This window comes from Scaptodrosophila lebanonensis, unplaced genomic scaffold (genome assembly GCF_003285725.1).
Source record: "Scaptodrosophila lebanonensis strain 11010-0011.00,11010-0021.00 unplaced genomic scaffold, SlebRS2 tig00000123-arrow-arrow-pilon, whole genome shotgun sequence".
In the NCBI taxonomy this organism is placed as follows: Eukaryota; Metazoa; Arthropoda; class Insecta; order Diptera; family Drosophilidae; genus Scaptodrosophila; species Scaptodrosophila lebanonensis.
The window spans coordinates 658,246-897,579 of NW_022060581.1; the positions used below are offsets into that span (position 1 = coordinate 658,246).

A 239,334-nucleotide genomic window follows, 5' to 3' on the forward strand; every position below is an offset into this window, starting at 1 on the left:
TCGTGGTCGGGCTTTGTCGTTTGTTGACGACACGACGCGACGCGACGTTGTCGCTGCTCGGCTCGATGGTTGTTGTTGTTATTATTATTGTTCTATCATCGCATTTAAATCGCATGCAAACGTTTCCTGCTCTGCTCTCTTTTGCCTTTATTATCGTTTCTATATCCTATTTATTCATATTTAAATATGGAGTTCATTTCCCAATGCAATAATTCCAATCATTGACATAAATATAGTTGGGGGTTTCCAGCAGATGATTATTCTGCTGAAGGTTAATTTTCAAAAACAAAATAATTCTTTTCTATTCTTTATTCTGTCCATTGTCAATGGCCGTTTACCCGATGCATTAAAGGGTATACTAGAATGTCTAAGTTTTTTATACTGCCTCACAATAATAAGTATATGAAAACCATCGTAATCGGCCTAATGTTTCAAAATTGTTTCTAAAATGATCTAAGTGATCTAGAGCTGCTCTACGACTATCGAATATTTCTTTAAAATATATTTCAATCATTAAATAAAATTTAGTCAAGTGAAACCTATTTTATAGAAATAATTTTAAATATAAAACACTGATCCGATTATCTTTAAAAGTTTACTTCCTGCGATGAAACTTGATATAAATGAAATAAATTATAAATATGACAAAAAAAATGTCAATAATTAGAGAGGGAGTTATGAAAAAGTCATTAATACAGGAGGAGTGGGGGGGGGGGGGGGGGGGGGGGGGGGATGCATCAGAGAAAAAAACACAAACTTTTTTTTGATTGATTTTGACAATATGCAGTTAAACTTTAAAAATGTTTTTGAATTTTCATTTTAGGATAAACTGATCTCGAACCAACATTGTAATTATTATCATCTTTTTCAATTACACAAATGCACTTTGAAAGATATTCGATATTTGAATTAAATAAATAAAAATCTATAAATTTTATTAATTTAAAATATTCTAATAATTAAGCGGATTTCCGATTAATGCCGGATTTCAATTATGTTCGCAAATTGTTTCTGATTCCCTCAACAAAAAAAAAAAAACCAAGCCAATAATTACAACAATATTGTTTATTTTTCAATTTATTTTTAATTTATTAAGCAGGCTGTTAATTGCAATGAGTTGTGTTTCTAAAATGCTCTGTCAGTCGATATCTTCATGCAGTGCGAGTCTATAATTTAAATGAATATCATCTGTCTGGCATGTGATAATGATGCGATAATAATGATAATGAGAAACCGGAGGCATCTGGTTTCAGTTGCCATTTATTGTTCTTGGGTCTTGTGTATGAGTTCTCGTTGAGATCTAGTTATATGCTGTTTCTATTAGATGGTTCTGAAAAGTGTCATGAAAACTCCCCCACTGTTTCAATGGAATACAAAACCCAATTCAAAATACATATATACCATAAAATTGCAATTATTAAATGGGGGTTACGCATTAAATGATTAACTTTCATTATTCCATTTTGGTGTTGTTTTTAGCATAACTTGCATAAAAGTGTGCACTATTTAGAAATATTTAATAAAGTCGTGTACATATACGTATGATTCATGATTGATAAGATGGTTTTTCTAATTCAATTGATGTAAATTTCTTGGTTAGTCTGTCGCTATGAGTATCAATATCCTATGATCTACAATGACTAAAGAAACGAAACTTCAATATTCCTTTTCAAAACCTAGGGAAACCAATTTATATTGCATGAAACCCCATAATTTGTAATATCAAAATCCTTTGAAGGGGAGAAGTGTGACTTCAAAATTTACTATTCATTTGAAAATGCTAGAAAAAAGAATTTATTTTCGTAAAATCGAAAAATGAACCACCAAAGCTACCGAAATGTGACTTCAATTCGCTATTCGTTTAAAAGAGCTAGAAAAAATAACTTTTTTCATGAACCCCCAAAAATTTGATATACTTAATATCCCTTGAACGGGAAATTTCACTTGATGATTATCCAATGTGAAAATGCTAAAAAAAAAGGTTTTCTTTTCATGAAACCAAAAAATAATTATTTTTTAAACCTTTGAGCAACAAAGACTGATTAGTGTGACTTGATGATTAACTGTTATTTTTAAATTGTAGAGATAAGAATTCCTTTTTCCTTATTTTATATAAACTACAAATTTACTGTAACTTGTCTATTTATTTAGATATAGAAATAGCACCCTTCATAAGAATTATGAGGGCAAAAAAACATTTCTAAAGAAATTTACTTTACAAAAATGTTGCCTTTATGTTTTCAAAAATTACAACTAATCTTAAAAAAGAAACAATTAAGAATGATAATTTGAAGTATTGCTTATAACTAAGTTTTTATGTTCTTTTTTTTTGTTTGTGCTATTTGTTTTTAGAAATTTCTTTCTACAGTAATAGTTCTAGGAATTATTAGTGGTAAGAAAAACATTCACAACTCCTTACATGAGTTTTCCCAAACAACTTTTAAGCAGAGCATTTTATTCTCAATAAAACTCATAAGCAGAAGAGATAATGAATGCAAATTTGGAATATGATATATATTTCGTTATTTCACCAAAGTCGAGATAATGTAAAGATTAGGATTTGGAAATATATTTCAGACTTTTAACAAAATCTGACTTCTTTCTACATATGTATGTGTATTCTATTTAGTGGTAACAATATTATTTCTCAGTATGTATGTAGGTACGTATTAGTTTAAAGCCACTTCTAGGAAATAGGTATTTAAAACAAGAAAGGAATGCTAAAGTCGAGCAGGCTCAACTCTTAAATACCCTGTACCACCCCACAAAAAAGTAATTAAATTAATTAATTAATTTAATTAAATTAATTAACTAAATTAATTTAATTAATTAACTAAATATTAACTAATTAAATATAAAATATTCCATGCATGCATACATACATTTACAATTACATCAGAATCGTGTCTATGCGTGTTTGTGTACTTGTACATATGTATGTATGTGTGCATTGAGCCTGGTTATATGGCTATAACTTTCTTTCCGATCATTCTATCATAATGAGACTTGGTATACGGTTATATAATTACTAACCTAATGTGACTACCAAATTTTAGTTCAAAATTCTAAGAATTACGGGAGTTATAGAAAATCAGTAATAGGGGGGGAGTGGGGGGGTGGATCAGAAAAAATGAACAAACTCGTCCTTTCTCGGTCTCAGGAGAATCTGTATACCAAGTTTGGTTATTCTAGCTCTTATACTTTCGGAGATCCTTGCGTTCATACAGACAGACAGACGGACAGACAGACGGACAGACAGACGGACAGACAGACGGACAGACAGACGGACAGACGGACAGACGGACATGGCTATATCGACTCGGCTTGTCATGCTGATCAAGAATATATATACTTTGTGGGGTCTACCAAGCCTCCTTCTGTGTGTTCCATGTGCACTCGCACTAAACTAATATACCCTTGTACCCTTTGGGTACAGGGTATAAAAATGTATGTATGTAAGTATGTATGTACATATGTATGTATTGCTCTGCCTATTTTTAGATAGAAACGTGCAAAACTTAACTGGCATTATTAATGACTTAATTCCGATGCGTTGCTGCACTCAACGAGTGATATATGTATGTGTGTGTGGGTGTGTATACATACATATATGTATGTAGGTGCATTTATGTAGATGTGTGTATATTTGAGACTTACGTATGCATTGTGGCCGTGTTTTTTCTGCTTATCGCACGCAAAAATCAGAATGGAAACTCTTCTTAAGCTGTCCGCGCTATTTACTCACACACAGTGGGTGAGGGATGGAGAGAGAGAGAGAGAGAGAGAGAGCGGCAGGGAGAGCCAAACTAATTGCTGCACTTTAAATTGTTTTGATAGAATCACGAGATTACGAAAGTTAGGCAAATAAAAGATGCACGCACGCACGCACGCGTAAACAGATCGAAGCGGGTACGAGTGGATTGTGGTATTTAGAACGTGTTTGTTGCTTTAATTTGTGTTTTGTTTTGACTCGTGATTTGTATGCTTTCCGTTTCGGTTTTTGTTTCAGTTCCGAATTCGCCGTCTGCTCTGTCCGGAATATATTTCTACTGCCTGCCTGCCTGACTGAGACACAATAGCAATTCTTTTTTTAGACTGCGCACATTTGGCGGCGATTGATCTGCTTTTATAGCCTGTGAGACTTTGCACATCGCCTGTGCATGTGTGATTCGATTTTTTGATTATATACATACATATTGTACATACATAGGTATATAGTATGTTTATACATATGGAACAACACACAATAAATGTGCTAATTACCTTTTCAAGATTCTCACACTTGAATGCTCAGTTCAGTAAAAAGAGATTCATACAAAAAAAAGAAGAAGAAAGAAACACCTAAATATTTAACTTCGTCGTTGCTTGAGAGCCTAGGTTTGTCATTATTTTTATACCCTTACCTGAAAAAATACAAAAATAACCGACATGATTGGACAAATCGATCCCGACATGTTCGCCCGTCCGTCCATCTGTTCGTCTGTATGAACGCCTCCATTTCCATAACGGCTAAGCCCTTATTGACCAAACTTGATGTGAGGACGCTGCCAACCCCTAGACAATACCAGTTTAGTCCCCCCCTTTCCTGCTACAGAATTTCTTCAATCTTGTCATAAGTCCAGCTTAATTGCATATTTGATTCATAGGTAATGCTCTATCTCTGTTTCGGGTTTCATTGAAATTGGTTTATCTGAAAATAATTTTACTCCAGTACTCTCCCTTTTCCTTTTCCTTTTGCTTCTACTATAGATGTGGGAGTTGATTCATTCAAATCGTCTTTCCCATTTTCCTTCGACTCTGCTATAGGTGTAAAAGTTGTGGGTACAGGGTATTTCACTGTCAGGCCTGCGCGATTGTTACATTCTCTCTTGTTTTTTACTGCCTCATGTCTGGCAGGTTTAATTCGCAAGGCAATCCCAAAATTTTAAGTATTAATTAAGTCTCGCAGTAGTGACGAAACGCTCACAAAGTATTTGCATTGTTAATAGGTACAGAGCGCTTGTCTTAGAGAACGGAACCGAAATTCTATACCAAGTTAAATTTAAATTCAGAACCATACATAATCGTAACCATTGACATTGACGTTAGGCTCACAGAGTTAATTGTTGAGATACTGATCATATGTTTGTTTTGATTTAAGACTAGAGAATCAACCCGGAACTATTAAACGATTACAATTCAGAGTCTACATTTTTTAAAAATCTATGCCACAAATATAATTATATTCATAGATAAAAAAAAATTAAGAAACATTTTTATATTTTGAATTTAAAAATCTCTTAATTAAGACAAGCTTAGATGGCTTGCGGGGGCAGTCCAATTTCATGTACTTGGGCTAGTTCAAAAAAGTAAAATAAACTCATGTTGGCTGGAAATTGGAAGAGTCTACTTACCCAGTTTGGTCAAAGAGGACTTAGCGGTTTCTGAAATGAAGGCGTTAATCCAGACAGATGGACATACGGACAGATGGACAGACAGATATTGATTTCCCTCGTCATGAGGCTTTCTCCCGCCCTGTTATGTACTTTGCACAAACCCAATACATATACCCTTTTTACCCTACGGGCAACTGGTATAATATTTAATTAATTATGTGTTTTTTTTTTATATTAAACCAACAACTTACCCAAACTTCATGTGATCTGGGGAAGACCCGGCCAGACAGGTGATTAAACAGGTATAGTTCAAGGTAAATGCTCAAGGTTTAAGCTAAGTCCCTTTGGTTCTACTGTCTGTAGGTCTATTTTTAGATCAATTGTATAATTAATTTTAGTTCCTACGACTACTTAATATCTAAAATTCTGTACTTAATATAATTACGATCGTGCTTTTTTAATTTGAAAACGTATTTCATGATTTTACGCACTTAGTCAAGACTTTATACATATATGTATGTATATGCTTCATATTTATATAGACTCATATATGTATATATGTGAGTGCGGCGGATCTTGATCCAATGGCAAACACTTTGCTTAACGTTTGTATACAAACATTGTTCATAGCGCTAAAATGTTGATATGTCTGTCTGTCGTCATTTCCCTGACCCGTCACGACGTGTCTGGTATGGGTCTAAATATTGTATTGTGCGAGTATTTGCATGTGACGCTCATCGAATGAAACGCAATAAGACATCCAACATACAGGCATATAATCGAATATGTATGTACGAGTATTTTATATATACATACATACATATATATGTACTGGTAGATAACGCGTGACATGCGTAAGTGTTACAATTCCCAGTCCATCTAACATCTAAAAATAAATGCAAACAACAAACAATCGAAACGGTCGAACAGTCAAACAGTCGAACAGCCGAACAGACTGACGAACAAATGCTTAATTTTATTTCAATTTTTAATGCACAATTAACATATATAATAAACAAGCAAACGTGAAATAAATTTCTATCAATTGTCGTCGCCGTCTGTCCGGCTTCTTCGTTCACGTGAACTGCGCATGCTTCTGTAGTATTATTTATTTTTTATTTTATTATTTTTTTTTTTTTTTGGCAATTTATTACTGCCAACAATTTTGCTGCCTTTCTGCATTCAAATTGGAAAGAGACGGACGAGCTATAAAACTGGCCACAGACTTTGATCTTAGATAGCGTAGGCCGAGCCGATTAAGAAGCACCGTTTAATGGTTTTAGCTAACAGCTATCAGCTGGTTGGGTGCAAGAAGCTACGAAGCTACAAATCGGACCAGAAGCCGACAAAAAAAAACTGAAAACTGAAAAAGCCCTGCCCCGATAAGACCATGAGGGGCAGATGTTGGCGAATGTGTTAAATGGGGATTAGTGGTAAGTGGGTGAAGGCAGCGTATGCGTAATTGAGACAACTACTGGGGAGTCGGGCAGGAGGAGAGAGACCCAAATGGGGCCACGCTTTTCGACTCTATTAATAAAACTGACCGCACTTGCGAAACGCAACTCTTTCAATTTTTTATTGTTTGTGTTAATTTGCCTTCTTAATTGGCGGGCATTAATTCTCAATTTGCTCGCTGATTAGCCGAACACAAATGTCTGCATGCCCCTAACTACGTCAGAGCCCGACCACCATTGACCGACTATTTAAATTGGTTAAAGCAAGCCTACTACAGAAGGTCGCGTGAAAATTAAATTCAAGATGCTTTCTCTTTGGGAGTTAATCGTCAACTCATGATGACTTGCAACATTTCTGGGGACGAAACTCAGGGTGGAACTTCTTTGTACATACGTGGTATTAAGTACGTAAATGTGTTATCTATTGAGAAGACGTAATGAAAACCAAAAGAAATTATGCCATGATATTACTTCTATGTGTGAAGAACCATTCTAAAGAAGATGATTGGTATAAGGTAAGCACACATTGGAAATCTTAATTTGAACTCAACCAGAGATAGAGAGTTAGATACATGGGTTGATAATTGAATTGCATCTCGGACGCTCAAATTGTTGATTAAGAATATCCAATAGAAGAAGATTCTTTGCCACTTCAACTGGATAAGGTCTATTGTTATATCCCTTCTTCTTGTCAATGTCTCTTTTGAGATGATCAGATCAACTAAAACTGCATCTTGCAGAGTCAATCGATAGAATAGTTAACAAGCTGATAGATGATCGAATATAATAAAATATCTGAGATGCGTGAAGATGCTGGTGAGAGGTTAATAAAGAAACATATCAATTATAGCTTCAAGAGCTAAAAGAAAAGCCCATTAGAGTCGACATTTTTTTTAATATTACAAGGTTTATCCTTTCAAATATGGTCACGGGATTCTAAATAAGGTTGTCCTCATCTCTCTCTCTTTCTCTCTCTCTCTGTCTATCTATCTGTTTCTCTTTAAGGAAACAGTAAACAGCTAGGCAGATCTAAAATATTAAGATCCCCGCTCAAAATCGTTTAAAAATAGAGTACTCTATAGGTTACTTAAATTTGCGTTTCGTTGATAAAGTCGACGATTGCGATTGCTGGTAGAAGAGAATGTCCTGCTTGGATGTGAAACCTTTACCATCAGCATGATTACCCAATAGACCGTGATAGCTGTGTGGTAATTGTTAATTTGGAGCTGTTGCTAATTGCTTGTCGCGTGACACACCCAACCGGCCATTAAATTAAGCTGTACTTATATATGTAGTAAAAATTGTATTTATCAACAGGAAGCTATCAAAGCCAGTCAAAATATCACAGTATACACGTATGCCGCCTAACGCCTGACGCCCGCCTATGGCCATGAACCTTGCGCTATAATACGTATACGCAGCGTTAACACGTGCCTAAGGTTATCAGCCGTTGTTGGCGTTCTTATATCAAAGAAGTTCGACATTTATGCTTGCGACTTATCTTAAGTATGCACCAAGACCTAGAAGAATAAAACTGCTCGCGCCACACTTATTATAGACCCTCTCCGTCCCTTCCCTTCCCTTCCCCCATCCCTTCGCGCCATCAACCGATACGACGAATGACGAATGAAGCGTAGTATAACTCTATTAAACAATTTATGCCTACCAATGGCAAAATTGCTCAACTTTCTTTATGATGTGGCCCGCAGTATAATTCTATAATAAACTTATCTAATAGTCGTACACACATTATAGTATTATGTTTATTGTTGTTGTTGTTGTTGTTGTGGTTGGTGCCAGTGACGCGTTGAGCGTTAAACAAATGGAACAACAACAACAACAACCCGAACTCAATTAGAGGCCGCCTGCATTTGTAGCCATGGGGCATTAAAACAATAAATGGCACAACGACAACCACTCACTCACTCACTCACTCGTTCACTCGTTCATTCATTCATTCAATTGAGGCTGTTCGGAGACTGCTCCTCCTGCCTTCAATTGGGTTGCGTACTTAGCTCAGGTGGCGTTGTTGCAAGCACCAAGTGCCAAGCACCAAGTTGTAATCGTGTGGCCTGATCGACCTGGCCCCACTCAACGGACCAATCAGCGCTAAGAGTGGCTTTAATTTTTGGGGGGCAAGTCAAAATGATTGTTGATTCAATTTGCGAAATACTGGTACTCGTACTGGTACTCGTATGTGCACTGCGATCTAAATTGCAGCCAAGCAACAAAAACAATCGCACAATTTACAACAAATCAAGTGCTTTATATAACTTTCGCTTTTGTTTTTATTATTACTATTATTATTATTAGTATTATTATTGCTGGTGCTGTTGCTGCTGCTGGCAAATGCTCAGAATTGTCAAATTTCCAAATGTCAACGGGCCGGAGCGATTAAGGCTCATGGTCATTGCTGGTCACATGATCCACAAAAATGATAGCAAGCAGGGGCAACATTCATTTATCCGCTGACATAACACTGACATAATGCAGTGTTTCCCATTCAGCCTGAGGTGACAGCCACAGCTGTACGAATACTACTTATGTATATCGCCCACCCATTGAAGAGGACTTCAGCTCAACATCGATTTCAATCTACATATTCTTAGAAGCGTTCACAGACTTGGGACAGTCTGGAGCACCGATTGCACTTATCAATACCGGCAATATATAGTCGAGACCCAAAAAACTGCGTCGCATCTCATCAATACTGATCGACAAATGTATTCTGACAAATCAAATATCCATATTTGTACATCCGGACGAGCTACACAATTCTCGAAGCTCGGGGTCACCAGAAAATAAGAGAGTTCTATCTAACCCCAAAGAGAGTTAGAAAAGATGAAGAAAAGCGTTATAGTCGATTTGTTTATTCTTTATTCTACCTTGCATTTAATTGTTCACCGGCTATACCCCAGACACAAAGTAAAGAGAGAATATCTAATCAAAGTTTGGCTAGGAAGACATCAATTCAAATGGTTCATCAATACCAAGAGCAAAATAACTTATTTATTATACTCAATACCCAAATGGTACACATGGAAGCATTTTCAACACCATAAAGTATATATAGTATCTGCCATAATCGTCCGTCTGAATGAACGCCTGGTTTTCGAAAACAGCTTAGCCCACATTAACCAAACTTGGTATGTAGACTGTTCTAAACACGATGTAAAACAAGTTTATTTTATATTTTAAAAATATACAACCCCCACACAATACTGTGCACAATTCCATAGCCACATCAACTATATTTTGCAGGCGAAATATAATTCTCTATCTCTATGAATTAATTATCCGGTTAGATGGGTAAATAAAAGAAAAGTTATTAGAGAAACAATTTTACTCCATTACTATGTCATCTTCTTTATCTACTTTAAGTGAACTTTATTTTGGCTACAGAGTATTTCACTGTCACTTTCTGAAAAAAACTAACAATATTCATTTGCATGTCTGTACGAAACCCTATTTCATGAAACCTATAAGAACTAGGTGTTCAAAATAATATTCATAGTTGCCATTGATATATTTTGTTTTATATTTGCATATTTGGCTATCGAATAATATATGATATGATTAAATAGAAAGCATTTTCTTTATTATGTCGTGAAGAGAGTTTAGACGTATCGCAATTGAGAAATGGAGAGATACAAATCATTTTTCTGCAAAGAAAATAGGGAGTAAGTAAAGGCAGCAGTAGTTGACGCATATTAGAAAGGCAAACAGTTATGTAAGTATATTTTGTCCGCATGCTTTTGAGGCATAATGTATTAACCCTTAGCGCCGTGGCTGACGTCATGAGCGGTTAGACCAAACGAACGAGCCACTGAACGTGCGGTGCTAATCTTGCGCGTGCTCCCCGTCTACGACAGGCATACTTACCAGACATACAAGCCTATATATGTGCAAATATGTATGTACATACATACGAGTATGTCACATACTAAATGCTACATACATACATACATACATACGAGTATATATCGGCACCAGCACGGGCTAATTTACGAACTTATAGCTGGCACGATCCAAGCCATTGAAGTGCAAAAGATTAGTTCAACGCACTGATCTGACAAGTTCCAGCTCGTCGATGGCGATATCGACCGTTCCCGTCCATCAATGTATTAATTTTGATTTGTTAGCTGTGTTTGCTTATTTATTAATGGGGCTCGAGACTTTCAATTAACAGCAAGTGCTAAATGGAACATTAGCTTTGATTGCGATCGGTTTCTGCGTCTCAACGTTGAAGATTTTCTGCGGATGCTACAGATTCTCAGATGATGTCGCAGTTTTTAGAATGTTGAAGATTTTCTGCGGATGCCTACAGATTCTCAGATGATATCGCAGTTTTTTACACTCGTATGTAATATTACAGTAGTTAATTCTTTAGAGAGTTGTTACAGCTAGACACGAGTAAGAGAAATGTGAATTCCGCTAACGAATTACTTCAGTTTTCTCACGGCAATCACAACCTTTTCTTTGTTTCATCTCCAAAGAATTGACAACATTATTCGATTGTTGTAAATTTTTAATTCATAGCTTGATTAATGTTTTATGAATTAACGTAGAGAGTGGCGAGGAATATTGAAGTAGAAAAGCAATTTGAAATTTCATTTCAACACTTGTTTGATTCGATCATAATTAATGGTTTGATTAATGGCGTTGCTCAATGCAGTGTTATTTCATGAATTATTAAATTATCATCACTTCAAGAACTAACTTTTAGGTATAATTTCCTTTCTTTCCATTTTTTTTTCAAAATATGTCGGTTTTCAATAAACGTATATTATAACGTCGTATGTTTAGGGAGCGTCATTTTGTCGTTTATAGGTCTCTACTTTAGAGCCATTTGAGTCATCTGAGAATTGTTGGAATATCTGAGAAGTGAAGCACTTGAGTATAGATTTGTGTATCTTCAGTGACAAATGAATTAATTATCATACGAAGATGTCTATCTCCCCCTATCCTGTTATTTAAAAGTATTAGGAGTTCCTTCTTTTTCCGAATCAGTTAAAACTTCCAAGACTGCTTGATTCCAAGACTTCTTGTTTCAAGTTGTTTATTGTCTTTGTTTTTTTTGTCTCTCACACATTTTCGCAGAACATCTATAGTTTTGGAAAACACCTTTTTAAGATGTATCCTTTCTATTACCAGCATAGTCGGCTGATTCAGGTCTTAATTAACTTTAAATAATGAATTAAGAAAGCTGTTTAAAACATGTCTGTTTTTATTTACAATACCTTTCCCATAAAAGCCACTTAAATACTTGTACTATCGAAGAAACCCCCTGTATTCAAGTCTTTTATTTAATGATAATTTCTGAAGGTATTTCCCAATCGATTACAGATCCAACACAATATATTCTAATAGTGTTTAAATGGCTTCATAAATAATTAAATAATATGCCTATGAAATTGATGGATCGTTATACAACGATTGAGCTACATACGTGCCCTTAGAAGCCGCCCCCTTAAGGTCTAGGTTGGGCGCAAAACTTTTCTAATTGTCTGCATAACAAGTCAATTAGGCCATGACAATGGTTATGCAATGGATTGCTTGGCTATATAAGCGCCGATGGCTTTGCCAAGACCAGCATGCACCCACCATGGTCGAGCACTTCAAGTTCCTGCGACGCAACCAGCCCCTGAAGCTGTACTTCTTTGCCGTACCGCGTCTCTGCCTTGGCATCATGGGCTACTGGCCTGTGGATGTGCAGAATCGGGCGTACTTCAATTTTCTGGTACTCGGCATAGGCGTAGCCACGGAACTCCATGCGGGCTTCAGCTTTCTAAAACAAGCCCAAATTACACTCGCACTGGAAACACTCTGTCCGGCTGTCACTTCAGCCGTAACTCTGCTCAAAATGTTCCTAATGCTGCGCTATCGGAGGGATCTGGCCTATGTGCTGGCGCGACTCAATCAGTTGTTGTTTGGACTCCAATCCGAGCTGGGCAGCAGGCAGGAGAAGCGAGTTATAATGCGTCGGCACTGCATGCTGGCGGCACGTCTCAACTTCTGGCCCCTCTCCACAGGCTTCTTCACCTGCACCACCTACAATCTGAAGCCTCTGCTAATCGCACTGCTGCTGTACCGCCAAGGGCATGAGGTAGTTTTTAATCCGCCCTTCAATATGACGTGAGTATATTTTGTTTCGTATTCATTATTAAATTTAAGTTATATTGGGTGATCAGCACTGGGAGCGAAGTAAAACTTTTTAAAAACTATCTAATAAATAGGCACATACTATAACTTCATCAGTCCGCTTATGTATATCTTTGCGACTTAATATACGATGTGCATAAATCATAAAAGAGTCAGCATATTAAGTTTGGTTGCCCCAGTTCTTATACCTTGCGAAATCTAGACGTTCATACAGACAGACGGCAACAAAAATGGCTTGCATGAGGTCGTCTTTGACCCTTCAAAAAAATTAAAACTAAATGTGAAAGAAGACAAAATTATAATTTAGCAACTTGATCCAACATTTTGTGAAAGTGAAAATAAAATAAAGAAAGAAAATAAAGAAATCAAATAAAATATTCAATAATAAGTCCTTGCTTTACCAAATAGGGTACTGGCAACGCCCATGTCCGATCTTAATTGATGTTCGAACGAAATATATACATGGAGTCATGATTCTTTCTTTTGTTAGGATGCCACGCATCCTGGACTTCACATCTAACTAATATAGAATGTGCATAAATATTAATAGAGCCTGCACATTAAGTTTGGTTGCCACAGTTCTTATACTTTGCGAAATCTAGACGTTCATACAGACAGACAGCAACAAAAAAATGGGTTGCATGAGGACTTCCTTGACGCAATCGCTTGTCCTTGTGCAGTCATACTGGGTTGAAATAAATAACAAGAAAGGAATGCTAAAGTCGAGCAGGCTCAACTCTTAAATACCCTGTACCACCCCACAAAAAAGTAATTAAATTAATTAATTAATTAAATTTAATTAATTAACTAAATTAATTTAATTAATTAACTAAATTAAATATAAAATATTCCATGCATGCATACATACATTTACATTTACATCAGAATCGTGCCTTATGCGTGTTTGTGTACTTGTACATATGTATGTATGTGTGCATTGGGCCTGGTTATATGGCTATAACTTTCTTTCCGATCATTCTATCATAATGAGACTTGGTATACGGTTATATAATAACTAACCTAATGTGACTACCAAATTTTAGTTCAAAATTCCAAGAATTACGGAAGTTATAGAAAATCGTTAATAGGGGGGGAGTGGGGGGGTGGATCAGAAAAAATGAACAAACTCGTCCTTTCTCGGTCTCAGGAGAATCAGTATACCAAGTTTGGTTATTCTAGCTCTTATACTTTCGGAGATCCTTGCGTTCATACAGACAGACAGACGGACAGACGGACAGACAGACGGACAGACAGACGGACAGACGGACAGACGGACATGGCTATATCGACTCGGCTTGTCATGCTGATCAAGAATATATATACTTTGTGGGGTCTACCAAGCCTCCTTCTGTGTGTTCCATGTGCACTCGCACAAAACTAATATACCCTTGTACCCTTTTGGGTACAGGGTATAAAAATATGAAATAAATAAAAACTATATCTAGAAGAAGATTTAAAATTTAGCAAATCTTTTTAACATTTTGCATAAAGTAAAAGAAATCAAATAAAATAATCAATAAGAAATCCTTGCTCTACCCAATGGGACACTGGCAACGCCCATGTTCGATCGTAATTGATTTGCGAACGAAATATATGCTTAGATTCATGATTCTTTCTATAAATAGAATGCCACGCCTCATGCTGCAGTCGCCCTTTTTTCCACTCACCTATATGTTTATTGCCTACACGGGCTATGTCACGATCTTCATGTTCGGTGGCTGCGACGCCTTCTATTTTGAGTTCTGTACCCACACAGCCGCCTTGTTTAAGTCGCTTCAGGCAGATCTGCGCGGACTCTTTCAGCCCTACGGAGGTAAATCGATTTGGGGAGTCTGCTCTGCTATATTTTCTATTCTATATATGTTCTATTGCAGATCATCTGGAGCTGAGTGCTGAGCAGTGCCTGCACATTGAACGTGGCCTCTTGATGCTCATTAGGCGCCACAATGAGATCATCGAATTGACGATTTTTTTCCGGCAACGCTATACGATTATCACACTCGCCCACTTTCTTTCCGCGGGCGTGGTCATTGCCATTAGCATCATAGACTTGCTAACCGTCAGCGATAATGGACTAGGAACCCTGCTCTACGTTGCCTTTACGGTGGCGGCCTTAAGTCAGCTGCTCATCTACTGCTATGGTGGCACTCTGGTGGCTGAGAGTGTGAGTGGAAGAGGATCATGATCATATGTTTATGTTAATAACGACCCTCTCGATATTGCAGAGCGCCCGCCTGGCCATTGTGGTGGGCTCCTGCCCGTGGCAGCTGTGCAAGCCCCGGCAGCGTCGCTATATCCTGCTTCTGATCCTAAGATCACAGCGAGCGGTCAGCATGGAAGTGCCATTTTTTGTGCCCCTACTGGCAACTTTTGCCTCGGTATGTACTACTTATATATTTAAAGATTCTGTAACACTATTGTACTTGATCGTCCAAGCATTATTTTTCAAAGGACAGTTTTTTTCAGGCATTTTTAACTTTGAACTTGCCAGTGTCGTTTCTGTGATATTAAATATTCCCAGTTCTCACTCATTTTATGTTTTGAAAAACGGTATTGTATAGTACTTGATCGTCCCTACATTCTTAGAACCCTTTCCAAATAACAGTTTTTTCCAACATTTCTTATCTCGAACAAAAAAGAAACGTTTAATCAAAAGTTAAAGTTATGGTCGTAAAATAGTTTTGACGATATTTTTTTGTTTCTTAAAAAAAAAATTGTTTTGTAATCAGATAATATGCTTAAGAAAGAATTGAAAATAATACACCAGTTTCGCAATACGATTATCACCGCCAATATAATTATTATTATTTTTGAATATTAAAATCAGATCAAATAATTAATTATTGAATGAAAATCAGTTCGCAAGTGTTGAAGTCATTATATTATTTCAATAATTGACAGATGAAGCGATGTAAACAGATGATACTTTTAAGAAAGTGTTGAAAGATAAAATAATTAATCATTTGTTGAAGGTCTTAACATATAAATAGAAGTGCAAAGAAGCGTATTTTAAAGTAGTTGAGGATGAACTCTTTAAAATCAACCACTTTTCAAAACTGCTCCTGACTTCATTTTCTGATCTTCAGATGTTTGGGATCTGAAAAATGTTGTAAAACATGTGTATATATCTCAGGAATAATTATAACAATTATATAAAAAAGAAAACGAAAAGTTATCACATATGTAATTCAGATCAACCAATAGGAAGGTGTCTCTTAATGAAATTTATAGCAAATATCTTAAATAACAGCTATTTTGTTATTGTTCTTTCTTTCATACAAAAATGAGTTTGTATAATCCGGATATAAGTAGACCATCCATCTGTTTGTTCGACTGTATGAACAGGGAGAACTCTTCAACCACTATGGCTAGGGACAGCAAACTTGACCTGATGATTTACTTAGCTATGTTCCATTATATTTTGAAGTTTCACTCAAATGGTGCGCTTTACTATACTATATAGCTGACACAGGAACTGATTATGTAAGAAACATTCTTAGTGCCAAACATATTTTTAATTATCTTTATATATATATATTTAATCTTGCATTTAAATTGCAATCCGTAAACTATATTATGTATTTCTATTTTAGTTAAGGGTATAAACAAGTAGCCCTTTTTTTAGCCTTTTACTCATTTGAAATGTGTGGGTATTACGAATATTACTAAGCCATGACCATCAAAGAACTGTCTCACAATTGAATTCCTCATATAATCAGATATATTTGTATATTTTTTGGAATATATGTAATGTGATAACAATTTGATTTTTGATAAATACTTATATGCTTATTCAATGCTCTTTCTTCACAGATTTTGCAAACATCTGGCTCCATTATAGCGCTGGCCAAATCCTTTCAATAGAGTCCTGGCCGCCATTGCCATCAACCCCACTATCCGTGCGACGCTTGCATGTCCCCCAATACTATTATATCTATCATCACAAAGTACACGCACGCCACCAAAATCAGTCAGGCATTAATCCCGCTTCAGTGCGTTCAGAGCCACCGAATCGGCGTCATGCCCGCTCCGGCTCTCAGTTTTTGGCAACGACACGAGCTCAAGTTCTATAGGTACGGCCATATCTATGCCAGTATTTATGGGCAGGCGGTCATCGACTATGTGCCGCAGCGACCCATGCGACCCATTTTGAAGAAGCTCTCCATTGTTTACGGCCACGTGCTCAGCCTTCTGCTGATTCTGGTGCTGCCCTGCTATTTTGGCTATCACTACCAGGAGCTGACGAAGACGCGCGATCATCGCATGCAACTCCTGCTTTATGTGTCCTTCTCCAACACCCTCATCAAGCTGGCCACAGTCATTGTCACCTACATTGCCAACACGGTGCATTTCAAGGTAGGATATATTGCCATATTTATCAAATACAAGTAAAATAAGAGATATCATCTCTACATAAGTTTACTTCAAATCTTAGGTGGTTTGTAACAGGAAAGGAAAAGGAATATTATAGGGTATAGAAATAAATAATTTCCCAAACTATTCTATTCTCACAAAACCAATCATATATGACACTTGAACTTAACCTTGTCTTATGCTACAGAAGAAGTCTATTAGTCTTCTATTTACCCCAGAGAAGGATTGATGTAACTCAGAAACCAGACAAGTCATGATTGTCTATGAATTTATTGCAACCTATTCTTATGACTTACCCATTTCCTCTCCATAGTAAATATCCTTAAGTAATATTTACAAAACGTCTTTCTCTTCTGCAACCTAAGGACTCTTAGTAGTTTTATGTCGAAACTGAATAGAACTCCTATCTTATATTATTATTATTTTTCTTGCTACATACATACTCCCACAATCTTACTATACCCTTTTACCCTTAAGTCACAGAAAATATTGACTGCACATTTTATAATACTTTATTTCGAATAACTCAACTCAACAACAACACACCCTTGAGTTTTCTTTGCTCCTTCTCTTATTCGGAATCGGAGGAATCTTCGGGCAACTGGGACGGTATACTCTTAGTAGAGGGAATATTGATTCCCGAGCTACTTCCCACCGATTCCGGTTCATTTTCCAAGGCCTTCAAGACATCATCCACGTGCGTGCTCAAAAAATAGTGATTGTTGTAATTTTGAACAGCGCCCAGTGCTTGTGCTTTCTCTAGAATCCTTGCAACCTTAACTTTAACTTCGGCGCGAGAGTCTGCGTTCATGTATTCTTCGTAAAACATGCAACATATCTCATCAGCCAGTAAAGGCTCATTTGCAGAGCGCATGACTGCTACCAGATTTTCACAGTTTATCGCAGCGGGAGGAGCCATTCTAAACAAATTATTTTGCACAAAAAAAATGCGTAATTTTTGAATAAATTCAAAATATTTTCTCGAAAATGTTTGGTATTAGCTTCTCAAAATCTTGATGCTAAATGAACTTTCCAGTTCCCTAAAAATAACCCACTCGAAATGGAAAGCAACGATTGCTGAGTTATAGTAGAAATTAATGTCTACGTTTTCGCTAACTTTGCTTAGAACTGACCGAATTGGATAAAATTAAACTAAAGTAGATAACTGTACATAGATTGCGTGTGCAAAGTTTGGTTTATGTAGCTTTTAAAATGTGGACAGTATTGACGAAATTCTGTAGGAAGGGAAGGGGGGAAAATTCCAAAAAATAAAACAAAACTCGTCCTTTGCCGGACCTAGGAGAATCTGGATACCAACTTAAGTTATTCTAGCTTTTATAGTTTCTGAGATTCTTGCGTTCATACAGACAGACAGACGGACAAACAGACGGACGGACATCGATTTCTCTCGTCATGCTGATCATACTTTGCACAAACCTAATATACCCTTTTTACCCAAATCGGGTACAGGGTATACAAAGAGATACTCTAGAAAATGGCCCCAAGTAGCACACATTTTGTTGCCTTTCTATAACACAGCCCAAAATTTGTAAGAACGTTCCTTTTGAACACAGAGCTTGCATTCTCAGCATGAAAGCTATTATTAAGACAATCTGGGATCCGACATGAACATGAGACCTTTTCGTGCTGCTAATGTATCTCCCCTTTTGAGAAATATACCCATTTTAAAGCTGTCAAGCACTATTTGGATATTTGGTTTTAATCGTTTACCCACCTTATGAATGCCCATATATGGGATTCCTTTCTAAGTAATTATAGCAGAAATTTATGTATGTTCCTGGCTTTGTACAGTTCTTTTCAAAAGAAAACATTTTTCACGGTCTCTGAATGCCATTAAATATTACGAATTAAATTAAATATTAAATATTACGAAATTTCGAACAACTTCACTCTTTTCGGGTAAGCGGTTCTTGAACAGTGCTTATTCCTATTCTAATATACTGTAAGTCTCCAAGGACAATACAAGACAGAAGATTAGGATAATCTATATTCCAATGTGGTCGATGTGTGATCACCGTCCTTATCGATTTGTCTCGTCATGCAGATCAATAATACAATATTTATTTATCTTCTGGAGTCGAGCATATTTGAACAAAAGTAATATACTTGTAAGATAAAAAGAGTATATTAAATAATCTTGAGTTTATTTTATTGGTTTTGATTGGGCAGTCTAGAATAATCATTCTTATTAAAATATTTCAATTGTATTGAAAACATAGCCATATGAATTTCTACTATAACTCAGCAATCGTTGCTTTCCATTTCGAGTGGGTTATTTTTAGGGAACTGGAAAGTTTATTCAGCATCTAGATTTTGAAACGCTAGCACCAAACATTTTCGAGAAAATATTTTGAATTTATTCAAAAATTACGCATTTTTTTTGTGCAAAATAATTTGTTTAGAATGGCTCCTCCCGCTGCGATAAACTGTGAAAATCTGGTAGCGGTCATGCGCTCTGCAAATGAGCCTTTACTGGCTGATGAGATATGTTGCATGTTTTACGAAGAATACATGAACGCAGACTCTCGCGCCGAAGTTAAAGTTAAGGTTGCAAGGATTCTAGAGAAAGCACAAGCACTGGGCGCTGTTCAAAATTACAACAATCACTATTTTTTGAGCACGCACGTGGATGATGTCTTGAAGGCCTTGGAAAATGAACCGGAATCGGTGGGAAGTAGCTCGGGAATCAATATTCCCTCTACTAAGAGTATACCGTCCCAGATGCCGGAAGATTCCTCCGATTCCGAATAAGAGAAGGAGCAAAAAAGACTCAAGGGTGTGTTGTTGTTGAGTTGAGTTATTCGAAATAAAGTATTATAAAATGTGCTGTCAATATTTTGTTTTTTTTTTTTTAATTTTCCCCCCTTCCCCCGCTACAGTATTTCGTCAATACCGTCCACATTTAAAAAGCTTCCTTAACCAAACTTTTCACACATAATTTATAATTTATAATAATCTCCTTTTTAAGGCAATCAATCATCGCTGCACACTGCTGCGTCAGCGACTCGAGGCCCTATTCGCCAGATCTCTGTGCAGATCATCGCGAAATCGCCGCCGCTTCGAGTTCTTCATGTACTTCAAGTTCTGTCTGATCAACCTGATGATGATCATACAGGCGTGTGGGATTTGTGCGCTGCGCGGCGAGAGTTGGCTGCGCATGCTCTTTGCCATCTATGGCTTCGTCTTGTGGAACTACACGGAGAACATGGCCGACTATTTTTATTGGATCAGCCACAGCGTACTGAAGTATCACAGGCAGCTGAATGTGCAGCTGCGAACGGTGTCGCGTCAATTCCGGAAGCTGGGAGCACTGCCCCGAGGAGGAATGTTGCCGCATCACTGTTGCAGGCTCTGCGATCGCCTGGCTCTGTTGCGCGAACGTTTCATTGAGATCAATGCGCTGCACGAGGAGAGCTTGGAGATGCATCAGTTCCAGCTGCTCGGCCTGATGCTGACGACTCTCATCAACAATCTGACCAATTTGTTCACTCTATTCAACATGCTGTCGAAGCAGAGTCTCGAGGAGATCTCATACCCTGTACTGATCTACATACTCTATGCACTGGGCTTTTATATAGACACATATATCGTGACGCTGGTCAATGAGAATATCAAGGAGGAGATGGAGCACATTGCGCTAACCGTGCGCAGATTCACCGAACAGGCCACCTTAGACGTGCGTCTGGATCAGGAGGTGAGTGCTCATCTGAACTATGAAACTTGAAAGGAATCATTTGTTCCTTCCTCCACAGATCGAACACTTCTCGCTACAATTGCTTCAGTGGCGCCAGCCCTACCTGTGCGGTCTACTGCACTTGGACAGACGTCTGGTGTACTTGATTAATGTGACGGCCTTCTCCTACTTCATAACCCTAGTGCAGTTCGATTTGTATCTGGGCAGTGCGAACAAGGTGTAAATAAACGTCCACTGCTATCATCCCCCAATTTGGTTGCATCTCATCGACACTAGTGTGAAGCACTCCCAATAATTGTCTGGCCAGACAATTTGAGCACGCAATGCAAAGTCCATTAACCGTCCCTTATCTAGTATCGAAGCATTCGGCAATACTTCAGTGGAGCTCGATTCTAAATAACACTACCTAGGCCTAATTCAGGCGAGACACAAACTAGGAACACATTTAAGCGCTAAGCAAAAAGAAATCGATTTACGCTACAGACTAGAACTCGTATTAATTGTGCATTTGTTTTCACCTTTTTCCGGAGAGTAAAGCTAACAACGCACTCTATTCTGGTAGCAACAGGTATGAGACATATTTTAACTTTCATTAAAAATGTACTTATTAAAACAAAACTATATTAATGTGAAGACGTCAACGTTTTAATAATGGCTCAACCGTCGCATAACGTTTAAAGTTTTATTAATATAGGAAAAGCCTAGTCTCATAATCTTAAGAGAGTTTCTAAACTTGCTCTAAAGAAACAAACAGAGAGCAATCGTAAAGAAATAGTGACCCCGACCATTTCTCTCTGAAATGTGAAAACAGAAAAAAATCTGTGTTTTGGTTGTATTGGAATGATTTAATTTAAGTTAATTTGTTAGATTGGTAAAGGGAGCTTCTTTTACATAATAACTCAACAATGGTTGATAAATATTGTGCCTTTGGCTTGAGAAGCATAGCTTAGACTTGCTGTCGATTATAAAAAAAAAAATGGCTAGAAACACGGCTATAAGTAAGTATCGCTAGAATATCTGCTATAAATAGCAAGAAAGGCCACTTAACCCAGCTAAAAATGGCTGGAAAATGAATACAAAACTGCCATAAATAGATAAAAAATAGATACAAGTATAATATCCGCTAGTGGCTAGAAGAACCGCTGGAAAATGGCTAGAATATGCTTTAAAAATTTATAAAACTCGCTAAAATAATAATAGAAAAACCCGTCGTTACCGTCAATTTGCTCTTCATTTATATGCGCCGGTTACCGTGCTTAGGTTTCGTCACAAAAAAGGTTGCCGATCCAGCATTCAAGTTTGTGAAACTGTCTATATTTATTATTGTTAGAATGTTTGCAGCCGAAACCAAGTAAAAATTTATCAAATTTAGTTCATTGCTTTGCCTCTCAGCTCTGTCGAATATCCCCTGCTCAGTAAACTGGTTAGGTTAATCCCCTTGGGTATTGGATTCAATGGCGCTGGACTCAACTTTTCGTTCAATTGTTATTTCCACAGCCTGCCCATCATTTTGCAGAATTGTGGCGACTGTTTTCGTCTCAGCTGAGCCAACCATAGAGTTCACGCCCATCTGAAGGTTAATGCAACCCTTCGACTTAGACAGGAACTGTGGCATAGCTTTGGGAGAGTGGGCCAGGTCTTTGCCATTCTTAGCTTCCTGCTCCTCAGATTCTGCGCAATGATGTTGTTCCTTTGCTTCTTGATCATTTCCTTTGATAGATATTTTTGTATGCTCGATTATGTTTGTAACAGGCATCTTAGACTTTGTCTCAGGCACTGGTACCGTCACTTCGTTCTCCGGGCATTGCAGGTTTGAAGGAATCTATGGATGGAGACAGGGAACTGTGTTCAAGAAATAACTGTCCATCTATTTGAAAGAGACGAACCATTTCACAGAGAGGCGACTCAGCTGCTTGATCGTTGTCCGGACTTAGCGAATCGGCATATTTTTGATACTCATTGAGAAAGCTGTCGACAGCCTCAGCGGTTAGAAGGAAGTCATGATTACCATTATCTTCATACTCCACATTATTCATATCATCGCTGTCCAAATAGCACAGCTCGGCACAGCTTATACCCTGGGAATAGATCGGTTTAGTGAGATTTTTAGAATGAGATTGCATCGGGAAATACTAACCGCATTATTGCACTCAGTTGCATTGTCTAGCATCAGATCCTTGGGTGGTTCAGGCTCATCGATCAATGCGTACGCGTCGTCCTCTAACATTTCCTCATACACCGGTTTTTCCTCTTTTTGGGGCAGGATATATGCGAAAGCCGAGTCTTTTTTGCACTCATTGATGAATTTATCGAGAGCTTCGGTTGTTTTGAAAATATCTCTAACAACGGGGGAATCTGGCACGCAACCAGTGGTTAGGGACTCCACTAAAGCATTCGCACATTGATTAATTCGTTCCATATCCTCTTCGCTTGGACAGTCTGCGAGGTCCACAGACATATCAGCATCCTCCTCCTCCCTACAGTCCTCTGCTGATTTCTTGCAATAAACTCGATTTGGAATTGAATCAGCGGGCGCATTAAAAACTGAAATCTTCCCACACATATTGCCATCATTTGTCGTGGATCCATGGAAAGGAAATCTTGGCCGCGCCTTATCAGTACTGGCAGGGGCAATATTTTTCGTTGGAAAAGCAATCAGAGCTGTTTGGGGATCTGCGGACGTTATGTGACTTTTTCTAAGCCTATGATTCAGCCCCAAGAGATCCTCCCAGCTTCCCCTTTTTGGGCCTAAGCTCAGCGCACGCAGATCTTCTCTTGATGTTGTTGTTGTTTTTGGAAGCCCCAAGGTATTGGTGGTGCTTGCATCTTGTTGCTTCTTCTTTCCTTCCGAAACTCCATTCAGCGTCTGCGGGAGCATGCTGCAGCGTTCAAGACAGCCGTGTAGATCTTTTCTGGTCACTGGGTTTACGGTTTCTGGTGCCAGTTTGTGGGACATAGGTTCATCGTTGAGCTCTATAATTGGTTCCAATTTTATGATGCATCTGGGCATACAGTTATCATCATTCTCTGGAGCCATATTTGGTAAGATCTCTGGAACTTTCACGGCCTGACATCTGCTTGGATTCAGGACCTTAAGCGATTGGACTCTCTTGCTTTCGCTGTCAGCGTCAAGGCAAAAATTGTTAGGCTTCTCCACAGACCTGCTTCTACTGGACTCTCTCTGTGGACTCAATGCGTTTGCATCAAACTCTAAGGGAGCCTCTGCGAGTTCGGTGCATTTGCCATGGGTTGGTGGTGCTATAATGCCGCTAATCGATACCGATTTGGGCGTCATTTCAATTGTCCTGTTCTCTGCCACTGGATTTAGAGTGGTTCGCTGTTCTGCGCAGCTCTGGCGCATTTTACCCAGCGCCTTGGTAACCTCTTTGGCATCTAGGGCCACCTTAATATTAATGTTCAATGTCGCGTCCGTGTCGCCCCCATCTTTGTTTTCTTGTACACCTTCTCGGCCGGTGCTTAGTCCCCTTTTAGGGACACTGTTGTCACATGTTCTTGAGCGTACGGCTCTGACGATATCTGTGCCATCCCTCTTCTGCTGTTGGTCCTTAATAAGCTTCTCTGTCTTCTGACTGGAATGGCCTGCAATAGTCTGTCGGTCATCCTTCTTCTTCTGTGGATCTTTAATCAACTTCTCTGTCTTTTGGCTGCAATGTCCTCCAACAGTCTGCCTGTCATCGTTCTTCTGTTGTTGGTTCTTAATTAGCTTCTCTGTCTTCTGGCTAGAATGTCCTTCAGCAATCTGTCTGTTATCTTTCTTCTGTTGTTGGTCCTTAATAAGCTTCTCTGTCTTCTGACTGGAATGGCCTGCAATAGTCTGTCGGTCATCCTTCTTCTTCTGTGGATCTTTAATCAACTTCTCTGTCTTTTGGCTGGAATGTCCTCCAACAGTCTGCCTATCATCCTTCTTCTGTTGTTGGTCCTTAATCATCTTCTCTGTCTTCTGGCTGGAATATCCTGAAACACTCTGATTGCCATCCTTCTTCTGCTGTGGATCTTTAATTAGCTTATCTGTCTTCTGGCTGGAATGTCCTCCAAAAGTCTGCCTATCATCCTTCTTCTGCTGTTGGTCCTTAATTAGGTTCTCTGTCTTTTGGCTAGATTTTCCTGCAACCGTCTGCCTATCATCCTTCTTCTGTTGTTGGTCCTTAATCAACTTCTCTGTCTTCTGGCTAGAATGTCCTGTAATAGTCTGCCTGCCATCCTTCCTCTGCTGTGGATCTTTAATTAGCTTCTCTGTCTTCTGGCTAGAATGTCCTGTAATAGTCTGCCTGGCACAGCTGTTGTCCGGCATATGATAATATCTAGGTTTCTCGTACACGCGAGTGTGGAACTTTTTTTGTAAACTGTCGCTCTCCGGACATTTACGTTGGTTGAGGCTCAACGCTTTGTTCGGCTCGGTGGGAGTCGGAGATGCCTTGTACGATGTAGCTGCCATCGTTTTAATGCTGGCCTTAGGCTGTGTTTTGCAGGGTTCCACAACTTCCTTTTCGCCTGATTGCAGAAAATTGAACTTGTGGCATAGGTCCTTCAAATTTTTCTCCTCTTCGCTCAAGAAGGATTTGATTTTTTCGGCTAGCTTGCTGGCTGGACCCCATTGGGTCTCGGTATGAGGGCAAGCAGAATCCGATTCCATATACTCGTTCGACCCCTCCTCCTGCTCCTGCTCATGGAAATCTCTTTCAGCAGCCTGGCAATCCTTGCAGTTGCATTCGAAATTATTCGAATTATGTTCATTCGCATTATAGGGATTATCGATGTACGATGACTTGCAGCTATATATATTGAAGTCCTTATCGGATTTTTGCTCACTTTCTTGTCCAATTATATCAGCGCTTCCACCCTCCTTACAGTAATCGCAATTGCAGGGGGGATAGTCCTCTGTGGGGTTTTCCTCTGCCAGCGTCTGACAGAAGTCGCAGTCACAGGGTGGAGAGTCGTCCGACTTTTGGGTCTGGGCATTAGCCATGCACCATTTGCAGTCGCACTTCGGATCTACTATGTTGTCGATCTGGTTGGCCTGACAGCCTTCACAATCGCAGGGTTGCTTCTCATCAACGACATCATCCTCCTCCTGCAGCTCGTAGGGGGACTGGAAAATTCGATTTGTGGCCTGACGTATCATTTCGGCTATAGACTGAAAAGTCTTCTGGGCGGAGTGTGCGGGCGCTAAGGTTTGGCACGACTCGGCACAGGGCACCAGCTGTGTTTTCGATGTTCTATAGAAGGTATTGAGGCGTATGGCTCGGGGCGTTGTCTTGATCAGTTCCCCATTTGGGCGCACCATGGCCTTTATTTTGAGCATTCGGTTGTGTATGTTACTGCTGCGATTGTTTGGCCCTATTGTCGGATCTTTTGGATTCCGATTAACGCTATTGAGTAGCTGTTGTTGTAAATGCCGTGGCTGGCGATTGTTAACCGCTTCCGATTTCGAACGCAACTTCAGAGCAGATCCCACTTTACTGGGCTTTGAGGGCATGCCCACGCTCGATCGCGTACTACTAACATAGCCCACTAGCTTGGGCCTAGTCCGCTTCAGTGGGGTCGTTTTCTGTGGCGAGTCCTTGTAGTAGCTGTTCAAACGTATAGCACTCGTGGACTTATTGCCGAGCTGCTTCCTCTGGAACTGGGTGCTCATCTTCTGTGCCGTCTCCAGGCTTACCATCAAATGCCACATCGCACTGCTCTTCGGCAACTCAGTTTCGCAATTTTTACTCATGTACTGCGCTCTGATAGACTTCCCTGTAATCATAGACACACCCACAAGCACACACATGCACCCATCATATCTAGTCTTACAAAATAACATGGAATATGGAAAGCATGGGACCATTTGAAGGAGCTCTTCAATTATTAGCATACCATATACCTACTATAAGATTGAAATTGCTTTTGTTGAGAGCCTTACCTTGGGTTTAGGGCAGTCAGTCAAATGAAAGGTCCCATACTTCCCCATAGTCTTGGAGTGGATGCTCACCCCTCTGGCTTGGCTTCTCGGCGGATTTGTCCGGCACCGGGTTCGGCACCCCAACACCAGTCAGACTTGAACTCTTTCGGATCTGCGTTAGCAAACGCCGTAAAGGACCCGGCGGGCATTCGCGAGGCGCAGCAAACTTACCTGCAATTGGAAAGGTTTCGAATGATTAGGCACCACCCCCCTAGGCTGGACCTTACGATTTGTGCTGCGTATGAGTCGATATTGCTTCGAAGCCCGGATACATTTTTGGAAGCTATGGAACTTCAGGGGGTTCGCCATGCTGATAGTGCAATGCAAATGAAAGCGTGCGCGGGAATTTTGGAATAATTTTGAAAATTAACAACTCTAATAGATCGTTAATTTTGAGTCCCAAAATAAAACAGATTATGCCGGAAATAATAAGAGAACTCACTTGTAGGCCTCAGCCTACTTTCTTATCAAAAAAAAAGCGTACAAATTTGATTCCCTGATATCATACATCATCAGTTTGATGAAATGCTCATTCAAAATATCAGCCATCTATACGAATATATATAGATATATGGTTCATTTATTCATCGTCTGATCTAAACTACTAGCGTACTAGAAAGCAACGATAGTGGTTAAATTTAACCCAAGCTTTTCTTTCAGCTTTATTCGTTTAAAGTCAGGATCTAGGTGTGCCTTTGTATTTAAATTTTCACTCCATTTTGGCATAATTAGGTGCTATATGTCATATGTAATCTATCTATTCTGCTTGTGTATTTATTCTTTTTTTCATAATTCAACCCCCAAGTGGGGGTTTCATGTCAATTATAAATTATTTATAAAATCAATACATGAGCCAATAATTAAGAGGTTGTTGTGCTTTTGTTTTTCTTGAAAATTCAACCCACAAATTGGGAAAATGGGGAAAGGATGTCATATTTAATTTCTTTTCGGGCTAAAAGCAAACCAAGTCGAATCTACTAGAGGAAAGAAACACAAGCCAGAGAAAGTAGTTCGAATGACGAGTCAATATAATTCCCAAAATACACATCTTCTCTCCAATAATGAAACAGCAGGAGTTCTTTTTTTTTAAATGTTCTCAATGGATTTTTTTTCTTTACGTATTTATTCTTTTGTTTTTGTTTATTTCAAGTGTCTCTCCTTTTCGCTTCGGATGAACAATTACATAAGACATAGGGGCATGCGTATTGAAAGATTTGCATGTCATTCGGTATATAATTAATATTAGTTGTTTACTTTTTAAATACATATACGTACGTGTATGTGTGTTTTGAACCCATATATACAGGAGTACATACAGCTTTAAGTTCAAGTTTTCTTTTTCCTTATGTATGTATGTCTGTCTGTCTGTCTGTTTATTTGTTTGTATAGAGTATGCGTATGAGTATGGATGAGTGTATTCGTTAGAATGAATCAACGCGCATGTATGTATATAGTATATAGTCTCGTAAATATGAAATATATTGCTGTCGTTTGATTTGTTGTCATCAACTTCCGAGTTGGTTTGGCTATATATATATTGTATGTATATATAGGGTATGTAAGTTATTCGCTATTCTTGGAAAATGTTAACAAAAATTACAGTGTTGTGCTAGGTTAGTGTTATGAAGCATTTGATTTAATTGTATCGCAATCGATTCATTATTCCATTATTCATAAGTAGTTTTAGGTGAGGATATTCACTTAACTATTGTACATTGAATTTAGGCAACAGCTTGGCCAAAGCTCAGATATATTTAGTAAAGGACTAGACAGTACATATGTATATACACAAATACATATGTATGTATTAGAGCACTGCGTGTGTGCACACAAAATGCATTTGAATTTCAAATTTGAAAACAAAACAAACAAACCCACAAGTAATTCATTTGTCTTAGTGTATAGGTTCGATTGAATGATGATGAATGATTGGAACGCGCGATTGTGTGTGTGTGTGTGTGTGTGTGTGGATGCAACCAAGCAGTGCTCTAATACTAAGTCGCATTGGTATTTGTTGCAGAGCGATTTGAAGAAATGTAGCAGCGCACTCATGAACTACAATCCAAGGGTGCTCGTGAAATAAATATGTATATTGTATCTTAAAGCTAAGGTATTTGTATCTACAAATACACACATACATACATAATATTGTAATAAGAACAGCGCGATATTATTTCTATATAAGAGCATGTAAATGGAAGTGCACGCAATATAAAGGCTATTGGTTAGTTTTCGTTTTCATTTTTTCTCCTGTTTTTACTGCATTTTTCGTTTTTTCAAATATGTATTTAACATTTGATTTTAGCGGAATGAATACAACTATGGGTGAGTGGATGGGTGTGTATGTGTGTGGTTGTGTGTGTGCATGTAGATCGATTGGGTGTGATTCAAAAAACACATCAATTTGTTGACAACTCTTAAAATTCTAGAATCGCCAGTGGCAGTTGCTTTTATTTCATTTCATTTTGAATATCATTTAAGTATGTACTTATTTTATTTATGTTTTTTTTTTTAGTATTCATATATTCGAATACAAATGTCGATTATGTTTGTATGTGTATGTAATGTAGGTATGTAAGTGTTATGAGCCGATAACGTAATTCAAACGCGCTATACTTGTATTCTAATTTTAATGTCATTTTGCTTTAAATTCTATTTAAGCTGCATGCGGATTTCAATTCTCTAATAATGGTTTTTCCACGCTCCACCACTTCTTCTTCTTCATTTTTCTCATCATTCATCCTCTAGATCATTAACAACAACAACAACTGAAAAAGGCACATTTTGATGAAACGCTTCTCTATACATAAATATGCGCAAATGTCAATACATACAGAATATGTATGTACATGTATATATATATATATATATATTGTATATAGTATGTACGATATATATGCATATATGTATTTCGATATATGTAAAAAATAAAATACTGAATTAATAGAATGGAGTTTTTAGGATTTTCATTTGAATCGTTCATATTTAAAATTTGAATACTTCTATGAATTTGAATTTTTTTATTTTCTGTTTGTTTTTGTTTTTTTTGCTTGGAACTCACTGCTACTTACTTCCTATAAACAATTTTTAAGGCTAGATCCAAAATAGTTTGTGTGTGTGTGTGCATGTGTTGTTGTGGGTGTTCTGAGAGCTCACGCTTCTTCTTTTTTTTGATATACGCCGATTTGTTTATTTTAATTATATTCGTATTGTATGTGTGTATGTATATCTGCAATATAGTATGATTCCTTCTTGAAGCCTTGAGACCACTTCAATGGAGCGACTTTTTGTTGCAATTTATTGCACATAAGCATAAGTTCTGCGGCTATTTTGGCCTCTCTAGTATTGCGCCATTCAACAAATAAGAAAACTTATAGTAATACAAATGAATGAATCGAGTTTAAAGCCCATAAATGCCACACCACACCACACCAGGTCTGTTCCGATATTCAATTTGGTAAATATTTACAGTTCCGCAACCCCATTAGAGATTTTGGTCTTGAACGTTTTTCCTACGAGCTTGGCTTTTCAGTAATTTTCTAGTAACAGCCATTCCGATCGATTAGTTAGTTCACTTATTTTGCGGGATTTGAAAAACTGACCAATATCCATTCCACAGCTTTTGCTCGAAGTCCGAAATGAGAACATACATTTCGAGTTCATGGATAAACCGTCTAAATATTGGAATAATTTAGCTTAAACCATATAATGTAGTAGTACTGTACTAAATCTTGTACACCCTGTACCCGTCCCATCTTTAATAAATAAGAAACTTTTTTTTTTACCAATCGTTCTTATGGCAGTAACATATATGTGCATCGATTTTAATGATAGTTCAGACATTATAAAAGAAAATTAGTTTGGTTACGATATTGTGTTAAACCCAAAGAGTTTTTCGTAACAAAAATGATTGTTTCACCGATCGTTCCTATGGCAGCTACATATATAAAATAATGAGGTTTTCTGTGGTTTGTGATAAACTTGGTCTGCGTACGGATTAAATAGGTGTATGTATGTATATAGTACGCCAAGTTTGGTGTCTATATCGAGACGCCTATTTCGATTGATAATATAGATATACATATGTATGTCTGTACCTATAAAATGTGGTCTGCCACGCCTTCTATCTGTTCAGCCTTCGGGTACAGGGCATAAGAATGTGATTTTGGTTGAAAGCATCATAGTATTTTGCCTCAGAAGTCGTCTAATTCAGGATCGCAGAAACCAATTCAAATCAGATTTTATCAAATAGTTGTTTGAATTCAAAACGGTATTAGCGTACTTTGAAATCTGTTGCTATAATACCGAAACTTAAACTGGTTCTAAAAGAATGACCACAAAGCTTGTCTTGACTCGCACCGCATTGTTTTGATAGCACATGTAAGACAGTTACATGCAATACCAGGCGAACATAAATCAACAGCAAGTAACGAAAAGAAATCAAATAACAAGAGCGCCGCTCTTTCGTTGGCCGCATTGCATACTCACACACACACACACACAGAAGTGTTGACAAAAATAACGGACGTCGGCAAAAAGCCTAGCGCCATACACAAGCACACTCGCACTTGGAAAACAACAACAAGCAGATGTAGGCTGCCATCGGTAGATTGTTTACGTATGAGTGACATATTTGTAACGGTACCCACAGGCTGATCTTAGTGGAGGTTTGTTTACACTCAAATGGACAGCCGGGAAAAGAGTAAAAACAATTGAAGAATTCTGCTTGCTGCTGATTTATGCTCGCCTGGTACCCCATTCCTACTAAATCCTCTGTTGGGGCGCTTTTGGGTCGGGTCGGGTCGTCCATATCATGCACTCGTGAGTGATGACTTGTTGTATTCAAAATTTCAACTCTCAGTCAAAAACATGTTCCCTTTCCTTTACCCAATCGATTGCACGCGTGGAAATAATTTATCAAATGCAAATTTCTTCATACAATGGCACTGGAATTAAATCGCGAGTTTCCTATTTTGCGAAAATTCCCAAATTGATTTCGAAATCAAAAGCACTTGCTGTAGCACTAACCCGAATCAAATACTTTTCAATGCTTGTGTGGCGGGTGGTATTGGACATACGAGTAAATAAAAAATATTTAAAATATGTCAGGTAGTTTGTTTGGTTTTTTTTTTACATTTGCTCAAACTTGTTGGCGTAGGCCGCGCGCTTTTATTTCTCAAGATTTACAATTTATCCTGGATGGAGGGGGGGGTGATTTAGTTTTAATTAATGTTGTTGTATGTATTATATGTATTAACCTCGTACATATTGCGTAAATTAGCTAAAGTTTCTTTTTCATACAATTTATGTTTTAAACTAAAAAAAAAAAATATTAATAAAATATGTATAGTTGCATGTATGTATTTTTATCGTTTTGTTTTGTTTTTTCTTTTGTTTTGCTTTCAATACGTAGACCAAACGTTTAGCTACTTGCTTGTGAAATTTATAAATTTGTAGTTATAATTAAGTTTACTTGCTTTTTATTATAAATTTAAATATATAATATATTTCGCTTCGTTTTTGTTTGTGTTCCTTCTTCTTCTGTTTGTTCATTAAATACAACAATGCTCTTTTCGTAGTTTATAAAAATATTTATATGTATGTATGTGTTGTTGTTTGCGTGTATGTAGTAGCCATTCATATAATACATACATATGCAAATGTATGTATGTATTTATGTAATATAGTATGCATTAACTTGAACTTTAAGTATGTGTTGTGTTGAATAAATATTTTGAAAATAAATAAATAGTTTGATGTTGCTTGTGGCTTGTGGTTTTGTTGTTGTTGTTTACATACAGAAGAATATGCTGTTAGTTGGCTTTTTGTTTACTTCTCAATATTCTTCCCATATTCAAGGTGCAGTTAACTGTAATGTCATATACATAGTACATACATACGATAGAAGTACACGAGTGTTTAAGAGAATAACAGTTAGCTGTTAACATAAGTAATTTGCGAAGAGAGTGAGAGTGTGAGAGAGATAGAAATAAAAAGTAACACTAAAAAAATGGACTCTCATTTCTGCAATTGAATTTAAATACAAAATAATAAATGGTTCTGACATGGTTCTTCTTTGCACATAAAATTATAAAAAAAATAAAATAATAATACAATTATATACGAGTAATTAAGTATTCAAATCGATGCATTGTTTGCCATTTAAAAATACATAAAATACATTTTCTGACATCTGACAGATGTATAGTATGTAGCTACCATATATGAATGTACATAGTTGCTATATATACATATATAAATAGAGAAAGAGAGAGTGTGTGTGTGAGAGAGAGAGAGAGGGAGGTATACCAAAAATACAATTTCATTTCACTAAAATGCTCGACGAATTAAAATTGAATTGAAAATTGAGAAGCTCAAAACGAATATCTCTATATATATGTATGTATATGTTGTTTGTATATAATTTGTGGTCTGTTATGATAAATTACTCAATTTGTTTTATTAATTATGCGTATGTTTCTAACCCGTTTGTTTTCTTTTCCCTTCTCCTTCCTGCTTTAATTCTTTAATTATTATTTGTAGTACATAGTCGCTTTAGCTAAAAATTAAAGTTGACGCGCCCATTTCTTTTTTGCTTTTTTAAGGCGTTGCATTTTTGTCGAGCAGCGTCAATTCAAACAATTTTGAAATCAAATAAAATTCTTTCCTTTTTTTTTTTGTTGTTCACCAACTATGCAAAATGAAACTGCATTTGGTGCCAGTTTGTAGATGTGTGTGTGTGTGTATGTGTGTCGTCTGTGTGATTATTTATATACGTACATATTATCTATATATGCTATATATATATACATATAGCTATATGCTTATATAAACGTTTCACATGTTTGACAATTTTATAATCAAATTGATTTTTTGCTTTTTTGTTCCTATTTTTGTCGCACATGTGTATAAATTGTAAAATGACTTGTCGCACTAAATCGAACGCGCTATATGTACGTTTTGTTTTTCTTCATTTACTGACTAAATCGTATATACTCTTTTATACATATATAGATGATGGGTCTTTCTGTTTCTCGTATATGTGTGTATATGTGGCGTGTGTGTGTGCTTGTTTGTTTGTTTTTTTTTTCTTTGAGTGTATTGTTGTTGCTTTTAGGCAAAGGCGCGTGGGGAAAAAAAAATTACATACATCTAACAACAAATGCACCAACTTTGTTTGTTTCATTAACATATTCATCGACTCGTATGCGCCTTCTTCTTCTTCATCTTCATCATCACCAACTTCTGCGTCTCATCATCATCATGATCATTAGCATTCCCATTCTCATACTCATTGCCATGCTCTCACAAATTTGTATATGTTCAACGCTAACATTGTCGTACTTATACATAGTTATTTAGTATGAATAATATATATATATGTATATATATATATTTATATATATATTTATGTGTGTATATATATTACCATAAACACATTATCGTCAACATAACTAACTCGCTATAACTCTAGGGCTCTCGCATAAACATCAACAAAAACAAACAACACTAGCGTTTAACGAACATTTACTCTCTCATCCGCTGCTCCTGCTTCATATTCTTCCTCTTCTTATACTTCTGCTCATAAACTCATACTCTCTCTTATTTTGCTCTGCTTTGCTTCGCATTGCTTCGCTTGCTTGCTTGCTTTTGCTCTCTTGTTATTAAACTTTGTTCTAACTAAAAACTAAACAGCCGCCGCCGCCGACGCCGCTGCCAGAACTTTTTGTGTCTCTGTGTGTGTGTGTGTGTGTGTGTGTGTGTGCTTAAAGAACAGCAATTCAGTCGGCCAGACGACAACTACAACAATAAGCGACTTATTTCGACTTATTTTCGATTAAACATTTTGTTGATGTTGTTCTTCGTCTTTATCTTAGTCTCTTCATCTTCATCTTCGATTCCTTTCATATTGTTGATTGATCTTGATCTTAGTGTTGGTGTTGACTCTTTTTTATAGCATTTTTAAATCCATTGCTGCCTACATAATCTTCTCATTGTCATCGTCATGTTCATCGTTGTGTTGCATCATCAGTGGGGCGTCTTCTGTTGTGGCTGATTTGTTGTTGTTCTCGAGACTGGTCGACAACGTACTCGAGGCGGCAGTGTCCATGTTGTTGTGGCTGTTGGTCATAGAGATTCCTTCGATGGTACCCAAATGGTTGGTCCCGATTGCGACCAAATCATTGATTTCACTTTGCTATAAATTTCCTCAATTGTATCGCCTTGTACAACACCTGTAAGAGATAGAGAGGACAACAATTAATACAAAATAAATGTTGTAATTACTGCCTATCAAGCAAGTTATCTTAGCAGCTGGCACAATATATGCCTTGCAAACTAAAAAAATACTCCCAGAACACTGAGGCTTTATCACTCGGATATGTGCAACAATTCCACACGAGCGTTACTTTTGATTCTGAAAGTAATAGAACTTTTTCAAAGAGTATCCCATTTTCTTGGCGCCACAACCATGAGGTACACCTTTTATCTTTATTTCGTCAAAAATTTGAGGATAATTTCATGACATTCAGGATACACCATTAGGGAGTCAATAAGAGACCAAAATCGGACAAAAGAATCGTTTGGAGAAATCAAGTCAAGTGAAGAGAATGTTTGTTTGTTTCTACGATTCGAAGGGATTACCTGTTGTTCTTGCAGCCAAACTTTGTATTGAGTCGAAAGGTGATTATTTTTAATGAAATACACTTTTGAAAAAGAAAGGCATGTTCAGAAATGTTATTTGAAGGTAAGATTTTCGAAAGGAATCTTAAAAGATCCTTAGAGATCTTTGTTCCGAGATTGTATAGAATATATTGCATATTTTAATTTATTTAAAATATTTTTGATGCGCTCAATTGAATGGGGTTATATTTCTTTCTTTTTGAAACAGACTTGGGCCTAACACAGACGTATTATAGGAAGGGGAAAGTGGACTTTTTCAGGTTGGTTTCGAGACGTCGAATCTATGTCAAAAATTACAAAATAAACCAAATCGGTGTATATAATGCTAGCATATCGTTAGCTATACACTCAGACTCCTATTTACGGTAATTTATCTAATGTTAAACTAGGCTAATTCGAAAGCTTAAATGTAGTTCTGAAAGGAAAAGTACACGCACCCGTAAAGTATTCGCCAAATTCTTGCTCCATCTTAATGGCGCGCTCATAAGTTTTCTTTGCCTGCTCCTCAGTCATGCGTCGATTCATTTCCCTATATCGGCGACAATCAGAAATTAGTTGAATGAGTTTCGATGAGATAATTGCATTCCAATATTTATACTCACATCACCGAGTCAACCGATTTGGGTTTTATAAAAATGGCCACGGGATAGAGTTGTGCCACCTGCAGTCGCTTAATCGCATTGCCCGACACATCCAGTATGCAGTGTTTACCCTTCTCGGCCACCTCACGCACACTAGCCACCGAGGTGCCATACAAATTGTCATTGTACTGACCGGCCTCAATGAACAGGTGGTTCTGTATGTCGCGCTCCATTTGCTCGCGGGACGAGACAAAGTGATAGTCCCGACCATCCACCTCGTATTCACGTTTGGGGCGCGTGGTATCTGCAAAGGAGGACACATAAATAAAAACCAAATATGGATTAACTTCATAGAAAGCTAAGCTTTTTATCATCTGGCTATATTTATAGGAGTAAACATAGTCAAGAGCGTTTTATAACAATTATAGCACAAATTTGTTTGGTCTTGAAATAAGAGCAAGTCGGATCTGTCTAGTTTGTACAGAGTCCAAAATAAAAGCGTTCGTACCTTCAAACATTTTGAGGAAACTACGAACTAAACTAACAAAAACTGGCCCCTTTTACTTACGTGGCACACATGAGCCGAACTTGTCCGGATATTCAGATATCAAGTCGTCGTTGATGCGATCCTTGAGCGGTCCCAATATAATGACGGGACGCGTATAGTTGATGGATAAACGCTGCACGGCCTCGTAGGATAGCACGTTCTCCTCTGAAGCTGTAAGCATAGCAGGCAAAGGTATTAGGTTTTGTGCGGGCGCAAATTAAAATTGCTCAGAATGAGTGGGGTTTTTGGGGCGGGGGGTCTTTGGGGTTCTTTGGAAGTAGTTAATAAATTAAACGGGGTTTCTTTCTCATATATGCCAGTTATAGTTTTAAAATTTGTTTCTTTTCATTAAGAATTGCATAGCGTGGCAAGAAAAACATAGAGAGCGAGCATAAGAGAGCGCAAGAAGAGGTATTTAATTTCAATTGAGAACTTAAGTATGGCTCGTTTACATTTAGATGGAATGGGGTTTTTACTTGAATGGGTGGGTGGTGGTAGTGGGTGGTTGGGGTTGTCTGCTTTTACTCGCGAATTGTGAAGTGAAAAGTATCTAGATTTTGGGGTTGGTTTTCGTGTGAGGGGCGCTCACTTTCAAATTGTTTAATTATTGTTATTGTAACTTAAATATCCGCCAAGTCAATAAATAAACGAAATCAAAGGTAAAAAAGTTGCAATTTTGACTCACGAAACTCAATATGGAAACAAAAAGAAAACGAAAACGAAACATTAAGGTATTCCATATTAATGAGAATTATTTTGAAATAAGTGTGAGACTTTTATTGTATACATATATATACACAAGTATCATAAATTTTACATTCACGAAAATAAAGCAAGCCATAAACAAAAGTATATATACGAGTATGTACACATTTTTCTATGGAAATTTGTATTTTCTTTGTTGTGTGTTCGGGGCGGGTGGGAAGAAGCGGGAGCTCAATTAAAAAATTGCATTCCAATCTACACACAAATCTAGATAACCGTTGTACATCATCTATAAACAATAATTATAATAATAATATTTTAAAACTACGTACAGTTACATAATCAAAACAAAACACACACAATACTACGGGCAACAAACATACACAGAATGCAACAACACATTAAGAACTTCTAGTTAGGTTCTAGGGTATCGCTTAAAACTATAGTAACTATATATATAATATTACGTTTATATCTACGAGTATGTACAGAGAATACAAACACAAGAGGTGGAACCAATCGAAGCTCTTTTATTGGAGATAATGTAGAAACAAACCCCTTCCATATATCTACTACATGTTTAGTAATGTTTTGACGAGTCTTACGGTTATTTGAATGAATAATTGAAAAAACATAAAGCTCCCACTCTTACGATTTCAAATCATGATTGTTCACTTCGTTTACTAACTCGACTATTTAAGATTTCCAGACCCCACAAATGAGCGTAATGTTAATGCGAATAATTCAGTTAGGGGAACTCATATTTCAGTTCAATGTAATTATCAATTTAGTGATAGCTTTTGTAAGAGCAGCCTATCTTGAACTTGACAGAACCAACTCTAGGCTCCATTACCAAATTATTAGAGCTAATTAATCGGACCCATGTAGATGTTAGAAAAGAAGAAGAAGGAGTTCGTATAGGCTAGCAAACATACTACATTGTCTACCAGTCCAAAAGTTGTGGAAAGTTTTGGTTCTTACTCTTTGAGTATGGGAGGAATAGGAATATCTATAAATATAACTGTACATGATTTTTTTTACATACATCCAATAATAAAATCTAAAACAATCCATACAGCTATTTGGAAATTTACAATTCATACCAAGGGGACTCGAACTAGTATTATTTGGAGAGTAGTTCCATAAACTTTTACTACATTTACGCCGTTGAATAATTTAGATTAGTTTTCTTTTCTATTGATTTTTTGTTTTTTTTTTCGGCAATAGATTTTCTTTTTTGGAACGATAGTTTACTCACTCTGTACCAACTTTTCATGGTTTATCATTTGCGTTCAAGGTTAAGACATAACTTAGTTGTTGGGGCGGGCAATTATCAAAGAAACAATTTAAATAATAGTATGGTTTTCATGAACAGAGAGATAGAAGAGAATATGTAATGCTCGGCATGATAGGAAAAAAAAAAAATCTCAACAACCTAGAAACGTTTCCCCAAAATTTGATCGGAAGTACTTAGTCCTGTAAACGTTTCAAGCTAAGTGCTCTTTAAAAATAAGTACATATACATATGTATGTATATACGATGCACCTACTATAAATGGGAGGTGCTACGCAACCAAAAGTGATATGTTTCGGTTTCGAATCGTGTGGTGTGGTGTTCGTGATGATGAGATTTTGAGAAAATTAAATAACGATACGCGGTGATTCGGTGAAATCAAACCAGTGTTTCCATTTATTCGACACTTATTCCAGTAAATCAATACATTGTTATCGATACCATCTTTCAATACTCTTCCGATCGTTGCAGTGATTTACACATTATTTATATATATGTATATATAAGTAGTATTATTATATAATAGTACCTAGTATTTTTACAATAACTAAAAACAATTATGATACAATTATTGCAGTTTTGCGTGGTTAGTTTCTTAGATTGTTATTTTGTTGTTTGGAAAACGATAAAAACACGTTTGTGAAGAATATGCAGCGATACAAATACGTACTTTTTTGTATGTATTGGGTTTTTAATGATTGGGTGCATCAGCTGAGCGGAGAGTTGGAAATGAGCGCATGGGTTTAGAAAAGAGAGTGCGAATGAGAGTGTGAGTCATGTAAGCGGAAGAGAAAGATACGAGTATGTACTGTATGAGTGATGCGCAGCTAGCTTAAAATTCAAAATGCCGCAACTCAAGAGAGACGTACAGAAGACAGGAAGTGTGAGTGTGTGTGTGTGAGAGACAGAGAGAGAGGCGGAGACAGACAGAGAAAGTAATGATGACATGTTGAACTACCGTACAAAGTACCGCAACTGAATTCCAGAGAAGAGAGAGACAACGCCGCTAAGCGCCCTCAGTTTGTACGAGGAGTACAAGGAATCGTAGTCCCGACGATTATAATCGATCAATAGATAGTCGATTGTGTGAGTATTTTTCTGTTGCTTGTAGGTATCGATGTTTGTGTGTGGTGGTTGTGGTGGTTGTGGTGGTGGTGTATAAAAATCAAACAATACTCTATTACTAAAGCAGCTCTAGCTACTTGAACACAACTCTCGAGAACTCATGTTGTATTTAAGCCTAGGTGGTGTCAATCAACAAAAATATTCTAGGCATACAGACCTAGAGCTACGTGAGCAAAGTAAGAATGTAAGAGTAAAAGTAAGAGATAAAATGGGGGGAAATTAAGGAGAAAAATAATATACGAGTATATATATTCGAACTACGTAAGTATATCGAATAATTCGATAGCGACGTAACTGTGTAATATTGAGCGAGAAATTGAGACAGAGAGAGAGATAGAGAAAGATAGGAGAGAGATAGAGAGCGGGCGAAGGAACAAGCAATTAACAAGAACGCACAAACAAGAACAAACCAGAGAACTGTCGATCAACTAAGCTGTTAAGTCAATAAATATCGTATTTTGAACGTCTAATCTACGGAATATGATTATCAACACAAACAAAAATTTTCAAAGAAAAATATACAATACGAAAATTCTTCATTAATGTGGGGGAGAAAGAGTGTGATAAGTTGCCGGAGACTAAACGAATAATATGCTTTCTATCTAAAAAAGAAAAGAAAATTTGTAAGCTAAATGAGCACTAATTTAGTTCAATTCTTCTTTTTTCTTCCGAACTATAAATGAAATGAAATTATCAATATCATTAGATTTACTTTAAAGCGTATGGGGATTTTTTAATTCTCCTTCAAAATATCAGATAGTTATTATTTTCAAAATTGAACTAAATTTGTAAATTTTGGGAGCATTTAAGAAATGTTCGAATACGGAAGGACAAGCATTTAAATGAGGAAGAGACGAGTTTCACTTCCGCACAATGATTGAGTGAGTGAGACAGAGAGAAGGCAACAGAGAAATAGAGAGAGCGGCACTGCTCCTGGTGGGACACGATGCAACTTGTCAGCACTTTTTGCGTTCAACTTTGCAGACGAAACGCAAAATGCAAAATGAATAATTTAGCTATAGCTACAAACGAAGAGTGAAAATGATAGAGAGAGAGAGAGAAAACCATATTAAGAAAATAAACGAAAAATAAACGGAATACAGTAAATGGTGCCCTGCTTACAAAAAATGAAGATAATAATTCTCGTAATTTTAACAATTTGTTTCTATTCCCTTTTTGCTTATTTATAGGAGAATATCGAATAAGGAAGTTTAAATTTATTGCTCATTCACATATTGCATTGATTTAAGACAGACCGAGCGAGCGAGCGCGAGAGAGAGAGAGAGATTAAGAGAGATGAACAGAGAGAGAGAGAGAGATAAATAAAATTATAAATATTTAATTCAATCTATTTTGAAATAAATGGGCGACTTGGCTTCCTGTTATTTGAGAATCCTTTTAACCAAAAGTTTGCTGTCTTTTTGTTTTAACTTAAACTGTTTTTTTTTTTTTTTTTTTTTTTAATTTTGCTTGCTGTTGCTTTTTTATTTTGAGTTTTGTTTTGGTTTTTGGTTTTTACTAAAAATTTGTTTAGCCGCTCGACTTACGATAGTCAGCATCGTTATTCTCCAAGTAGATTAAAGTTATCTGCTCCATATCGGGTAATTCCACTCTGTAGATAATCTCGCCTGCGCGTTTTGCGGTTTCGGTATTAAAGATATCAAAGATAGATAGTTGTTGTTGTTGATTGGTTGATTGGTTGATTGATTGGTAGATTGATGTACGAGGTTGAAGGAATAGTAGTTATAGTAGTAGTAGTTGTGGTAGAAGAATTAAGTAGTAATAGTTGTTGTTGTTGTAGTACGTGAGCGAGGAGCGCATGGTTGCAACAAATACATATATATATATATATATATATATACATATAAATGATATATATAGGTATTTATTATATATATATATATATATATTGATTTCATCAATCAGTTCGAGAATGTGTTTATTGATTTGTAGATCGAACAAAAGTATATAATATATAAAAGTTGTCGAACAAAACAAGAGTAGAATTAACGTTAGGTTAGGTTTACACATTTGACGATGATATATAAATATATATTATTTTTGTTTGTTTGTGGTTGATTGTTTTTTTTTCGTATATTATAAATATATTTAAGATATATAGATATTATATAGATAGAGTAGATAGTTCAAAAATATAAATATAACAATTGTCAAACGCAACGAAATCATAACGAAGTTGTTCCGTTAACAATTAGTAGTAGTAGTTGAAGAAAAAAATAAAGAAGAGTATAACAGCAGTAGAGTAGAGTAGTAGAGATAGTATTAGGCGGTAGAGAGTAGTAGATGATGGTTTTTGTATTCATTATTATTATTTTTATTATTATTATTATTGTTGTTGTTGTTGTAGTAGTAGTAGTAGTTGTTGTTGTTGTTGAACGAAAGAGTCAAAGTGGTTGGACACACACACACAAAAAGTTAAGTTCAATGGTTAAGAAGTTAAAAGGAAAAAAGAAAGAAAAAGAAGAACAAAATTAATCATATTTTGTATATATGTAGAGGTATATATAGTATATAGTTTTTGTTTTGCTTGTAAGTATATTTATCAAAACTGTTTTTGTTGCTTATTGTTCGTTTCTCAACACGTTTTCTTCTACCGAGTACAAATGACATGAACTACTCTTTTTTTTTATATATTTATTTTACTAGAATTGTGGATATCATATCGTATCGATATTTAAGCAAAGAGGCAATCGAAATAATGAACTTGAGGTTAAATAAATGCTAGGCTTGTTCCGCAAAAAACATCTCATTGCTTAAGTCAAAGGCTACGTAAAACGCACCAGAGATGTAAGATATGCATAGTATTTATAGGTATACGAGTACATCAATAATCTAGAAGGTATCGATCATTTCGCAAGTATCAACAATTCTACTTATTTCTTCATTGCTGTCCTCAGTGTTGGCTGAGTGTGTGTCTATGTGGGTGTGGGTGTGGCTGTGTCTGTGCTGGGTGTTCGGGTGTTCTGTGTGGGTGCAGTTAGGCCTAGAACTTTGGAAAGGCACAGTTCTGCTCCACAGTTCTCAAACGTTTTGTGGGAGCTAAGCAAAATGTCAAAGATTATGGTCAATGAAAGAATAATAATCAAGATGTGGCCAGCGTGTATAACTCAAGCTGAAGAACAAGAAGAGAGGAGCAGAAGGAGGACAGTAAGAAGATGCGCAGCAATAGATAAATATATTCAAGCTAGGATTGACTGACTGGCTGGCTGACTGCATGTTGACTGACTGACTGACTGACTGACTGAGCGAAGGAGGCACGATACCAGAGATTGTGTTCAGGGATCTGAGATAAAGCTACATGCATGTGCATGTGAGTATCCTAAATTATAGGCGATTCCTACAGATAGAGAAGCGAGAACCAAAAAAACGAAATGAACGCCAATTCACACTTCATTATTGTGATCCGTGATTTATAAATGAAATACTGACTTCGATTCTGTTCTTCAAATGAGTTTTATGTTGGTGATCGTACAAATATATATATACTATATATGTATATTGATATATGGTTTAATACGAGCATAGAAAAACATGTATTTAAATACGCATAAACAACGTCCATTTAAGCAAATCAAAGACTTCCATTTCTATACATAATATGTATACTTATACAGAGAGAGAGACAGAGAGCAAGAGAGAGAGAGAGAGGAAAGAAAGTAAATGTACGATCAGACAGGCAAATAATTTGCACGCGAATCTGTGGAATGTTACAAGAAGATTCCAAGATTTACTTTTTCCAGCCCACTTGTAATAAACGAGAAATGTGTATGCAAATTATTTGCATGTGTGACCGCAGCTTGAGCGTAGAAGCGTTTCATATTGTTCTCATTTTGTAAATCATATCAATCACACAAATTTAAATGCACATTTTTTAAAGTATTGGATGTTTAAAGCAATTCACACTTTCTGAAACGATTACGACATTACGAGTGTGTGTTGGTATTTTCGTAGAAATTTCTGTTTACTATTTACATACGATTTAAATACATGTTATGTGGACGAGCGATGATGTTCGGGTATTGAGTGTACGAAAGATAGATAGTATAGAGGAACTTAGGGCTATTTTTGATGAGAAATAAATATTCAGTATGTAGGTATGTAGTTTAGATCACTTTTTGAGCCTGCCTTTATCATATCATAGGTACAGCAGTACGTGCGATCTATGTCTGTGTTCGGTATACGAGTATAATGCTTATATAGCGGATGTTCAGATTCGCGCTGCATGAGCACATGAGTGAGTAAAATGAGTTCCGCATTGTTGTTGCTGAGCATATATAAGTATATATATATATATATATATATGTATATGTACATACATACTATATATGTCGGTTATATTAATGTACCAATGTATTTATATGTAGTATATGTGCCAATGTTATGTAGAATATATAAGTTTATGTGTTGCTAGGTATTATTTTTAGGTATATAGTATAGAGATATTAGATAGTATTGTTTAATGGGGTGGGTGGGTGTTTGTTCGAAACGTAGGAAGAAGTATAAGTAGTACTTTGAAATCAACGTTTAAAACGCAAAGAACATATGTATGAAGTACACATCATAAGTACATAATAGTAGTTGTAGTAGTAAGAATAGAGCAAAAAGTTAAAGGGGATATAGTTGTAAAGAGGTTGAAAAAAAGTCGTAGATCTTGTTTGATTCAATTTTTTTTTATACATATATATAGATATGTATTTATAGTAGAAATCCGAAGAGATAGTACTTGTTTATATATATATAGATTGAGAGATACAGAAAGAAAGGGAGAGTGTGTGTGTGTGTGTGTGAAAGGGGTTCGATAGTAGAGTTTGAAAGAAACGTAACTATACAAAAATAAGTTGAACATAAATCAAAGTAATACACACAACATAAAGTACGATGTATTTGTTTTTGTTTTTTTAATATATTTTCTTTAAAAGTTAGTATCTATGTTGTTTAATTATGTTTGTGTGTATGTTTGTTTTAGCATAAGTAGTAGTGTGTCTGGGAGGGGGAAAATATACAAATGGCTTGTATGTAAGTATTGGCTGTATGGAACCATAGCTTGATTTCCTTTACTAGCTGTCTTGTAATAATGAGTATGTGTGTGTGATCTATGTGTTTGTGTGTGTAGGTCTATTTTATAATATGTATATATGTATGCTTTAAAAAATTAGTTTGTATTGAACAAATTTGATTATTAATTAATTTTCGTTTTTGTTTTGTTTGTTTGTTTTTGTGTGTTCTAGTTTAGTTTAGTTTTAAAGTTATATAGGTTTTATAGTCAAGTACATACCTCCTTCAGCATTGGCATCGTCTTGTGTGTAGCAAAGCATAAAAGCTAGAAAAATTAAGAGAAAACAAAAAGAATCGGAAAAGATATACGATTTGGTCAGTTAAAAACAGAATAGTAGGTAAATAGTAGTAGTAAGTTTGTTATGCAAAACAGTTCCATTTTAAACGCACATCTTTCAATTTCGCAATGGAAACACAGAGTTGTCTTCTTAATTTTTTTTTTTTTTTTGAGAACATTAGTTTGTTACTGTGTCAATATCAGCATGAAAGCACATGAATGGATAGATAGAGTGAGCGAGCGAGCGAGCAAAAGAAAGACTGAGATTGAAGTGTGAAGAAATGGTAGCAGCAACGTATTGTCCTTTCAATAGCTTTTGGAGCACTAATGTTGTCGAAGAGCCCTCGATTGTCTTTGATTCCTGATTCTTGTTTTATTTTCAAAAAAAAAAAAAAAAAAAAATTGTCCTACCCCACATAGTTGTTCAACACTCTTTAGTGGCATATTTATTTGTTTTTCTTTAACTATATCAATGCGCTATTCAAAAGTTGTTAAAAAGCAAAAGTCTCAAACTTACTAACATAACTGCCCAACGTTCCTCAATTGTCTCTCCTTTAAGTATATCTAAGCACTCTTCTGCGACTAGCTTCTGAGTGTGTCTTCCTTTAAAGGGTTTCTTCATTTGTGGCCATTTAAGCATTTTCCAGCACTATTCTTTACCCGTTTCTGAACACTTTTCTATGATTAATCTTACTTTCTTACTGAGTTTTCAATTTTTCTTCTTTTTTTAGCATTATACAATACTTCTAACGATCGATTCTCATTAATTCTTCTTCTGCATAGATTTTCTTTAGCATTATACAATACTTTTAACGATCGGTTCTCATTAATTCTTCTTCTGCATAGACAAGTTGTGCAGAGTTTAGTCTTTTATTGTGTTCTTTAACTTCCAGATCTATTTCAGTTTCCTAATTGCGATTCAATTGAAAAATAATTGTTTAACAATTTTGATACTCCTACAGTGTAACTGCTCCACAGAAATATTTCCGAACAGCTCTATAGCATAGATATAGACATACAATAGTATTCATGTATGAAAGAAATGAAGGCATAAGTAGCAGATAGTAGTCATAGCGCAGATTAATTAGACAGACAGTGAAGAAAGCGGGAGAGAGCGAGCGAAGAGGGCAGAGGTGTTCCAACAATTTGTTGCTGAAAATTGTCATCATCTGCTAGCGGTATTCGTTTAACACACACTTGTTGGCATTAAAGTTGAAGTTGTTGCTCTTGTTGTTACACAAATAATTGGATGAATGAATGAATGATTGAATGAATATATGTATATGTGGAATATTAACAGATATATAACAGAGATAAAAATACATGAAGTTTTACATAATGTCGTCAACCACTAAACCGCTTCCACAGGTACGTACATTTTTATAAATAGATTTTACACTCTTCTAGACTAGATTAGTTAGTGTGTTGCTTGGTGCTTGATATGTGTGTGTGTCTGTGCTAAAATAAGCCCAAAATAAATCCAAAGTGAACCCACAAGTTACGTAACACCATATACTTAATATGTTATTTGTATTAGATACCAAAATACACATGAATTGGTCGTAAATTGTAAATTGTAAACTGACCACCCCAGACTTTCCATTTATGTTCTATTTTGTTGTCAGGGGGTGGCAGGTGGGAGGAGGAGGGGGGCTTGGGCAACACTAACACTGTCATAAAGCAAATGAAAAGAAAAGAAAAAAAACTTACGCTGCGGTTCATTTGTCTGATTGTTGTTAACATTGTTAACATCGATTTCGCTGTTGCTGTTTACAATTCCATTTGCTTCTTTTTTTTTTTTTTTTGAATGCAGTCGTCATTCAAACACACACACACACAGCGAACAATCAAAACACACACACATTTATATATATATAGTATATAGTAGATACACGAACGTAACAATGTCAAACGCATAGAAAAAGTATGTCCCAGTAGGTTGGTTATACAAAAATAGATATTTGCGTGTGTGTGTGTGTGTGGGATGATTTTTCCATGGCGGGCAGACAGGATAACAGGATGAAGTCGATATGTGGTTGAAGTTCGTTGATGATTGGACGTCACATTCAAATCACATTAAATAATGAATATACATTTTGTTTCGTTTATATATATATATATATGAGTGTGTGTATATAAATATTCCGTTCGATCGTTTTGACAGTTTTGTTTACAGGAAGGACATCACATGAGACAGTAGAGTGGTTGGTTGGTTGGTAATTCAATAAATGGTGGCAACAAAATATGAAAGTAGAACAATAATTTCAAATAAATTCAATTAAATATCGTTAAGTGTATATGCTGGATGGTAAAAAAAAAATAAAATCAACAATAACAACGCAAACAATTTTCCACATTGTGGAATCTCCTGAAGAGACAACTTATAGTATACTCTTAAATTATATATAAACAAGAGAGCGTATGCAGAACAACAAACAAACAAACAATAAAAGAAAAAACGCAACAATTAAATCAGAAAAGTTTAAACTGGGAAATGTGCGTGGGAGGGGAAACTGCAAATCAAATTGCAGCCGAAGACGTGTTGTTTATGTGTGTGTGTGTGTGTGTGTGTGTGTGTAGATCCTCACTGAGAAGAATTGATTTATAAATAAATTTGCTTTCAACCATTTATATTTCATTTAGCTTAAGACAACATAAAAGAAAAAGAGACAACAATAGTACTTTAACGAGTTTTTAAAAACAAACAGCCGCAGAGAAATTTAAATATAAAATGTACACATAAATTTATGCAAATTAGAGTTAAAGAGAGAGCGAGAGAGAAGACGCCTCTTGTTGCAAATGCGAAGCAAACACAACAAACTTTTGCCGGCACACACACACTTATACTATATACATATATATATATATATATAGATTTGTTTATATATATACGAGTATATTTTTTAGATTCTGAAGGAGCAGCTTGTGGGCCGAACGAGAGACAAACAGACAGAAAGAGAGAGAGAGCAAGATAGAGAACAGAGAGCGAAGACAGCGAGAGAGTGACGCGCACACAGAGCAATCGAGCAAACATTGAGCAATCATCAATCATCATCAATCAAAAAACAATAATATAATTCAATACATAATTAAATCAAATGTATGCATTGCTCTGTTGATGTTGATGTTCGATTTGCTGCTTTTTGCTTATGTTGTTGTTCTTGTTGTTGCTGTTGTTGTTGTTCTTGTTGTTGCAGACGCGCTTTGTTGCTGCTGCTGCTACTGCAGTTGTTGTTGTTCTTGTTGTTGTTGTTGTTGTTGTTGTTGTAGTAGTAGTAGTAATCATGACTGTTGCAGTTGAAGTTGCAGCGCCAACTGTTGCTACTTACGCTCTTGATCGCTGCCATCTTCATTCTTCTCATCGCGACTCTTCATGAACGGAAACTTGCGTGAGAATGTGAAATTCTTCTTCTTCCGATCCAATGTCGATTGCTATAATCGGTGCAAGAAAATGTCATAGAATTAATAGCATTATTGCATGTTAAACATTAAATACAATTTCATTAGTCACGGCTGTCATTTAATCGATTGTTTATAGAGAGGCTTCGATCCTACAGAAGAGAAAGGTTTTTCGAAGTTGACATTTCTTCCAGATTAAAATATCAAAGTACGAAATATCATAATAAAGTGCATATCTACTTATCAAATTATGTTTTCCATCCTAATTTTTTTTTGCAATGATAACGAAAGAAAAACCCAATCGGAATTAGGTACCTTTAATCAATTTGATCGATGATGATTAGAACAAGTAAGGATATTTTATCGGATATGTTTTGTTACTTTCTCTAATAGGCATTTATTCTATTTGCTTGTCAGTTTCCTCTTCTTCTTCTAATCAATATATACCTGCAGCACTTTTTAAAATGTTCAAGTCTATTCTCATTCTTTTCTTCAATAACATTCTAAAACTAACTAAAATATTTCAGACAGTTATTCCATTTTTTGAATCTATTAGTGTGCTAAAAAATTGTTATCCAAATAACATATAACTGCTAACTTTAAAATCTTAATAATCTGAAATGGGTTCGATGTTCTATTCAGTTGAACTATGAGGGAACCGGACAGTAGTTTATTGGGCATAAAATTATTAGTAAATTACAATTTTTTTATTCTTGATCAGCTCGTCGAGTCAATAATATGCAAGCAGCTATATGGATGCAAATATATGGAATTATACAAGCATTTAATGAAAGCTTATACAAATTCAATAATTACTTTTACAAACACACTTGTAAAATAATACAAATTTGCATGCAAACTATTTACATGTCTGATCGTAACTTAAACATGCTCATCCGTCTGTCTGTATGAACGTCTAGATTGAGGAAACAGCTAAACACAGAGTGTCCAGACTTGTTATTTAGACTCTTCTAGTCACTTAGCAATGCGAGATTACTTTGTTTCTACGTTAAGAAAACTTTGAAATCTTCAAGAACGGTTTAAACAAATATTGACAAGAAATTTACAATTTTCGCTCGGAAGATGAGAGGGTTTTCTAACGGAATGATGACAGCCGCGACTATTCGTTTGGATTTAATCTTACCTTATCCATATTATTATTCGCCGCCGCATGCCCCTGGAACTTCACACTTCGGTCGCGCGCCCGCATCTTGCGCTCCCAGCGTCGCTTTGATGGCACAATACCGATCTGTTCGTCCTCATTATCGCCCAGAACCCGTCGGGCCTGCCACCACTCATCATCCGATGCATTGGTCACATGCAAGATATCGCCGTGCTTGAAGGGAAGACCGCGCGAGGGCAGCCCGTCGTCACGGTTAGGATCGTAGTCGAAGAGGGCGCGAACGTACAGCGAACGCTTCTGTGTGGTCCGCAAAAGCGTGCCAGAGCCACCGGCGCTTAGCGCTGCCTGCTGCTTCAGCTCCTGGATGCGTGCCTCAAAGCGATTATATTCCTCGGGCCGATATTGTGCAACCAAAGTGACAACGCCACCAGATGTCTGTGCAAGGTTGAGAAAACAAAACAACACTTATTATAAGTATACTTTTTTTGGACTAAAGATTAAAGGTTTCTGTTTCAACCATAAACATTCTTGATCCATGGATATCTTCATAAAGAGGATCTAAGGATCGCTTACCTTGAGCGCCTGTGCAGCTTCCTCGTGTGTGGCATGCGTCAAATTAACATTATTTACGCTCAGTAGCTGATCGCCGCGTTTCAGTTCGGATCCCAAATCAGCTGGACCGCCAGCCAATATGAATGACACATAAATGCCTTGGCCGTCCTCGCCACCCACAATATTGAAGCCCAGACCTTGTGGTCCCTTTTGTATGGTAATGGTGCGTGGTTCTCTGTTTTAGATTAATAAGAAACGTTTTTTTGTGAATTATTCAATCCCACAAACTCGTCGCAGAATTAAGAGTTATTTTTCTGAATTCTTCACAATTCGTTGATAAAGTCATAGGTTTAGCTAAGGGTGTAAACGAAAAATACATATGTGTAGTGGAATATATACCTAGAGTTGACAATAAGCAGATTAAACTGGTTAACATATTTAATCTACAGGGCTAAGGTTCTGTCTTTCTTCCCCACAGGAGAACAAATAAAAGAATTGCTGTAGCTGGCAATATTAATTAACTGAATACGCACGTTAAGAAGGAACTGGTTCGATGCAATTTGATTAAACTCGAACTTTTAATCACTTAATTCATTAACCACTGGTTATTAAAACTTTAAGTCTTGTATCGTTTAAATAAAAAACTAAAATGGAACGCTATGACGATTATTTTTCAAGTTGATTTTTTGAGTCAACCAGAATCATGAGCTGCGGCGATGAAAAATCATTAACTTTTTAAGTTTTTAATCAGTTAACCACTGCATGTGAATACCTAAAGCATCGTTTTCGTTTCAACACGTCTATTTTCCGAACAGCTTCTTTGAGCAAACCAGAATCATGATCTGAGGCGATGAAATATTTAATCACTTAATCTCTTAACCACTGGACGTAAATACTTTTACTCTAGTGTTCGTTTTCAACTCACTAAGTTGCATTCGTTTGCCTTATGGGATTCGTATTAGTCAGGGTGTGGAAATAGGAAACATGCCTGAATGACATCACATGGCGTTACATTAAAGCTTTAGACGATAATGACTGAATGTTGCAATGCACATCACACTTGAACAAATATTTTGTTAATGGACGATCTATCGTTTACACCCCTTTTGGGATTAGGGTATATAGTATGGAAGGACACGCAACGCACTTGGCACGAATTAGTTTCAACTGCTGTATGGCACCCAGGAAGGGAGACGTTGACTTTGCCTTATCCTGCGACTTATCCTTATCCCTGGCCGGAGGAGGGGCCGGCGGAGGAGGGGGAGGAGCGTGCAGTCCACGCATCTCGAGAACCGATGTGTACCGACGAAACATATCTCCTTCTCAGCGGTATCTCTGTCCTGGCCGACTCGACGCGCACAACTGAGCGATGACGAATAAGACGCCTGCAGTTGCGACTCTTGTTGATGACGTTGTTGCTGTGGCTGCTGTTGTTGTTGTTGTTGCAGGCGCGGCGGCCAACCCACAACCAACAGTTAAAAGTCGCCAAGCGACCAAGTGGCAGTTTGTTTCTATGATTAATGCCTGACGCTGGCAATTCTCATTGAAATTGCAGGCACAGTCACAAAGTCGTCTTTGATGACGACGACGTTGGCTACTGTTGTTATCTTAGTTGTTGTTTTTGTCGTTCTTGTTGTAATTGTTATTATTACACTACCCTCCATATGTGTTTTGATAAATCTAAATGGCCCCTTTGAAGGCATAATCCATATTTTTTCATAGCATTGTTTGATTTATGCAAGTGTCTGGTATCTATCTACACTAAATATTTGTATTCTCTTTGAGTTCAGAAAAAGAAAAAATAAATAAAATCTTCTTCTTTTTATTTTTGGAATATAATGCAAACAGAAAGCTAATACCAGACTAATAGTTTTAACAGAAATGATTGAAACACGCGCTTCACTTTCTATACTTTAATCAAATACGAATTTAACTTTTGTTTCCTCGCTCTTCCCACACTTGAAGAAAAGTAAAATAAATTTTCGACACTACGGCAGCTACATACGGTTATAACTACCTGTACAGACCGATCTGGTGGGATTGCTAAATTTGTATCTCATAGTTTGTTCTTATCTCAAATTAAACAGCGCTGCTTGGGCTCCCCTGTGCTCGTATTATCTGCCGGCAATGCGAAAACTAACAAGCTCAGGCCAGTAAGTAGTCTGTTAGGGAGGGGAGGGGGGATACGATTAGATATGCTCCCAGTTCAACAGCGGCTAAAGTTTATCAAATGTCGTGCAATGCGTTGCGTGTGCTTCATCTATATAGCTGGGTGGGGGTTAGTGGGGGTATGGAGGGGTCAGGGAAAACAAAAAGAGTAAGGTATGTAAAGAAATTATCTTAATGGACGGTACTCACCTGGTTATATCCTCTGTGCTGACCGCTCTTGGTGTGCCGGGCGGTACGGCGGCCAAGACATTCGTTGATGCATATCTCGAGCCGGGTTCTATAAGGCCGTTTGGTATTTATGGTATTTTTTGTTTGTTTTTGGTGTTTTTTTTTTTTTTTTTTTTTTTTTTTTTGTATAATTTTAAGTAATTTTTTGTTTGTTCATATAATATATTTATATATATATATTATTGATATAAATAACAACCACAAAGTGTAACGGTAACGGTATACACAAAGTAACGCACGATTGATCATTTTTGGACATGAAAGAGAGAGTGGGGTAAGGTAATTAGTGTAAAAAAAATGGGCGTGGGTCAAGGAGTTGTTGACATTATTTTATATATATTTATTTTTTTTTATTTTAAAATAATTTAAACGAAAATCGAAAGAGATAGACACAAAAGAGAAAGAAATAGAGAGTGAGAGAGAAAGAGAGAGAGAGAGCAAAGAAATACAAAGATAGTGTTAGAGTGAAGAAAGAGAGCGAGAGATAACAGGAACTCAAAAGACGAAACTGGTTTGAGCGTAACTTGTCTCTCAGGTTTGCTTTTTGAATGAATTTCGCTTCGTGTACTTAAGACAGAGAGAGAGAGAGAGTTGGGACAACGCAAAAGAGAATCAAAATATATATTTGTGTATAACGCTGTACGAGTATATTGTTTGTAGACAATTATGTAAAATAAACACTATGGTACGGCGCAACACATCGAAAAAAGACGACAATCATACACACACACAGATATTTTTAAAAAGTGGGGACAAATGTTACGCGGCTAGTGAAAAGAAGATTTACGGGAGTCGGGTGGGGGGTGGTCGGTAAAACCAATTCATGCAAAAGGCAGAAGAAGTAACAAACACAAAATATTGATTGTAAATATTGAGTTCATATTTTGCAGATTCTCTTTAAAAAATCGCGCTACACACAAACACACACACAGAGACATCATACATTTAAAACAAAAATATCACATATAGTGCGAAGATATTGAAATAGACAGTACTTTTTAATTTTTTATATGGTGTATGAACGAACGAACGAACAAACGAACAAGCGAGCGAGCGAGCGAGCGAACGAGAACAGCATGAAACGAGAAGCGAGCGAGCAAGCTTCTAAGCATGCACGCTTTCTGAGAGAGTTCTGTTTTTTTTTTTATTATTATTCTTGTCGGTTATCGTTGGTGGTGGTGTAACAGCAAAGAGAAAGAGAGAGAGAGAGCGCGCGTGTCTATCAAGCTGTTAGCTACTAAATCTATCAAAGAGAGCGCGCTCATAAAGGGAGAAGACAGACAGAGAGAGACAGAAGTTGAGTGTTTTGATTCGTTAGTTTAAAGGTCCGCTAACACATTTCCTCTACATATTATGTTTCATTTCCGGCTTGTCCTTAATTAGAGCAGACGGCTCCATTGGGGGTCAAATGAGTTACTGGAGTTAGTATAAGAACTGAATAGCCCATAGAGTGTACTCTGTACAGAAACAATAAGAATTGCGCAGCTGATGACTAACAAATTCTACTCAATGAATGCACCCATTTACAAAATGAATGATTGTTTGAATAGCTCTAATCGTAATTATAATGATTGTTCAATTGTTGAGCAATAAATTTAGATAATAATAATTCTACTGCTTATGCGAATGCGATGTGAATCGTAAATGATTCACAGCTTTGGATTCATTTATAAAATCATGATCATGATTCATCATTTGCTTTCTATTGCTGCTTTTAAGTACAGAGTGTGAAGAGTGTTAGGCATTTAGGGTTATACGAGTATAGTTTAGTTTGAGAGAGAGAGAGAGAGAGAGCAATAGTTCTTATTATTGTTGAAATTGTTGTTGTTGTTCGCTTACGGCGCGGCAAAGGTGATTGGGATCTGTTGGAAGAGGCAGCTGCTGCTGAACTACTAGCGGATTTAGCAGGCATAGCGGCAAAGGATGAAACGGGTGGTATTTGTGGTGGTGGTTGTGGTGATGATGATGGTGTTGGTATTGTTGGTATTGGTGGTGTTGTAGTTGTTGTTGTTGCCAGTACTGCGGCAGCTATAGAGTTATTATTGCTGTTGCTGTTACTGTTACTGTTACTATTGCTGCTGCTGCTGCTGCTGTTGTTGTAATTGCTGTTGCTGTTTGAATTGGAGATGATGTTGCTGCTGTTGTAGCTGATGCTGCTGCTGTTAGCATTGGCATTAGTGACTGTAGCAGCAATGTTGTTGTTGTTGTTCTTGGTGGTTATTGTGGTGTTGGTGGTAGTGGAGGTGGTGTTGGTGGTGTTTGCATTGGAGATGACTGAGGTGACTGAGGATGGTGAATCAACAACTGTCTGTCCTACATTGTTAAGCGCACCTGTAGACTGTGAGTTCACTTGCTGTTGTTGTTGTTGCTGCTGCTGCTGCTGACTGGCCGCCAGCTGTGACTGCGACTGCGAGTGCTGTTGCTGGCCCAACTGGCCACTGCCAGGAGTCGTGGTTGTGGGTGCCACAATGATGCCACTGCCACTGCCACCCGACTGTGATGCACTGCTGGTTAAATGCTGCGTCTTGCCCACAATCAGTGTCACCTTGTCGGTAATAGACTTGAGCGTGGCCACAGCCAGTTCGTGCGTAACATTCTCCAGATTCTTTTCGCTCTGCGAACACAAAACAACAATTGCATTAGTCATCAGACGGTGGTATGTTGATATTTCAGATATCGCTACTATAAACTACCAATTGACATCATTCCCCTACGAATTCACAAATATTAGCCAATTCATGTAAGCAGTTGTTGGCTTTGGTGTCGATATTTACTTGGGAAAGTATTAGTTATGCTTCATTTTGTTATATCTTTGCAAGAAATTGCTGCACGAAACAAAAACTATTTATTTCTGCTTTCATTTTTCTTTTAAATACCTGATCTCTTAACTCCCTAAATGGCCGTCATATGCAAATTGTCGCCACTATCATGGGTGTTTATATGAAAATATAGTATATTACGACATTGCTTTATATTACCTATTCAGTGCCCTTCCCTTCTTCCCTAAGTTCTGCTTCAATATTATTATTATTATTATTATTATTTTTTTTTTTATTTTTTTTAGTGATCGAAAATTATTATTATAGCCTAGCCTAGCCGAAAGGAAAGGGTATAAAGGAAAGGGTTTACTGGAAAGTCGGGAAGCCAAATGAATGTAGCAGGCAGAAGAAAGACCTCCAGATCCCATACATATATGAACAGCGTGACGGCTGTCCGATAACTTGAGCTATAATAGCTAGAAATACAAAACTTGGTATTTAGACAAGTCTTGCCCAAGCGCAGAGCAAGTTCATTACAAAACCGAACATAGCCTCGTTATTTTATATAGCTGCCATTGGAATGATCGGTGCAGAAATTAAATTTCAAACCAGAAACTTGTTTGTTCAAAAAGATATCTCAAATATAATCTGACTGTTGACCAAAATCGGTTGACTTCATCAAATAGTCTGTCATAGAAATGATTGGCACTACAAAGTTGACGTCGGTTTTAGATCATTTTAGCCGACTAATATGGTTACTTCTGTTGCATACAAATGGTTGCCTGAATCCTGGGATTCTTCAGTTCTTCAACTATATCTATTAAGATTCAAATACTTTATTTTTAAGGACTACATATTCTAACTATATTCGGTAAAATTGTATTGATTCGAGAGTATAGTTCTTTCCTTAATACCAACTCATATGCTTTAATGTCGGTTGACCGATTTATGTTTAGAATAACTAAGATTCCTGAGGAATTGACTCGAAACATAACTAACTATAAAGCATAACTCCTAGAGCTTCGTCACTGCCAGATGCTATCAAATATTGTTGGCCAAATGCGGTAATTGAAATATCGTATAAAGAGCAGGGAATGATAGATAGTTTCCGCACAATATCCACATCCTTCATCTGGCTAACTAGTGTTAACAATTGGATGGGTGGTGCTACTTACGCCATTCGTGCGCACTGCTATCAATTTGTCGCCAATGGAGAGGCGTCCATCCACTTGAGCTGCACCGCCATCCATCAATTTGGTCACATAGATGCCGTTGTCGCCCGGTATATGTTGATTGCCGATGCCACCGGCTATGGAGAAGCCCAGGCCCTTGCCACCCTTCACCAAATCGATTTCGATGACCTTCGGCCCCGAACTGCCGGCGGGCGTTGCATTGTCGCGTACATCGCTGGAAGCTGTGCCAGAGCCAGTGCCGGTGCCGGTGCCTCCAGTTCCACGTTTCCGCTTCACATGCAGCTTGACCACATTGCCGGCCTTCTTGAGTGCATCCACAGCGGATGCATGGGGCACATCTACCACGGACACATCGTTGACCGAGACAATGATGTCATTGACACTTAAACGACCGTCGGCCGCCGCCGCCCCACCCGGTATTAGCTTTGTAATATAGATGGATGTGTCGGTGCCGATGTGGGGATTGTCTGTGCCGCCGGCAATGGAGAAGCCCAGGCCCGAATTACCGCGCTCCAGTTGAATGTCCTCATAGTACCAGCTCTCATCGCCATTGACCTGTATGTGTGTGTGTGTGTGTGTGTGGAGGGAATAGAATAGAAATTGTTTAGATACCTTCATCAAAGTGAGAATTTAAATAACAACAGGTTTCAGTTGAGAGCTGAGAGTGCGGTGCAGAGATGAGCGACAACTGCGATTATTGAGGCGCACACAGCGGTCACCTGTGATTTAGTATTGAATACAGTCGGACCTCAAATTCAGAAGCATAGTAAACTGATATTCGAACAGACCTCAAATTCAGAAACATAGTAAACTGATATTCGAAGAGATAAATCAAATTTTCGCGCATCTGTGTGCCTTTTAAAAATAACCTTTTTTAAAACTCTTTCTTTTGTATATCAATACTACTAGCTTAAATATTTTAAATTTAATTTATTTTGCAACGCATTGAAATCTAATATTGCTGAGAATATTTGCCTAATTATTAAATTATTTAAATCAGGCTGTAGATCGGTTAGAAAAGTTATACAAAAATGAAAATAAATCTTGCTAATTATAATTATTACAACAACTTGGAAGATAATGTCCTTTAAATACAATTTTGTGCACAATTAGATAAATTAAAACATTTATTGTACGAATTATTGGCACTCTTATTATTTGAATGATTTAAGGACCATTAATATTTTCAATAATAGCTCCAGCACATATAAACAAAACTGAGTTAATGAATGAAAAAAAATCAAATTTCCAAAATCCTATTTATAAAATACTTATCAATAATCCTAACATTAAGCGCAATAATTTAGAAAATGAAATGAAATAATTGGCTCTTTAGCCTCTAGAGACAATTTTAAAGCTATCGTAGAGTTTCTTTAGGAATCTGATCAAATATGTACTAGAACTATAGTTTCCTTTACAGGTCCCCCTCTATGCAACTAAAGCAGATCCATATATCTCTATAAGTATGTCTATAAAGTGTTTCGCTAGCTTAGCTTATCCATGGTTTCAATTGCTTTTAGGTTACTTATAAATCGAGTTCTGATTGTATTCTGAATTTTTTGTGACAAAATCACAGATGCGCGAATATCGCTCATCTTGGCTCCGATGCGAAATTGTGGGTGAGTGTTGGGTGTTAGTGCGGATTGGTATTACTTGTATTATCACTATTGTTTGTTTGGCTTGGCATCGATGTATGAAATTAGACGACCAGACGATGACAAAACAAATCCAACAACAACGTCAACGACGACAACGACGAGAACACACAAAATGGACACCATACATATATACACCTATATGCATATTAGTTCATTGGTTGTTATACCTTTATGTTTGTATCATATTGCCTGATTTAGACAAAATCAAAAGCAAACACTGATATGGATTTTAGGTTCAGCTGCAGGGCTGCGGCGAATGTTTCATGTATTATTAGTTGATTGCTTGATTGCTAGATTGTTATGCAAATATGTGAGTAAGCAGCAAAGACGACAAACGACAAACATGTTACACTAAGGCAAGTCCTTATATTACAACACATACTAACGATACACATTTATGGATAGCACACAAAGACTAAGACAAATACAAACACAAACACACAGACTAGAATATGGATGATATCCTTAGCTATACTTGTAGCTTGGTTTAGATGCTTCAGTTCATTCTGCGGTTCATTCGCGCTGCTTACCTTGGTTGAGGATGCCTTATGTAGCTGAAAAGGTTGGTGGCAGAAATAAAAAAACAAAAATGTAGTGTTGATATTCCAATATTTAGAGTACATGTGTAGAGCGTAGGTGTGGGTGGTGTTTGCTTTTGGTTTAAGCAAATGAATGAGACGCCAAACCTATTTGAAATTTCTTTCTTTCTTTCTTTCTAAAGATGGTAAGCGCTATTCATTAAACAACACATATGTTTTCATTCTGAATTTATCAATTTGTTATAAATTCCAACAGTGTTAGTATTCGAATTATTAAATATGGTAGGCATTACTAAAGAAATCTTCAACCAAATATTTAGTTCAGGGCTGTAGAAGATTTATTGTAATCCATCAACAGTTTGTTTGGAAAACGCGCAACATTGGAGTTATACCTCATTGAATACAGTGAATAAAATAATATATGCACATATATATTTATATAGTAATTTAGAAAACTTATAAATTCCAAGTTAATTTTTACAACAAATCAGCTAGAAATAATTTTCGTCAATAATTCTTAAGACGTTTATAACAACATATCAGTTGTAAATGAAATCAGCTCTTAACTCTTAAATAGTTAACAAGCAAACGAATTGGGAAATTCTTGTAAACAATTAGGGTTTCTGAGAGAACGTTGCGAAAGCTATGTATTTCAAATGTTTTGCATTGACTGCTCAGCAAACTACAAATTAGCAGTCAGAAGTCAACTCGTCTCAGCGCCCAATACCACAGCAAGCCAGAACGACCGAGCAGCAGAGCGGGCCCGAGGTGTGAATGTATGTCAATGGCGTCACAATTTAGATCAAACGTCGATTGACATGGTTTCCAATTAACAAGAGCCGAAAATGAAAACAGCAAGCAAGTACAATAATTCCAAATATGAAAAGTCCAAAAATAAAAAAGAAAAAAAAACAATGTGGGGAATGCAAAAGTAGTCACACCGAAGTGAACACTCTCTCTCAGCAACGTCAATGCAAAGCAACTGTTAAGCTAAATTTAACACCAACTTTGAAGGACCTTTAAGCCTTTAAGAGTAACTAAACAAAAGGTTATGGTTTGAGGCTTTGCAAATATGTTAAAAGCTTTGTATTTAATAATTTAATTGTTTCAAAGATACTTTAAATGCTGCAATTACTGTTATTTATATAAAAGGTGCATCTATAAACATAAAGGACCTTTTCACATGTGTACATATCTCTTTCACACATTGATGGAGTCTTTTTTATCAACATTGCATTCGTATTTTATGACAATCGAATGCACAGAAATGCATATTTATTTCTGTTTTAAATTTCAAATCGTAGCAGAGTTTAGATTTTAGCCAAAAAATGGGGCTACGAAGGGTATCATCCTGCTTGATAACCAAAAATTGTTCCCATCGACTATTTTCCTCTTCGTATAATTGCACTTGTCCATGAAAGGAAAGCGCTATAGGGACATCATTCTGAAGGACATACAGATGGAACTCTCAAACCCCTAACTCGAAATGCGTCTTGATCGTGCAAAACATTGTTTGTACTGAATCGGAAGTTGATTATTTTGAAAAAAATGATCCCATTTGGCCAAAGAGTCCTGTGTAGTTTGGGATGCGGGCACACCTTGTTCTAAATTAATGAACAAGTCTTTGAAGCGACAAAGTCAGTTGGTTTATCCAATAAGCTGCTGTCTTAGAGTACCCCTCCTAGGTATAACAAGCGGCGCCAGCGTTCGAGACGAAAATGACTGGGACAACAAGTTCTCACACAGATACACACACACATACATACATTTAAGCGTATGCAGCGCCATATATGGAGTCAAGCCGCAAACGAGTTCAATTGATTAGCAGCCAAGTGTAAATGAATTCATCAAGCGGCTGCCGATGCCGATGCCGACCGAAGCCGCAGCCGCAGCCCCATTCGCAGTCGATGCCAACAAGCTAAGCGCAAATTGCAGGGCAGAGCATCCCCATTGGGCTTAAGATGCAAAGCGGAGCTCCGATGTCGGCGCACGTGCGACGACGTTCAAGTCGAGTCGTTGACGTTGACGTTGACGCCGACGCTGCCTTTGCAAAAGTTCAAATTGTCAATTAACCCTTGGCTGGTTCGGGGGCAACAACAGAAAGAGACCGAGAGAAGAGAGGATTCGGATGCAGGTCAAATACCGTACCGTTGCTGGGGCGAAGCCATCGGAGGAGAAAGAAAGGAAGAGAGTGAGCGAGAGAGTAAGACGACGCGCTAGTGATGGTCACGTGAGGTAGGATCAGGTTCACGATAATTGATTTTATATGTTTTTTTTTTCGAAAACATATATTATTTTCGTTGGAAAGCATTTGTAAGATTTCAAGCAGATTACATATAGGTATATAGGAAACCATTTAATTGAAACGACCTGCAGAATTCAGTACAAAGGTTATATGCAACTATTTATGTTAGTTATCGGGTGACATTTAAATAAATTTCCCATACTAGCATAACTAAAATACATATTAGGGGTTTTATTCCCAAAGCAGCTAATTATCTTAATTAATTAATATTATTTAATATAAATTTAAATATTATTTTAATTAAGTTTGAAGAATTGACTGAGGACTGAACATTTCGGATAATAACCAATGAGTTTAAAGAATCGTTTTAAGATAGACGGATGAAAATAGAGAGACTCTCTCGATCCAGAAATAAAGAAGAAGGCTTGCTTTTCGTTCAACTTTCCAAATAAACTGATCGCAGTCGTTAGACTGGAATGGTACATATATTGAACAAACTGGCTGTAAAATGGGAATTTAAAATCAGAAAACAATGCAGCAGCTTGGCTGATATGCTGGTTCCATTGAAAATTTATCAATTACATATGTATATCGAATATCACAAAGCTTTTGATTTAATGAATCAAAAGTTCAAGTCATGGGAAACTGATTTGCATTTGGTTCCGCTTCGCTAAACAAATTTATTCAGTTGTTTAATTTTAAGGAGTCGCCTTCCTGGCGGCAGGCTTTTAGAGAAAAACACAGATACATACATACATAAGACGTGTACATAGAGCTTTACACAAAACCCAAACACAACCCAAGCAAGTTTTAACAACAAGAACAACAACAACAACAAATGCGCAATGTGCTCGTCTTTTTAGCCATGTTTTTGTATTAAGACGAAGGCCATTAGGGCTAATGGGCTAATGGACGAGCTTCTTGTTGTTGTTTTTGTTATTAATATTATTCTTTTAGTTGTTGTTTTTGTTGTTGTTGCTGGCGTGGGCTAAGTAAAAGAGCAAAAAATAAAAACACACGCTTATTAATGCGCTTCCGGCACAACAAACAACAACAATATGCGCGTGCTGTTGCAATTACGCGACACACACACACACACACACACACGCACATACCTACAGCAAAGCAAGTAGAGCCACGCCTCAAGCCGCCTTGGAACAAAAACCATACAACATTCCTATGTAGTGCTATGTGTGTAAAAAGCAAATAAAATGGCAAAGAAAACGAAAAAAGCAAAAATGAAAAAATCAAATCGCTGCCACATCTAAGTAGCATATAATTTGGCCCAGAGTCTCGTCATCATCAGAATATATATATATATATATATATATATATGTACATATATATGTATGTATGGTCATAAGGAACACGTTAAAATAAATTAAGTATGCTCTTTCATGCTTATTGTTGTTGCCGTTCAAAGCAACTTAATTGCAAGCGACATGAACGAAACATTTGCCATAGAAAAACAAAAAACAAAAAAAAACCGAGAGAAAAGGCAGAGCGACGGATAAGAATAAGAAAAATTGGAAAATCAGTATAAAACATAGAATATATGTTCTATATACATAGGTATACCTATATACAGGTACAACAACAACAACAAAATAACATGTAAACAAAAAAACACATGTGAACAAATTATCAAGCCACGAATTTCCAACAATTATTAACAGAGCAGCAAATTGCAACAAATTTTTATAGCACTCGTAAAAGCGCTCGTAAAATCAACCGTAATCCCCCACAATTGTTGGTTAGAAGGTCCAAAAAAAATACACGTTCCGACTCGCATTAAGCTAAGCGCGCCTAATTGTGTGTAAAATTTTTAGAAAAATTACAAATAATTTTAAAGAAAACATAACACTTTTATTGGCCTGTGAAGATATTTTGTGCTTGCACAAAACCATCAAATAACAAGAAAGGACTGCTAGCTAAAGTGGAGTGGGCCCAATTCTTCAATATATATAGTATTACCAATTGTTAAATCGGAGTTACAATCTTCCAAGAATTGCGAAAGTTATGGAACATCACTAAAAACGAAAATACATTAACTGGATCTGCCAAGGGCTTAGGGTAACCAGGATACCAAGTTTAGTAATTCTAGCTTTTATACATCCTGAGATTCTTTCGTTCATACAGACGGACACGGCTGAAGGAAATTTCTGTATGGAGATGAAATTTTTTAGGCATTTATAGTTACAGATCGGTAACTTGGCGAATAGAATTTTCGATTTCAATTACTATTCTCAATTTTGGAAACATAATTGAGGTTTCGAAGAGTTTTTTTTTTTTTAATTTTATTCTTCAATAGAAGAAACAGAGTGGTGCCTATACTTTATAATTAAATTATTTGCATCACAAAAGGGTTCGGAAACTTATATATTTAGCAGCATAAATATTTAATAGTGTATTTTGTATAGTATTGTTGCTTACAAGCAAACACATATTTATTTATTTTTACAAACTAGTTATAACTGAGTTCGGATAAAAAGCAGCTTAAACTATATATGCGGGGGCATGCAAATATTTGTTGGCTTCCAACATTATGCTATCCCTTATCAAAATAAGGATTCTTATTGAGACTGTCTATATAATGCAAGATATCTACATCTTTCACATACATTCCAATCAATATAATTTCTGATATCCTTTCAGTGTTGAAAGAATTTAGTCTGTTCTGTAAGTTCTGCTACCAAGAAACCAGCAGTTAGATGACAAAACTGTAAACTTGAGAAGATATATAATATACATCCTAGTTAGTAATTTAGTATTGTCCACAGAGGTGTGGGGGAGGAGTATTGGAATTTTCAAATAATTCTGCATATCATAATCTGCTGATTACTTTTATGCGACAACAACAGCGTGCAGTCTATTCACAATTTGTGGCGACGCCCCGAACATGTCAAATGCCAACTGCCGAGCACAGAACATAACAACCGGTCCCGAGCCCCCTCGATCCCCCGATCCCCCGAGCCAGTCCTCATCATCATCATCAGTTTGACCAGAAGGTCGAAAATGGGTTGCAGCAATCGAAGCGGCGACCTGCGCTGATTTCCCAAATGTACAACATGCACCAACATATACAGGCATACATACACGTACATACATATATAGTATATATAGTTATGTAATCACGGCTCTATAGTGTGTAGATATATGCGAGTGTATGTGGGTGTGTGGGACAACAGAAGGGTTTTTCAGTAGCATTCCCCGCCAATGTTGGCACGTAAAACTATATGTATAGTTTGTGTGTACTTATATTTTGGTGTGTACGTACGATATATAGCCGATATATAGTATATATTAACGTATCTGCATGGCCGCCCAGCAATGGGGGGAACGGTAAAAAGCCAAACCAAATAATAATGAAAATCAGAAAGTAAATTACATCATAGAGTCAACAATTGGAACTTAATAAAGACGACAACGACACTGGTCTGCCAAGTACGTTGCTGTGGGTGGCTCGGCTCGGTGCGGTTCGGTTCTGGTGGCTATAACAACAACATACTAACATACAGGGCCAACAGGGCTGCGAACGTAGCTGCTACAAAATAATAACGTTAAGCAATCGTTTATCTTCAAGTTAGTTGCAAAGAATATGAGTAGTAGCATTAGAATCATATCAGGTCGGCCATATCTAATCAGCAGCAGCAAATCATATGCTTGGCTATGCTCGGTCTTGGCTAGCACGGTCGGAAGCGAGCGATAAATGTGTAATAACAGTATAGTGTAGCACACACATATTTTGTCGCGCCCAAGATATGCAGAGAAATAAACAAAGCACGCGACGCGCGGCACAATGGAAACTGACACCACTTCATGAGCTTCTCATACCAAATACTTGTCTGCCAATTTATTTAAACGCTGTAAATGACAATGGTCTCCAAATTACAACTCGGCACACACCCTCTAGTTCTGAAAACAGTTAATCTGGAGTTGAAAAGGTTTTCTTTTTATTAAATATTATTCTCAAGATATTTTCAGTCTTTGTAGAAGTTGCAAGGTGTAATGCAATTGAAAACCATAGAAGCCACAATTAAGTTTGACTTTTAGAAATAATTTCTGCATGTTTCAAAACAGTCGTCCCTACATTATTTATCAGTCAAAAGCATAATAAAATCAGCTTATGACCTTTAACAGCCTTTCATAATCTTGCACAACGGAAGCACTTTAGCGTTTCCTCCTTGAATAACCTGAATATGGAATGATGGTTTTGCGTTTTCGCGTGATTGTGATTGCAATAATTTGGTTAACAACTGTCTTAGAGGCAGCACTACTATATATTTATTTATACCCTTGTGTATATGCAACAGCATTGATATTGAATTTCAAAGTTGTTATTGACATTTGATCAGCGTGAAAATTTGATTTGCTCAAGTCAATAATAAGCAATTTGCGCATTTAGCTGCCAGGTTAGTTGCTAATATAAGTATATGCTTCGTCTCTGTATCTAAAAGATACATTTTTCTTGACAATTCCAAGCACGCAATGCACAAATTGGCAACTGTGCGACAGTAAGGATAGTGGAGGGGCACGTATATCTATCAATGAATGTAATCAAATACACGCACACACCCACACACACAAGTACACTGCCTTGCACACGAGTAGTGAATACAACAACAACAAGAAAAGGGAATCACAAACTGAATATTGAAACAGGGCATACAAATACAAGTATGAGTAAGTGCGAAAAGTAATGTAGATTTTATAGCATGGAAAAATAGATGATTAGCTTTATGCTGTCACTATTCAAGTGCACAGCATTGTATATATATATATATATATATATATATATATGGAGTGAGAGATAATGAAAATACTACGAGTCGACATTTCATTGAGCAAACCAAGACACCCACAGTCGACAAATCGACGACACTTCGATGACGATTGCGTCTACGTAACTGACACCTGCACCGCCGTATTCCAATTTCAATCTTTTGATGAGAATGGCAAGAAAAAAATAACAATTGTTCCGCATATGGTTCACTAGCTTTGTCCTTCAGCCAAACGTGCCTCGCAACCATAACAACACCAACAACAACGTTTGGTTTAAACAACAACAACAAACAACAATAATAAAACAACAACAAAAAATGTTGAAACACTAACTAAACATAAATAAACAAACAGGCGACGTGCGTTGTTTATAATTTCTCAATATTTCTCTGCATAAAATATGCACAATGGCGCCCATGAAGTCAATAAATGTTTATGATCAATGTGTCTGGGCGGGGCGCGGTGTGGGGAAGAGAGGCGAAGCGACCCGAAAGGGAATTGATAGAAATATGGCAAATATTGTGCTGTGGTGTGAAACACCATCAATGATAATTCATTGAAAAATATTTTGAGTATATACATATGTTGCGAGGTTTTTTTTTTTTGTTGTTGTTTTTTACCCAGTTGATAGTGGGTGGGTGGGCGTTGGCTAGCTAGCTGACTGAAATTCAAGGCAATCCTTAGTGGGCGAAAACGACGACGACAACATACATACATACATACATATCTATGTATGTATGTACATACATAAGACAAACAATATAAAAAAGTTCTATTCTATTTTCAGCAAATTATGCGATCGTGTTTTTAGCAGTGAGAGTGCGTGAGAGGGAGGGAGGGAGAGAGAGAGAAAGAGTTTGCATGCATGTATGCGTGCCAATGACTCAATGGAGAGAGCCAGAACGAGAGCGTGAGAGAAAAGCGTCTGTTTACTTGCTGCATTGACAGGCAATAAAAAAAAGACTTAAGTGGCCGCCATTAAAGTGCATGCAAAGCAGTGTTGCCAATCTGACTATTTTTCCGCCAGCTCTAGCCATCTCCTTCAAACGCCTATTGCCGATTTTTTGGAAACTCTAACTGGGCTTTTAATAAAACAAGAAGCGAAAAATTGTGTCAATTAATTGTATAGTTTGGAATACAAATTTGGAAGCATTGCCAAGCCTATGTTGAAACAAAGCTTGTCATTATATAGTAATTAATGGAATCTTTCTAAAAAAAAAAGGAGTATTTATATGGGAAAACTGGTTGCAAATTGCATATTAAAACTATAGGTTGTATTATTGTGGTAAGCAGAATAAATTGTATCAATATATACATATATAGTATAAGTATGTACGCCATTCAGTTATAGCCGAAACTTTTTCTCACAGACCTCTCTTATGTCAATGCATTGAAAGGTTTTGCAGAGTTAGACAGCTTTGTTTTTTAGATGAGAAGGATATCAATCAAATCAGTATTACAATTACTTTAACTATTTTCAGCTATTTCTGTTGCTGGTCTAGCTTGATTTGATGCTCAAGAATTGGCAGCCCAGATGCAAAGTGCAGCGGCGGCATCGACAATAACAATGACAAGAGCCGCAGCATCCATTTTGCAATGCATGCGCATCAACTTCATTAACAACAATTCAAGCAAGAGGCTGCGGCTGCGACTGCGCGCGTGCGTCCAATGCGCTCAAGCTACTGAGCGTGTGCACCAAACAGCACTGAGAGATTAGGGCCAACAACAATATCAACTAGAGATGGGTGAGTGATTTTTACAAGTCTATGCTCATACAATTTCAAATCAAGTATTATCAACTTTTATTAACCAAAATATTATTATTAACAACTTTTTAAAATTATTTTGTTATGATGAATAATGAAAATGGAATGTATTATAATATGACAAAATATTTCTCATATTTGCTCGCAGCAATGTTAACATTTTAGATGAAATTGAATAATATTTACACAACATTAAATATTTTGTATTTATGCACAAGTGCTAATTTGATCAAATTAATTATGTGACGAGCTTTATCAGAAGTGATTTTCGCCGATCTTGCTTTCCAAGTGTGTGTTTACAGTTTTTAAAATCTCACACGCCCATCTCTATTGCGTCAACAATAATGACGGCAAGGCAAACACAGTAGCAGCAGGAACCGCTTGCTAAGTAGACATTTGTTGTTGTCACTGCGTTTGTTGCTGTTGTTAGTGTTGTTGCTGCAAATGAGAGGCATGCAAACGATGGGGCACGCAATGCAAAAGATGATGATGACGGTGACAACGACGACGACGACGACGCCTTGTCAAGCACTGAACTATAAAGAAAAGCTGCTGTACAACAACAGCGTTTAGCTTCGCTGACTGGCTGGCAAATTTATAAATAAACCATGGAATCATCGAGAATATAAAACACCACTGGCTGCTGCCTTAAAACTTTCAGAATTTTCAATGCTTGCCAAAACGGATATTGCATAAATATGTATATGTATATATACATACTTGTATGTACATACATTTGTACATATTAAAAGCGTAGCATTTGTACATATTATGTGGAACAATTTTGCTTTACCGAGTCCAAATTGAAGAGGGAGGAGACTTTCTTCATGAAGCTGCCGCCGCCGCCACTGCTCCCGCTGCCATCCTGGCGCTTCTTTTTCCTTGTGGTCATTATCACGATTTACACGTTGGAGTTAAATAAAAACAGCTACGAAAAAAATAATCACAACACAAAGCCGGACCGTGCAATTATTTTTGTATTTTTCGTTGTGCGAGGCTTCGCCCGACGCCTCGTCCTCGTACGTTTGCTGTTCTTATTGTTTTTGTGCCTGGTGCTGCGTTTGAATTTGTTGTTATTCAATACTTTCAAGTGTTTACTTTTTTATTTCTTTTAATTATTTATTTATTCTGCAGCGCACTAAGCACTATAAACAAAATAGGCACAACGGCACACAAAAAAAAAAAACAACAAAAAACTGTATAAAATAAACGTTAGGTTTTAAGTAGCGATGAGAAGAGGAGAGCACGAAGACAACGCGGCACACACACACACACAAGCACACGCACGTACACTGAGCGAGAGAGAGAGGCTGAGCTGATACTTATTAACTGAATGAATGAATAACTGACTGGCTGCAAGTGTCACCGACACCGCCACAATATACTCAAAATACAAAACTCGGATAAAACGAAAAAAAGAGTCGAACTTTAAAGAAGCGCGAGCCCGACTCTTGTTTGCCCTGTACGACTCAGAAACAATTTTATTTTTTAAATAATCTTATTGTTTTTTGATATTAAAAATGTGACTGCACGTTATACGTGCCTTCCCGGTTTAGGAGAACCAGCATGCCAAATTTGGTGATTGTTTATTGTTTCAAAGATACTTGTGTTTGAATATTTATATTTTGTGAGGTCTGCTACTGCTTTTGATTGTTACAAACGCTGAACGATTTCATAATACTCTATCACCATTCAGGTACAGAGTATACAAGAAACATACTCGCAGAACAAGAACAACAAAAACAACAACAAATAGCGGCACTGAGCGAGCACAGGCGTCCAGCAGTGAGCGAATGTCAAATACAACTACCGTTGCTTTTGCTATTACTGTTTGATTTTGAGTAGAAGCGCTGCCTAATCACACACACACACACACGTACACGCTATACTTTTCGAATTATTTATTTATTGTTTGCCAGTAAATGGCGAAAAAAATCGTTCATACACACAAATTACTAGCAACCAAAACATACACGCGAAAGAAAACGTTGTAAAATAGCCGCAACGTTAACTCCCTTCCTCCCTCGCTCTTTCTTACACTCTCTCTCCCTCACTCTTTCACTCAGTGTGCTGCTATTTTTTGCGCTATGCACAAACATACACACATCTGTATAGAGGTATTTTATACTGTGTGTGTGACTAATGTTAAAAAATGTAGCACAGGCAAACATTAACAACAGTTTTTGTTGTTATTTCGTTCAGTCAGGCCGTCAGTCAGCCAGCCAATAATTTCCCACTGCACTTTGTTTTGGTATTTAGTTTTGCACGTTCGTTTGCATCTTCACACAAACATATAAAGATATGCATGTGTGTGTGTGTGTAGTTATTTCAGCATTCTTGTTGTTGGATTGCAGGGATTTTTAGGTCACTCGCGCACATTTTTTAAATGAAACATTATTATTTACACTCGCCATACTCGTCTATTTGTTACTAAATTTGTAGCGCTGCTTTATCACACACCGTTACTACAATTTTTCGACCGCTTTTAGTAAACTTCTAGGCCGCCTCGCGTGCGCTGTATTGTTGGCATTTTTCTAGCTCACAGCTAGCGAACGACTAGAGCTGCGCGCGCGCTCGATAAAAGCTGGCGGCGAGCGAGTGAACTACAAATTTGGCCATATCTAGCAGCATTTTGTAATGAAATCACTCAAATGTACTCATCGCTATATAACTCTATGGGCGATTTCTCTGTATCAACACTAATAATAATAACAATAAATAATTATTCGAACTAAAATGTACAGAATAATATAAAATCGATCCTGATTGGTTTTATTTCGACATTTATAAACATTATTTTTATTTCTTCACGTCTTCGAATTACTCTGTGTGTGTTGCGCTACGCCACTCTCTCCCACTCTCTCTCGCTCTCCGCGTCTTCTCTTGCACACGGCCACACACTTTCGCGAATTTATTCTTAAGGCTGCATTTATAATTTTCTTTTCAACTTTGAAGGACAAGAAAATAAGTTTGTTGCTTAAATTAGCAAACACAAACAAATGCGACAGCACGCAACACACCCAACAAATGAACTGGAACTTTTTTGGAATCAAAGATCGTTCACATTTCATAATCGAGTATCGATTGTTCTATGAGATACTGGCAGTGTTGATCAATGTTGAAAACATGCGGATAAATTAATGCCGTCAGTTACTTTTAATACCGCAATTGGATTCAGAACCAGCAACATGGTGGATGTTGCAGAATGTTTGATGTAAAGCATTTCTCATATAAGATGTATTTGGCTTGAAATTAATTTGATGCGTAGCATAATTAATCCTATTAGGGTGCATTCCGAAAAAGTATATCTGAAATGCTATGTGATGACACAATTACCAAATTACTCTCATGGTAGGCGTCGGAGTGAAAAGAGTTAATACAAGCAAGAAATGAAAACAAATTAATTATAATATATACAAACCATAACAAATTAAAACCAAACGAGCAAAAACAACAATTTTTATCAAACAATTTATTCGTATGTCTTTTCCTTGAACACGCTCTTGTTTTTTTGCAACAAAATCAAACGCAATAACATAAACATGCATAGCTTTACATAAAAGTACATAAATCAAACAAATACTAATTGCAAATAAATGCTTTAGAAATAGACATTTTAGAATGAATACAAAAACAATGCGCAACTGCTTGATAGCGCGCAGCGCTACTAAAACTGTAACTGCTACTTAGCCCGGGCACAGTGGCTCGCCAACTGTGGGAGCAGCAAGCAACAATGCGACGGAAACGGAAACGAGCAGGCGGCAGCATTAAATATGCCACGCTCACATCGTTTTTGTGGCTCATTATAACAAGTGAGTAAGTAAATAAGCGAATGAGTGAGTGGTTGGGTGGCTGTGTGGCTCTGTGGCGGATGGCTGTGTGGTTGGCCGACGCACAATTACCCAAAAGCAAGTTTTTGGTTCGTTGAAAATGAAGTGCCAATTTATGTTGCTCTCTAATTACAGCAAACGATTGTAGCGTGATTTTTTGTTTTTTGTTTTCTTCTTTTTTCTTTCTTTTTTTTTTTGCTTTCTGGTTTCTTTCGTGCCTTTCCACTGGCATTGGCACTCGCACTCGCACTCGCACTCTTTATGAAGACTCAAAGGCGCGCTTAAGCATTTTGTATGGCGCTGGCGGCGGCGACAACGACGGCCGCTGCACTCTTCTACGATAGTGTAGTTGCTGTTGGTGTTGTTGTTGCTGTTGCTGATGAGTGATGATGCGTTGGCTTCTAAGCTGTAGCTGTGTGTATGCGTGTGTATATGTATATGTGTGAGTGTAAGTCGTGCTTGTGTGTTAGTCAAACAAAGGCTCTCAGCTCAACTGAGGGCGAGAGGAACAAAGGGTTAAGCTGCGACCACTTACAGTTGTAGTCCCGCTTCTGGCCGTGGCCGCTGACTGTGATTGTTGTTGTTGTTGTTGTTGTTTTTGCTGTTGTTGTTGCTGCTGCTGCTGCTGTTGTTGTTGTGGGGAGCGCGCTCCACGCACCTGGGCCGCATTCTCAGCAGCCGCCTCCTTGGCATTCTGATTGTCGGATTCAATCCGCATGCGTTGATTCTGCAAAGAATTGAAAGACAAAATTGTTTGTTTTATTTCACCGAAATTTCTGGGGCTATTGATCAAATATTGAAATAAAGTCGAATGAGGTGATCATTTTCACATTTTATCTCGAAAATTATTGGCCATCAAGAGCGTTTGTGTTATTTTAAAGAAAGGTGGTTCGACCATTTATATTTATGTCAAAGACATAGGAAATCAATATATAAAATTATAAACAAAAACCTTATAATCTAGGAAAGCCTAAGTAAGAGAAATCTCATCAAATTACAGTAATATCTAAAAATATCTAATATCTAATAATAAACTAAAACACATCCGCCCTCCGGAACAAGAACAATGTTGGAAAGCCCCCGGAGCTCTGTTAAGATAGCAATAGAATTGTCGGAGCGAACCTTTCAAACCCCTTCAGACAATGGCATGGAGCTGTTCCTGGCAGAATATGTAATAAATGTGTTCCTCCTCTTCAATCAAAGAGTAGTCTGCGGCACTGGAGTTGGCCTTCAATTAGGGTTAATTATTCTTAGTTATTCTGACTACTAATAGGGATTAGTAGAATTAGTAGAACCACAAGAAAAGGTTCAGTTCTGCCCACTTTTGGAGCCGTATAAAGAGTTTTTCTAAATGTTTTGAATTTGGGAGAAAAAATTTTCTCTTTCTCTGTGCCGTGCAGTGTATTGTCAGCTCCTCCATTAGCGCTCTACAGTGTCAGGGAACTTCATTGGTGATTAAAAGAAAGCGTTATTCGAGTATGTGGGAAAAGCCTTGGATAGATTTTGGAAAACGCTGCGGCATTTTCAAAAAAATTTTGAGCCGCAATCCTGGATTCCCCGATTATAAAAACATTTTCAGACTTTAATTCTGCAGTTACTGCAAAAACCGTTTTACAGAATCTCCAACTTTTCGCAAAGCCGTTAATTTAGGCTATCTTCTTGGTACTCCCAATAAGCCTATAAATGTGAATATCTTCGGTTCTTACTCTAGTTTTATTTCCAAAATGTTATAGAAATGGGTTGAAAAAAGCAAGAAAGAAAGGTTTGAAAATTATGAATTTCGAGGGAGTTGCCTATGCCGCAATTCTCAGAATTCTAGCCTGCTACGGAACTAAAAAGGGAACTTCTTACTTGTATATCAAGCAAGCATAGAAACAGAACGGATTGCTTAGGAGAGTCTCCTGAAAAGTCCCCTAATTAACGTTTATTTATAACTTTTACAAATTGAATTTGTACATTTGATTAAAAATGTCTAGTTTGAAAAATATTTCCTTATGTTTGGGAATTTAAGAACAAATTCGTTTATATTTTGAAAAAAAAAAAGCAAACAGACATTCAAAAAAATTGGTAAATGTCTTCCGTTTTGGTAAACTATTGAGTTTTAGTTTTTTTTTCGGTATAGTATTCAAACGTGTTTTGAATATGGAAACATTTGCACATTTCAATTTAGCCGCATGAAATCAAATTCGAAAAAGGTACAGGCTTGCTCGATGGATTAAAAAGCAAATATTTTCTTATTTATCAGCTATATTAAACCTATTTCTCTGAGTGCAAGAGAATCATTTATTTTTTTTATTTGTTTGAAAATGTTATTTTGTAGCATTTCATTTATCGATAAGCACGCGCACTTTACAATGTCTCCCAATATCGATAACAGCCGTTAACTTACATTGGCGCAACAACAGGCGTAGCCACCCCCGCTGCCGCCGCCATCGCTGTTGGGCTCCTTCTCCTTTTTTTGCTGAGCACGTGACTGATGCTGTTGTTGCTGCTGCTGCTGGTGGTGGTGCTGCTGCTGCTGTTGTTGTTGTTGCTGCTGTTGTTGTTGTTGTTGCTGCGACTGTGTTGGCGGCGCAGCCAACTGACGCCTACGCCGCCGTATACGAACAGGTGAGCGCGAGCCCACGTAGTTCGAGAATCGGCGACGCGAGTGCCGCACAATCGACACCCAGTCGATCATTTTGTGGAAAAGCTTTGGTGTTTTTTTTTTTAATCACTTGCACGGCACATTAAATAAAAAAAATGCACACACATATACTATATAGACACACAAATACACGCGCGCGATTGTATCGTGGGAATTGTGAAAATCGGTGGTTATTGCTTTGCTTATCTTTATTACACGTACCAGTATGTACCAAAGAACAGTTAAATTGACGTATCAAAGTTTTTTTTTTGTTTTTTTTTTTTTTTGGTATTACTTTAAATTATTATCCCTGTTTTGTGTTGCGTTTTTGTAATTTGTCAGAAGTCTTTTGCGTTGCTGCTTTGTGCGCTTAATTCATTTATGCTCCTTTGCAACACTGGAGTCAAAGGAAATTAGTTAAGAAATGAGCGAAAGTGCCGTTAGTGCGGCGCAATGCGTCGTGAATGACGCGTTGCCAAAACGAATATGAGAGATGGCGAGACAAGTCGCTGATGCTGTCGCTTTAGCTGCGTCGGCGTCAGCGTTGGCGTCGTTGCTGCCTCTGCTGCTGCGGCGGCTGCTGCTGCTGCTGGCTTGGCAACGACAGCAACAAGTAGGCTTTCAAACTGTAAGTCGGCATCAGTCTGCAGGCGTATGCGTGTGTATGTGTGTGTGTGTGTGTGTGTGTGTGGCCTGTTGCCATGTGGCTCGCTTTTTCATCTTTTGCCGCTTTTTTCGGTTATACTTTTTTGTGTAATTTTTATTGAATGCGTACTGCATGTCGTATGAGTAATATATACCTATATACATACATATGTTCGCACATAGAATATATGTATGTATACTGTTCGCTTTCTCATGTAGACGGACACACACACACACACATATACACAGAGAGACAACGACAAGGACAACAAATGAAAATCTGTTTGCCATCTGTTTGATTTCCTGCGCACGGCAACAACAAAAATAATGAAGCTACAAGCTACTTAACAGAGACGAAAATATATACATACATATACATATATAGTATGTATACTTAGTATGTATGATACACACAATCTCACAACTTACGCCTATATACATGCATACATACATACATATGTATGTACATATGTATACGAACTGAGCATTTTCGCTTTGCATTTGCCTTTTTGAGCGTTCGGGGCACAGGAAACATTTTAATTTAAAGTCTACATTCAGGCGCCACCCACCATTCTCCCAAAGCAGCCCTTTATATTTTTCTGCTAGGGTTGCCGCCAACACAACATCTTCATTGCTTTTGTTGTTGTTGTTGTTGTTGCTCTTCCTGTCCAAAATGTGTTTTCTATGCATGGCTTAGTTGTTCGGTTCATCTTTACGTTTTGGCCATAAAGCCATGACCTCGGGTGCAATAAAACAAACACAAAGCATCTAAATTAACTTTTCGAGAAAATGCTGAGTCTCTATCTGTTTCTCTATCTGTTTCTGTTTCAGTTTCCGTTTCCCCCCAACTACTTGTTTCTCAGATTTTCTTTCGCAAACCAAACTAAAGCGCAATGCATATTTTATGGCAGCATGGCCGCAGACTCTTTGATCGTAATTTTCCCCATATGGAACAGCACAGCGTATGTTTTTCGAGAACACCGAAAAAAATCGTTGGCACAAATATTTTTGGAAATTCATAAAACGCGGATATTTGTCGACAGCTTGCTGGCTATTGCAGTGGAAAACTAATATACAGCTGGGGTCACCAGATGTTGGGCCAATTATTTTGTAGCTAAATGAAAAGTTTTAAAACTCATGTTTTCGATGACACCTGAAAATGGTTCCTACATCACCATAGGTTAAGGAGAACTCTCTATTAGTTGATGCATAAAAATTGAACTTTTGACAAGTGAATACTGCTTACACATATCTATTAGAGACGTGCATGTCTGGTCACGAGTTCATTTATTTCCATGCACAACCATTAGGCAATAACCAATTTAATTCAAACAAATAATAACTAATATAAAACGAATGAATGCTCATTAACAAATTTTCAATATGAATCCTAATTGGCATCGCTTTTAATATTTGCTATTGCTCGATAAAAAGTGTGATTGTTGAATTAGCTTTAAGAGTCAAAAGTACTTTAAACAAATCACCTCTAGACTTTTTCATATTGAATGTGGCGGCAGTTTAAGGAGCCGTAACATTAGAACGTTGAAAAGAATCAAGTCGAAGTGTTCGAATTTATATAATTGGATTTGTAAGTTCTGTATATTTAAAAAGGATTCATTTGCAACTCCGATATTCTATATTTCAATGAAGTGAGAGTTTTCTATTATCAGCATTTGCAGCAGTTAATGCAACTGGTTTTGTAAGTTTTATTTATGTAGCTGGTGGCAGATGGAAAAATTACCTTTGACTGTACCTACAAAAAAGATTCACTTGCTATCCCGAGTGTTCATTAATACATGATTTCAGTGTCAAGTTAAAGCGTTGATTTGTTAGCCATACTATGTATTTATATAGCCAGAGCCAAAGCCAAATCATTTGGAATGCAAGTGCATTCAAATGCCTTTAGAGTGTGCTCATGCAGATCTCTACTAAATATTTAAATTACCCCATAGTTCATCTATTTTTTTTTTTTGCTTCTGCAGACGTGCTCCACATGTACACATACATACTACTTATATACATTATATGTACCAGTATAGTATATAGTATATATTTCTTAGATATATTCAGATATGTAGGTGTGCGTCTATGTATATAAGTATTATGGCTCACAGGCTTTTACGAAACATAAAAACATCTCTGGTGCTGTTGTTGTTGTTGTTGTTGTTATTATTATGAGTAGTCCGGTAAGTCTTTTTTATGGCTCTGGCCCTGCACCAACGCCCGCCCCCTCCCCCTACCCCCAAGTCTGCAAAATTAACCTCGCACGCACACCTATGAAATAATTTATATATAGTTTTGGACTCCAATGCTTTTGTTTCTGTTGCTATTGTTGTTGTTGTTGTTGTGTGCAACGGAAAATGCTGTTGAAAAACTTTTGTTTTCTGCTTAATCAGAGTGAAAAAATGTTGAGAAAATGCTTTAAAGTCTTTTTGTCAGCATTTTGTGTTTTGTGTTTCTCTAATTAAATATTTCGCCTGCTGTTATTGTTAAAAAAAAAGATGTTGTCTTTTTTCGCACACACACACACACACACACACACACACGCACACAAAGAAAATCAAATAGAATGAAAAACAAAACTTGTAAACGATGTTTTCCTTTTGTATTTTTGCACACAGACAGATATATTGGATATATCTATACAAGTGTATATATACATATGTATATATACAAGTAAATATATATATGTAGAAACATAAAGACGAATGTGTCTATATGCCAACTACTTATGTATATGTATACGTATGACTTTTGTTGCTGCCGCTGCTGCTTGTTGCTTGTTGCATAAAGCTGTTGTAAAAATAATGGCGCGTGTTGTTAATTGTTAAAAACATTTACCGGGGCACACGCAAAGGAGAAGCGAATGAGAAAAATGTACACTTTTGCAAAATCAAGCGAAATAAATCATACTTGTAGCGGCGTGGATGCTGGCGAGGCGGGAGGTAGGGACAACAAACTGGAGATGGCAATGGAAATAAGAAATCAGAAATCAAAACAGCGGCACCGTTACGGCAAATGGGAAAACGTGAAAACGCTTCAAGCGAACGCGAACGCGCGCGGAAAACTGACGATGGATGATGACGACGATGGCAGAGCGCAGGAAATGTTGCCAAAACAATAACAAGCGCGAGATGTTTTTCTTGCTCCATTGCTGTTGTTGTTGTTGCTGTTGTTGCTGTTGCTTTTACGAGAATTTCGAATGGCACGACGATAAAGTAAGGAAAACAGCTGTACGGGCATGAATGAACAACTGAATGAGCGAATGAGTGAGTGAGTGAGTGAGTGAGTGAGTGAGTGAGTGAGTTAATGAACACAAAAGTGGAAATGCCAGCCAACAACAACAACAACAACAACTGCGAACAACAAGAACAACAGCATTAGTACAATTTTTGGCAAAGTAAAGCGCAGACAGGCACGGGTGCGTATACGTAATATTTGGGAACAGTTGCGTCTAATGGCGAAGCATAGCACCAAATGGAACACATTCTCTGCGTGTGTGTGTGTGGGTGTGTGTTTGAAGGCAATTTGCATAAATTTCAATATAAAGTTCGAAGCGCCACCTATGGGCCGTTTCCCTCCGCGTCTCTAATGGGCACAAATGTCTGATTATAAAATATAAAAAATGGTCATATACTACAACAAAATGGCTGTTCAATAAATTATGACCCCCCCCCCCCCCCCTGTCGGGTAATCTCATTTCTTGGTATTCTAAAAATCCTAACACTGGCTGGAAATCAAATACGGTTCCCAATAATTGAACTCTATACATAAAATGTACAAGAGTATATTAGGTTTGCGGGAGCTGAAAATGTAAGAGGCAGAAGGAGGCGTGGCAGACCCCATAAAGTCGATCTAGCCCTGTCTGTCTGTCTGTCTGTCTGTCTGTCCGTCTGTCTGTCCGTCTGTCTGTCTGTCCGTATGAACACCTAGATCTCAGAGACTATAAGAGCTAGAGACACAAATTTTTGCACAAAGATGCCTTATGTTTGTACGCTGCGCAAGTTTGTTTTATTTTTTTGATTTTCCCTCCCCCCCCTCCCCCCACTTTCCCTCTATGGACGTTTTCCCGATTTTCCATTCGTATTATCGCCTACATCTCGGAGACTATAAGACCTAGGATCACCAAATTTTAGTTCCAAATGCCTCATGTTAATACGCAGAAAATGTGTATTTTGGAATTTCCCTCTCTCCACCCCTCTGCCATGCAAATCGTTATTCATTCTTAATTCTTGGAATTTCGAACTCAAACTTGGCAAATATATCCATTTAGTTATGATAAGCCCAAATGCAAGTAGTGCCCGCAGCTGCTGTTGTTGTTGCTGCTTTGCTCAGGCACACGAGACATACACAGACACACACAAATACACACATACACGCATAATTATTCTACACATATATACAGAGTCGGGATACCCGACTTTAGCTTCTTTACTTGTTTTTAAATATGGTATACAAATTTTTTTCACTTTTCCAGTCTCGAGTAATTCAGAAATTTACTTAATATGTTACGATCTGTAGGGAGTGAGCATTTTTCTTTTTATACTCTGTATTCGACTGGTGGAGGAAGGCCAGTCGAGGCAGTTCCCAGACCCAAGCCCGCTCAAAATTCTTGCATTGAAGCATCAAACTGGTTCGGAAACGTTTCGAAATGCCGCATTTTTACGAAAAACGTGGACGAAACTTGCCCTAAATTCATGTATTTCTAGTACGAGAGGAATTGAAAAAAAAAGTTATATGCAGTAAGTTTAATTATATCGCTTCTTAGTTAAAAATTATGAATAACAAGAGGAAGGGCAAAGAATTTTATTGCTTACAGACTTATTGCTTAACTAACAAACTACTTGTACTGTGTGAGTTGCCTTTATTTTCTTAGGATTCTCAAAAAATATTATTATGACCTTAAAGGAAATTCATAAACGTGCACTTATTTAGCTGTCCACATGTGTAGATGAGAAGGTAATCCCCAAATCGTTGCTTTCCAATAGCTATTGTTTGTATATACTTGTATAGTATATGCTTAAGCATCAAGTATTCGACATTTGTAGAAACAATACTTTATAAACACAATTTGTATACACTTCACCTATAGGTATATTGATTGGATGTGTGAGTTCGTAACACCCCCACTTACTATATACGATCAGCTTGACGAGACGAATCCTAATCGTCCCTTTCAATCACAACTCCATCCACAGTTTTGGAAACTTTGCAGGGAGGCTAGTTCTAGGAGAGGATAGTTTTCAATGACAGAAACGATATGATTGAGGAATTGCTTTTGCAGCAGAAACTTATTATTTCTAAGGATATGAATATCTTGCGGCACTCGTTAGATAAAAAAATAATAGAATAAAAATAAATGTTTCTATTGAAAGAAACAGTGGACTAGAGTTTTGTTTTAAGACTCAGTAAAGGGTATTCAATCATAGATAACTTGTTAGCGTTTTTAAATCTAAAGTCTTCAGTTTGTCCCTAAAGATCAAATTATTATCAACTGTTATCAACTGTCGCGTGCAACAATATCTCATTCAGCAATTCTGTAGAGTTAAATTATTAAACTACGGATGAGATATAGTTTTTTTTTGCGCTGTTATCTTTCCCAAAAGTTCAGTTTAAAACAAAGAGAAATGTTTATCGTACTCTGTATTTGTCTGCTTGAATGCGCAGGCAACTGCATTGGCAGGACGTGAAAGGATAATGCCACGGCACAAATGGCTATAAGCCAACAAAACCAAGTCAACAAGCGTCAGCAACAGGAAGCATGGAGACAATCTTTTTCGCATATGATAGAAAATGACAATGGAGACACATAAGACATTCATATTCATTCCCCATAAGTGGGGAGGAGTGCATGTGCATTCGTTTGAGTGTGTGTGTGGGTGTGTGGGTCCAAATCGCTTTTGTCTAAGCATGTTAGCTTTCCATTGTCACGAAAATATGGCGCAAGATACTTAGACAGACAACAATGAAAATCAAATGCCGGCAACAGCCGCAGCACGGGTTACCAAATACGATGCTTGATGTCTCAGTAGTGCTGATGAGTTCTTCACGCGAGCGTGCAAACTTATGCGGGTCGGTCAGGGGGAGGGAACAATCCATTTCTCATCTCGATGCTGAAGTTCGTACAAGTAAATGTGTGATTCGTTCAAGGAAATGGCAGCAGGTGTTAATGGAAAAGAACTCACTAACTAACGAATCACTGCTCGATTCAGGCGAATCACTTAAAATGATAAATTTGAATCGAATCATTCATATTCAACTGATTCATTTCATCAATAAACTGTCTGTTCATCGAATAAAGAATAAGAAAGGCGGCAGGTGTTAATGGAAAAGAACTCACTAACCAACGAATTACTGCTCGAATCAGGTGAATCTCTTAAATGTTTGAATCGAATCATTCAGATTCAACTGATTCATTTATCAATAAACTGTTCATCTGTCTGTTCATCGAATGAAAAATATGAGAGGCAGCCGAGCAGCTTGAGGGATTAAGTCAATTAGGTTCTAAACAATTGGTAGCATTTAAATGAATGCATTAACTAAATACCCAGCGTGACCAAGTTTGGGTGGATGAATCGCTTAAAAAAATTATTAAATAAATAAATTCTTATTATTTATCAAAATTCTATTAAAACTGTATAAGACATTTATTTGTGATAACATTTAATATTGAACCATCTATCAATTAGATTTGTTAGGGTTCAACGAATGAATTTAGTTAGTAATTGTTGATGAACTAAACCATTCACAAGTAAATGGGACTCTAAAAAATTGGGGTTGGGACTTAAATGAGTTAAAGTTATTGGTGAATTATTGAAGTGTTCCTTGAAAGCTGTTTTATGAATGATAATTCATTCAAAATAATTCTAATTCGTTTGAATAAATATCACTCTATGAATCAATGAGTTTTCCTACTTCTTGCCTAAACATGTGAATCTATTACGAAATGGCTTGGAATCCACATATATTCGTTTATTCAAATATAGTGAGTGCATTCAACAGTTCCCCTTTTCGCTTGAATCAATGAATCGGCAAAGTAATCACTTGAGTTGAATTCAGTCCTCACTCAATCCACTCAGACGAGTATTTCAAATAATTGACCGCCTATTAGAAGTATGTGTCGATGAATCTGCTACGTAATGACTGGAATTGAATTGGGTCCGACAAATATTTCGAATGATTAATAGCCCATTATAAGTCATTCGATTGAGTTAAATAATTAAAGCCAACCTCCACATTCAGTCAAATACATTTATACATATACACTTCGACTAATTGTGAAAGTATAGTACATTTCAATTTCAATTTCCTTTCATTTTTCTACTTCTTTGTTTTTAAGAGATTGCCTACTGAATCGAGCACTTCTCGGCAATATCTTTTATAGGCACTATGGTGAATGCACGCATTCCATCGCGTGTCCTGCTTCAATTAAATGTTCCGATCGATGCACATAAAGTTTGGTCAGCTCGAATTGAACGGACGTTTTTATAGCTTCGCCTAGATTCTGGCCGATTTAAGACTTTGGATTTAAATACAACTATGTACTACTATGTGCTAGAATTCGCGTAGGAGATAAGGAGTTTCGATTAGCCTGCAAAAACTTTTTACGATTTGCATGTGAAGCGTCAAAAGCAAGGACTAGGCTTAGTATGTATTTATTGTTGTTGTTGTTGTCATTACTTTGAGGATGGGACGGCCGTTATCACTGCCAAAGGAAATGATGACCCTTTCAACGAATACAAAACAACAACAAAACAGCTGCGACGACGACCCAAAAAAAAACTACAACAAAAGCGAGGCAAGGAAAAGGGAAAGGGAAAGGGAAAAAACACAAACAAATCGTAAAAAAGGGAAACAGCACAGTCCGCTTTGATAGAGCGAGCAAATATGTATGTAGCATGTAATTGAGAAATTTGTTTATCAAAACAGAATTAGCTTAACCGTTAACGTAACATCTAATTGGAACTGTCAATGCCAGGTGAGAACATTAAAAAAAAAAAAAAAACACACACACACAAAAAAAACAACAAATAATTGCCAAATTCGCGCTGATAAATCAAAAGACGACCGCAGCGACTAACGGTAAAGATATGGGCAAGTAAGCAGACAGCTGGACAGGCGGCAAAAAAAATAACAAAAAACAAAAGAGGAGGCGCCAAAGGACAACGACACGCAACGCTGAGCAGGGCAGACAATTCGACGACAGCTTGTCCGCTTCTTTGTGTTTAGTTTTTTTTTTTAGCTTTTGCTTTTACCGCTATTGCGCTTTGCCTTCTCTTTGTGTGTGTGTGTGCGTTTTTTTTTGTTGCCCCCGCTTTTTGGCGGTTCAACTTTGAAAAAAACTTCGCACGAGCGCGTCTCGAAAGCGTCCACCAGAAACCGACCAGGCGAGTGAGCGAACGACCGACCGACCGACCGACCGACAGAGACGCTGCCACGCAAATTTTTTGCGACTCGACACGTCGACAGCGGCGCTGTTACTGCCACGCACTGTTCAATGCTCATAAGGAGGCCCAAGCACAGCCAATGCTGCTGAAGTCGGCGTCGGCGGCGGCGGCGGCGATGTCGTTGTCGACGTCAACGCTGAGGCAGGCACAGTGAACGGTGAACTGCGATGGGAGTGTGGGAGAGGGGGTGGTCGCATCGACTGTCGGTATAGGCTAATGGCGGCTGAAGCGACGTCGTCGTAAGCTGAAACCGTTTGAAAACGAAACTTGAAAAAAACAAAAACACGACAGCACAGTGCTGCCAAGCGTTTGAAAACTTGCTACTACCACACAGAAAAGCTTCAATATCAATGCACTTTTCACGTAGAAATTTAAAATTTTTCGATTGACATCTATGCAGAATGCCCAACTAACCAAAATACATTCGAATTTTGGATCTGTGGCTTCATATAATAAATATGTTGCATTAAAATTACAGTCCTTTTGAAAAAAATATTTTAGGCCTAGTTATAGTCTTGCTGGTAGCCCAAATAGTTCACAAAAACTCCGCAAATTACAATTTTGGGTTCATAATTTTATAAGTGGGCTACAGGTTGTGTTAAAGAAATTTATTTGCTTCTTAAAATCCATTAAAAGACTTCATGGCCGGATCCTCGCCTTCAAATATTTGTACATATTCAAAAGATTGAGGTTTCAAATACTACAAATTCTATATTTCGTTTTTTTTTAACTTTTTTTTTTTTACTTACTAGAGTCTTAATGGTAGTCTAATTTACATATCTATACTTCGTGTTAATCTGCCGTTCTTTGTCTTATTAATATCTAGCTAAAATAGTTCCAAATGATTCTTTGGTATTACAAACTTGTTAAGGAACACAAGGCAGTACTTGAAAACCTGTAAACCTAGTCAGTAAGTAGCAGTCAAATAGTTTTTAAGCCATTCAAGGCAGTGGAGTGGAAAATTTTGTGCGGATTTAATGAAAGATGTTACCCTTCAAAGGGTAACATCAAGGAACTGCAGAGAGTGACAAATAGGCTTCAACGTTTCTACCCAATTAACTTTACACTTGAAATTAATACTTTGAGAATATTGTAATGGCAAATTTTTACTTGTGTGTGAATATTGGTGGTGTTTTTCTTACCGCTTTAAGGCATAACGAATTAATTTTATGATTAAGCTACACTTACTATCTACCTATATTTTCAGGTCCATAACAAAAGTCAGCAAACAGATTGCAGCTCTTTTCAGTTACAAAAGTAAGGTGTTAGCTAAGCTTTATTATTATTCTGATTATTCGGGTATTTGTACTTTTTGTTTGAGGTTTTGCTTCAGAGTTTGTAAAGCATTTGGATTTTTGTTTTGAATAAAAATCAATTTGGTGGTCTTTCAGTAATTACACAAAAAATATAAGCTGTGCTGAGTTTAAGGATATTAGCTTTCAACGGTTGCAGCCCCACTGTGCCTCAGCACCACAGGTCGTATGTGTAATGTGGCAATACATCTCTGTCGCCCGTTGCCGCTATTTGCCCTTCTCCTCTCTTTATTGGCGTCCCAGTTGTTGCTGCTGCTGTTGTTGTTGTCGTCGCTAACGTTTAATACGCATGTCCCAAGCGTCAACCGAGCAAAAAAAAAAACACAAACAACAACAACAAGACGTACCAGATGGAACAACAAAAACACAAACAAGAGCAGTAACGAGAAACGAACGAGAAATAAACAGAGAGCGACGGTAAACGGCAACGAACGATAACGAGACGAGGACATGACCGAGGACGAGGGCGTACGTGTAAATGAATGATGGCAGACACAGGGACGAAGGGATGAGGAGGAAAAATTGAAAATAAAGGGCGGTACGTCTGAAGGGGGGGGGGGGGGGGGAAGGAGTATAAACGTTACAATTCGCGAGTAATGTCTGTGCGCGCCCTTTGTTGTTGTTTTTGAGTCATAAATTATTGTTATGCGTTACTAACGGTTCCACATCACGTTGTTGTTGTTGTTGTTGTCGGCGCAGCATATGGAGCAACTATAGCTAGAATTGTTGTTGTTGTTGTTGCTGTTATCCTTATCAAATTAAAAGCGCATGTCGTCGATTTGTTGGAGCTGCTTTTACCTGCTCGCTTAGTTTCTCAACTGCTCAGGACTGTGACTGTACGTGCCACGCTTTCATTGGTGTACGTGTCTGCCTGTGTGTGTGTGTGTGTATGCCAGACTGTTGCTTGGCAACCCACACGCACACACACACACACACACACACCCGCACTGGACTCACGCTTGCGATGTGCGCGACTCAAACTAATCCCGACCCTAACCTCTTGTAATTGTTGCTGTCATTATTTGGCAAATTAAATCAAATTGCGCACCTGAGAGAGAGAGAGAGAGAGAGAGCGAGGGAGGGAGAGCAAAGAAGAGCGAAAGCGGGAGAGAAGGCGAAGGCGTGACAAGAAATGCCGTTTAATTGTGAATATCAATTCACGAATCTACACAGCAGAAGCCATCGCTAACTCAATGCTGTCCGATTGTTTGAACTTTAATTAAGTCGAGCTATACTTGTAGGTAGAAGAGTTGAAATAAATAAATAGTAGTAAATAAATAGTATTTATTTTATTTATACAAACTGTCACAAAACGAAAAATAAAGTCGAGTAAATAACAAGTACTGGACTGGAAAGCACAAAGAACCTTAATCACTTCTAAGTAGGAGAAAAGGAGAAGAGAATTACCTTTTCTCATTTCATTATCATTACAATTTCATTAATTAATGCCACTTAGTTCAAGCAACTGTTAGTACTTTTTCTAAATGTATGCGATTGTTTTTTAATGTAATTGCCATCAAAGTTGCTCAACTATTCTTGTTAGACAAGTAATGCGCATATTTCTACACACATTAAATATTTCAAAAAAGGTTGCTGGGCAAGTTTCGTTCTAAATTATAATTGTTATTTCTCCCTTTCAACGATTGTTGTAAGCAGTTTTATTAACAGCGATTTGTTTTGCAAAACACGATAGTGAGTATTTGATGAACTTTCCTTTTCAAGCATCTACTGATCACATAAAAGAGATCACATTATTTTTATGATATTTAAAAACTGATATATTATATATATATATATACTTGTATTTAAAAACGCAGCCTAGCTATTTCTTAGAAGCCTAGTCTTTTAGTCCATATATTATTTGTCAATACCCAGCTAAGGAAATTCACAACACATTTTAGACACAGTCTGGTAATAATATAAAATTAGATATAACTTTTGTTGGAATACAAAAAACATATGTAAGAAAGGAGCGACTGTTATTCAATTTGGGGAATAGAAAGTATTCTGCCAAAATCATTTCATCTTCCGCAATATTACTTTTAAGTCATCTAGACCGAATTCGTGTGGTTTTCAGGAATTCATATTTTTGAATTATTTATTATTATTATTATTCTTTCCTTTGAAATATAAAAGCCAAAGCCAAAAGGGAAGATTTAAGGCTATTGTTTGTTAGTTAGGAACTATATACCTAAGATCATCATCTAGAAAAAAAGCAGATCCCGTCATTTGGGACTACACTTCTCTCTCTCTCTCTCTCTCCCTCTGGCAGAAATGATTTCGCCTTCCACAGATCGAAATTTTCTAGACCTGTTTCAGCTGGTTCTCAGGAATACTAATAAATCATTTTCTTGAAATTTTGCGAATTTCGTCACATGGTATAGGAATGTGTTTAAATACTTTTGTACATACTCGTACATACATATGTGTTTTGGCTTCGCACTACTTTTGGCATTTGCCGAGCACAAGAAATAACTGAAAGCGCACGAACGAAGAAGACACAAAACGAATTGACGAAACGAAATGAGAAATGCGGAAAATAGATACACACAAGTGGCCGGCCGGGCAGAGCTCTGTAGGGCATGATTGGCACTGAATGGTTGGGGAAGGGGCCCAGAGGAGGAGGAGGAGGCGGAGGCGGAGGTGGCGATGCCTGGGCAGACAGATACGTCAGTCATTCAGCTACTGTGGCTGCTGTTTTTGGTCGCCATTCATCGACAGCTTTGGCATTTTGGGCAAAACACTGACAGACAAATACACTCATATATGTATGTATGTACGAGCATGCACATCCGCTCACTCACTCCCTGACTGCCATAAAACTCATGAACGTCGAAAAGGCAAATTTTTTTTGAAAAACAGATGTGCATGCCACACGGCAGCCGATGGCCAATGGCCAGCAGACGACCTAAAACCCCCCAACGTATGGACAGATATTGGCAGTTCAATGAAATTAATACACTCAGGGAAAAAATGCCACATGTTCTGTTATTCTTAAATTTGTATAATTATGTAGATTATTTATTTCGATTAGTTTGAATATTAAATGAGCGATTGAAACAACATTTTTAAACTTCGCTAGTCTCCGCTTTTATCAAATTGTATGCTACTCCCAAAATGCCACACAATATCTACTAAATCTTCATTTATTATTATATAGAACCTAGATTATTTATTTCGATTAGTTTGAATATGAAATGAGCGATTGAAAGAACATTTTTAAAACTCGTTAGGCTCTGTTTTTATCAAATTGAATGTTACTCCAAAAATGCAGTTATTTTACATTTTTTTTAAAATGATGTAGATTGTTTATTTCGACTATTTTTTTTGATTTCCACATGAATATACATATATACAATATATACTCGTACCAGCGATTGATTGACAATTTCTGACCTCTTTATAGGCTCTGTTTTTATTAAATGTATATTAATACCAAAATGCCACACAATATCCAGTTTTTCTGATTTTTTTTGTAATTATCTAGATTATTTTTATACTCTGTACATAAAATGTACAGAAGTATATTAGGTTTGCGGGAGCTGAAAATGTAAGAGGCAGAAGGAGGCCTGGCAGACCCCACAAAGTATATATATTCTTGATCAGCATGACGAGACGAGTCGATCTAGCCCTGTCTGTCTGTCTGTCCGTCCGTCCGTATGATCACCTAGATCTCAGAGACTATAAGAGCTAGAGACACCAAATTTTGCACAAAGATGCCTTATGTGTGTACGCTATACGAGTTTGTTTTATTTTTTTGATTTCCCCCCCCCCCCCCCCACTTCCCCCCTATGGGGGTTTTCCCGATTTTCCATTCGTATAATCGCCTATATCTCGGAGACTATAAGACCTACGGACACCAAATTTAAGTCCCAGATGCCTTATGTGAATACGCAGAAAATGTGTATTTTGGAATTTCCCTCCCTCCCCCCTAAAATTTTGCAAATACCCCCAGTTAGTAATTATCCGTATGCCAAGTTTCATCATGATAGACCGATTTAACAAGAAGTTATAGCCATAAATATATTTGCTGCTGCAGCGCTGCTCAAGCGCTGCCCAAGCGCTGCCCGCGGCTGTTGTTGATGCTGGTGCTTTGGTTGACTGCGAACATGCTTACACAGACACGAATAGACGCGCATAAACATACATACACTGACATAGACGCAATTGCAATTGCTTTGAGTTCGAATACCGAGAAAGGTAAAATCGATCAAAAATTTTTTTTTTAATTCTCTTACTTTTTTTAATTTCTATATTTATTCTAAACATATGTGCAGAGTATTTCAAAGTCGGCACACCCGACTTTAGATTTTTTACTTGTTTTCGTTTAGTACATGATCGACTGAACGAACATTTTTTAACTCGTTAGGCTCTGCTTTTATCAAATTGTATGCTACTCCGAAAATGCCACACAATATCTACATACTTGTAATCTTCATTTTATTATTATTATATAGAACCTAGATTATTTATTTCGATTATTTTTTTTCGAATATTTTTTCGACTATTTTTTTCGATTATTTGTTTCGATTGATAAATATTAGATTAGCGATTGGAAGCCAATTTTTAAACTCTGCCACTGCAAAAATGCCACACAATATCCCGTTTTTCTCAATTTTTTATAGTTACTTAGATTATTTTTTTCGATTAGTACATGAATATAAATATTAGATATACTCGTACCAGCAATTGCAAGAACACTTTTGAACTCATTAATCCCTGTTTTTATTAGAATTCAGCACCTTATACGTGATTAGTAAGTTAGTTTGATTAGGTATAAAAAAAAAATGAGATCGATAGTCAATTTGTGTGACGAGTGTCGAGAAATTTGTAGTTTTCGTCTTCCCGCTAGCTCGTTCCGACTGGCATTTTGTGGGGCACGTGGGCACTTTTAATTTTTTTTTTTTTGATTATCTAACACAAATGCAGTGGCTGCTTAATGCAAAATGTCCGCTCTGGCGCCACACCAGCACCCCCAGTCGACCCGGTTTCGAGTGGTAAGCCCATTGGCACGTACATCGTGATGTTGTTGCTCGCGGGGGAGGTGCGGGCGAAGACCGAAGACCGACCACATAACTCAGTTTTAATCCATCAATATGTGCGCTTAGCAAACACACACACACACGTCCGCACGCCATTTTGTTTGACAGACGGCTTACACGATGGCAAACAAGAGCATATGTCAAAATCTGTTTGAGGGCCAGTTAAATCGGGGGGGAGGGGGAAATCGGAATCAGTGGATTTGAGGATTTGCGGATTTATGGATAATGTGCAGCGGATGGCAAAAATTGTTAAAACCGCCGACGCGACGCGTCAAGGCAGCTGATCAGAAATCTCACGCCTTGCTGAGCCCGTTCTGGACCCCATTCTAGGCATTTTGGATTGATAATTTGTTAATGCTCTCTTAAGTTGCACTACAAGAAATGTAAGCCGCAAGATAAGAGGTTTTTTTCTTATGACAAATCTTCTTCAAACCTAGCTTAGACAACTATACCGCATCGTTAACCCTGTAGATCTTAAAAGTTGTGTGAAATATAAATTATGTTTTAGGATATAACTTTAGTGAAGTTTGGAGACATAGTCCTTCCAATATCAGAGTTGACTATTATCCTTCGCAAAATGTTGAGAGATAGAGTTTAAACTCGGGCGGAAGAGCTGCCAAAACAATTCGCGAGATTTGGCCCCCTTGGATTATTTACTTTTTTCAATTTTGATAAAATGCTAAAAGATTTGCCAACTTTGAAGCCTCGCTAGCCACTAATACCAGAGAGAAGGAGAATATATTTTTGAGGAGAATATACTTGTATTTTAAAGATGCTCGTAATAACAAACCGAATCGACACGGATGTGAGAGCGACATTTTAAATCGAAATATAATCATTTGCCGCATTAGTATTGGATTGATTCGTGGCCATTCCTTTTAAGGCAGTTTGTGCGTCTCAAAAAACTTTGATGTGTGAACTTTCCAAGTTTCCCCTTGGTATTAAAATAAAGACCCCCCCACCCCAAACTCCCAAGGAAACAACGAACCGAACCCTCCACTCAACCAAATCCGGGCAGTGACGTCTGCCCGAATGTTTGTTTGTTTGTTTGCTTGCTTGTGTGCGTTTTGATTTCCAACTTTTGCAAACTGTCATACTTTTATGTACATACCTATATATGTATATCTTTATATATATATGCTCATTATGATATAACACGGCATATACTACTAGTACATACTTATCGGATATGTATATGTGTGTGTATTTGTAGGGCAATAGCTGGGCTTGGAGTGCTCGAAAAAGTTTGTACAAGCAATGTGAAAAGTGCTTGACGGTAAATGCCGGCGATGGAAAAGTTGCGATGATTAGCCAGATTTAAGTTTCAAGGATTCGCGCGAAGCGAGACGTTCAAATCAAATTGATTAGCATTGATTAAGTGTTGCGATGGCGTCCACAAGGCGGAACTGAGCGTACTTGTGCCACAGATTTAACCAGAAAGCTAATACTTCATATTATATGATTGGATTTTTAGTTTAATTTCCATTCCCACAATCACAAAAAAAAGGGAATATTCCATTAAGAAGGCATCAAGGCCATTAGCCAGAAATTTAAACTAACACCAACAAATTATAAGGAGTTTCTAAGAAAAGTAGTTGTGTGTTGGTAAACGCGCCACAGATTTAACCGGAAAGCTAATACCTGATATTTTATGATTGGATTTTTAGTTTAATTTCCATTCCCACAATCACAAAAAAAAGGGAATATTCCATTAAGAAGGCATCAAGGCCATTAGCCAGAAATTTAAACTAACACCAACAAATTATAAGGAGTTTCTAAGAAAAGTAGTTGTGTGTTGGTAAACGCGCCACAGATTTAAACGGAAAGCTAATACCTGATATTTTATGATTGGATTTTTAGTTTAATTTCCATTCCCACAATCACAAAAAAAAGGGAATATTCCATTAAGAAGGCATCAGGGCCGTTTGCCTGGAGTTTAATTTAGCATTAAAGAATGATTAGGGTTTCTAATAATAGTAGTTGTGTGTTGGTAAACGCTTTTACTAACAATTTAGTGTTGAGACCTAAGGAGGAGCTTCATAGCAATAATTAAATCTTCGCTTTATTTCTTGGAATAAGCTTTCCTTAAATTTTCTCCTTAAATAATTTGAAAGAGCTCAGAAGATATTAAAAAATAATGTATGTGGAATACAATTTGTTCTTTTCACATTTAAATTCTAAAAGGTGACCGTTCTGCAGAGTTATCTATAAGATCCGAAAGCATTTATATACAAGTATGTGTACAATCAATTTTTCTTTTAAATTATCAAATTGAATGAAATCCTATTTCTCCATTAAAGCTTGAACATCACAATTAGATAAAAAGATTCTTCTCTTAAAATTTACATTCAGATTGAAGTAGGAAACATAAGTTTAGGAAGCTGTTAAAATTTGGTGATAAAGTTATGTAGGAATGTGTGTACACCCATGGACCAAATAATTTGTGAGAAGCTGCTTTTCAGGATAATGATCTAAAAATAATTCATTAGGATTGGTTAAAGAATTAAGAGGTCCCAGACCTACATAAATACCACTGGGAACCTCTGAACAGAACATAAACGAGAAGTCGCCAACAATACCCAGTTATTGGAAAACCTTCAATAAGTTTGGAACAATATTCCAATAGAAACGGACGGAGCCCTAACTAATGATATTTCAATATTATTTACTTAGTTTTGGCTAGACATATATATTCGTATAATGGTTAGGCATTATATATTGGAGTGTTTAGTTAATTGTTGATGCTTTTTTGAAACATTTTATTTTTAGTTTTATAGAAGAGGAATGTTTTATTTAAAAACTAGTTTGTTTCTTAAGGAATTATGAGAAAATATGTAGATGAACCATATTCACACCTATTCTTCTGTCCATGGGTGTATGTGTGTATGTGTATGTATATGTGTGGATGTTTGTAATATGTTAATGAGCTTACCAAAATCTCTTCCAATTCATTTTTAAATGTTCTGCTCAATGCCTCGGCATGTGCGGCCGCATTCGTATTTTGATTGGCATTTGCATTGACAATTGTAGTTGCTGTTGTTGTTGTTATTGTTGTAATATCGTTGTTGAACTCTTGGACACAATTTCGATTTAAATTGGAAGTTTTTATGAACTGCGAGGAGCGAGCAAGCGGCAGAAGAGCGAAGCGCGCATGGAGAGTAGAGAAGAGTAGAAAAGTAGAGTAAATAGAGAAAAAGAATGCGTGTGAAGTGGGAGAGAGAGAGAGAGTATGTGTGTGTGAGTGTGAGATGATTGATGATAAGATATAGTAGTCGATTCATGATTAGACAATTAGCTAGGCATAATGATAGTTAGTTATAAAGTTTAAGAATAGGAGAAGCTCGAGCAATGTAACTAAAAGCACTACATATTTAAATTTGTTTAATTATCAATTATATACAAAATGAAAATCCAGCATTTACACTATATATATACTGTTTATTTATAATATCTGCATGTGTAGCATTATTTCAGCTCCCTAGTATTAGCAAGATTAAGCGAACTTTATTATTTAATTAAAACTTAAGCAATGTTTAAGCCACAAAGTCGTCAGTATTCGCTTAAATTAAACACAAAACATGTTAACAAGGGCGTACGCAGCTTTTCTAAAGGGGGCCGAACAAATAAAATTTTGATTAAATAATGCACGATGTGTTAAATAAATAATTGATGCATACTCGTATGATGAGCAGAAAAAGTTTCCCAAATCCAACGCAGTTACATTTTAAGGCTGAATAGTGCGTTATTAGAATGATAGATAGCCTGATTTTTTTCTTAAGACTTAAACTATTCCATCCTTGCATATTAACCAAGAAAAGAAAGAAAGAATTAAAGTGCAGTCAGTTTATTACGAACAGATCACAGTCTAGGCAGCATTGCTCTAGCAGTCGCACAGTGCAACTCAAACTGTATGCGGCTACAGTTTAATGGATATTGTGCATTGCTATCGTTGCTGCTCTGGCCATCACGGCTTTCAATTAAGTTTAACAAATTGCAAAAAAAAAGCAAAGCTAAAACTAATTGACATAGCGTAAATGGGTCACAGGTCACAAAGTAAAAGCCAAACAAGGGAGGCAAAGAAAAAAAATATGAAAAAAACAGAAACAACAACAACAACAAAATATGGAAACAATAACAACCACGACACGCAAGCAAGTAGAAGAGCTTACGGACGACTGAACAGAAGTAGGGAAGGACTAATGGACGACTATGTTGGAATGCACAGACAACAACAACAGCAACAACGAAAACTGTTTGACAGCTGTGTATGTGTGTGTGTGTGTGTGTGTGTGTTAGCCGCCCCCCCATTTTGGCTTATTCCCGGGCACTTTCGTTTAGGTGCTAAGTAGCAAGCACTAAGAAAAGTGCTCAGAGTCTTGTTGAATTCGTATGTAAAGCAAAATTAAGCACGTTACGGCGACAACAAAAACAACAACAACAGCAACAGCAACACCAATACTAAAATGTAGAATGACACGTTAACGCCCCCCACAAACCAAAAGCCAAAGGACACGCAATTCGGCATTTTGCTAAATAAATACGTTAAGTAAAAGCAAAAGAAAGAAAGAAAAGAAGAAAAAAAAAACAATGCATACGCCCAGGCGCCAATCTAAGCAACTTTACGCCGCCACTATTGACAGCATTGGCAGCCAAAAAAAATCACTATATAGTACATATACATATATATCTATTTGTTAAGCACTAATATTGATACGCACACAAACAAACAAGCAAGCAACACACACACACACACACACACATACACACCTACATAAGCGTACTATTATTTTATAGCTATTTGAGAGGCCAGCGACCATCAGCAATCTTTTGTACTGGCTCCACACTCTAGTTATGTGTTTATTTCCAAAATATTTTTACAAATTAATGTTTTCTATTTACTTGGGCACAGTTATACTATGAAATGTTGCTGGAAAAGCTATCAAGAAGGCTGAAAAGCTTCGCTTCTTTTGCGAAAGCTGAGGGAAACAAAAGAAACATTGGCGCATTTCTTTTAGTTTTTTATTTTATTTAAGTTACGTTGAGAGAGCTCATGATTTATTCTAAGAAATATTTGAAATTAAAACCCATAACCGAAGCATTTTCTTTTCTTCTACTGAAAAGATCTGCCGAATTATCAACGACCTTTAACTAGTAGAATTGTTTCAGAAAAAGCAACAATAAGCAATTATCTTATTATTATAATTATTGTTATTTAATTTTTAAACAAACTTTCAATGGCAATAACACGCAAAAGTACTAAATTTTTAAAAGGTCAGGACAGGCTGAAAATTTCAGCTTGATTCGCCTTAAAAAATTCAGCTTTTTTGTAAAAGAAGAGGGACGCTAAGCATTAAAACATTTCTTCGATCATTTTTTTTTTATTTAAGAACTGAGGCCTTATTCCAAAATAAAATTTGAAATTTAAAATGTAATCAAGGAATTTTCTTTTCTTCTACGCAAAAGGTCTGTCTAATTATCAACTACCTTTAGTTACTTCTATAAGCGAACGTATACGTAGAATTATTTCAGATAAAAGCAACAATAAGCAATTATCTATTATGTTTAATTTTAATACAAATTTTTAACGGCAATAATACGCAAAAGTACTACAGTTCTAGACGGTCAGGTCATATTTTCAAAATATGTTTCTAAAGATACTAGTTAATGGATATTTCTCAAGATCTACTCACATCGGCTATTTTGGCCGTCTGGCCATCCTTCTCCCATTTGGTTGCAATCTGCAATGTTTCGGCGGTCTTCTGTTGTATGCTCTTAGAGTCGTCCAATAATGTCAATTCATAGAATTCTTGTATATCTGCAATTAGTTCAGTTCAGAATATCCAACAATTAATCAACAGCAAGTGGCAGGCAATTATCAATAATACTTGTACAAATGGCCAATCACTGGAGCTAATTAATAGCCAGTTGGCAATCGATTGCAGTTTCCGTCACTGAGAGGAGCAATCATTTATTGCAAACAACACAACAATATTCATTATACTCGTATAATAACAGAATAATATAATATTAAAAAAGAATAATTCCCTGAAATCATTTTACTTATAAACTAAGCATATAATATCGTCATCTTTTGAATCATCAGTATATTTAAAGTCTCAAAAAGTTTACAAAACATTCATTATTTCATTTGTTTTTAGTTAAGATATGTTAATTAACAAGAAAAGAAAGAGATAGACAATTTCTTTTAGAATGGCAGTGTTATACAAGCTTTTATATATATATATAATATAGAATTTTTGCATCTAAGGTTTGCAAACATATAAAATATTTTCTTTTGTTCTGCTGCTCTAGGCCTAGATTTTAGGTAAATTTAAATTAATTTAAAGTAAATTCATTTTTAGTATATTTAAAGTGTCATCTTCTCATACAATAAAGTACTTTGAGATTTACTTTTCACAGCCTCTTTGTAAAATGCGACAAATTTGTATGCAAATTATTTGCCTGTGTGACCATAGCTTAACAATTATGAAAGATTTGCACAAACGTTCATTTCAATACAATTTATATTCTGATCTCTAGAGCAATTTTTTATACTGTGCTTAGATAGGCACAGAGTTTGCTGACAAACCCGTTGAGTATCTTCAATTCTTTTAATTGGAATTTTATAAAATAAGATGTTAATACAAACTTGGTCTACGTGCCAGTTACGGACAGAGACATGACCATTCGAAAGGACTACGAACCTAGCTACGGAAACAGAACAACACACAGAACTTTTCGCTCGTGAGAAAACTAATGGACTTGGACGTTAGAGACTTTCGTATTCTTCCGGCAACACTAGAGACTTATAAAAGGCAAGCCAGTAGGCGGAAGAAAGCGTCTCATTAGGCATTAAAATAGGCAAGTATAGACATAGACTAATAGGTAGATTAATTTATTAATTTAAAGTCAAATTATTTGTCCCTAAGTAATAACCAAATGAGCCTTGCAAGGAACCCATTTTGTTCAATTTAAGTTACTGACTATTTAATGCTAGTATTTATTTTCATTTTGTTGACTTTTCATCCAGCTTTTGTTCTTTGCTGCTTCACCGACGAGCATTCAGTTCTGTTATGGCTTTTTTCGTCCTCGTGTTTCCAGCTTTGGAGTCCTTCCATGAGCTGCAGGAATGAAAAGCGCACAATTTATACATATTCGAATAGTTTGTTATTTACGTTAAGACAACACAAACCTGACTGTGTCCAGCGTCGCTTTTCTTTTCACACAACAAAGCGCATTACTTACAGGCGGGAGCGACATTATTGATGTGCAGCTGGAGAAATGGAGAAATGGAGAACTGCAAGCAAAGAGAGTTCATTTGACTTCATATTTCTCAACAATAGAATTGAATGAATTGAACCTCTTACCTCCGCTCCTAGACAGCCAGCAAAGAGTCGCCGTTTATTTTTTTGGTTTTCTTTCCTTTTTTTTTTGTAACTCAAGGGGGCCGGAAAAGCAAAGCAGAATTGAACTTGAAACACTTGAGAATTAAGTGACTCGCACTTCAAAATAAAACACACACATAATATGCTTATATATAAGTTGCTTATATATATGTACAACTATATATATGTATATACCCGTTTACAGTATATAAGCTTGTGGCTTGGTCTCCACTGTTGTCGCACTGGAATGCTCCTAAATTTCACTTAAATCAGCAAATAGGTTCCTGCATCTGCAACTGCCAACAAATGCGCACATCTGCGCTGCTCCGTGCTTATGGAAACAAACAAACTACAAAATAATGCACACAGTCATAAAAAATGAATATAAAAAACGCTGCGCAAATTGTCGCCACTGAATTACGGCAGCCAGCAACAACAATAACAACAATAGCAGCAACAGCAGCGCAGACAAACAAACAAACAAACAAAAGAGCGAACCCCCAGACTTTTTGTTTTTGGGTCTCGAACCACTTGAAATCTTTGGAACACTGGAGCTGCGGGGCTGTGGGGCTTTGGGGAAAGCTTCTGCTGCAGCAGCATCCGAAATAAGCAAACAAATCGAATTAGACATACCCTTGGAGCAAGCCCGACAGCGAAATACCCTGTAGCCAGAAGCAAAACGGAGACGAGGAAGAGCTGCCTTGATGCTGGGAGAGAGGAATATTTTGAACTACTCTTAAGGCTTTGTGTCTCCAGATCTTATAGTCTCTGAGATCAGACATGTCTAAATCGAATATATATGCCTCATAAGATGGATAATGCTTCCTTCTTTCTGTTAAATATTTGTTTTTAAATATCTAAAAAAATACCATTGAGTTCTGTTTTAATTTTCTAAAAGGAGTTTCTTTCTAAATTAAATGTACAACTTAAGGAATAGGAGACGAAGAAGAGCTACCTTGAGGCTGGGAAAGGGGACTCTTAAGGGAAGTCTTAAGGCTTTTGTGTCTCCAGCTCTGAGATCTAGGTGTTCATGTCTAAATCGAATATATATGAGTCATAGGGTCGATAATGCCTCCTTCCTTCTGTTATATATTTTTTTTAAATATCTAAAAAAAATACCATTGAGTTCTGTTTTAATTTTCTAAAAGAAGTTTCTCCAGCTTGTATAGTCTCTGAGATCTAGGTGTTTAAGCAGACATGTCTAAATCGAATATATATGCCTCATAGGGTCGATAATGCTACCTTCTTCCTGACATATAATTTTTCTGAACAGAAAAAGCAGAAAACTTAAATAAAAGTAAGTACTATGGAGTTATATTTTAATTTTCTAAAACAAGTTTATTTTTAAACTAAATGTAGAATAGGTTTTTTGCTCACTAAGAAATAAAACCCAAGAATAAAGTAATCTCCCAATATAAACTGAAGAGATAATGAAAATAAACAATATCGCTTAGATAATATTAGATTATATACATTTCTATCGAAGCTAATCAATTCTTACGGCGATTCGTAGTATCTTATTTTATTATATATTATATTCTTTGAGATGAATATCTTATCACGTATAGTACTTATCATTCCAATAAGTAAAGCATTGCTTTCACTTTTAAGAGTTTGAAATTTAAAAAGGAACCTATTCTCTCCAAAGCAGTAATTTCGAAATAATCGATGGCAGAGTTCTATGAGGGTTATAGATTTAAGACACTACTTACTATCGAACGCGTCCGATTTCAGGTTTGAAATCTAAATGATTTTAATTTAAATCCAATATAACAGGCTAACAGTTCTTGATCTGGACAGCTTCTGGGTGGGTTGACAAAATTAAACTTGTAGATTTTTTCTCAGAATTTTGAAACGCTTGTGAAGATGAAATGGTTTATAGGGATACTCAGTATTTGAAGAAATCTTAAACACGCAGTTCAACATAAATTCTAGGAATCGAAGAAAATATAAAACTTAGTATTATCTAGCAGCAAATTGATTTCCAATTAAAAAATAAAACAACTGTTTATTTATTAGACAGTTTCGTTTTCATTGAAACGATTTATAGAGAAACTCAGTCTTTAAAGCTGAGAAACAGAAATTCGCAGTTCAAAAGTAAAAAAAAGAATTGTTAAATACATACTTAGTTTTCTTTGAAACGATTTATACAGATACTCAGTGTTTGAAGAAATCTTAAAGCTAATCATGCAGCTCAACAGAAATTCTAGGAATCAAAGAAAAGAGAACAACTCACGATTATCTAGAGTATATGAGTATTATCTAACGCAAATTTGTTTCAATAAAAAATTTAAAACAACTGTTTAATAACTATAATATTCTGTATAATGAAATGATGAAAAAGATACCCAGTCTTTGCAAAAATCCTAAGGCTGAACACAAAGTTGAACAGAAATTCCAGGAACCAGAATTTTCTAGAGTATATTAGTATTATCTATCGTTAAATTTATTTAAATTCAAAAGTAAAAAACAACTGTTAAACACATGTTTCGTTTTATTTTGATGTAGCGCAGCGATTGAGAGTGAGAGTTGAGGGGAGCCGGGGGAGTGGAGACTGAGGAGTGGGGAGTAATGGGAGCAGAGAGAGGGGGGAAGCGGAAATGAAACTGTCAGAATGCATCATATGCATAAAAGTTTCAATGCAATCTGGCGCCAACTGACAGCTCACTGGTTAAGGGGGGAGGGGTGGAGGCACGGTGGCTGCCATACGCATCACTGACTGCCAATATGTTTCGCTTCAAATGCATTCAAGTGGCCTAAATGGAAAATCTATGGCGCCCATTTAATTTCCTGCACACACACAGTGGGGGACACACAGCAAGCTGCTGGGTGGGGGATTGCCCCAATGCCCCAATACCTCAACATCGTGCCCCATTCGTGGCATGACAGCTGCCAATAGATACTTGCACCGATAGCGCAAAGAGCGAAACAATGTCGAGGACGCGCAGCGCCACGACGGAGAAGTAAAAAAATGTCCCAGTCGTGCTGCATGTAAGCATAAAAATTCAACTTGCAATCCCTTTTATCTCTGGCAGTGTCGCACTTCAGATGCCCTTCAAAAAAGCAGTCGACAAAAACTACAATATATTCCGAATGATAAACTACGGCTTGGGGTTAAAGGTTGAGGGTGAGAAAATATAAATTTGTTCTTTCATTTGAAGTCAGAAGAAAACTATACTTGGATTAAAAGTGAAGCGAGAGAAAGAATAAGAAAGAAATTCTATTAAGAAACCCCCTTAATAGTGACACAGTTAGAATAAGAAAGAAATTCTATTAAGAAACCCCCTTAATAGTGACACAGTTATAACAATTCCCTTACCAACTGCAAAAGTTGCGTAAGTTTTTAAATGTTTTAGACAAGTTCTTCAAACATCTTAACCATAGACTGTTCTAATTCCGATTCTGCTTCATTTGAGACAAGCACAAAAGCTCTCTTAAAATATTAAAGTCAATAGTTCTGAAACCATTTCAATTTAAATTTGTTCCATAAATTATGGCATTATTATTGTAACAATTTTATTAAATGCGGATTTTAATCACAACTGTCGATAAAAATCCACACAAGTGGAACAATAATTGAATTTATTATACTCTGTATTGACGACTTTTAGCTCTACTTGAGTTTTGGGCAACTTAAGTCAACTCTCATAGTGATTAGTTAGTAATAACTATTAAGTAAATACTAAATAATGAGTAGCTAAATTAATTTTGAATGCCTCACGAGGTTCGAAAGAGTATGAAGCAACTAGTAAGTAATAAGAATTAATGGTAAGTCATAACTAGTGTAAGTGCAAGTGGCAACTATTTAGTTGGAAATATTAATACTTTATGAGTTTACGGGAACTAGAAAGCCATACTAAAAATCAATAGAAAATAGTAATCAGTCAACAGTAGTTACTATACCTTTAAATTGAAATAATAAACCTCTTATTAGATTTCATTTTCATTCTCTATTTGATGGACGAATCTGTGCGCAAATTATTTGCCTGTCTGGTCATAGGCACTAGTTATCAGTTTAGTTAGCAAGCAAATATCTTAAAACGTGTTCTTCTAATAACTTCCCATTTAGAAAACACTACAAGTATTATATAAATGACTTGTTATTAAGTATATATGTATATAAAAGTACATATTTTTTGTATCTAAACAATTTATTTCAATTTCTGAAATTATACCCAAAACGATTATTCTCGAACTGACACAATTATTTACGCCTTTTGCATTAGAAATTAAAAAGCACCAATTGTTGTAGGTTCTTGTGGTTCAAAGTATTAAAAAAAAAGTACAATTTATTCTAGAAATTAATTATTCGGTATTTTTCGAATTTCAAATATTCGTTTATCCTTCTTTAAAAGAAACAAATTTTAGCGCTAGGTCAAGGAATCCCTTAGGATATATTAATAGCATTAGACCAAAAGTATTCATTTATCTCACGACTACCAACTGAGACTGAGACCTAGAGTGGGACTGATGTCTCGAATTAGGTGTAATCTCCAAACGAAGGGCGCTTCACTCATTGAAGTCAAGAGACTGGCTTGAAAAAAAGATGATGATATGGTTAACCAGAAATGTGTATAATATTTAATTCTAACTCAAATTTATAGATGCAATAGAGTAAAATCTTTGAAGACAACCAAACTGAACCACGCCTTTGTGCCAAGCTCTGCCATTCATAATGAAAAGTGTACGGAATCGTTTACAAAAATAATGCCAGAAAAAAAACAATTACAATATAAAAATAAAAAAGTCTGGCATAAAGATGATCAACTAATGATGATTAACTCATAATAAAGAGTCGACGAAATCTTCTACAAAAATAAGATAACAATTTAGGTATATGGAACGAGTAAAGACTATTGTCTTTCATAAAGATGATGATATGGTTAGCCAGAAATGTGAAAAATGTCATGTGTTGAATCATTAAAGACAACTTAACTGAACATCGCCTTTGTGCCAAGCTCTGCCATTCACAATGAAGAGTCTACGAAATCGTTCACAAAAGTAATGCCAGGAATTCAACAATTACAATACACAAATAAAATAGTCTGTCATAAAGATGGTCAACTAATGATGATTAACTCATAATAAAGAGTCGACGAAGTCTTCTAGAAAAAAAGGATAACAATTTAAGGATATGGAACGAGTAAAGACTATTGTCTTTCATAAAGATGATGATATTGTTAGCCAGAAATGTGAAAAATGTGATGTGTTTAATCTTTGAAGACAACCAAGCCTTTTTGCCAAGCTCTGCCTTTCATAATGAAAAGTCTACGGAATCGTTTACAAAAGTAATGCCAGGAAAACAACAATTGCAACCTAGAAATATGTCTTTCATAAAGCTGATCAACTAATGATGATTAACTCAAAATAAAGAGTCGACAAAATCTTCTACAAAAATAGCAACGAGTAACTGAATAGTCTTGCATAAAGATGTGTTTCAAGGTGTTGACTAGCTCAGCAAGGGTATATGCATGTAGAAAGAGGAGTAGCTGGTCTATTAGTTTATTTATGAAACGAGCGCACTTAAGGGGAGACATTGAATTGTTTGTTGTACAAGTAGTATTAGTTGCTGTTGTTGCCATTGCTGTCGCCTGGGCTCATATTTGCGCTTGACTCAGCTGTAATAGCAACAATGTCGCACAGCGATATGAGGCATGCGGTATGCGGCATGAATAGACTACGAGTGAGACGAGCCAGCCAGTTCCCAGAACCCCAGTGTGGATGCTGTTGCTCACCCCCCTCCTCCCGTGCTCACATGTGCTGTGCGCAGCGCCTTTCCAAGACTTAATGAAAATCAATAACAGACTGAGGAGGCAGGCAGTCCTACTACTACCTCTCTCATGGTCAGGCAGGCAGGCAGGCAAATTACCATAAAAGTTGGATCAGATCAATGCAGCGATTTTAATACTATATGCAAAATGAGCGCATGAGTGAGCGCTCAGCACAGAACAGCAGAGCACAGGACGAGGACCAGGACGATGATGAGGATGATGATGATGATGTCTCATGACCGGGCATTGAGCGCAGTTGTTGCCTGCACAGTGCGCTGTCGAGCCGAGCATAAAATTGAGTTAGTTCGACAACAATGTCATATTGATTGAAAAAAAATATATATACTTGTACATATACTAGATACTACAAGTACAGATATAGTATATGTGGGTGGACACGAGCAGGTGCGACAGTTGATGGCAATATAAACAGCATTCGTATTCAAGGTCTCAAAACAGTTTATGAACGCAAGCAAACAACATTTTAATCCAGACCAGCATAGGCAACATATCAGTTTTATCTAAATACGTACATACATACAATTTATTTGCATATATGTATAGTATGTAGAGAGATGATTTGAAGTATGAAAAGTATGTAGAGAGAAGATTTGAAGTATGAAAAGTATGTAGAGAGATGATTTGAAGTATGAAAAGTATGTAGAGAGATGATTTGAAGTATGAAAAGTATGTAGAGAGATGATTTGAAGTATGAAAAGTATGTAGAGAGATGATTTGAAGTATGAAAAGTATGTAGAGAGATGATTTGAAGTATGAAAAGTATGTAGAGAGATGATTTGAAGTATGAAAAGTATGTAGAGAGATGATTTGAAGTATGAAAAGTATGTAGAGAGATGATTTGAAGTATGAAAAGTATGTAGAGAGAAGATTTGAAGTATGAAAAGTATGTAGAGAGATGATTTGAAGTATGAAAAGTATGTAGAGAGAAGATTTGAAGTATGAAAAGTATGTAGAGAGATGATTTGAAGTATGAAAAGTATGTAGAGAGATGATTTGAAGTATGAAAAGTATGTAGAGAGAAGATTTGAAGTATGAAAAGTATGTAGAGAGATGATTTGAAGTATGAAAGTATGTAGAGAGATGATTTGAAGTATGAAAAGTATGTAGAGAGAAGATTTGAAGTATGAAAAGTATGTAGAGAGATGATTTGAAGTATGAAAAGTATGTAGAGAGATGATTTGAAGTATGAAAAGTATGTAGAGAGAAGATTTGAAGTATGAAAAGTATGTAGAGAGATAATTTGAAGTATGAAAAGTATGTAGAGAGATGATTTGAAGCAATGCTTTGATTACAAAACTGAAGTAAAGATGTCGTCGCTCGAAACCAATTCGACGGCAAACTTCTTCAGGATTTGTAAATTTCTTTTTAAATTCGACTGCAAAAATAATGCACAAGCTACTTGTTTGTATCGCAAATAGCTGTAAATAGCCTTCGCACATCATTTTAAGCGGATATGGTTGGTTGAGCTTTAAAATTTGATTTCGTTTGAGCTGCAAATTAAATTGTCGGCTGTTCTTTTTTTTTCATTTTAAAATCATTTGCGCGCAAACGAAACAATTTTTGTGCGTTTCATGAAATACGATATACATATATATATTTATATATATACATACAAAGTAAATAGGATATTTTTAAAAGTATGCCAGCTCAACATTTCATGAGTAAAGCAACAAAAATCGCTCTGAATTCAACATTCGAAAGCTATCATTAAAGGATCACGTCTCTGGCAATAAACGGAGTTATTTTCAATATAATGCTGCAATGAAGCATCAAAGTGCCATTTGTCCTTTGTAGAAGTCAAATGTGAAGACAATTTTGATTTGTGTCTACGGATGAGCAGGGAGTTATTTATCGGGAATTCGTTTCAACTGCCCCAACTATTAATGCTGTATTTCATGTTTAAGTTTTAAAGTTTTATTCTCCACAAATTTGGCGCTTCTTGCACTTCTCACTGATTTGAATGATTTACAAAAATTCGCATTCTAATTAATATCGCCTGATTTGCTCAAAAACTTGAATTTGTTCATGAAAGAAAAGCGCCATAAGGACGTCGAAGCGATTTAAAAACTAGCATTATGAAGAACATGTTAAAACACTCCTTGGAAACGCTACCAGATAAATGAAAACGTTGGTTTCATTGAGTCGAAATAAAGAAATAAAATAAGCTCGTATTGTCTAGAAACTAGGAGCGTCTACATACCAAGTTTGGTTAATATGGGCTCAGCATTATGAAGAACATGTTAAAACACTCCTTGGAAACGCTACCAGATAATTGAAAACGTTGGTTTCATTGAGTCGAAATAAAGAAATAAAATAAACTCGTATTGTCTAGAAACTAGGAGCGTCTACATACCAAGTTTGGTTAATATGGGCTCAGTCGTTTTCAAGATTCAGGCGGACAGACGGACGGACATGTCTACTTGTAGATCAATTTCTCTTGTCATGCTGATTACATTACATTGATAAATATAATGTGTCCATTTAACAAAGGTTGGGCAACATAATAAAAGACAATACAAAACATAACTCAATAGAAGTAAAGGAGAATATGTTTGTTTGTTTACATATACATAGTACAGTGAAAACTCTCTTAATGGACGCCTCTTCTATCCGAACACGTCTCTTAAGCGGACACTTTTTCTAGAACATTCTGTCTAAGTATTTAAGTAATTCCTTAAGCGTACAAAAGTTGAGTGTCCAGCCAAGACAGTTTTCACTGTAATATACAGGGGCTAACTGTACCCCAAATGGGTGCCTGGAAATGGAAATTATTAACAAGTGAATGCAAATTTTCAGCCGACTTATTAAATCTAAACAGCCATCACGTGCATGTCTCTAAATAAGCTTTCGAAAGCTTCGATTGCCTGGCTTAAGCCGAGCACCTATTGTGTCGCTGTGTGTGTGTGTGTGTGTGTGTGTGTGTGTGAAAGCCTAAAAGCTTCGTTGTCTACATAACTGAAGGCAAAACATATACATACATACATAAGAGGCTAACGCCGTTTTTGGTGCAATGCCAGCAGAATTGGCGAGCACTGGCAAAGGCTTATCAAGGTAATGGCCTGTCTGATAAGGAGGAAAGAGAGATGGAGAGTGAGTGAGAAAGCTAAATGATATGCCTAAGGAGTCTGACAGCAGCAGAGCACACACATACGAGTACTACGAGTTGGCAGAGACAGCGACGGCGACAGCGACGGCGACAGCGACACTCACAAGCCAGTTAATGTCATGTTAATTGTTTATAAGCAATATATGTATGTACATACACATATCCACATAAGTATATGCTGGTTGCACATGCTCTCAAATGGACGTGTGTGTGTGTGTAGCGACAGTTTAATGTTTCTGGCGTGCCAAGAGCAACGGCAACATCACCAGAGTTGAGCGTTAGCCGGCGCACGATTATGTAACGGCTCGGCTCGTCTGGAGCGCGCAGCGGACAGAAGGCGGACAGTGTAAAACTTTTGCAAATTATACGACAGACAGTGTAGACAGGCAGTCCAACAGATAGGCGGGCAGAGAGGTGAGAGATGGGCGCGTGAGGCCGCTGTGATTAAATTATTCTCTTCACATTTTTATCGAACCTCCTTTTAACAACCTCCTGAAAAAGGCAAGCTACCGAAGATCCTAAAGAACATGAAGTTACTGAAGAGTATAAAGAGGAAGCTCCTGAAGAAGAAGCTACTAAAGATCCTAAAGAGCATGAAGTTACTGTAGAACACAAAGAAGAAACTCCTGAGGAGGAAGCTACTGAAGAACCCAAAAAACTTGGAGTTACTGAGGAGCCTAAAATGGAGCTTCCTAAAGAACCCAAAGAGGAAGCTACTCGTACTCACGAACCTGTATAACAGCAAATTACTGAGGCACACAAAGAAGAAACTCCTCAAGAGGAAGCCACTGAAGAACTCAAAGAGCCTATAGAACAGCAAGTTACTGAAGAACACAAAGAGGCAAGCTACTAAAGAATCTGAGGAAGGGAAAGCTAGTGAAGAATCTGAAAATATGTAAGCTACTAAATAACCTACAGAGGATCCCAAAGTAGCACCTTTGAAGATGCAAACTGCTAAAGAGCCTAAATAAGAGGAAGTTAGTGAAGAGCACAAAGAGGAACCTCATCAAGAGGAAACTACTGAAGAACCCAAAGAACTTGTAGAACAGGGAGTTACTGAGGAGCTTAAAGTGGAGCGTCCTAAAAAGGAAGCTACTAAATAAACTGAAACAGGGGAAGCTAGTGAAGAATCTGAAAATGTGTAAGGCCGAACAAGGATTGCCACAATTTCTCAAACACTTCTCTGACCAAATAGTGCTCGAAAAAGTATCGCAGAAATATAACGAGGTCGCTCGGTTTCAGTCAAGCCCCTCGGCCACAATATAAAATATCAATCTAGAAGACATTTTTGACACATTCCCGATTATGTAAACGGAACACTTGGGGTAACGTGTTCATTCTATTCAACATATTCTCTTAAATTTTGTTACCATTTATTCTGTTTTTCTTTTTAACGTTCAATATTTTTCATTTTTCACACATTCTCGATTATGAAAACGGAACACTTGGGGTAACATGTTCTTCCAAAGTAAAAGCAAGAGAAACTGAAGAAAGAAAAGAGCTCTTTCTAGAAACCTCGACATTTTCTTTCAGTATTTCTGATAACTATGCACAATTCTAAGGACTATACTAATCAATGAAGCACATTTAAAGTAATAATTATTTTTACTTCGGTAGAAACTGTATCTATATTAAAAAGTACGGTACTTCATAGAGATTTCTGAGTTTCGTGAAAATGCCTTTTCACAAATCCCACATTAGACCCATCCCTACGACGGGCGAGAATACAATGGGCCTAGAGTGGTGGTAGGTTTAGGGCAAAACGTGTTGGACCCAGCTGCGAGGGAGCGAAGGAGCCGAGTCGAAACTAAACCGAACCGAGCTGAGCAGAACAGAACATAACAGACCAGACCGGGCCAGAACAGGCCAGGGTAGGGCAGGGCAGGGCAGGGCAGAACAGAACAGAGCATAGCTTTGGCTGCGGTGCGCCACTTGCCGTTTGACCCAAATCTCGTGCAACATTGTCAGCGCATGTGTTGGTAGTCAAGTGTAAATAATTTTACAAGTGCTCGTAAAAAAGAAAGCGGACAAAAAACACCCACAACACACCAACAAACACACCAACAAACAAACAAACAAACAAACAAACACGGAAACACACTCCCACACACACACACACACACACATCGTTCCACTTAAAATGAAGAAATGTCATTCAAAATCGATAAGCACAAGTAAAAAATAAATATAGGAGAAGGCTGCCTCGCAACGCATCGCATCGCCTCGCATCGCATGGACACGAACAAATGCCAGCGAGATTTTCCTAATGATGACAATCAACTAAGTAAGAGCCAGGATAATCTGATTAAGTGTTTGTGTTCTCGATACTCACCTAATAGCGCTTGAAATAAGCGGGATTTAAATATGCGTATGACGCGCTCGATTGCAATGCGCAGCGCTCGATCCTGTGGCTCGGACAGACGCGCATGATAGTCCTCGAGCAGTTCCAGAGCACGATGAGCTTCTGCAATTAAAAACATATGGATGCCACTTGAAAATGGTAAACAACAAACAACAGATATGTATAATGCTTTGAAAGCTTTCAAAATAGTCCTTCACTTCACAACGCAAAACAATCAAGGACGAGAACTAAATCCCAATAATGACTATAATACCGAGGTCCACATGCATTCGATGTTAATTATGTACAAGTATATGCTTGCTTTAATTTTAGTTTTACCTCACAACATAGGTTCTTTGCTTCTTCTTCTTCTTCTTTTATCTCAAGGATTTGGTAAATATTTTCAATGTTAATTATATATTAAGTTCCATCTTTTTAAGTTCAAGGAACTAACTAAAGAAAGAACTAATAGTAATATCCAAGCTATTTTGAAAGCAGCTTCCAACTTTTAGTTTTACCTCACAACATAGGTTCTTTGCTTCTTCTTCTTCTTCTTTTATCTCAAGGATTTGGTAAATATTTTCAATGTTAATTATATATTAAGTTCCATCTTTTTAAGTTCAAGGAACTAACTAAAGAAAGAACTAATAATAATATCCAAGCTATTTTGAAAGCAGCTTCCAACTTTTAGTTTTACCTCACAACATAGGTTCTTTGCTTCTTCTTCTTCTTCTTCTTTTATCTCAAGGATTTGGTAAATATTTTCAATGTTAATTATATATTGAGTTCCATCTTTTTAAGTTCAAGGAACTAACTAAAGAAAGAACTAATAGTAATATCCAAGCTATTTTGAAAGCAGCTTCCAACTTTTAGTTTTACCTCACAACATAGGTTCTTTGCTTCTTCTTCTTCTTCTATCTTAAGGATTTGGTAAATATTTTCAATGTTAATTATATATTAAGTTCCATCTTTTTAAGTTCAAGGAACTAACTAAAGAAAGAACTAATAATAATATCCAAGCTATTTTGAAAGCAGCTTCCAACTTTTAGTTTTATCTCACAACATAGGTTCTTTGCTTCTTCTTATTCTTCTTTTATCTTAAGGATTTGGTAAGTGTATTCGGTGTTATTTATATGCCTGTATTATATTAGGTTCCGTTTATCTAAGTTGAAAGAACTAACTAAAGAAAAAAGTAATAATAATATTCAAGCTAATTTAAAAGCAGCTTCCAACTTTTAATTTTAGCTCAAAACATCGGATCCTTGCTTCTTCATCTCCTTCTGCTTTTGTCTTAAAGATTTGGTAAAATATGATGGGGTTGGATTGAATTCCGAGTAGAAGTTATTAATCAAATTCTGGCCTGTATTTTCTTCAAAGATCAATAGCATTTGAGAATAGAGAAACTCCTAAATCCTTTAGAGCCCAATCCCGCAAATATTAAGTTTGGGGAAAAAAGAAGACAGTTTTTTTTTAAGTGTAGGGCAGGCTTAGAGCGAAGCCTTTGCCTCTTTCCCACAGCTCTCAAAGCAGTTCACAGAAAACCAATGCAATGTTCTAACAAACTAATTATGATCTTAAAATAAGCTCCAAATACTTTTCTCATAAATTGGTTGATTAGAATTCCAAATCGTTATCCTTAAGTTTCCAAAACCCCCAAGAAAGAAGTCCCCCAAAGCACAGGAACAGTTTCTTTAAGGGGCAGGACAAGCATAGGAAAAAGCCTTGCCTTATCTCCATAGCTCCCACAGAAATCTTAAAAAATGCTGGCGCTCTTTTTAAAAAGAAGGGGAAGCAGATCCCACAAGACAGTCTTCCCTGGTAAAGTGTAGGGCAGGGGTAAAGCAGGAAGCCTCGCCTCATTTCCGCAGCTCTTACAAAAGTCGCTTTAAAGTGCAGGGCAGGCATTGAAGAAAGATTTGCCTTAACTCCCTGTTCGCAGCTCCCACACAAGACCATGGAATGCTGTTTCTTTAAAGTGCAGGGCAGGCTTAGAGCGAAGCCTCCTCCGCAGAGACCGCGACTACTTTTGTTAGGACCGGAAGGCTTGGAAGATTGCACGCCCACCCAAGCATAGTTCCATTTACCTAGGCCACTCGATTGTGGCGCACCTGCTGAAAATTGCTGGTCATCAAGTGGCGTACTTTGTATATCCGCAAAACGTTCGTCCAGCGTCGGTTCCACAGCCGTCTCGATCTGTGCCGCCTCGCCAAAGAGTGTGGACCAGTAGCCCCGTCGAGTGCTCACTGTAGCCGCAGTTACAGCGCCATTATCGACGGCACTGGCACCTCTGGCCCCTCTGGCCATGGGCAGTGCGTTCAGCTCGTTGGCTGCCAGTGCTCGGGACTGGGCGCGCTCCGATTCGTAGTGTCGTTCCAATGACAGGACCGATTCGAGGGTACGTCGATGCTGTTCGTGCTGTTCGAGATCGGGTTGGTTCAGGTTCTCACGCTCTAGCGTCTCAATCATGGCACGAAAGCGGCTCAGCTCCAGGCGCAAGCTCTCCGAGTTGTACCGATCTACGGGTGGCAGAATGGATTTGCCTTTGCGTGGATTACGCACGGCCCCCGCACCTACAGAGGATAAGGAGGTGGCTTCGCATTCGTCGCGGGACACATCGCTCTCGGAACGCTCGAAGTAGCCGGACTCGACGTCCGGGGTTCGCTGCTCGGCCGCCGACAACATATGGCCATATTCGAGCAGATCCTGAGCGGAATAGAAGCATTCGGTGGACTCACGCACGCTGTCACGCAGCGAATCTTCGTCGGGTGCACGGCACTTGATGAACGGCTCCACCAGGGGCAAAACCTCTTCATTTGTATAGCTGACGGGCCGTGTAATTGCATCGGGGGCTTCCTCTATAACTACCTTCGCCGCTCTCTCTTCCTCCTTGCCTTCCCCTACAATTGTCGTGCTTGTTGCTGCTGCCTCATCGATTTCCAAGCGCATTTCTATGGCTTCCGTTTGAGTCAACACCACTAGCAGCTCTGCTCCTCCTTTTCCATTCTCTAGCTTCTCTTTTTCATTATTTTCTTCATTTGCCGCTGGCTCGCTTTGGACAATAGTTGGCACATTGCTTGGCAACTGATGCCGCATTGTCACATCGAATTCATACTCCTCATCCTCATGCGCATCCACATCCACGTCGACGTCGACGTCCGCATGAATGGCGGCAGACGAATCATCATCGTCATCGTCGTCGTCGTCTTCATCGTCATGAAATGTCTTATCGTCACTGCTAAGCAGCTCCTCGTTAGCATCGCTGCTCTTTTCCCGCTCTGAATCCGTATCCGAATCCATTATTGCGGCGGGGATTGTTCAAAATCTTAGCAACAACAACAATAACAAAAACTGAAAAAACTGAAATAAAATTCGCAGCACTTGGCGGGCGCAGCAATCGCGACGGACTGTCTCAAGTGCTCGACTTTATAATACCCATATGCCTGGGCCCATTTGTCGGCTTGTCCGATAAATCAATAAAGATTGTCTCAAAAACAGAATGCAGAATTACGCCTCGCTTTCCTCCCACCCCCTCCACTCCCACCATTCATTCATTTATGCTTGCCTTTTTATACTCTGTACCGGATTGGTATATCATTAATAGGTAGTATGGTCGGCATAATACAGACGATATAATAGACCTAGTTTGTGCATCTTTCCGACTGTCCGTTCGTATGAACCTCAACAATTTGTAAACCCAAACAGCTAGGGACTGCAAACTATATGTGTCAATTGGTCTTAGGTGTGTGCAGATCAAGTTTATTGCAAATCATATATATCATCAAAATTTTATATAGTAGCTGTAATAGCAATGATAGTTTGTGCATCTTTCCAATTGTCCGTCCGTATGAACCTCAAGATCTTCTAAACCAAAACAGCTAGGGACTCCAAACTTTATGGGTCCACTGGTCTTAGGTGTGTGCAGATCAAGTTTATTGCAAATCATATATATCATCAATATTTTATGTGGCAAAGAAACGTACTACTCATTCAGCTTAAAATTACGAATTAAGTAAGTCTGCCTAAAAATGGTGTTATGGTTTTATGATACTTATTACAATTTCTCGTGCTTTTAGCAGGAGAGGTGTTCCAAGTAGATATCACAAAGATAAAGATTACAACTAATAAAAATAAAAGTAGCTAGTGAGAGGTCTAGCTTAGTTCAGGGAGCCCATCCAAGCCCACCATTCCGCTTAGCTCATGGGCTCCCGGGGTCACTGCACACAAGAGATCACAAAGGGGTGCCGACACATTCCTACATCTAACTTGGCTAAAAACAAAAAGAAGAAGAGGAGAAAGAAGAAGAAGAAGAAGAAGCAGAAGAGGAGGAGGAAGAGGAGAAATGTAAAGAAAATTGACGATGACGTGAACAACGGACGACAGTGGACGACATTGTGGTCTGTCTGGCGTTTGCCAAAAAATTAAACACATAATTTATTAGTATAATCGACTTTGGGGCATCCGCGCACGATTTAGGTACAAATCGCTATATATAGTGTGTACATATATGCATATGTATATATGTCCGTGTATATCGCGCATCACATGGCAATGTTAGACGACGCTTGTCGCATTTGGCTCTGGCCTTCACTGCCCATTTCAATGGCTTGGCAGCGTCTGGTCTTTGGTTGCGCATATTTTTTGTTTTATTTGTACGAACCCCCTCCCTCCCCAGCCACGCCCCTGCCACCTTCATTTGTTTTTGGCGCATTTCTAACATTGCCGACGACTGCCATAGACATCTATATATATATAGTAAGTACATACATACTCGTCTACATGTCCATGCGAGTTATATAGCCATCAAAAATATTTGACTGGCGCAGGTAATTTTCTAACCTTGACCCTAATGGTGCTATTGACCAGCGGATGGGTCATTAAAGATTTCGAATATAGCGCACATTTGACGTGTTAGCTGGATCTATGATATGGCTATGGCATTAGTTTGCTGCCACTCCAATATCAGGCATGGCAATCGCCAACTACCTAGTACTAAGTTGTGTCCAAAACTGTTATACATTTTTATTTTTGTTTTTTATTTCTATAGAGATTTCCAACTACCACCTTCTCAACAGATTTATATAAATTATAAATGTTAAATTGTAATTAAGACTAAACACCTAGTTTATGTTGTATTTGTATTTAACTATAAGTTGAATTTAAGTTATAAATATAAGAGTATAATCAAAAAAAAAAAAAAAACAAGTAGGGAATAATTATAGAATAATTAGAATAATTATAGAAATTCCAAAAATAAAGAAAATGAACTACCTCCTGATTTCAACTGAATCACCATCTAATGGAAAAGTCGCCGTTATTAACTCATCGATTAATCAGACCTTACTTAACCGATTTCCTAATACCGTTTTAAGAGAATACTCTAAGTATTTAACGCACATTTAATTATTTTTTTTATTATAATGGATCTGTATCTTGAATGGCCGCATACTTGTAGTTTCTAGGTTTCTGACTGAACTAAGCGATTAATTTTGACCGACAAGCTTGAGACAAGAGACAAATTTATTTTGTTCCTGTAGATCTGCACTCAACATAAATTATAGTCACTATCAGTTGCATAATCTCGACAATAACAATTTAATATAAGTCTTTATATACACGTTTTTTCTATATACTTGTATTCAAACTTTTAATTCAAATGATGTAGACAGGACTTTTGAACTCTTCAAGCCCTTTCTATAATGTCGTTAGTTAAGTACAATTGGAAGAACAAAAATTACATTCAAAATATAAAGCTCTAATTTACACGCGATTCGAAAATATTTGTGATGAAGGAAAATTACAGATTACCCAAGTTTTAGTCGAAAAAAAATTGTGCAATCTTCAGTGAAATTAATGGAACTAAATATCTCCAGCTCTACGAACAATTGGGTAACCAAAAATTATAAACTATAAACTTATTTGAACATTTTTTTTACCATGAAAGGAAAACGCTAAGGCCAAGACTCTTCAGGATACTCAAAACACTCGATCCAAATGCTTCTTGATCGTCCAAAAGACTGCATGTATTGAGTGGGAAGTTGAATATTTTGAGTGAAATGAAATGCTGTGCAGCTTCATTTCTAAGAACATGTATGATATGTTCCCAAAAAGCCCTTAAAGTTTCCTTTATATTACTATTCGCTACTTTAAGCTAAACACGAGAGAATTTTAGATGGCTTCTTAGATCATTTTTAATATATTCCTGTACTATAAACCCCTTTAAGTTTCCTTAACTGTTCGCTACTATAAAAAAAACTCGAAAGAATATTCAGTTGCTTCTAATATCATTTATTTATTTATCCCCTCACTATTTGCTGGGAATGTTTGGCTGCTTTTTAGGCCATTTTTTATACCCTGTACCCGTAGGGTAAAAAGGGTATATTAGGTTTGTGCAAAGTATGTAACATACAGAAGGAAGCATCTCCGACCCCATAAAGTATATATATTCTGAATCAGCATGACGAGAAAAATCGATCTAGACATGTCCGTCCGTCTGTCCGTCTGTCCGTCCGTCTGTCCGTCTGTCCGTCCGTCTGTCCGTCTGGATGAACGCGAGGATCTCAGAAACTATAAAAGCTAGAATAACCAAAGTTGGCATCCAGATTCTCCTAGATCCGAGTAAGGACGAGTTTATTTTATTTTTTTTAATTTTCCCCCCCTTCCCCCGCTACAGAATTTCGTCAATAGCGTCCACATTTCAATTGCTACCTAAACCAAACTTTGCACACATAATTTATAAATAATTATCTACTGTTGTTTAAAATTCAATTTGGTCAATTCTAAGAAAAGTTATTAGCGAAACAAATTCTCGCCAGTACAACCCCCACAAACTGCAGCAACAAGTTCGCTCTTCTTCTTCCTCTTCTTGCTGCTGCTTTGGGCGCATATAACTCAGTGACGGAAGTTTACCTGGGTACAGGGTATTACACTGTCGGGCTTGCTCGACTGTAGCGTTCTCTCTTGTTATATATTCCCGTACAGCCCTTTAATTTGCCTTAATTATTCGCTTCTATAAACTGAACACGAAGGAATGTTTGCTTGTAAGATTATTTTAAAATAAGTATTTCCTTAAAGTTTCCTTAACTACTCGTAGCTATATGTTTTGCTTCATTATATTTGTACATCTGCCCCTATTCGGGGCATATTTTGAAAGTAAACAAATGAAGTGGAAGGCGATTTCTCATTGAAAATGTGAATTATTCAGAAATGGCTTACCTTGCTTTTTTACTGGCATTTTGTGGCTGTTGTTTTTTTGGTGGCGTATCAGCGTCGTTTTGCTTTTTTATATATATATATATATATTGTATAGCTATATCTTTATATTATGTATGCATATATGTGTGTATATATTTCTTGAGTATTATGTCTCGGTGTAATCGCATATGTTGAATATCCGCTCGAGTTTCCTGAATTTATTCAGTGGGACGCGACGCGCGACAATTTTCAAATATTTCTTTCTGTGTTTCGTGAGTTTCTCTCTGCTTTTTATTCTTATTTAAATATGTTTATTTCTATTTATATTTATGTATTTTAGTTGTTGTTGTTGTTGTTGTTACTGTCTTATTGTTAGTTTTAATGCACAAGTGTTTTGTTTTTATATAAATTTTAAATGGATTATACGAGTACATTTGCGCTTCAGTTTTTCGGCAGTTTTCGTTACGGGTTTTACATTTGTTTGTTCTTTAATTATTTATTTATTATTATTTTGTTGTTTTGCTTTCCTTTTGTTTTTGTTTTTGTTTTTGTTGCACACTTTTTGCCTGATGAGCTCTTAAACGCTATGATTGGCCTAAAGCAGTTGCCTGGATCTGTGTCAGTGTCGGGTTGAATGCGCTCGCGAGCACATTTTCTGAACAATTTCAATTGATTTGATTGTATGTAGTATGTATATTTATTTATATTTACACTAGAATTTTCATATGTTTGCCGTACGACACATCTAAAAAATAGAAGAATAGAAGAAATTTTTAGACCACTTAGTGTCCTTAAGCAGTTGCCAACAAACACCAACAAAGAGAGTCCAAAGTCAAGAATTTGCAACAAAAATGTAAATTCAATTCACAATTGCGATCAAATAAAAGATTTTATGTTGACTAAACAACTTTGTTCTAATTTGTTAAACCATGATTAATTCTCAAAATTATAAAAGAATGTAAAGTAGCTTATTTCTGTCGAATATCTAACTATACTATATATCTGTACTAATATTTGTGCCGCTTGTTGTGTGAAATAAAACGTATCCAGCTTTTCCTTTAAGTATTAGATAATTGATAGGATTGCCCAAGACTATGAAAAGATGAAAAGATGTGTGATCGAAAACATGTTGTATCTAATATTTTTCAACATAAATTAATCGGTTGTTTCGTCTGGGTATCGAATTACCGTAAACTTCTCTTGCAAATCAGAAGTTCTATATAATTTGGAATGAAAAAACTGTAATGTTTGTTATAAATTTAAAGTGGATCTGTTAAATCATTCCAATCATACTCTTCTCAATCAAAGCTTACGAGTACTTAGCGAATCAAAGAAAAGTGGAGAAATGGCAATTATACAGCATTCATTTTAATTTTAAGCTAATATTAAACGGCAGACTCGATATAAAGCACATTGGTATTATTATTCGTGTATGGAACCGTTTAGGAAAGTGTATTGCTGTTCTTTCTGATGACCCTACCTTTAAACAACTTTCAACCCAAGGATCCAACAATTGTTTCTTCGAATTAGAAATACTTAATAATAATTTTGCTTGCAAAGAAAACTCTCCTTGGCTGCTGTTTTCTTGAAACAAATTTATCACTCTTCTATAAAGCTGGCTTTGATTAAAATATGGCAGCTAAGTATTTCTAAGTATTCTTGGGAACTTTTGCACTTCTTCTAAAAATGTTGTTTATTAATTATATCGATATTAAGAAAGTGTTACTATAATTCGTAAATGTACTTTTGTCTACGTATAACACGAATGGTACTTTGAGGATGAAATAATTTTACTTCTGGCTCTGACTTAAAACAAATTTAACTCATTTTAATCAATGATAATAATTCGATAATCTTAGATGGCATTGTAAAAGTAATGCTGCCGAATTAAGACTTGAGAAAGTTAAAGCTTTTTCTATTTGAAAAATTTGTTAATTTTTCTAGATAAAATTATTATATTTCCTTATAAAATTATTTTAACAGAACACAAATTAAGGACATTTTAATCAAATTTTCAAAAGACATTTTAAAAGTAGTTTTTCTAGATAAAATGATTATATTTCTTAATGAAATTAATAGTCTGAGCACAAATTTGAGACATTTTCATCAAATCTTCATAGATTAATCAATTATTCAATGGCATTATAACAGTAATACTGACGAACTAAGTCTCGAGAATGTTGAAGCTTTTTCAATTTGAAAAGTTGGTTTATTTTCAAGATAAAATGATTATATTTCTTAATGAAATTAATAGCCTGAGCACAAATTTAAGACATTTTCATCAAATCTTCATAGTTTTAAATGGCATTACAACAGTAATACTGTCGAACTAAGTCTCGAGAATGTTGAAACTTTTTCAATTTAAATAGTTGGTTTATTTTTTTATGATAAAATGATTATACTTCCTAATGAAATGAATAGTCTGAACGCAAATTTAAGACATTTTAATCTAATCTTCATAGATTAATCAAATCTTCAATGGCATTATAACAGTAATACTGTCGAAGTAAGTCTCAAAAATGTTGTAACTTATTAAGTTAATAAAGTTGGTTTATTTTTACGATAAAAGGATTATATTTCCTAATGAAATGAAAAGTCTGAACGCAAATTTAAGACATTTTAATCAAATCCACATAGTCTTAAATGATCGGCAACTACTGTAGAAGGTAGGAGAGGTGGGAAAGCAGTCTTAATTACGGTTTATGTTGACGAATGCTCGTAAAAAGTAAACGTACGTTCATCGATTTGAATTGAAATTTGCATTTTTGCCATGTTCAAGGATTTGCTTTGGGGACACTAGTATATTGTTAGTGTTGGTTGTTTGTTGTTGTTTATTGCTGTTGTTGTTGTTGTTGGTTGTTGGTTGTTTCAGTGCCGGTCAATGTCGTTGCACGAGGAGGAGATTTCTTGTTGCTCGCCAGCCATTGTTTGGCTGTCAAAAGTGCAAAGTTACATGACAGTTTCTGGCATTACGCATACGACATGTGTGGCCACACTTTTGTACCCTGTGCGCCAGATTATGCAGCTGCTGTCCAATAAACGGACGCTATCTGAATTACTTTTTCATAAAACACGCACACACACACATGTATAGTATATATGTGTGTGAATGTGCAAATACGTGTGTGTGTTTGTGGAAGATATATTGTTTAGTTTAGTGTCGTTTATTTGCGATTCGCACGCGTATTTTATTACTCGCATTGTATAATCAATTTGTCTGCACACTTTTATATTTGCTTCAACTTTTCAATTCAGTTGCATTTCATCACAATTTCTGTGCACAGACACGTACATACATGTATGTATATTTTGAAAATTGTTGCTTTTCATTTTTATTATTTTTTGCAAAATGTCTATTTCTTCGTCCTCCCTGTGTGCGACCAAAACCGATAGTTGTTGTTGTTGCTGCTGCTGCTGTTTTTCATTTATTCATTTATTATTGTTATTGCTTTTTGGCCGAATTTCGCACGTCCACTTAATATTTCACAAACACACAAACAAACACACCAAAAAAAATACATCAAAAAATATATAGAAATGAAAAATCACAAATACCGCAGAGAAAATCTACAAGAACTTGTTTTATTTTTATGCACAGCCAAATATTTGCTATTGTTGTTTTTTTGGGTGTGTGTGATTATTCATTTTATATTGAAATTGTGTTTTGGAAAATGTATCCAATTAATTGTTGTAGGCTCGAGCTTTCAAAAACAATGTAAGTCCGGAGAAGAGGAGTTGGCGGGGAAAGTATAAAATATAACCAAATAAAATGTTACTTTTTTCCTTTTATTTTTTGTTCAAATACCTCTTAGCGCGGCGCCAGCACAACAACTGACTGAATGACTGACTGAGTGAATGACTGACTGGCCGAGTCAGCGACCAAATGAGCGAGCAACTGCCTGTCTCACTGACTGCTGCTGCCGCTGCTGCTGGGCCCACCATTTCACGAGCGGCACGAGGCTTCGAGAGCTCGGCCGGCTGTTGGTCTTGCTCTCGTGTGTGTGCTTGTGTGTGTGTGTGTGTGTGTGTGTGTGTGCGCTAGAGATGGGTGAGTGGCGTGTTTATTTTTGGTATCTGAAGACCGTCTTTCTGTTCATATATTTCTCGTGCACTTCAACGATGCCACACAATATTATTGATAGATTAAGAAAAAACAACTCTTTTAAGAGCTTTTAAAATTAAATCTGAGAGCAGGACTTTACAGCCTTTATAATTACTCAACAACGATTGATGGCCAATGTACATTTGGCTTGAAAAGAATGGCTAGAAAATGATGGCCGCCGTCGGTTATCGAAGATAATGGCTAGCAACACAACTAAAAGTAAGTAGATAATGGCTGGAAAATCTTCTACAAATGACTGGATAAGTCGCTAGAGAATCAGCTCTAAATAGCAAGAAAGTCCACTAAAAAAAGCTAGAAAACTAACTAAAAATGGTTACACATCGAGCTAAAAATGGGTAGAATGTGCCAGAGAATGGTTACAAAACAGCAATAAATAGATAGAAAATGGCTTTTAAAAGCAAAAAAATCGCACTGTAGTCAAAAAAAAAATTTTTTTTTTAATTCTTAAGTGGATTGAGTTTTATTTTTATTTCTCCTATAATATTAATCATGAGTAAGCAAATGTGTTGACTTTTATGATTGGAATTTTGTAAAGTACTATGAAAAGGGCCGATGAGTTGTGTTTTTTTTAGACACAACATTTGAAATAAAGTCTCCTGCAAGATAGAATAAGAGTCAATCATTTTCTGGTAGTACCAAACCGATTGTTCCTATGGTAGGTACATATATAATATAATGGGCCGATTTTGATGTAACTTCATATTATAATGAGACACTATTCAGAACTCTTAGCAGCCGAATTTTCTTAAGACAACACAATTTTCTGTATTAAGATTGATTTCTGCACCGATCGTTCCAATGGCAGCTATATGATAAAATGCACCGATCTTGATGAAACTTTACAATTTTTTAAGACTTAAACTTATAATTCCAAAAGAGATATCTTTTGAAGCTAAACGTGTTTTCTATTAATAGTGATTTTTACACCAATCGTTCCATTGACAGCTGCATAAGCTTTTGAGGCTATATACTTATATGTTTTATAATAAACTTGCCCAGCATATGGATTAGACAAGCCTACAATTTTCGAACGATTTTGACCATTGCTTTACCTCAAAAACTATATTCGAATAAACTTGAGATGCGCTCTAAATGTTTCACTTCAATACACTTCCCATTTTAGAAGACAAGAAAACAATCTCTTTCTTTAGTTTAATAATCGATTTCTTTAAAATGTTTTAATTCGGACTTTTTTTTAGGAATTTTATAATCGGTTCTATTTCCATTGCCGAATTTAATCCAATTGGATTCGCTTTGGCAAAAAGGTAATATTTTCACAAATTCCTTGAATTTATATTTTCTAGAACGATTTAACACTTCAATACACTTCCTATTTTCGAAGAAAAGAAAACTATCTTTAGTTTAATAATGTTTTAATTCTGACATATTTTAGGAATTTTGTAATCAATTCTATTTCCATTGCCGAAAAAGTAATATTTTCACAAATTCCTTGAATGTATCAAATTCAGTTCAAGTTATAAAGTGCTAGAAAGAATTACTCAGTTCTCAATGCCGATCAATGTAAGGATAATCTATGAAAATAAATTACAGAAATATAAAAATAAACTGTACGGCTTTTAAGAAAATAGCATTTAATTGTGAAGATAATTTTAGATCAGAAAGCAATCATACACAACGAAATGGAAATCGTATAAAAGAAATCTACTAGACTCTATGAACTTGATCAGTGTTTGGTAATATAGCGATTTTTGTTGCTGTATCTAGTCATGAACGACTAAAGAGCTGGGCCTTTTAGCTCAGAAGGGTGTGTCCCCTTCTAAATGTCTTGTTTAGATTGTTTGAGCGTCTCAGAACTCTATGAATTTGTTTACGATCTACAATGCTATATCTAGTCCTCGAAGAAGGACAATGAATGATTTAAGCTCAGTCCCTTGATAAGCAAATGAATTGGGATCATTTGGGTGTCATTTGAGAAGGGTATGGCGGGTATCGATAAACGTTAGGCTCTATTCACTTTTTTTTGTCACGCGCCCAGCTCTAGTGCGTGACTGGGCTGTCGTGGTCTTGGTGGCCTCTAGCTCAGCCGCAGCCTGCTCAGTTGATGAAAGCGACCGCGTGCAAGTTGGACTAATGTTTTTGGCGTCGTCGTTGTTACCGCCACTGCCACCGACGCCGCCACTGCCACCGCCTGTGGCTTTGCCTTCAGCGTTGGCTTAAATGGCAATACGAGTATGTATTTGTACTCGAAATATTATGCATTGATTTCGGTAAGCGCTCTTGATTGATGACAACAATGATGCTTATTACTTAAAAAATGCTGCCGAGCATGGCCAGCAGGAGGAATACTCGCAGCTAGAGAGGCGGACAGCATAAGGGAATGGGAGAGAGAGCGACGAGAAGCACAGTGAGCACAGAGTGAACTGATTGAGAAGTGAGAAGGCGCACGTGGAAACGCGCGTCAACAATGGCAACAATAATAACAACAACAACAAAAACAACGACGACGTTGGCGATGCCGATGCCGACATGCCCGTACCCGTCCCCGTCCCCGTCTCCGTACCCATCCCCTTTGGCCGTTGATGTTGACGATGACAGCAGGTTCAATCACCTTTTGGCATTACATGCCGCTTATTACTATTATTATCCTGCCATTTGACTATTAAGGCTGCCCGAGCTGCCTGGCGCTTGACTGACGTGCGACTGACATGGCGGCCGAAAGGCCTTACTTCTCCTCACATATATAAGTATTTACATGCTTGGTGAATGTGTGTGAGTGTGTATGTGTGTGTGTGTGTGTGCGTGTGTTTGTGTGTGTTTGTATGGCGCCACTGACCCTGCTGCTCACATTTTTTGTTGCGCCTGCCTGTCTGTCTGTATATATGTGTTTTCGTTGGTAGAAATGTCTCTGTGTGTATGTGTGTGTGTGTGTGTGAGTGTGTGTGTGTGTTTGCGTTAAATGTAGCGTAAAAACTTAGCATGGCAGTCATGCCACAATGTTTTCTTGTTGTTGTTGCTGTTGCTACTGCTTTCGCTGTGCGTATTAAATTTGTTTTCCTTTCATTTCACTTAGCCGAACGCTTTCTGTGTAATTTTGTAGTCTTGTTCACACACACACACACACACACACACACACAAGCACTCGGATACACAGCTGCACACACACACACACACACACACACATGCGTATGATTGATATTTTCGTCTGCAACTTCTGTGTTGCCTATTTTTAGGCTGACTGCTACACATACGCGCCGTAGATACATACAAGTACATACTACTTGTTTGTACACACACATATGTATGTATGTGTGCATGTATATGTATGCATGTATGTATGTATGCAATTGCGCCATAAGTGTTTATATGTGTTGCTGAGCATAAATTTGATTATACGGCTTATGTAACCGGACAATAGCTTGAACCAGCTCCAAACAATTGTGCGAACGATTAGGAAGCCAATGAGTGACAAATATTGATTTGATATTAAATGCGTTTCAATTAAAATTAAAATGGGATGAAAACTAATCAATTACTACAACATATTTCAAAGAAAACAAACTGCATTTGATTATCAAAATATGCATCTAAATGTTTGCTAAGAACTTGTATGTTGTGTCGCCCAAATGGGCAGAAATTGTCGTTTATTTAGGATTTTGGACAAATCGATGAGTATTTAGAAATGACTTAATGCTGAATTTATATTCAAATGAACCAGAAAAAGTTTACTTTGGTTAACGAATTTTGCTAAAGCATTTCTTTCCATTTTATTATTTATTTGCCATTTTATGGCTCGGATTGTCAAAAAATGCATCTAAATATTTGTTAAGAACTTGTGGTTTATTCAAGAATTTTACAAATCGATGAGCATTTAGAAATGATTTAAAACTTAATTTAAATTAAAATAAAGGAGAAATAAGTCTACAAATGTATTCAATTTTTTTTGAATATTTCCCTATTTGTTTGCCATTTGATGGCTCCGCATCAAACTTATTCATTAAAAATTAAATCCAAAGCATTGACACATACATATGTATGTACAACTTTCGTCAAGCAAGCGGTGTTTCTCTCAGAATGGAGTTCCGCATCGAGGAAGCTCTGATAAAGGAGAAGTGCGTCTATATATTGCGTGACCTCTTGATACTATTTACAAGTATGTGTGTATTTAAACACAAATGTATGCCAGTTATTTGAAGTTGTCAGTTATCGGCAAGATAATGACCCAAAGCAAAAGTTGAATGGCCATCGAACAGTTTACTCAGCATTTTTGGAATGACATTGCGGCACAAAATATTACGAATTTGAATATGTTAGTTGAACAAATAGAGGAACTTGTCAAAAGGTGTTGCAGCGCTCTGTTAAAAGAGTAATTTATAACTCTTGAATATTTCATTCTTTTCTTTAGAGTTTAATGTTTCTGAAGTTTAAACAAAAAACATTTGAAGCTATTGACTTTAACTCAATCATGTTATTTTTTAAGCTTTTATGTTTTACATTTACATTTCAAATTATATAAACAAACTAAAAAAAATGAAGATACTTGTAGAAACAATCAACACATTTGTTTTCAATTAGCTGCTATGCATACATTCGTGCATCCGTATTGAATGGGGGAATCACTTATTTCTTTGCACAAATGAGAGTTTGAAAGAAGGGGACTTATGCATGCTTGGGATGTTCATTAATGAAACATATTGGGGCTTATTTGCTTAACATTTTCAAACTTTTAACAAAGCATAAACACAAACTATTCTTTGGAATATCTGCAAAAAACAAAGGGCTTTCCTCAATCCAAAAATATTTGTTATTTTAAAGCAACAAACGGTCCACTACTGACATTAATTAATTTAAAAAATATACATATATCAATGATGTCGCCTGTATATTGATTTTAAATAGGCCCAAGAAAATTGTACGTAGCAATTACTATTTTAAAAAAATGGTCTTGTCCACCACAAAGAATTAAGTAGCCTTTAAAAATAACCTAATGAGACTTATTTATAGCATTTAGGGGATACCCTTAACTAGCAATGCGAGACTAATAAAATCCTTCGATTATTAGAGGCAACTCCCAATTACTGGGATCGATAACTGCTTTAATAATCTGATTACGCATTCGAGCTCCATTCTACTTGCTTGATATACACATGTACATATGTATGTATGTGCATAGTGTGAAAGGACACTGGCGAGGACATATGCCTATATACCTACAAGTATACCAGAATAGAATAGAATGCCATGTTTCTATGCGATGTATTCAATGTAAATGGCCTATCCATGTAAATGCTGCTAACAAAGTTTCGCTTCGACTAAGCTGCACTTCAAGGTGCATTTTGATTGCGAAGGCGCACAAAAGTATGCTATGCAACAGTCAGGATAAAAGGCTGAATGTGGCATTTCGATTTTTATTCTCTTTGTGCTTGTGGTTTCTATTTCACAGCAATTTTTAGTTTTAGTCTGTTCAAAAAAATCAGAGAAGAAAAAACAAGTGAAGTGCGCCGTGCCGCCGCGTCTGACCTTGACATGTCGCACAGCGTGGCAAGTGCGACGACTGTGTGTTAATGCGCCAGTGGGTTGGTCGATCACCAACAAAGCCGACGCCTATTGGGTCGGCACACGGTAGCGGTGGTGCTAGAGGCAAATGAGAGAGCTGGGGCGGCCGCTTAATGCTGGCTTGCTATGCCAATTAGAATTACAATTTGACAGATACCAATTGGCTTGGCTGCCGAGTTAAAAGCGAGCCACACACGCATACAAATAAATGTATGTACATTGTATGTATGTATATGGGGGAAGTGCAGGTGGGAAAAAAAACAAGGAGAAGCAGAAACAGAAGCAGGACGAAAACAACAACGCTTGCATGTATGCTTGCGGGTGTGTGTGTGTGTGTGTGTGAAAATTAATTATTTAACCCATGTTCAACGTACAAGCCATAAAAACGTAATTACATATGTATGTATGTATGTATGTATATATGTATGTACTAGTCGCATGTGAGTGTGTCATGTGCCGTTAAAATTTCGGCAGACAGACAGACAGACAGGCATGAAAATGTGTCTCTGGGTGCTCGTTTGTATGCATGTATTGGTATTACATATTTATAGATTAGCCAAACAAAACAAAAAAAAAAGCAACTAACCAACTAGAAAAAAATGTTTGCTTTAACATAAAGAGGCAACGAGGCCGAAAGCTTGCTGCCAAAATATTAATACGAAAATAATTTTTTTCTTTTTGGCAACACGCTTTTTGCGGCGGCAACTCTCAAACATAACAGCAAAGCCGCTGCCAAAGCTCTCTCGCACACACAACACACACACACACTAAGAGAGGGAGAGAGCGAGAGAGAGAGCGAGAGTGCGACATATACACACATACGTAAGCACATTTACACACCGACACGGACACGTGTGCGAAATAGCATTTACATTAACGCATCAGCAGCAAACACGCTGCTTTGGTCTCCTCTCTCGTTTGGTCCTCCACGCCAACTCACTCACTCACACACAGACACTCAGAGGGCTGCTGCTCATTATACCCTTCAAGGAAAACTGTGAGAGTACATTGTATTTGATGTATAAGATTGTAACACCCATAAGCAATTAGGTACTATAGTTACAGTTTCTTCAGCGAAAGCCATCATATGATCATGAACTTGAAGTAATAGTTATTGTTCGCATTTTAATCGCAATCATTTATTCGAAATTAAGAACAGGTTGATTTGAATTGCATCGCTATTAATTTCTCGTACAACCTAGCAGTTAAAACTTTGCAAAAATCGTTTATCTCTTTTAAAATTTGAAAGTAAAATACAAATAAATTAGAATTATTTGCATTCCACTCACGTAATGATAAAACTTGAAAAACCAAAACAGCTAGCACTTTTGATTGAGTATAATTTGATCGAAATCGGAAACGACAGCCGGCTCGAATATCTATAGAGGTTTTTTATGCTAAGCAGTTTTGTTTATGAAGATACTATTGGGAACAAATTGCACATCAGATGGTGTTGCATCACTCATAGTTATGGATGAAAAACATAATTTTCTCCTTAAAAAAAAACATAGATAGTACGAAAATGTTGGGTGTTATTTTTCGTTGTTATTAGCCACAGTGTAGGGTATAAAAAGCTTCGGCGCAAACGAACATAACTTCTAAGCTCGTTGTTGTTGATTTTCTGCTCGCATGTAATTTAAAATTCCATTATTTTTGGCCGCACATTAAGTGCTCTGCTTTTGTCATTATTATTATTTGTGTGTCATTACATTTGTGTGCGCGCGCTGTTGTTTATTTTTGGCCGCACCAGAGAATATTTTTAATTTCACTTAAAAAAAAAGAACAAGCGAAAAAAAAACCTTATATTCCCACACTATGCTCGCAACCTTTACGAGTCTGTGTGGATGCTGTGACTGCCACTTTACATATCATTTATTTGATTTTCTGCCTGCTACTGTTTTCCATAGCCAGGTTTCTTATGTTATATACATACGTATATATAGATGTATGTATGTGTGTATGTATGTATGTGTGTGTGTGTCTGCATATGTATATGTAAGTAGACCGCACTCATCTCTATTTCCGTTACAACTACAAAAACGACATCCCTTATTAAAAAAAAAGGCATGTAAAAACACAAAACAGTCACACACACATACACACAAATGCAGCGCGAAAAAAACGCTTACTTGCACTTGTATTTGTATCTCTAAGTATCCTGGCGCGAGCGAGCGAGCGAGCGAGCGAGCTGGCGAACACAAAAAACTAAAAATGTACGCACGGCGACGACAACGACAGAGGGCGCTTATTAAGGTGAACAACTTTTTATGCTCATGTCGTTCATTCAAAAATATAATTAAAGTCTTACTATAATTAATAAAGAATTAAAGCACGTTGGATATATTACGGTTTTCCCAAGTGGACTCGGATGTTGCTCTCTTATGAGCAAGCTCGTTACTTGCTTGGCTGCTGCTGCTACTGCTGGCTGTGTTTTCTGTTCCAACTACACGCACATAGCTGCGCACGGGACATGCGCAGAGCAAAGCGATAAACACAGGCAAGCAACACAGCAACTGCGGCACACGAATCAAAAAACCTAGTATACGTTAAATAATTTTTCAAAAAATTGATAAGACGATTTTTGTTTGAAACGGTCATTTCATATTATTTCACCTCCTCGTCGTGCCTTGTTGTTCGAAAGCGCACCGGTATTACAAACTAGACTTGTGAAATTATCGATGGCTCTATCGATATATATGAATTTTTTTTAGTGTGCTATCAATGGCTTTTCACTCTATTCTGTACACGCAGCGGGTAGGGGATATTTGCCAAATATGTCATTTGTACTTGGTGTTGCCGGCAATGAAAGCCTCTAAAATTCCAATACCACGGTTTCTTTCGGCTTTGACTGAGTAAACAAGATTGGTCAGCAACGCTAGCATCAAAATAGGCGAACTTAACAACAAAGTTCGTCGGCATGCTTGTTTATTTACAAAAATGATTATAATTCCTATTTATCTAAAACAACTAAAAATATCATTTTAACACATTACTGTCGTTCTATCAAATTGACTTTGTTCTCATACATGTACATACACAATTTAATTAATTCAAAAATTTGAGCGTTACTATCGATAGCATTGAGTTTGTTCTGAAAAATATCGGATATCGCCACTATCCATTAAGCAGGCCCAAGCCAACACTTGTACGCTATCGATATATTGCACGTGCAGATATCGTCAGCGCTGAAACAGCTGTTGCGCCCATTCAAAGAAACGTGACAACGATTTATAAACCTATGTGAGGGTCGAAGTAATAATAATGGCCAGGAAACGTAAAATACCAGCGAGAAAGCACCATGGTGTGCGAGATCCGCTCAAGCAGCTTGAGGCTAAAGAGCACAAGTAAGTGGGACGTGTGGAAATCAACTGAATGCTAACTTATTTATTGTGGCCCACACAGACTGGCTGGTGTAACAAACAATCCGCCCACAGCAAAGGACGAGCAGCGCGTCTCCTACAAATTCAAGCAGTTTAAAAAATTGGCCGACGAAGCCAAGGCAGGCAAAAAATTAAAGCGTATCCTGGTTGGACAGGAGGACAAGGGAAGTTCAGAAAAAAATAATGGAACAGCAAGAACCCAAACCCATCGAAATATCAAACAGTTTAGAGGTGAGGCCGATGAGGATTATCTGAAACGTGTAAATCGTATTACAAGCGCATCGGTGCGTGAGGCACAATATGAAGCTAAATATGGTGTTAGTGTCATACGGAATCCAAAGACTGGCGAGATAACGATACAAAAGCGTCCCAAAAATGAGATCGATGAGCTGCTCAAAAAGAAGCAAAAGGAGCAACGGCTGGCCAAAAATGGTCGCAGAAAGAAGACGACAGAAGTCAAGGGTACCATGGATGCTAAGACAAGCAAGGAGTTAATCAAACGTGCCTTCAAGGAAGCTGACCAGGAAGATGATTCAGACGAAGAGCTGGTAAATGCATGCATGCTGAAAATCCAACACCCCATTTTGTTGCATCTTCAACTCTTTTGCCGTTTTAGAATGCCACATCTTTGGAATACAAACGCGATACCTTCAAATTTGGAGAAATTGTTCATGCACCCCCTTCACTGACAACGCTGCCACGCAAGGCTGCCAAAAATGAGACTGTTCCACGACCAGGACGCAAGTCCAATTTGCTGCTCAAATCGCTTCTGGACACAACGCAGCCAGTCCAACCAAAGCCCAATTCACACAAGCAAACAGTCACCAAAGCGGTGGCGCCCACAAAAGCGCAGATGAAGGGAAAGCGCAAAGAATTGCCCGCTGCCACGCGTTCTATGCTCGAGGTGGAACGCAGCAAGATGGTCGAACTGTATCGGACGCTAAAAAAGACGCGAGAACTGCAGCGACAGCAATAAAGTCAGCTAATACTCTTCCAATTTCCTACTCATTGCGCTGGGCGGCACCTTCAACTGCATTAACCAGGTACTCCCGTGAAGTGTATATAAAGAGATTTGTCTACTGCATAGGAGTAGGCAGTTTAGTAACCAGTGTTAATTGATGCATTTCTATGTAGACAAATGTTTCCATGCAAACTAAAATGCTCTTAACTAAAAAGAATAAGCCGCACAAGGAGTGGATCTTTTTTTTTTTGCATACTTAATTTTTTATATAATAGCGTAAACCTTTGAAAACAATACAATATAGTACATAATTTACATGTTGCTTGTTTTGAGTGTTTCTGTGTTTGTTTTTGGATTGGTAGCGCCTTCAATAGTTGAGCCAGCATTGGAGAGCTTCAGAATGGGATGAACTGACTGGGGAAAGATGTAGATGTAGTTTTTGTCGTCTAGGAGTGTATGGGGGGGTCCACAGGTGGCTTGCGCTTATGACAAAGCGCGCGCGCACATCAACAAAACGTGAAAAATAAAAATGTTGCCGTCTCACATGATAATTCGTAACATAGTTTTTCAAACAGTAACATGGTTTGCTCAGTCGCAGCACCTCTACATGCCGCCCGAGCTCTGTTTCTGCAACATCTGGGCGAAACGCTGCGTTATCAGCAACGAGGTATCAATGAAGCGATCCACGCAATTGCTCAGACACGTTTCTGTGGCATGATCCAATTTAGTGCTTGGCTTGCCAATGCACTTCTCCCAGCAAATCTCATTGAATTCATGTATCTGTAAATGTTTCACATTTATATGCATATTTCTGTTATGAATGTATGATTGACCGGTCTTTGGTCTGCTTACACTTACCTGTGCATTGACCTGTGCCTTCTGTTTCTCAATCATCAGGAACTCCTGCAGTTCCTTTTCGTTTCCGGACAAATTCTCGTAGTCAGACATTTCTGGTGTGTGTTATTAGTAAATTGTGTCGAGTTTTCAGTGATTAATTTGCGAAATAAAAGCTATTGTAACACAATACTTAAATTGCTCAATTTTTTTGTAGTTGTCGTTCCTCTCAACTGATTTGAGGTTATATAAAGACTGTGACAGAAAAAGAGAAGTTACTTTGTAAGTGTTGAGTAATAACAACATGTCCAGGGCTGCAATCAAGTCAACAAAAAAGTCGACAAGAGGCAGGTGCCTACAATATTGAAAACTTATTTTAAAAAGTGAAGAATACGCCACTTTTAAAGTGATAGCATTTTCAAATGTTGCCCGAAAATTTCAGTGTTTTCTATAATGGCTTCTCGATGTGTTTTTAAAACGGACGAGTCAATTTTTTTCAATTGGAGTCAATTGATCGAACCGTCGCGCCAACATTTAAATCTTTTTGGAATGTACCTTTTTTGATTGACGTATTTTTAGCTTACGTGCACCAGGGTGCGAGTGTTTATTAAGTATACATATAATTTTAAATTTACCATTTTACAAAACCATATCGATAAATTACTGATACTGTTAACAAATACTTTGTCGATATGTTGCGACTGACCGTATTGCGTGAAAGAGAAAAATGGCCGCAATATTAGACTGACCCTGCGTAGAACATAAACTACCAGCAAAACAATAGTAATAGTATACGCCACAGTTGCGGTGTCTGTGTTCTAATAAAAACAGCAAACTTCACTGGTCCATTGTGCAAACGGTAAAAAGTGTTTGGTACATGCGCATATACACACAACCAACGCAGCAACAATAAGCCAACATATTTAGCAAAAAGGTGTGGGAAAGTAAGAGGCCGTCAAAGCAATAAACCCCAACAATGTGTAAGTAGCTTAGTTGTTGCTGCTGTGCTGTTGGTGAAGTCCAATAAAGACGCGGGCAGGGGCAGCGGCGATGAAACTGCAGTAATAATACAAAGAATGCGTGCACGCATATAAGAAACTGCATATAAACAAAAGTTGAAAAAAGAAGAAACATAAAAAAATACCAACGGCGACAAAGGCGAAGATAAAAACACAAAGTGAGCCAAAAATAGGCAAAATATTAAACAAGTTTGTTTGGCTGCAACGCAATAAAAAAAAGAAGGAAAAAAGAAAACATCGTACGGCAACAAAAAGTAAGGAGATCACGGCGGAGACATAAACATACGTACATATGTATGTGTATACATACATGCGTATGCATATTACTATTTACAATTTACATGTAGTGTGAGGGAATGCTGACGCTGCAGCTTTTAAATTTACAAACATTAATTCCGGGGAGAGGTCGCCGCCGGAGTATGGACGACAGGGGCAACAACAGCGAGAACGGTGCCAGTGATGGATTGATCAATGTCTATAACTATCATGATAAGAGCTTCTTCAAGTTCCGGACCGACGAAGATCTATACTGCGAGAAAATATGTATATTGATTTGTAAAACCCTCAAAATTCTACCGACGGCTCAGCTGCTTTTCGGCATATGCGAGCATGAGGCAACTGGCAAGCAGAAGGCGACCGAAACCGCAACAACTCCATACAAATGGCTGCTGCCCGATGCTAAGCTGAGTCCAGGTGTGCGGTACTACTTTCGGATGCGGTTTAAGGTACCGGAGCTGGATCGGCAACTGGAGCTGATCGATGTGCATAGTCATGACTATTTATACTATCAGATGCTTCACGATGTTCTCGAGGAGCACATCGAGGATATGCGGTATCCGAATCACAAGAACAAGACCATGGGCCTGGCCGCAATGAGTCTGCGTGTCGATATGCTGGAGAAGGGACGATCCCAGCATGAAATCGAACGAGAATACAAAAAATATCTGACCGAGAGCGTTAAATCCCAACACTTTTGGTTTGTCCGCCATCCGGTGATCAAAACATTTCGTAAATTGGTCGACGGAAAGCCGACAGTAGCCGATTACAAATGGCATTATATACACGAGATCTATAATGTGGCGCCCAATTATATGACCGAAGTATACAAGGCCAAGGTCGACTATTTACCCAACGAACAGTCGGCTGTGGTGGGCGGTGGTGGTATCGCGGTCGGCGACAGCATCTCCAATTTAAGCAATACCCTAACAGTAGCCTCCAACGTCACCCTCACCACCAACCTCACAAACGGGGGACGCAGCAACACAAGTGCTGGGAGCTCAAGACAATCGCGCAGACACGGTTCTTATAACAGCAGTCTGACATCAGCAGGCGCGGACAACAAAATACCCGTCTATGTGAAGCTATCGACCCACGACTCACCCGAACCGGGACTTAAGGTTGCGCGAGTCACATCCGATGCAACATTACAGGTAACTGAAGATTCCTTTTTAATCGTAAGTTACAACAACTTGAAATTGGAAAAAAAATGCAAAAAAAATAAAACAAAACTGATAAATTTCCAATAGGTGTGAATAGTAGTACCAAAAATATTTGCACTAAAATGGAGTCTGAAAGCATTTTCAAAGACACCTTTTCCTAGCTTGAATTTAACATTGCTAAAGGTAATGAAGTGAAAGACCTAGTAGGCCAATTAGATCGTACATATTTGTTGCTCTGCATCGAGTTGCAGACATAAATTCCATAAATGGCAGCTGTCCCATTGCTGCTTATGGCACGCTTCCTTAAACGTCCGTTTGCTAGCTTCCGAATGCGGCAAAGGCACTCACTCTTGTTTGTTTTTGTTGTTGTTGCTGTGTTACTTTTTTTTTTTTCATATCAACCACCAAGCTGTTTAGGAATGTTGGAGATAAACGGCTGGCTTGCTAAATGGCGGATTTCAACAAATAAATACATGCATGTACATACATACATATGAGTATGTATACTGATATATTTTGGGGCAATCGCCTCTTGTGCATCCGAGTTCTTAGCTCTTAAAGACGCGTAATTTTCAATCTAAAAGTACCTCTTTGTATGAAAGACCACCCAATGATTCAGTTAATAATAATGTGTCATTTGCATTATCAGTGAGGAAATAGTTGCTTTCTCTGTTAAAAGTTCGGCTCCACACAGAAGGCGAACATAAAAGGAAACCGGATTGATAAAATACATATATAATCTTAATGTGGGTCACTTTTATAGTATACGTAAACATGCATATATCGGTTCCAGTTAAGTCGAACTGGAAATATTATTATTTATGTTATATTTATAGAGTTTGCGTTTTAAGTGGGGGATTACCCGCATAATTTTGCTGTCAGGCTCTTGGCTTGCGAAATTCCTTTAGCGATTAAAGCCGTTCAAGAGAGCTATTCTACATTTAGTAGGCATGGCTTTAACTAGCTGATCGCTATTTAAACCATGAGTCTATATACGCTCGATTACTGCCTGCCCGTAACTTGTAATTTTTAAGTTCTCGGTAAACATACTTGTACATACATATGTACATACATATGGTCATGATGATCAGTGATCGAATCAAGACATATGTATATTATATTACCTTAAACGGTTTCATATCAGTCTATTGCGAAATGATAATGTTTGCTGTCCCACCACCTGCCAGAAATATCACGATCAGCCTAAAGTGATTGCACTGTTTGGATGATGATATTTGATCGCTAATCAATAATCAAACTCCTTTGTTTACACGCATGCATGAGGAAAGTTGTAGAACAACGACATCAGTAACTTGAGCATTCCATCTGTTTATTTATTGATGGTGTTTTAAACAAGTTAACATAAACAATGCCGCATGCCCGCAAAATAAACAAACAAACAAACAATCAGACTACAACAATGTCAGCCACACAATAATAATAATTGGTAACTGGAGGGGGGGGCGGAGGTGTTGGCTGTTAATTGGCAATCGAGATTCGTGATATTTCAGTGCCTTTTAAGAAGTACATCATTTGTAATGTCGATTTAGCCATCCTTGACAGTTTGAATTCTTTGTACCCCTCATACAAATGTATAAATATTTATTAGTAAGCATTAGAATTGCTTTCCAAATCTTTCATTCCTCACGTACGACACGAGCCGCTTTATTGAAGTGTAATGCGATAGTTCTTCAATGCCTGTAGTTTGTTTCCATTACAAAAAATCATATACTCATATATTTCCCGAATATGCAATATCAAAACGCCAAAATCTAAAAACAAAACCAACATGTATGAGCGGGAAAAAATACAATTCGTTTCGTTTCTTATTTTGAATGCGTCTGAGCAAAATACTTAAATACATTTAAATAGCGTCCGGTTTAAAAAAAAAGAAAAAGTATGGAAAAACCATATTTTAGATTTAGACAACATGGCGACCTTTGATTAATGGGTCGCGCTTTAATAACCTTCGACAGTTTAAACGAATTAGCCAGCTGTGCTTATCTGTAATATATAATATATATATAAATATTTCAGTGGATGTCTGTTGCTGTTGTCGAGGACATATTCACATTGTACCAGGAGGAGGACAATGTTGTGAGAATGGAAATCGTTGGACTGCCAAAGGGCTATCGCTTGCATTTCAATTCCCAGAAAGATACAAAATCGTTTCTATCCTATATAAGCATTTACATAAGGTAAGTAATATCATTATACTATAACTGCATCCATATCTAAATATCATTTCATTTGTAGATTGACCGTGAGATGGATGCAGAATACTTGTCCAACTTACACGACTCCTTCGCTGGAGGAGCTGCTACGCCTCAATTGCCATGGGCCCATCGGTGCCAGCTACTCGTTCATGAAGCTCCATGATAGGGGCAACAAATGCGGAAGTTTCATTGTCAGGCAATGCGATCTTGATTATTCAACCTACTATATCGACATAAATACAAGGGTGTAAGTATGACTAAAATCAGATTCAAAATACAACAGCTCTCTCTCTTTCTTCGATGATAAAAAAAGAAGCGCAATCAATCGTCTTATTGTTGAATATAAAGCAAAAAAAAAATTATTAAATTATAGAAAAAAAAAGTAGGATTCGTATTATGTCCACAATGGTGTAGAGATTTCGATAATGTGTACAACCTTTGGTTCAAACGAGAGAGTCTGTTGACTTTGTCTGACCAAAGCTTTAGCTAAACAAACAAGTTCGATTCGTGTTACATCCTTCTAACTATTCATAAACTTATTCTTTCACGTAAGACAACCAATTTTAGGGCTAACTTTAAAAATAACGTTAGAAATCAGCTAAGATGAGCGAATATAATTGCATATAGAGAACAAAAATTATATTTTCTTCTAATGCGGTGTACTTGTTGTCTGTTATTTGCAGAGTGGCTCGTACAAATCATCACGAGCGCTGTCAAACAGAAACGTTCAAGATCACACGTAGTGACAATAAGTGGCATCTAGTCACTAAGGAGAAGCCGGATCCGGCCTTTGATCAGCTAACCGATATAGCCAATTACATTCATGCCGAGAGCGAAACACGAACTCTGATACACCCATCCACCTATGACAAGCCGCCATTGCTGTTGCTGTGCCTGCCCAAAAATCTGAAAGCCAAAAAGACTAACATGGTGCTGAGCGAAACGGAATTGCAGCGACGAAATCCGCAAATATTTAATCCGTTAACCGATTTACTGGTTTTCGTAGGTAAATACAAATAGTAGCGCTAATTGGAAATACTTGGTCGTCATCAAAATTGCAATTTATATTTCATTTCTTGTCGTTTATTATCATTTCAGGTACAATTGGGTTGACTGGCGAGAAGAATGTGTACACAATGCGGGGGGAATGGATACAACAGGGCTCCTTTAAGGACGTGCCTGTCACGCTCAAATTTGTGCATGATGCCTCAAAGATAAATGAGTTCTTCGATCTGTCGTCCATCTGGACATCAATACTGTCGCCGCAGTTCGTTAAGCTCTATGGCATTACGGTCTCAAGGCCCTACACAATGGTCATGGAGTACTCTGAACATGGACAGTTGAACAGGTTCCTCAAGAACCATAGCGATGTCAGTCTATCCTGTCTGCTGGAACTGATGCGCGGTCTGGTGGGTGGCATACACTATCTAAAGGATCATAGGATTATACACAGCTATATACGTTGCGCCAATATGTTTGTCACCAAATATGATCCAAAATCGAATGAGCTAGTGGCCAAGATTGGCGACCCCGGCTTCCCGCGTCCCTACACACAATCAGAGTGAGTTATAACACAAAACAAAACTTATTCAAACTGGATCTGATTTATTTTATTTTGTTTAATACCACAGCTTGGCCTGGATACCCTCAAACTATTATAGGAATCTGGAATTGGCGAAGAAAGACCACAGCACACAGTTTTGGGCGTTCGCGACCACTGTCTGGGAGATATTTGCGCGAGGTAATAGCTCGCTAGAGCGTCTAACTCAAGAGGATCTGATCAAAAACAAAGTCACGTACGCGAACATACTGAAATCTCATGATCACAGTATATGTCCGCCAGAAATAGAGTTAATCATCATGGATGGGTGGAACGAGGATCCAGATAAGCGTTTCAATCACCTCAATATTTACATACGCTTGAATGTCATTAAGAATAGAATCGAAAGGCCCGACTATGAAAGCCCAGACGCAGAAGTCGTGCTTTGTAAGTATAGCCAACAAATAATAAAAATAAAACAGGAAACCCCCGCATAACAATACCCATAATCTTTTTTCCCTCAGCTGACACAAACTCACAAGGGAGCCGCGACGACGACAATAACGATAATGACAATGATGAGAACAACGAGAGCGCACAGACCGTTGGCCATAATCCGATGATGCTTATGGAAAGAGGCCCTATATTCCCATTCAATTGTGACTTCATCTGCACCCGAGTTCTATTGGTAGAGGATGGCAAGGTTATCTATCAGGAGAAGGATGTTATTGGCGAGGGACACTACGGGTGTGTCTATCGCGGAAAACTAGAGCTCAATGACCCGAGTTGCGGCAGCAAATTGGTGGCTATCAAAAAACTAAAAACCGTGAAGGTTGCCAACGACTTTGATCGCGAAATCAGCATTATGAGTAGACTGAATCATCCGAATGTCGTCAATATCCGGTATTGGGACGAAAAGTCTCTCAGCATTATCATGGACTATTACGAGCTGGGCTCGTTTTCCGTTTATTTAAAATCGCGCAAGCCGAATCCAGCCGATCGGATTCTTCTCCGCTATGCGCTCGACATTGCCAAGGTAGCTTTCTTTTCGTAATAATTGTAAAGAAATTATTTATATTTTTTGTTAATATCATTTAATATGCTTGAACATTTTCCAGGGCATGAACTATTTGGCCGAGAAAAACGTAATACATCGCGATCTTGCGGCACGTAATATTCTAGTTGATCACGACAAGGTGAAAATTTCAGACTTCGGCTTAGCCCAGATAGCCAACTCGGATGGCTATTATATAGCCATGAACGAACGCGAAATACCCATAAAATGGTGAGCACGAATTGGTTTTAATCCAACCAGTTAGTTTCATTAATTTATGTTTGATTTCCAGGTACTCACCGGAGGCCATCGAAACTAACAAATTCTCGTTGTATTCGGACGTCTGGAGCTATGGTGTGACGCTAATTGAAATCTTCTCTCGCGGCGAAGTACCAGTGCTAGATAAAGATAAACAGGATCCTACAAAGGATGAATTTTTGAATAGTTTAAAGGAGGGTAGACGGTAAGTTGTTGTATGCTAGTTTCTAAACAGGGGTCATCATGAAATTGTTCGCCTGTCCGTATGAACGTCGAATTCTTTAAAACCATAACAGCTAGCGTCATCACACGTGGCATTTAGACTAGTCTTATTCATATGCCGACCAAGTTTAATTCAAACCTTTATATTACGGCCTAACTATTTAGACATCTGCCATAGGAAGGCTCCGGTAAAAAATCACTACAACTTTTAAATTTAACATAAAAACGTAACTAAAGTTTGTGATTATAAATTGTACATAATGCGCCACTATATTCTAAATTATCATAAAAAGGATTTGTGAAACAAAGTTTCATTTTAATTAAGATTTCTTTTCTTTTTGGAGTGAAATTTATTAAAAAACATCGTACTTTGATTTGCCATATGAGAAATGAGTTTTTTGGGCTTTATTATTATTAATATTATCATATTTTTTGTTTCAGCTTTCCGCAGCCGGAAGATTGTCCAATGTTTGTGTACAGGGATCTGATGTTACCCTGTTGGAATGCCATACCCAAAGAGAGACCCAAGTTCAGTGAGCTCGTTAAACGCTTACAACAGGAAATTGGACAGACTGTAAGCATTGCTGCAGCACAACAGCAACAACAACAACAACAGCTTCAGGCGAATCACTTGCCAAACCATCAGCCAAACCATCAAATGAACCATCAAGCGAATCATCAAGTGAACCATCGACCGAACCATCAGCAGCAGCAGCTACAAGCACCGCCAACGCTACACAGAACATCAATCATTAATGCCGACTGACACAAGGATGAGGATGACGAGGAGCGCTACACAAATGAAACTGTTGAGGACATACAGCTAACAACATCGAAGTCCAATTAGTCCTATACCGTTTTAACTCTTGAGCTTTACACACCCAGCATGATGAACGTTGCTTTGCGTTGTTTTTTAGTTTTTTTAATTCACTTTATGTTGTTTTATTTTTAATTAAAAACTAGACTTTTATCTTATAGTCAAAATGACGCACCTGCCTTAGAGCAATGAAAGTTTCAAATCAATCTTTTTAAAAATCTGTAACACATTTGCACGACTATATATACAATAAGAATAACAGAAATCGAGACAAAAACAACAACAACAAAATAACATCAAACCTAGGTGTTCATTTAAGTTAAACTTCTTAGCTTTAAGCTGCGCACGCCTTGTTACTTTAAAGAGAATTCTCATTTTTATTTTGTTATGAAAGAGGAAAGAAACTTAGACGGAAGTGAGTGAAAGAGGAAGAAACATCACCACACCACCACCACTTTCTTACCCTATTTTGTTAAATATTGTTCAATTTGGTTTATTTTTTTAAATGTAACTACCATGTAAATAGAGAATTAAATTAGGATTATGTAGTTTGTATGCATGAAAGTTTTTGAGTTTTATAAATGTACGTACATATAAATGTAATGTGAAAACAAATTAATATCACAAAAATTAAAAGCAAAGAGTAGCTATATACATACGAGTATACAGATGTATATACTATATGTATGTAGTTATATATTTTTTCTCTGCATAAGAATGTAACTTGAACTTATTTTTAGTGAACCACCATGTGCACATATAAATATAAACCATATATTTTTAAAAGCTGAACTATACTTTTAATATGTCAAAAGCCGATATATACATATATACATATACATGTATAAAAATATAGATATATTTATATGTGTATGCAAACACACACATATTTCGTTAATATGTAAGACTTCAAATACGTGTATACATACATATGTGGAGAATGAAAGGAAAACAAACAAAACAAATGTAGAACAGCAACGACATAAATAAAAGATAACTTGTTTTCATAATATTATATACTTACATACATATAAACCTATTTAAATTAATTTTATTTCAGTCTATTTGCCGTTAAATATTTACACGTATACATAATTATTATTATATTCAAGGATAGGAAGATATTTAAATAGTCAATTGGGATTTTATAAAAGCGCCATGTTTGTCTGTATGTACATATATGTACATAAATGTAAATGCATGAACAAATATAGAGATCGATTTATGTACGATAATTTGTATATGTATGGATCTGTCTGAATGTGTGTGTATTATCGATGTTTACATACGCTAGCATTTTTACACGGATATGTATATGCAAATCGGCACTAATATCGTCTAACTGTTGATTATGTGCGTTTATACATCGTGTTTTAAACTAATTATTACATAGTATAAACAATAACAAAAACACACCACCAATACATGTGCACAACACACACACACGCACACATGCATACAGGACTTTTACGTACACATATACATAAGTACATATACGTAGCTGATGTGCGTGCGCGCCAGGCTTTGCTAATTGTACTGCAACAACAACAATGTTGATCCTCAAGTTTTAATTTACACAATACAAGCCTTTACTCACACATACATACATACATATATACAAATGTATATTTTTTGCTGATCGATTTAAACTGTTGTGAAAATAAATGTGAAGTTTTAAATTAAACTTTGTGCTGTCTATTTTTACGTGTTGCGCCAAAGAGAGAGAAAGAAATAGAAAACCACGTATGAAAACAAAAGAGAGGTGAAAGATTCAATACAGTTTCACAGTTTCTATTTGTTTTCTCTTTTCCACACTGAGGCATCAGCATCGGTATCAGCAATTTAGAAATCGAAGACCACGGATGTAAAAAATCAGTCTACTAGTATGCCCGCGAACTGCTTGACACTGCTTATATATTCCGCACTACACATACACATGTATGTACATATGTAGGTATATTTATGCTAACAACTAATAATCACAATCGTTTAACCAATACAACAAATGAACGCAGCTGTAAAAAACGCTTATCATGTTTGGAGCACGAGGAGATGCACAGGATCTTGCGTCAACAAGCTGAACACGGACAAATTGATATAGACGATGCATTACAGAAAACAAAGATGGACAATGTCTTGTTGGATTCTTCCCTTATGGCGCCCTTGATTAAGAGCCAACGATATGAAAGAGATTTTCGGTCATCTGAATCAGGTCATTCAGGGTAACAAGAATATGAATCCGATTATTCAGGTAAGTCGAAAACAATGTCAATACCCAAGCTGAGAAGATCGATGAGATACAGAAACTTATAAAAGACATGCTTGTTTAAAATTGAGTATTTATAGACCAAGTTAAATAAAATGTCCTTTCAAAAGTTACTTAAAACTTATTTATAGATTTCTCGTGATAACATACATACTTTCTTAGTTATAGTCGTTTACATATATTTTATTTCTAATCACTTATCATGCGTAAGACATGCTTAAATATTTGACTCTAATTGCCATTGAATATGTATGTATGTATATTATGTTTAAAATAGTTATTTACAATTATTTTCTACGAACTTTATACACTTGAGGAGCTGTTTAAGACATATTCTAATGCCTTGTTTAACTCATATTAATCAGAAATTCAGCAAATACTCATTTTCTGTTTTTGGAAATGGAGAAACAGACGTTTAAGTGACTTTTTATATTAATGTGCAGCTCACATTAATATTTTTCAGCGCTAGTTTGGATTGGGTTAATCATGTTAGGTTGTTTTCGAGTCTAACAATGATACGTCCTCCAATGACGAGAATGAGACTGTCGACATAGTTTAGATCTGCGTCTATATATGTATGTACATGTTTATAAAAAATAGCGGCATGAAAGGCATCCCGTCATTTCAGACTGTACTTGGGAGTCTCCATTCCTCCCGATGTGAGTATTTCCTAATCTCAGAAGAGCTGCCATGAATGCATTGTGTTGGCATTTCGTTTAGCCGTATGCTAGGAGCCCTCTGCATTCTTTTTCTTCTGCAAGGTCTCCATAACGCCTGCAAAGTTGGCCGTCTTCTTTTTGGCCGACTTTGGGGTCGATGTCTGGCTGCGTACTCGCATTTGTGTGGGCGCCACATCATCGCTGAAGTCGAAGTCGTTTGCTTTTTGAGGTCTGCAATGGGTTGAGGATTAAGAGGACTAGTATTTCTTCTTTTCCATTGGACACTTACTCTGGCTCAACAGCATCGGCGGCTAATTCCTGCTCCTTACTATTGCCCGCACTCAAATCGGGTGAAGGTGGTCGCCGGCCAGGGGATTGCCACTGCAGTTCGGGTATGTTGCCAGCCTCAAGCAGTAGGTAATAGCTCTCCAATTCTTCGATATTAGCCACTGATTTGTCGGATGCTGCCGAGGGTTCTACTTCCGTGGACATAATGCCGCTTATTTTATTTCTTTTTTTGTGTTCTTTGTTTTCCTTTTCTTTTACAACGCTGCCTGTGATCGGACAGTATCGATAAAGGAACGCAATGGTATCGAAAGGGCATGGTATACGATGTTTATGTTAAGACATAGTGTTGCCACACTAAAAATGTATATGCACTGTACACTGGGGCTGAGAATTATTAAATGTACATATGTATGTGTGCGTACTGTATATGTATGGCGCGCTGTTTAAAATCGAATATAAGTCGTTCTTTTTGCATATTAACGGCGGTCAGATGGAAATGAAACTGCAAGAAGGAATAAAGTGCGAATATACACTGCGAAAAATGTGGACTATGGATGTGTATACAAATACACAGATACACGCGCATGTTATGAAAATAAACAAACTTGTTTCGCTTGTTTGCTGATAAGGTTGTAGATTAAGTAAAACTGCGAATGGTTGATTTTAATTTCAGTTTTATTTATTTATTTTGTGATTACTAAATTCTTAGAACTTTATTCAAAATCATCATCTTGCTCATCGACTGGCTCGCATTCCATCGATTTATACGTTCATATTGCCTTCGTTTCTATTTATTTATTTTTTGGCCACAGACGCAATTCGAGCTAATGTATGCATGCAACTGTATGCAACTGACACTTTCCTCTTCTCTCCTCACCTCCTCATCATCGACTTATACATTAATATATATTATGTTGTTGTTGTTGTTGTATACTCGTATATAAAAAGAATAATTATAATTAGATTAATTAATAATAATCCATAATAATAAACACAATTTCATTGCCAAAAAATTTCTACAATACGTAATTAAATACGGATACGTCCTGATCGTTGGTGTTGTTGCCTCCGCCGCCACCGCCGCCTCCTCCACGATTCGAGGATCCAGAGGATTTGTTCGAGCCATGGGCAGCGATGGTCAATTGATTGGTCTGATGTATGACCGAGGTGATGTCGCTCTGCGATGCCGATATATCCTTGCTGGTAAGCACATCCGAGCTGCTCGATCCCGATGAGATGTGACGCTCGGTGATGCCGTACTGGATTGGCTGATAGCCATGACTGGGATTGTACGTGGCCGAGTATGGCATATAGATGGGAGGATTGGGCAGCGGTCCAATGTCGCTCGTGATGCTCTCCGTGTCCGCATGACTGAGCGCATGTGGATGGGGATGGCCACGCATATTGGGATTGCGTTCTTCATTGACCACATAATAGCATTGCTCCGAGAAGGTCAATTTATTGACGGTATGTTTAATGTAATTGTTGCGCAACATTGCGGACACAATGCGTCGGGCCTCGCGTCGATCCTGCACATCCTCGACATTCTCTAGCACCCAATTGACGGCATCGGCTCCAATAAATGCATTCGGTATGGTTATTTTCAGCCACATGCGATCCCTAATCTCTAGTCCACTATCCGGTTTGGTCATCGCTTTGACAATCTCCTCGAGATTGTTTTGATCCAAGCGCTCCTTAATGGGCTCCGGTATATCTGCGATAATACTGTCGTGTGAGGTCAGCGCCTGTGTGTGTGCCACCCAAGCGCCCGGATCTATGGGACGCACCGGTTCCGTGCGAGGTATGGTAAAATAACCTTTGGGATTGGGATCCCAGCATTTAGCCACCACCAGCTTGATGGGGCCTGGTTTTTGGACAACCTCTCGCAATACTCGGACCGCCTCATCATTGGTCATATTTTCAAAGTTGACATCGTTCACCTGAAGGATCATATCGCCGGGCTCAATGCGTCCATCGAGGGCAACGGCGCCGCCCTTCATGATGCTGCCCACATAGATGCCGCCATCGCCACCACGATTTGATTGCCCCACTATGGAGATGCCCAGAAAATTTACCGCCTCCATGTTAATAGATACGGTAATAATGTTCAGAGACATGGTCGAGTCGGTTATGGAGCTGTACGAGGAGGTGCGCGACATGCTCGGTGCTCGCTTTTTGCGTCGCTGCGGCTTCTTGCGCACCTGAAGGCGCTGTACACTGCTATAATCGGTCATATCGCGATCCAGCGTCAGCTCCGATTCAGTTCCAAACAGACTGGTCGAGTCCAGATCGCTTGAGAGCACCGATGCCGATTGATATGTGAGCGGTGGCGGTTGCAGCATTTGATTGGTCAACAATCCACCCGAATTGATGAGGCCAGCAGTTAGTTTTTGTTGTTGCTGCTGCTGTTGTTGTTGCTGCTGTTGCTGTTGTTGCTGGAGTGCCTGCTGCTGTTGTTGCTGCTGAAGCGCAAGCTGGCTACGCACCTGAACTCGTCCCCCCACAATGCCTCCTCCAACCATTTCACACTCACTCGCCGGCAATTCGGAGCAATTATCAGACTGATTTGTGCCATCGGCGGAGACCAGCCAGGAGACGACGCGTCCATTGAAGCAAGGCAATATTGTGGCATCGTCGGCGATCTCCTCCTTGACCACACCGAAGTCCGCGTCCATCGACTTGAAGAAATACTTATAATTGTTGTTCTGTTTGTTGAGCACCATTTTGAAATCCTTCAGTGTCACCTGCGCCGAGGGTATGGGTATTTTCACCAAATAGGGGGTGGTCTCATCGTCGATGTGATAAATGACTTTCGTCTCTTGGCCATTTGTACGTTCCGCATCCATTTTATTTATCTCAATTAAATTCGTCGAAATTTACGCGTTTTCAACTCTTATTTATTTATAGTTTACAATTTTCTTTAAGCGGCGGCCACAGCTACACAAAAAAAAAGTTTTTTTCATGCGTTGTGTCGCTGCGCTCCTCTCCTCTCGCTGCTTGCTTTTTGGGTTGGGTTGTTAGCAGAGCTCCTCCTCCATTTCAATGTGCTGCCTGCCGTGCCTTTGCGACTAAGAGCCAATTGCTGTTGCTGCAGCGCTCATTAGAATGGCCGAATTAAGCATTTGCACGCGTTTTTCGTAACTTTATTTAAAACAAAAGAACGCGAATAAAAACACCAAAAAACAAAGTCACTTTTTGTCGTCGAGTTTAGGGATGTAAGAAAAACCCATCGCTGCCATCGATTACGATATTTGCCTGTCGCGACATTGGCATATCGATGTGTGTATCTTTTACCGATAGACAATTCCAGCCATTTCGAATTTGTTTAGGTTTCAAACTATCGAATCAGCTGTTCTTTATCGGCTTTATGTAAATAATTTAGAAGTCACGCACTCCCTGGAAACGGTAGCTGAAAACTATGAATCTATCCTTATTTACATGTCTATCTATCAGTCTTGAGTCCTAGAAATATACTCTGCAGGTTAACATGTTAAGTAGTTTGATATACATATGCATGTATAAATTTATATTAGCATGCTACTGCTATTTGCGTACAATTTTACTTAAATAGAACCAACAACAATGTTTCACAACGGCAATTTTAGTACTATGGGTCCTCCTCTTATATGCTACTGACAAAGTTTTGGAAAGTATCGGAAGCAACAACCAAAATTCACTACACATATGTATGTATGTATGTATTAGTTCGTTTGATTTTAAAACTCCATTATCTCTCTCTCTCTCCTGTTTATTATTGATCTAGCATAAAGAACTATAAATGCTTACCATAAAAGTTGAAACACACAAGCCAAGCTCCTTTGGAATATCTTCTCATCAAATTATTGTACGCTATCAACTGTTGCTGTTTTGGTAGCGTATGTGTACTGTACTTATACGTGCTCTTATACGCGCAAGCATACTGTATAATTTCCTTATCTCGAATTCAAATAATTGGTTTGGTGTTGCAAAATGCCATAAGAACCATCCTTGTTATAGAAGAGATAGAAGATTGCGTTTCTGTTTTGGAATATCTCGATTTAGGAATAAAAATAATTATTTGAAGAGCTTACAGACTCTATATGCGTTTCAATTGAAGTTTCACAATTATTTTAACCAATTTTTGTCCTTTATTTCAATTTTTTATTTCTCAATAAAATGTACAGTTACTTAACGCTAATGTTTTAATAAATTGCATACATAGCTCCCTCCTTACAATTTCCTTTTTACGTTTGTTTGTTGTTTATTTATTTTGTATTCCCCTCGTGTGATTACAAAATGTTTGCATTTCAAAAAGACTAAGCTCTAAAAATTGTATTGATTATATGTATATAACAGATCAAAAAATATGTCCAGCCATGATCATGGATAAGACTGCAGTATCATGCCTCCAATATATAAATAAAAAAAATTCCAATATTTGCGTTACTTCCGCTGCCTCCTGCATTTTGAGTGATGGTGATATATATGACATACAAACATACATTTATATATATAATACATATATATACTCGTATATCTAGAAAAAGTAAAATAAAATTGCAACGCATTCCATTTGAATTTTAAGCGACATGCACAGACTTAAAATTGTTGTTTGTTGCTCTGTTTTTTTAGCATTCGCAGCTCTATCCAAAGTTCCTAGTACTCGATACTTTATGATTACTGAAATCTTATTGGTATTATTCATTCACATTCAAAGTCGGTCAATTGATGGAGCCATTTGGATAAAATAATCTGTTATCTATGATGTAAAAAATCATTTCTGTTTTTTCCTTTTCTTTGTATTTACAGCTTAGAACTTTTTTAAAGTAAAAAAGCCCGTTAGTCCATGCTCCTGAATCGTAAGCATAAGCTCTGATTGATAATATAATCATGGGATTTTATATCAATGGACCAACTATGAATTGCCAATCTCTGTGTGTGTGTTGGTCTATTTCGATTTCGTGGAGTATATATGTAACGGACAACTAATTAAATACAACTATTAAAAGCTATTTCTATAGAATTAGAGTTAGTTATATATATAAATATATATTTATATATATAGATATGAAAAAAAAAAACGTCTTCTCTAACGCTAAAACAAATTTTAATATGCATGAATCGACGTCCTCCAATCCTCCTCCACTCTAATGATACACTTCTTTTTTTTTTGTGTATATATGCACAGAGCTATTATACAATTACTTGGTTGGAGCCACCGTCTCAACGATGGAACTCGACAACGACAGGCTGTCGACAATGTCCAGCAATATTTCCACATCCTTAACACACGTAATCGCCCTGGGCGCCCCAATGAGATTGACATTCTTGCCCTCTATATTGGCAAAGAAGGACTTGTTCTTAAAAATGACCGCACGATCGTACGGTACTCGGCAATTAATTTTGTCCACTGCAGTGCGACGAAAGAGGACACACGAGGGCTGATATTTGTGGCGATCCTCTTCGGGTATATTAAATGATTTCAGATCCCCTGTGTATATCGTCATCGTTTGGCGCTGCATTGTCGACGGCGACACTTTGTAGAGCGTCACCTTGCTGGCCCATTTCAGGGACGGGACCTTTATGCGGGCCGCCACATTGGCCAATTTGATGAGCGGTACCTCAAGGCAGGCGCGTTCCCGGCGTGTTTTATTCTCCTCTGATGCAGAATCTTTGGGTGCACTGATAACATGCCAAGTTTCATAGCATGTGATCTTCTTTACAAGACGGCCATCCTCCTCACAAATGATCGTCGTTTCGGGTGGAAAGTATTTTGGTGTTGGATTTTTAACCGTTGTTGTGCTGGACTCCGCCACCGACTTTGCTTGCCCCTCGTCATCGTGCTGCTGAAGTGCATTCTCCTTAGATCGTCGTTGTTGGAGCGAAGGACTCGCTGGCTTTTTGAACACATCATCATCGGGAGACCCACTGTCGCCCAACAAATTGGCAAGCTTACGCAAAGAACTCGTTCCCCCCAAACGATTGGCATTCGCATTCACCGGAGGCGTCAGCACCGTACGCTTTTGTAGAGATGTTGGCCATTTCGAACTCGTCAACGCACGACGTGTCATTATTACGCGCTTTTGGCCATGTTGTTGTTGCTTTATTTCCTCTGGTATCTGATAATGCTGGACATCATCATCGCCATCGTTGTCGCCATCGATGCTCATTTCACACAGCTCTTTCCCCATGCTCATGAGCGATTGCTTAATGGGTTGAGTCTTCTTCCCCATTTCGGCATTTAGTATGCGCGGCTGCGGTTTCGCTCCAGGTTCAGTCTGCTTGTTTGCCGGGCTCGATGATCGAAATTTGCCAACGCTGTTCGTTGTGGCGCGCTGTGTTTGCCGGGATTGGACCAAGCTGGACGAGCTTATGTTCTTGTTGGCGCTGCTGCTGGTGGTGATGGTGGATGTGCTGGCTGAGGATGATGTGGAAGCGGATGTAGATGTCGAGGTGACGCCACCACCAACTCCCTGACTCTGGCCACGCGTCTTGCGTGAATTAGCTGCCGATAATGCTGCTGCCGCCGTCGGCGTCGTCGCCTTCTTGCCAACATTTGTAGTTTGGGCGCGCGAGATGAGTACATCGTCTTGATTGATAATGTCATCTATATTAACAATTGTAAAGGTAGGCACATCATCGTTGTTGTCACCATCCACTGACTGTACCGCCTTGGTAATTGCTGGCGAGGATTGCGATGTCGCTGAGGTGCCAATCTTGTGCTTAGCAGCCAATAGCGCTGTGCGTGGGATTCGTCCGGATGCCGTTGATGCAATTGCTTGTGAACGCTGCTTGTTGTTGTTGTTATTGCTGCTATTGTTGTTATTGCTGCTGCTATTGTTGTTGGTCGTGTTGGTAGCGAGTAGCTTTGGTTTGCTTACACCAGAAGGCGTAGTTGTTGATGACGATGTTGTTGTAGTTGCCGTTTTGCCATTGATAACTGGAGCATTGGCTTCGGTGGCTAAACGCTTGCGCGTCATTTCGCCACCAGCGGTTATCTCATCGAGCTTGCGCTTGCTGGCCGATGAAGGTGTACCACTTGGCGGAGGTGACATTGAGGCTAACAGACTGGACCGTTTCATATTTGCGGCCATATTGCGCCGCATCTGCTGTAATTGCGTGCCTCCACTACCGCTTCTGGAAGCGCTAGAAGACGGTGTCTGGGAATTGGGAGTAACACTTAGCTTGGGCGGGCGTCCACGCCCGCGTTTTACTGGCAGCACCGTCGACGTGACAGCCTTCTCGCGTCGCAGCTCCTGCTTGAAGTCATTCTCACTCAGTTCCTCTTCATCGTCGTCATCTTCATCGGATTTGTGTAGCTGTGGGTTGTATGCGGCATCTGCTAGCTCGTCATCATTGTCTTCATCATCGAGCAGATCATCGTTGCCAAAGAGCTGTTGTTGCCTGATCGATCCACGCTTGGCAGGACCATCACTGCTGAAGGTACCAATATATTTGGGCGTAACCATATCTTCGCTGGCATATTTGGGATTCGGTTTGATGGAGCGACGTGAACGGCTGGCGGCGATTGTGGGCGGAGGGGAGGCCTCAACTGCCACAGTCTTGTGTTGTTTGTACATTTTAGTCTGGTCCTCCTTTACTTTTGGGGAAGTAGCAGTTAGACGCTTGACAGACAAGCGTATTGGTGACTCTTGAGCGATCGACGCCCGCAGTGAATGCCTGCGCTGCAACGTTTGCAACTTTCGTGGTAAGCCTGAATCCGTAAGTAGCTTCTTGCCCTCTGTAACCGAAGCAAGGCGCGCTCTGGTAGTAATGGCTGGTGTCTTGGGTTTCTCTAGTTGCTGTTCTTGCCTCATTGGCGTTGTCGTTCGCCTGGGCAACACTTTGACAGGAAGGGCTGGACTAGTGGGTGATTTCAACAACTTGCTGCGCGGCGACCTTCTGGATAAAGTTGCAGTTTCAGCGCCAACGGTAGCGGCGGGAGAATCTCGTAGATTTCTTAGATATACTATGCAAGATCGTGTCTTAGCTGTCTCGGCTTCCGTTTTTTTTCCCCCTCGCATCTTTCATAAATCACTGTAACAACATAAGACAGATGAAGAAATCGTTGTTTTAATATTGAATAAAAACAAAACAAACGCTACCGCAAATATAAAAATATTGATGCTGCATGTTGGCAACTCTGTCGCATATTTTCGTCATTTTTGGTGCCCCATTAGCACCCAAAAAAATCACAATGAATGTTTGCGCGCGCGTATCCCATTGCATGCCATATCGTAAATATAGTATTAATCAGTGTGCACTTACATTATGTGGGTTTTACATTGTTTTTTTTGATGTCGTTTACTTTCTGATAAACCAAATTTCCGCGATTTCTGGCACTTTCACTACACTATTCCTTTTGCAGTGCTTCAAATATTTGCTACTTGGTATCAAATTGGCAACGCCAATATTAAACTTTTATGTCGCGCTCTCTTTTTTACGCTTTCACAGGGACTGTCTGCACGCGCAATGCGAATTGGTTGGCTATTAATGTGTGTTTTTTATTATTATTATTATACATTTGCATTTACTTTTGGTATGCTTTTTCCGCTCTCTTCCTTTCCGCTTGTTCGCTGTACGTCCAATTCTGAGCGCAACAGCACAGCACTGGTCTGCGGTGCTGCCAGTCTTGCGTTGTTTTTTCTACCCAACTGTACCCACACACACACACATACACACGCACTCAGGCAAGCAGTTGGTCGCAGCGAGAAATGTCGGTTAAAAGAATTTACAAATGACACAGCAATTACGTTGCATGGACGTCTATTTTATTTTGCAATAGCGTAATTGTTTTATTGTAATTGGTCCAGTATTTATCTGACAATAAGTTGACAACAATAACACTTCCCGCGCTCTGAATCTCGATGTCGATAGCACTGAACTGCCACTTGCAATAAAATGTTGCATAGCTGAGCAAAGAGTAAAGGGAGCGAAAGAGGTGCACAAAATAAATTGGAAATAGAAATGGCGTGGCCAGATGTCGCAAGAGGCATAGCCAGTCTCAGAGAGAGATGCCAATGTTGCCAGCTTGGTCTTTGGAAAAGCGAACATACAGACCTAAATAATACAAACACATACATATGTATGTATATGTATGTATTTTTACATATTTATAATTATGTTTTATTTGATTTGCTATTTGGTTAACATGTACATATATATGTATTTTTTATCTGTATCGCCTTTCCTTTCTACTTTCTTAACGCCGATGGCTGTGGGCAGCGATATTTGGCCATTTCCACCTCGGCTTCCGCGTAAGTGAAGCGATTGAAGGAAAAGTACTCGGGCACCTTGTAATCGCCACTGGCTGTCGCTCCAGGACCCACAGGCGAACTAGTTGGTTTCACACAGGAGCTGCTTAGGCCTGTAACATTGCTCACTGATGGGCCGTTGCCACTTGCTCCGGCACTTCCGCTGCTGGCTGGAGTCTTAGCGCCTCCAGTCGTTCTTTGTGCCTGGCTATAGGCGCGGCGGATTAAAGGGCTAACAGCGCGTGAACGTGCGTACATTTTATTGAGGCAATTCGCAAAAATAGGTATGTTTAGTATTCACGTAATCACACACCAATCCAACGTCAAGTGCAAAAAAAAAAAACAACAACAACGGTTGGTTTCTACCAAGCTGGCAGCACTGGCAAGTGCTGTCAACTTACACAATTTGCATGCATTTGTTTTGCATATACTATACAATAATGAAACTTAATTATGCTTTTAACGATTTTGCTATTTTTTCTTTTTGAACTTGGTCTGAGCCTTGCCATAGTGCTCATCAATGTTGGCCACGGGCATCCGTTTTTTCTTCGAGTGCTCTAGCTTTGTCCTACTTCGACACTTTACGCTGGCGGCACCCGTTTGATTTTTGCCCAATTGATGAAACTTTTTACGCTCCTCGCGTATGTCCCTCAGTCTCTTGCGCTCAGCCTGCAGTTCCTTGTAGTTCTTGTATTCCTTTTTCGGTGGCTTCATGCCCAGCTTCACCAGTTTAAATATTTCCATTTTACGCTTGTTCTTTATAACGCGTTGATTGGACATAGCAAAGTTGAGTACTTCGTTGCGCGCTTTCTTGATGTCAAACTCGGGTTGGGTACTGCCAGGGGTATCCTTTGCAGTGTTTGGTTTGCGTGACGGAGCATCCGGTGTTTCTTTTTGTGGGCGCTTCGTCGTCGATTTCGGTTCTTGAAAAACGAGAGCTGTGAATGCAGAGCTGGTGTTTGTGTCCTGTCCCATTTTCTGAAGTGCTAGCGCAGCTCGTGTTGGGATCGGCTTAAAATCTGTGCTGACATTCATTGTTAGCTGGGGCTACGGATAACAATCTACCAAGCCGTTGGCAATTTTACTTTTGTTTATAAACACCGGCAGCACATGTGCGCTAGAGATGTGCCAAACGATCAGTTACTTTTTCACAGCAACTTACAGCTGTATAATTTGCTTGTTAGTGGGTGGATAAATTAAATTGTCTTAATAATACAATTTATATCAGCCTCTAGCACTGCAGAATTTTTATGAAACATCTGTGAACAGCTCTTTGACAAAATTGAAAACATGTGCAAGATTACCAATAATAAGCTGAACAAATTTCGAATATTTCGATGTTTCGAGCAAAGAAAATGGCTTCTTCGAGGTTCAGTTGATGGCCACAATTCATTTAAAACTACCCTATTGCGTTATTCACCAAATTTTTGCATAGTACGAAAACTATAATAGACACAAAATTATAATATGAATAACATAGTTTTCATTTTGGCTTCTAAAGAAAAAGAAAGGTTTCTTATTAATATATTAAAATGAATTCATATTTCAACAAAAGTAGAATCTTATAGAATATAGAATTTTTTTTAAAGTAATTAGTATTTAATTATTCTGTACCCATAAACAACTTAAATAAATCCATAGTTAGTTAGTACGCAAGGCAATACACATATAATCTACAAAAGTTTACAAAATAACTTCCCAAAACCAAAGCGAGGCTGTGATTTTTATTACTTCTGTTCAGTGACCAGAAATCACAATCTTCGCCATACTTAGGAATTTGATGAGAGAATGTGCTTTTTTGTGCCATGGATTTAACGAGTTGGTCAACAAGTTGGCAGTCCTCGCCGTAGGCCGCACATGTTGAATTTTGTTCCCTACTCCATTCTTGTAACAGCGCCATGAAACGTCCAAAATTGACCGAACAGGAGCCGGATGAGCAAAAAGAACCCGCCGTAAAGCGCTTTAAAGTTCCTCCAGAGCTGCAGCAGAAAGCGAATGATTTTCTCAATGCGAAAAAACTCAATGTTAAGGTGTTAAATGAATTGGTGGAGCTGCTCGTAAGTTGTTCATCTCTCCCATAGTGTGTCAAAGCGTATTAATTGTGACTATAATTGCAGGAAAAGGAGGAGGGCGATGCATCCGGAGTAATGCATGTGCTTGAGGTTGTGTTTAAGAATCTCTTCAAGCGCAATTGCATGCAGCCTGAGCTCGAGGAAAACGGCAGCTCTCCAAAGGCAGCAACAGTTGCGAAATTTGAAGAACTCTATGAGAAAACATGGGTGCGATTGCTGCAATGCTTGAACAGTGGCTCTAAAGAACAGTCTGGCGCTGCGCTTAGAGTGTGTATGGAGTTGATTGCCATCGAGGCGAGGCATACCAAGCCGCCACTTAAGAGCTGGCCCACGCGACGTCTGGAAAGCATACTGCGTACAATGATCGAATCGGACGTGACGCCGCCTGTGGCATTGCAACATTTTCAACAATATGCCCGTTGTTTCGATGTTATCGAGGAGTCCTACAAATTGTTGCTCACATTGACGCCCAAAAAGTTCAAAGATACACCCAATGCCGCCCTCAACTATCTGGCTATCATCAATCTGCTTGATCTGGGCAAGAATATGATCAAAACCAGTCAACGGCATGTTGAGGATGCTCAGGAATTCGATTATATGAGCACGCGAAAAGTTGTAAACAAAGTGTGGAAACGGGTTATGAAGGCCATCAGCGGCATTGACGAGAAAGTTCATCGACAGGTTCTGATCGTGCTGCTGGAACGCATAATGTCTCATCTAAATGATCCCATAATGCTGACAGACTTTCTGATGGACTCGCTGCAACAATTTGGTGAGTGTTTGACATTCTTCCGTCTATTATGAAAACGCTTGACTTCAGCTCCAGCTGCAGTGGTAGATAAACTTAGTACTATTTAAAAGATCAAGGGCGTTCTTTTTCAACTTCTTGGCCAGTATATTTTTCAAAGTAGAGAACATAGTTCATAGCTCAAAAAAAAAATCTTAATAATATATAAATGTAATCGAATTTAGAAACGGGAATAGGATTGAATATATATTATGCAGCATTCTTTACAATAATTTTCTTACCTTTAATTATTGATTGCTGTCTTTCTTACAGATGGCCCGATTGCGTTGCTTGCACTTCAGGGCATCTTCACGCTCATGCAACAGCAGAACATCACCTATCCGGATGTATATGAGAAGCTCTACAGTATGTTCTACCCGCGCATGTTCTTCAACAAGTACAAGGCGCGTCTCTTTTACCTGGCCGACATCTTTTTGACGTCCACGCATTTGCCAGAGAATTTGGTGGCCGCTTTTGTCAAACGTCTGGCGCGCCTCGCCCTCCAATCTCCCACAAAAGATGCCCTCATCATGATCCATTTCATCTGCAACCTGCTGTTGCGGCACACTGGTCTACAGCGTCTCATACGTGCTACACCAGCGGCCAGTGGTAAGTACTTAATATCCTTTTTTGTAATCTTTTCTCAGTTTCTCATCTCTGTTGGTAGCTGTCGAAATAACCGATCCCTATGACGCCACCGAAACGGATCCGGTCAAATCAAAAGCAATCAACAGTTCATTATGGGAAATAATGTTGCTGCAAAAGCATGCCATCCCCGAAATCGCCAATGCGGCGCGCTTCATTAACAGCTCGCTGCCCACGCAGGAGGTCGAACTGGGACCACTGCTCGATATGAAGGAATGTGATGTAAGTGTCTTAACTTCGCTTTAAAACTTTAAAAGCCACGACAAGAGAAGAACCGGGTTTTGAACAACAAAAACAACTAAGAAAACTAAATGAATTAAGATTGAAATAGTCGTGGGTGTATTCAGTTTAAGTTATAAATAAACTAGAGCTGTACGCGTAAAAAGACCGTCACGAGCACATACATTCACGAAACCTTTTCCAACATTATATTAAGCGGCGTCATATTTTTCGTTCTTAATTATAATATTTGTTTAATCACAAAATGCAATACCAAATTTTCATTAGTCCTATTTCAAAACGAAGCAATGACGACTGATTTTAAAAGTGTTGGCGAGCTTTCTAAGCTCTAACAGCGTTTTTTGCGTATTTAATGTACGATTAATATTTAATTAATTAAGTTCTTTGAACGCGAACAAACAATTCTTTCCAAATATCGATACTAATTAGCTTAAAATAATTTAAAAAGAAAAGCCACAAATAAAGAAAAATTAGAGCGGAATCGTAATGTAGTCGATAAGTTGAAAAAGCTAAGGCGAAAGCACAGCTTAAAGCTCACAACAGTTTATCAGTTTAAATGATAAGATATGTACTATTTATTATATTTATGCAATTATATTTTCCTCTATTCGCAGATATTCGATGCGGAAGTGAAGAAGCAAGTGAAGCAGTTCGCACTGGCCTATGAACGGCCCAATAGTTTGGCGCTGCCCCAAAACGATATGGTCACCAAATACTGGAGTATATGTTGAGTTAAGGAACGCTTTGAAACTGTAGATAAAGGTACTAAAGTAAATTAAACGTGAATTGTGTTATATTTAAACGCGAGGTGGATATCGTTGCTGATTAAGTTCAGCTTCCAGCCATTTGGCGGGCAAGATGCGGAATAGATGCTCGTCCTGCTGTTGTTGTTGCGATTGTCGAGTCAGCGAAGCAACGACTTCAATAATTGCATTGTGACGTGGACGTTGCTTAATGGATACCGCTTTAAGCCGACGAGACTCCGCGCAACTGCGGCACGGACGAATGAAAGCAAAATAGATGCACTCTGCAATTGAAAGAAAGCTAAAGCCCAAAAACAGGCCCATTAAACCGCCAACGCTGGCTGGAAAGAAAGTAGAAAGCGCTGGTTGAGCAAACGACTTTACAAAGTTGAGTTGAATCTATATAGAGAACATAAAGACAGAGTACTATAATGGGTCCTGGTATAGCTGCGCGAGCTAACAGGAATCCTACAATGTGAGTTCGTTCCTGAGTATATGACTCGGACTCTTCAAAGTTCTCTAAGAGTGGTCTAATATCTAGAAATGTCAAACTTCCGCAGCACACAAAAGATTACTATAATGAAAATGAAAGAGATGTCTTTAACAAGGATTGTCCATAAATTTTTATACCCTGTACCCGTAGGGTAAAAAGGGTATATTAGGTTTGTGCAAAGTATGTAACATGCAGAAGGAAGCATCTCCGACCCCATAAAGTATATATATAGTATTCTGAATCAGCATGACGAGAGAAATCGATCTAGACATATTGGCTTCAAACTATAAATCTGATTCTTCTCAATTAATGGGGTCTACTGTAAATCTTTTCACTATCGGAAGAAACTTTTAAATATATTGCAGACTAGATTGTCTAACAAATCCAAATCGAAAAAAGCACTTGATTCCGAAAATCAATCAAACTTTTCAATTTCAAAAGTTCTGCTTTACAATCGAACTTATGAACACATTTAAAATCGTGTGATGTAATTACTCAAGAGACGTTATAAATTTCCAATAAAGCATAATTTGGACAATTTTAGAATGGAACACAGGCTTCTGCTCAGTCTGAGCATAGAGAGACCTGAGTCGCAACCTTAGAGACTTACACAAGAAGTCCGAGATGCCGATAAACTCGGTCTGTTTGTGGGCCCGAAAGGTGTGCTCTTTATAATACATGTTGACGACGGCAACACTGCGCTCTACATATGCCTCGCTAAGATTGTGCTCCACGGTGGAGATCTTGGCGTAAGAGGTCATCATGTTGTAGGTGAGATCGAAGCAGCTGGGCAGGCAATCGTCCAGACACGATTCCACAGCGGCGACCGTATGAAGACGAACGCTCTCGACACACGGCGACTTGCGAATGCTGCAGATGGGATCGTTACCCCGGACGCGAGGCATATAGAAGCTGATGCAGCCGCAGTGCTGGAGCAGCAGCCTCGACAGGCACTCCATCTCGCAGTTGCGTTGGGTGTAGTGCGCGAAATATCGGAGCTTTCCCTCGCTGTGGAACAGACAACGTCTGTATTTGCGGTCCAGGGAGCGGAGCTGTTGTTCGGTCACAATTTTCGCAGGCTCTATGCGCAACTTGGTCTCCAGACCAGGGGCTAGGAGAACGCCCGTCTCCCGCACATTTGGCGACTCGTTGGGACTGTGCAGGGATATCTTAAAACCAATGCTGTTCGAGGAGGAGCAGTAGTAGTCATCGGCTTGCACGTCCAGGGTCAGACTGAGACCCAAGGACTCACCAGTGCCCTGAGCAGTTCGTGGGTAGAAGCGACCCTGTGTGTGGCCCGCATATCCCTGTTCCGCATACCAATTGACAGCCCTAAAATCGCCCAAAGCATTGCTGACATTGCGCAGCGTCAGAGGAATACTGTAAGAGGATAAAACTGGAGCATACATACATACATACATATCTCTGAGCTCAGAAAAAAAGGTAATAGATTTTAAAAAGTCACCTTAAACTGAAAATCTCCTTAACTTACGAAAAAGGTTTTTTTGATAACTAATTTTCGATTTAGAAACGCAATTTCTTAAAACATTTTCTCTACTTCCCTAAAAGTTTTTTTATACCCTGTATCCGTAGGGTAAAAAGGGTATATTAGGTTTGTGCAAAGTATGTAACATGCAGAAGGAAGCATATCCGACCCCATAAAGTATATATTCTGAATCAGCATGACGAGAGAAATCGATCTAGACATGTTCGTCCGTCCGTCTGTCCGTCCGTCTGTCCGTCTGGATGAACGCAAGGATCTCAGAAACTATAAAAGCTAGAATAACCAAAGTTGGTATCCAGATTCTCCTATGTCCGAGAAAGTGTTTATTTTATTTTTTGGAATTTCGCCCCCCTTCCCCCGCTACAGAATTTCGTCAATAGCGTCCATGTTTCAAAAGCTACCATAACCAAACTTTGCACACATCATTTCTGTATAATTATCTACTTTTGTTTCAAATATCATCTAAATCGGCTAGTTCTAAGAAACTAGTTATTAGCGAAACAATTTTACTTCTCTTCTTCTTCCTTTGCTTATGCTAGAGGCGCATATAACTCAGTGACGGAAGTTTACCTGGGTACAGGGTATTACACTGTCGGGCTTGCCCGACTGTAGCGTTCTCTCTTGTTTTGAATTGGTATTAGAAAGGTTTACATTTCATAAATAGCACTGGAAGCCATAAAAATGTATGCAATGGAAAGATATTTTGTGAATTGGAAAAAGAATACAATGTAGGAAAACCTACAATATCATAAAATTAAAACGTTGCTTCAAACATAATTGTCCGGCTTAGCGAAGTTATACTGTATTTTAATTAAAGAACTCTTGCTTTTAGAAACAAGCTTTCTCAAAGCTGGTAGTAACTGGCTTTAGTTTAAAGGGCGATTTTCTAGTTTTGAGATCACTAACGGGCATTTTTTTCTGAGTGTAGAGCTTAAGAGGGAGCACAGTTGATCCCTCCAGTAGAACCCTCTACTCACTTGTGCTTGTACATGAAGCGTGGATGGAGCATATTGAAGACACAGCAGAGACCCTCGTCCGTCACAATCGGCAGAAACATGCGCGCGCAGTTGTAATCCTCAGCACCAAAGCGACAGCCAATAACCATCGCTTCGCAGGGCTGTGAGATCTGACAGCAGAAGCGAGGGAGAGGGAGAGAGGTGGTATTAGAGTGAGACAGACCTACTTACACTCACATTGAAAATGAACTGCTCGAGTCTTTCCCAGTTGGTGATCGCATCGGTCAGCTGCTGATCCGCACTGCGATGGCACAGGAGTTGAAGCATCGCATACTCCGCTGTATCGTTGGCGAACTGCATGGCTTTGGTGTATAGTGCTTGATTGAGATTGCAGATGGTTACAGCCGGAAATGGTTCGTTCGTGATGTAAGTGGGATCCGGATTGATGCCCACAATCACGGGCGTGGTGTTCCACTTCTCGAAGGCATCCACAATCAGAAAGAGAGCTATGCACACCACCGCAATCAACGCGAGGCCGAAGAAAACTCTGAAATACGTTATACTCGTAGCGTTATACTTACCTTTATCCGTCAAAATCCATCTGTACTCACCTATCGCTGACCCGTAGCTGGCGATTGTTCAAATACTTCAGACCATGAATCGTGGAGTTACGACAGAAATCGTCTGTGTTCTGAGCTAGAAACCGGCGCCACGTGGGCACCGGTGGAGGAGCCAGAATCCGTAGCTGACGCCTCCAGAAATTATGCCGCACACGATGTGCTCGCATCTCCAGATACTTTGAAAATGTCCAAAACCTTAGAGGGCGTAGCTTTTTCAAAACGATTTACCAATTCCTTAGCCATGCGATAGCTTGTTTATTTATTCAATTCGAGTCGCTTTGCTGCACTATTTCAGCATTAAAGGGTTTGTTATTTTTAAAAGCAATTTTCATGCGCGATTGCAAAATATATATAAATTCTATATAGCAAGGCTATCTATTGCTACGGTTGAAATTATTCTCTCAACCTTGACCTGTCACCGACGAACTGTCAAAAGAAGTTCCGTTCAAAAAGCGTTAATCCTTTTAGTGATTCTTAGTAAGCTGTCATGTTAAACTAGGAAATGAACTGCGCACTTTTGGGTCTTTTATGGGGAGGACTAAAACCAATTAAGTTTTCGACGGTAAAGAGGGTATATTAGATTTGTGCAAGGTATCGTCGACATGGGGTATACTCGTATATTTTTAATCAGCACGACGAGTGAAATCGATCTACACATGTCCGTCTGGATGAACGCCTGGATTTCGGAAACGGCTGAGCGGAGATTAACCAAAGTTGCTATGTAGACGCTCCTAGTTCTTAGACAACACAAGTTTATTTTATTTGTTGATCCCCCTCAGACTTTGTCAATACCTTCTGCATTTCAAAAGTTACGTTCTCTCTTGTTTCATTTGCGTAAGAAAGAAGATCAGATTATTAACAGACTGCACTGACAATACCAAAGAAAAACCCATGGGTTTTCGAACCCAGTCAGCTAGTGGCGGATGTAAACCATTTTTGCTTGAAGCTTAAGTACAAATTTCCTTTCGGAAGGGACAAAGTGCCGTAATGTAAGACGTGTCTTCTGAGGATGCAGACTTAAATATTTTAAGTACTTCTCCGTCTATTTGCTGTTCTCTCCACTTTTTATACTCTGTACATGAAATGTACAAGAGTATATTAGGTTTGCGGGAGCTGAAAAATGTAACAGGCAGAAGGAGGCGTGGCAGACCCCACAAAGTATATATATTCTTGATCAGCGTGACAAGACGAGTCGATCTAGCCCTGTCTGTCTGTCTGTCTGTCCGTCTGTCCGTCCGTATGAACACCTGGATCTCAGAGACTATAAGAGATAGAGACACCAAATTTTGCACAAAGATGCGTTATGTGTGTATTCTATACGAGTTTGTTTTATTTTTTTGATTTTCCCCCCACTTCCCCCCTATGGGGGTTTTCCCGATTTTCCATTCGTATAATCGCCAATATCTCGGAGACCATAAGACCTAGGAACACCAAATTTTAGTCCAAGGTGCCTTGTGTGAATACGCAGAAAATGTATATTTTGGAATTTCCCTCCCTCCCCCCTCTCCCACGCAAATGCGATTTTCTCTAACTCCCGTAATTCTTGGAATTTCGAACTAAAATTTTGCAAATACCCCCAGTTGGTTATCATATGTCCGTTTACCAAGTTTCACTATGATAGACCGATTTAACGAGAAGTTATAGCCATAAATATATTTGCTGCTGCAGCGCTGCTCAAGCGCTGCCCGCGGCTGTTGTTGATGTTGCTGTTTGGTTGACTGCGAAAATGCTTACACAGACACGAATAGATGCGCATAGGCATACATACACTCACACAGACGCAATTGCTATGTAAATGTGCAATTATACACCCCTTACGTGAGTTCGAATACCGAGAAAGGTAAAATCGATCATTGAATTTTTATACTCTGTACATGAAATGTACAAGAGTATATTAGGTTTGCGGGAGCTGAAAAATGTAACAGGCAGAAGGAGGCGTGGCAGACCCCACAAAGTATATATATTCTTGATCAGCATGACGAGACGAGTCGATCTAGCCCTGTCTGTCTGTCTGTCCGTCTGTCCGTCTGTCCGTCCGTATGAACACCTGGATCTCAGAGACTATAAGAGATAGAGACACCAAATATTGCACGAAGATGCGTTATGTGTGTATTCTATACGAGTTTGTTTTATTTTTTTTGAATTTCCCCCCCACTTCCCCCCTATGGGGGTTTTCCCGATTTTCCATTCGTATAATCGCCTATATCTCGGAGACTATAAAACCTAGGAACACCAAATTTTAGTCCCAGATGCCTTATGTGAATACGCAGAAAATGTATATTTTGGAATTCCCCTCCCTCCCCCCTCTACCAAGCAAATCGTAACTCCAGTAATTCTTGGAATTTCGAACTAAAATTTTGGAAATACCCCCAGTTAGTTATTATGTGTCCGTATGCCAAATTTCATTATGATAGACCGATTTAACAAGAAGTTATAGCCATAAATATATTTGCTGATGCAGCGCTGCTGCAGCGCTGCTCAAGCGCTGCCCGCGGCTGTTGTTGATGTTGCTGTTTGGTTGACTGCGAAAATGCTTACACAGACACGAATAGATGCGCATAGGCATACATACACTCACACAGACGCAATTGCTATGTAAATGTGCAATTATACACCCTTTACGTGAGTTCGAATACCGAGAGAGGTAAAATCGATCAAATTTTTTTTTTATTTTCTTAATTTTTTTTATTTTCTATAATTATTGTAAACATATGTACAGAGTATTTCAAAGTCGGGACACCCGACTTTAGCATTTTTACTTGTTTTATTTGGTAGTTGCCTGATTGGGTATCAGCAACAACCTCTATCGATCTATATATCCATCTTGTCTAGAGTTGCATCTACTCCTATCAATCCATCTAAGTCTAAATCTCTGCTTGAAGTCATTTCGAGGGCCAATCCTATTTACTTGGTATTTGAAGACGCACATTGTTTATTAAGACTTTAAATGGTGACAAGGATATTTCAAAAATCGAACTGATCGTGCACTAAAATGTTAAGTGAGGCCGGTTGAAACTGCCTGCCTGCCCGGCGATGCTAAGTGCCATGCTCCTTCTTGCCGTTCCTGCTTGAAACTTGATGTCACTTCCCGCTTCTCTAGCGGAGCTTCAAGGCGTCCTGGTTTCTTTTTCTTGATGATACTTTTTTGTGTTGCTATCGTGGATGGGGCGTCGGCTGAGTGTCTTACAACGCCTCGGCGCTATTGGAGACTGATTTACACAAGCTTGCTGGCATGTCGGGGTCACTCTGGATGGGCGTGGCCGGTGGCGGCATGGGCGGAAGCTCAAAATCTAGATTATCCAGAGAGCAGCTGCGCAGAAGTTCATCCAGCACAACGGTACGCAACACCTGTATCTCATCCTCGCACGCCTCGACGGGGTTGATGGGCTGTGGAGACTTTCCAGATGGCTTGGCGATCTCAGGCTCAAGTTCGCTGGAGCCAGATGCCTCTACCTCGTCCAGGGACGATGTCTCCACATTGGCTATGTAAGTCTCCGGCACTTCCAGACACATTTCGGAGCTGCTGGGCGAGGTTGTTGACGGCTGGCGTACGCAGCAAATGTTAGCCCCATTATGGGGCCGGTAGCTCGGCAGATGACTTCTCGCCGCAATTCGCCACTGGCTGCCACACGAGCTGCTGCCGCCACTGCCGCTGCCGCTGCTGGTACCGAAGCCGCCGTTGCTGCTACTACTGCTGTAGTGGCGCAGGATCTTCACCTTGGAGTTCCTGCGGGCGCAGCCGCGCGGTCCGACCACGTCCCGCTGACCGGGGCTTAGGGGACTGATCAGACGACCGTCGACATAATCGTTGCGGGGCTTCGCGAATATTCCAGCCAGATATTTCAACATATTGGCAAAATACGAAAAGATTTTGACCGGCAAATAAAATTATTTCAAAAATGTTTCAAATATGCTTGACAATGTGTGACTCAAGTACTCGTATCTGGATAGGCATTCGAACTGAACAGACATTGTGGAAATGTAACTCTAATTTTCAAGCAAATAGATTTCAAACGGAGCGGGTAAGCTTATATATTTTTTTATATTTTTATTTAATTTAATTTATTTAAAAAAATACAATACAATAGAGCGTTTAAACTAAATAAAACTAAAGAAATCAAAAAGGCTATAAAAATTACAAAAATATCTATTAACGAATCCGCCTCGGTGGGGGGACTTTTTTTTTGCGAAACGGCTATGCTTCGATTCACAGCAAAGAGTAGTCAGAGGCGTTATTAGACCTGACAAAAAAGAAATTGAGATAAAGAAATAGCATTATAAAATAGAAAAGTATAATTAACTTAAACTAATAATAAATTGAAATTAAAATACTTAAATAATAAAAAAAAATATAATTAAAAGCTAAAATGAGGAGAATCACTGAATAATGATCAGTCAGGTAGTTGCAAATAGAAGAGTTCCGTAAGGTGAGAGTGAGTTCACTTGAGAAATTAGAAATTATTATAATCAGAGCATAATACTCGACAAGGATTGTGCAAAAGTTCCTTGTTGGAAGGTACAGAAAAATGTAAAAGCATAGAGGAATCAATATCTCCGACAATCAACAGAACACCAAGAACTTTCCCACGTTGAGCTAATGCTAAAGGCATAGGTAAAGGTTAATAATAAGAAGAAGAAGAGCAACAAGAGAGAACGCAAGAACGAAAGAAGTGTAATACCCTGTACCCAGGTAAACTTCCGTCACTGAGTTATATGCGCCCATAGCAGCAGCAAAAAGAGGAAGAGGAAGAGCGAACTAGTTGCTGCAGTTTGGTGGGGTTGTACTGGCGAGAATTTGTTTCGCTAATAACTTTTCTTAGAATTGACCGAATTTGATAAAATTTTAAACAACAGTAGAATAGAAATTATGTGCGCAAAGTTTGGTTTAGGTAGCATTTGAAATGTGGACGCTATTGTCGAAATTCTGTAGCGGGGGAAGGGGGGAAAAATTAAAAAAAATAAAATAAACTCGTCCTTACTCGGACCTAGGAGAATCTGGATGCCAACTTTGGTTATTCTAGCTTTTATAGTTTTTGAGATCCTTGCGTTCATCCAGACGGACAGACGGACGGACGGACGGACATGTCTAGATCGATTTCTCTCGTCATGCTGATTCAGAATATATATACTTTATGGGGTCGGAGATGCTTCCTTCTGCATGTTACATACTTTGCACAAACCTAATATACCCTTTTTACCCTACGGGTACAGGGTATAAAAAGAAGAAATTGTTTCTGGACCGACTTAATGCGGTCCTAATGCAATTTATATTTAGGACCTCAAACACAAGCACTGGTCGTACTAGAGAACTGTAAAGTATGCTGTATTTTAATTAAATAACACCTGTTTTGAGAAAGAAACTTTCTCAATGCTGGTAATAACTGGCTTTTGTTTTGAGGGCGATTCCACTAAACAGTTTCAAAGCGATATAGGAAGTAGAACGTATGCCCCGATTCACAACCAAATGCAATCGGAGACGTTATAGATCTAACAAACGAACATTTATATTAATTTTCTATCAAGTTGTCACATTTTCGAAATTAATTTGGTGTTTTTTGTGGCATCGCATGAAGATATGTATTGTTATTTTGATCAGACATAATCTTAAAGATATGTAAATGTATAATAAGTTATAGGTTACTGAAGGAAGGGCGGTATTTATCAGAAGGTTTGCTTATGCTTTGCTTAAAAAGTATACCTCAAAAGTTTCTTAACGAGTTTTTTTTTTTGGTTGCAGTTTTTCTGCCCAAAAATTCGAATTAAAGTTTGTTGCTTCAAAAAGCAATCGACAGGCTGTTTGTTGTAGCTGAAGGTTAGGTATAGTTGTTGGTGTTGTTGGTCGGTACTGGGCTGGTGTCCTGGCGATGTACAGTAGTTGGATTTAATTAAGACGTGTGTGCTGTTCGCTCATTAAGGCTAGCTGGACATGCTTTTTGGACTTGGTATTCGCAAAAAGGCAGCAGCAGCTCAAGTTCAATGCAACCTGACCGCAGAGCCACAAATATGTACAGATGTATGTCCATATATTTATGCATGAAAATACAAATGTATGTGTGTGTCTGTGTGTGTGTGTGTGTATGTGTGTGGGTGCACATGCCTGGACAGGTGAATCGAAAACCGCACTTGAACGAAAATCAAATTAAAAGCTTCAAAGGCTCAGGCAAGAGAAAGTCATAGGGTTAGCTCGTGACGTACATACAAACATAGGTACATGCCTAGTTATATATCGGTGGCTTCGACAGCAAGTCACATAGACGCACAGATGCACGCACACACCCACCCACACACACACACGCACTATGACTTCATATTGAACAAGTTCATAAAACACTTAACCTGACCATTCTGAACAAATGTCCCCCGGGTTGTCAGTGTTGGCTGCTGGCTCGTTATTTCGTGATAGAGAAGGACGCTCAAACTAAACGATGGTTATTTTATTAGATGTTTTGCTTTCTTTCCAGTCAAAAGTCTAATTAATTGGAGCTACATTTATTTTTGGGCTCAGACACAACTGCTTTCATATAGAACCTACTCTCATTTGATTGAATTGGATTCCATCAGCTTTTAGGTAGAACGTAGCTTTTGAATATCCTATAACCACCCTTTTCCCTCTATTTAGTACACATATTTCCAAATGAATTTATTTGTAAAAAAGTGCTTTGAACTACGCTTTATTCCGATTGTGATAAGATTTCACATTGCGATGAAACATAAAAAACATATACACATATTAAACATATTAAACATATAAATATTAAAAAGAATATCTTTTTAAAAGAAAAAATTTACCGTACTAAGAGTGATTTTTTCCAATCTGTTCTATGGCAGCTATGTATATAAAGTAGTGATGCTATATATGGTTTGTAATAAACTTAATCCGGATATGAATAAGACCAGTCTACATTTCAAGTTTGTTAGCTAGATTCCCAGCTGTTATGATTAAAAAACTATCGCTGTTCATACAGTCGGATAGAGAACTATAAATAATTCAAGTATTGAAATGTTGAGTTTGTATGGCCTTGGAATTGCGGACAACATTGATGGAGAAAGAGGGGGGGGGGGGGGGGGGGGGGAGAAAGAGGAGACAATCAAAGCAGAGTCTACCTACCAAGTTTGGTAAAATTGTGCTTAGCCGTTTCAGAAATGTATGCGTTCATACAGACGGACATATGTAGATCGATTTGTACTTGTTTATATACCTTATGGGGTTGGAGATGCATTCTTTGCAAAAACCTAAGGGAAAACAAGTGGAGAAGCTAATGTCGGGTATCTCGACTTTGAAATACTTTGTACATATGTCTCGAATAATTAGAAAAAATCTGAAATACACATAAGGCATAAAAACCCTTCATGAGAGATTGCGATTGTTTTTGGCGTTGCAAGGTCTTTGGAAATAAATTCTTGTATTATTTTGGTCTCATTTTCGTGAGTACCTTGTAGTGGTCTTGTCAGTGTTCATCTCTAATTTGTTGCATTCCCTAGCTTCAGCTTCGTTGGCTTGTTAGCTGCTTCTGTCAGGAAGTGTGTTCCCACAAGTCCCCCCATACCCCACCCGTAAATGCCCACTCCGGCGCAAGTGTCGCCTTGGTGGCTTGCCTTCGACGGATGTATCAACATCAATGACCATCAAAAGTTGTGTACTTTGCCTGGCTTTCGGTTTTTGGGATGCACAAAAGTTCAGCCAAGTCCAATTGACCCAATCCAGGAGTAGGACGAAGCATGTAGCGCCATTAGAAATCGTTTAGCTGTGCATTGATGCAGTTTAATGAGCCTGGGCGCGCACATATACACATATACACATATACATACATATACAAGTAGTACATACATATGTATATGTATATATTGACTATTCGATAGAGCCCGAACGCCACGCTCATGGACTACGCTAGCAGGGGGGCGTGGCGCTGCCAATTGCGTTGTCAATTCGTGACATCGGCGCATGCTTTACACCGTTCAGTTGCAGTTGCGGTTGCGCCATGTCTCTTCACAAGACACTTCCCTCCTGACTACTTGACTGGTTGACTGAATGGCTGACTGAATGGCTGACTGACTGACTGGGTGCGGTTTGTCTGCCACTGGCAAAGCTTCTTTCCGTGTTCGTCTGCGAAAGTTTCGATAGCATTTTGTCAGAGTCGCGGCTTTAGCAAATTACTGACGTGCTAATCGACAGTGAATATGACTCGCATTGTCTAGTCTGCCTGCCACACACGCATACAAACACACACACACACATACACACACACACACATACATGCATACAGACAAACTATACTCTATTAGCAATAGAACAAGTCAAAAGTTCCCCCATTCGAATTGATTGTCCCTTTAACTAGACATTGCTTCGCGAGTTTCAGGAACCTGCCAGCAGCTCTGAGTCCGCATAGATGGGGGAGCCTTTCTTTTAAGGTCTCTTGAGGTCGAACACATTTGTATAGTATGTGGTTAATATTTTCAATTATCTTGCTTTCCGCAGCAGCAGAACAGTTTTTCTGAAATACTCTAAGCATTTAGTGAACAAAGGTTTTTAAGGAAGTAGCAGTTCGATTTAATGGCACGTTAGGTCCACTTTTTAGTTTACACAAAATTATAATAAGCGCTAATTTTAATAAATGGCATTAATAATAATTGAATTTTTTCAACTATCAAATTACAAATACATATTTTTCCACAAATGCATGGACAGTATGTGTGAAAAGCTGTATTTTTTTCTGATGTGTGTTTTTTCGTATGTGAGTGCTTTGAACGCTGGATTGGCAACGTTTTCGGTGACGAAACCAATGGTATTTATATTTTTTAAGAGTCGCCATTTCGTGTGGTGTTCAGGTTTTTCAGGCTCTGCGGCTCTTAAAACCTGGACCATCGGCGATGGGGGGATTCCTATCTATTTTTTAGCGGGTGTTTATAGCTATTAAGGGCGCTGTTTCTAGCAATTTTCTAACGGGGTTTCTATTTATTTTTTTTGTGAGTTTTCTGGAAATTTTCTGGCGGACTTTTAGCGGCTTTTTCGTCCTTGCTCTAGCTACTTATAAGTATTTTTCTATCCATTTTTTAGCTATTTACTGCGGTCATTTTCTAACTATGTTTTAGGTCGATAACCAAAAGCAATTACCATTTTCTAGCCATTATTTTCAAGCCAAATGTGAATTAGTCATCAATCATTGTTTAGTAATTAAACAAGTTTCTCTCACCCATGTAAAACAAAAGTTAACTCACATTAAATTATTCCAATACAACCATTAAATTGATATTATATGTATATTTTTTTGGTCGTGCCCATTTATGGTGCGTGCTTTTTCGAATATTAATAAAATACATTTTTACGAATATTAAACTTTGCTTTGCATCCATGATAATTTTTTTAAAGCTGCAGATAAGTGAAATATTTTTGAAATGCTTTTATTTATTTAAATTTAAAAATTAGAGGACATACTAAGCACTAAGTATTTTCAAACTCACCAACTGCTGGCTGCTTCCAGTGTTGCCTGCTTTTCTATATTTTAGGCGAATACCATAACATACTATATGTATATAGATATGCGACTATATGTACATATATATGCCTATTGCTTGCATGCGGGCAATGCTAGAAAATAAAACACAAATGGGTAGCAAAAAGAAGGGAAAGGAATAAAAAATCATAACTTGCCAGGCATGGTGCACGGGTGTCGGTGTGAGTAAAAAATCTGAAAATGATAGAAAAATGATTAATTGCAGTTGGCAGTAGTTCAGCAGTCAGTCGCCTGCCTGGCAGCCAGCTCCCACCTCCCACCTCCCAGCTGCCTCCCCCGCCCCTCAAAAGGCTGCAACCAACCTCAGCACAATGGCAGCCATTCATGGCTTCTTATGTGCAAGTGCAAAAGCATGTGTGTGTGCATTGTATTGGTGTGTGTGTGTGTGCGAGACTGAGGTGGTGTGGCATTTTATTTTTATTTTTTTGTGCAGCAGACTTGCGGGGCAACAACAGCAGCTGACTGCAGCTCTATATTAATGATAGATATGCGTACGCTTCAATGCACCACGCCTCAGTCCCAGTCCCACTCCCACTCCCAGTTCCACTCCCAGTTCCACTCCCAGTTCCACTCCCAGTTCCACTCCCAGTTCCACTCCCAGCTCCAGTCCCAGGTCCCAGTGCCATACCCATCCCCATTCGACAGCTCCCGGCTGCATTATCCGATAATATTCATGACTTGCTAGACACAACTTTAAATAGTCGCATAAAAGAAGGCGTCGGGCGGAATAAATCGTTGCATTTAAACTGCAATTAAAACAATTTGCATTAAAACCCTTCCCGTCGCTGCATAATTGTGCCTCCGATGCCGCTGTATGTTTCTGTGCCATTGGGGCGTTATATAGCTGCAAGGAAAGGGGGAAGGGGAGGGTGTGGAAGTGGGCGTGTCACATACTTGTATGTATGTACTTTGTGTGTGGGTGCTGGCCACGTTTCAGAATCGAGTCTGCTGTGCCATTTTCTTTTTTTTTTTTGCCTACTTTTTAAACTCGATTTCATTTACATTTCCCCCCATTTCTGTTGCCTGTTTATTTAGTTGTTTGTTCGTTTGGCGCGTGCCTTGTTTTGTTGCACAATTTGTCAATAGCAGCTGCTGTTTGTTGAAAATACACACACACACACACACTTATATGCATACATATATGTTCATGTATGTGTGTACATCTATTTGATATTGCCGTTGAACCCTGACAAGGTCAGTATCTAAAACGATGCAGTGCATTGCATTTGCCTCACTAATGAATTTAAAGCAAAGTGTAAAAACATTCTGTGCTCTGTTCCCTGCATCCATCCGTGCATCCGTGCATCCGTCCATCTCTTCATCTCTCCATCTGTCCATCAGTTCATTTTTCCATCCCCGTCTTTGCCTCTTTTTGCGCAACGTTGTCCGTTGCCTTTTGGCACTAATTTCCATTTATTCATTTAGTTGAAACATTCATTTTGGCAGCCATTCACACAGACTCACACACACACACACACACACACACATACCCTATACACATAGTAAGAATATATGTGTGTGTGTGTGTGTATGTATATTTATGTTGGTACATACACCATATCATTCCCTCAGTTAGGCAAACATACAGACCGCTTTTCATTTATCAGCGCAAAGCAGCGCAGCTAGTTTCCTCACTTTCCCGCAAAACCGCTGCCTTCTTCATTCCCCGATGCACCGACAAAAAATAGTGTAAGATATAGTACTATGTTTATAGGTATTTCTGACCGATATACAAGTACTCTGATTTAGTCTAAGACCATGTTTTAAAAATATTCGTAAATTTCTATTTCTTTAAATCAACAAATTGTGCTGTCGATATGGATTACAAAATATATATGTTCTATATTTTATAGTAATATCAAGATATCTTATATTTTCAAAATATGGAACACAATAATTTAAACCTAAAGATAAGAAACTCTAAAAAAAGGGGCAATAATAATGTACTATATTTAATGCCTCCGACACATTGGGGGAATTTTATTTTCCTTTCGGTCAGCTATGCCTCGATTTACAGCTATGTGTGGTCAGAGACATTATAAAAAAACCTAATTCTAAAAACAAAATCTTCATGCCGGTGGGGAAAGTTTGATTGCCAGTCCGGCAAGCTATGATAGTAAGGATATTACTTTAAATATAATTAGGATTCTTAGCAGAATAATTATTTTAAGGTGCGCGAAATAAATAAATACGACAAAAAGTTGGTACATTTTGTTAAGTACTTTGTTCGAAATTATTTTGTCCAATTTTTTATTATATTTTCTTAAGTGTTATTTGATTCATTTCACTTGAAATTTATTGATTATTTTTATTAAGTTTAAACAATTATTTGTTTTTTGAAAATATACTATAGCTAGTTCAGTTTTCAAGTGTTGTTCTCATCGACTAACTTGAAAAAAATTATAATTTTTTTCGTAGTAATTTTTGGGTTCTTTTCAAATCCCAAAGCTATTTTCATTTACTGCCGATGGATTTGTGAAATTGATTGAGGACCGATTGCATTCAATTCTGCATCATTCTCATTTCTCAGTGTGCCGTTAATAAGTCGTCGTCGGCACTGCTCTGCATCTGGGAGCAACATCCACATCATCAGCCTCAACATCAGCTTTAGCTTCAGCGCCACTGACAAAATGTTACAGAAAATATGACAAAAAAGGTCGTATAAAAAATAAAATGAAATAAAATAAAACGAAAGAATAGCAAATGGCAGCAAATGCTCTGCCACTACTGCTTCCACCCAGTCCTCCTCCCCCCTGCTGCTAAGCCTCGAATCAAGTTCTCCTGGGGAGAGGGGGAGGGGAAGGGCGGTTGACTGGCTGGCTGGCTGGCTGGCTGTGCGGGCAGTTGCTTGATGAAAGGGTTCACAACTATTTTCAAACTATTTAGCGCGCGCACTGTGACCCGCTTTCCACGTCCTCCCCCACCCTTTTCTATTGTCCATGCAGCAGCTGTTTTTATGATGAACCCAGCTCTAGCTTCTCCCGCTCCCCAGTTCCTACAACAGCACGAGGGGCACAGTGGTTCAGTCTAGTCTTGAAAGTAATTAGTTTTCTGAAAAGCTTTTCAAATCAAATTTCATGTTTTTAGCATTCGGATGCGGTTTGGACTAAGCTTCCAAAATAGTGGCTGACATAGTGCGGAAAAAAATCCATCATCACCATCAGTTTTAAAATCATATGTAAAATGCTTTTGAACAGTTGCCCGATTAGAGTATTAGAATATATTGTTTACGCGGCGCTTTAATTCAATTAGGCACAGAATTGTCTAAAGAACATGTAGTACAAGAAATTCTAATAACAAATGTATATATATCATCAAAAACATCAATCACATAATGGTCAATCTTCATTGGGGTACATTGAAGAAGGAAACTGTGGTTTCAGAACAATTTCCTCTTCTTATCATGTGGACGAAACTCTGTAGGGAGGGATTATAATAAATAATAAATATATTTACACAAATTACAAAGTTCAATCACACAATGTTCAATCTTGATTGGGCTTGATTTAAGAACAAAAGTGTCGTTTTAGAACCAATTCTTCTTCTCATCATGTGGACGAAACTCTGTAGGGAGGGATTATAATAAATAGTAAATATACATACATATATTACAAACTTCAATCACACAATGATTAATTTTGATTGGGCTTGATCTAAGAACAAAAGTGTCGTTTTAGAACCAATTCTTCTTCTCATCATGTGGACGAAACTCTGTAGGGAGGGATTATAATAAATAGTAAATATACATACATATATCACAAACTTCAATCACACAATGATTAATTTTGATTGGGCTTGATCTAAGAACAAAAGTGTCGTTTTAGAACCAATTCTTCTTCTCATCATGTGGACGAAACTCTGTAGGGAGGGATTATAATAAATAGTAAATATACATACATATATCACAAACTTCAATCACACAATGATTAATTTTGATTGGGCTTGATTTAAGAACAAAAGTGTCGTTTTAGAACCAATTCTTCTTCTCATCATGTGGATGAAACTCTGTGTGTGTGTGTCATTAAATAATAAATATATTTATATACATTACAAAGCTCAATCATACAATGTTCAATCACACAATGTTCAATCTTGATTGGGCTAGATTTAAGAACAAAAGTGGCGTTTCAAAAAAAAGTCCTCTTCTTAGCGTGTGGACAAAACTATGTAAGGCGGGGATTAGGAGAGTCGACAAAGAAAGAGGGTATAAAGAGGATTTTTTTAAAATCATTCTAAATCATAGTTTTCAGCGGTTGCTGCCACTGTGCAAGGTCGTCGTCGTCGTCGTCTATCGGCTGCTTTGTTGCCAGCTCGTTGCGTGGCTCGGCCAGAGGCTGGCTTTGCCCACTTGTAACATATTTTTTGGGCAGCGGATTAGTTGCACGTCATGTTGCCACTTGAAGTGTTTATGTGTATGGCGCGTTAGACATGCACACATACACACACACACACACACACACAAACACAAACACACACATACACTCATTCAGTGAGACTCGCACATATCATGCGACACTTAATAAAAACAATGTGCTCAACATGCCGCCTTAAATGGAAATCCATTTTTAGTGCTGTTTTTGCTTCCTGATGCCAGGGTGTTTGTGATGATGTCAGTATATATACATACATATATACGCATAGCTGTGTGTATGTGTGTGGCTGATGGGTTGGTTTTGCTCGTCTGCTGAGTTATTTAAATGCCTCGCCGCTCCGCACCGCTCCTCCTTTTCGTGCCCGTGGTGTTGCTCTATAAATTTATAATTAATTGTTCTAAAGCTTTGTCCCATGTGTCCAAATCCGTTACTCACTTTTTGTAACTAGGCGCTTACAAAATCATTTTGTGGTTCTTGTTTATACACACTTGTTTGGTTGATGGTGTTGTTGTTGTATAATTATTGCCAGACCGCCTAATCGTTTTCGCAATTAGTTGAAGGTTAAACAGTTCGCTTGAGGGGTAGGGCATGGGTCTTTCAACTGAAGTGTTGACCCCATTGGACGAACCTGTGTCATAAGATCTTTAGGCATTTCGATGAAGTCCGCTAAAATATTTCAGAAAATTACTCATTTAAGGTTTAAACAACAGACGATTAAGGCAGGAAGTGCAAGGAACCGGAAGCGATCGAAACGCCAAGCCACTTCCCAATACTCGTATTTATTGGTTACAAATTTGACCCGCACTATTTATTATAACTTTCAGAATCTTGATTTATTCATTAAAATTTGTCCAACTTTTTTATTTTTTACTATAAGATGTTTTATATTATTTCACAATAAATATATAGATGATATTATGTTAAAATTCCAACTTAAAAATACGAAAACCGTTCGAAAAACTCTTTCTGATATGGACCTCAATCGTATCGAAAGGGAGGGATCTTTTCAATTTATTTAATAACCAGAAGTTAAACGGATCTAAATCAGGAGATACCGATGGTTGGTGGTTGTGGAACGATGTGCGTCTTGTTTCTAACGAAATGACTCTTCAAATGGTGTTGACCAGCAATGTGTCTAGTTGCCAATCGACATTCGGTTTCGAAACATCTATTCCTTGATTTGCTTAACGTGCTGTCTTGAATTCTGGTTCTTGGTGGTCTTCAAAGTCTTTATCCCAACGCATTGTTAGCGTTTTTAAAACACAATAAAATACTTACAAATAAACCGATCTCCGAACTGATCTCAAGGGGGATCAATTGAATAACGTTTTCTTCGTAAAACATTTAACTTAACATTTGATTTGGAAATGCTTTTAGAATAATTTATATAATAAAACAAACTAGTAACTTATTGGCATGTTTAAAAAAAACAAAACGGGAGTCAATTTGAAAAAGAAACTGCTGCCAAAAGCAACAAAAAGGCGAACCAAAGATGCTTCCACAACTGATTTTAAAGGGGACCAATTGAAATACGATTTTCTCAAAACATTTAATTGTGCAGTTAATTTGGAAAACAAACTAGAACTCACTGGCAAACAAAATGCAATTTGTATGAAGAAAACTGCTTCCATGATCAACCAAAAAGGCGATCATTGAAGCTATTCTTGTTTTTATATAGCTCCAGCACCTCACAGCTTTTTTTTTATTTTTTTTTGTTGTTTTTCAATTTTACTTTTTATTTGCAATGTGTTGTTGGGTTTTTACACCTTTTTCATCTTTTTCTCCACTTTGTAAGTAGGTTAGTGCGGTATAATGCCACTCTCATCTTTTTGCTTATAACTCTAAACTATTTCTCTGCTTAGATTGGAGTTTTCAAAGTTGACTGACTTTTGCGTGTTTTTCTTCTTCTGAGGTTGGGTTTTTGGCTCGAGCTCCACAACATTACATTTTTCGTTTGCTTTTTCTGGCTTGGCTTGGGGCTTGGGTCCGGCTTGGCTTGGTTGCTTTGATCCGATCCGGCCAAGTACACAATTACAACACAAGAGCTTTTCATCTCTCTCTGTCTTCTTTTTCAACCATTTCTTTTTCTTGGTTTTTCTCATCTTTTTCATCTGTAGATTTGATTTCCTCAATCATTTTTCTCATACGTTTTTTTCTGTTTGCCTGGGTACACAACATTTTTCCGTAGGTTTTCCTCCGTAGAAGAGCGACTGCTTTTTCTTCATCGACGGCAGGGTTCACTTTGATTTTTTACTGGAGTTTTCTCTCCCCCGTTTGCTTGTTTCTTCTGTATTAGAACGACGTGTTTTTGCCACAATTAAGTCGGGGACGTGGCCAACCCTTGACGCTGTGAGATACTTCGACCGCCCGAATGCCCAAGCAATGGAACTTGTATTTATTTTATCGTTCGCTGAATTCGTGGTTGCGAATTCTAAGCAAGCAGCGCATTCGCTAGATACGTGCGGCAACCGGTTTTGTATCTTTCGCTCTCAATTGCGTTGCCGCCTCTTTGCCACACATGGCTTTTCTCTCTGAGAGGCGGGATCGTTTGCTTTATTCAATTTGTGCATACTACTTCTATATATAGTCTTGTCTGTATGTATGTATGTACATACTTGTATGCATGCATGTGTGTATGCATGTTGCTGTTGATTGCTTTTGTAATAGCTGCCGGCTGCATACAAATTGCAAAGAATAAACAGCTTTGAATAATTGTATTTGAAGGAAAATAAAAGTTTGCTAAAGCAAACAATTTGTCTTCATATTTGAAGCCATTGCTTTATAAATTTAGTCGGATGCGTGTGTTTTTGAAGTAAAACAATAGCTACGTGTATTTATGTATTTATTTAACGAATTTGCACGTTTTCTGTTTCCAAAATTTTTACAAAATATTTGTTCAAAAATTGTTTCGTTATTATGTTAATTTGAAACATCTTTTGAAGTGCAGCATACATTTGCATTTGCTTTTCTATATTTTTATTTGTGTTTTATTTTAAGGCCATATTCAAATGAATTTAATAAAATAAAAACAAAAATAACAAAGTTGCTCGTGGGACTCGAAACTGGAACGCATTGGCTTGCAAGCCGACACCTTAACCCCAGAGCTACTGCTGCGCCAAAGCAACCACACTCTGGTCTGAGTCCGCAATATAGGGTCGATCAGCTTAGTTGTTTCTTTAAACTAGGTTCAGAGTCCAGCGCATCAATAAAGGTTTTAAAAAACTAAAACATAGAGAAAAATTATAATCAGGGACCGCACATATTACAAGTAATCATTATTTTTTTTTAAGCACACAAATTATTCACTTATAGAAACTTTGAGGAAACGGGAATTATACCAATATTCTTCTCTCAGAATTATCTATGCATATTCATCTTGATTTCAAAATTTTAATTTCTATTCTCTCACAATATTATGATTAATTTTTAGTTATACTTTACAACTAAACCAATAATCATTATTTCTGAGCAAAATAAATGAATAAAAAAACTCATAAAATAAATTTGTATTTTTTTGACGAAAAATAAAACTGAAATTGTAATTTTAAATCGGTATGTTTGCTAATATTTAGCTATGTATTTCTGTTTTAGTGAAAATATTTTAATAGGGATGTTGTTTTTAGTCCAAAATTGGACTATATGTAGGGTTTCGTCTTGGCTCATTAATAAAGAATACATATAAATTTTTTTGATCAAAAAATAAAACAAAGAATAATCATTATTTTATGAGTTTAATTTTTTTGCTCAAAAAATCGAAGTCAAAATAAATCATTATATTGTTATGGAATGAATAATATTAAAAAAAAACTCTTTTCTTTTTTACATTTTTTTTAATAACATAATGATTACAGTCCCTGATAATTATTATTGATTGATTGACGATGAGTGCAATTTTTTCAATTTCATTAAATTGCCATTTTACGCTCTATTATACATTTATTTCAACAGTTTTGTCTGCTTATTCAATTGTCCCAACCTTTAGGTTTTTATTTCCATAATATAGCAATAAGAATCTATTTAATAAATTGTTGTTGATTTTGCTGCACAAATTTTAAAAGAATACAATATTTTTTGGCACCTAAAATGAACTTTTGCTCGAATTCATAATTGAATTGTAAATTGTGAATAAATCGTACATTTTCAAACACAATTTTAAGCATAATTATGTAGGTTATGTAGTTTAAAGTAAAAACAAGTAAAGACGAGTAGTTAACGTCGTGGCTGCCCGACTCTTAAATACTCTTTACCCATCCGCTACATATATCCATTCACAGCCAAGCATTCCTATGTGATGTAAAAATAGTGCACCGAGCTCAGATTATGGTGGGGCATTAAATAAAACTCAAACAAAATTTGGTTATGATGCCATAAAAAAAAAAAAATAAATAATAAAGCAGCACTACCTAGTGTGATCCTGGAATCGATCGTTGATTCAAGTAAAGTGCACTTTTTACAAAAATACCTGATGTGATTAAGATATCAGTATAAACAAAAAAGTTCTTTTGCAACGATCGGTGCTTTGGGAGGTATACAAAATAATGAATAATTTTTCTTTCTCAAATATTATTTATTTTGGCCGAATAGTTTGTTTTACAATTTATTCTTTATATTTTACAAATATCAACCTTAAATATATGAGCATATTTATACTCCTAGTTTGGCAGAGTGGAGGGGAAAGCGGGAAAAAGCCCTAGCAAGATGATGGTGTGTTGAAGTCTTTATTGTTGATTAAGTTTTAAAAATTAGTTTGAAGAGTAGATTAAATTACGGGTGACATAAGATACATATTGAGAGCAGGCTGAAAAATTAAATATTAAAGTACAGCTAATTCGGTTTTTACACGGTAGATTGGTTCCTAAAAAAGTCGTGTTAAAAAACGTGTAAAATAAAGACATAGATCATATGCAAAGTGAATCGTGCTAAATGGAATAAAGTCGTATAACCATATATAACATTTTTATTTTTCAAACCGTGTTAAATCAAACCCGTGTGAAAAAAGACCGTGTAAAAACGGAATTAGGTGTAGTTGAATTTATATTGTGATGTCTGGTAAATTTAAGAGTAGTTGAGATTGTATTGAATTGAATTGACAAAATTGATACTACAAAAAAAGGCTAAAAATTGTATAGATTTCAAATTTATAGATTTATATTCGAGTATATGGCATAATTGTTGTTTGTATGTTTCAAAATAGATCTAAAGTAATTAAGACTGTACAGCATTAACGTAACATGGATTTTATGTATGGAGAATTTTAATCGTTGCTTCGTATAGATTTAAAATTTGATATATGGCAAGTTAATACTATGAGAGTTTATAATTGTTTTCTGTGTGTTTCAAAGTAGAGTAGTTATAGTTATATGGTATTGTAAAAAGTTACATAAACAAACTTACTCAGCGGAAGTTGAGTATATAATACTTGTACAAGTCTATGTAGCAAGTTAGGTGTCCCTAGTGGTTGTGGTTCAAAAATCCTTGGCGTTCATACAGACAAACAGATACTAGATAGATAATTGGGCTCCTTACTGTTTCCAAAACTTCAATATCCGCACCGGAGTCAATTGAGGAAATTAAAGGCATTTGCTGAAGGTACTAAAGCCCATCCCCGCCGTTGTTTTGTTCGATGGTGAGCTCTGTTTTTGTGGGCCTCAAGTTATCGCTCTCGCCAGGCGGTACTGTACATGTAGCCTTTGATTGCTGCCGTTCGTGTGTGTATGTGTGTGTGTGTTTTGATAACACGCCTTTGTTTTTGTCCCGCTGTATGTGAGTGCTTTATTTACATAAGCATTTGCCGCCCTGGGGTAGTTCAGTTTTAACATTTGTTTTACGAGTTCATGTTTCTGTTTTTGTTTTTGTTTTCTTTTGGTCTAAATTGTCGCAATTGCAATTTCAAAGATGCATGCGAGGCTCCAGCGAGCAACCAAACAGCAGACCGACCAGTCGACCGGCCGACCGACTAAGAGCTTATTTGATTTCTAATGAACAGCAGTCGACCGTAGGCGTTGCTGCCACAACCAACACACGTGCAACACTGCCTGTGTATTTGTGTATATATATATATATGTGTGTGTGTGTGTGTAAGTGTGAGTATTTGCTTGTTTCGCAAATATTTGCATAGTGTAATTTAGTTGTATCTTACAGAGCGCTCAATTTACTCAAGACTTTTCGCAGCAGCGGCGCCTAAGCAAATTTTCACATTTGCTCCTTGAGCCTCACACACATGCCAGCCATGGGTGTGGGGGAGGGCGGAGGGGAGCTGCAGAATGAGAATGAGAGGGGGGGAATGGGGAAAAGGGAAAAACAAACGTAACACGTACACTCGTAGGCATAAGTATGTCAACAAGGCTCGCTTTCAAGAAGGTGTCTCCGCAGCTTAAATAAAATTGTAATGTCTCATCGAAAACGTAAAACGTAGGAAATTTCAAAATGAATAAGTAGGGGACGCGTCCACTATTTTCTCTTCGCATTTACTGATTTTCATAAAATCCCAAATAAAAGTACGGATATTAATTACTTGTGCAAGGTTAAGTTTGTGTAGCTTCGTTACTTTGAACAATATTGAGGGAATTCTGTATTTCGCGAAGAAGAAAAATGGAACTCGTATTGCCTAGGCACTGGAACAGCCTACACACAAAGTTTGGTAAATGTGGGCTCTGTCGTTCCCGAAACTCAGTCGTTCATACAGACGGACAGATGGACATGTCTAAATCGATAATAAGAATGTATGTATCAATTGAAAGTGATGAAGATATTTGTAATTTCCACTTAACTATTTGAATTACTTATCCGTCCATTAAACAAAACAACGAGCTTTGCTAATTTTATTTGGATTAATTAAACTAAATGGTTCAAAGTATATGACTGACACGTTCGTTCAGTTGATTAAAAAAATCTAGATATACATGTATTCAGAGATTAAATCACATGCATCCAAATACTTAATGAGTTTGTAGGGAAAATTTCTCTTCATGTTTTTATAATCGATTTAATTCAAATTGTTTTAATTAAAACTAAAGAATGCCAATTTCAAATGGTATCTCAAGAATTCAATTTATTTTTCTATTTCATAGCGTAAAATGTAATGCAAGTGTACTAAGTTTTGAAAATATGAAAAATAAATGGCTACTTATTTTTATAATTTCAACAAAAGTCGAGCACAAAATTTGTCTCAATAGTAGCAACTTATTAACAAAATCATCAACAATTTTTCCAAAATATTTTTACCCTACGAGCTTAGCCTTAAACTCTGTTTATACCCAAAAATAAAACAGCCAAGAGTGCGTGTAATCCAATATTTGGCCCGCAAATGTGGAAAAATGTTATCTAAAAAATTAGTTATTTAATTAAATTAATTAAATTAAATATTAAAAGCAACCTCTGAAAATAAACAAAACCGTTATAAAGTGTCTCCCTTTAAATAATGTGAGACGTTGTTTTAAAAGAAATATAATTTCTATAAATTTGTATAACTCCGATTAAATCTTGAGTCGTTACAGTATTGGCAGATTTCTTAACATTGCAAATGAATGGCTGAATTACTATTTATTGCATACATGATGATATATGTAGGTTTGGAATATATGTAAGCGAATGGGATTGACATTTGAAATGTCCTAGTGCAGCAAAGAAAAACAATGATCTGTTCAGATGTGAAGGAAATAACGAGTGTTACTCAAAAGTGAATGTTAAGAAAACAATCACGAATAATAATAATGTAGCGCGTTTAAAGATAAATACGGAACAGTTGGCTTTTGGTCATCTCCTTGTTGCACAAAGGACACTTGTGAGATTGGTGGAGTGCGGCCACTATACAGACACTGCAGAACACGTGACCGCATTTAGTGGCCATGGGTTCGCGGAGCCTGACGGGCTCAAAGCACATCGGACACTCGTAGACGTCCACATCTGTGTTGGAGCCCGAGTGGTGTGATAAGGCAGCTTTACGTGCATCTGCAGTGCCCTCCACGGTTTTGGGTTTGGGCTCTTCTTCCACTGCAGAGGCTTGTTCAGCGTTTCTGGACTGCAGCAGATGGTTGTGCGCATTCGTAGCACTCCTAGTTCGGCGGGCCGGACCCCCATCACGTTCGAATATGTCGAGAGGCACCTCGGCTGAAGCTCGAGCATTGGCCGGAGTGCGGTTGCGTGAAAGTCCGAAGCCGTTCATCACGTGTGCCGGCGGATTGGCAGAAGGCGATTCGGCATTGGCCGAAGTCAATGCGTTGTTCATCATAAATCGACTTAAGTCTGCTGACGCGCGTTAGTTTTCAAAAGGTTTACGCCTGGATAAGCCGATTACCCAATTATAATACTTTTTGCGCAAAAATGAACTATTTTTACAATTTAATTAGAGATGATAGCGCGCCGGAAGCTAGGTGTGCTTTTGACAGTAGTTTAATAATATTTTTTCCTGGTCTCCGATAAATGTGCACTATGTGTGTGTTCTTGCGGAAAATCGGAAAATGAGCCGCACCTATCGACGCAATCAGACTATCGATTTGTGTTTTTCATAAATAATGGCTACTGAAACACACTTGATCATTTGAATAGCATACTTTTGTGGTCAACGGCTTGGTTTTTCTAATACCTAGCAACACTGACTATTTGTATTCCCTAAATCATTACAAGAGCATCTGTTGAACTGCTTACTGGTATGTCTCAATATTTCGAGATAAAAAAAAGTTTTTTATTTATTATTATCTATTTTTTTTTTGTATTTCAAAATTATATTTTAGGGCGTTCTGTTTAATTAATTAAAAATGAGTTGTGGGTATGGTCATAAAAATAAATACAGACGACACAACGACATTTAGATCTATTGTCCACTTATTATTAAGTATTATATTTATTTGCAAATTTCAATATTGTTATAAATCGTCTAAGGCCTGCATAATTAAATCATCTGAAGAGAGTCTCAAAATAAAGAATGCTCTAAGACTACTCTGCCGCTGAATTTTGTTCCTTAAGTTTCATTTGTAAGTCGTTCTCATTTGTCGAGTACTTGTACTTGAAATGAGATGATGGGACAACTGATACAGATTCGTCTTAATACATATGGGAGATAGTGTAAATTGACAACAGCATGCACAGCTTGAGTATATTTATTTAAATAGACAACAAGCACTTTGCCAGTCTTAGCCTCAGCATCAGTTTCAGCTTCAGTTTCAGCTTCAGCGTCAGCTTCAGACAAGCACTTTGCGTTGGTCTCGCAATCGGTCCTTCGAAGCACTTTGCTATGTATTATTGTATTATTGTTATAAACTATGTATTATTCTTACAACTAGCTGCCTGCCAGCCTGTCAGCCTGCTTGTATTTTTCTAAATTTAATTGCATTTCGGCTGGTTGGCTGGCTGGCTGGCTGGCTGGCTCTCTGACTGGCTGGTTGCCTGACTCTGCCGCCAGTTTCCTTTATCTTCCTCGGACGCTGACGATGACGACGAAGACGGCGACAACTCAATTTGATAGCAAATCACATCATATGCTTTCCAAACACGTCCAACAGCACGCAAAAATTTAAGTCACGAAAACAATTTTGTGAATTGTCGTCGGGCAGTTGCGGCCCCTTCTCCAACTCCCCCCGCCCCCCTCCCGCACAAAATTCCGGCCCTCGCAATCGTTTGTCTAAGCGTGCAGCCCTCGCCTGCGAGTATGTGTCTGCAAATGTATCTGTATCTATTAGTTCGTCTGTAAGTAGCTGCGACGTTGCCAATGCCTCGAGTAGATTACAGCGCGTCGCAATTGTCAAGTCTTTGTTGTGCTGCTGCTGCTGCTGCTGGTGCTGGTGTTGGTGTTGGCCAAATTGTAGCGCCATTTGTTGTTGGCCAAAATTGAAACAATCGCGTCGCGAATTAGCATTAAGTCAATCACAGAGCCATTCCTTAGATACTGGACAAACAGTTAAGTTAAGGGAGAACACGTAGCACGAACCGTCGCTTTAATTTTCATTCTGCAGCTGCAAACTCCTGCAAGAAATGATGAAACTGGGCGGAGGAAATATGTAATGAAAGAAGAAGAGAAAAAACTCTACAAGTCTTGTTTATGTAGGCAGTAGATTTATGTGAAAGACCAGTGAGAATTGACATGAAAAAGAAATAGGGAATTGTAGAACATGTATGTAGAAGCCAAAAGAAGAATAACGTTGAGTTCTTCAATTCTTTGTAGCCAGGGAATGCATATTTGTAATAGTTAAGAGTCCTTCAATTCTTTGTAGCTAGGAATATCTATATATCATATCTGTCATCGATAGGAAGAATTAATACAACATCTAATAATCAAGCCCTTAGGCAGGCTAACGATGGGTCTTTCAATTCTTTGTAGCTAGGGAATGCATATTTGTAATCGTCAGGAAAACTAAGTGCAACTCCTAATAACCAAGCCTAAAGCAGGATAACGATAAGTTTTCAATTCTTTGTAGCCAGGGAATGCATATTTGTAATCGCTAAGAGTCCTTCAATTCTTTGTAGCTAGGAATATCTTTATATCATATCTGTCATCGCTAGGAAGAATTAATACAACATCTAATAACCAAGCCTAAAGCAAGCTAACGATGGGTCTTTCAATTCTTTGTAGCTAGGGAATGCATATTTGTAATCGTCAGGAAAACTAAGTGCAACTCCTAATAACCAAGCCTAAAGCAGGATAACGATAAGTTTTCAATTCTTTGTAGCCAGGGAATGCATATTTGTAATCGCTAAGAGTCCTTCAATTCTTTGTAGCTAGGAATATCTTTATATCATATCTGTCATCGCTAGGAAGAATTAATACAACATCTAATAACCAAGCCTAAAGCAAGCTAACGATGGGTCTTTCAATTCTTTGTAGCTAGGGAATGCATATTTGTAATCGTCAGGAAAACTAAGTGCAACTCCTAATAACCAACCCTAAAGCAGGATAACGATAAGTTTTCAATTCTTTGTAGCCAGGGAATGCATATTTGTAATCGCTAAGAGTCCTTCAATTCTTTGTAGCTAGGAATATCTTTATATCATATCTGTCATCGCTAGGAAGAATTAATACAACATCTAATAACCTAGTCTAAAGCAGGCTAACGATGGGTCTTTCAATTCTTTGTAGCTAGGGAATGCATATTTTTAATCGTTAGGCAGACTTAGTAACATATTCTTGGTATAGCTAGAAAGGAAACAAATTTGCAGCTTCGTTCTAGCCTCCCCAACTTTGGTATACTCCCGATATAACGTTTGTCATTGTCTGTTACCTCTCTGTGTCATCTGTTGGCCCGCACACACAATGCAGCCAGCCACTTGGGCTAACAATTAATTACCGTTGGCCATAAATACGCTGCTGTTGCCACACCTACCGATTCATTATGCATTTGAAGCGCGTCACAAAAACGAAACCCAACCGTCAGAGCCCAGAGTTCTTAAAAAAAAAAGGAGAGTCCCGATTCCATGCCCCCAACGGTTCTACGGCGTGGCACTCAGAAGGCAGCTGCCAAAAAGGGCGTTACGTCGCTGGCCAAAACAGGTCCCCCCTCCTCAAATGGGGAAGGCGATGGCGATGGCGATGGCAATACCGATGCTGAGGCCGTTCATTCAATCGACGTCGCTGGCAGCGCAGAAGGGTTATCATTACTTCCACATAATTTAATTTCGGCAGTTGGGCGGGCAGGCTCGCAGGCTGGCAGGCAGGCAGGCAGGCAGGCGACCATTTGCATTTCAATACCATGGACACTCGGCCTGGGTACTTGGACTGGGGCGTACACCTTCCACTAATCCAACTACATACTTCCACTTCCACATCCACGTCCACTTCTATTTCTACTTTTTCTTTTTCCAATTTTCTTCTTCCCTTTTTGCTGCGCCATTTCAGTTTTGTCTTACCATTTTTCAAAGTTGGCTCTAGCTGCTCGTTGCACAAACTGAATTGAATCTGAATCTGAATCAAATGGCACTGCTGAGAGCGTCAAGGCATCTTTTTCTTTGTGCCATTTTCAACCAAAAATTTTCTGGCCGTAGCTGTCGCTCCGTCCCTCCGTCACTCCGTCGCTCTGTCCGTATCCGTGTCCGCGTCCGCGTGCGCGTCCCATGTCCTCGCCCACAACCCAACCCAACCCAACCCGACCCCGTGGCCAACGCATACCCATTGCTGCTGCCAGATTTGCCATCATCATTCATAACAAAAGCAGTTGGCAGTTGCAGTAAGCAACCCATTCCCAGGAGCTCCAGCAACCCAGTCAACTGCCCCATATTTCCGTACCCTTTCCAAGCCGACTTATACACATCTATCTACGTGGAGCTGTTTGTAGCGCATTAAATTTGATCGTGAGTCCACAACAAATCTGATCTGAACAGAACTCAATTTTTAAAATTCCTGAAAATCAGTTTCCAATGTTTCCATCAATATATGAATGGACGGACTTGTTATTGGAAAGATCCATTTAAGAATGTGCTTACCATATCTGAAGAACTAAAGAAGGGCCTGGAAAATTATTCAACTACTTTTAACGAATGCATAGCAGAGCCTCAAAATCTGTTTCTCAAACTCCATTTAGGATTTTTATTGAAAAGTTTTAGATCTAAAGCACTTAAGAGAGTCATTAAAATTATTCAACTACTTATAACTAATGCTTCAAAGACTTCAGAACTTCTTACTGGATCCAGATCTGAAGCACTAAAGAAGGGCCAGGAAAATTATTCACCTACTTATAACTAATGCTTAGCAGAGCCTCAAAATCTGTTTCTTAAACTCCATTTAGGATTTTGTATTGGAAAGTTTCAGATCTGAAGCACTAAAGAAGGGCCAAGAAAATTATTCAACTACTTATAACTAATGCTTAGCAGAGCCTCAAAATCTGTTCAAAGACTTCATTCAGAACTTCTTACTGGAGAGATCCAGATCTGAAGCACTAAAGAAGGGCCAGGAAAATTATTCAACTACTTATAACTAATGCTTAGCAGGGCCTCAAAGTCTGTTTCTCAAACTCCATTTAGGATTTTTTATTGGAAAGTTTCAGATCTGAAGCACTTGAGAGAGTCAGGAAAATTTTTTAACTGCAAGAGCCTCAACAACTGTTTCTCGGATTCCATTCAGGGATTGTTACTCGAAAGATTCTTAATTACAAGCTCTAGTGCAGAACATCTTAAAATTGAACTTTCTTTTTTATTTTTTATTTTCCATTCTGAACTTGTTAGTGAAACGATTCTTACAAATAGTGGATGTACTTACGAGCTCTAGTGCTAAACATCTTAAGATTGAATTATCTTCTTTTATTTTCTAAGATTCTTTGTGGATCGGCAGAGTATAAAATCTTCGGTTTGTTTCTATTTATCTATTTTTCCTGTTTTCTTTAAATTTTTTGTGTTTTTTTTTTGTTGCGACATTTCCGTTTGCATTTGGCAAGCGGAAATGTCAACGTCTGCGGGACAGACGGACATCAGGCGAGCGTTACCTCAGCGCCGGTTTGTTGTTATTGTTGTTATTGTTGTTGCCGTTGTTATCAGCAGGACAAAAGGCAAAGAGTTGGTCATGTCCATTGCACATTGTTTGGTGTTGATGACTGCTCATGAATAACAAATGCACAGAGGTTTGCTCAGCGGGCGGGCGGGCGGCCGAGTGGGTGGTTCCTGCCAAGTTTCAGGTGAGTTTCTTGTTTTTCTCTCTCTCTGTCTCTCTTGCCCATACCCCCCGTTTCCAGGCCTGCACAAAACTTGTCTATAAATTGGCAATTGATTTGTGGCAAGCCAAGCGAGTGACCAACCAACCCACCACCACTTCTCTTGCCAAAAAGCGCTAACAAATTAAATCATTTTTATAGCCAAGTGCTGTACAAATTTGTCAGCCTCCTAGCTGATGCACCGTGGTACAAAACTATTTGAATGTGTGATGAGACTCGTGAAGAAATTCATCATCCAGGTTTGCTTGATTAAATATTATTTTATTAGTACTTCTTCAATATCAACGAATCGTATAAAGTCTCCAGCTACAAGAAGAGAGTTTCTCACGAACTATCGCGTGGGTGGAGAGAAGCGATTGCTTTCCCCCATTTATTTGTAGACAGTTTTTGGGTATCTTTGTAGGATATAAAAGTAATTTTTGTTTTGTCAATCAATTTTTATGAAAATGTTAGGAAAAGGGAACGCAAAAAAAACCCTAAAGTGTAAGCTGAACTACAAAAATTCTATATACAATTTGAACCCGTCAATAAAAAGTATCTACCACTAAGTTATATTTCCACAGCCATTAATAATGTTGTGAAAAATGTGTAAAAAAAAAATTTGTTTGGTGATAGAATTTGATTTTATTATTCAATATAGTTTGGAATTTTTGGAAAACCATTTTTATAGTAAGATTTGTCTTTAGCTTTGAAATAGTTTATACTTAGTTTTATCAGCGCAAAATTTCTGTCCAGCGAGCATTCTTTTGAGGTCTGAGAACAGGAAAAATTCGCTGGGGCCCAGATCTGGATGATATGCGGAAGCAGTTCAAAGCCCAATTCTTGCAATTTTTTCATCGTTTTCATGGATTTGTGACACGGTGCTTAACGCCGTTTATAATATATTAAGAAAATACCGATTGAAGCACCACTGTGTGCGTTTTTGTTCCATTGACAGTATTCAAACTTTAAATGATATACTAAGTATAGTAAGGATAGAACATTTTAATGAAACAGTTAGAATCAATTAAGGGAAATCCAAGGCTTTTAAATGGAACTGAAGGCATTGAAAAATGTTCAGTGGGCAGTTTAGACTTTTTGTGTGTGCCTTGCCTATTTTATAAATTCTTTGTCATATTTATATTGATTGCCAGAAACATGTTTAGCGATAATAAATCGCTTGGTGCTGCACCACTGTACGCTATTCCCTTCCATGGACTGATGTCTCTTGATTGATGCCTGCCTGCCCGTTCGGCCCACAGCCAACAGACAGACAAACAGACAGACAGACAGACACAGGCAGATGGAGCAGAGTCAGGCCGCAATAATCAAAACCTGGCAGTTGGGCACAAGGATGTGGATGAGCATGAGGATGATGACAACGTCGAAGTCTCATTGAAATGTCAAATGCATTGCGCAATTTCTGCTCCCCCCCCTGCTCCTTCTTCCTTGCTCCCTTCACCGGCAGACCTTGTTGCCATATCAGCACAGTTGGCCTGACGGATATCTATCAGCCCTTGGCTTGTCATCAGGACTCACTTTTTTAGAGTGCTCGTATTTTATTTTCTATTTTTTCGGGCACATTTCAATAAACCGTAAAATGACTCAATGATTGCGCCCTTTGTTGTTGTTGTTGTTGGTATTTGTTGGTATTTGTTGTTGTAATTTTAACATGTGAGTGGCTGCTGTTGTTGTTTTTGTTTTTGTCACAATGCAGTCATGTCAAGCAGCCACCTGACCCCAGTCCCTGAAACATTTCCAAGCGATTGACAGCGAAAGAACCGAGCCAAGGCATGCCAAGCCAAGCGAAGCCAAGCCATGCCGAGCCGAGCCTCGACGCTTCGACAAATATTACAAACGTGGCAGATTTTATTCATTAACGGGCTACGGGCTGCCATAGCAATAAATGCTATTCTCATACCGATTCCCAGCATCCGATGCGATGCTATTCACATTCGCTCATTCAGTCCGTTCGATGCAATAACGCCACTTGCTTGTTTTGCCATATTTCATGCCCGATGCCACGATTATTCACGTCCCACCGCAATAAATAGCGCTTAAGTTGCTCTACTTTCTAGAACAGAATGTGCGGGCACATTTGTAATTAAACCCACTGCGGATATTAGACAATACACAGAGATACTACATACTATATATATAGTATATGCACATATGTCAGCAGTAAAGGCACATCAGAGCCACCTTAATTTATATTACTTTATTGGAAATATTCTACATTTATACGAAATTCCGGGATCGTTTGAGACCCCAAAGAATGAAATTAGGGCCAAGTGCTAGGGAAGATGATGCTATAATTTGGCAGATGATGGAGTAATATGGATGATAAGTTGATCATCTTCTTAAATTCTTCTTGTAGATTTGAAGAAAAGCAAAACAGATAACAGCAGTATTATTATGTGCAGGGATCTTTTATGTGCTGAGCTCCAGAGGATGATTGTATTAATTGTTTTAAAATGTGAAATTATAGAGTTGATAATGTTGATTTATCATTTTAGGAACTGTAGCCTAGATACAGAAGACGATGGGAGTTTGTTGCCTAAAGATGTCTATTGTCCTCGTAAATATTTTGTCTTTAATCAAAACAGTAGTAGCGTGTTTTTTTCTCCAGAAAATTGTAAAGGTAGGATGTTTGAAAACAAAAAGAAAAAAACATTATTTCATTTTCAAATGCAATCTTCGACTGAATATAAGATTTGAAAAAGAACATTAAAAGATTGTTTAAAAATCTCATCTGTATTTAAATACATATTATTGCTAGACTCTAGTCTAATGCCACACTACTTGATACAAGACCCAAGACCATACGCCATTACCAAATCCATTAAAGACAACAGCTCATTATAAAAAACTCCAATATATGTATACTACAAAATCGAACTATCCATAAATATCTGATTGCCTCCAAAAGTATTTAAAAATATAAGCAATCATCCGTCAAAACATAATGTGGAAAAAATGACATATAAGACAGATCAATTAGTTGTTACCTTTTTTTTTGACGTGTTTCCACAAATACTTAACAAAACTGAAAACTGAACTAGCATTAAGTCTAGCTTTAGGAGATCGGCGATGTGATGTAGAGCCACCGAATCGCGCATTCAAAATGCAGCTAGGGAATTAGAGCTTCGATGTGTCCAATATTAAGTTCATATTTGCTGCCGTTTTTTCTTTTTGTTGGTGTTGTTTCTGTTTTTTTTTTCATTAGCTTTGTGTTCGCGGACACATTTGTCGGCAATGAATTATAACGAACGCCGCTCACTGCGCTTACGTGTGAGTGTGAGTGTGTGTGTGCTTGGTTGTGTGTGTGGGTGTGTGTGTGTATTAAAAATGGCTTATTGTATCGTGAGCTTAAAAAAAAACAAGTAAATACGTTAGCTTTGGAGCCTATAGCTTTTGTACTCCACTTGCAAATGCACTTTTTCGATTTAAAGAACGTTCCACTATATGGTCTAATACGCCACGAACCCTGGAAAATTCTTCCAACATACAATTTGGTTATTCATTCGTTCGTTTGTCCTTATATCGACTATTTCAATCCGATCCTTGTAACATTTTGCAGAAATATATATCGAATTAGTTAGTTGATATAGCTTTAAATTATTGCAGAATAGTTTGATCCTTCCTATCATAGCCATACCTTGCCTCAGGGAAAGATGCCTGTGTGCGCAAATGTTTTTTTTTTTTTGTTTGTGAGTAAAAGTATTTGTGAAGTTCCTTGCATAACAAGAAGAAATTCCACTTAAACCTGCTTTGAACTGAACTCGCATGTTCCTCTGTAGCGGTCGATTATTTTTGTATTAGCAGAGCGTTTTTATTTAAAACTGTCCATCGTGGACAATCATTAAATTTGTTAAATAAACTTGACGATTACTTATTTCCAACTGAGAAACTAGTTTGGAAAGAAGCAGACAGAGGGACATGGCTGTACTGTAGTCGTCTATATATTCTACCTGTGTATATATAGTACATAGTATCTGGGCGTTACAAACTTTACCCCGAGCGCAATATACCCTCTGTAAGGATGTGAATAATAAAAATGTGAAAAAAGCAAAGCCGTATGCTGTTGAAAAATGCGCGCATCGTTTTGTTGCAAGTGCCGACGTCGCGCTGCAGTCGCAGTCGGAGTCGCGGCTGACGCAGCAGCTGCAGCTGCAGTTGTCAAATTCACAAATAAATTGAATGCCAATCGCCATTTCGCAATATTCTAAGCTGCGATGCGACGCCAGCGCCCCTTGACGCTTATTAATCACAACGGTAAAGCGCGTGCTCAGCGACAAATTATGAATATGAAATTAATTTGTAAGCGAAATAAATCATTGGGAAAAAACTGCATTGCCTGCCAACAGGCGCAGCTGTGACGCATGTCCTGCTAAAATATGCGTCGAAACTGCCTGGGGGAGGGGTGGTGGTGAGGTGGAAAACGCTTTGGTATTAATATTACTTCTATAAATAAAGCTGTCAAAATCGAAATTGCAAGCAACGGTGGCGTATGCGTAATATGCAGCCCTGTGCATGGTGGTTGATGGTGGTGGCGAGTGGGCCTCCCATTTGCTCCTTCACTTGCTCCATCACTTGCTCCTTCAGTTGGTCAATCAGTCGCCCACAATGTGCGTGCGTGTATGTGGGTTTTTGGCCAGCCAAAAACTTTTCCGAAATTCGAAACATGTAACAAAATACACAGAAGCCAAACATTTTCAAAGGCATCTACATACACACCCCCATCTGGAGCCAAAACTTATATCCACCATCTAAGCTTGTGCCCCTACACTTATGGATGCGGCTCCATGTCTACAGTGCAGCTCGTAAATATGCGATGCGAACTACTACTAGATATTTCCAAGAACAAAACAAAAATGCAGTAACTGCTTAGATTTGCAAGTTTTGGGCACCGTTCTAATTACAGTTTTTTTTTTTATTTTTAATACATGAAAATAAGAAGGAGAAATCTTATAAAATTACAATAATATCTAATTAATTGAAGAAATGCTTGGAAAAAACAGAAAAAAATCGCTGTAATACAACATACTGTTATTCGGCTGCGTCTGCAGCGCTCTGTTGCTGTAATTAACATTGCAATATGGCAGCGCTCTCTCGCTCTCATTGCAGCGGCAGATCTACAAATGCAGCTGCAGTGTTAGCATCTTGTTTCACCAAAAACAACAACAACCAGAAAAACGCGATCGAATTAATTGTGTATGAATGCTGCAATGTTAATTACAGCAAGAGAGCGCTGCACACCCAGCCCAATTACATTATGCTTGCTGTGCTTTTGAAATATTGGGCGCCGTTCTAATTACAGTCTGAAGAAATGCTTGAAAAAACCAGAAAAACATCGCTGTAATACAACATACTGTAATTCGGTTGCGTCTGCAGTGCTCTGTTGCTAGATTTAACTCTCGCTTCATTGCAGCGGCTGATCTGCAGCTGCAGTGTTAGGGTCTTGTTTCGCCAAAAACAACAACAAGAAAAACGAGATCGAATTAATTGTGTATGAATGCTGAATTGCGCGGTTGGGCACAACTTCAAGACTAGCAGATTTGACAAACGTAAAGTACAATGTTAATTAGAGCAAGAGAGCGCTGCACACCCAGCCGAATTACATTATGCTTGCTGTGCTTTTGAAATGTTGTGCGGCGTTCTAATTACAGATTGAAGAAACGCTTGGAAAAAACAGAATAAAATCGCTGTAATAATTACATACTGTTATTCGGCTGCGTCCACAGCGCTCTGTTGCTGTAATTAACATTGCAATATGGCAGTGCTCTCTCGCTCTCATTGCAGCGGCTGATCTACAAATGCAGCTGTAGTGTTAGTGGCTTGCTTCGCCAAAAACAACAAGAAAAGCGAGATCGAATTAATCGTGTATGAATGCTGCAATGTTAGTTACAGCAAGAGAGCGCTGCAGACCCATTCGAATTGCATTATGTTGTGTTACAGTGATTTTTTATGCAATACGGTAAACAATAAAATTAAACACCAGCAAAATTATAAAAACAGGGATTTAACTGGTAATGGTAGAAATAAGCAACTAGATTCATCTTAAAAGAGCTTACTGTACTTGGTATTGTAATCATGCCTAAGTTGGTGTCCTTACCTGACCACTTTTTCAGCTGTCCAGGCTGAATCCTAGACGGAATGCAGGCAACTTTTGTTGTAATTTACGTTGCCTCTATGTGTGTGCGTGCGTGTAACTGCAATTTTCATTTTAAAGGCGAGCAGTGTAGGTGTGTGCGTGTGTTGTGTGCAACATGTGCTTATAATTATGTTTTCTCTGCCTGCCTCGACCACTTCGTCTCTTCATGTGCGTATTGCAATTTTTGTGCTTTCTGTAAAGCATTGTTGTTGTGGCATGTCGGCTAGGCACGTGCAACATTGCAGCTGCACTGCCACGCCCACTGCGCTTGCATACAAATTACGAGCCCCCTTCCCCTGACTGTGTCAACGAATGTGTTTGTGTGCATGTGTGTGTTCGTGTGTTTGTGCAGCTCAATCAGACCGAAAGGAAAGCTTCAAGTGGCCAGCACTGGTTCAGGGCCAGGACACACTGGAACCCAAAGTCAAGGGCTGTGACTGAGCAAAGGGCAGGCAACAAGGCAATTGATCTCTCGTCCAATAAATGTAAAGCCATGCCACATACCAACATACTTGTTTATTTACGTTTATTTTCATGTTTGAGTCTGAACTCGGTTAAATTAAGTAGCCGCTCCTGCTCAGCTTGAAATTGTTTTTGCGAACCGAAGCTTCATTCTCATCCTTGACAGCTTAGTTGCTGGCTCGCTCTTCTGATTTGATTTTGATGTAATAAAGCCTTTGAATTTGAATTCAATCCAATCCCCTTTATAACTTCGGACAGTTTTTAGCAGCATCTAAAACAAAGGCCTTCGTTTGCTTCAGGTTGCGCATAAACATAATTTTGTTTCGACCTCTGACATATTCTTCAGCCTTTTCAACTTCAATACTTTCCTTCCGGCAGCCCCTTCCCTGTACAGGCACAGCATTAAGATCCAGTAAGTGAATTTTTTATATGAATTTTTCCTTAATTGCTGAATTTTGTTATTCAACGTATATCACGTTTTTCTAGCAAGGAATGGCAGCCATTTGCATTTTTCATGAATTTCTGAATATACTACATTTCAGTATAAATATATTACATTTAATATTTTAAATATTTAATTCGAATATTTTCAAATGTTACATAGAGACAAACATTTACAAGAATTCCCAAGTCGGTTTTGAAATATATATGGTTGCTAAGTAAGTTCAATCAGCTATAACTCAGCTTAAATATCAATATTGATCTAAGCTGTAAGTAGCAGAAAACGTCAATATTTACAACTAAATTAATTCGGAAATTTGTGGTTTTTTGAGTGTAATGAAATTGCTTTATTTAGACTTAGATAAACAATAAACATGTATTTATTATTTGATATCAAAAGCTACTAGCCTTTTAGTTTTTTTTTAATTTTATTTATCTATTTCCTTTTGTCGAAGCTTTTCTCTTAGAGACTAAAGACAAGTAGGCAAATCGTAATCTAAAATATTTATTTATTTTACTACAAAAAATTATTTAAACTACGGTCTAAACGGTGCGGGGTCGGGAGGTCTCTTCGCCGGAGTCGCGTATGGTTAAATACTGCACAAGAGTATTAGGATGGGTCTGAAGCTTGACCTGATACTTTGCTTTCACCTTCAACAGATCCTACATTTAAATCATTATGAATACATATTTTTAATAGTTGAACATTATACTCGTATATCAACTTGGCATAACTAAACAACCTATTTGCTGTTATTGTATTTAAATTGTACAATGAGAAAGGACGGGTGAATGCTAAATCATCATCAAGATTCTTGCCAAAATCAAGCACAACTTAGTCCCCCCCCCTCCCCCTACTTCCCCGTGTTCGCAACCTGAGCTTAAGGCCTGGACCCAACCTGGATAGTAGATGTGGAAAATTTACACCGCGCCACGCAAAACGCTTGTCACTGGCAGCAGTGCCAACAAAGCGCGACTGCTTCCCCCACTCCACTCCATTCCACTGCTCAGCATTGCTCTGCTCTGCCCTGCTCAGCACTGCTCAGCACTGCTCGGCACTCCACCGCTCCACCAGCCCGTTTCCACACAATCGGCAGCAGTTTAATTCAGAGCGCTTTGTGCCAACTGTCTGCGCGACCGTCGTCCTTTGTCTTTTGTGTGCGCGCAGTGACCTGCAAAAATGGCAGACGTTCGTTGTTTGGCTTTTGGCAGTCGGTGGTTGTCGTACCGACCGTCCGACCGTCCGACCGCCCGCACGCCCGCCTGCAGCTCCCCCTCTATGCAGCTCCCTCGCATTCTAGATGTCGCTGCACACTTTGCACCTCGCCAGCGCCTTTTGTTTGACTCCAGTGGGGACAGGGAACTGGCAGGACTCACACTTATCTGGCGGTATGCAAAACCATTGCAGCTGCGACTGGCCACTGGGCCGCCGCCACAAGCCACAATCCACACGCACACAATACAGTGGTGCGAAACCGCTTTAAATTGCTTTTAAGCTCCTTTATCTTTCAAAAAACATGTAAGCCTGCAACAAAAGAGGATTATTTCAATGACAATCGGAGTCATAGTTGTTAAAGTATTTAAAGAACTAAATCATTATTTTTGTTTTCTATCCTTATTAGTGATTTCTTGATTAACTTGCAGGGGTAGACTATTTGTCTTATCCATGTGCAGAGCAAGTTTATTGCAAGCCATAGATGGCATAATTATTTTTAAGAGCTGTTGTAGGAACGATCGATGCAAACGCATTAAAAGTACCAAAAGCTTTGTTTTCATAACGATTTCGATTTATGGAGCCTGGCATAGCTCACAACACAATGTGAGTTGATATAAAATTCCTTGCAGTCTTAAAACGTCTTTAAAAAGGGAAAGCTGTCTTGCAGGCAACATACTCGTATATTTGTAGGGATAGGCGGTTAACAAGAGTTGGCTGACATGAATTTAACTTTCTACTCGCTCAAGAATTGACTTATTATTTTACTGAATAATTTTACTGCATAATTAGGTTTATGTTGTTTGTCCCACTGTGCGACATTGCGTTGCATGGTCTGCGTTTAATTTCATTCATAGCTGGAAGGGACTGCCTGGCAACGCCGAAGGCCATTGAGTCTACCTCCCTCCCTCTCTCAGTCACTCTCTCTCTCTCTTCCCTCTCTCACTCCAGCTCTCCAATCGCCAACAGTGCTGCGTTGCGCTTTCGTTTTTTTTTCGCTTCCATTTTGGTTTGTTTGTCTTGTTTGTTCATTTGCTGTCATTTCAACTTACTGTGCGTTATTCTTTTTACTTTTATTTGTGCTCCTTTGCCTATTTAATGCGAACGCCTGCAATTCTTATTCTACTTCCTAATGTTTCCTTGGCTGGTGGTCTGTCTTTTCTTACTTCCTACCCCCCTTACACTCTTCCCCCACCATCCTTTTATCAGCTACCAAGTTTTTCATTTTGTGGCTGCATAGGCAAACAAATATTGACTTTGAACACACAAACAAATACACACACACACACACACACGTACTTGTGTGTATGTTTATTTGAAGAAAAAAAAAGAGTATTTTTGTCACGAATTCAATAAATGATTTTTTAAGCACGTTTTTATTACTTTTGCTGCTGCTGCTGCTGCTGCTCGACTGCATCCCTTCACAGTCCTTGGCAAGCGTTGGCAACCCTGCCACCTGCTGCTGCTGCTCTGCTGCTGCTACTGTTGCCGCATTGTGTGCAGCTTGCCACTCCCTCGGCCCCCGCCCTCTGGGCAGTGCACTGTGTGCGCACTTTTTGAAAAATGATGTCTTTGCTTTTTGTGTTTCTGTTTTTCTGTTTTTCTGTTTTTGTTTTTGTTTCTGGAACGCCCTCCTTCCAGCTCCCCCCTCCCAATTGTTGGTAGCATTAATTTATATTTGCTTGCTGCAAAATATTTGATTGCCTGCAACATGTATCCACACACACACACACACACACACACATGCGTGTATATAGTATGTGCATGTGTGTGTGTGTGTGTGTGTGTGTGTGTTGTAAGGCCCCCCACAAGCTGTTCATTCTTGTACAAGAAAATGCACTTTGCTAATGAATTGAATTGTCTTTGGACTGTTGCTACTGTGTGCCTCTGCCACTGCCTCTGCCCCTGCCTCTGCCACTGCCTCTGATCTTGTTTTTCCTAGCCAGATCCATGTTGTTGTTGAAATTTGTTGTCTTTTTATTGCATTTTGTTTTTGGAAATCCCCGCAACTGCCTCGCCTTGTCTCGCCCGCTCTTCCCTCTTTTCTTTTCTATATGTTTGCTCATTTTGTAGTCGTGTGGTCATTGCTTGGCATTATTATGGTTTCATAAGTCGCACTTGTTGTTGTTGCTGCTGCTGCTGCTGGTGCTGGTGCTCCCAACACACACACACACACATACTCGATGTCCTTTTGTTTACCCATCGCCCATTGTCTGCGGCACTCTCTTGACACATGCATGCAAATGAATTCCATTATTAGCCAGTTTGTGTTATTATTGTCAGCTTGATACCAGCTTGTGTCCATAATTGTGTGAGTACGAGAACTATGTATCGTTTATAATTGAAAAATGCAAGAAATAATCGGCAGCTGAGCGGCTCTGAGTGGCAACTTTAAGGCCCGCAACCTCTTTGCAACTAAATGCGGCAACCACACACACGTTACCACATTGGACCATCAATAAATCATTCGCTGCGACGACTGCAGACAACGGCCCGGCCCGCGTTGTTAAAAGCACTCTCTACATACATACATATATGCAGTAAATATATTTGTCTACAGTAGATATTGCCTATGCTCGATGGATTTGGATAACATTTTTGTAAAATTCCCACATAAGTTTCATACTTTTATGCGATTTTGAATGCTTTTTCCAACCAGGGATATGGAATGCGAAATTGAGAAATGTTGTGCAAGCTTTCGTAAAAAAATTAAGAATCCATCGGCCGTTAGAAACATCTTATTGAAGGGACATCTTATTGATAGAGATGAAGGTGTAGCTTTTAAATCGTAAGCAGCATTTACGAATTGGGGTCTGGCATAGCTCAACAAATTGTTTATCCCTTTCGGTTACTGAGCTAGAAAATCAAATCCGCTAGAAAATGGAGTAAAAACCGATATGAATAGCTAGAAAAGCAGCTAGAAAATGGCAAGAAAAGCAATCATAGGTAGCTCGAGAAAGGGTAGAAAATCCGCTAAAAATTCACCAGATATTGGGTTCCCCACAGAAATGGTTGCCGATCCAGCATTCAAAATCCTCCTCACATTCGGAGTATTGACGAACTAATGCAGCGAAGAAGAAGAGGGAATGCGGTTCTATTTAAGCAATGCTTACTGTAAATATTCTATATAAATACATACATATGTATGTAGACGCCATATCAATACGCTGCCTAGCCGGATTGTATTTTCAATATTTGCGCCATGTTGCGCCAGATCGGTGGGAGCAGAAAGAGAGAGAGAGAGAGGGAGAGAGAGAGAGAGAGAGGGTGCGATGGATGAAGGGGAAGAAGGGGGCTGCGGCTTTTGTTGGTTTTGTATTGCAATGATTTAGCAGTTTTTCGTCTGTGTTTACGTTGTGGCTGAAGTCGTCGCCGGGAGGATGCGAAGGCAGCTGTAGCAGCGATTGCTGCATAAGAAATCAGCAAATTGTTGTGTTTTAATCGAGCCGCCAATACGCCGCACTCTCCATGGCCAGACAATGCCTCTACATCGGGCCAATTGTCTGCATTAAGCCGGCGTCGACAGCATCGACAGCGATAGCAATAGCGACGTGTACCCGCCTCTGCCCATCGACCCCATCGCCATTCAACTGTGCATCAATCTGCCACAGCTATAGCTATAGCTACTGCTACTGCCACGGCTGATTCTCCTGCTGATTCTACTGCTGCACTTGTGTAAATAACTGTCAGCCAATTGTTGTTTAATCGCCAGCTTAGTCGTGTCGTCATCGTTGCTCACTGCTCGCTTTGAGGTTAAGTGCGTCCCTGGCTTGCCCCCGATTCGGGGTGGCAGGCACTGCTGATATCGACAAATTCCAATATTTGATATTCAATACTTGTCTGAGTGGGTAGTGGGGGTAGTGGTGGTAGGTTGATAATTCGCGGTACACTCAGCCCCAAACTAAATTAACAAGCCGAGCTATAAGGAACCGTAAAGTTTGAACTATTTTTTGAGGCCTTGAGGATTCAAATATAAATAAATTGAATTGAAATATATATTAGAATATGTATATGACCCGTATTTGTACTACATTTATTATAACTTTTAAAATCTTTATCATGTATTAACATCTATTTTAACACCTTCAAATGTACACACATATGCCAAACGTTTTTTAAATCCTAGAAGCACTTCGGATTGGATCTCAATCGTGTCAAAACGCTGTGCTGGGGTGGTCTTTTCAATTCATTAAATAGCCAGAAGTTTTACGGAGCTAAATTAGGCGAATACGGTGGTTGGTGGTTGTGGAACGATATGCGTCTTGTTTTCGACAAAATGGTCACGAAGAACACGTGGTGTTGCACATTAGTTGATCGTTTTGGTTGTCTTGGGTCTTCTTTCTTGGTGGTCTTCAACGCTCTTTCAAAATCTACTGGAGAGAGGGATGTTAATGCCAGCAGCGCTCTGTTAGTTAACAGAAGTCGCTAACAACTGTTGACTTCTGCTTCTGCCGCCAACAGTGCGTTGCCACACCAACAAACATTTTTGGCGCCTCGCCGTTCTTGACACTACATTTAAAGGAACTAGTACTTTGTTAAATAATTTAAAAAAAAAAAATTACTTTTCTTCACAAAATGGAGAAAATTGAATGAAAATTTGACACACTTTCTGGTGCGGCACACTTAATAATAAAGAGATGTGTCCCTATCGAAAAACCCGTCCGATTTCAGAGTTATATTTCTACATATTTAAGCAACTTTAACTTGAGTTGCAGTTCGCATAATTGTTTTCAAGTACATACAAGTATAAATTTTCTTTTTTTCCATTTGCTGTCTCTCAGTTAGCTGCAAAAAAGCCTCATTAAGTGTCTTGGAGGAGCTCTCATGAATTATTATTTCTAGCAACTTAAAGCAGTGGTGCCATTTGTGGTCTTTTAGTTTCATTATTATTTTTTTGTTCTGATTGCATCAGCAGCTGTCTAATTAGTTGCACATTTTACAATAATTAATTTTTATAGCGCACTTTTGTGCGCGCATGCATAAGTTTTAGCTCAAAAACTTTTGTCATAAGACGAGCCACGCCCACCACATTTACAGAAATGCTCGCTGCCTATAGCCTTTGTCTGTCTCTCGATCGCTGCGTTGCCTTTCAGCTTTCAGCCCATTATTCGCACGTGCCACTGCAGGCTGTGGAGCTCTGGAGTCCGCCCACACTCCAGACAGTTGGCATTCCATTCTTCGAATCTGGACTGCACTTTTCTGCTCTTCAGGCCACTAAAGTGGCACTTGAAGGGAGCATCCAAATGAAATGAATGCACTGAACAATTTAAAGCGCGCATATCTTCGATATTTTATTTCGTCTTTTTTCTTCTTCCCTTGCTGCTGAGCTTAATTGGATTTGTTGGATAATAAAAAGCGTTTACACAAGCATTTCTTGTTGCCTTTGCTGCGTTTTTACTGCAAATTAGCCTAAATAATTAGTTTGGTCCAATAACAACAGCAACAACAGCAACAATGATAACAACAAAGGCAGCAAAGCACGCGCCGAACAAGGCATTAAAATGTTGGCCCTCTTTGCTTTCAAAGACAACACAAGCAGTCAGTGTTGGAGGATGTTGACGACCACGAAATACCCTGCACAAGCCACGTGTTTCAAGAAGAAGCTTCAGATAAAATGCTTGTTTTATTAATACAAGTATATGGGAAAACATTCGAGAATGGCTTTATGGATTCTTATACTCTATATACCCAAAATGACAAGCACTTGAGCTCTAAAACTACAAGTATTGGCCCTATCGATAGTACCAATGTTTTTATTTTCAAGTAAGTTTTGATGGGCTTAAACCCACATCCAAATTTTCTTAGTGAAAACATTTTAATGAAATTTATTTGATTTTTTATCGACTTGTCGCAAATAATATACTTGTAAATATATTTTGAGATACTATCGATAATATCGACATTTCATTAATTATTTCTAGAGCTCTCCTCAGTGCTTCTCATGCCAAGCAGTAAAGTAGAGTTCCAAAAAGTAACTGAGCAGCTTAAGTAAATACAAAGGTTGAAAACCATGAAGAAACCTGGATCTGCTACTACTACTACTACTACTACTACTACTACTACTATGAAAGCGAGCTAAGAGTGGATGTAACTACTACTCCAAAGTTATTTATAGGTCTTCCAACATTTGTGAGTTAAATTTGGTTCGAATTATCCTCTTGGAATCAATTTTGTTGGCAGGAGCATGAAATGCCAATGGCCAGAAAAGGAGAGTCTTGGCGATAAAAACTTTAGAAAAAATTATTCAAGTTTCTCAAATAAAATAAATTTAATATATAAGTATATAGCCATGCACTAAATATATGATTTGTTAATTGTTTATACATTAATTAGTATACATACTTGTACATATATATACTTATTTGTTTACAATTTTATTTTACAGCCTATGACACGGGTTGGGGAACATTTTATAGCCAGTCCTGCAAGCCATGCCCCGATTCATAGCTGTATCTGGTCCGGAGAGATAATTCAAAAGAGGAATTGAAATATACATTATAGTATGTATATAATCGTACGGAATGGGGTAGAGGAATTTTCGTCTTGCGGCAATACATTTTTTGGAGAAACACAACATCAAGGACGAATCTGTGATCGGAGAAGGAGAATGGCAAACGAACGTTTGGGCCACGAAGAGCAAAACGAGTTGTTTCTCAACCGACTCAATGCCATCCTGGTTATAATATGTATATATCTATAAAAATAGATTTATATTATATATTATAATAATATTAAAAATAATTAAGATAGTATTTATAATAAAATTATTATAATTTTATTTAATTTTTTGATAAATATCCTTTGTGAAGGACTCTCGCAAAAACCATTGTCCTGACATTTTGGTGCATAATTTATTTCCTATATTTAAATTTTTAGATCGAATTAAATTACATCAATAGCTACTCAAATATAATAAAATATTAACAATTTAATTTAAGTTTTTGATGAATGTCCTTTTTGAAGGACTCTCACGAAAACCATTGTCCTGTCATTTTCGTGCACAATTTATTTCCTATATTAAAATTGTAAATCTAATTAAATTACATCAATAGCTACTCAATTATAATAAAATAATAATAATTTTATTTAAATTTATAATTAATGTCCTTTTTGAAGGACTCTCGTCAAAATAATTGTCCCTCATATTCATGTATTATTTTTTTCCATTTTTAAATATTTATATGTAAATAAATTACATCAATCACTAGCTATTAATTGAAAAAATAAAATAAAAATGCATAAAAAGAATTTTAAATATTTGTATTACGGCGGGTTGTTGGCAAGGGGGGTGAAGAGGGTGGTTATAGGGAATGACTCATATAGCTAGCTGACTCATATATAGAAAAAATTTAGTTTGACCGATGGCCCAAACGCTTGCAATTGCTAAAAGCCAAAATCTGAAGTACCAGGCGAACATAAACCAGCAGCAAGATTATTTTTTTTCCAAAAAATTTACAAAAAACTTTCTTAAATGTAAGCCGGGCTTCAAACCATTTTGCAGCTGGTTCACAAACCAATTGCAAAATTGGTTTGAAGCCCGACTGCGAAATGGTTTGAAGCCTGGCTAATTTATTTTTAAATTTTTTTTTAAAAATCATCTTTCTGCTGCGTTATGTTCGCCTAGTACCTAGCAAAGGTGCCAGTTTGCAAACTAAAACCAAGGCCAGCTGCGGTTTTTAAAAATTTATAAACTTGCCTGCAAATGCTAAAATCCAAAGTCTGAAGTACTAGGAGAACATAAATCAGCAGCAAGAGGAATTTTTAGAAAAATACAAAATTTAATTCTGCCCCTGTTTGATATGCTACACTTTTTTTAAACGGCAGCCGGTTCCAAACCGGGTTCCAAACCAATTAATTATTAAATAAAAATATAAATAAATAAGTTGCAGCTTAGATAGAAATGAATGCAAATAAAAAAGGAAACTTTTCAGGACTTGCCGCTGATTTATGTTTGCCTAAAGCTTAAGGACTCAGATCCTACTTCCTGCAGCAAATCAATAAAAAAAGAAAGGTATTTATATTTTAATAGTTGTTTCATTTGATATAAAAAAAACTGTACAAAACATTTGCCTTAAAGAAAATGGCATTTTTAAGGATCAAGGATAGACATAGCTCCTTGTTTTTAAAAATAATATCAATAAATTTCTTATTTGTTTACAAATTAAAATAACAATTAATTTGGTATTTACATATTATTTAATAAAATTAGTAATTAATTTCTTATTAGTTAAAACTTATTTAATTATGTAATTAATTAATTGTATATATCACTGTTTACAAATTAAAAAAAACAATAAAGTTTGAAATTACATATTTTATAATAAAAGTAACAATTAATTGCTACTTAAAACTCTTTAAATTATATAATTAATTAACATTTGTTTGGGACATTGTCCTTTGCCGGCGTCTGTGGCTGATCAACAAAGATAACAACAGCAGTAGTTGTCCTGGCAGTGCGCGCAGCTGCGCAAGTCCTTTTATCTCGTTCCCTCTGTGATCCCCATTTCACATACAAAGGACGTGCTCATCTCAACATATGTAGATGACATGGACATCGCCACAGACATCATGCAGGAGTACCTGCAGAGCTGCGAAGTGCGGGCCAACGCCGTCCTGGGGTCTTCATGGATCAGGACCAGCTGTTGGAGCAACTCCACAGTTACAAGTACTTGGACAGGCGTCATCGTCACAAGGACCCTTACTGCCAGAATCAATTAAATAACTTATTTTTTTTATCAGAAAAGAACTCACTATATAGAAATCCTGTGTTGCTCCTACCTGGCGATTTGGCTTGCAGGTGTAGGAGATCGTTGCGTTCCACTTTGAAACTCGAATCCTGCAAGCCAATACCTGCTTGTTGCTGCTACCACCTGGTATATGGTACATGAGGACTGCAAGCATCAAAAAGGATGAGGAGTACCCACATCCTTAATGAACAGGCTTCGCAGTACATGGGGCTGCTCCGGACCCATGCGGCGCAAGAAAGAAGCATTGACTGTGAGGAGGAGGCTGAAGAAGTCCTTTCCGGTCCATCTTGCCGATAGTTTTTTATGAATTATAATCTGTTAAAAAAAAGGACCAATTTATTGTTAATAATTACAGTACAATAAAATCGTTATATAAAAGTAAACAAACAGAGAGAGCCTCCAAGTAAAAAAATTTTAAAATCCTTATTGCTAACTGAGTTGAAAGATATGGAAGGTCTTCCATTATGAAGATTAAAATTTGCAAGGAGCAAATATTTGCAATCGAGCAGTTTAAAGTCCTTAGAGAGAGTCAATTGTTTCGAGACCTCTGCCAACTAGCTAATTCAGAACTTAAGTTGCAAGGATTTGTCTGAATAAATTGTAGCGGGAAAATATAAGAAACAATATAAAATGTTGTAAGTGCAAATTTTATGTTTTGTGATTAGTTTATAACAATTTAACTAAGAATTTAAATGAGAAATAAATAAATATATACATAAATTTAAATAAGAAATAAATAAATACATAAATTTATAAATAAATTTAAATAAGAAATAAATAAATACATAAATTTATAAATAAATTTAAATAAGAAATAAATAAATACATAAATTTATAAATAAATTTAAATAAGAAATAAATAAATACATAAATAAATAAATAAAAGGCTGTATTTTATTATTTTTTTTTAATAGTAGTTCGATTGCAAGAACATGGATAGTTTCTGAAAGAATCTCACACTTAAAAGGTCGGTCCTGTTTCAGCACTGTTTAGGGATGCTCGGCTCATGAAGGGTATAGAATATGCGCGGCCTAATGATGTGCCAAGTGTAGTCTGTGTAATTGCATTGCTAGTGGGCAGCAGTATGGTTGAGTGGCCAATGGGCAGGGGTGGAAGGTGGTTGGAGGAGGGGGAGGGGGAGGGGGAGGTGGAGGGGGCGTCAAGTAGGCGTGGGAGCATTTGGGACTCACGCATCTGTTTGCTCGTTGGCACGTCTTATCGACATATATCGATAAAAGAATTAGCCAATTCGTGACTGCCACTTTGAACATGTCGCTGCCATTAATTATGGCCGATGACATGCGTGTCGGCCACATGGCCATTGATTTTATTAGCTTCCTCAGCCAGGCTTCATTTCCATCCTCATCCGCATCCACATCCACATCCACATCCTTGTCTCTGTCGTGGAAGTCGCACAGGGCAACATGTGCCACCTAATTAAAAGCGACTTTTTGCAATTAATGCTTCAAATCAAATTAGCCGTCCGTCCACCCGTCCACCCGTCCCCCCCATCCCCATCAACGTCCCCCAACGTTGCCTCATAAAACTTTTGAATGCCACGTTCCGTTATTGGCAGCTGCCATGGACCAAAACAAATAGCAAATAGAGGAGAGCCAAGAAAAAAAGAAATAGAACCGAAGGGAAAAAATGAAATAAAATTGAGAGAAAATTTTCACTTAAGTGTGCGAACAGCCCACCTCCTGCCAGGGATAAGTCCTGGCTGTCTCTTTGCCCGCCAGCAATGACAAAACGAAAAAAAAAAGAAAAGAAATACAAAAAAGTCAAAAAGGCAAAGCTCAAAATTGACACAAATAAATCGCCGCATATCAGCGACGACGAACGCACAAAACACAGCCCCCCCCCTCACCCCCTCCGAGCAGTTTATCATGTCCGCCAGGAATAATTCAACTTTCCTTATTTCACACTTCAATTTCGTAGGTAAACAAACTTTTCAATACGGCCAAAAAAAAAACCCAAAGCAGAAAGGAAAAAAGCAAAAAGTAGAAAGCGAGCAAACCAAAGGCGAGTTAAATCAACAAAGTTGCGGACTGAGCTTGAAACAGCCGTCCATCCATCCATCCGTCCGTCCAGCCAGCCAGCCAGCCAGCCATCCATCCATCCATCTATCCATGCAGCCATCCAAGCAGGCAAGCATTCATGCATTTGTACGTTTGGGCCACCTTTGGCAGTCAAGTAAAAGCAAACAAATAAAAATGATGAGCAGCAATATTTGTGCTCTGCCAGCAACAGCAACAGCAACAACAACAGCAACAACAACAATAATAATAATAACAACAACAAGTAGAAGAACAGTCACATTAATAGCGGCAACAACTCGCTGCCGAGCGTCCAATCCTTGGGGCATATTTTTGGTTTGCTTTGTTGCTGGCTTTCCTGCCACTTTGCCGTCTTGTGCCCCTTTGTTATTGTAAAAAAGTTTTACTCGACTGATGTTGTTGTTGTTCGCTGTTCGTTGTTCGTTGTTGTTGTGGCAAATTAAAGCACAAATTGTGGCCAAGTTGCGAGCTAAAAGCGTGTGTGTGTGAGAGAAATTCTCGGCAGCAAGTAGCCACTTGGGTCATTTTTGCATGCCTCCCTCCCCCAACCACTAACCACCAACCACCAACCACCGACACATAAGTGCCGCATATTTGGCCGCTCTCGAAAGTGTCCTTGAGGAGTCTTATAAATATTATTATCATCATTGAGTGCATGTTTAGTGTGTGTGTGTGTTGGTGTGCGTGTTGTTATTGTTGTTATTGCTGTGGGTGTGTGCGCCACTTGAGCGCTCAAGTTAAGCGTTTGTTGCCCGCCGCCGCCTCAGCTTAACCTACGACGCTGACGCCGACGCTGGCAAGGTCCTGCCACAGCAATGTCAGCTGACCCCAACACCGACACTCACTCACACACACACACACACACACACACGTAAGGTGGAAAAAGTTTTGCTAATAAACAGGAATGACCATGGCGGCTAGTTAGTAGACAAGCTGGCTCTGCCAAAGCAACTCTAATGCTATATGCATGGTGGACAATCATTTGTTTGTGTGTGTGTGTGTGTGTGTATGTGTGTGTGTGTGTAGAGAACCAGTCCTTCTGTGCACCTATTGTGCACCTGATACTCCAGTCTGGCATAGTGTGGTGACAGCTTAAAGCTCTTAACCTTTCATAAATCTGTTAAAATAAACATACAATTGTTGTCTGTTCTTCTGCCATTCTCTACACGCAGCAATTCATTTAATATTTCTATTCGAACTGCAAAAAAAAAAATTGTCTTTTTTAAATTTTATTCCAGGATAAAATTTATAATAAAGCTGACCAACAGGTATCATAAATGAGGCGCTTTTACTAGACATTCAGAAAGGTACTCCTCATGCTCATCACTTGGATGGAATTTTTATTAAAGAATTTCCAAACTTTCCGAGGAAACAATTTAAAAAGCATTCGACCGTCACTCACAACACTAGCATTCAAGATAATAACAATAAGTAACATACATAACGAGATAGAAATGAATATCGCACATACGAGTATCAGCTTAATATTATGATTTAAAATAACTTAGCAACAAGCCTAAACATAAAATGTTAATTCCAAACATTTAAATGAGAGCACTTTGGAGGGAGAAATTAAGGCAAGCATTCGAAATGAAGACATAATATTATACACAATGCTATTATATCCATTATCTATTACGATTGATAATATCCTATTAATAAGCTTGATATAATTAAAATTTTAATGACTAGCGTAATAATTTAAAAGTAACCTGAACTTGTAACGCTAGGATAGGGTTAATAAAATAAATAAATAAATAATTGTTCTTGTACATTGTTAGTCGTATTTGACATCTGAGTGGCAAGGTTAACATTTTTCAAAAATGCTCATGCTATTCTGAAGATTCATCAAAAGCCATATTCTATATTATATAGCTCCACAAAGAATGATTGCAGCTCTAAGAGAATGGGGCGTCAATGTGGGAGCAAAATTGAGATTTTAAAAAAACCAGCACCTTTTTTCTTTCAACCTGCATTCACGAGAATCTTCCTTCCAAGTGATTCGCTTGCAACTAATTAACAGTATTAGGGAGAGGGGCTACCGGCACTGGCAGCGCTCTGTTAACTAACAGCGGCTGCTTACATCTGCAGTTTGAGGAGGTTTTAAAAAAACCAGCACCTTTTTTCTTTCAACCTGCATTCACGAGAATCTTCCTTCCAAGTGATTCGCTTGCAACTAATTAACAGTATTAGGGAGAGGGGCGGGGCTACCGGCACGGGCAGCGCCCTGTTAACTAACAGCGGCCGCTTACATCTGTAGTTAACAGATCGCTGTTGCGTAGACAGCAGCAAACAAGAGACAGCGCTACGGCCGGCAGTTAAAAAAACCACGTATCCAGACAAACTTCCGACGCTCCTAGCAGAAGGAAGAGCAAGAAGAAGAGCGAAGTTGTGGGCGTAGTAATGGAGTGCAATTTATTCGCTATTAACTTTTCTTATTTGGACAAATATCTTGCTTTGCACAAACCGAATATACCCTTTTTACCCTATACAAAGTTTTTTTTTTTTTTTTAGCTGAGGTGCTGTAGACAGGGTATTCAAGAGTCGAAATGTCCGTTTCCTTTTCCAACATGCAATAAGATTCTGTTTGTTTGGTACGGAAATGAATGAATTATGGCTGCTTTATAGCAAACTTTTTGACTCTCGTCTCAAGCTCTGATATTCTTCAAAATGTTCAGCTTCAGTCCTATTAGTTTTGTTTTGTTTTTCTTTTTTTTGTTCAGAACATAATTAATTCGTAGCATTTGTGGCCTTCAATCTCTTCAAAGCCAGTGCTAAGCTCCTGGAAATGGACGTCTAATCCATTTTCGTACGATGTGCTGTTTTCATGTGATTTAAAACCAAAAAATAAAGTCGGAAGCAAACAAACAAGGAGAGGCGGCGCAAACGTAAAAGTGACAAAATATATATGCAATAATAAAAACAAACATAATGCCCAACGCAGTCGCATAAACTACGACAACCAAATAGATTAAAGGCTCTATAGTGTCCTCGAAATGTCAACGAGGGATTGACGGACAGTTGGAATGTAGACAGGAGGGGATTGGGATGGGGATGGTCAGATGGAGTTGGTGTGGGGTGGGGTGCTGGGGGGGATGGGGTCGCATAAAGCTGACTACAATAAAACACACATACTTATTAGCACTTTTTATAGGTGCTAGTCGAGCAGGAGATGGCAATGGATGGGGGGAGGCGGGTGGGCGGGTGGTCGGGCAGCCTGATTTGTAATTCTCAAGGCGCTAAAGTTGACACAAAATTGCCTCTGACTGTGCCTTTTGCTTTTTGCCTGGGCAGGACAGGACAGGACGGGACAGGACGGCACAGGAAAGGCAGCTGGGCTCATAAAAAGCTGCATTGCAAGCCACCATCCATCGGGAAGTACGGAAAGACAAAGACGAGAGGCGAGGACATGAACGTGGACGTGGACGTGGATGGGGATGTTGAATTTTTAGAGTTGAACATAAAAATCCATTGAAGATACGAGCGTCTGCGTCTCGTGAGGCAGTTGAATAGTTGGCACACAAAGAGCGAGGAGCCGAACTTTTTGTCTAAAGCAGCTCGTAAAAATGCCCAAGTGAATAATAATAATCAGCACAGACCCACCACACACACACACACACACACACACACACGCAGACACACACATAGAGACACACACACATTTGAGTTGCGGCCACATGTGAGCCAAGTTGGAGACCAGGCCAGTAACATTTGCCGCTTGAACTTGGCTACGAACGACATGGTGGAGTGGCGATGGAGTGGCGCTGGAGTGGGAAGGTGTGGTGGGGTGTGGAAGGAAAGGAAGACAGACAGACAGACAGACAGACAGACACTCGAAGAAGGCACTCGACGACACTGCGAACGCTCCATGTAACACACAAAAACTAAACGAAACTTTTATTGTCTGTGAGCGGACGAAATTCCTTGCGCCAAGTAGGAAATAATTAAGCGTAATTGAGTTAAGTTATTTCCGCTTGCAGTTTCTTGGCGTGCGCAACAACACGACGCCAAATTTTGTGGAACCCCCCCCCCATGCCTAGGAGGTGGTCTGAACGGCAAAATGGCAACCAAATGGTGCCAGTGGAATGGCCAAATGGCAACTGGGGGCTGGGGGACCATAAGCTGCTGAGTGAAGCGTCTGGCGCCCAAATGCTTTAAGTGATTTGTTTAAAAACGAATCGTTTCGAATTGAAACGATTCGCAGCGCACCCATTCAATGGGCATGGGAAGGCGACAATAATTCGAGTTTTGTGCATAATGCACAGCATAACGCGAAAAACTCTCCGATAATGAAGTGTGCGTACAGCGGAAACGGAAGTTGGGAAATTGTCGTTGCGGCTGCTTATCGATTACAGATAATGCGACAGCGAGAATGACAACAAATGCGCAGCCACAGTGGACGGCCTTAACAAAAAAGTGCAAACAATCAGAAATTTGAACACTTTTGTAAAAGCAGCTTTAAATAAGCAACAACAAGTATTTATACATGTAGTATTACAAGTAAAAAGAGACTGACTTGAGAGGGGGTTTATGAATCTGCAGGTTTACTTTACAGCTTTTCTAATATCATTATTGTTAAAGACTTTAATATAGGTACGTGGAAGAACCAAGGCAGAACAATGCTTAAATGCGTTAAATAATCAGTTGTTATCAAAGCCGTACGCAGGAACAAAAATTAGACAACAAATTCAGCCACACATTCATTATTAAGGCGCACTATTTCGCCTGCAAATGGAACTGAGTTGGATTTGTTGAAGTTTTTCTATTCATTTATGTATAAATTATTATTAAGCCCAGCCTGAAGGCCTTGCTTGCTCTGGCTATACAATACTTTTATATGTATCAAATTTTGTGATTCAAGATTAATTCTAAGTTAAAAATATTAAAATTATTATTTATTTATTATTATTCAATAATGCTCGGTGCATTATTTTGGAAAAGCTGCCTAAGCCATTGACTGTTACATACAAGTACAAGTTGTTAACCCTAACTTGGTAATGGTCCATCAATTATTTTGTTTTGCAAATGCTAATTAGTAGTTTTAATTTTAAGCTATTCAACATATACATGACCTCCCCTCATTTAATGAAGGATATTTGCAAAATATTTGAATTTATTTAAACAAATTTCTTATGTTTTTGCTTTAAGTTACTGCAGGCATGAGAAACTTAAATACGATCAAAATAAGATGGTTGAATGGTATATTTCCTAGTTCGATATCCGGTGAAAAGTTTCTTTGAAAAAAGCTCCAAATAAATCTAATAAAATGAATATGAATGTTTTGTATTTTTTCGAAATTATTAAATTTTTAAAATTAAACCATGAAACTAGAAGAATTGTAAGTATCTTTAATTTCTTACTGGCATGATGAACAAAAATTCGATTAAATAATTAAAAAATGCAAACCCATTTCACCAAAGCCACAGCATATATACTTGTATGTGGTAGTATTGTAGTTTTATATAAAAGTTGTGACAAAACCATGTCTGTTATGAAATGAAAGTGTTACGAAACCATATGAAGTATTGGAAAGCAAGCAACATTAAGGATCCAATTTATGTTTCATAAAAACTTGAATACCAAAAAAGTGCATCTGGACACTGCATATTGAGAAAAGAAATGTGTAAAATAGTGTCCCCTATCGGCCTTTGGGTACAAGGTAAAATAAAATAAAATATTATTAACGACAAACGATCACAAGATTATGCGTTATTTAAGTTGAGGAAACTATCTCATTAGATTGTTTGATGTCTGCCCAGGAATTGCTTTATCGGAGCAACTACAGCAACTGCCAAGATTGGCTCTTGATGTACTTACTATGTGTTTTCATTTGTTTTCGAACTTTCTAATCCAGTTGTAAGTCTAGTGTCGCTCTTCTTGAATGATAGACAGCGAATAATGGCAATTGTGCATTATCCTGCCTTGGATTATCCAAATCTATTGTGCGAGGCTTTGGTGCGAAGCCTTGCTTGGGTGGAAATGGGGTTAGCTGTGCTACGACGAGTATTGTGCCGACTGTTTGGCAACTTCTTTGCTGACTACAACAACAACAGCAACAACAACTGTCAAATTTGCGCTTTCCACTTGCCACAGCAGCCGCAGCGCCACAAAGGCGGGCAACACAAAACTACATTACACTGTAACCAAGCATGGCGCATAACTCAAATTGAAAGCGAACCGCCGTTCAATGCATCCCCCCTGCCCCCTGCTTCAAGGACCTCAAGCCCTACAGCCCTCAAGCCCTGCAGCACTTTAGCACTACAGCCCTCCAGTCATCGCTGCATTTGTGCAATTTATTGTTTTTATGCTTTTGTCGTGCACTTTTCAGTTAGTTGGCATTATTAGATTGCAAAGTTTTTCGTCGGGCTGATTGGCAGCCGCATCCGCACAAACCGCAGGCGAACACAGAGCGCTCGGCAATGCGGAGCAGCAGAACCAGGAGGAGACCGAGACGGGAAGGAGGACACCTACACAGTGCGGGTAACAGTTGCAAGTACTTTAATGGCCAAGCCGGGCAACAACCAATTAAAGTCATTAGCCTGCAATGCGGCGCAGAACTTAGCTTGAAACATTGCCGAAGGCAGTGGCAATGGCAATGGCCAATGCAAAATGCAAAATGCACACTCCAAGAAATACCAATCGATTCCTCCAAATACTTGTAGTTATCCTCAGACTTAGCACACAAGTATAGAAACTATTTATAATGCTATAAAATAAATTGAAAATAAATATAAATATAAAATAAATTATTGATTTTTATAAAACAATGCTGGTTTGATTGGCCAAATTCCTAGTCTTATAGCTGGTGATGAGCTTCTGTGAAAAAAGCTCAAAAAACTAGTCTAACAACAAATATAAACTCTCATATGTGATTTGTCTTTTTTTTTAAATCTCTGCTGAGTTGGACAATTATCAAATTTTTAAGCTAAACTTATAATCACGTTTATAATGCAAGAATGTATAGGTGTCTTAATTTGACGCAGCATTTCCTTTTAGTTGGACATACTTGATACCCGAATTATTTGATGGAGTTGCAATATTTGAAAACTGTGATTGTCAGACCAAATTAAAAGTGGCCTTCATCAGTATTGCATGATATGTTTTTGACTTTAAAAGAAGAGACTCTATAGTATAACGACATTTTAAGCCTGATTCTTAACTCTTGGATTAAGCTTTTGACTCTAATTTTCCCGCATAGAAACATTAGTCGAAAAGAAGTGAATAATCTCTACGAAAAAATCTTGTCTACTTCATCAAGAAGGACTAATAATAAAGTCTGTGTATGGAATATAGTACATTATCCTGTTCAGAACGACACTTCTTTTTATATATATATTCGCTGTTCATAAATGGAACGAGTTATCCCATAGCTTTAAAATATTCAGCTACCAATACCAAAAGAACACCTTCATAGAAAAACCCTAAAAAGTGCAGTAAAAACATTTACATTCCGTAGGCAACACATATGAGTATGTACTAGTAATACAAAAAATAAAAAAGAGTTCAAAAAAGCTTTACATTTATATATAAATACAAATTTAAATTATCAAATGTGTACAAATTGTTTATACCGATGTTATGCGAACAATCCATTAACAAAAAGCCATTGGTTAAATAGAATTTGAGACTGTCACTAAGGTCTTCAAAAACTGGGTTAACCGGAAGCGCCACACGAATAAAATCCTGTACTTTAAATGATAGAAATGTTTGCTCTTCGATGAAGCCATTAATATACAACTGAAAAGAATTCGATGTGTTTTTCTTTTTTTGTTTGGCAATTTTAAAAAGAAACTCTTGTAGGGACCACCTGCCATAGAACTGTGTGTGCAATATATATTTCTGTTTTGTTAGGAAAGTAAGAGGCACAGACCTTTATCGTTTTAACAAATCACGCCAATGCCTAGCTTTAACTAGAGAGTATTCAGTATTTATAATTCCATATATGTTTGCAGGACTTGTGTAGGTTGTTATTTTGTGTCGCAAACGCTCTCCGAATTACTGCAAAGGCGCTAAAGCGGCTTACTTAATTATAAAATTGTATGGATTATGCAGTTAAATATTTTAAAATGCATCACTAATTTGTTTGTAGTTATTATTTTTTGCTGAGTGCAGCGCTTTAATTGTTCAGCTCTCTGTCTCGGCGCTCTGATGTCCATCCGATGTTTGTCAAACACGTCAACGCTTGTCGTTTGCTCGACATTGGCTGTCACATTGACAAGTTAGCTTTCACACACGCACACGCACACACATGAATATACATTCAAAAGGAGAGAGGAAGGGAGGGAGGAAGGCAGGGGGAGAGGGAGAGGGAGGGGGTGCCACAAGTCACGGGTGCTTGTACATGACGCCAACAGTCAGGCAACTAACAAGGCAGCCAAGTGGGTGCCCGATCGTCCTCGGTCTGTCCTGCTGTCCTTCTGTCCATCGTCCTGTCCATTCCGCCTTTCCTCCTGTCAATTCATTCGATGACTACACAAAAGCTATGCGCGTACACCATGCCCGTATGTGTGTGTGTGTGTGTGTAGGTGTGTGTGTGTGTGCTGCAGAAAATCTCTTTTAATTGCCAATCGTGTGGAAAAATGAATTTTCCATCGAATTAGTATTCTGTGGCTGAAATTCATTCATGAAGCACTCATTAGGAAATTCTCTGCTACCCCATCATGTGTTGTACTTGTTGTTGTTGTTGTTGCTGTTGTTGCTGTTGTTGCTACCGTCGCGCCACGTTCCACGCACTACCCTCCCGCTGCTCTCTGCTCTCTGCTCTCTGCTCGCTGTCGTCATCATCATCATCATCGTCATCGTCATCATCGTTGCCGTCGTCGTCGTCGCATTTATACGCCCCTGCCCGTACCCCTGCTCCTGTCCCCGCTCCTGCCCCCGTCCCCACCCCTCTCTCTACGGCAAAACACCAACAACTCTTCGTCTCGTTGTGTTATGAGTTGAGTCAACATATTTTGCAACACTTACAAGCTGCTTATGTGCCGGGCCAGTCAGTCTCAGCAGAGACCCCCTCAACACCCCCCTCCCCCCTCCCCCCCTCCCCCCATCCCCCATGCCCCATGCCCCATCGGCGCACCGAACCCAACATATGTCCATATAGTCTGCCTCTGCCTGTACCCGAAATCAAAATCAAGGAAGTGACTATAATTTTGGTGTAGCATGTTGTCGGTACGTGTTTCAATATGTCAGCATCCGGTGATGAGTTTGTACGTACGCTTGTTTGCGCCACCCACCCCCCCACGCACACACACACACACACACACACACACAGACACACACACTCGCACACACATACACCTTCACACAAAATATGAGCGTGTGACGTGACTGCGCGTGTGAGGAGCGTGAAGAGCTGATTAAAAGAGTTGGAAAAATTCCAACAGAATCTACTTGTATAAAAGAAACCCCATAGCTAGAAAGGAAATTGTTTAGAATTGTAAGCACTTGCTAGGAAAATTATAAAGAAAAGACCAGCTCAAAACTATAATCCCACTCCTGGTATTCAGCAACTATATAGCAGATGTCCAGCCAACAAAATATGGCAATTGCCAAGTGAAGGCTCAACAATTTCTAGAACTCAGTTAAATAAACAATTTTAAACATTAATTCTAGTGCAAACAAGAGAGAACGCTACAGTCGAGCAAGCCCGACAGTGTAATACCCTGTACCCAGGTAAACTTCCGTCACTGAGTTATATGCGCCCATAGCAGCAGCAAAAAGAGGAAGAAGAAGAGCGAACTAGTTGCTGCAGTTTGGGGGGGGGGGGTTGTACTGGCGAGAATTTGGTTTGCTAATAACTTTATTTAGAATTGACTGAATTGAATAAAATTTTATACAACAGTAGACAATTATATATTAATTATGTGTGCAAAATTTGGTTTAGGTAGCATTTGAAATGTGGACGCTATTGACGAAATTCTGTAGCGGGGGAAGGGGGGCGAAATTCCAAAAAATAAAATAAACTCGTCCTTACTCGGACCTAGGAGAATCTGGATGCCAACTTTGGTTATTCTAGCTTTTATAGTTTCTGAGATCCTCGCGTTCATCCAGACGGACAGACGGACGGACAGACGGACGGACAGACGGACGGACATGTCTAGATCGATTTCTCTCGTCATGCTGATTCAGAATATATATACTTTATGGGGTCGGAGATGCTTCCTTCTGTATGTTACATACTTTGCACAAACCTAATATACCCTTTTTACCCTACGGGTACAGGGTATAAAAATTGGCTGTGAAGACGGAAAAGCATTTCGATTACAACAGTTCGGAAATAGATATACCTATTATTGCCTTAAAAAGTCCCGTTTACTTGCAGATGTTCCTTGAAAAAGCTATAGATCTTTTCCAAGTTCAGTTATGGATTGTATTTTATACTGGAGGTAAGCTATAGACTAATAAGAGACTGTGTTCAAAGGTAATGCTTCGCACATATTACAACCTCAGATAGAACCTACCAAATCAGATCTTTAGTTGTTACAGATTTTTACTTAATACCTAAAAAAGCGGCACTTTGTTTAAAAAGGTGCTGCAATTAGCTGATAAGAGGAATATAGAAAGCATTAACTAGACTAGAAATCACAATTTTCGAGAAACGAACCTTAAATTTAAAATATTAATTACCAGGAATGTAGGTGTAAAAAAGTATCTTTAAATAATATCAGTTTTTTATAAACTATTTATAAAAAAAAAATCACATTAATATTAATTTCTTGTTATTTTTAAAGCAGTTTTTTATTTGCTCATCTAAGAAATCTATTGAAATTATTTATTTATTTATTAATTTTTTTGTTCTACAATAGCTTGTAAGCTGAAATTACAAAAAAGATTTATATAGCAAATTTGATTGACAGTCCGGCAAGCTCTATATGCCTGACTCCCTGCTGATAAGAATAAAGCATAGGTTTTATAGAATAGAGAGAGAGAGAGAAAGAGAGACTTCTGTCGAAAGTAAATGTGAAAGATCATTATAATTAGAACAAGTGATAATAAAAAAACTTTTACTTTAAGAAAAATAAAATTACGAATATTTAATGAAAAATAAATAAAGGTACTGTTGAGCAAATGCCTTTTCCTGGTCATTGGAGCAGAGAGGGAATGAGTGTGTTCATTAGCTCACGCGCCCATCTCTAGGCCACATACACTCACGTCTATGGGCAGGTTGGTAGCCACGGACAAGCACGTGAATGCTCGCCCGCTCTGTAAGTGTGTGGGTGACTGAATGGAGTGGGACGTGTGTGTGTGTGTGTGTGGGTGTGGGTGTGTGTGTGTATGATGATTTTTGTTGAGCACTCTTCAGTTATTTTATTGATGTTGTAAATTTCTGGTAATTGAGCTTAATTTTTATACAGTTGCTGTCGCTTCGCCACCCGCCATCAGTCGACAGCCGACCGCCGACAGCCACCAACCACCCACCAGAGCCACTAGCCACCGCTGGTGGCTGGCCCACTGCCACTGGTGCTGGCAACGTTCAACGTCAGTGGCACCGCACTTTCCTTTGTTTTATGTTGATTGGTTGGCCATGCTTCGTTGGCTGCTTTGAGGCGAGTGGTGTCAAGCATTTAGCATTGACTATTGAGAGCAGTCAGTATTGGCAGCTGGACAGACAGACGGACAGACAGACAGACAGATAGACAGAAGAGGAAAGCATTGAAGCTCTTGCGTGTCAAGTGGCGACCAAACTGAATTGATTGACTCAAGTGTGCGTGTGTGTGTGTCTCTCTCTTAGTGTGCGTGTGTGTGTCTTGACTTTGTGGCATCTATAGCCATTTGGGTGTAATTGAAATTAAATAGTTGCAGTTTTTGTAGCACACTTTTTGCGGCGCGCATTGCAATTTCAATTAGAAACTTTTTGCCAGTCCGATATGAAATTAAAATTATTTGCACACAGCTGGTGTGGCACTCCCGAGCTACACACAACTACAACTACAACTACAAGTACACTAACACCCACCACTCTCACATGCTCAAATATTTATATAATAAAATGGCTCACAATGCTCCTGCTGGCCGCTGTCATTGAAACTGACAACAATAAAAAGATGACAAAAAGAGTGAAGAGAAAACAGAGAACACCCAGGAAATTATGCAAAAAAGAAATCAAGAGCACATGCACATGTATTCGTATATTATTTCGTTTATTTTATTTTATTTTAGTTTATTTTTGTGTTTTCCATTTTTTGTCAAACGAAAAGGGCCGAAACTTTTGTTGGTATGCCCACAACTTTTTGCAATTTCATTTTCACAATCATGCGTTGAACTCTGAACTCTGGCGTGTGTGTGCGTGAAATTTTTGAAAGCTGCTTTTCAAAATATGCCAACGGCCATAAACAAATGCATGTGTGTGAGTGTGCGCGTGTGTGCGTGTGTGTGTGAGCCAAAACTTTGCTTACGGCCACAGCGAGGCCGCTTACCCCCTCCGTTCCCATTGCCATTCGGCTCGGTTGGTCTCAGTTGTGCGCTGGCATCTGCCGTTCAGTTTTCGGCTATTGAATGCGCACAATTATTGTAAACTTTTCAGACACACATCACACATACACACAGGGACATGCACTCGAAAAAAAGGAGGGCCACAAAACCTAGTAATTTAGAAAAGCGGTAGAGCGAAGGCTAGAAAAATGGTTAAAAAGCAAGTTTGCTTTCAATATCGTAATATATAATATACTTAAGAAACTAATCAAAAGCCCAGTACATTTTTCTCAGATCGTTCCTATGGCAGCTACTTGTATATTAAATAATTATGCTTTATTTGGTTTGTAATTATCTTGCTTTGCCTATGGATATAAAAAGTCAATGTGCCAAGTTTGGCAACCTTAGCTGTTATAGTTCTAGATATATCAGGGTTCATACAGACGGACGTACCGGCATTGATTCCTCGCTGCATATATGTATCTAAGTATAATAACCAATCTTCCATGCTTTGATCTTATTCCAAACTAATTGGCAATTCAGTTTCCGGATTAAGGATTTAAAAGAAAAAATATGAGTAAAGCTCCCACATGAAAGAGCATTCGTAAAGCATTTCTAGAAGAATCTAACAATATCCGGCTTTAAAGATCCAAATATTCGATTAAGAAAACATCTGTAGATTGCAAAAAAATCTAAGTTTCAAGTCCATATAAATCTTTCTAACGTGAATTTTTGTTCGAAGTGTATGCAGATACACCCTTTTTGGGGGGAACTGGTATTGGGGACAGTTCGCATTGTGGTTGAAAAGTGGAAAAGGGGGTAATCGCGCTTAGTGCGCTCACAGCTACAAGTATAGAAATCAATTAAATATACTTGTCGGCAACTTTGTTTTCAGCTTGGGCGTGTTTTATGTTTCATTGAAAGCGCGTTTACTTTCACTTTTTGTTGGATTGGATGTTAATGGTAGGCTTGGCAACGTCATGGAACATACTATATACATATGTCTGTAGGTAGGTTCATACGACTGAAGCTTCAGTCTAAACTAGACACAAATGCAACCATGTGAATAGCTCTTGAATCACCACTGAGGCAGAAGGGTCAGACATACGAACCGAATGCAAATGAGTTCAACATATGTATGTACTTGTATGTATACTCATAGATGAGTGTTCATTGAGGGCAATTGAGTCGAGTGATTGGCGGCATGGCAACATTATAGTATGTGGGAGATTCTGGATCAGCACGACTGAAGCTTCGGTTAGCAACTAACAATAAAGTTTTGGACCTACTTAGTACAGGAAAGATGATTTTTCGAGCGAACCCGTTTTCCAGCCATAAAAAGAAGCATATGAGTAGGGAAGTAAAATTTATCACAACATATTTAAAAGAAAATGAATAATAATAATGAAAATGTTTCGATATAGTTAAATATGTAATGACTAGTGTCATCTTTTTAAAAGTAACCAAAAGCTAAAAACTACTCTTAAGCATTCGTTAGCTTTTGCTTATGACATTTTCTTAATCCATCAAATGCTTTTCAATATTTTTCACAGTTCTTTTCTTATCATAATTGTGTTAAATATGTTAACTAGATTCTGATATTTCTCATTATGTATTTGATTCTTATTTGAACTGCTACTGAAGGCTTGTTTTTGGTTTTAAAATTTGCGAATTCCAAATACTTTGAAGTTCGAGTCCAGCGTCTTGGCAAAACAAGTAATGGCAGCATTTTTTTTTCATATATATCAGTTTTTGAATGTTATGGCTGTATACTATATACTCCAGTAGTTGCTACTGTTTTATCTGACCCTTTCAGTTATTTGGCATCAGTCTATTGGTTGCAAAGAATATTTTAAACCCTTTTCAACATTCACTTTCGTTAGCCAGCCCCCTTTTGCGCTAGCATTTGAGAAGTTTTCACAAAGCTTTTGAGCATTGAGTTTTCAATTTTCTGAACTGGTATTTGTTTTTTAGAAATTTGGTTGTTGGCTTGTTTGTTGCCTTGTTTGCGCTGATTGCTTTCTAGCCCTGCAGCTGGCCTGAAAGTATGCCACAATTCGGTTGCATAAGATATGCATGAGGGAAGCAAACTCGTATCTTGAGAATATTTGACATTTAAAGTGCGGAAAATTAACGCATGATTCGGTCCTAAAGCTGACTGACTGACTGGCTGAATGAGGGAGGGAGGAGTGCAGCATGAAGTTGGGATATACAATGGACTCATCAACTAAGCGTACTTGCAACAACAGAAGCAAAGGGACCGACTCAATGGTGGAAAGTAAAGAGAGAAAAAAGACGAAAAATAGAAAAAGTCGTGGCGAAGCCGACAGAAATTAAAAGTGAAGCACAAGCCCAGGCGGCGGCACTTAACTCATTGCATGTTCATTCAATGTGGCGGCGTCGCACTTCAGGCCAAGTTGCACTTGCCTCTTGAAGCATACACACACACACACGCACATACACTCAGGAATTTGGTTGTCAGGCAGGCAGGCAGGCAGGCAGGCAGGCAGGCAGGCAGCCCGCAACCACTTTGACTTTACGCTTAAACTTGCCCTTTGCAACAACACTTGTTTTGTTTTATTTTTGCCATTTTGTTGTTGCGCCCTTTTTGTTGCTGGCTGGCTGGCTGGCTGGCTGACTGGCTTGCTGGCGGCTGGCATTTTTTGGCATGAAGCATACTTTAAGGCGCTTTGGCGCCGCCAACAAGCAACAAGCGAGGGCAACAAAAAACCGCGCTCTCGCCTGAAAGTCAAAGCAGCAGCAACAAAAGCGAAAAAGGCTATATCTGTGTATATGTGTGTGTATGTGCATGTGCACGTGTATATGAGCAACAATGTTGCACTAATTGCGTCACAGGAAGCATCCCCCCCACCCCCCACCCCCCTCTCTGGAGTCAACACCATGCTGCATTGAATTAAACAAAATTATTTAGCTTGCTCCTTTTTTGCCTTTTAGCACGGCGACTGGCTCAGTAGTGGAATGTGGAAGTAGCAGTCAGCCAGGCACCAATTGCATTTGCTTAAGTAAAGGCGCGACAACATCCTTGCCCCTCCCTTCACCCTCCACACTGCTCCACTGTCCAGAGTGTGTGTGCGTGTGTGTTGCCTACTTTGTGGCGCCCGCGCTTGAAAATCGTTTGAGAGCAGAATGCAGAACAATTTTGAAATGTCTTTGGCTTTTTTGTGCGACATAAAAACATTTATTTAATTGCAATTGCTGTTATTGTTGGTATGGCTGCTGTCTAAACAAACAAAACAGTCCGTTAGATATACAGACAGGCTGACAGACTGACAGACAGACAATCAGACAGCAAGCCAAATGGGCAAGTTGTCAGGGCGCGTCATCGTTTGCATTTACTCGTAACCTAATTTGCGTTCTGGGCGCGTGGCTTTGAGCATTACAAACACGTCGCCAGCTCCATGGCCAGCTCCAGCGTCACCAATTGTTGTCGCCGCTGCGCACAGTGAGTGCAAAAAGTGCACAGACGAGTTATGTGGACTGCCAAACGGGCAATTGCTTTGCAAAATCGCCGCAGATCTGATGAAAAGCAATCATCTTCAGTTGCCAAGAATTCATGCATTAGGGTTGACATAAATAAAATGGCCTAATTGAACTGATATGCCAGTAATACTTTAAAAGATCCCTCCCATCCACACAATACTGGCATTTTATATGACGCTGTCAAGAAATTGCTGAGAAATTGATTCAAGTTCTACCTTTCTTCTATTATAAGTAAGTATATACTACGAGTATATATTTACAAATGATAGCTGAAGACATTAAAGCTGTAGCTAATATATTTATTAATTATTATTCACATGGAAGTACGTTAAACCAATTGTCGTGCATAGTAGAAGAAACTCTTAGAGCTTGTCCAGAATTTACGGAATGAAGTTTTAAGTGAAAAGTGGAATGTTGATTCTATTATTTTTCCCATCACTGTATGCACTTGAATGACATTTGTATTTGCATTTATGCTTTATGAGTAAATACTAGCTATTAGCTATCCACTCTACATTTTTTTAGAAACCTTTAGAAACAACAAATGTTGCGAATCTGAAGAAAATAAAAATAAATAACAATAAAATAAACAATTCTGTAAGCAGTCGATACAAGCTTTTTTACATTACTTGTACATTGGACAATAAATTGGAATGTTTGTGTGATTGTTTAAGTAACGTTAAGTAACGAGAAAAGCTGAAGCGTAAATCCTATCAACGGTTCTAGCATACATATATCCTATCAGTTACGCTTTTATTTCTTCGCCTATTTTTCAATCCAAAACAAAAACCAATGGATCCATATCGCTTCTTCCATTTTGTCGATAAAGGCGGGTTAAGTTAACATCTTGCAGCCGTCGTATCTTAGAAATTAATCAGACAAGTGTTGCCAATTTGGCTTTTTTACCGTCAAATCTTGCTGTCTTGAAATCATGTTGCGGGAAGAAATTCGAAATTGGCTTTTTTTTCGTATTTCCTATTTGTAAATTTTTTAATTTTATGTTAAAAAGTGGAAACGTCTTAGCTTTATCAATTTTGTAATCCGCTACTACTTGTATTCTAACAAGCGCGTAATTTGTAAAGTTGCGCATTGCATTCATTGAATGATCACCAAGATGATTAAAAAAGCATTGCAAAGTACATTTTTCTAAGCATTTGTTGTTTAAAGAAATTTAGCCTTTTTCAAGAAAATTGTTTAGCTTTATTTCCAGTTCCTTCGCGTCAAAAACGATTGTTTTTTTCCATCTAAAAATTTGGCAACACTGAATCAGACCAAACAAGGGGATCTGTTGATTCTCCTCAATTTATAATTGCTTGGGAACTGAAATGAAGTTGTTGTTGAAATTTTAGCGGGCACTGTGACTGTGTGGTTAACGACCAATTCGGTCACTTTAGTTCATATTCAAAATTCATGTTTTTTTTTTGTAAATTCCACAAGCGTTACCATTTAACGACTGTCCATTGCCAGCTTGTTCAACTTCATCTTCGTGGTTGGAGCAGGCCCCCAGTCTACCCCTACTCTGCCTTTATGTTCCATCCAAATTGGCTGCCCAACAACAACAACAACAACCATAAAAGAAGGCAAATACAAGAGAATAACGGCAACACTTCATTGCTTCATTGTTGTTAATAGAAAATGCTGTGCACGGCCCTGAACGCCTCAGCTTCCTTCTTTCCGATTTCTTGAACCCTCCCGAATCCACTTCACAGTCTCCTTTCAAGCGTTTTGCTTTGCTTTCGTCATTGCGGTTTTAATATGACAATGGACAACAACAACAACAACAGCAACAGCAACAACAACTCGACCATCAACCACCAATAACAACAACAATAACAACAGCAAGAGCACTTGGCTAAGCATCAAATGCTCGCGCTTATTTCCGTTAGCTCGTCAGCTCGTCAGCCTTGCCTCATCGCCTTAAATGAGTACGTGCAGCACCCGCTGGCCACACCCCCTCCCCTCTCCCTGCATTGCAGCCTAGCTCCCTCATGGCTTGCTGCTCCCTGAGCGCCCATAAAACGCGTTAAGAAAAATAGTTGTAAAACGTTTGATGCATACTAAAATAAGTTGCAATTGAATTTTTCGACCACTGTGCGGAAACTCAGCACGCAATTGGGGGTGAAGTGGAGGGGGAGGGGAGGGGAGGGAGGAGTGGACTGAAGTGGATTAGAGTGGAGTGGAGTGGAGTGGGAGTTGGAGGCGCCGCACGCTTTTCGCAGCTCATTACGCGTTTGTTTGACTTTCTGTTGTTGTTGCTTTCGCGGTCAACAAAGTAGATTTGTTTATTGGTCTGATAATGCGAAAAGCCAGAGATGTCTGTCTGTTCGTTTGTCTCAGCCTCAGTCTCAGTCTCAGTTCGTTTCCATTTAATATTCGAATTTATGGCTTTCGAAAAAAAGAAGGAGCAAAGGATTTGTAAACACAAGCATATTGCATTGCACAACATGGACAAAGTTGTTAGTGTGCCTGCGACTACCTGTCCGCAAAAGTTTGTTTTCGCACGCTTTTTAATTGCGGCGCGGGCGTCGAACTTTTCCCTCCCCCCCCCCCCCCCCCACCACTCTGGCTCTGACTGTAATTAATGAATAAAGCGCCAAATTTATGAGCCTTGCTGGGAGCTTAAGACGAGCAAATGGCGGCACATGCGACACCGTCAACAACAATAACAACAACAACAACTACTTCAATTGCGGCAAGGACACAGCATCGGTGTCGATTGTGCTCCTAATTGGCCAATGCCAGTAAGTTATTGGCAGCTTAAGTGGCGGCAGAAGTGGAGAGCAGCCAAAAAAAACAACAAACAGAGGCAACACAAAAAGTAAATGCCTTTTTAAATATGACAAAACAATAAGTATATAGCAAGGTTGGGGCGATATCTAGCGATGGGTGCGTGACCCAATTGCTCGTCACGCCAGAGCCCCTCTTCAATTAAACACAAATGTATATTTCGGCAGCCAAGTTTGATTTGTTGATTAAATAATGCACAATGCATTTAAAAAATAATTTATTTATATGATCAATGAAAAAACTTCAACAAATCCAACTGAGTTCCATTTTAAAGCGAAATAGTGCGTCTTAATAATGAACGGGTCGACCACTTTATATGGCAACATTTTTCTTAGGGGGGAAACGGCCCTACCCCCTCTTCCCCACCCCAATAATAGCGTATATTATTCGACTTTTATGAGTCTACTAATCCATAATGACAATTATCAAAAGCATAGTGAAAATCGGTTCACCGCCTTAGCAATGATTGGTACAGCCAACGAATCTTTGTACCCCTAGTGTAACATTTTAAACTTTTGAAAATCAAATAAACGAACCGATTTTAAAGCACTGCAGTGGACTGACAACATTTTTCAGTGGTTTATTGGTTTCGAAAGCCAATTACATGTTCTATCAAGCAGCTTTGAAACACTCTCTTAAAGCTATTTTGAAACTCTTTGACAACTTTGCTGCAAGTTAATACTTTTTCAAGTTTCTGGAAGTGCTGTGAGAATTGCCACACCAAAAGGTGGCTGATTTTTTTCGTTTCTGTTAAGTCTTTAAACGGAATAAGAAATAAATAAGTTGCATTATTTTTAAATATAAATAAAGCAATTTATGTGCGACTGAGAAATGAAATTTGAAGTTGCAGTTTTAGTTGTTTTAAGGGATTTACAGTTGACCATTAGGCCTAGTAGTCTTTAACGTTTGCCTACTATTTTACTTTTTTAACTCTAGATGGTTGTTTTTGTAGAATCGAGGATGAACATTTTGTAATGTATACTTTTTTTTAGTCATCACGTAGCTCTTGAAGAGTGCAGATGTACAGATGACTAGGCCTTTCGTAATTAGGCGTAGTTTAGTTTTAAGTACTATTCATACAATACGTGTATAAAAAAAAATTGTTCTGAGGTCTGATTTAAGCAACCAATTCTCGCGATTACAAAGGAAATTATTTGAAGCTTAATCAAAATATGTGAAGAAGTTATATGCCGATTTTTGGTATAATGTTGAAGTCCCAAGAATTGAATTCTAATTAAATGCGATATTAAAAATATATATATATATATATACTATACTAGCAGGTATTGCCCGTCTTAACCCGGCTCAATATAATGTTTCCAATTGTATTTATTTTGTGTGTGCATAACCTACCCAAATGTTTTCACCTTATAAGTTACCAGTAGGAAGGCATTTAAGGCATTTAAATGAACATTTTCTGTTCTTGGCAAAAAATTGTTCAGTAGTCCGTTACATTTTTGTTCTTGCCAAAATATTTCGTTAAACGAACGTGACCACTATAACTAATATTTTTTAAAGCTCGTTTTCCCCCCTTTGGAGCTAGAATTTTCCAAAATGATGGATATTATGATGGATACTATGAAAGGATACTTGAGTCCCAATTTCATCTTTTACCGTTTGGGTAATTGCGTTGATCACCAATTAGTCAGGACAAACTGTTTTATATACTATATATAGATATGAAAATTTGAAATCTGAGAATTTTGTTTTTAGGGATCTAACAAGAACAAATTAAGGCCTTAGCCATTTCGACGAAGAACAACGTTAGTGTAGTTTAGATAAGGAGAGCCATCTTGGGTTAAATCAATGCATTAAATGTTCGATAGAGATTGCTTTTTATTGTTAAAATTTTGATTTCTCATCATCTCTTCCTCCCATAAGTGTACGAATTCAGCTTTGTTTTTAGCTGCCTATTAATAACTTTTATATTCACGATCGCATTCCCATAACTTCATCTCTAGTGGCAAAGGACTTTGAAGGCAGTTAGCGGGAGAAGGGGAGATGGGGGATGGGGGTGGGGGTTGGGGGCGTGTTTACAACACACGCAAGCTGTTGTGGGTTTGTTGTAAGTATTTCTGGGCGTCACTCATTCGAGCTTGCGCCGGCAGCAATGTGCTTGTAATATGTACTAATGAGCCACACACACACACTCACACACACACATACGCACACTCACACTCACATACACATGCACAGGCACAGGCAGTCAGTGCGCCAAAAAGTGGAGCAGGCACAGACGCCAGCAATGCCAACGTCGTGGCACTTTATTACATTACCAAAATCGGCGGAGGGGGTGGGGGTACAGAATGCTTTGTAGCGCTGTATACCCTTGCTGAGGGTAAAAGTATACTATATAGTATATACGTGTATAATAGATAACTTTTTCGTAATGTTTTTCGAGTCTTTTCAAATTTTGTTGCCTCCTATTGCATGCACTGCAGCCCAATAAAATGAATTTTTTAAATTAACGCAAGAATTGTCATGATTTAGAAGAAATCTCTATTTGAAAGGTGTTGCTGCACTAACACATCTATTCAAAATTGTTGAAACGCTTAACTACAATCGGTATATTGGGGCATGAAGCATCTTTAATACTTCACATTTGTAAGTAACTGGGGAGGGAGTATTCGGACAACTTTATTTAAGGGCAATTAATCTTCTTTTTCACATTTAAATTTCATAACTCTATTTCCTAATTACCTACAGCATTTACTGAAGAGTATCCGAAGAGTATTAGAAAGGCAGATTATTGATGTATCGATATATTGTGGAAAGACGCATCAAGTATCTTATCGAAAGAGTTATTTCTTATTAGCTCATGAGTAAATACTTGAAAGGCGGTTTCTTGATGGATCGATATATTGCGATATATTATTTGAAACAATTTATTTATTATTATAATTATGTTTTAAGTCGGCCTGCAGATTTGGCCATAGCACGACAATTTGATTTTTTACATATAAGACCAGTTTTTTAGAATTTGAAGACTGTAAGTAACTTTTTAAATCATAATTCTTTACTCTATGAATAACTACTTGAATGGCAGTTTTTTGATGGATCGATATATTTAGGAAACAACCTTGAGATTAGCTCAAGAGAAAACAATCAAAAAGTTGATTGAAAATGCGATATTATTAGCAATTTTTCCACTTTAAATTGAAATTATTTATTAAGGAGCTTTGAGGCTAAATATTGAAGTATCGATACATGAAGTAAGCAAACATCGAGTAAACAAGAAATCGAGTATTCTTTAAATGGCGTAAGTTCTTTAATAAATTTCTCGTGTTATTAAGAAGTATCTCGACATTAAGTAAGCAAGCATCGAGTAATCTTTAAATGGCGTAAATTCTTTAATAAATTAGTCTTATTATTACGACTTGCCTTGCTTTCCAAGGGTATATAATATTTGCATTGCTGTGGCATACATTTTTCTTGTTCCATCTTCTTCTTCTGCTTCTTGTTCTGCTTGTTTTTCGCATGGCACATTGAAGCACATTCCTTTCAAATTATTTGCGCATTCGAGCAGCTGTAAACGATTACACACAGACGCAGCAAAGGGCTGCTGTGTGCTACTTCCCTTCCCTCCCCCTCACCCATGATGATGACGCCACAGGCCGCTCTGTGCATGTTGTGCCAAAATGTTGCCAATTGGCAGCAACGCGTTTTGTGTTGCATGCTTTAAGGCGCTCGCCCACACATAGAGCAGTAGTCCTTGCGCGCCACATTGCCCCACATTGTGGCAGCCACATGCGTCGCCAACGTCGTCCTCGTCGTCGTCGTCGTCGTCATCGTCGTCATCGTCGCCGCCAGTTGCCATTTTTTGTTGGTGCTTAAGTTCGACAACTCAATAAAATGTGCTTTATGACCAAAAAGCAAAAGGGCCCAGGCAAGAAGCAACCAGAGAGAAGCAACAGCGGCACTGGAATCAGCAGCACCAGACCTTGGCACGAGCGAAAAAATGAGGCAGCCGAGCCAAAGAGACCCAAACCCATTTACCATTTCTGCCTGCACTCACTCCCCCAACCACTGCCAAGCCCACTCCCACTCCCACGACTTCGTAAATGTTTGTTGATACCTATAGACAGAGTTCGTTATTGTTGTTGTTGTTGCTGTTGTTGCTGTTGCTGTTGGCGCACAGCTGCCGGCCATGCCTCGAGAGTGGTGTTCTGCTTACCACTTGCCCAGGCAATTGATTTGCAATAATTTAGCTTGTATTTTTTTCCACTCCTCCTTCGTGTGGCCCTTCCCTTCCCTTCCTTCCTTCTTCCCTCCTTTGCTGCACCTCGGGCTTTTGTTTCTTTAAATGAGAAAATCGTTTTATGATAACCGTTTGCCTATTTTTTTTGTTTTTCCTCCCCCTCCATAATGTTGTCTTTGTGTTAGCTGATTTTTTGCCAGCGTCTAGAATTATGCCACATTTTCATTGTCTGGTTAGGTGCGTGTGCGTTGTGTGGCATCTGTATCTTAAATTTCCGCACAAATTCAATTCAATTCAATTTGCCTGAAATGATTTGCAAATTTAAAATGGCAGTGCCCGCAAAATCAGCTAAGAGCTGGGGGCATATTGTCAGTGAAGTCTTCGTCAGAAGGGAATTGAAAGAACAAGAGTGTCGATCTTATAATGCTCCAACAAATAATAAATAACAATTGTAATTTAATTTTGAAACACATATGCTATTTCAAAAGGAAATGCATTGTAGTTTGGAAACTTGGAAAATGGAAAGTTATCTTTATATTTGGGTTGTCTCACGTTTTTACGAATGGCTTCAAGCTAGAAGGGACAGTCGGAGGAGGGATCTGAGACTCGCTTTCCATATCCCTAGAAATAAATTGGAAGAACAAGAATGTCGAACATAATAAATAAATAAAAATTGTTGTTTTATTTTGAAACATACAAATTTTCAAAGCAAAAAAGGGCAGAGAACTCTATATTTGGTTTGTTTGGCGTTTTTCCGGTTAGATTCAAGCTAGGAGGGACAATTGGAGAAAACTCTCTTTCCGTATCCCGAAAACGAAATTAAAAGAACAAGAATAATAAATAATATTTGTAATTTAATTTTGAAATACATATGCAATTTTAAAATCAAATGGATTCTATTTTGATGACATTAAGTTGTTTAGAAATTTGAAAAAGAGAAAGAGAACTTTATATTTGGTTTGTCTCAGGTATTTTCGAATTATTTCAAGCTAGAAGGGATATTCGGAGGAGGGATCTTAGACTCTCTTTCCGTGTCCGGGATCACTGCAGTATGTACCAGGCTTGGAAGGCATGTCGATTGACATATACTTGATCCCAACACAGACAACTCTATGCTCATCCCTAACTGCTGTGGATCTTTTAACGAAAAAGTGAGGGGAACTGCAAGGCAAGCGAGGGAACCACATTTCCTTTAGGCTTTCCAGCAGCGCAGGGGAAGTACAAATTTGTATGTTCGAGCAGGGTGGATTTGGCCAGCTTTGGAAATCAAAAGAACTACTAACCAGCAGCTTGGTGGTGGGGGAACTTACGGGTTGCTCCCAGGCTTGGCATCTCATCTAGCGATTTCTGATTAAGAGCACCTACGTAGTTATTGTCCAGCACTGAATAGGATCAGTCCCCTCCCAAATATTCTCACAGATATACCAGAACTGGAGATTACAAATTAACTAAATTTTTTGGAAAACAACGGGTGGTTGAAAGCCTACATCGAACTATACAACTAAGAGGATGAATCAGATTGGGATTCAAAATCAGATGCCAGCAACTGTGAAATACTTTAGCCATATAAAAACTTCATGAAGGATTCGCAAATGCTAGTAGCTTGAAGATAACAGCTTATGTGAGTGTTGGATAAAATAATTAAACAGTAAAAGGTGAGCTACAAATATGATTTGAAGGCCACTAGGCAATCGAAAAACGCGTTCTTTTACGAGCAAGAAAAACAGTTTAGTACGAAAACGGCTTACAATTAGATTATATGCCACCAAATGGTTCTTAAATTTTACATTATTTTAAAATATAATTTTCGTTTAATTAATAAGATTAATTTGCTTATTATAAATATTCAACACTTGTGGAGTACGTTTTTGTTAGTCAAGTAAATTGGAATTATAATATTCTATAGATGATTAGGGAAAATAAAATATGCAGATGGACACAAAATCCACGCTGTGTTTGCATATATATTCAGGTTTATCAATTTTATAGCGCGCAGTTGTGAAAAAGTTAAGCCATTAAGCCCTTAACGGGTAAGTCAACAATACTCATTCGGGGCTTGTACCTGAACACTCGAAACTGGGCGGAAGTTTTCGACTTTGCCGACACAAGCATATCACATGCTCGCTGTTAACAAAGAGGTGTTGCATACACACAGGCGGGCCAGCGGGACACCGCTTTAGTTAGTTGAACAAAACTATCAAAGAACTTTGCCGCAATTTGCTTTTCTTTGCCTCACTCAAAAACTCTGCGCCAAACTCTCAAAACTCTCAAAACTGAAAACTCTCAAAGCGGCCACATTACAAGCAGTCCCTTGACTAGATGGTTGTTTAGGGGGGTGCTACGCACGAGGAGGGAGGTGGAGGAGGGGGGGGGGGGCGTTGCAAACTAAACGCGCGTAATTAAGCGCCAGGGCGTCAATGTTGGCACGTCGCGACATCGCCAGGCAACCAGGCAGATGCCAAAAGAACTTCTACTCCTCAGCTACAGTGAAGCCAACCATCAATAAGTTGTTGGTCATCTTATGTTACGAGAGGGTCACTTTTTTATAACCAGCAACCTTTTCTGTGACGAAACGAATATCCAGAATATTATTAATGCCAAATAGAACAGCGTTTACCGTAGCTCTTGAATGCTGAATCTGCACCTATCGGCGACGGTGGGTTTTCATCAACATTTTTTAACTGTTTTATCACTACTTATGTCGGTATTTCTAGCCATTTTCTATCGCTTTTTCTATCAATTTGTACTGGAGCCATTTTCAAGCGGTTCTTTTAGTCACTAGGGCATTTTTTTCCATTTTCTTTCTTTTGTATACATTTTTTTTTTATATTTTACCAAATTTTAGCAGGATTTCTAACCATTCTAACCATAAAACTCACTATTTCTAGCCTTTGTTTTTGGACTTTCTTGCTACTTATAGCGGGTTTTCTAGAGAGGTTTGTAATAATTTGTAGAGGATTTTCGACCCACTTATAGCTGTCGCGTGTTGCCCCAACACACACATTTTGTTTTTTAGTGTCCACCAAACAATTAATTGACTTTTATTTTAATTAGTCGTGCGTTGTGTTTAGACAACATTTGAATTATTTTGTACGGCACTTACCTGTCAGGCTTCACTGTTGATAGTGTGTGTGAACTATTTTCGGGCAGGTGGCAACTGAGATGCGCTCTCCTCACAAAGGCGGCGACAAAAAAGTTACACAACTTTTGTGCTTTGCTGGCGGCGTCCGTCGCGTCGTGTCGCGTCGACGATAAGCAAAAAGTTGGTCGCGTCCTGCCGCCGTTGAACTTGAAGGCGTTCGCTCACGTAGCGCCGCTTGCCCGCCCACGTCTGACAACTCGCTTTACGTGGTGTCTAGGGGGTGGTGTGGGTGCGGGTCCGGGGGCTGGTGCTGGTGGTGGTACGGGGGTCGTCTTAGAGTCAACGCAGAGGCGATTAATCAAAACGACGCGCGTGATTATCGCACACGCAATGGGGCGACAAGTGTGACAAGGACATCAAGGATGCCTGCAAACAAGGCTAACGCAGTCGTCGGCATGGACGTCCAAGTCTGCCAAGGTTCATGTGTGTGCGAAATAAAGCAAATATTGAAACATATTTTAATCTAGCAAATGCAACGAGCGGCGCGTTCTCACTTCATGTCTATATGCTACACATAGGAGTACAAATATATGTACACACGACTACAAGTATGTGTGTGTAGGTGTAGTATGTACTGCTTTATGTTTGTCAGTCTGCCAAACTATATGCACTGCAAAGAATTTTGGATGGCTATACAGTATTTTGTTGGACTGGTAATGGAATGGACATGGAATCAATCATAAGCTCCAAAAGTGGACCCTCCTGGTACTCGCAGCTATGTACGAGTACATACTGCTATATAGAATAGTATTTTTAGAGTAGGTACTTGTAGATTTCGAGGTGAGTGGACACTGAAAAAATGAATGTTAAAGATAGATTATAAATCAACAGGCAGTCAGCCACAAACAAAATTCAGGTTAACAAGATAATGCTGAATTGGTAATAACATTTCTAAGAATTAACCGAATGAAAGAAAAGCAGACATTTGTATAAAGATGACGTGTGCAAAGTTTGGTTTATGTAGCTTTTGAAATGTGGATAGTATCGATGAAATTCTTGAGCGGGAAGAAGGGGGAGGAAATCCAAAAAAATAAAATAAACTCGTGTTGCCCAGGGGCTAGGAGTGTCTACATACCAAGTTTGGTTAATCTCCGCTCAGTCGTTTCCAAAATCCAGGCGGACAGACGGACGGACTTGTCTAGGGCGATTTCTCTCGTCGTTCTGATTAAGAATATCTAAACTTTGTGCGGAGATGCTTCCTTCTGCCTGTTACATACCTTGTACAAACCTACTATGCCCTTTTTACCCTTTATTGGGTATACAAGTTTGACTAATATTATACTTTCCAAATTAGAGTATTGTGGTATCATTATTAAAAAGTGATTATTGATCATTAGTCAACATATTAGCTGCTATAACAAATGGATCTGAAAACTAGTTGACTTCTTGGTTGCTTTAATAAGCGTGCACTCCCTCTTTTAAATATACTCTCAAATATGTATTTATTTATGTGTGTGTGTGTGTGTGTGTGTGTGCGTGTTGGTCTGGTAAATAATAAATTTATCATTTGTCAGCAGTTAAACGCTTGCCATCGTTCTCTTTCGCTTTCTCCTTATCCATCTCCTGCAACGCGCGCCACCAGGCGACGTATTAATAATTCATTGCGTATACGCCGCGTTGTCACTTGACGCAAAAACTGTCACAGAGCAATATTGACAAACATACACATAGCCAGCAAACAAACAAACACACATATATATCTATATATCTATATACATATATACACACCCGATTCGAATATGAAAGCCTTCATAGTGCGCAGGGAGTCTCGCAATAAATCGTCAACTTGATGTTTGAAGTGTTTATTGAATCCGTGACATTACACGCGCTGCCTGTCCCCCTGTCCGCCGCGCCTCCTCGTCGGCCTGCCGCTGCGAGGACTCTTCACAGAGTCGTCGTCATTTTGTCAGTTGTGCAAATATTTGTTATGCAACAGTAACTGGCCACCCGCTGGCCAGTGTCACTTTTGTCTTTTTGGTAGGCCTTTTGGTTTGTCCATGAAGCATTGCAGGACATTCCCATTTCTTGCCCGGTGTAAATCCTTTCGACGTGTCGTCGAAATGTCGGAAATGTTAAAATATTTGCACAACGAAAGTTGCCAGGCAGCGTGCCATGGGGATAAAACAGAAGTACCAGGACCCCAACCAACAGCAGCAGCAGCATCAGAAGTTGGGACGAGCTTGGTAGTCTGTGCTTGTCTGCTCGCCAATCCATCGGTCGGTTGGTGCTCATGTGCACGGCATTATATTGTATTTTCGATTTGTTGGGGTTTCCGCTTTTTTGCTGCACTTACTTCTTCTTCTTCTTTTTTCCGCTGATATGCCTTAAGCAAATATTTATGCCAGCATATAGTAAGCAGGACAGTGTGCGTGGAAAGCAGGCCAGCATAGAAGTTGGATTAGGGCCTCCATGAAATGAAAATGTATACCTGAAATGAAAATGTCAGTGCGTATAGCTGAGAAAAAGGCAGAGATTTTACTTATATATATATTTAGAACTTGACTGTTTTCAATTTCCAATAATCTGCTCAATTCCCCCAGAAACCCAAAAACTGTCGTTCTTCAGAAACCGTTTCTAAGGGAATATAAAACTTTTTTTGATTAAATTTACAAAAATCTGTTCATTTTCTCCAGAACCCCAGAAACTATTTTTTCAGTGAAGAAAATGTTTCTTAATTCAGCTGATAGAAAAAGTTGTTTCTTTCCTTTCTTATTCCATATAAAGTATGATCTTTTTCTGGAATTGTATGCTTTAAATACACACGAACTGAATGCTTGTACATAGAACTAATACGAATTTCTTCACCAATCAAAATATTGTTGCACGAATCATTTTTATTGCAGCAATTAGCTCGTAGATCTTAAAAAAAAAATTCTTAAAAAAAATAAAATCGTTCCTATGACAGCAGATTAAAAAGTTGTCGATGTTCATACAGCCGAACAGGGGGACAAACGGTCAGACGAAGATGTCAAAGAGAGGCTATATTTGATTTTAAATTAACTTGCTCTTCGTACGGATAAGTCAAGTCTATCTACCAAGTTTGGCCTCCCTAGCTGTAATGGTTCAGAAGTTGTCGATGTTCATACAGTCGAACAAGGGGGACAAACGGTCGGACGGATGATCATATTTGTATGTATGGTGCTGTTCGCCTACTTCTGTTCGTTGCAATGTAGAATGTGAATAATACATATATCAATATAAGCTGTTGGTCGCGTGAAGAAGAGAAAGGTTATTCAGATGAAAAGCTACACTAAGCAAGCATCCGAAAATCCTAACACTCTGCTTTTGATAGCAACAGGTAGTTAAGTGCATCTGGCAGAGCCTCCGATTGCAGAGTCTGGTCAGCAGTCTATAAATTTTCCACTGATAGAGGGAAGCAGCTGGGACAGTCGCCTCATCTCTATACCCATGTATGTGCATATGAGTGTGTTATGTATACATGTGTGTGGGTGTGTTGAACACTTTCACTTGCCACCACAACCTAAAGAGAAGAGTGACCCGTGCGTGGCATTGTGGCCGTGTTTGTGCCTCTGGATATGTTGCTGGTCAACCGCATAACTGCGCTTAGCTGCGCTTGCTTTGCTGGCCAAACAACGCGTTGGCATTCGCTATCCGCAGTCCATTAAATAAAATCCACTCTTCATGATGTGTTTCTCCTCTGCTCTCTGTTTCATGGTCGAGTTGTTGCTTCTGTTGTTGTTCTCCTTGCTGTTGTTGTTTTTGTTGTTTGCGTAGTAAATTAAATGATTTTCACGCTACAGGCCGCATCGTTGAGGCTGGACAGGCCAGAATGGAGTGGAGTGGAGTGGAGGCGAGGCGAGAATTCAGAGCCTCGACCATGGAGCACATGCATGGCCAACGTTCGGCGCCACGTGCTCCACACAATTTTTATGTTTGTTTGCTCCTTCCTTGTCGTTGTTGTCCTTGTTGTTGTTGTTTTTACCTCGCCTGCTCTCCCTGCCTCTCGCTGCCTGCCATCGTCCTCTCCAACGACTTTGCGGCCATGTTTTAACGTTAATTCATGGTCGTGTTTTTATGTTGCACTCGTTGTGCGCGTTTGTCGCGTGGCTACAACGCCTTTATTGGCATCCTCCTGCTCCTCATCCCTCTCCCCCACTGCCTCACCTCAGCACCACCCGCCATCGGCCTCCATCGGCCAACGCACAGCCGACTGAAGTGTTTAGTAAATAAGCAGATTTCTTTTGTCTCTGCCTTAATGCGGGGCCATGCCATTGGGCTCGCTAATGGAATTGTTGGCGCAGCATTTTGATGGCTTACCTGTAACGATCGTTGACGGAATGGCAGTCGGCAACTGATTTAATTAAATCCACCAGCTAAGGCCTAAGGCCCACCAGCAGTTGGCAGTTGGCATATTAAGCAGCTCATGGCCATGGCTTAAAAATGAGCCGAGTCGCTGCTCCGCTGCTGCTTAGTTCAGAACATTTTGTGGTTTTAAGCAAACTAATGCAAATAATAATAAAAGCAAATGCAAAATAATATAAGAAGAAGACAAATAGCTCTTAGTACACTCGCCCAAAAAAAAAAACACCAATAACTGCTTACTATACAAGTATACAAGTATGACTATTTTCAAAGTCAAATTATTGTTCCTATACCCTGCATTAGAATTAAATGAAAACAACAAACATTTTGCTAAGAAATATATTCAACACGGCTTATTTACTGATTTAATTCAGACTCTAATACTTGGATGTCAATAAGAAGAAATAGTAAAGTTTTAATTTGTTATACTTGTATGAATTCCTATTGAATAATAATTTCAGAATAAAACATAGTTCAATAGCTTTTCTAATAATTCTAAGAAACAGCAGCATCAATAATTCTCTCTCTCTCTCTGTCTCTCTCTCTCTCTCTTTATGTCTCTCTCTTTGTAACGAACTGCTTTGTTTCGAGTCCTATTGATAACATTATTTTTATGTCTACAGTAAACTTTCAATCACATTTGTATAAATTTATTAAGTTAACGAGCATAAGAAACAGCATCCTCAATAATTTTCTCTCTCTCTCTTCTTTTCTCTCTCTCTTTCTGTCTCTCTTCTTTATAACGAACTGCTATGTTTCGAGTTTTATTGATAAAATTGTTTTTATATCTACAGAAAACTTATTATTAAATTTGTATAAATTTATTATATTAACTTTATCTTTCTTTCTCGTCTTTTCTCTCTCTCTCTCTCTTTCTGTCTGTCTTTTCGTAACGAACTGCTTTGTTTCGAGTGTTATTGATAAAATGGTTTTTATGTCTACATTAAACTTTCAATCACATTTGTATAAATTTATTATATTAACAAGCATAAGAAATAATAATTCTCTTTCTCTCTCTCTCTCTCTGTCTGCCTCTCTCTCTCGGTCTGCCTCTCTCTCTCTCTCTCTCTCTCTCTCTCGGTCTGCCTCTCTCTCTCTCTTTGTAATGAACTGCTTTGTTTCAAGTCCGATTGATACAATTTTTTGTATGTCTACATTAAACTTTCAATCACATTTGTATAAATTTATTATATTAACGAGCATAATTATATTAATAAGAGACAGCAACCTCAATCCTTCAATCTCAATCCTTCTCTCTGTCCCTTTCTCTCTTGTCTCTCTCGCTATCTCTTTGTCTTTGTTAGGAACTGCTTTGATTAGGGCCCTATTGATAAGCTTGTTTTTATGTCTACTCGTATATCAATTGTATTTGTTCTACATCGAAATATTTGATTATTATTCTCTTTGTAATATAAGGACATGCGCTCGAAAGAGTTGTACTGGAGCTTCCTTTTTATTTTGCCGACAAATTTAAATGTTGTTGTTTTTGTTTTAAATGACAGGCCACCTTTTAGTGGAGCCCTTTGAACTATTTTTGGCCCAGAGAGTGTAATGCTCATAAAACTTGGAAATTGCGGCCACACGTTGTCGAGCATTGACGAAATGAAAACCGCAGCGGACATGACATACATGCCACACACACACTCACACACACAGACACACACATACGCAGAAGCGGGCGCACACATGTAGAGGAGAAATCATAAAAATGTGCAACTTGCAACAGTTGCCGTTCGAGTGAGTGACAATGGCAACAAAAAGAGGAAAATGAACAAAAAAAAAAAGGAAAAAATGAAAATGAAAATGCACAGCGAAAAAATAATAAAATGAGAAGAAACGAGAAGTTGGCAAGATAGCATAAAAAGCGACGACGCGCATATAACATTGTCGCAGGCAACATTTGGGGGCGTTGCGGCTGGGCGTGGCAGTAACTTAACGATGCCAACTAACAGCGGCAACAACGACCGTGTGCCACAAGGGATGGGGACAGGGACACGGACGGGTGCGATGAGGATAGGACTGGATAGGGTGCTCGGTGCTCGGTTTGCTGCTCAAATAAATCTCGCACAATAAGTTTAGAGCGCTCAGAGCAACAGCAACAGCAACAGCAATAGCAGCAGCAGTAACAACAACAATGCAAATGACACGGGCACATGGGGCTGGGCAAGGACCTTGCCCGGGGGAGAGGTGGTGCTGGGGCTGGGGCTGGTGCTGGTGGTTGCAGCATAGCTGTGGGCACTGGCTGCCTGGCAAAAATGGCCTTATCAGTTCCTGTTTCCTGTCGAAAGTTTTCATATTTTTGCGCGCCGTTGCAATAGCAATAGCAGCAGTAGCAGCAGCAACAACAACAAAGCGCAGCTGCAACAACAACAACAACAATAAAAGTAAACAGCAGCAACGACAAAGCACTGCTCGGAAAGTGTTGCCATTTTTTTTGCTCTACACTACACTTTACGCTTTGGTTTCTTTTTTGCTGTGCGGCTGGGCTGCCTTTTGATTCTTCACACCACAATAAAAAGCAGGAAATATTTAAACATTTTTCTTTTAGTTTTGCAGCGACGTTGACGTCGGCGTCGGCGTCGGCATCGGCATCGACGCAGACGCTTTCACACTTATTGTCAGATTTTGTTTTTTGTCCTGTCGTCGTCGTCGTCGTCGTTGCCATTCTCGATGTCGCGTCGTTTCGTGTGAAATGACGCACAGGCAAGATAACACGTCGCCCTCCTTGTCGTCCTTCGTCCTTTTGCTCGTCCTGCTGCTGCTGCCGCACGTTCGTTTGCCACCAAAAGGCTGCAGCATCGTTTTTTATGCTGCTGCACAGAACCGCATATGCTGCCAGTCCTGGCAACTCCTGGCCCCCTCCCCAGCGCCGTGGGCAGCAATTTGTTTTGGGCCTTTGTTGCCAGCCGCCTTCACTGTTTGTCGGGTGCGTCGCCGTTGATGATGCTCTTAAATTCACAGGATATGCGCATAATTTTGCAAAAGGATTGCAAGTAGGCATCACCATCCATTGGAGCACAAACACACACACACAATGCCCCCGTTGTTCACTTAATG

At 38.2% G+C, this 239,334-nt stretch overlaps 15 protein-coding genes across 30 annotated transcripts; 5 read left to right on the forward strand and 10 right to left on the reverse strand.

The window, feature by feature from the left end:
• Positions 1–12,434: 12,434 nt before the first annotated feature.
• Positions 12,435–16,855, forward strand: LOC115628730 (odorant receptor 10a). Its single transcript, XM_030524934.1, has 5 exons — positions 12,435–12,964; positions 14,617–14,804; positions 14,866–15,155; positions 15,217–15,369; positions 16,805–16,855. The coding sequence occupies exons 1-5, from the start codon at positions 12,435–12,437 to the stop codon at positions 16,853–16,855; spliced, it is 1,212 nt and encodes a 403-aa protein (XP_030380794.1).
• A 156-nt stretch (positions 16,856–17,011) lies between these two features.
• LOC115628758 (gustatory receptor 10a) lies at positions 17,012–21,477 on the forward strand. The gene is made up of 3 exons (XM_030524973.1): positions 17,012–17,347; positions 20,355–21,080; positions 21,139–21,477. The coding sequence occupies exons 1-3, from the start codon at positions 17,012–17,014 to the stop codon at positions 21,301–21,303; spliced, it is 1,227 nt and encodes a 408-aa protein (XP_030380833.1). The 3' UTR covers positions 21,304–21,477.
• A 911-nt stretch (positions 21,478–22,388) lies between these two features.
• Positions 22,389–27,437, reverse strand: LOC115628704. Of its 3 annotated transcripts, none has more exons than XM_030524885.1 (5): positions 27,217–27,437; positions 27,076–27,157; positions 23,218–26,840; positions 22,967–23,158; positions 22,389–22,902 (listed from the first exon to the last, which is right to left on the reverse strand). In XM_030524885.1, exons 1-5 carry the CDS (start codon positions 27,352–27,354, stop codon positions 22,510–22,512), a joined length of 4,428 nt encoding a protein of 1,475 aa, XP_030380745.1. In that variant the 5' UTR covers positions 27,355–27,437; the 3' UTR covers positions 22,389–22,509. The 3 variants fall into 3 exon arrangements, with proteins under 3 accessions (XP_030380745.1, XP_030380746.1, XP_030380747.1); XM_030524886.1 differs by having other exon boundaries at positions 23,218–26,892; positions 27,007–27,157; positions 27,217–27,274; XM_030524887.1 differs by lacking the exon at positions 27,217–27,437 and having other exon boundaries at positions 23,218–26,887; positions 27,007–27,107.
• Positions 27,438–34,136: 6,699 nt separating this feature from the next.
• On the reverse strand, positions 34,137–115,571 carry LOC115628705 (disks large 1 tumor suppressor protein). Of its 12 annotated transcripts, none has more exons than XM_030524888.1 (19): positions 115,485–115,571; positions 108,264–108,395; positions 95,339–95,463; positions 92,581–92,760; positions 72,111–72,302; positions 58,944–58,967; positions 56,738–57,310; positions 54,643–55,417; positions 52,765–52,852; positions 50,428–50,641; positions 49,876–50,289; positions 48,662–48,764; positions 47,043–47,117; positions 45,276–45,320; positions 41,527–41,607; positions 36,877–37,026; positions 36,330–36,612; positions 36,165–36,256; positions 34,137–35,279 (listed from the first exon to the last, which is right to left on the reverse strand). In XM_030524888.1, exons 1-19 carry the CDS (start codon positions 115,501–115,503, stop codon positions 35,173–35,175), a joined length of 3,672 nt encoding a protein of 1,223 aa, XP_030380748.1. In that variant the 5' UTR covers positions 115,504–115,571; the 3' UTR covers positions 34,137–35,172. The 12 variants fall into 12 exon arrangements, with proteins under 12 accessions (XP_030380748.1, XP_030380749.1, XP_030380750.1 ...); XM_030524889.1 differs by having other exon boundaries at positions 47,043–47,120; positions 55,135–55,417; positions 115,485–115,568; XM_030524890.1 differs by lacking the exon at positions 47,043–47,117 and having other exon boundaries at positions 55,135–55,417; positions 115,485–115,568.
• A 12,725-nt stretch (positions 115,572–128,296) lies between these two features.
• On the forward strand, positions 128,297–129,758 carry LOC115628666 (coiled-coil domain-containing protein 137). The gene is made up of 3 exons (XM_030524836.1): positions 128,297–128,444; positions 128,503–129,028; positions 129,097–129,758. The coding sequence occupies exons 1-3, from the start codon at positions 128,362–128,364 to the stop codon at positions 129,454–129,456; spliced, it is 969 nt and encodes a 322-aa protein (XP_030380696.1). The 5' UTR covers positions 128,297–128,361; the 3' UTR covers positions 129,457–129,758.
• Positions 129,679–132,798, reverse strand: LOC115628668 (mitochondrial import inner membrane translocase subunit Tim8). Its single transcript, XM_030524837.1, has 3 exons — positions 132,675–132,798; positions 130,300–130,530; positions 129,679–130,221 (listed from the first exon to the last, which is right to left on the reverse strand). The coding sequence occupies exons 2-3, from the start codon at positions 130,387–130,389 to the stop codon at positions 130,045–130,047; spliced, it is 267 nt and encodes an 88-aa protein (XP_030380697.1). The 5' UTR covers positions 130,390–130,530; positions 132,675–132,798; the 3' UTR covers positions 129,679–130,044.
• LOC115628665 (tyrosine-protein kinase hopscotch) lies at positions 131,068–139,595 on the forward strand. Its single transcript, XM_030524835.1, has 10 exons — positions 131,068–132,724; positions 134,771–134,931; positions 134,990–135,196; positions 135,633–135,955; positions 136,048–136,510; positions 136,581–136,936; positions 137,014–137,525; positions 137,608–137,774; positions 137,836–138,006; positions 138,465–139,595. The coding sequence occupies exons 1-10, from the start codon at positions 131,651–131,653 to the stop codon at positions 138,787–138,789; spliced, it is 3,759 nt and encodes a 1,252-aa protein (XP_030380695.1). The 5' UTR covers positions 131,068–131,650; the 3' UTR covers positions 138,790–139,595.
• Positions 139,596–141,396: 1,801 nt separating this feature from the next.
• LOC115628735 lies at positions 141,397–142,313 on the reverse strand. Its single transcript, XM_030524938.1, has 2 exons — positions 142,055–142,313; positions 141,397–141,996 (listed from the first exon to the last, which is right to left on the reverse strand). The coding sequence occupies exons 1-2, from the start codon at positions 142,255–142,257 to the stop codon at positions 141,834–141,836; spliced, it is 366 nt and encodes a 121-aa protein (XP_030380798.1). The 5' UTR covers positions 142,258–142,313; the 3' UTR covers positions 141,397–141,833.
• Positions 142,314–142,710: 397 nt separating this feature from the next.
• LOC115628673 (segment polarity protein dishevelled) lies at positions 142,711–145,250 on the reverse strand. The gene has a single exon (XM_030524846.1). The coding sequence runs from the start codon at positions 144,897–144,899 to the stop codon at positions 143,070–143,072; it is 1,830 nt and encodes a 609-aa protein (XP_030380706.1). The 5' UTR covers positions 144,900–145,250; the 3' UTR covers positions 142,711–143,069.
• A 1,537-nt stretch (positions 145,251–146,787) lies between these two features.
• LOC115628741 (serine-rich adhesin for platelets) lies at positions 146,788–151,008 on the reverse strand. 3 transcript variants are annotated; one of them, XM_030524946.1, is made up of 3 exons: positions 150,567–151,008; positions 150,301–150,493; positions 146,788–150,069 (listed from the first exon to the last, which is right to left on the reverse strand). In XM_030524946.1, exon 3 carries the CDS (start codon positions 150,054–150,056, stop codon positions 147,234–147,236), a length of 2,823 nt encoding a protein of 940 aa, XP_030380806.1. In that variant the 5' UTR covers positions 150,057–150,069; positions 150,301–150,493; positions 150,567–151,008; the 3' UTR covers positions 146,788–147,233. The 3 variants fall into 3 exon arrangements, with proteins under 3 accessions (XP_030380806.1, XP_030380807.1, XP_030380805.1); XM_030524947.1 differs by lacking the exon at positions 150,301–150,493; XM_030524945.1 differs by having other exon boundaries at positions 150,301–151,008.
• Positions 151,009–151,118: 110 nt separating this feature from the next.
• On the reverse strand, positions 151,119–151,623 carry LOC115628745. The gene has a single exon (XM_030524951.1). The coding sequence runs from the start codon at positions 151,542–151,544 to the stop codon at positions 151,227–151,229; it is 318 nt and encodes a 105-aa protein (XP_030380811.1). The 5' UTR covers positions 151,545–151,623; the 3' UTR covers positions 151,119–151,226.
• On the forward strand, positions 151,440–155,816 carry LOC115628743 (nucleolar complex protein 4 homolog B). The gene is made up of 6 exons (XM_030524948.1): positions 151,440–151,570; positions 153,181–153,343; positions 153,404–154,130; positions 154,419–154,754; positions 154,813–155,012; positions 155,645–155,816. Exons 2-6 carry the CDS (start codon positions 153,185–153,187, stop codon positions 155,759–155,761), a joined length of 1,539 nt encoding a protein of 512 aa, XP_030380808.1. The 5' UTR covers positions 151,440–151,570; positions 153,181–153,184; the 3' UTR covers positions 155,762–155,816.
• LOC115628744 (uncharacterized protein C1orf131) lies at positions 151,642–152,397 on the reverse strand. The gene has a single exon (XM_030524949.1). It carries the CDS (start codon positions 152,319–152,321, stop codon positions 151,758–151,760), a length of 564 nt encoding a protein of 187 aa, XP_030380809.1. The 5' UTR covers positions 152,322–152,397; the 3' UTR covers positions 151,642–151,757.
• Positions 155,817–155,827: 11 nt separating the features above from the next.
• On the reverse strand, positions 155,828–159,589 carry LOC115628759 (pickpocket protein 28). Its single transcript, XM_030524974.1, has 6 exons — positions 159,575–159,589; positions 159,338–159,522; positions 158,964–159,273; positions 158,748–158,896; positions 156,877–157,646; positions 155,828–156,114 (listed from the first exon to the last, which is right to left on the reverse strand). Exons 1-6 carry the CDS (start codon positions 159,587–159,589, stop codon positions 155,828–155,830), a joined length of 1,716 nt encoding a protein of 571 aa, XP_030380834.1.
• A 21,289-nt stretch (positions 159,590–180,878) lies between these two features.
• Positions 180,879–181,458, reverse strand: LOC115628760 (TNF receptor-associated factor 6-like). The gene has a single exon (XM_030524975.1). It carries the CDS (start codon positions 181,456–181,458, stop codon positions 180,955–180,957), a length of 504 nt encoding a protein of 167 aa, XP_030380835.1. The 3' UTR covers positions 180,879–180,954.
• Between the last annotated feature and the right edge of the window lie 57,876 nt (positions 181,459–239,334).

Bases quoted from the DNA above. Each gene is read 5' to 3' on its own strand.
- LOC115628730 (XM_030524934.1), top strand. From the start codon at position 12,435: ATGGTCGAGCACTTCAAGTTCCTGCGACGCAACCAGCCCCTGAAGCTG. The intron at 12,965-14,616 runs GTGAGTATATTT...TTCTATAAATAG, and splicing joins AATCCGCCCTTCAATATGAC to AATGCCACGCCTCATGCTGC. The intron at 15,156-15,216 runs GTGAGTGGAAGA...TCGATATTGCAG, and splicing joins GCACTCTGGTGGCTGAGAGT to AGCGCCCGCCTGGCCATTGT.
- LOC115628758 (XM_030524973.1), top strand. From the start codon at position 17,012: ATGCCCGCTCCGGCTCTCAGTTTTTGGCAACGACACGAGCTCAAGTTC. The intron at 17,348-20,354 runs GTAGGATATATT...CTCCTTTTTAAG, and splicing joins CCAACACGGTGCATTTCAAG to GCAATCAATCATCGCTGCAC. The intron at 21,081-21,138 runs GTGAGTGCTCAT...CTTCCTCCACAG, and splicing joins ACGTGCGTCTGGATCAGGAG to ATCGAACACTTCTCGCTACA.
- LOC115628704 (XM_030524885.1), bottom strand. From the start codon at position 27,354: ATGGCGAACCCCCTGAAGTTCCATAGCTTCCAAAAATGTATCCGGGCT. The intron at 27,158-27,216 runs GTAAGTTTGCTG...TTGCTAACGCAG, and splicing joins CGAAACCTTTCCAATTGCAG to ATCCGAAAGAGTTCAAGTCT. The intron at 22,903-22,966 runs GTTCGTCTCTTT...CTCCATCCATAG, and splicing joins AGTCGCCTCTCTGTGAAATG to ATTCCTTCAAACCTGCAATG.
- LOC115628705 (XM_030524888.1), bottom strand. The intron at 72,303-92,580 runs GTAAGCTCATTA...AATTCTTTGCAG, and splicing joins ATGAATTGGAAGAGATTTTG to AATCAACGCATGCGGATTGA. The intron at 36,613-36,876 runs GTAAGTAAAAGG...CCTCCTTTGCAG, and splicing joins GTTCGGCTCATGTGTGCCAC to ATACCACGCGCCCCAAACGT.
- LOC115628666 (XM_030524836.1), top strand. From the start codon at position 128,362: ATGGCCAGGAAACGTAAAATACCAGCGAGAAAGCACCATGGTGTGCGA. The intron at 128,445-128,502 runs GTAAGTGGGACG...TGGCCCACACAG, and splicing joins CTTGAGGCTAAAGAGCACAA to ACTGGCTGGTGTAACAAACA. The intron at 129,029-129,096 runs GTAAATGCATGC...TTGCCGTTTTAG, and splicing joins ATGATTCAGACGAAGAGCTG to AATGCCACATCTTTGGAATA.
- LOC115628668 (XM_030524837.1), bottom strand. From the start codon at position 130,389: ATGTCTGACTACGAGAATTTGTCCGGAAACGAAAAGGAACTGCAGGAG. The intron at 130,222-130,299 runs GTAAGTGTAAGC...AAACATTTACAG, and splicing joins AGGCACAGGTCAATGCACAG to ATACATGAATTCAATGAGAT.
- LOC115628665 (XM_030524835.1), top strand. From the start codon at position 131,651: ATGCTGACGCTGCAGCTTTTAAATTTACAAACATTAATTCCGGGGAGA. The intron at 136,511-136,580 runs GTGAGTTATAAC...TTAATACCACAG, and splicing joins CGTCCCTACACACAATCAGA to CTTGGCCTGGATACCCTCAA. The intron at 138,007-138,464 runs GTAAGTTGTTGT...TTTTTGTTTCAG, and splicing joins AGTTTAAAGGAGGGTAGACG to CTTTCCGCAGCCGGAAGATT.
- LOC115628735 (XM_030524938.1), bottom strand. From the start codon at position 142,257: ATGTCCACGGAAGTAGAACCCTCGGCAGCATCCGACAAATCAGTGGCT. The intron at 141,997-142,054 runs GTAAGTGTCCAA...AACCCATTGCAG, and splicing joins GCCGATGCTGTTGAGCCAGA to ACCTCAAAAAGCAAACGACT.
- LOC115628673 (XM_030524846.1), bottom strand. From the start codon at position 144,899: ATGGATGCGGAACGTACAAATGGCCAAGAGACGAAAGTCATTTATCAC.
- LOC115628741 (XM_030524947.1), bottom strand. From the start codon at position 150,056: ATGCGAGGGGGAAAAAAAACGGAAGCCGAGACAGCTAAGACACGATCT.
- LOC115628745 (XM_030524951.1), bottom strand. From the start codon at position 151,544: ATGTACGCACGTTCACGCGCTGTTAGCCCTTTAATCCGCCGCGCCTAT.
- LOC115628744 (XM_030524949.1), bottom strand. From the start codon at position 152,321: ATGAATGTCAGCACAGATTTTAAGCCGATCCCAACACGAGCTGCGCTA.
- LOC115628743 (XM_030524948.1), top strand. From the start codon at position 153,185: ATGAAACGTCCAAAATTGACCGAACAGGAGCCGGATGAGCAAAAAGAA. The intron at 154,131-154,418 runs GTGAGTGTTTGA...TCTTTCTTACAG, and splicing joins GGACTCGCTGCAACAATTTG to ATGGCCCGATTGCGTTGCTT. The intron at 154,755-154,812 runs GTAAGTACTTAA...CTCTGTTGGTAG, and splicing joins TGCTACACCAGCGGCCAGTG to CTGTCGAAATAACCGATCCC.
- LOC115628759 (XM_030524974.1), bottom strand. The intron at 159,274-159,337 runs GTGAGTACAGAT...AACGTATTTCAG, and splicing joins CAGCTACGGGTCAGCGATAG to AGTTTTCTTCGGCCTCGCGT. The intron at 157,647-158,747 runs GTGAGTAGAGGG...ATCCTCTTACAG, and splicing joins CGCTTCATGTACAAGCACAA to TATTCCTCTGACGCTGCGCA.
- LOC115628760 (XM_030524975.1), bottom strand. From the start codon at position 181,458: ATGAACAACGCATTGACTTCGGCCAATGCCGAATCGCCTTCTGCCAAT.